Source organism: Bos grunniens, chromosome 3 (genome assembly GCF_055505025.1).
Source record: "Bos grunniens cultivar Pamir isolate PY7600 chromosome 3, Bosgru_T2T1.0, whole genome shotgun sequence".
Lineage (NCBI taxonomy): Eukaryota > Metazoa > Chordata > Mammalia > Artiodactyla > Bovidae > Bos > Bos grunniens.
The window spans coordinates 44,780,826-45,069,183 of record NC_141167.1 but is presented as its reverse complement, the minus strand read 5'-3'; the positions used below and the strand labels follow the sequence as shown (position 1 = coordinate 45,069,183).

The window sequence follows — 288,358 nt, the reverse complement described above, 5'->3', positions numbered from 1 at the left end:
TTTTTTTCCCCTCTTTTACTTCTTTCAGATTCTTTGAACTGGGATGAAAATCATGACTCTGAAGATCTGAAAAAAAAAAAAAATTATCACAGTTGTTTTTAACCCAGGTTATGCTTTTGAATCACCTGGGAAGCTTTTTATAAAACAAAAATGCCCAGAACTTTCTCCTAGAAATTCTGATTTAATTGGCCTAATTGCTGGGAGAAATAACTTCAGATATGCAGATGACACTATCCTTATGGCAGAAAGTGAAGAGGAACTAAAAAACCTCTTGATGAAAGTGAAAGAGGAGAGTGAAAAAGTGAGCTTAAAGCTCAACATTCAGAAAATGAGTATCATGGCATCTGGTCCCATCACTTCATGGGAAATAGATGGGGAAACAGTGGAAACAGTGTCAGACCTTATTTTGGGGGGCTCCAAAATCACTGCAGATGGTGACTGCAGCCATGAAATTAAAAGACGCTTACTCCTTGGAAGGAAAGCCTTCCAAGGAGTTATGACCAACCTAGATAGCATATGCAAAAGCAGAGACATTCCTTTGCCAACAAAGGTCCGTCTAGTCAAGGCTATGGTTTTTCCTGTGGTCATGTATGGATGTGAGAATTGGACTATGAAGAAGGCTGAGTGCCGAAGAATTGATGCTTTTGAATTGTGTTGGAGAACACTCTTGAGAGTGCCTTGGACTGCAAGGAGATCCAACCAGGCCATTCTGAAGGAGATCATCCCTGGGATTTCTTTGGAAGGAATGATGCTAAAGCTCAAACTCCAGTACTTAGGCCAACTCATGCGAAGAGTTAACTCATTGGAAAAGACTCTGATGCTGGGAAGGATTGGAGGCAGGAGGAGAAGGGGACGACAGAGGATGAGATGGCTGGATGGCATCACTGACTCAATGGACATGAGTCTGAGTGAACTCTGGGAGTTGGTGATGGACAGAGAGGCCTGGCATGCTGTGATTCATGGGGTCGCAAAGAGTCAGACATGACTGAGCTACTGAACTGACTGACTGACTGAGGGCTGGGACAAAGGTACATTGTGACACCTCTCCTCAGGTGATTCTAACAGGCAACCAGGGTTGAAAACTATTGTCTTTACAGGAGATAGATTGCCAATTTTTTTAAAAAAGTTAATAAAAATATCTTTACAATAAGAGACAACATATTAAACAATGCTTTGAACTGAAAAAAAAAAAAAAAAGCAACAAAAAAAAGTCCCAGGAAAACATCTTGGCTAATAAAATGAAAAGTTGAATATGTCACCTTTTTCAATTAACATCTTCTTTGCAGTAAACTACCAACTGAATAATGAACACATCTCACCCATTCCAGCTAGGAGAGAGCTGATCCTGGCAGCTGGAAGGGCAACATCACTCATATTTCTCATTCTTAATCATTGACTCAAGATAGGAAATGGATTTTCTTTAATTGAAATGTCTTGATAATAATTAAGTCCCTAATTATCTGTAAACTACAGAAAACAATGGGATTTTAAGTCTTGCTTTGCATACATAGTATATTTTCTGGCTTTTGAAATATGGCCAGGTCATTACTCTTTGTGTTCAAAATATATGTTCTATCTATTAAAAGCTCAGAGTCACAACAGCATTCTTGATCCACCCATTTTAAAAGGTTCCACTGAGCTCAATTAAAACATATGAGTAGGGGATAGGGGGTTGTCAATAAATGAGATCTGTTATAAAATCTAAGCACTTGTCACCAATTTTTGCTGATTTTCAAAGGAGAGAAATACATATAATGCTGCACATTTACTGATCATAATTTAGGAGAGTTGGAGCTGAAAGATGTGATTTGCAGGCTGAAAGTTAAGAGCTAAGCTTACTCCAGAAATCAGTTTTGTTCACATGCTTCTTCCCCTCTATTATTTCCTAAATTCAGTAACTAAATTTTAAGGATTCTCTCTCTCTCAGAACTGTCATTCATGTCCTTAATTTCACAGTCTTCCTACAACTGGCAGTATTAAACCCCCAACATCTCTGCCACCATCCCAATCCATTTTGTACACTGCCTCTAGGGTTAGCTTTGTAAACACAAATCTGACATAGTACTGCTATCATACAAATATTTTATTTCCTTATATCAAACAATATCAATTCTAAAATCATAGCTTTTTCATATATGGTAATGTACCATATAATCTGGGCCCAAATGAATTTCCAATATAACTCTTTCTATTCCATGCAACCTATAGTTATCATATCATAGCCAGCTTCATGATTGTTCAACCTCTGTATTCACACAGGGTCCTGTCCTCAGGGGACTTCTTTCATTAATGCTCTGTTGTTGCTTTCTTGAAATTTCTAATATTCCTCCTTTTTCTAAAAATTTTATTTAATTTTTAAACTTTACATAATTGTATTAGTTTTGCCAAATATCAAAATGAATCCATCACAGGTATACATGTGTTCCCCATCCTGAACCCTCCTCCCTCCTCCCTCCCCATACCATCCCTCTGGGTCCTCCCAGTGCACTAGCCCCAAGCATCCAGTATCGTGCATCGAACCTGGACTGGCATCTCGTTTCATACATGATATTTTACATGTTTCAATGCCATTCTCCCAAATCTTCCCACCCTCTCCCTCTCCCACAGAGTCCATAAGACTGTTCTATACATCACTGTCTCTTTTGCTGTCTCGTACACCGGCTTATTGTTACCATCTTTCTAAATTCCATATACATGTGTTAGTATACTGTATTGGTGTTTTTCCTTCTGGCTTACTTCACTCTGTATAATAGGCTCCAGTTTCATCCACCTCATTAGAACTGATTCAAATGCATTCTTTTTAATGGCTGAGTAATACTCCCTTGTGTATATGTACCACAGCTTTCTTATCCATTCATCTGCTGATGGACATCTAGGTTGCTTCCATGTCCTGGCTATTATAAACAGTGCTGCGATGAACATTGGGGTACACGTGTCTCTTTCCCTTCTGGTTTCCTCGGTGTGTATGCCCAGCAGTGGGATTGCTGGACAAAATTCAATGTCCATTTATGATAAAAATTCTCCAGAAAGCAGGAAAAGAAGGAACATACCTCAACATAATAAAAGCTATATATGACAAACCCACAGCAAACATTATCCTCAATGGTGAAAATTTGAAAGCATTTCCTCTAAAGTCAGGAACAAGACAAGGGTGCCCACTTTCACCATTACTATTCAACATAGTTTTGGAAGTTTTGGCCACAGCAATCAGAGCAGAAAAAGAAATAAAAGGAATCCAAAATGGAAAAGAAGAAGTAAAACTCTCACTATTTGCAGATGACATGATCCTCTACATAGGAAACCCTCAAGACTCCACCAGAAAATTACTAGAACTAATCAATGACTATAGTAAAGTTGCAGGATATAAAATCAACACACAGAAATCCCTTGCATTCCTATACACTCATAAAGAGAAAACAGAAAGAGAAATTAAGGAAACAATTCCATTCACCATTGCAACGGAAAGAATAAAATACTTGGGAATATATCTACCTAAAGAAACTAAAGACCTATATATAGAAAACTATAAAACACTGATGAAAGAAATCAAAGAGGACACTAATAGATGGAGAAATATACCATGTTCATGGATTGGAAGAATCAATATAGTGAAAATGAGTATACTACCCAAAGCAATTTATAGATTCAGTGCAATCCCTATCAAGCTACCAACAGTATTCTTCACAGAACTAGAACAAATAATTTCACAATTTGTATGGAAATACAAAAAAAACTCGAATAGCCAAAGCGATCCTGAGAAAGAAGAATGGAACTGGAGGAATCAACCTACCTGACTTCAGGCTCTACTACAAAGCCACAGTCATCAAGACAGTATGGTACTGGCACAAAGACAGAAATATAGATCAATGGAACAAAATAGAAAGCCCAGAGATAAATCCACGCATATATGGACACCTTATCTTTGACAAAGGAGGCAAGAATATACAATGGATTAAAGACCATCTCTTTAACAAGTGGTGCTGAGAAATCTGGTCAACCACTTGTAAAAGAATGAAACTAGAACACTTTCTAACACCATACACAAAAATAAACTCAAAATGGATTAAAGATCTAAACGTAAGACCAGAAACTATGAAACTCCTAGAGGAGAACATAGGCAAAACACCCTCTGACATACATCACAGCAGGATCCTCTATGACCCACCTCCCAGAATATTGGAAATAAAAGCAAAAATAAACAAATGGGACCTAATTAACTTTAAAAGCTTCTGCACATCAAAGGAAACTATTAGCAAGGTGAAAAGACAGCCTTCAGAATGGGAGAAAATAATAGCAAATGAAGCAACTGACAAACAACTCATCTCAAAAATATACAAGCAACTCCTACAGCTCAACTCCAGAAAAATAAATGACCCAATCAAAAAATGGGCCAAAGAACTAAATAGACATTTCTCCAAAGAAGACATACAGATGGCTAACAAACACATGAAAAGATGCTCAAAATCACTCATTATCAGAGAAATGCAAATCAAAACCACTATGAGGTATCATTTCACACCAGTCAGAATGGCTGCAATCCAAAAGTCTAGAAATACTAAATGCTGGAAAGGGTGTGGAGAAAAGGGAACCCTCTTACACTGTTGGTGGGAATGCAAACTAGTAAAGCCACTATGGAGAACAGTGTGGAGATTCCTTAAAAAACTGGAAATAGAACTGCCTAATATTCCTCCTTTTGAACATCTGTTTTATAAGTGAAGTCTAACGGAACAATGGAACATGTGCATGAGCAGAGGAGGTATACACACTGCCTGTCTGCAGTTCTTAATGCTGTCTCCACAAATAGCATCTGTGATGCCCCAAAGAACACAGAATTCCAGAGAACCCACAATGTGTGGCATTTCTGCAGGATTAAAGCAAACATGAAGTATGTGTGTTACAACTTAAACTAAGTAAGTAGGTTTATGATAGCCTTGAGAGTCCACACTTTGCTTGAACAAGAACTCACTTTAAATGCAAAAAAGAAGGCAATGGCCTTTTTAAAAGCACAAAGAGCCAAGAAATCCTATCATATCCTTTCTTATTCTTGTTACTTCCCTATACTAACCAGCTAACTACTAAATATAAACATGTAGAAAGAACATAGCAAAACCTATAGTTTTTAGTCTTTTTAACTGCTCAGTAAGTAGAAGGTTGAGAGTAGTGATAAAATGTGCATAGATCAAGATGTAAAACAGCTGAGTTAGTTTTCTGTGGCATTTCCATTGTCATGATAAGAACAAAATATATATGCATGTATTTTCTTTAAAAGAATTGTGTCATTTTGGTGATTCCACATATGAGTTAAATATTTGCATTTAAAACTGATATAAAACTGGTATTGTGCAATAAGGGCATCCCTGGTGGCTCAATGGTAAAGAATCTGCCTGCCAATAAAGGAAATGTGGGTTGAGAAAATCCCCTGGAGAAAGAAATGGCAACCCACTCCAGTATTCTTGCCTGGGAAATTCCATGGACCGAGAAGCCTGGCAGGCTACAGTCTGTGAGGTCACAAAAAAGTCAGACACGACTTAACAACTAAATAACAGCAACAACTGTGCAATATAAAGGTGAATGGAAAAATTCATGATAATAGTTAAAATTTAATTTTTTTTTTTTTCTGCTTAGGAAAACTAAAGAAAACCACCATGACAAGTCAAGAGAAAGACTGGAAGAAACCTTTAATAGCATTTTTTACTGCTTTTCTTTAAATCAAACAATCCCACATTTTTCATTTTGCAACTGAGCTTTGAAAAATATGTAGCCAGCTTTGCATCACTTAACTTCTGCTCTTTCTTCAAATACTTTCATGGCACGTGCATTCTTCTGCCTACAGTGTTCTTCTCCTTCTAAACCTGAGAATCCCTACTCATCCTTCATAGCCCAACATGAATGTCACCTTCTCTGTGACAATTTTCCTAAAGTCTCTAGGACAAAGTCGGGTGCTGCTTTCATACTATGAACTGTGATGCCTTTAAAGGCAGGGCCTGGGCACTATTGCAATAATGAGCACATACACAGGCATTCAGTAAAAAATTCACTGAATGAAATGACAGTCAAGGAATTAAGTAGTAAAGGGCTTTTTATTCTATGATTGGTCCTAGACTACTACCCTCTTCTAGAGATGACACTGCTTTTGTCACAGGCTCATATTGGTTGTCTAATGAAAGTACTTGTAATTTAAAGCAGTTTTCTGCTTACTGAGTCAAGACCCCTTTATCTTTTCCTTTCAAGATGAGAGTATAACTGGTACAGCCAAAGGTGATCTTATTTCCAGCCATTAAACAATGTTAATTTCATGGGCTAAAGAGAGAAGAAGCTTATGCAAATGAATATGATTTTTGCCGGCACATGGTTTATTAATATGAATAGGTTAGCAATTCATGATCCATAGCCTTCCCCAATAGGTATGATTCAGAAGGTCAAGGTTATTTTATTTTTTTCTAAAAGAAACCCGTATTTAATATGCAGATGACTTCTCAGAGGTAGGCTCAGAACCACTTACATTCCAAATAGCTTCTTCCACTGTACAAAAATCAATGAACTGCAGAGCAAATGTGAAAAGGAAAACTGAATTTCTCTGTGAAATCCCACAGAATTCAGAACAGGCATAAAGATATGACTTACTGAACTTGATCCAACACTTTAACCCATTCAAGTACATGTCAAATATATCTACTATAAAATATAACACTTTTGGAATGGAAATGTAATTTTTCATGGTGAAGAGAGCTGATAGTATTTCTTGTGCTCATGAAAAACTTTAATAGTTTCCATGCATCATTAGTACACATAGGTTATGGATCTTTCATGTTAATATCTGGGCAGAATATAATATGAAATATTATGAAGAACAAAATGAAAGATCACTTAACTAAAGTAGGTATTTATCATGTCTAGATATACTCATCCTTCTTTGTTTTAAAGCCATTTTTCTTAGAGAGAATACTCTTAATCAAGTGCCCCTGAAATGCCAGTTTTGTATTGTTTCTGTTAACAGTTGGGTGGAGATTGTCTTTGTTCTAATCTGATGCTCCTTGAAATTAAACTGTAAATGTATAAAATACTGGTTAAAGTACATTTTGAAAACCACAAAGATTTTTTTTTTTTAATGATAAATGCCTGTAAGTGTGTATGGTACATATGGAAATCTACCTTCCTTTTGAACTCAGCCTGTCAGAGTGATATTTTCATAAATCAGGATTACCAGTCTAGAACCCAAATATGAGAGTAGGAAGGGAAAAAAAGCATAAATTATTTAGTCTATTTTCTTAGCTCTGCTGGAAATCTCTGTCTACTAGTAATAAAAAGATAACAGGTCAAGTAAGGAAATGTAAACTTGGAAAACTCAGCAGTAGCCACAGGACTAGGAAAGATCAGTTTTCCTTCTAATCCCAAAGAAGGGCAATGCCAAAGGATGTTCAAATTACTGTACAATTGAACTCATTTCACATACTAGCAAGGTTATGCTCAAAATCTTTAAAGCTAGGTTTTAGCAGTAGGTGAATCAAGAACTTCCAGATGTTCAACTTGGGTTTTGAAGAGGCAGAGGAACCAGAGATCAAATTGCCAACAATTGTTGGATCATAGAGAAAGCAAGGAAATTCCAGGAAAATATCTACATCTGTGTCGTTGACTACACTAAAGCCTTTGACTGTGTAGATCACAACAAACTGTGGAAAATTCTTAAAGAGATGGGAATATCAGACCACCTTACCTGTCTCCTGAGAAACCTGTATGTGGGTCAAGAAGCAACAGTTAGAACAGGACATGGAACAATGGACTGTTTCAAAATTGGGAAAGGAGTATGTCAAGGTTGTATAGTGTCACACTACTTATTGCCCTTACATGCAGAGTACATCATGTGAAATGCCAGGCTGGATGACTCACAAATTGGAATCAAGACCTCTGGGAGAAATATCAACAACCTCAGATATGCAGATGATACCACCCTAATGGTAGAAAGTGAAGAGGAACTAAAGACTTTGCCTCTTGATGAGAGTGAAAGAAGAGAGTGAAAAAGCTGGTTTGACATTCAACACTATAAAAACTAAGATCATTGCATTCTGTACCATCACATAATAGCAAATAGAAGGGGGAAAAAGTGGAAGCCATGACAGATTTATTTTCTTGGCCTTTAAAATCACTGTGGATGGTGATCATGAAATTAAAAGATGCTTGCTCCCTGGAAGGAAAGCTATGACAAAGATAGACAGCATATTAGAAAGCAGAGACATCAGTTTGCCAACAAAGGTCCATATAGCCAAGTGTCAGTTGCTCAGTCATGTCCAACTCTTTGCAACCCCATGAACTTTAGCCCCTCAGGCTCTTCTGTCCATGGGATTCTCCAGGCAAGAATACTGGAGTGAGTTGCCATTCCCTTCTCCAGGGGAACTTCCTGACCGAGAGATCAAACCTGGGCCTCCCACATTATAGGCAGTTTCTTTACTGTCTAAGCCATAGGGAATCCCCCATATAGCCAAAGCTATGGCTTTCCAGTAGTCATGAATGGATATGAGAGTTGAACAATAAATAAGTTTGAGTACTGAAGAATTGCTTTTGAATAGTAGTACTGGAAAAGACTTTTGAGAGTCCCTAGGACTGCAAGAGATCAAATCAGTCAATCCTAAAGGAAATCAATCCTTAATATTCATTGGAAGGACTGATGCTGAAGGTGAAGCTCTAGTACCTCAGTCACCTGATATGAAAAGCCAACTCATTGGAAAAGAACTTGATGCTGGGAAAGACTGAAGGAAAAAGGAGAAAGGGGAGGCAGAGGATGAAACTGACTATGAAACAGGATCACTGACTTAATAGATATGAACTTGAGCAAACTCCAGGAGATAGCAGAGGACAGAGGATGCTAATGGGCTATGGTCCATGGGGTCACAAAGAGTCAGACACAACTTAGCTACTGAACAAGAAAATGTAAATGACCAAAATACAAACAAAGAACACACCTGATCAATTCAGAATCCTACCAATTCTCCTTTCAAGATAGATTTTTAAATCTGTTGAACGTCTTACCATCTCTATTTCCAAAAACATAATGAAGGACAACAAAGAACTGGATTCCTTAAAAGTCTCTTCAAAAGAGAAGTTACAAGTGAGTCCACAGAAATACCAAGGATTATAAGAGACTACTGTGAACAACTGTATGCCAATAAAATGGGCAACCTGGAGGAAGTGGACAAATTCTTATAAAAGTAGTCTCCCAAGACTGAGCCAGGAAGAAATAGAACATATGAACAGATCAATCACAATCACTGAAATTGAAACTGTTATTAAAAAAAAAAAAACTCCCAACAAACAAAAGTCCAGGATGTGATGGATTCACAGGCAAATTCTATCAAACATTAAGAGAAGAGTTAAAACTTATTCTTCTGAAACTGTCCCAGAAAATCACAGGGGAAGGAAAACATCCAAATTCATTCTATGAGGCCACCATCACCCTGATACCCAAATAAGCAGAGATACTATAAAAAAAAGGAAAGAAATGTACAGGCCAATATCACTGATAAACATAGATTTTTTTTAAAAATCCTCAACAAAATACTAGTAATCCAAATTCAACAATACACTTAAAAGACCATACACAATTACCAAGTGGAATTCATTCCAGGGATGCAAAGATTTTTCAGTATCTGCAAGTCAATCAATGTGATACACCTCATCAACAAATTGAAGAATAAAAACCATATGATCAATTCAATAGATGCAGAAAAAGCTTTTGACAAAATTCACACCCATTTATGATAAAAACTCTCCAGAAAGTGGGCATAGAGGGAACACAATTCAACATAATAAAGGCTATTTATGACAAACCTACAGCTAACATCACACTCAACAGTGAAAACCCAAAAACATTTCCTCTAAGATCAGAAACAAAACAAGAATGTCCACACTCACCACTTTTATTCAACATTGTTTTAGAAGTCCTATATACAGCAATCAGAGAAGAAAAACAGGTAAAAGGAAATCAAATTGTAAAAGAAGAAATTAAACTGTCACTATTTGCAGATGACATGATACTATAAATAGAAGATCCTAAAGATGTTACCAGAAAACTATTAGATCTCATCAATAAATTTGGTGAAGTTGCAGGTTATAAAATTAATACACAGAAATCTGTTGCATTTCTATACACTAACAATGAAAGATCAGAAAGAGAAATTCATGAAACAATTCCATTTAACATTGCATCGAAAAGAATAAAACACAAGGAATAAGCCTACCTAACAAAAGACCTATACTCCAAATACTATAAGATGCTGAAGAAAGAAATCAAAGAGGAAACAAGCAACAGGAAAGATACACCATGTTTGTGGACTGGAATAATCAATATTTCAAAATGACTACACTACCCAAGGCAATCTCAAGATTCAGTGCAATCAATCCCTATCAAATCACAATGGTATTTTTCACAGATCTGGAACAAAAAAAGTCTTAAAATTTATATGGAGACAGAAAAGATCCTGAATAGCTAAAACAATCTTGATGAAGAAAAATAAAGCTGGAGGAATCAGGCTCTCTGACTTCAGACTACACTATAAAGCTACAGTCACCAAAAGAGTATAGTACTGACACAAAAATAGAAAAATAGATCAATGGAACAGGATAGAAAACCCAGAAATAAACCCGTGCATCTATGGTCAATTAATTTATGACAAAGAAGGCAAGACTATACAGTGTTGGAAAGAGGGTCTCTAACATGAACAGTGCAGGAGAAACTGGACGTGTAAAAAATAAAATAAAGTTAGATCATTCTTTAACACCATAAACAAAAATAAACTCAAAATGGATTAAAAACCTAAACGTGAGACTGGACACTATTAAAAAAAAAAACCTCCAAGAGGAGATTATAGGCAGAGCACTGTGACATAAATCACAGCAATATATTTTTCAATCCATCTCCCAGAATAAAGAAAATAAAAGCAAACATAAACAAATGGAGCCTACTTAAATTCCAAAGCTTTTGCACAGCAAAGGAATCAATAAACAAAATGAAAAGACAACACAGAGATTTGGATAAAATATTTGTAAATAATGAGACTGACAAGAGACTAGTTTACAAAATTTACAAACCAGCTCATGATGCTCAACAGCATCAAAACAAACAGCCCAATCAAAAATGGGAGACCTAAATAGACATTTCTCCAAAGACATACATATGGCCAAAAGGTGCATGAAAAGATGTAAAACATTGCTGATTGTTAGAGAAATGCAAATCAAAACTACAATGAGATATCACCTCACACTAGTCAGAATGACCATCATCAAAAATCCATAAACAATGCTGGAGAGAGTGTGAAGAGAAGGGAACCCTCCTACACTGTGGGAATGCAAATTGGTGCAGCCACTATGGAGAACAGGATGGAGGTTCCTTAAAAACAGAGCTACCATATGACCCTGTAATCCTACTTCTGGGCATATATCTGGAGAAAAACATTATCCAAAAGGAAGCTTGCACCCCAGCATTCATTACAGCACTGTTTACAATAGCCAAGATATGGAAGCTATCTAAATGTCCACCAACAGAGGAATGTATAAAGAAGATATTATACATATGTACAATGGAATATTACTCAGCCATTATAAAGAATGAAATAATGCCATTTGTAGCAACATGGGTGGACCTATAGATTGCCACACTGAGTGAAATAAGCCAGGCAGAGAAGGAGAAATATCATATGACGTCCCTTATATGTGGAATCTAAAGAGAAATGATGCAAATGAACTTACTTACAAAATAGAAAGACTCATAGACTTAGAGAATGAACTCATGGTTGCCAGCAGGGGAAAGAATGGGAGGAAGGGATAATTAGGGAGTTTCAGATGGACATGTACATATTTCTATATTTAAAACTGATAATCATAAGGACCTACTGCATAGCACAGGACAGAATAAATACATGCATATGAATGGCAGAATCCCTTTCCTGTTAACCTGAAACTATCACAATACTGTAATCAACCACACCCCAATAAAAAATAAAAACTTTAAAAAAATTCTCCTTAACAATCATGCCTCAAGATAGCCTCCTTCCAGCTTTCCACACTACAAATTATCACATTTAGAAGCAATTTTGACCAATTGCCTGCAAAGCTTAAATCTCTGCAGTGACTTTCCATTGCTCTAAAAATCCCAAACTCTAATCCTGGTTTACAAGTCCTCCGGGCTCATAGAACTGCTTCTGTATCAAGGTTGAACTTCTTCAACTTCTCAGTCTCAATTTTGTTATCTAAAATTTAATCACCTGAACTTTGACTCCAAACCATCATTCTCTCCATTGTGGTCTGGCTAACTCCTACTGAAGAGACAACTAGCCCTAAAAAATGATGACAGTACAGAGAACTTCCTGCCCTCCAGGATTAGATCCTCAGATTATGTATGCTTTATCGCCTTGTATTTCCTCTTTCCTAATGCTTATCCTAATTAGTATGAATTTATTTCATCCTAATTGTTATAAGGACATATCACAATGTTTGTTCAGCATCAATATTTTCTACTTATTTAAGATCTGTGAGAGTAGGAATGTAACTGCTTTATATAGCTCTCTATAGCTACTATCAATAGTTTAATAGTATTAGATAAATAATAGGTACTTGGTTTCTGCTAAGTCAATTGGAACACAGTTTACAAATGCTGGTTGGGCTCTTCTAAAGAGGCTATGAAAGCCAAGCCAGAGATTTTGGACTTGATTCTGTAGGGAATGGAAAGCAAGTGAATGTATTTGAGCAAGGAAAAAGCAGAATAAAAACAATTGTTTAAAACAGTGATCTAATAGCTTTCTGGAGAATGGTCCCAGATAAAAGGCTACTACAGAACTCTAGTTAAGGCTAAGTAACTTATAACCTAAACATATTGTAGAGAAGATGGACAGTGAGAATAAAAAGAAATAAAAATATGTCATTCCATTTTTTTCCCATAAATTATTTGGGTGTAGTCATTTTATTTCATTAGGCAACCTCTTTTTATTCTGTGCCTATAACAGGAGGATTGTAATAGGGTGCACAGATTGCAATAGGGAAGAACAAATCTGACTCCATACTAGATCTGCTCTGTTCACACACTTAGTCATGCTGGTTCTGTAAATTTTGCAAAAGAATGTTGCCTATAGCCTGAAATACACAAGATAGCCTATTCTCAGGACTGTGAACTTTAAAGAGTCCACTCATATAGAGATAACAAAGTTGTAGCACAGAGAATAGTATTTGTTTTGTCAGAGACTTACAGGAACATCGTGACCCAACCTATGTGGACAAGAACATGGGATTTCAACACCAAGAAGTTTGTAACAATTAACCAGGTACCTCCCTCACAAAGGGCTTTGCTGAAACCCTCAAGGAGTTTGGGGTTTTTAGGGCATGAGCCACCAGTCTCCTTGCATGACCCTGCAATAAACCTTCTGCTTCAATCTCCAATGTTTTGGCTTGTTTGGTCTTACTGTGTGTTGGGCACATGAACTTATGCCAATAATAGGATCGTGTCATTGCCGCCAGAGCTCAGGTATCTAAGTGGTGGCCAAAGCTAAGGTTTTTAATGAGATCGGTCCAGAAATGTACATAGCAGAGGCCTGAAAGCAACATATTTCATTATCCTCTTTGAGTGACCCTCTTTTCTTATTTTTTTCCTCTATTTTTTATGTCTAACATATAGACATACATCCATATCACTATATCTAGACTTATATCTATATCTATCTGTTACATCATAGTCGTATTCTTCCATATGCTCTACATTCTCAGTCAGTAATCGGACCAGCCACACAGATAGCTTCTGCTTCTCATAAACCAATGATCCTCAAATATTTTCCTATTTCTCCTGATTGTCAGACCTAAATATTCAACATCATACTAAACATCCCTGTTTAAATGTCCCACCAATCACCCTTAACTCAATATGTCCTGAGCTGCATTCATTAGCTTTATTGGATGTGAGAAGAGAGGAGACAGTGAAATATTATTTGTGGTTAATAGTTGTATCCATGAAAATTCTTTCTATAAAATTTTTAGCAGTGAGTATTCTTTTAGCTATGTATTGATGAGAAAACAAGAAGGCATAAAGACAGGATAACACACTCCATATCAAACTCTACCCATGAGCAGAGACAAGCACTTTGCCCTAAAGGAGAGAAGTCAGTAAAAAGTAAAAAAAAAAAAAGCATTTGTTTTAAAATACTAATTGAAAAAAATACCAACATTCCTTCTGAACTAAATTTATAAAAGGCTATAGTTAAAAAGCCTAAAAGCATTCCCTAAAATGAATCCATTTTTAATGTAATTTTAAAAGCCTGTGTTATTCTTAAATAGTGTGCAAATGGAAACCTCAATTTTCTTTATTTATTAATGAATTCGAAATATTCCAAGTGGCTGCTTTTGCTGTTGAAAGGTGCTAGATGGCCAGGTGCTGATCCATGGTTAATTAAACAAAAAGAAACTGTTTTTTGAAAAGCGGTATGGAACTCTGTGAGAATAGCTCTGCCTTTCAAGCATTCCATCTGTCAACCTCAAAAATAAAAATCCAGCTATTTTACCAGCAAAGCTCGGGAATAGCAAGAGAGTTGCAAATCTGGACAGCCAAGCTATGGTAAATCATAGCAGGGTAAATTGGGAAGGCTTGTTTTGGATAAAAGTTTATCAGAGAAGAACCAGAGTTTGAGGCTGTGGCAGCTTCCTGTTGGCTGCAAGTGGTGGTTAGTGCACTGTCGAGGAAGAGTGGAGGGGTGTGGTTAAGCTCAGGATATGAAATTCCCGTAAGAAAACCACCCTCCCCACTAGAAATAGCATTCTAATCATCAAGGATAGGAAATTAAGAAGAGAATTTTGTGTAAACAATTTTACACAAACAGATCTTGTTAAAATAATTCTTGTCTTCCTTCTTCCTGCTGGCTACGCAGACTACAAAAAGTGACATGTGCATAAAAACTTCCCATCAGGGATTCCTGACTCCATTTTAAATACAGTTTTCCTTTATTTTCAGATATCTTCTCAAATATTTGTAGTTCTCCGAGTGATTCAATCAAATGGTGCACCTGTGTGCATGGCAATTTTTTTGTCCATTTTGTTCCCTATTTTTAAAAGTCCAACCTTATATACAACATCTGTATCTTTTTCACGCTATGTTACTTCTACAGAGCTCACACAATGTGATTAACATGCACAAGCGGTGCAATCTGGCTTCTGCATGGCATGAATTAGACACTCTATACACGCTTGTCAAATGAGCAAAGCACTCCACTTTAACTGCTATCTCTAAGTGATCAGTTGACCCTATACAGAACAATCCATTGACCTCTTTTTATTCCTTCATATGTATCTTTATTTCTATTTGCCATCTTCCTAGCCACATGGTCCAAATTTATCTGGACAGAGATCTTGCATTTGCCTACATCTCTGGGTCTATTTATGGTATTTCTGCTGCCTGGAATGCCACTGAGCCACATCCCTCTCACTCTGCCTGGTGGAAAATTCATCCATCATCAAAGTGTCACGGCAAATACTTTGAACACTTAAATGAAGCCCTCCCTGTTCACTCTAGCTAATGATACTTTCCTGCCTTCTCCAAACATATATTTCATTTGCATCACTCACATGGTACTGTTCTCTTTCTACCTGGCATTTTAACTTTCTAGAGCTTATCATTCCATCTAAAATACTAAAAATTTTAAAGACAGCACCCATATGGAAGAAAATCTTTTTGATTGTCCTTTAGGTCTCTTAAATTATAGTTCATATACAATTTTAAGCTTGACATGAAGGAACAAGAAGTTAGAAAATACAAAAAGCAAATGCACATCTCCCTAAACTATAGTTCCCTGGGACCATTTATATGAGAGCAAATAATTCTTGTGTCCTTGAGGACATTAGCATGATGCAGGTCAGAGGAATAATTGATGCATATAAAATACACCCTGAATCCTAAATAAATAATGTGTTAATTACTTATTAATAATATCTTATTTATTATGCAGCTATAATGATTTAATAAATTTACCAGAAGAGTTAACATCTAATAAATTATTGATAACTATATTAACAATATATTATTCATTATTCAGTGATAATAGTTGAACAGATTTTCTGAGAGATTTAACATTTACAAACATTTTTACATCTACTATAAAACTTAATCTTTACAATAAGACCAAATGATAGAAAATGTTAAATCTACCAGATTTTACAGAAGGAAAAGCTGAAAGTCAATGGGTTCAGTAAGATGTCCCAAGGTCACACAGTTAAAAAGTAGAAAAATCAGGGTCCAAATTTTAGTGTTCTAATTTCAGTGAGTAAAACAGACATAGTCTGCACTTTCTGCTTGATGAGGCACTGAAAAGCTAGAAACAAAATAAGTGAACAAGGAGTATTTTTTTTGATGGAAACTAGTGGTAGGCAGAGAGCAGAACATTTTGAGATAAAGTGATCAGGGAAGACATCATGGAAAGCATTATTTTTAAGCTAAGGATTGAAGGATGAGCCAGACATTAAAGGAAACAAACAGAAACAGTGGAAGAACACTGAAGTATAGAAACAGGTTTGGGCAAAGGCCTTACAATAAGAAATGTGTGACTTCTTATCACAACATAAAACATCCTCATGGAGTGGCTCCCAAGTATGAATTATACGCCAACTACTCTTCATGCCTTCCACCCTTCATACCAGAAGAAAACCCCAAACATTTCGTGAACTACATACTCTTTCATACTTTTGCATATGTTTTCTCTTCTACCTGAAATATCTTTTCCTGGAATCTCTACACAGAAGAAAAATATATTTAATCTGAAAATTTTTTCTCAGGTGGTAGTAATTCTCTTACAGGTTCTCTGTCCCTACTCCAGTTTAGCTAAATGAGTCTCTCCCATATATTTTAACATTACTCTCATTTTTATTCACAATTTCAATAAAGAATGATTTATATAACATAGCATCACCTGTTGAGTTGTGCAAGCAACATCACAGTCTAATTTTAGAATATTTGCATCACTCAAGAAATAAAATGCACAGTGCTTCCCTATTCCTTTCTTCAGCTCTGGGCAACTGCTAATCTACTTTCTAACTCTATAAGATTTGTCTTTTCTAGACATTCTACATAAATGGAATCATAAAATATGTGTTCTTCCACATTTGATTTCTTTCACTTGGCATAACATCGTTTTTGAGATTCATCTGAGATATAGCATGTTCATTATTTTTATTGATAACTTTGCATTGAATGGAAACACCAAAACTTACACATTCACCAGCTGATAGACATTTAGCCTAACCTACTTTGCGAATCTATTGCGAATGATGCTGCTATGAACAAACATTCACATAAGATTATTTGCAAGGACATATGTTTTCTTCATTTTTCCTAGGTAGATATCCAGGAGTAGTACTACTGAATCACATAACATTCCACCTTCCCTTCACTTCCATGGCTTCCATGGATCCTTCTCTCAGCATGCACACCATTCTTTAATTGTTGATTTGTTTGTCTTTGTTTTTACATATCTATCTCCCCCTATTGGGCTATGAGCATCATTACAGCAGGCAGCATGGCAACAATTTCTTTAGCAGTTATAGGTACATAGTAGGATTCATAAACTTCCTAAAATCTGATCCCAGATCTTCTTCTTAAAGATGGGAGCATTCATGTTCACAGCTGCAGAGGGTGCTTGCCTGATGAGGCTCACAAATGAGCCTCTCCCCAAGAACTGCCCTTTGCCAAGAAGCTGGTTTGCACAAGGGTATTTTCCTTTCCTATAGGCCTCCCAGATCCAAGTACTGATCTGTGTAAGGATACAAGGACTTGGCTTCTTACTTCTTTTCAGGACATCTCTTAAAGGCATTCTAGCTCCACAGCATCTTATGGGACTGGCTGGGACCACTGTTGCTGCTCTACCCAGGTTTCATCCTCTTTTTGCCCAGTCCCGCTTTCCCTGTCTTCTCCCCACGTAAGTAAAGAAACACAAAATTTTGCTGGGAGCACTCCTCAATAAACCTCTGTAAACAAGTGTCAGTCCTAGACTCTGGTTCCTGGGGAACCTGACTGGCCACTTATATAGGGAATTCAAACAAGGAAGCTGGCTGTCAAGGAGATAATAATTTTCAATAACCCCTTTTTTCTTCACAGGCACTTAGTCCAACAATTGTTTATGTTAAGCTGTAACTGACATATAATTCAGGTCCCACCTGACCCTTGACAATGAGTTAAGATCAATGCAAGCCCATCCTAATTCCATGTCACTGGAAAATCAAAAGCCCTGATTTTTTTTTAAAAGAATTATTGAGGAAAAGGAATGGTAAAGTTCTTAGGATTGCACTAACTCTTTGATTTGTTTTACACTTTTTATTGTGCTACCTATCTTTATTTTGAACTGTATTACTCCAGATAAAAGACTTCTATCAATTTTTTTAAAAAGCCCATTCACTGATGACTTGACTGTTGAATATCCAAGGACATCAAGAAAGTGTTGACACTTTAATGAAGGACATATTGTCAATTGCATATTAGATTTCCTTGGGCTTAAATTTTCCTTTGGCCTTCCCATCAGGGTATTTTTTTTTTTTACCATGGCCACTTCACCCCCAGGACTATGTCACCATCATGCCATTTTTCTGGAATTTGTTTTCCCACTCTTTTTTCCCCCATCACTCACTTTTCTCTCTTTCTTCTTCTATTCCTCTCTCAGGAGCACATTCCTCCCATTTTCTTACTCAGTCAGTAAGGCTCTCTGCTGTATTTATACTCGTATACTCAGTGTCTCTTTTATATATGAAATGGCTCTCAAGACTTTCTCCTAAACAAAGAGTTATCTCCTAAAAAGAATTCAGGCTCTAGCCATTGAGATATTTTCCATCTTCACTACATAGAGATGCATTAATTCATTCTGAGAGAACACTAATACATTTATTACTTAATATTTTGAGTAAGTAACTGTGCAATCTTTCTGACTTCTATAATTTTGTCACCATACAGAACCAGGACACATGGTCTAAAAAGCTCTATTATGTTTTGTATAAAAGCACTGTATTAGGGTCTGCAGGACTATTTTCAGGTTCAAAAATTCACCATGAGGAGTCAAAGGACTTGTGGTTATGGTACACTCACGGTTGCGGTACACTCACAGTTACGGTATACACTCATGGTTATGCTATACACTCACAGTTACGGTACACTCACAGTTATGGTACACTCATGGTTATGGTTTATTACAGTGAAAGGATACAGATAAAATCAGAAAAGAGAAAAGGCACATGGAGTGGAGTCAGGGAGAAGCCAGGGACAAGCTTCTGAGTGTTGCCTTCTGGTAGTCACACCAAGTTACACTTAGTTCTCCCAGCAAGGATGCACGGCAATGCGACAGTGTTGCCAACCAAGGAAGCTCATCCTAGCCTGAGTCCAGGGCTCAGGGTTTTCATGGGGGGTTGGTTTAGTCAGGAACATAGGTAGGTAGCACATGCACAAGTAGCTGGGCTACTCAGACTCCAGTACCCCAAAGCAAAACAGATGTTCACAGTAAATCACATTGTTAAACTCTCATCACACTGTTACAGCATGCCCCAAGGTCTGCTCACACATATAAAAACACTCACCAGGCAAACATTTCTAGGGCTCAGAGCTCTCAGCTCCCACAGGCCAGCCAAGTCTCAGTCCAAAAAAACAAGCTTTCCTTGGGATTGTGTAGGATTTTAACCTTCTAAGTTAATCCTTTCCTATACTATGGTGACTTAAGAATCTAATTTCAAGTTCTAGAATCTTATTCATTTCATTCAGTCATCCAAGCATTAAAATAGGAAAGTAACTCAGAAAGTCATCTAAAGCCACCCATATAGCCTGCATCAGTATTAACTAAAGTCCACCATGACCCCAAGCTCAGAAATTCACTGGTTAGATTTGCTCCTTATCTGTAGACAATCATACATTCTACAGCCTTCCTGATGGGGGTATAGAACTAGGCCCTGTCCCCTCCTTGGAGAAGAGACTAGATGGAATCCCAGCTGATCCTACTGTGTATCTACCATAGTGTTTTCTACCTGGCCCTGTCCATTGTTTTGTCCCTTGGTGTCCATTGCACATAATGCCAATAGCATCAGTGAAAACACTGAATCTTTAAAGGTTGGAGAAGAGTAAGGAGGTAAATCAACACACTCTTCAGAGACAGTGCCGTTTGTCCAGAACACTGAGAAATAAGGTCAGTATCTCCTTCACAGTCCACAGAATTTGCTGGGACTGTAAACTGGGAGCCTGTCTATACTCACTGCTCCCTGTGCAAAGCAGATTAATAGAACTGAGCCAATGAAATATAGGACAGAGACAAAAGTAAGCAGAAAGTGCTTCTACTGATATAACTAATACACCTAACATTCTCCCAGGGCCTCCTCTGGTGACATCTATCCTCACCCTGGTCTTTTTTGCTTGCCTCTCTCCCTCCATAACTTTCTTCCTTCCCTTTGCCTCACTGCTCTTTCTCCTTGCATCCTTTGCTTCAGTTCAGTTCAGTTCAGTCGCTCAGTCGTGTCCGACTCTTTTCGACCCCATGAATCGCAGCACGCCAGGCCTCCCTGTCCATCACCAACTCCCGGAGTTCACTCAAACTCACATCCGTCGAGTCGGTGATGCCATCCAGCCATCTCATCCTCTGTCATCCCCTTCTCCGCCTGCCCCCAATCCTTCCCAGCATCAGAGTCTTTTCCAGTAAGTCAACTCTTCACATGAGGTGGCCAAAGTACTGGAGTTTCAGCTTTAGCATAATTCCTTCCAAAGAAATCCCAGGGCTGATCTCCTTCAGAATGGACTGGTTGGATCTCCTTGCTGTCCAAGGAACTCTCAAGACTCTTCTCCAACACCACAGGTCAAAAGCATCAATTCTTTGGCACTCAACCTTCTTCACAGTCCAACTCTCACATCCATACATGACCATTGGAAAAACCATAGCCTTGACTAGACGGACCTTTGTTGGCAAAGTAATGTCTCTGCTTTTCAATATGCTATCTAGGTTGGCCATAACTTTCCTTCCAAGGAGTAAGCGTCTTTTAATTTCATGGCTGCAGTCACCATCTGAAGTGATTTTGGAGCCCAAAAAAATAAAGTCTGACACTGTTTCTACTGTTTCCCCATCTATTTCCCATGAAGTGATGGAACCAGATGCCATGATCTTCATTTTCTGAATGTTGAGCTTTAAGCCAACTTTTTCACTCTCCTCTTTCACTTTCATCAAGAGGCTTTTTAGTTCCTCTTCACTTTCTTCCATAAGGGTGGTGTCATCTGCATATCTGAGGTTACTGATATTTCTCCTGGCAATCTTGATTCCAGCTTGTACTCCTTCATTCTTTAAATATTTACTGCAACCCACTCCAGTGTTCTTGCCTGGAGAATCCCAGGGACAGAGGAGCCTAGTAGGCTGCTGTCTATGGGGTCGCACGGAGTTGGACAGGACTGAAACGACTTAGCAGCAGCAAGTCTTGTTTCAAGAACTATGCTATACACTAAGAATCCAGTTATAAATGAGATCAACATAGTCACTCCCTTCATGAAACTCACTACCTAGCAGAAATGAGCTTTCAAATATAGAAGTTCCAGTGGCCAGATACTCTCCACATCCAGAAACCTACTTCGCCTTCAGTCTTATCTCTGATCACTCACCATCACCTCCTTCTCTGTATTCAGCACCACAAGCCATGGTAAGCAAGAATATTGACTTGAGACCTCACACGTGTGCTTTCTTGCTCTGAGCTTTGCATTCTGCCTCTTCTGTTGTAATATCGTTTTTACCTAGACCCTTGCACTAGATCTAGTTTCTTCTATTAATCCTTCAGGTTTCCTCTTAGCACTGACTCAGGGAAGCCTTCTCTGATTGTCTCCTGAGATCAATATTATTCAGTACTTTTGAAACGCATTCCTGTTGACATGTGGAAGCCACAGGCTTTGCAGCTATCATTTCAGGCTCCATGCCTGAGCCACACAGGGAAACCTCTCTTCTGACACATCAGATACACCCACAGGAAGTCATTCCTTTGAATTCTTCTAATTGTAGGATACACTTGAGTAATTCCTGCAGCAAACAACTGCTCTCTCAGGAATTACGAAAATGTAAAACAAACAAAGAACCAACACTTCACTTCGCTACTCTAGGGATTTCTCTTTTTATTAATTGTTTTCCCCATTTTCCCTTCACTCGACACACAATCATTGTTTAACTCTGTAGTGCCCCCACATGTAAGTGTTCTCTTCTCAGGGAGTCTCAAAAATTAAGTCTTTTTGTTGGCCATTGGATGGGTGTCCTATGTTCCTGCAGTAACAAATTACCCTAAGCTTAGTAGCTTAAAACAACACAATCTGGTTTTTTTATGTTTATGGAGATCACAAGTCTGAAATAGGTCTCACTGGGTTAAAACCAAGGTGCTGGTACTACTGTCTTCCTCTGAAGGGGAGAATTCACTCTGCGCTTTTGCCAGCTTCCAGAGAATACCTGAATTTCCTGATTCACAGCCCCTTCCTCCATCTTCAAACCCAGCTCTTCAAATGTTTCCTCACTCTCCCTCTCTCCCCTCAGTCTCTTTCTCTCAATTCTGCTTTCATTCATATGTCACTTTCCCCCTTACTAAGGATCCTGTGATTATATTGGGTCCACCTGGATAGTTTAGAAAAATCTCCCTATCTTTACATTCTTAATCAGATCTGCCAATTTTCTTTTACTATATAAATAACATATTCATACATTCTGGGGGTTAGGACATGGATATCTTTGAGGGACTATTGTTCTGTCTAGCATAGCCATAAATGGTTTCCTCTGCAGCCACTAGAGACATTCTTTCTATTTGGCACTATAAAGTGTTTTAAAATACTGTATTCTGTTCCCTTACTGTATTGAGCAATGATGTGAACTGGTCTTGTCATGACCATAATGTGTTAGTCTTGGATTTTTTTGTTTCCTGTTGTTCTTTCTTATCTACCTCATTGGCCTTCCTACTAACACTACTGTATATAACCCACTGCTGGGAGGTTGGCTCTGGATTTCCACATATATTGCTCATGCTGATGTGGGAGGTAAAGGGAACTTCTCTGCCAGTCTTGAAACAACTGTATTATGCTAGAAAGTAGGGCTGCCTTATTCTTTCAGTTTCCTTGAGCACTAGTAATATTATAACATGTCTATTCTACATTTGTAATCCAGGGATTTAGGCTTAATTTTTAATCCTGGCTGTGCCACGGACATACTGTGTGACTTTCATTCAATGAATTATTCTTCCTATGACTTCGTTTTCCTCATTCAGATAATAACAGATTTAGATAATAATATCCACATTGTTGAAGACAAAAGGAGAAGGGGGCAGCAGAGGATGAGATGGTTAGATAGCATCACTGATTCAATGAACATGAATTTGAGAAAATTCCAGGAGATAGTGATGGAAAGGGGAGCCTGGCATGCTGCAGTCCATGGGGTCACAAAGATTTGGGTACAACTTAGCTACTGGACAATAGCAATCCACATTGTTGATTTCTTATAGAAATTGATTGAGGTAATACTTGGAATGCCCCTTGCAGGCTGCATATAGTAGAGACTGTAGGATTTCTATATATTGTTGTCATATGATATCCACATGAAAGAAAACAAGGGAAGTGAGATGAGGTAAGGTTATAGAAAGACTTGAATGACCAGATAAGGAGGTAATGTGGTCCCTGAAATCAAACTTTAAGCCAAAATCAAACTCAGGTAGCACTTATCCCCAGATCCTTAGAGAGCTACTCTTGAAGAGTCTTTCCCCTTCTTTCCCTAAACTTTTTCCCAAACCTCATTTCAAACTAGAAGTTCTTATGAACAGTTGGAAGATTGATTGATTGTCTCAAACAACCCCTTCTGAAACCACTATTCATGGACATATGCTTTCTACAATCTACAGGAAGTCCTGATAATTTCCTCCTCTTGAATAATGTCAATCATTTTGACCTAAATAGATTCTTAGTTTTCCAGATAACTAATAGCTCCTAGCCCTATAGTAACCCCTTATCTTGATCAATGAAACAATTCAATGTACACTCAGGTGCTAACACTATTTATTTATTTAGTCATTCATTCAAATATTAGGGCTTCCCTTGTGACTCATCTGCCTACAATGTGGGAGACCTGGGTTCGATCCCTGTGTTTGGAAGATCCCCCAGAGAAGGGAAAGGCTACCTACTCCAGCATTCTGGCCTGGAGAATTCCATGGACTGTATAGACATGGGGTCACAAAAAGTCTGACATGACTGAATGACTTTCACTTTCAAATAGTAAACTAATATAAAAATAATTTTGCAAGGATACCTCCCAATCCTAACACAAACACCACTTCCAAAGGTTTAAAAGCTACAGCAATAAATCAAGGAATTTCCACAGGACATTGGTGTCTCCTTTTTGTGGATTCTTCATAGCTTTAAGCTCTACTACAATCGATTTGTAAGTGAAAACAAGATTTTAGCAACTGCCAACTCATCTTGGCATTTGAAAAATCAAGTTGTGTTCCGATGTTTGCTTCATAAATTAGAACCAACAATAAAGATTCTGGAATCAGGCCTTAAGTGGCAATTTTGTTGATGATGCATGATGCAGAACAGAATGCATTTTGCTCAGCCACACGGTGCTGTCTTTGCAGGGCTGGCAGCAGTAGGACATTTTCTGTGTAGGATGTTAGCTAAGGTTTGTGAAAGGCCACCAATTATATACCTTCCAAGCCAAAGAGATGTTTTTCATAGCTATTTATATACTTCAATCCTAAATGGGCAGAATTCCAGGGGTTATCAAGGACAACGTGATCTCAAACAAAAATAATAACCCCTTCTTTCCTTCCAGTTTACACAGAAAACTTGTATGAGACCAGATCAGATGCAATTATTTTGGTGAACTTTGGGGAAAGGAGTTAGTTTATCATTGTCAAACGAGCAATCTAAAGCAGAGAGACACCCAACAAATTGCCCAAGTTCACGCAGGTAACCATGGAATTGAGACCAGGACTCATGATTCCTGATCCATTCCTTCTTTTCTAGTTATGTGACCTCTGGCTTCAGATGTAATTGTTCATTTTTCATTTGTAAGGACCTTAACCTGAACTTCCATCTCTGCATGTTAAGACCCCATTTTGCCCCTTTACACTGACACACTTCCCTAAAGGTAATCATACTCATATCTTTATTTCTTCATTCCATTGTTGAATACTGTAATTTGACTGCCATAGTTTCCCATCCCAGTGAAAATTAGCTTCTAAGGGCCTCCAAATAGTTCCTGTAGTAGTAGTAGTTTTAATCACTCAGTTGCGTCCGACTCTTTGCAGCCCCGTGGACTGCAGCCCACCAGGCTCCTCTGTCCACGGGTTCTCTAGGCAAGAATACTAGAGTGTGTTACCTTTCCCTTCTCCAGGGGGATTTTCCTGACCCAGTGATCAAACCCAGGTCTCCAGCATTGCAGGCAGATTCTTTAACATCTGAGCCACCAGGGAAGGCCATCATCATTGTAACTGAGAACTAAAAACTGGGATTTACTGGAACTTTTCTTCTCCTGAAAAAATAGGTATCATTCATTAGAGATGAGAAACTTCTGTTTTGTTTTACATTGGTGACCCCTATCCCTTCCTAAAATAAAAATGCCAGTAGAAATCCATAAACAAAATGAGAACTATATTTAGGATTAAAATTTGATACTGGAAGTAACAGGAGATTTACAGGGGCACCTCACCTTGGCTAACCTGAGTATCATAACAACTAAATATACAACTGGTGCTGATTCTTACATAGCCAAATTATACAGATCTGAGAATCAATCGCTTTAAATTTTGTTTCCTATCCCAATAACTCTGAACTCTGGTGACCTGTAGCTTTTTTGTTCCCAGGAGAATGACATATTCAATTAGGTACAATGTAATTCTTACTGCAGTTCAGATTGCCATGTGGACTTTCTTGGGCCACTGATGGAACTATAGGGAAATAGGGCCAGTATTGGCCAAATTGTTAATGCTAAGTCTAAAGAGGTCATTGGCTTCTACTATATTCAGTGCTTGCAGAGAGTATGGATAGACCCCTAGAACTTGGAGGCCACCTGAGTAATTCTTTGTATCATCACATCCAAGGGAGAGGTTAATGGAAAATGACCTCAATTTCACATTGGCAAGACTACCAAGGACTCAAACCCTACAAGAATGAAGATCACATTTCCTAAAGTAGAATCCCTGTCTAGCTGAGGTGTTGTTTTGAAGATTAAGGGAATACATCATGTGTGGAAATGAAATACCTTGGTCTCCTATATCTTCTTTGTTTTAAACACAAGAATAATTAAGGTAATCAATACTAGTTTAATCTTATCTTTTTCCACTATTATATATTTGGTCTATTACTGGTATTGATAGCTTCCATTTAGTTTATAGGTTGTAAAACGGTGAGGAGTTTAGTTGGAAGTATGATAGGGCTATAGGAGAATTAGCATCACCTAGAACTTGTAGGTGATGAAGATGAAGGTCTTCAAAAGGACTTAAGAATATCATAACCACTGAATGCAATGGCTTTATGTGATTGTGAGTTTCTTACTAGGGACAAAGTACGCACTAAAGCTTAATGCATGAATGTTGGATCATGTGAAATGACAGTGTCTGCAAAACTATTAGGAAGAAAGACAGTACAAAATATTTTTTAGCCGCCTTAATTCACAAAGTTAGTATTATATTGATATTCCTATTTAACCAGATAAGAAAACCAAGTAGTACTACAGAGACTATAATATAGATGGCAAAGTGATGTATTGGTACAGTTCTGGCCATAACTAAAGACTGCATCTGTTTGAAGGTAATTGGGAAACTGGAAGTGGGTGGGGAGGAATGGAGCATCATGACTATCTAGTTTCTCCTCTTGAAATGTCTTATCTGTATTTATTTGCACCTAATTTACTCATAAATCCCTTTAAGTCAGGTCTTGTATCCTGAACTTCTTAAGTATTCATAGTCTAAGCAAGTTGTCACTAAACTGAATTACAGTTCAGAATAGACAGAAGGCTTATCCTAGTAAGGATCTTCTACTGTCTTTATTTGAGGCAAAAGTCTAGTATCCTAGGTTGGTAAATTTACTTAATTGTAAATTTAATTGTTTTAGGAGAAAGATGGCAATCGAGACATTTTGATATGTATTTTTGGCATCTGCTTCTTGATTCATGAATCTCAAATAGGGGAAGGAGTAAATTAAACTTAGATTTGAAAGCTAATGAACAACAAAGGAATTAAGAAACTCTCCAAGCAATATAACCTACAACCTAGATATCTGTTTATTTATTAATCCCACATGTTGAATTAATATCTATCATCCAGGCATATTGATGAATGTCCTGTTTCCCAAAAACATGAGTACTTTAGGACTTCATGTATTTAATTGTCTTCCTCTATTCATCCTATAGTTGAAAAAAACTGTGTCTACAAAATTTAATTTATTAAGTAACATGTTTATGTTTTCATTACAAATCAATTCTATATAGCACTCTCAAATGATACTTCTGATTGACATAAAATACACAGAGAGATTAACTCAGCTGATAAAATGTAAACCAATTTTAAACCAAAGGCTAAACAATTTGACACTTTAGCCTCAGCAGTCCTTAAGTTTGAGATATTGTGATTTTACTTAAGTTTCTTGAAATATGTAAAACAGCTCATAGATTTCCAATTTGCTTCTCCTTAGCAGTTTCAGGTTCGAAGGAGGTTCAAAAGGAGAGCCAGACAGCACACAGAGTTTCATCCTGCTCTGCCTTTGAACACGGCGCTCCTTCTGTCAGCAAAGTCTTCCTTTTCCTCCTTCTTCATTTGCCGGGGACAAATTCTGCTTCACAATTCACTTTCTGAATGGGATCCTCTGGGAAGAATATCCTAAAACCCACCTCCCTTCCCAGATCTAGGGTAGATTTCATTCCTATAGGCTCCGATTGTTAACAGTTACATAAAATAGAAAATCAACAAGGATCTACTCTATAGCACAGGGAACTCTACTCAATAGCTATAATAACCTATAATAGGAAAAAAATCTGAAAAAGAATGAATATATGTATATGCATAACTGAATCACTATGCTATACACCTGAAAGTAACACAACATTGAAAGGCAATTATACTCCAATTAAACAAAACAAAACAAAAAAAAACTTGCAAGAACACATACAAATCTAAGGGTACACATGAAGTTTTTTTTAAAAACTGTGACAACCTAGAGGGCTGGGATGAGGTGGGAGATGGGAGGGGGGTTAAGGAGGGAAGGGACATATGTATGTGTGTTCTGTTGCTCAATTATGTACAACTCTTTCAGCCCTATAGACTGTAGCCTGCCAGGCTCCTCTGTCCATGGGATTCTCCAGGCAAGAATACTAGAACGGGCTGCCGTTTCCTCCTCTAGGGGACATTCCTGACCTAGGGATCTAATGCACATCTCTTGCATCTCCTACATTGGCAGGACCACTAGGGCCACCTGGGAAGCCCATATGTATACTTGTGACTGATTGATGTCGATGTATGGCAGAGGCCAGCACAATATTGTAAACCAGTTGTCCTCCAGTGAAAAAAAGAAGGAAAAAAACTATAAAAATATTAAAAATTTTAAAAAGGAAATTTTAAAAAATTGTCAGAACAAAAAGGAAAAAAGATTAAAGAACAAGAATAAATTTATTAAATAAGAGGACCTTGCACAAACCAATGATAACCAAAAGCTGCAAAATGGAAATATCATTGTTCAAACCTCTGTGCCTGAAGTTCATCATACAATTTAAAACATATATTTTTATGATAATTTGAACCACACTGCTGCATAGACCTCCTGAACACGTTAGCTCTGGGATAGCCTTCCCCCTAACTTGACCCTCTAGCAGTCTCTTTAGAACACTGTCTCTAAGTGTCCCCCACAGGGGAGGTCAGCCTAGAACTTAGAGGACACAGAATCTCTAGGACAGTGAGGAAATTCAGTGGAGTAAAGATAAGTGAGGAAGACTGCACTGATGATTTGGAAAACCAGTCTTCTGACGATCTAAGTACCTAGCCAGAAATCAAGGCACTGGTATCAACTTCCTTCTGGGCTTCCACTCTCCCTTCACTCAGCATTCTCTTTCCCAGCTAAGTCCTAATGGATCTCAGTTTGTCCTGCTCCTCTCCATCTACATGGCTGCATCTCCTCTCTCCTAGATCCCAGCTCAGATTCCTTTTATGTCCCCTTCTCCGCCCCAGTCCACTCTGGCTTCCAGAGAGAATTTTCTAAGAGAAACACGGAGTATTCAGTCATCAGACCCAGAGTTCAAATCTTAGCTCTCACCGTGTGTCTTTGAGAAAGAACTTTCCAGCTCTGAGCCTTCTCTCTCAAAAATAGGAATATCCAGAGAACTGCCTTCAGTGAGTCCATGAGGATTCACATAAAAGCCTCTGAGTTTACCTCTGAGTAAGTAAATAAATAGATGTAGTTTTTTACAAAAATGATGCCAGAACTTACCATGATATATGGCAAATGTTTTCTCATCTCTCTCTCTCTTTATCTCTCATTAGAATTCAATCTCTCTTAAGTTATAAAGGTTTCTTTTATCTGTTTCTTCACACCAGGAAAATTCCTAGTACCTGGTGAGCACTAAATAATTGCCTATTAAATAAATGAGAGAGGATAAGTGACTTGTCAAAGGTCACACAGTTATTTACAGAGTTAGAGTTGAATCTGAAGCATTTTCCATGAATGGAATACTGTGATGTATTTTCAAGATACAGTAAAATACTCTCATTGGATTCTCTATCATCATACAGGAAGGATGTGTCTGATAGGTACATCTCAAAATCTTGTGTTACAAAGGTATTGTTTATATTCTCTTTTTAGCAAAAAAAAAAAACAACAACAATTGAACAACAATATAAATTAGCAGTTTGACAGGCAAAATGATTTCAGCAGTACTTCCTAACCTTATCTTAAAGGAGGAATCATTTTTTCATGCAAAAACTATAAAAAGTTTAGTACATGATAATAATTGTACTTTTAGCATGTATCGGGAAACAAATATATGTAAAACTCCTTGTACTTGTAACAACTGCATGGCTCTTAGAGAACTGCACTCCAAAGTCTGGGAGTTTAATTGAAAGATCACTAAACTGAAAGTATAGAAATTTGGCTTCTTATTCAATTCTGCAACTGCCTACATGACCTTGGCCCAGGACTTGCCCTTTCGGAGTCTCAAAGCTCTTTTACTTACAAACGAGGTGCTGGATTTAATACGTATATATCAGGCTTTGCACTGCACAACTGCACAACCCCAGGGATAACTTTCACATAGATTACAATGCAAATGATGCTCCTGTAGATGTCCAAGGCAACAGCTCTGCTTAGGAAACTTCCAGCTGACTCTAAATAGACTCTATTCTAAGTGGACAATGAGAGAAGATTTAGGTCACTTGTTTCCGAAAGTGCCAGCCATTCTCATTATCTTCTCATAGTTCTTCATAACCAACTTGACAACTTGAGAATGCCAGGAAGCACTCTGACACTATACTTTTATAAGAAGCACTCTGACACTATACTTACACTTTTCCTTTCCTACTCCCTCCAATCTCATCTCTCCTCTTCCAAAACATTCTTTATGGGCAAAATGACACAGAGCAGGTCTTTGGGAGTCCCCTGGGTTTCTTTCTAAGGTTAAATCAAACATTCTTGTTGTTAAAAGCTCTAAGGCTTTCCAAAGCCAAGTGCACACTTTCTCTTTGAACCACATCTGGCCCTTGTATCAGTTCCAGAAGCAATGATCATGGAGATTAGAGGTGACACATTACATTAGCTCATCTCTTCCATCCTCTGGCACTGCCCTGGAGAAACAATGACAGTGGACAGGAATTCCTGCACTCCTACATCTCCTTGTGGTTCTCACCATTAAACTTTTTGGAACATAGTTCTTATTTCCCTTTAAAAAGTATTCCTGAAACATAAGCCCTGAACTTTCATATAAAGTACATTTGGAAGGAAGAAGTATGAGAAGGAGGAAAGGAAAAAAGTGCGTAGTGAGAGGAGAGGGTCAAGGGAAAAAGGAAAGAAATGCAACATTTCAGGCATTTCAAAAAACAGCTTACTTATATTATTTTATTTAATCCTTTCAACTATCTTATAACTTATGCACTGTTACTTTTCCTTTGAAAAAATGATAATCCATGCTGAGAAAAGTTAAAGTATTAAAAGTGTTAGTCGTTCAAACATGTCTGACTCTTTGCAACCCCATGGACTTAGCCCACCAGGCTCCTCTGTCCATGGGATTCTCCAGGCAAGAATACTGGAATTGGTTGCCATTCTCTCCCTGAGGCGATCTTCCCAACCCAGGGATTGAACCCACATCTCTTACACCTCCTGCATTGGCAAGCAGGTTCTTTACCACTAACGCCACCAAACATGTGCATAAAATCACAGTTTTAACATCATATTTCATGTGGTACCCATATTCTACTTGCTAAAATAGCAAGACCTAGTACAGAGAGAGAGAGAGAAAGGAGGAAGTACTAAGTATTACAAAAATGTCTACAGAACTTTAAAATATATAAATATATTTTATTTCTGATAAAAGACCATAATTTTACACATGATAAAAATGAGGCCCAAAGAATTTTATGCAAATTCCCCAAATCACACGGTAACTTGTTGGCCGGGACATAACAGGAACTCTAGTAATGTAAGTACCAACAATGTGATTCGTGATTTTGTGCAGAGTATGAAATAGCCCTTGGAATAAGTGTCACAACTATGGATAGATCAACTAAACAGAAAATTAACAAGGAAATACAAACTTTAAAGGATACAATAGATCAGTTAGACCTAATTGATATCTATAGGACATTTCATCCCAAAACAATGAATTTCACCTTTTTCTCAAGCGCATATGGAACCTTCTCCAGGATAGATCACATCCTGGGCCATAAATCTAGCCTTGGTAAATGCAAAAAAATTGAAATCATTCCAAGCATCTTTTCTGACCACAATGCAGTAAGATTAGATCTCAGTTACAGAAGAAAAACTATTAAAAATTCCAACATATGGAGGCTGAACAACACGCTGCTGAATAACCAACAAATCACAGAAGAAATCAAAAAAGAAATCAAAATTTGCATAGAAACTAATGAAAATGAAAACACAACAACCCCAAATCTGTGGGACACTGTAAAAGCAGTCCTAAGGGGAAAGTTCATAGCAATACAGGCATACCTCAAGAAACAAGAAAAAAGTCAAATAAATAAACTAACTCTACACCTAAAGCAACTAGAAAAGGAAGAAATGAAGAACCCCAGGGTTAGTAGAAGGAAAGAAATCTTAAAAATTAGGGCAGAAATAAATACAAAAGAGACCGTAGCAAAAATCAACAAAGCCAAAAGCTGGTTCTTTGAAAGGATAAATAAAATTGACAAACCATTAGCCAGACTCATCAAGAAACAAAGGGAGAAAAATCAAATCAATAAAATTAGAAATGAAAATGGAGAGATCACAACAGACAACACAGAAATACAAAGGATCATAAGAGACTACTATCAACAATTATATGCCAATAAAATGGACAACGTGGAAGAAATGGACAAATTCTTAGAAAAGTACAACTTTCCAAAACTGGAACAGGAAGAAATAGAAAATTTAACAGACCCATCACAAGCATGGAAATTGAAACTGTAATCAAAAATCTTCCAGCAAACAAAAGCCCAGGTCCAGACGGCTTCACAGCTGAATTCTACCAAAAATTTAGAGAAGAGCTAACACCTATCCTGCTCAAACTCTTCCAGAAAATTGCAGAGGAAGGTAAACTTCCAAACTCATTCTATGAGTCCACCATCACCCTAATATCAAAACCTGACAAAGATGCCACAAAAAAAGAAAACTACAAGCCAATATCACTGATGAACATAGATGCAAAAATCCTTAACAAAATTCTAGCAATCAGAATCCAACAACACATTAAAAAGATCATACATCATGACCAAGTGGGCTTTATCCCAGGGATGCAAGGATTCTTCAATATCTACAAATCAATCAATGTAATACACCACATTAACAAATTGAAAAATAAAAACCATATGATTATCTCAATAGATGCAGAGAAAGCCTTTGACAAAATTCAACATCCATTTATGATAAAAACTCTCCAGAAAGCAGAAATAGAAGGAACATACCTCAACATAATAAAAGCTATGTATGACAAACCCACAGCAAACATTATCCTCAATGGTGAAAATTTGAAAGCATTTCCTCTAAAGTGAGGAACAAGACAAGGGTGCCCACTTTCACCATTACTATTCAATATAGTTTTGGAAGTTTTGGCCACAGCAATCAGAGCAGAAAAAGAAATAAAAGGAATCCAAATTGGAAAAGAAGAAGTAAAACTCTCACTGTTTGCAGATGACATGATCCTCTACATAGAAAACCCTAAAGACTCCACCAGAAAATTACTAGAACTAATCAATGAATATAGTAAAGTTGCAGGATATAAAATCAACACACAGAAATCCCTTGCATTCCTATACACTAACAATGAGAAAACAGAAAGAGAAATTAAAGAAACAATTCCATTCACCATTGCAACGGAAAGAATAAAATACTTAGGAATATATCTACCTAAAGAAACTGAAGACCTATATATAGAAAACTATAAAACACTGGTGAAAGAAATCAAAGAGGACACTAATAGATCGAGAAATATATCATGTTCATGGATTGGAAGAATCAATATAGTGAAAATGAGTATACTACCCAAAGCAATTTATAGATTCAATGCAATCCCTATCAAGCTACCAACAGTATTCTTCACAGAGCTAGAAAAAATAATTTCACAATTTGTATGGAAATACAAAAAAACCTCGAATAGCCAAAGCTTTCTTGAGAAAGAAAAATAGAACTGGAGGAATCAACCTGCCTGACTTCAGGCTCTACTACAAAGCCACAGTCATCAAGACAGTATGGTACTGGCACAAAGACAGAAATATAGATATAGAAATATAGAAAGCCCAGACATAAATCCACGCACATATGGACACCTTATCTTTGACAAAGGAGGCAAGAATATACAATGGATTAAAGACAATCTCTTTAACAAGTGGTGCTGGGAAAACTGGTCAACCACTTGTAAAAGAATGAAACTAGAACACTTTCTAACACCATACACAAAAATAAACTCAAAATGGATTAAAGATCTCAATGTAAGACCAGAAACTATAAAACTCCTGGAGGAGAACATAGGCAAAACACTCCCCAACATACATCATCACAGCAGGATCCTCTATGACCCACCTCCCAGAATATTGGAAATAAAAGCAAAAATAAACAAATGGGACCTAATTAAACTTAAAAGCTTCTGCACAACAAAGGAAACTATTAGCAAGGTGAAAAGACAGCCTTCAGAATGGGAAAAAATAATAGCAAATGAAGCAACTGACAAACAACTAATCTCAAAAATATACAAGCAACTCCTACACCTCAATTCCAGAAAAATAAATGACCCAATCAAAAAATGGGCCAAAGAACTAAATAGACATTTCTCCAAAGAAGACATACATATGGCTAACAAAAAGTACTTTTTGAATAAATGAACTAATGAACAAATACCATAAAGTAACACCTCACTTCAAAACAGAGTACATTTGGAAATGTAGTATTGTAAGAAGACATAGCAAGTTCCATTTAAATGTCACTAATTAATACAATCTGGTTAAAATTAAAAGCATTTTTTCCTATTGAGAAGTGTTTCTGATTAACTGATTCCAGCCAAGAGTCCCCAAGCAGAGAAACAATGGACAATAGATTTTGGAACTTTATCCAAGGGATGATTCAATGATTTGCTTCTGCTGTGCCCTTCTGTCCAAGGATGGCTAAGATTCCCACTGAGCAAGAGAACTCAGAAGTTTATCTTCACCTTTGTCAGCAACCTCCAATCACTCCCCTCCTTCAAGGCTCAGTGGGGGTTGACAATGTCCCTTTTCTCTTGCAGACAAGTCACTTGCCTATTACTCCTTCAGTCTTTGTTAGGTTCAGTTCATCAAGTCACAACCTGTATGCCCAAAAACAACACACTCACTGGCCCTGTGAGCATTCCTCCATTTGTAAAAACCTTTGTAGAGACCAAGGAAAGAGATTCACAGCTTTGGAGTGGTGTTTGTCTTTTAAATATTCAATTCCATATTTGTTCAATTGAGAGGGCTGAATGTGGGAGATTTTCTGGAGATAAATGAATAGAATGAATCACTAACATACAATAAAAATTACCATATTTTCCCACTATCTTGCCTCAGGTTGGTATAACTCTGGCAAAATGAAAGGATGTGTCCCTGCTCAGTTGCTCGGTCATGTCTGACTTTTTTGGGACCCCATGGACTGTAGGCCACCAGACTCCTCTGTCTGTGGGATTATCCCAGGCAAGAATATTGGAGTGGTTTGCCATTTTCTCTTGCAAGGGATCTTCCTGACTCAGGGATCACAACTGTGTCTTTTGTTTGGCAGGTGAATTCTTTAAAACACTGAACCACCTGGGAAGCCCCAAAGGACAGAGTATTGATCAAAAACAATGGATAATTTGTGTATGTATTTTCCAGTCAGCCATGCAACAGAGATATGACATGCCATTGACATGACCCATAATGCCACTTTATTAAATGCATCCCGCACTGACTGTAGAGTAACCAGTGTCTCTATCCCCAGGATTAGTGGGAAGTAACAGCCCTGTGACAAGGTCTGACTTTCTTAAACAGGTATAAAACTGTGAACTGCTCTGACTTGTATTTTTATCTTTTCTCAGAAGGATTTAACAGACTTGTTATGCAATTACCTAAACATTGGATTAAAATACATGAAAGACACTGTGAAGTCTTTGCTATAACAAACATTTATTGTTAGGTATTTTAGAAATCTTATCTCTGCATAATTCAGACCACACTGTAGGCATCACTTAATTCAATCAAACTGCCAGTGCTCAGAGGGATATCAGCTAAGTACCATTCCTTTTTGCTTTACTTCTAGGGAAACTGAGGCATAAAACCCTTTTGGAATATAGTTTGGACAATGAAACAATAAAAAATGAAGTCATAGAAATGTTGTCTCCCTTCCCATAGAATTAAACTAGAATGATTCAAGTAAAAATTGTTAGCAATGTTTTAACTACTACAATATTACAACAGAGGGGCCATGCTTGTCACGGCTATTCAGTCATTAAATTGTGTCTGACTCTTTGTGACCCCATGGTTTGTAACAAGCCAGGCTCCTCTGTCCTCCACTGTCTCCTGGAGTTTGCTCAAATTCACATCCATTGAGTCGGTTTCATCCCCTGCCACTCCCTTCTCCTTTTGCCTTCAATCTTTCCCAGCATTGGGGTCTTTTCCAATGAGTTGGGTCTTCGCATCAGGTGGCTAAAGTATTGTAGTTTCAACAACAGTCTTTCTGATGAAGGTTCATATTATCATACCATAAATACAGTGCCCTTATTTAATAAATAAGAAAGGCTTTTGAAGCTCTGCTAAGTAGGCTGAAAATTAGCTCTAGGGCTAAGGCACTGCCTTAAGGGACAGCAATGCAGCAATGGTGTAATACAGTGTTTTTCAGAGTGTATTCTACCAAAACAGAAAGAAAGAAATCCCAAATAATGCTCCTTGAGAAAGGTCAAATAAATATAAAAATCATTAAATGTTTGTTGTACTTCCTTTTGAAATGGATACTAGCATGCAAAGGACTTTGAGAAATCTTAAGCAATATAAAAACACATAAAAAGATGCTTAATGAGTCTTTTTGAGCTCTTTGATTGTAAGCAACAGAAATGACCTCTGGTTCACTTAATCAAAGGAATTTATTAGAAGAATGCTGGGTAGAGAGCTCACAGATTCTAGCAGGGAATACAAGAATTCTCTAGAAGGACAGGGGTCAGTCAAGGCAGATTTGACATGAACCTTCCTTAGGCCACATCAATAGATACCTTGGCTCCAGGTTTCCTTCTCACTCCATTCCTGGGTTTATATTCACTTTACCTGAACAGAGATCTGATTGGCTTAACTGGGAGTCAAAAACAAAATCTCTGCTAGGACGTTGCACTGAATTGGTTTGACCTTAAGGAAACCACTTAATGAAGTGGTTACCATGCATGATGAACAAAATTACTCCAGTGATTGTTTGTAGCTCTGAAATTATAATCTAAATAGAATTTTAGGCCATTTACACATTTCATGGTTGTCTTAAGAAGCCTCCTGAATGTTTCTTTGGCTATCTTCCCAAACCTTTTTCTAAACTGTGCTGTATCAAGAGGCTCAAGACAGTTTAGTTTTATTTTCCTCTGAAATGGTTTTCTTTGTGAAATCTGAAATGTGGTCAAAATAAAGTAAAGAGGGATCTGACCTCTAAAATGGAAAGTTTCTCTTACTGTAAAAGCCAATAACAAAAAGTAGGTGGGAAAAAGAAGACGGAATCTCATTTTATGTTTGGATTTCAGCTCTCAAACTATATGCTTCTGCCAGGTGGCCATCCCCCGATACTTGTTTGCTGTCCCACATAGTAAAGGGATTAGTTGCTCTTTGGGTCAGTTTAGACTTTGCTACAACAGTTTACTGAAAAGAGAACAGCAGGCAAAAGGCAGAGTAAACTCTTCTCATTCTCTTTTTCCTCTTCTACCCAAAGAAAAAGGATATTAGTCAGATTCCAAGTCACCAGTTGGGAGGCATTTACAATGACAGGTCACTGTACATCAAAATATGAATCAACGAGTGTGATTCTTTTCCTCCTTCACTGATACAACCACTGAGGCAAAGTGATCTGTGACATTTTGTCACCTGCAAAGCTCAGCCCTGTCTCTGGTATTCTCTCTTCTGCACCCTTTCTCTGGACTGTAAGCTTATTTTCTGGCTGTCACACATATTCTTATCTCTTTCCTCTCTCAATGTATCTAGAAACAAAAGATAACTGTGGCTTTGCCTGTTCAGGGCAGGTCCAGGATGAGATAAGATACTAGGGGAGATGGTAGAAATAGGCAGACCTCAGGTCAGACTACCTACTTTAGCAGAGCTTATGAGATTTCTGCCTGAAAGACAGTCTAACTTATTAATACTTAAGTATGAGTTTATTTCTCTTTGTTAAAACTCTTATTTGTATATTTATTTCTTTAATAATATCTATTAATAAAGATGTCTAATGTGAACTGAGAGATACAATGGTATATGAAAACCTGACACTTGACCTTGGAGACTTTACAATTCTGTGGAAGTTGCACTGAGATGACCCAGAGGGATGGTATGGGGAGAGAGGAGGGAGAGGGCTTCAGGATGGGGAACACGTGTATACCTGTGGCAGATTCATGTTGATGTATGGCAAAACCAATACAATATTGTAAAGTAAAAATAAAAATAAAATAAATAAATAAATCACATTTAGAAAGATAATATTTTGAAAAATAACCAAACATTTCTTCCCCAAATCATCCTTGTTGCCCTGGGAAAGTGTGAATCAGCTTGGAGAAAAGGTAAATTAAATTTCTGAATGGATTTTTCAAACTTACTCCAGGAACAAATGTCTTAAAAGCTAATGAAATGAAGTTCAAAAAAAAAAAAAAAAAAATTTGGACCTCGAGTATCAAGAGGAGGCAAAATCTTAAAGAGGTGGATGCCAAGTTTATCCATAGCTTTATACTGGAAAGGCAATCAGGATCGATCCAGCTTTCATCTGGATCATCTAGATCTTTCATCCAGTTTTCACTGAAACTGGGAGAGAAAGCAAGAGAGTGAGCCTGTGGTTGGTGTGGATTGCTGAGAAAGGACCCCTGGCTCAGACTCCTTCTCAGACAAAATCATAAATAAGCCAGACTACAGCAGGGCCTCACCTCCCCTACTGCATTCTGAGAAGAAGGCAAGGCTTATAGGGAAACAAAATTCTATCATGACATCACAGCCCTGCTGTAGCTGTGGTTGAGTGAAGTGTCCTAGGTATTGAACCTGGAGGCAGCCTCACAGAGCACAGAAAATAACCAGCAGGATATAGAAAATCAACTAAGTTTGAAAGCAACCTCAACTGGCTGCAACCAAGGGAAAATCAAGTCCTAAAAATAGATCAGCAGGCCCCTGGGGTGAAAATGAGGATTAGACAAAGGTCATGAATGTGGCAATCAGAAGTCACAGCCGGATCAGGTGTAGTCAGCAGGCCTACAGGGTAAAAATGAGGAAGACACATAGGACATGAAGGTAGCAATCAGAGCTCATGGCAGGATCAGGTGCAGCAGCAGGAAATGCCAGCACAGGAAGGAACAAAGAAGGGCCGGTAGATATCAGCACAGGTCAAAGAGAGTAGAGAACCATTATGAAGAAGGTACCCCATTCCTTCTCAGGTCCAGGAACTCACATCCTCCTAAGAAAAGGGAAAGAACTGAGGGAGGGAAAGCTTGTGAGCTGAAAGAATATTATTTATCCCAAAGAGACTGAGAAAAACACCTGAAAGGAACTTGTGACACTGTGAATGGAAATAGAATCCCAGGAACTAAACCCTGTTGAATAAAATAAAGGAAATCACATCTTTGTACACTTTTGTACTTTGTAACTATTAAAGTTCATAAAAACACGATTTATATTCACAAGTTGTGAAAACACTGTAAAGAAAAAGGACATGGTGTCACACGGGTATACAATAGGTCTATGAAAGGGCTTCCCCATGGAGTTGACCTTTCAGATGAGACTTCAAGGATGTATAGGCATGAAAAACTTAACAGTTAAGCAGAAGAAGAGAACAGCACATTAGACACATGGAACAGCAAGTGCAAAGGTGCCAAAGACAGGAGTGAGCATGAGATGTTCATAGGAAAGAAAGTCGGCCAAGAAGTCTGCATAATGAGAGTGTGGAGATGTATGAGACTAGAGTGTGGACTTGGGAGTTCAGGGAAGGTGAACAGAAACCAGACCCCGTAGGAACTTGTAAGCCATGTGGAGAATGATGAGACCCCTTTGAAGTATTCCAAGTGGGAGAGTAACACCATCGGGTCTGTCTCACAAATACTATTCTACCAAAATAAGGGAAATGGATTACAGGTGAGCAAGAATAAAGATATGGAGATCATTTAGGGGGCAAGTGCAGTGGGTAGGGATAAAGTTATAGAAAAGGGAAAGAATGGGAGGTGGAAAGATCTAGATAAATATGACAAATAAATCTAATGTTAACAATCAAAAGAATTTATTAAAATGGATTGCAAATGAAAGTGGGGAAAAGGCACAAGGACTCAATAAGGAGAAGGGTTGTAGTCATATTTGGGTACAACTATACACCTTAGTAGTATAAGCTCATTTCACATGCTAACAAAGTAATGCTCAAAATTCTCTAAGCCAGACTTCAACAGTACGTGAACCATGAATTTCCAGATGTTCAAGCTGGTTTTAGAAAAGGCAGAGGAACCAGAGATCAAATTGCCAATATTAGCTGGATCATCGAAAAGTAATTCCAGAAAAACATCTACTTCTGCTTTATTGACTATGCCAAAACCTTTGTGTGGATCACAACAAACTGTGGGAAATTCTGAAAGAGATGGGAATACCAGATCACCTGACCTGCCTCCTGAGAAATCTTTATGCAGGTCAAGAAGAAATAGAACTAGGAATGGAACAACAGACTGGGTCCATATTGGGAAAGAGGTACATCAAGGCTGTATATTGTCACCCTGCCTATTTAACTTATATGCAGAGTATATCAAGTGAAATGCCGGGCTAGATGAAGCACAAAGTGGAATCACAATTGCTGGGAGAAATATCAATAACCTCAGATATGCAGATGACATCACCCTTATGGCAGAAAGCAAAGAACAACTAAAGAGCCTCTTGATGAAAGTGAAATAGGACAGTGAAAAAGTTGGCTTAAAACTCAACATTCAGAAAACTAAGATCATGACATCCGGTCCCATCACTTCATGGCAAATAGATGGGTAAACAGTGGTTGACTTTATTTTTATGGGCTCCAAAACCACTGCAGATGGTGACTGCAGCCATGAAAATAAAAGATGCTTGCTCCTTGGAAGAAAAGGTAGACAGCATATTTTAAAAGTAGAGACATTACTTTTGTCAATAAAGGTCCATCTAGTCAAAGCTATGGCTTTTCCAATAATCATGTATGGATCTGAGAGTTGGACTATAAAGAAAGCTGAGCACCCAAGAATTGATGCTTTTGAACTGTGGTGTTGGAGAAGACTCTTGAGAGTCCCTTGGACTGCAAGGAGATCCAACCAGTCCATCCTAAAGGAAATCAGTCCTGAACATTCATTGGAAGGACTGATGCTGAAGCTGAAACTGTAATACTTTGGCCACCTGATGTAAAGAACTGACTCATTGGAACTGACCCTGATGCTGGGCACGATTGAAGGCAGTAGAAGAAGGGGACGACAGAGGATGAGATGGTTGGATGGCGTCACTGACTCGAAGGACATGAGTTTGAGTAAACTCCCGGAGTTAGTGATGGACAGGGAAGCCTGGCATGCTACAGTCCATGAGGCCACAAAGACTTGTCAGACACAACTGAGTGACTGAACTGAACTGAACTGATACAGTTTAGTAATATTACTATCAAAATCACCTAATTCTCTTTCAATACTTAAGTCATTAAACCTGAGAAGAATGGGAAACAATATCATGAATTATACTTCACATGACTTCCTAAATAAAAACAGTTCATAGTTCAAAGTTTTAAAAGCACTTTACCAGTGAAGCTAAAACTAATCATTTGTCCTAGCTAATCAAGCATTTCAAAGCTAGTTTTAAATTTACAGGTCATTTTTTGATAATTTCCATTTTATTTCTGTTCTATTATCTAAACCAAGAGTAGCCCACACATACATACACACAGAAACCCTAAAATATGTAGATTCATCATATACGGAGATAATCTCATTGCTATTTTTTTTCCTCTTGGCCTTCCCCCTGGTTTCACTTGACCCATTTATTTGTTTACTCAAACTTTAAGAACATAAATATGCCCAAATGAAGCATAATACTCTGTTTCTTGTCAATGTTCAGGAAATGGACTGCATGCTTTCAGAGCTTTTCTCTTTGAAAAAGTTGGAAAATAGACACATCTGTGGGGTAACAAAGAAGCACACATTAAAAATTCTGTGCTTGTCTAGACATAATCAAACTCATTTCACAGTAGGTGTTAAATACTTCTAATTAAAGTAATTTAAGAAAATTTTTAAAAATTCAAGAATGGTAGCAAAATGTTAATTCAAAAATCAAAATTCTTATTTTCCCCAAGCTCCACTTTGGTCTCCATAGTAACCAGAACAGTTACTGGTCTGACTTTCTGCTAAATAATTATATATATTCAATAAGCATATATATATATATATATATATATATATATCTCATAATATATATAAACTAAACTTTTATATCGGAGAAGGCAATGGCACCCCACTCCAGTACTCTTGCCTGGAAAATCCCATGGACGGAGGAGCCTGGTAGGCTGCAGTCCATGGGGTCACTAAGAGTCGGGCACGACTGAGCAACTTCACTTTCACTTTTCACTTTCATACAGTGGAGAAGGAAATGAAACCCACTACAGTGTTCTTGCCTGGAGAATCCCAGGGACAGGGGTTCCTGGTGGGCTGCTGTCTATGGGGTCTCACAGAGTCGGACACAACTGAAGCAACTTAGCAGCAAACTTTTATATATTTTATATAGATACATGTAGGTATATATGAGAAATATTGACAGAGGTAACAGATCTTTTTTTAAGTAGCATGCTCTCTAACCTGTTCTTTCTTCTCCAAGTTTCCTCACAGCTCTTCTTTGTCAAAGTCTCCTAATCAACAAAGATTGATCTTTTCCAGGTGGCTTTGACACTTCCAAGGAACGTTTCAGTAAGCATGATGGACTAGAAAGAGAAAGCGAACTGCTTCTCACAAGGAGGGTAGGCTACAGAATTTGACGTACTGTGATGTCACTTGCCAAAAGTGGATAAATTGCATGACTTCCCTCCCATTAGACAGGATAGCCACCCTTCCTTTTATCTGAGCTAAAGAATTGCTACCTGAAAGCATTTATCTGATGATAACACTGCACAGTAAAGCAAAGATGACTCCAAAGAATAGATCTGTCTGCCACCATTTCAGCTCGTCCCTTTGTTTCAGCTATGTATCACTCCAACTCCTCTTCATAGTTAAACAAAAACACACCCTTTCAGGTCCTCCTTAACTTTATCTTCTCTTGATCTCAAACCAGGAAAAAAAAAAAAAAAGATTTACAGTGACCAAAATCACTGTAAAAAAATGAAAAAAAAAAAAAAGAATACTTAAGAGGACTGGAAATAAAGAGAGAGTGAAAAAGAGGGACAGAAATAGAAAAAAAGGTGAAATGAAAAGTAAGCTTGAGGCAATATGGTACAGAATTTTAACTCATCTTGAGGATTACTCAATTCAAAGTTTTGGAGAATTTTCTCAGACAATCTTATACAGTTTCCTTATGTTACAATATTAGAAAGTTAGATGCAGTTCTATCATAGAACCTGATGACTCAGAGGATTAGTTTGCTTTTATAGACTATTGATCAGAGAAATCTTTTGGGGAAGCAGGACTAAGGTTTTATCTGAACTCCAGTTAACTTTTTCATCAGTATTAATGGTATATACCTTCTGATAGTAATTCATAGGGTGTAAATGAGATGGTTACTTCACTCCTCAATTTTGCACAAGTTTGTGCAAATACTTCATTTTTCACTGTTTAGTCATTTTAACTCCCACAATTCAGTAACACTGTAAACCTTTACTTCATCTCAATTGTCTACTAGGTTAGGCTAGATTATAGTGTTATAACAAACAATCCCAAAATGTCAGTAGCTTTATGGTAACAGTTTTATTTCTTGCTCATGGAACATGTTTAGTGTGGGTTGGTAGGTGAAGCTTTGTTCATGATAAATATTCAAGAATCCAAATTGGTGGAAATTCACCATATTAAAATGCTGCCACTGCAACAAGAAGTCTTGAGGTTTGTACCAGCAGGGGAAATGAGAGAACTGAACCATCAAATCCTGGAAGTGAAACTGGACAATTTTGCTCACATTTATTGGCTTTAAAAGGGTAGAGAATTGAAATCCTCCATGTTCCAGAAAGCAAAGGAGATTCCAAAATTGATGTATAAAGTCTACTGTATCGCTTCTTTCCCGGAATAGGCTATTTGGGGTTGTAGCTTGTAGACGGTAGATCCTGGGATGGCTCCCGTGATTTCTGCCATCTGGTATTCATGCCCTGTATGTACTTTGACCCCCACCCCACCTCCACCAGTGCTCTTCCACTTTGGGTGGGATCTTTGTATTCATTTGATAGAGATGCCACCTGGAAAAAAAATGTAAACTGGGTGGCTTAAACAAAATACTTTTTTTCAAAATTCCTGGAGATTATAAATCTGAGACCAAAGTATTGATCAAAAATTGAGTTCTTCTGAGCCTCCTCCTTGCATTGTAGATGGCCATCTTCTCTGTAAGTCTTTCCTCTACATGTTTGTGTTCTAATCTCCTCTTCTTCTAAGAACATTAATCACTGGATTAGCCCCCTGTCCCCTCCACCCAATGAGATTCTGGTGGCTCAGATGGTAGACTCCTGGCAATGTGGGAGACCTGGGTTGGGAAGATCCCCTGGAGAACAAAATGGCAACCCACTCCAGTATTCTGACCTGGAGAATCCCCATGGACAGAGGAGCCTGGCAGGCCACAATCCATGGGGTCTCAGAGTCAGACATAATTGAGAACATTCACTTTCACTTTCTTTCCTCCCAATAACCTCAATACTGTATAACATCCAACCCCTCTAGATATGGAGAAGGCAATGGCACCCTGCTCCAGTACTCTTGCCTGGAAAATCCCTTGGACAGAGAAGCCCGGTAGGCTGCAGTCCATGGGGTCACTAAGAGTTGGACACACCTGAGCAACTTCACTTTCACTTTTCACTTTCATGCATTGGAGGAGGAAATGGCAACCCACTCCAGTGTTCTTGCCTGGAGAATCCCAGGGATGGGGGAGCCTGGTGGGCTGCCATCTATGGGGTCACACAGAATTGGACACGATTGAAGTGACTTAGCAGCAGTAGCAGCAGCATTCCTTAGTGTATAAATCAGAGGGTTGATCAAAGGTGTTCCAACTGTATAAAACACAGCTATCATCTTATCCATGGGGAATGTAGTTGCAGGGTGTGTATATATAAACATGCAAGGACCAAAGAACAAGATGACCACGATGATGTGGGAGATGCAGGTGGAGAGGGCACCCCACTCCAGTACTCTTGCCTGGAAAATCCCATGGATGGAGGAGCCTGGAAGGCTGCAGTCCACGGGGTCACTGAGGGTCGGACATGACTGAGCGACTTCACTTTCCCTTTTTACTTTCATAAATTGGAGAAGGAAATGGCAACCCATTCCAGTGTTCTTGCCTGGAGAATCCCAGGGATGGGTGAGCCTGGTGGGCTGCCATCTATGGGGTCGCACAGAGTTAGACGTGACTGAAGCGACTTAGCAGAGGCAGCAGCAACCCTTTCTAAAGGTCCTTTCTCCAAATATAGTCACAATCTGAGGTACTGAAAGCTAAGAATTCAACGTATAAATTTTGGAGAAAAGAGTGAAGGGAGAGGCTTAATTACCCTCTTTAAAGGTCCTATCTCTAAGTACAGTCACAATCTGAGGTATTGAAAGTCAAAGAATTCAATATACAAATTTTGGAGAAGAGAGTGAAGGGAGAGGGCATACAATTCAGCCCATGAGCACCCATGACTTGCTTCTAGTCAGTAGAATATGGCAAAAGAGAAGAGATTTTATGAATAAAATTCATTTCTTAATTCAGTTGATTTTCAGTTAATCAAAGGGGAAATTACCCTGCATGGGGCAGAGCTAGCCAGGCCTAAGACCTTGGAAAGGGGACTGGGTCTTTGTAGGGAGAGAAACTCTCCCTAGGGACTACATGACACTGAAGAGGTCTATGTAGCAGGAACTGTCAGTGGCCTCCAGGATCTGAGCACAGCCTCCAGCCAACAGTCAGCAAAATGCTAGGGCCCTCAGTCATAGAGGTGTGAGGAAATGAATTCTGCCAACAACCTCAACAAGCTTGGAGGTGGTTTCCACTGCTACCAAGCTTCCAGATGATAATGCAGCCCGGCTAGCAACTTTCTTACAGTATTGTAAGATCTGAGCAGAAAACCCAGATAAACAACGTGCAGATTCCTGACCCTGGAAACTGTGAGATAATAAATATGTGTAGTTAAAGAAATATGTGTTATCACTAGATCTGTGATAACTTGCTATTAAACACTAGAAATAAATATATAGCTAGACTGACTTCATTAACATTTGAGGTGTATGCTCAGTTGCTCAGTCGTGTCCAACTCTTTGTGACCCCATAGATTTTAGCCTGCCAGGTTCCTATGTCCATGGAATTTTCCAGGCAAGAATACTGGAGTAGGTTAACATGTCCTTTTCCAGGGGATCTTCCCAACCCAGGAATCGAACACACATCTCTTGAATCTCCTGCATTGGCAGCTGGATTCTTGACCTCTAGGACCATCTGTGATATCAGACACTGGTAAGAGGAATGTGAGTTTATGTGTTTTAAATAACCCCATTCCCAGTTATTGTGATGTCTTTATCATTGTTTGCTCTTTGCCTTATTTTTTTTCTCATGGTAACTTGCTTGTGTGTACATGCATGTATGTGTATATGTGTGTGTATTAAAGCAGAAAATATTTTCTTAAACTCCACCACTAGCACTCATCTCACACGCTAGTAAAGTAATGCTCAAAATTCTCCAAGCCAGAGAATTACATGAGAATTACGTGCCAAAGAATTATGTATCTTCAGTAATATGTGAACCATGAACTTCCAGATGTTCAAGCTGGTTTTAGAAAAGGCAGAGGAACCAGAGATCAAATTCCCAACATCTGCTGGATCATCGAAAAAACAAGAGAGTTCCAGAAAAAACATCTATTTCTGATTAATTGACTATGCCAAAGCCTTTGACTGTGTGGATCACAATAAACTGTGGAAAATTCTGAAAGAGATGGGAATACCAGAACACTGGACCTGCCTCTTGAGAAACTTATATGCAGGCCAGGAAGCAATAGTTAGAACTGGACATGGAACAACAGACTGGTTCCAAATAAGAAAAGGAGTACGTCAAGGCTGTATATTGTCACCCTGCTTATTTAACTTATATGCAGAGTACGTCATGAGAAACGCTGGACTGGAAGAAGCACAAGCTGGAATCAAGATTGCCAGGAGAAATATCAATAACCTCAGGTATGCAGATGACTCCACCCTTATGGAAGAAAGTGAAGAGGAACTAAAAAGCCTCTTGACGAAAGTGAAAGTGGAGAGTGAAAAAGTTGGCTTAAAGCTCAACATTCAGAAAATGACGATCATGGCATCTGGTCCCATCAATTCATGTCAAATAGATGGAGAAACAATGGAAACAGTGTCAGATTTTATTTTAGGGGGCTCCAAAATCACTGCAGATGGTGACTGCAGCCATGAAATTAAAAGACGCTTATTCCTTGGAAGAAAAGTTATGACCAACCTAGATAGCATATTGAAAAGCAGAGACATTACTTTGCCAACAAAGGTCAGTCTAGTCAAGGCTATGGTTTTTCCAGTGGTCATGTATGGATGTGAAAGTTGAACTGTGAAGAAAGATGAGTGCTGAAGAATTGATGCTTTTGAAATGTGGTGTTGGAGAAGACTCTTGAGAGTCCCTTGGACTACAAGGAGATCCAACCAGTCCATTCTGAAAGAGATCAGCCCTGGGATTTCTTTGGAAGGAATGATTTAAAGCTGAAACTCCAGTACTTTGGCCACCTCATGTGAAGAGTTGACTCATTGGAAAAGAGTCTGATGCTGGGATGGATTGGGGGCAGGAGGAGAAGGGGACGTCAGAGGATGAGATGGCTGGATGGCATCACTGACTCGATGGACGTGAGTCTGAGTGAACTCTAGGAGTTGGTGATGGACAGGGAGGCCTGGCATGCTGCGATTCATGGGGTCGCAAAGAGTTTGACACGACAGAGCGACTGAACTGATTGACTGACCACTAGCTTGTCATGTAGCATTCAGTAAGCAACTTTATTGCAATCCACTCTCCCTGTTTTTGTGTACATAGAAAAGAAGCTGCCAAACAAGGCTAGTAGAACTTTTGGAAAGGATTAGCTTTCAGAAATTGCATCTTACTACCTAACTGTCATTTTCTAGATGTAATAGTATCCAATATACTTTGGGTTTATGAGAGAAACACCAAGGAACTAGATCCTTGCACAAAGTTTCAGTTCAGTTTAGTTCAGTCACTCAGCTGTGTCTGACTCTTTATGACCCCATAGACTGCAGCATGCCAGGCCTCCCTGTCCATCACCGACTCATTTCCACTGAGTTAGTGATGCCTTCTAACCATCTCATCTTCTGTCATCCCCTTCTCCTACCTTCAATCTTTCCCAGCATCAGGGTCTTTTAGGCAAATAATAAAGTTATATCACACTGGTGCTTTGGCAAAGTACAAATCTGGAAACTTTATATTATTTCTGGTTTTAATAAAAGCATTTTAGACTCTTTTGAAACACTGTCTGGCATAACACATGGCTGTACATGTTTGTCAAAAAATAAATGAATTTTATCTTTTTCATTTCTAATTGTATTGATTAGAGCCCTCAACCTTTTTTTCTTGATGAATCTGGGTAAAGGTTTTTCAATCTTGTTTATCATTTCAAAGAACCAACTTTTAGTTTCATTGATATTTTCTATTGTTTTGTTTGACTTACTACCTACTAACTTTGGGTTTTGTTTCTCCTACTTTCTCTAATTCCTTTATATGTAAGGTTAGGTTGTTCACTTGTGATTTTTCTTATTTCCTGAGGTAAGATTGTATGGCTATAAACTTCCCCCTTAGAATGGATTTTGCTACCTCCCATAGGTTTTGTTATAGTGTGTTTTGCTTTCATTTGTCTCTAGGTATTTTTTATTTCCTCTTTGATTTCTTCAGTGACCCACCAGATGTTTAGTCACACTGTTTAACCTCCACATGTCTCTGTTCTTTTACAGTTTTTTTCTTCTGGTTGATTTCTAATCTTAGAATGTTGTGGTCAGAAAGATGATTGATATGATTCCAATTTTCATAAATTTGCTGAGGCTCACTTTGTGGCCCAGCATGTAATCAATCCTGGAGAATGTTCTATGCACACTTGAGAAGAATGTGTATTCTACTGCTTTTGGATGAAATGCTCTATAAAAAGCAATTGAAAGGATCATAAGATACTACTATAAGCAACTGTATGTCAAAAAATGGGCAAACTAGAAGAAATGGACAAATTCTTAGAAAGGTACAATCTTCCAAGCCTGAACCAGAAATAAATAGAAAATATGAATATATCAATCACAGGTACTAAAATTAAAACTGTGATTAAAAAGCTCGTATTTCTGACACTCTTCCAAAAAATTATGCAGGAAAGAATAGTCCTAAACTCATTCTATGAGGCCATCATCATCCTGACACCAAAACCAGATAAAGGTACAACAAGAAAAGAAAATCACAGGCCAGTATCACCGATAAACATAGATACAAAATTCCTCAACAAAATACTAGCAAGCCAAATCCAACAATACATTAAAAAGATCATACACACACACACACAAAATACACCATGATCAAGTGGGGTTTAAACCAAGGAAGTGAGGATTTTTCAACATCCATAAATCAATGTCATACACCACATGGACAAATTGAAGAGTAAAAACCATATGATTATCTCGATACAGAAAATACTTTTGACAAAATTCAACATCCATTTTTGATAAAAATTCTCCAGAATGTGAACAAAGAGGGAAAAGAACTCAAAATAATAAAGGCCATATATGAAAAACCTACAGTAAAGATCATATTCAATGGTGAAAAGCTGAAAGCATTTCCTCTAAGATCAAGAGCAAGACAAGGATGTCCACTCTCACCACTTTTATTCAACATAGTTTTGGAAGTCCTAGCTATGGAAATCAGAAAAGAAAAAGAAATAAAAGATCCAAACTGAAAAAGAAAAAGTAAAACTGTCACTGTTTGCTGATGACATGATAATATACATAGAAAATCCTAAAGATTTTAGCAGAAAACTACTAGAGCTCATTAACGAATTCAGTGTTTCAGGATACAGACTTAAGAGACAAAAATCTGTTGCATGTCTATACACTAACAACAAAAGATCAGAAAGACAAATTAAGGAAACAATCTCATTTACCATCACATCAAAAGGAATAAAATACACAGAAACAAACCCACCTAAGGAAACAAAATATACGGACTCCAAAAACTAAGATGCTGATGAAAGAAATAAAGTTGACACAAAGATGGAAAGATATACCAAGTTCTTGGTTTAGAAGAACAGACTTTTTCAAAATGATGATACTAATCAAGGCAATCTACAGATTCAGTGCACTCCCTATCAAATTACCAATGGTATTTTTCACAGAATTAGAATAAAAACTCTTAAAATTTGTATGGAAACACAAAAGACCCTGAATAGCCAAAGCAATCATGAGAAAGGGTAACACAGCTGGAGGAATTGAGTCTCTGACTTCAAACTATATTAAAAAGTTATAGTCATTAAAATAGTATTGTATTGTTATAAAACAGAAATATAGATCAAAGAAACAGGATATAAATTCCAGAGATAAACCCACATATCTATAGTCACCTAATCTATGACAAAGGAGGAAAGACTAAACAATGGAGGGAAAAAAAATGAGAACATTCTTTAACACCATACACGAAAATAAACTCAAAATGAATTAAAGACCTAAGTGCAAGACCAGATATAAAACCCTTAGAGGAAAATATAGGCAGAATACTCTGACATACATCACAGCAATAGCTTTTTCAAGGCATCTCCTAAAGTAATGGAAATAAAAAACAAAATTAAATAAACATGACTTAATTAAACTCAAATGCTTATGAACAGCAAAGAAAACCATAAACAAAACAAAAAGACAACCCACAGAATGGGAGAAAATATTTGCAAATGATACAACCAACAAAGGATTATTATCCAAAATTTACAAACACCTCATGCAGCTCAATTAAAAAAAAATTTTAAAAAGGGTGGACATTTCTCCAAAGAAGACATATAGATGGCCAAGAGGCACATGAAAAGCTGCTCAACCATCACTAATTATTATAGAAATGAAAATCAAACTACAATGCGATATCACCTCATGCCAGTCAGAATGGCCATCATCAAAATATTTACAAACAATAAATGCTACAGAGGGTGTGGAAAAAAGGGAACCCTCCTACACTGTTACTGGGAATGTAAATTGGTACAGCCAGTATGGAAAATAGTATGGAAATTCCTTAAAAAACTAAAAATAGAGCTACCATATGACCATATGACCCAGCAATCCTAATCCTGCACATACATCTGGAGAAAAACACGGATCAAAAGGACATGTGCACCCCAATATTCATTGCAGTGCAGTTTACAATAGCCAAGACATGGAAGCAACTTAAATGTCCATCAACAGACAAATAGATAAAGAAGGTATGGGGTTTGTACAAAACAGACTCACAAACCTAGAGAATGAACTTATATTTACCATAGAGTAAGTCTGAAGAGTGAGGCATAGATTGGGAGTTTGGGATTGACAAGTACACAATGTTATATTTAAAATCATAATCAACAAGGACAAGGAGAAAAGAATTTAAAAATGAATAAATACATGTATATGCATAACTGAGTCACTTTCCTGTCCACCTGAAACTAACACAACATTGTTAATCAACTATAAGTCAATATAAAATTTAAGAATTATTTAAATAAATAAACAGACTTTAAATAAAATTCTCTAGAATAGTCATTCACATATTTAGTAAACAGTTTTGAATGCCTACTGTTATGTGAGCTGTGTGCTGAGGAAAAAAATGGGGAAAAGTAGAATGGAAGAAAGGAAGAAACAAGACTAGAAAGGAAACCAAAAAAGTGTGACAAAAGATGACCCATGAATTTATCCAATGAATAGAAAATTGCTGGTCAAATTTCATCACAGGAGCAAAACTTCTGAGGCATATATATGACTGATTTGCTCTGAGATTGGGTATAGTTTAATATACTGGCAGAATTGTCTGGAAGAAGCCAGGAACTGGAATCTTCCAGGTCAGATTTTGTTCATAGATGGGTTATGCTTTAACTGCACAATGGTTATTAAAATTTTTAATTAGCTGACTAAATTGAAAGAACTTAATATATAGCCCATACTACATGTTACATTCATGTTTGCTATTAATATTGAAAAATGAAAATATTTCTGTCAAAACTCTAGATTTTCAGATTTTTATGGAAGATGAGAAATAGGGAACCATTGAAGCAATCTACTGGAGATGCTCCTACAGAGAACATATGTTGCCTCACAATCAGCACACCCCCATGTGAACCATTCTCATGACCCACTCTAAGTCATGTCGAACAATTACAGTATTCATTGATCCCTGTAAGCATTTGAGTTTTCAAATCCTGGTCAGGTCATCAAGTTCAAGGTTTGTTGTTAACAAAGCATGCTCCTAAATATTTCTCTGAGGACTTTGAACATTTTCATAAATACAGTAGAGAACCATAAAAAAACTGTAAATTAAGGAATGACACAATGTTATATTGTACCTACGTTATATTACGTTGAACTATATGAAACTGTTCTTTTTTTTTTTTTTGCTAGTCAAAAATAGTAAAATAGCAATTTCCTTTGGTTCAACCTAAGAGAAGGATTATTCTAGTTACCTATGGTAAATGGAGTGGAGAGGGAACAAACTGAAAGCAGAGAAACCAGGTAGGAGGAAATTATAATCATCTCAGTAAGAAATGATGAAAGCTCAAACTGGAATAATGGCAGTGAAAATGAAGTAAAAGAACTGAGATTATACATGAATAAGTATAAATGAATAAGTGAGACCTATGCCTTTTGACTATCTTGTTTGAACCCTCAGAAAGACAAATCAGAATAAACTTGGATTTTAAAAAATATATTATACATGTTTAGCCTCTTCTCCATGAGGTACATGCCTTAAGAAGATTTGCTCCACTACACTTAATTGAGGATTACTTTTGTGAGAAGCCATTGTTACTTATGAAAATGAGTATGCCCCTCAAATGTGTGGGCACAGAAAAATGTTGCAAACTAAAGTAACATCCAAAGTGAGAGTTCCAAAGAATACCAAGGAGAGATAAGAAAGCCTTCTTAAGTGATCAATGTGAAGAAATAGAGGAAAATAATAGAATGGGAAAAACTGGAGATCTCTTCAAGAAAATTAGAGATACTAAAGGAACATTTCATGCAAAGATGGGCACAATACAGGACAGAAATAGTGTGGACCTAACAGAAGCAGAAGATATTAAGAAGAGGTGGCAAGAATACAAAAAGAACCACACAAAAAAATCTTCATCACCTATATAACCAAAATAGCTGTGATCACTCACCTAGAGCCAGACATCCTGGAATACGAAGTCAAGTGGACCTTAGAAAGCATCACTACGAACAAAGAGGAGGTGATGGAATTCCAGTTGAGCTGTTTAAAATCCTAAAAGATGATGCTGTGAAAGTGCTGCACTCAATATGCCAGCAAATTTGGAAAACTCAGCAGTGGCCACAGGACTGGAAAAGGTCAGTTTTCATTCCAATCCCAAAGAAAGGCAATGCCAAAGAATGTTTAAACTACCACACAATTGCACTCATCTCACACACTAGCAAAGTAATGCTCAAAATTCTCCAAGCCAGGCTTCAGTAGTACATGAACCATGAACTTCCAAACGTTCAAGCTGGATTTAGAAAAGGCAGAGAAACCAGAGATCAAATTTCCAACATCCATTGTATCATCAAAAAAGCAAGAGATTTCCAGAAAAATATCTATTTCTGCTTTGTTGACTATGCCAAAGCCTTTGACTGTGTGGATCACAACAAGCGGTGGAAAATTCTTTAAGAGATGGGAATACCAGACCACCTGACCTGCCTTTTGAGAAATCCGCATGTGGGTCAGGAAGTAATGGTGTTAGAATTGGACATGGAACAACAGACTGGTTCCAACATACTCCAAAATAGTATGTAAAGGCTGTATATGGTCACCCTGCTTATTTAACTTATATGCAGAGTACATCAAGTGAAATGCTGGGATGGATGAAGCACAAGCTGGAATCAAGATTTCAGGGAGAAATATCAATAACCTCAGATAGGTATATGACAGAACACTTATGGCAGAAAGCAAAGAAGAATTAAAGAGCCTCTTGATGAAAGTGAAAGAGGAGAGTGAAAAAGTTGGCTTAAAGCTCAACATTCAGAAAGCTAAGATCATGGCATCTGGTCCCATCACTTCATGGCAAATAGATGGAGAAACAATGGAAACAGTGAGAGACTTTATTTTGGGAGTCTCAAAATCACTGCGGATGATGACTGCAGCCATGAAATTAAAAGATGCTTGCTCCTTGGAAGAAAATATATGGCCAACCTAGAAAACATATTAAAAAGCAGAGACATTAATGTGCCAAAAAAAGGTCCCTCTAGTCAAAGCTTTGGTTTTTCCAGTGGTCATGTATGGATGTGAGAGTTGGACTATAAAGAAAGCTGAGCACCGAAGAATTGATGCTTTTGAACTATGGTGTTGGAGAAGACTCTTGAGAGTTCCTTGGACTGCCAGGAGATCCAACCAGTCAATCTTAAAGAAATCAGTCCTGAATATTCCCTGAAGGACTGATACTGAAGCTGAAACTCCAATACTTGGGCCACCTGATGTGAAGAACTGACACATTTGAAAAGACCCCGATGCTGAGAAAGATTGAGGGCAGGAGGAGAAGGGGACTATAGAGGATGAGATGGTTGGATAACATCACCGACTCAATGGACATGAGTTTGAGTAAGCTCCCTGAGTTAGTGATGGACAGGGAAGCCTGGTGTACTTCAGTCCATGAGATGGCAAAGAGTTGGACATGACTGAGCAACTGAACTGAACTGTGTTTTGTTTTGCTTATAAGCAGAAAGAAAACCATGCTTACCCAAACCATACCACTGGCCTCTGCAGGCCTCCTTGTTGAACATGAATGATATTATATATTTATTTCTATTTTTTAAGACCGAAAAAATATTTCCAGTCTTCATCTCTCCCATTTACTTCACTATCTACACCATGTTCTTGCCTGGAGAATCCCAGCGACAGAGGAGCCTGGTGGGCTGCGGTCTATGGGGTCGCACAAAGCCAGACACGACTGAAGCAACGTAGCAGCAGCAGCAGCAACAATACCATGTTACATTGGACAGCTCTTTCTTTACCTAGAATATAAAGCATATCCATTACATCTTATAATACCTGAGAGTAGTCAAGGTCTGGAAAGGAAGACAGGTTTTATATACTTTCTTATAGTTACTGGAAGGTAAAATAATAACAAAAGAATTACTTTAAAAACTGCTTTCAAATGAAATTTTCCCTAAAAACCCACATATTACATAAGTCAGAAAATAGCTTACCGATATTATACAAGCTATTTACCCACTCTCTGCCTCCATTTTCTCACATGGAGAAGAAAACTAATAACAGCACCTACCTTAAATGGTTGTTGTAAGGATTAGATGAGTTAACAAATAAAAAGTATTTAGAACATTTTTTAACATATGGTAAGCATGCAATAGAATTTGACCATATAAGAAATCTTTCTTAAGTGAACAGTGCAAAGAAATAAGGGAAAACAATACAATGGGAAAAAACTAGAGATCTTTTCAAGAAAATTAAAGATACTAAGGGAATATTTCATGCAAAGATGTGCACAATAAAGGACAGAAACAGCAAGGACCTAACAGAAGCAGAAGATACTAAGAAGAGTTGGCAAGAATACACAGAACTATACAAAAAAAAAGCTCTTAATGACCTGGATAACCATGATGGTGTGATCACTCACCTAGAGCCAGACATACTGAACTGTGAAGTCAAGTGGGCCTTAAGAAGCATTACTACAGACAAAGCTAATGGAGGTGATGGAATTCTAGCTGAGTTATCTTAAATTCTAAAAGATGGTACTGTGAAAGTGTTGCACTCAATATGCCAGCAAATTTGGAAAACTCAGCAGTGGCCACAGAATTGGAAAAATTCAGTTTTCATTTCAATCTCAAAGAAACGCAATGCCAAAGAATGCTCAAACTACCGCACAGTTGTGCTCATTTCACATACTAGCAAGATAATTCTCTAAATCCTTCAAGCTAGGCTTCAATACTACAGGAACCAAGAACTTTCAGATGTACAACTTTCAGATGTACAGATCTACAAGATGTAGAGGAACCAGGGATCAAATTGCCAACATCCACTGGATCATAGGAAAAGCAAGGGAATTATGGTAAAATATCTACTTCTGCTTCACTGACTATGAAAGAGAGTGAAAAAGCTGGCTTATTTTCTTGGGCTCCAAAATCATCTCAGATGGTGCCTGTAGCCATGAAATTACAAGATGCTTGCTCCTTGGAAGAAAACCTATGACAAAACTAGATAGCATATTAAAAAGCAGAGACATCACTTTGCTGTCAAAGGTCCATATAGTCAAAGCTATGAAGTTTCCTATAGCTCGAATGGTAAAGAATCTGACTGTGAGGTAAGAGACCAGGGTTTGATCCCTGGGTTGGGAAGTTTTCTAGAGAAGGGAATGGCAATCCACTCCAGTGTTCTTGCCTGGAGAATTCCATGGACAGAGAAGCCTGGAGGGCTATAGTCCATGGGGTTGCAAAGATTAGACACAATTGAGTGGCTAACACACACGTGCTTTTTCCAGTAGTCCTATACAGATGTGAGAGTTGGATCTTAAATAAAGCTGAGTGCTGAAGAATTGATACTTTTGAATTGTGGTGCTGGAGAAGACTCTTGAGAGTCCCTTGGTGATCCCCTGGAGCAAGGAGATCAAGTCAAACCAGTCGATCCTAAAAGAAATCAACTTTGAATATTCATCAGAAGGACTGATGCTGAAATTGAAGCTCCAAAAATTTGGCTACCTGATGCGAAAAGCAGATTCATTGGAAAAGAACCTGATGCTGGGGAAGGTTGAGGGCTGGAGGAGAAGTGGGTGACAGAGGACGAGATGGTTGGACGGCATCACCGACACAATGGACACAAGTTTGAGCAATCTCCAGGAGATAATGGAGGACAGGAAAGCCTGGTATGCTGCAGTCGAAGGGGTCATAAAGAGTCGGACATGAGTTAGAGACTGAACCCAACAACATTATTACCACTATTACTTCTAGCAACTTCTTTAATTTATAGATTAATAAATCTGATGCATAGAGAAATAAATTGATTAATACAAGGTGTTCCAGAAAGTCAATATCAGAGTCAAAACTAGGACCTAGAAGAGAAGCCCTGAGAGTGGTGGGGAGCAAAAATATAAGATTGAAATACTGAAAGTTCCAATGAGTATGAGTTCCAATGAGTATTATAATTTGTATTTACGAAAGACAGTCAGTCATCAAGATGGGAGGTGACAGTGCTTAGATGGTATATAAATTTACAGTTATATAGGGGTGCAGTTATTGACAATGATGAGGTATAGAGTATAAGCATGGTAGTGTGCAAAGTAAGATAAGATAAAATCATTGCAGGAAAAGATTCAATGGACTGAAATACTATAGTATTGCAACAATCATCACTATGTATATTAAATTCATTAACAATTAAGACAGGATTAGCGCTAGAGAGTGACAATGAGCCAGATGCTAAAATCCTTGAGAAATAAGAAGTGACCCAGGGGGTGGTGGATGGCTATATCTAAGTAGAATGATGGGTGGTACAGCCACATGACATAAGAATCAAAGCTGAGTGTTTTTATGGAGGATAAAGGAAAAAGGATGTGAAGGTAGCACAGAGAAATAAGGATATCATCTACCCTACCTTCTGAGTCTATGGTAGGAAGGGTTTAAGTGGTAAAAGAGCCTGTGATTAAAGAAAGGTTGGGGAAACACCTCTGAAGAGACAAGCTTATGTTAGAGCAAGAGAGTAAATAGGTAGCTCACAAACTAGTTGAGTTTAAAGATTTGCTAAGGATCAATGTTGAGGTCCCAGGAGCACGGGGAAAGCTTTGGGAGGCAGAGAGGCTGAGGAAATGGGGAGGGTTCAATAATGAGTCAGAAAGTCATTGAGGATTAGAGCTCTGAGTATGAGAAATCACTGTGGTTTGGGGGGATGAATAATTAATCTGGAATAAGGAGCATGAGGAACTAGCCTTGACAATTCCTGGCAGATAGTGATGGAGAAGTAATGAGGACATAGGGAAGAGAAGGACAAATAGGGAGGATACTTCTCAGAGCAAGAAGGATTCTGGGCCTCCCCTTTATTACCACTGGTAAGGTGATCTCCTGCAGAAAGGTGGTCTTATTTCAAATGCAGAAATTGTCTTCTCTCCATCATTCTGCAGAGCAGTAGTCCTATGCCAAGTAGGCTAGCATGTCTTGACCTTTGGGACAGCTGCTTTGAAAATAAGAATATATACCACAATCTCATGAATATTCTTAATAGTAGCCAATCCTCATCTTCTGATAATTTTAGAAATGTCCAAAAGTGAGTCAGAGTAGCTGAATATTTCATAATGATATAAAAATAACATCATTTATTTGCATATCTACCTCCATAACTGTAATGTATCAGCATTCAGATATTATATCACAGTCACTGCTGTACCCCTCAAATGTTTAACAGAACTTTTTATTGAGGTGTTGATGCTGAACATTTTAATACTTAAAAAGCTTGGATCATGTCTACTTAATTTCATGCTCTGTCTTAAGAAGTATTTATGTTTCAGTGCTTTCTAATAAGGATGGATTTTTCACAATTTAATTAAATATTCATTTTAATTAAACTCAACATATATTGAATATGTGATTTATACATGGAACAGCTCTATGCACTAAAGGGGACACAAATGTGAGTAAAACATTGTTTCTGTCCTTGAGAAGCTAACGTCCAACAAAAGAGATGAAATTTGGAATCAAATCAATTAATCCAAACAATGATCACTTTGGAAATATATAATATATTCACTGATCATGAAAGCACAGCATCTCTTACTTACACCCTTTGAAGAAGGACTTGATTTCTAGCACCCAGTCATTTCAGCTGAAGGTGTCTAGCAAGGCATCAAAAATCATCTTAGACCCTATATCACTAATTATTAGGAAAATGCATATCAAAATCACAATGAGGCAGGGCACCAAAGCCAGTGCTCTGGGACAACCCAGAGGAATGGGGGGGAGGGATGTGGGAGGGGGTTCAGAATGGGGGAACACATGTATACCTGTGACCGATTCATGTTGATGTATGGCAAAAACCATCACAACATTGTAAAGTAATTATTCTCCAATTAAAATAAATTAATTACTTTAAAATGTCACAATGAGAGATCACCTCAGGCCTCCTAGAAAGGCTATTACCAAAACGACAAGAAGTGTTGATAAGGATATGGATAAAAGGAACCCTCAGGCACTGTTGGTGGGAACGTAAATTGGTGCAGCCACTGTGGAAAACAGTATGGAGATTTCTCAAAAAATTAAGACGAGTACTATCATATGATCCAGCTATTCCACTTCTGGGTGTTTGTCCAAAGCATATGAAAACACTAATTTGAAAAGATATATGCACCACTACATTCATTGTAGCATTATTTATAATAGCCAAGATATAGAAAGAACCTAAGTGACTACCAGTGTATGAAGGGAGAAGACTGGCATATATATAACAGAACATGCCCCATGAAAAAGACGAAATCTTGCCATTTATGACAATATGGATGGTCCTTGAAGGCATTAAGCCAAATGAAATAAGTCAGAGAAAGAAAAACACCATATTATTTCACTCATATGTGTGATACAATAAACAAACAAATGAAAAAATAAGTGAAAAAAACAACCAAGAACAAGTGTGTAGATAAAGAGAATAGAGTAGCGGCTACCAGAAGTGAAGGGGCAAGGATGGAGGGCAAAACGGGTAAAAGAGACCAACTCTGTGGTGATGGGTGGAGATTAGAACTGTGGTGGTGAGGCGCTGTAGTTTATATAGAAGTGTAAACATAAAGTATACATGAAACGTATATAATGGTATAAACCAACGTTACCTCATTGGCTTATACCATTACATACATTTATAGAAATTAAATTATGAACTAAACAATCAAACATACAAAAAGCAACCATCTGCATCTGCAGCAGTATTCCAGTAGCGCAGTTCGTGGATGTTGTGTCAGGAAGTTCTTGGTAGCTAAATTATAACACCAACAATGACAAAATACCCTCTGATAGTTAAATTTTTCATATATAATTTCAAACAGAAAAGGAAAAGGGAGGCTAGGTTTATCCCGGCAATATACGTGCTACTTACGAATTGCATTATACATAAAAATACATATGCTTTAACAACATCCTCAGTAATTTTCTGAGTCCTACTGAGATGAAAGTGCTTTGAGAACTTGACAAAGCAAGAAGGGAGTTTGGCAAGAAAAGTTAACAGAAGTCACATCTCGTCAGTGGGAGTCAAAATAATACAATTTACATGATTCTGGGAAACAGGGTTTCTAAGCAGCCACCAATAACACTACATATATTAGTCAGCTTGCCAGCCCCCTGGTGAACTATCAGTTTGTAGATGAAAGAAAACACTGCCTCAAAGTAACTTAAAATTGCTGTGTGGGCACGGAGATGAATGATCACCACAGATTTCTGCCCCCATGCCTTTTAATGGGGCTTTATAAAATGCAGGCCCATGTACAAACATGCCTTATTTAAAAATTTCCCAGCCACAGAGAGGTTTTATAATCATGGAATGAAGATCTTATTTGCCTTCCCTGTCTCACCTATCTGTTGATCAAATTGATCAGTTCACCAAAAGGTTTAAGTGTATCAGGGAAGAGCACAGGAATGAGCAAGGATCTTAAGATCTCATTTTATGACGTTCGAGTGGAAGGAGCTGGGTGTGATCTGAGAAGTGGGTCTGAGGGTCCACTGAAGCAGTTCTTTCTATCTAAGGGTGCTAGTCTGATTGCCCTTCATTCAGACTGATTTCTTCAAGTACCTAATATGTGGCAGGCAACCAACAGTGTGCCTAGGATAGAGCAGTGAATGAGGTGAACGTGGTCTCTTGTCTTGTAGATCTTCTGGTCTTATAGTAAGACACAGAATGGGAATGTGGTGCACTGAGTGTTCCCACAGCAGAAACACAGGTTTTATAGCTGCTAACTTAGACGTAAGGGGCACAGAAGACTCCGGAAAAGGAAAAAGCTGAACTTGGAACCAGTAGAATAAGTAAGCAATAGGGTGATGAGGGTATAGTGGAGGGGAGCACAGAGGAGAGAACATTTCAAGGAGATGAAACTGCTTGCGCAAAAGCCAAGAAGTGGAAAAGCATGGTGCATTCAAAGAAATGAAAGAATTTCAGTGTAATTGGAGGACATATTGTCTGTGTTTCTAAGGAACGGCAGGAGAGGAAGGAGATAGTATCTGGAGAAGTTGTCAAGATAACCAAGCTGCTGCTGCTAAGTCACTTCAGTCGTGTCCGACTCCATGCGACCCCATAGACGGCAGCCCACCAGGCTTCCCCGTCCCTGGGATTCTCCAGGCAAGAACACTGGAGTGGGTTGCCATTTCCTCCTCCAATGCATGAAAGTGAAAAGGTCCACATATAAAGAGCCTTATTCAGCTTATTAATAAAATTTGACATTTTCAACGAGATACACCACAGGATTTTAGCAGAGAAATGACATAATTCCTCAGAAGGTAGTATGGTTCAGTGATTATGCCCACAAACCCTAGAACCTGACTTTTAGGTTTCAACTCCCACCTCTGAAACTTCACTGTACGTTCTGGTTATTTAACCTATGTCACACAGCAATCACTATATAACTCTTTGGGGAAAAAAAAAAAAAAAGGAACACTTTTTATTATTATCTGGATCAAAACAGAGCTTAATTCCTTTCACACTTTTTAAGTTCTAACCACTGAATTTATTCTAAAACCTTGCTTCTATTCTTCCTTTGAAGCCAAGAGTTCTGTGCCATGACTCACAGTACTTTCCTGAGAAGCCAAAAGACATGACCTTACAAGCATTTCCCAGTAGAGTTCTCTGAGTCAGGGATCTCTGGCAAGGTACAGTCTTCATCCACATTAGGAGAAACAGGGTTTCCAAAGTTTGTGCAGTCAAAAGCTTCCAGTCTTAGACACTTAATAAATCCTCCCCTCCTTCAACTCATGGGTACTTAGCACCCTTTCAAATTTAAAAATGTCTTCTAATAGCAGCTATGAGGAATTCTTGCCTAAAAACAGAACCTGAAACATATCAAACCTCGAGGTCTAACTACCTAATTATAGCAAATTCAGAGGACAAAGTAATATTTTGTAAAACATCATAACAATCTAATCATCAAGTCTTGAATGCAGGAAAGTCTACAGAACTAATGACTTCACCAAATAAATTTTTCAGAACAAGAAACAGGGAGGAATCTATGGCATAAAATAACCTTAAGGGACATACAAACCAATTCAATGTGCAGCCCTTACTTGGACTCTTGTTTAAACAAACCAACAGCTGAAAAAAATTTAAAAAAGGGCAATTTGGAAAATTTGAACACTGAATACATATTTGATGATATTAAGAAATTATCAATTCAAGGAGTGTGAGAATGAGATTGTTGCTGTATTTTTAAGACTTTTTATATTTTAGAGATAATGGATCACTTATAAATCAAATGATACAACTCAAAAGCAGTGTCTTGCCTAAAGAACTTTGCAAACCGGAGAGGATTATTAAGCCTTTCAAAACAATAGTGATAGTGATAGAACTGCAGTAGTCTGAAGATGTGGGAATGAATTGGGCATAGGCAATAGCTGAACCACCATCACATGGGAGTTTGTCCAAAATGCAGAATGTCAAGTCCCATCCCAGATATGCTGCATCAGAATCTGCATTTTAATAACCTTCCAATGTGACAGATACACACATTAAACTCTGAGACTCAGTGATGTAAAGGTCAGGGAGTATTCCATAGCATGATTGTAAACTAAAGCCACACTGGGGAAACAAAAGAGAAGGAAAAAAGGTTTTAATGGGCTTCCCTGGTGGCTCAGATGGTTAAGAATTGGCATGAAATGCAGAAGACCCAGGTTCGATTCCTGGGTAGGGAAGATCCCCTGGAGACAGGAATGGCAACTTGCTCCAGTATTCTTGCCTAGAGAATTCCATGGACAGAGGATCCTGGTGGGCTACAGTAGTCCATGGGGTTGCAAAGAGTCAGACACAACTGAGCAACTTCACACACATGTATAAAGCTGTGCAATTTACATAACAGATGTTATCTCATTTATTCATTCCACATATATTTATCAGGCACATGCCATGTGTAGAGAATGGTTTTACATGCTGAGGCTGCTGCTGCTGCTAAGTCACTTCAGTCGTGTCTGACTCTGTGCGACCCCATAGATAGCAGCCCACCAGGCTCCCCCAACCCTGGGATTCTCCAGGCAAGAACACTGGAGTGCGTTGCCATTTCCTTCTCCAATGCATGAAAGTGAAAAGTGAAAGTGAAGTCGCTCAGTCGTGTCCCACCCTTAGCGAACCCATGGACTGCCGCCTGGGAGACTACAGAAAATAAAATTAAAATCTCCTACTTTACGGAATTTAGTCTAATAGTGAGTAACACACATACTGAGTGCTTAATTGGTATTAAGAACTGTTCTAAGTTCTTTATATGTATAGTTAACAATAAAAAAAGAGGTTAGCAGCTGAAAAGAATGTTCATAAATTATCAGGTTAAAGAATGATATTAAATATAGGTCAACCTAACCTTACAGAGATGACTAGCACTTGTATCTATCATACACTGTTCCTCTTTCCTTAAGCTCAGCATAGCGGCCCAGGGAATCTTAACTTCCACACACTGCATTTGTGGTGTTCTATTCATAATGGCACCCCACTCCAGTACTCTTGCCTGGAAAATCCCAGGGATGGAGGAGCCTGGTAGGCTGCGGTCCATGGGATCATAAGCCAAGACATGAATGATTATATTTGGGGGATCAAAGATGTCCTTGTCCCCATTTATACATGAGGGGTGAAACAAAGGCTTATGATTACATGGCTAGTTCATGACTGATCAGAGATTTGACCCAATATGTAACTCTAGGTCCTATGGTATTACCATTATACCAAACCTATATAAGTTCTATGGAAGAGAATAATGAGATACTGATTCTGTTCTAGAGAGCTCTGGCAATCATAAACACATATAAAAGAAACAAAAGGTCTTAAAATTATTTTTAAACTATTTTGTGATTACAGATCAAAGTAATGAAGGTTGGCTCTTGGAAGAGATAGAACTTGGACTATGCTTCAATAGACCAAGAGAGTGAGACTAGGAATGAATGCATTCTGGGAGCAGCAATCCTACCGTATAGATATTTAGGTACAACTCCTCAACCAGCTACTAATCCACTGAATGCTAATTTTATCCAGCTTGTATCTCTCCAGCTGGTTCATCAGCCTATCATGAGAATCTGTCAAATCCCTTGTTAAAATGCAGATTAATGTCAGCACAGGTTTCACATTTTCCTCCATATGAACCTGCTTCACTATATTTCCGGTGCTAAGGGAGCCTCACGGAGAACAAGAAAAATCAACCATTAAGGTTAAGCTACTGAACAAAGATGTGTTCCTCCAGGGTTGACTGCTTGTCAAAAGTGTTTTAAAATCCTGCCTTGTCACAACTAAACAAGTGTGTGGCCCAGAAGATACATATGGCTGGATATAATGGCACCCTGGCCTCCCATATGAGTTCTGTCACTACCAGACCACTCATCATTGGACTCAGCACTACTCATCAACACAGAGATGGGCTTAAGAGAAGAGACCAATCAATATATTTTATTTTTTCAATCAGCTAACATTTACTGGTTGCCTGCTTACTGCCAACAACTATAGGTACTGAGGTTACAGAATAGAGTAAGTCAAGAGCTTCCCTCTTGAGAGATTCATATTCTAGTTAGAAAAGTACACACAAGACAAATGTTTATGATAAAATGTGAAAAACGCTAAATGAAGGCATAGAAAAGAATATAGTTAGTGCCACATTGGAGTTCAAACAAGCTTTCACATAGAAGATAACATTTGACCAGGCAGAAAGTGAAGAGGAACTAAAAAGCCTCTTTTTTTTTTTTTTTAATTTTATTTTATTTTTAAACTTTACATAATTGCACTAGTTTTGCCAAATATCAAAATGAATCTGCCACAGGCATACATGTGTTCCCCATCCTGAACCCTCCTCCCTCCTTCCTCCCCACACCATCCCTCTGGGTCGTCCCAGTGCACCAGCCCCAAGCATCCAGTATCGCGCATCGAACCTGGACTGGCAACTCGTTTCTTACATGATATTCTACATGTTTCAATGTCACTCTCCCAAATCTTCCCACCCTTTCCCTCTCCCACAGAGTCCATAAGACTGTTCTATACATCAGTGTCTCTTTTGCTATCTCGTACACCAGGTTATTGTTACCATCTTTCTAAATCCCATATATATGCGTTAGTATACTGTATTTATGTTTTTCCTTCTGGCTTACTTCACTCTGTATAATAGGCTCCAGTTTCATCCACCTCATTAGAACTGATTCAAATGTATTCTTTTTAATGGCTGAGTAATACTCCATTGTGTATATGTACCACAGCTTTCTTATCCATTCATCTGCTGATGGACATCTAGGTTGCTTCCATGTCCTGGCTATTATAAACAGTGCTGCGATGAACATTGGGTACACATGTCTCTTTCCCTTCTGGTTTCCTCAGTGTGTATGCCCAGCAGTGGGATTGCTGGATCATAAGGCAGTTCTATTTCCAGTTTTTTAAGGAATCTCCACACTGTTCTCCATAGTGGCTGTACTAGTTTGCATTCCCACCAACAGTGTAAGAGGGTTCCCTTTTCTCCACACCCTCTTCAGCATTTATTATTTGTACACTTGATGAAAGTGAAAGAGGAGAGTGAAAGAGTTGGCTTAAAGCTCAATCTGCAGAAAATGGAGATCACGGCATCTGGTCCCATCACTTCATGGCAAATAGATGGGGAAACAGTGGAAACAGTGTCAGACTTTATTTTTTGGACTCCAAAATCACTGCAGATGGTGATTGCAGCCATGAAATTAAAAGACACTTACTCCTTGGAAGGAAAGTTATGACCAACCTAGACAGCATATTAAAAAGCAAAGACATCACTTTGCCAACAAAGGTCTGTCTTGTCAAGGCTATGGTTTTTCCAGTAGTCATGCATGGATGTGAGAGTTGGACTGTGAAGAAAGCTGAGCACCGAAGAATTGATGCTTTTGAACTGTGGTGTTGGAGAAGACTCTTGCGAGTCCCTTGGACTGCAAGGAGATCCAACCAGTCCATTCTAAAGGAGATCAGCCCTGGGTGTTCATTGGAAGGACTGATGTTAAGCTGAAACTCCAGTACTTTGGCCACCTTATGCGAAGAGTTGACTCATTGGAAAAGATTCTGATGCTGGGAGGGATTGGGGGCAGGAGGAGAAGGGGATGACAGAGGATGAGATGGCTGGATGGCATCACCAACTCGATGGACATGAGTTTGAGTAAACTCTGGGAGTTGGCGATAGACAGGGAGGCCTGGCGTGCTGCGATTCATGAGGTCACAAGGAGTCAGACACGACTGAGCAACTGAACTGAACTAAGAGTATACATTCAAGAATGAATGGAGGGTTCATTGAAGGCTTTAAGGACATTCCAGGCAGAGTAAGCAATGAGCTAGGTGTGTAATGCTTCACAGGGTTGGTCACATTCAGGAAACGATGAGAAGACTGATGTGGCAGTAGAGGGTGGAGATGAGGTGGGGGGAACTGTTAGGAGACATGGTTAAGGAAGGCTGTGCTGATACTGTGTTAAATACCATGCCAAATTGTCTACATTCTCTCCTGTCTCCTGAGAGCCATAGAGAAACATTAGAGATTTTTAAGGCAGAAATAATGAAGTCATTAACTTTTAAGGTCTTATTAAGGTCATATCAACTTTGAAAATAAGATTCTCATGTTTGTGACAATGCAAGTATAAGCAATAACTCATGAAACTGGTATAAAATAACACAAGGACTTGACTTCCTACCACTTATTAGCTCGATGACCTTAAGTAATTAACATCTTCTGTAAGACTCCTATGTATAAAATGAGCGTAACAATAGTTCACACCTGAACTGCCTGGAATTGAGTATGATTTCAGTAAATATTAGCTGTGTTGGTGATTTTTTAAAACTAAAACTATTATTCTAAGGATTCATGGGTACATACTATGTATCATTATTCTTAACAATAAATAATAATAAACTTTATATTTATATATACTTATGCCTGGTAACATTTACTTCATAAATATTTCAATCTCATAATATCTCTAAGGGATAAATATTGCAATTGTTATTTTATAAAGTGAGGAAAATGAGGCTCAGAGATTCTAAATGATGTGCCCCAAGCAATAAAGCAAGTCTATAATGAGGCCTGCAATGAAAACAAGCACTTGTTCCATTCCACCATACGGTTTCTTGGCTTAAATAATAATGCTGTACTATCCTTCTTCTGCAATGATCTAAGCCAGATATATTTTTGAGCCACAGTTTAGTAAGGTAACAAGAATACTGTGCCATGGGGGCTAAAGCAATTGAGATCCTTTTTCTTACAGTTGTCACATGGACCTGTAAAGAGGCAAAGATTCTCTACTCTATGCATCTCCTCACACTTTATCCTGTTCCCTATTCCTTCCCACCAGGCATTCAGTGGGCCATTTTTCTATCTCCTCTGTCATGCAGCAAGCACACAGCAAAGATCTGGCCTTTGGATCATGTTGTAATTTGAGTGAATTACCTCATGACTTCTATTAGAATCTGACATGAGAGAAAGACTGTCTAGTTCAGAGTAGGGGGTCAGAAAGAAGATTATGCCAGAACCCCATGACTGAGTCTTATGATTTAAGTCCCTAAGTCTTGAGGATCCTGAGGCTTTAGCTGCCTTTGAAAACTATTTCTTTGTTTACAATCTAGCAGTTATCACTACTGTCAAGACCTCTCAGTAAGAATTTCCAGAGGAAAAAAAAAGAGTGAGTGGTGGGGGTATGGCACGAATATTCCACTGCAAATGCATAAAAATTATCGTCAGAGAAATGGGCCAAAACCCCAACCTTCTGTCTTCCAGGAGGTGCTCATTTATCAAGTGGCAGGGTGGTAGACTTGTGATGGATGCATACAGTATGGTGATTAAAAGCACTGGTCTGGAATCAGACAGAGATGACTTTGAGCTTTTTTTTTTTTAACTGTGCAATGGTTACTCAATCTTTTATTTAGTTTCAGATTTCTAATTTGCAAAGTGGAAGACATAATGCTTACTTTGCATGGTTGTTGTAAAAATTCAATAAAATAAGGTATGTAAAGTGACAAGAATAGTGCCTGACATACTGAAGATAATCAATAAATAGAAGCACTCTGTGCTACTTATTATATAATAATTATTTATCTTCTCTGAATACATTGATCATATTTAAACAAAGAATGGGCAAGTCTTCATTTCACAAGTTGCTGTGAAGACACAACATAATGGCTTGAAAGCATTATTTATGAAAGAAGAATATAACATGACTTATCCATTGTTTTCCTTTTGAATTATTTATGAAGTGTTTGGTAATAGGAATTCAGATCAGTCAGAATGAAAGCTATGAGTTGATGTTTGCTGTACCATGCTTTAAAAAATTCAGTAGCTTGAGAAAACATTATTTCATAAATCGTATTCTCACTTAATGATTTAATCACTAAGGATACATGTTAACAATCACTCTAAATAAGCACCTGAAAGAAAAATATACTGCTTCTCACCACCCACCCAACAATCTGTATCTTGGCTTTTTGGAATTAAATGGTCATTAAAAAAAAATCATCTGTAGTAATAGCTTAGGGAAAATGGGGGGAAAAAACCCCATTTAATGAACTGAAAGAAGGAGTCACAATAAGGACATAATACTCCTTCCAAGATGCCTAGGATATTCCTCAGAAGAAAATACTGCCAGGAAATAGTGAGCAGATTTATTTCAAATCTGACTTTTATCTATCTACCACTACCCCCTGTTATGCAGAAGGTAATAAAAGCCCGGAAATATCAAGTAGCTTGCTTAAGATCGTCAACTAAAAATGGTGAAGAAGAAACTTTAAAAAAAGCCATGACTATGTCCTATAATATACTGCTACTTCCTTCAGGCCTACAAAGAGGCTGGCATTTATCATTGTTGTTATTTAGTCCCTTAGTCGCATCCAACTCTCTGTGATCCCATGGACGGTAACATGCGAGGCTTCCCTGTCCTTCACTATCTCCTGCAGTCCCACAGCAACATATGGAGAGTTCCAGTTGCTTCATTTTTTGCCAATAATTAATTTTGTCAATCTTTTTCCTTTTAGTCATTCTAGTGTGTGGTGGTGATAACTCATCATGGTTTTAATTAGCATTTATCTAATAACTATAGGAGGCGTGAGTTGACAGCAGCCTGCTTTGGGGTCAGGGGCACTGACTACAAGAGTTCTGGAATCTGTGGCATGCTGGCATAAGTCATTTTGCAGGAGGTCAGCATACTGTAGATTGGCCTCACAGGGAGGGAACACAGCCCCACCCATCAGCACAAAAATTGGATTAAAGACTTACTGAGCATGGCCTTGCCCACCAGAACAAGACCCAACTCTGCCAAAGCCAGTCCCTCCCATCACTAAGCTTCCACAAACCTCTTATCCTCATCCATTAGAGGGAAGACAGAATGAAAACTACAATCACAGAAAACTAACCAAACTAATCACATAGATCATGGCCTTGTCTAACTCAATGAAACTATGAGCCATGCCATGCAGGGCTACCCAAGACGGATGGGTCATGGTGGAGAGTTCTGACGAAACATGGTCCACTGGAGAAGAGAATGACAACCCACTTTAGTATTCTTGCCTTGAGAACCTCATGAACAATATAAAATGGCAAAAAGATATGACAGAGAAAGATGAACTCCCCAGGTTAGTAGGTGCCCAACATGCTACAGGAGAAGAGCAGAGAAATAGCTCCAGAAGGAATGAAGAGGCTGAGCCAAAGCAGAAACAACACCCTGTTGTGGATGTATCTGGTGGTAAAAGTAAAGTCCGATGCTATAAAGAACAATATTGCATAGGAACCTGGAATATTAAGTCCATGAATCAAGGTAAATTGGAAATAGTCAAAAGGAAATGGCAAGAGTGAACACTGACATTTTAGAAATCGGTGAACTAAAATGGACCAGAATGAGTTAATTTAATTCAGATGACTATTATATATAGATAGATAGATAGATAATATATATTATATATATATATACTACTGTGGGCAAGAATCCCTTTGAAGAAATGGAGTAGGCTTATAGTCAACAAAAAAGTCCAAAATGCAGTACTTGGATGCAATCTTAAAAATAACAGAATGATCTCTGTTCATTTCCAAAACAAACCATTTAATATCACACTAAGCCAAGTCTATGCCCCAACTAGTAATACTGAAGAAGCTGAAGTTGAATGGTTCTATGAAGACCTACAAGACCTTCTAGAACTAACACCAAAAAAGGTGTCCTTTTCATCATAGGGGACTAGAATGCAAAAGTAGGAAGTCAAGAGATACCTGGAATAAAAGGCAAGTTTGGCCTTGGAGTAGAAAATGAAGCAGGGCAAAGGCTAGTAGAATTTTGCAAAGAGAGCACACTGGTCATAGCAAAGACCTTTTTCCAACAACACAAGAGATGATTCTACACATGGACATCACCAGATGGTAAATACCAAAATAAGATTGATCATATTCTTTGCAGACAAAGAGGGAGAAGCTTGATATAGTCAGCAAAACCAGGAGCTGACTGTGGCTCAGATCATGAACTCCTTACCATAAAATTTAGACTTAAATAGAAGAAATTGGGAAAAATGACTAGACCCATTCAGGTATGACCTAAATCAAATCCCTTACAATTATACAGTGGAAGTGACAAATAGATTCAAGAGATTAGATCTGATAGAGTGCATGAAGAACTATGGACAGAGATTCGTAACAGAAGCAGTGATCCAAACCATCCCCAAGGGAAAAAAAAAATTGGAAAAGGCAAAAGGATTGTCTGGGGAGGCCTTAAAAGTAGCTGAGAAGAGAAAAGAAAGGCAAAGGAGAAAAGGAAAGATATACCCATTTGAATGCAGAGTTCCAAAGAATAGCAAGGAGACATAAGAAAGCCTTCCTCAGTGATCAATGTAAAGAAATAGGAAAAAAAAAAAAAAAAATAGGATGGGAAAGACTAGAGATCTCTTTAAAAAAATGAGAGATACCAAGGGAACATTTCATGCAAAGATGGGCACAATAAAGGACAGAAATAGTATGGACCTAACAGAAGCAGAAGATATTAAGAGTAGGAGACAAGAATACACGGAAGAACTATACAAAAAAAGTGTTTCATGACCCAGATAACCAGGATGGTGTGATCACTCACCTAGAGCCAGACATCCTGGAATGTGAAGTCAAGTGGGACTTAGGAAGCATTACTATGAACAAAGCTAGTAGAACTGATGGGATTCCAGTTGGGCTACTTCAAATCCTAAAAGATGATGCTGTTAAAATGCTGCACTCAATATGCCAGCAAATTTGGAAAACTCAGCAGTGGCCACAGGGCTGGAAAAAATCAGTTTTTCATTCCAACCCCAAAGAAAGGCAATGCCAAAGAATGTTTAAACTACCACACAATGCACTTATGTCACACACTAGTAAAGTAATGCTCAAAATTCTACAAGGGAGGCTTCAACAGTACATGAATTGAGAAATTCCAGATGTTCAAGCTGGATTTAGAAAAGGCAGAGGAACCAGAGATCAAATTGCCAACATCCACTGGATCATTGAAAAAGTAAGAGAGTTCCAGAAAAACATCTATTTCTGTTTCATTGACTACTCTAAAGCCTTTGACTGTGTGGATCACAACAAACTGTGGAAAATTCTTCAAGAGATGGGAATACCAAGCCACCTTACCTGTCTCCTGAGAAACCTATATGCAGGTCAAAAAGCAACAGTTAGAACCAGACATGGAACAACAGACTGGTTCCAAATAGGAAAAGGAGTACGTCAAGGCTGTATATTGTCACCCTGCATATTTAAGTTATATGCAGAGTACATCATGTAAAATGCCAGGCTAGATGAAGCACAGCTGGAATCAAGACTGCAGGAAGAAATATCAGTAACCTCAGATATGCAGATGAAACCACCCTTATAGCAGAGAGTGAAGAGGAACTAAAGAGCCTCTAGATGAAGGTGAAAAAGGGGAGTAAGAAAACTGACTTAAAACTCAACATTCAAAAAACTAAGATCATGGAATCCAGTCCCATCACTTCATGGTAAATAGATGGGGAAAAAAAGGAAACAATGACAGACTTTACTTTCTTAGGCTCCAAAATCACTGCAGAGGGCAACTGCAGACATGAAATTAAAAGACACTTGCTTCTTGATAGAAAAGCTGTGAGAAACCTAGACAGCATATTAAAAGGCAGAGATATTACTTTGCCATCTACTCAAGATTATGGGTTTTCAGTAGTCAAGTGTGGATGTGAGAATCGGACCACAAAGAAACTGAGCGTCAAAGAATTGATGCTTTTGAACTATGGTTTTGGAGAAGATTCTTGAGAGTCCCTTGGACTGCAAGGAGATCAAACCAGTCAATCCTAAAGGAAATAAACCCAGAATATTCATTGGAAGGACTGATGCTGAAACTGAAGATCCAATACTTGCGCTACCAGATGCAAAGATCTGACTCATTAGAAAAGACCCTGGCACTGGAAAAGTTTCAAGGCAAGTGGAGAAGGGGATGACAGAGGACAAGATGGTTGGATGGCAACATCAATGGATGTGAGTTTGAACAAGCTCCACGAGATGGTGAAATACAGGGAAGCCTGGCATGCTGCAGTCCATGTGATGACAAAGAGCTGAACAGGACTGAGCAGACTGAACAACAAAGGTATTGAGGACTTTTCCTGTGCTTCTTTGCCATTCTTGTATCTCCCTTTGTGAAATGTTTAAATTCTCTGGTTTTATTGTTTTTATTGAGTTGTAAGAATTGTTTATATAGTCTGATTACAAGTATTTTATCAGATATGTTATTTTTTTTTTTCAGAAAGTGGCTTATTTTTTCTGATTCTTAACAGTGTCTTTTGAAAACCAAAGTTTTTAAGTTTCAAGATGTTCAACATAACATTATTTTTTTATGTATCATGCTCTTGGTATTTTAAGAAATCCTTGCCTAAGTCAAGGATATAACGTTTTTTCCCTATGGTTCCTTCTAGAAATTGTGTAATATTATCTTTTATTTTTACATCTATAATGCACTTCAATTTAATTTTTATACACTATAAATAGTGTGTAGAAAGAGCTGAGATTTATTTCTTTGCACATGGATATCCAATTGTTCTGGTATCATTTATTGAAGCTTTTCACCAAATCCATGAACTACCTTGACAACTTTATCAAAAATCAATTGACCTTTTATGTTTTGTCTGTCTCTAGACTCTATTCTGTTCTGTGTATCACCGTATGTAACACCACACTTCCTTGTTTGCTAATAGCTTTATAATAACCATTGAAAGCAGTTAATATATGACCTCCACCTTTGTTTTTCAAAGTTCTTTTGGCAATTCTAGGCCTTCTTTTTACATTTTCATATGACTTACAGACTCACCTTGTCAGTTTTTACAAAAAAATTAAAAGCTTGCTGAGATTTTGATTGGGACTGCATTGAATCCAAAAATGAATTAATATAGAACAAACATCTTGGAAACATTGTCTATTTCATTAACATAATATGTCCCCTATTTATTTAGGTCATCTTGAAATTCTTTCAGCAATGTTTCATGGTTTTCATTGTGAATGTCTTATACATATGTCATTAAGCTTATCCCACAACATTTTATATTATTTAATGCTATAATAAGTTGTATTTTTATTTCCAATTGTTTGCTGTTACCATATAAACTGCAAGGAGATCCAACCAGCCCATTGTAAAGGAGATCAGTCCTGGGTGTTCATTGGAAGGACTGATGCTGAAGCTGAAACTCCAATACTTTGGCCACCTCATGCAAAGAGTTGACTCATTGGAAAAGACCCTGATGCTGGGAGGGATTGGGGGCAGGAGGAGAAGGGGATGACAGAGGATGAGATGGCTGGATGGCATCACCAACTCGATGGACATGAGTTTGAGTGAACTCCGGGAGTTGGTGATGGACGGGGAGGCCTGGCATGCTGCGATTCATGGGGTCGCAAAGAGTCGGACACGACTGAGCGACTGAACTGAACTGAACCACATAAACATTAAATTGATCTTTATATATCAATCCTATATCCTGTAGATGTGCTAAATACAGTTAGGTCTGGTTGCATTTTTGTAGATTTCTTCATTTTTTTGCAAAAGTCATCATATCACCTGCAAACAAAGATAGTTTTACCTCTTTTTCATTCTAGATACCTTTAATTTTTGCAGCGCCTTCATGCACTGGCTGACATCACCAATAAGGTTAAATACAAATGGTGAAAGGGGATATCCTTGCCTTATAGGAGAAAGACTCCAATCTTTCATAGTGATGTGATTTATAGGTTTTTCCTAGACGCCTGTTTTACAGGTTAAACAACTATCTTTCTACACCTCCTCTTTGAGTTTTTGTTTTGTTTTATTCATTAACAATGAATAAATTTATTGAATCTTTTGAATCTCATCAAATATTTTTCTTGCATCTACTAGGATAATTCTATGAATCTGACTTTTCCATACTTTAATATACTGACTTGAAGTGATTGAGTTCTTAATGCCAAACCAATCATATATTTTTGGGAGAAATCATACTCAGTCAGGAAATATTATCCTTTGTATATATTGGTGAATTATATTTTTTAAAGAGTTTTGCATTTATGTTCTAATGAAGGGTTACATGTTTTTGTTGTTGTAACAATCAATATCTTTGGTTTTAGTATTAGCATTTTTAGTTTTAGTTATAATGTTGGCCTCAAACAATGAGCCTCTCCTTTTCTTTTTTTCAGAGGGTTTATGAATAATTTATATTATTTTTCCTTAAATGTTTGACAGAATTCACCAAAAAAGCAATCTTGGTCTGTAGTTTTCTTTGCAAGTGAATTTTTAACTAAAAATTCAATTTAAAAATAAATATTAGATGATTACTTATTTCTTCTTCAGTGAGTTTTAATAGATCATACCTTTTAAGGAATTTGTCCATATCATATAAATTGGTGAACTTACTGGCATTGTTTTTCATAACATTCATTCTCTTATTAACCTTTTAATATCTCTAGATTATGTAGTATCATTAACTCTCATTCATGGTACTGGGGATTTTTGTCTTGGCCCTTCTTTTCCTTACAAATCTGGCTAGAGAGTTATTAATTTCATTCATCTTCTTGAAGAACTAGCTTTCGGGTTCATCGATTTCCTCTTTTGACTTTTTCTAGTTCACTGATTTCTGCTCTGATATTTATTAGTTTTGTCATCTACTTGATTTAAGTTTCATTTGCTCTTCCACTTTTAGTTTTTTTGAAATAAAAGCTGAGATCACTGATTTTAGTTCTTTGTTCTTTTTTTTAAATTTTATTTTATTTTTAAACTTTACAATATTGTATTAGTTTTGCTAAATATCGAAATGAATCCACCACAGGTATACATGTGTTCTCCATCCTGAACCCTCCTCCCTCCTCCCTCCCCATACCATCCCTCTGGGTCGTCCCAGTGCACTAGCCCCAAGCATCCAGTATCGTGCATTGAACCTGGACTGGCAACTCATTTCTTACATGATATTTTACATGTTTCAATGCCATTCTCCCAAATCTTTCCACCCTCTCCCTCTCCCACAGAGTCCATAAGACCGTTCTATACATCAGTGTCTTTTTTGCTCTCTCGTACACAGGGTTATTGTTACCATCTTTCTAAATTCCATATATATGCATTAGTATACTGTATTGGTATTTTTCTTTCTGGCTTACTTCACTCTGTATAATAGGCTCCAGTTTCATCCATCTCATTAGAACTGATTCCAATGTATTCTTTCTAATAGCTGAGTAATACTCCATTGTGTATATGTACCATAGCTTTCTTATCCATTCATCTGCTGATGGACATCTAGGTTGCTTCCATGTCCTGGCTATTATAAACAGTGCTGCAATGAACATTGGGGTACACGTGTCTCTTTCCCTTCTGGTTTCCTCAGTGTGTATGCCCAGCAGTGGGATTGCTGGATCATAAGGCTGTTCTATTTCCGGTTTTTTAAGGAATCTCCACTCTCACTATTTGCAGATGACATGATCCTCTACATAGAAAACCCTAAAGACTCCACCAGAAAATTACTAGAACTAATCAATGACTATAGTAAAGTTGCAGGATATAAAATCAACACACAGAAATCCCTTGCATTTCTATACACTAATAATGAGAAAACAGAAAGAGAAATTAAGGAAACAATTCCATTCACCATTGCAACGGAAAGAATAAAATACTTAGGAATATATCTACCTAAAGAAACTAAAGACCTATATATAGAAAACTATAAAACACTGGTGAAAGAAATCAAAGAGGACACTAATAGATGGAGAAATAAACCATGTTCATGGATTGGAAGAATCAATATAGTGAAAATGAGTATACTACCCAAAGCAATTTATAGATTCAACGCAATCCCTATCAAGCTACTAACGGTATTCTTCACAGAGCTAGAACAAATAATTTCACAATTTGTATGGAAATACAAAAAACCTCGAATAGCCAAAGCTATCTTGAGAAAGAAGAATGGAACTGGAGGAATCAACCTACCTGACTTCAGGCTCTACTACAAAGCCACAGTTATCTTTGTTCTTTTTTTTAATATAGACATTTAGTACTATAAATTTCCCTTTAAACCTTGCTTTAGTGGCATCTAGAAATTTTGGTATTTTGTGTTTTGCTTCCTTTCCATTCAAGACATTTTCAAGTTTTCTTTTTGACTACTCCTTTAATCCATGAAATATTTAGGAGGAGAAGGGGATCACAGAGGATTAAATGGTTGGATGGCATCACCAACTCAATGGACATGAGTTTGAGCAAGCTCCGCGAGTTGGTGATGGACAGGGAAATCTGGTGTGTGGCAGTCCATGGGGTCGCAAAGAGTTGGACACGACTGATCGACTGAAATGACTGAGTTTAATTTCCAAATATTTGGAGTTTCAAGATACCTTTACATTACCGATTTCTAGCTTAATTCCACTATAGTCAGAGAATATAATTTGTATGACTTGATCATTTTTAAAATTTATAGACACTTGCTTTATGCTGAGAATATGGTCTATATTGGTAAGTGTTCCATGTACACTTTGGAAAGAATATGTATTTTGCTCTTTTATTAGGTAAAGTGTTCTATAAATGGTAATTGTGTCTAATCGTTTGACAATGTTGTACAGATCTTGTGTATAATTACTGATATTTTTGTATACTTGCTCCATTATTGAAAGAGTGGTATTAAAATACTTAAGTGTAGCTATAGATTTGTCTATGTCACTTCACTGTTCTGTCACTTTTTGCTCCATTATTTGAATGTTTAGGATTGATGCATAAACCTTTAGAATTATTGGGTCCTCTTGATGAAATAATCCCTTTATTATTGTGAAATAACATTCTTTGCCTGTGGTAATTTCTTTGCTTAAAAATATATTTTGTCTTATATTAATATAGCAAGATAAAGATTCTTTTAAATAGTGTTACCTTGGTATATTTTAATTATCATTTTACTTTTAACCTATTTGTGTTTTCCTACTTAAAGTGAGTTATTAGGTTGGCAGCAGAGATTTTTATCCAATCTGACAATCTCTACCTTCAAAATATGATATGAGACCATTTACATTTAGCATTAATACTGATATGGTAGGTTTAAATCTACCTTAAATTAACCTTAATAATTCCTCACTATATAACCTTCTACTTCACAATGTCTCAGCAAAATGCCTAGTTTGGTAAAATAAGGAAATACTGAATCAGAGAATGGGAATAAAAATAATCAGGAGCCAATTATACTTCAGTGAATTATTAGACATTAACTATTATCTAGCCAGAAATTATCTGTTCTAATAATGTTCTTCTCTTACCATACATCCCATGATTTTTAAAAAGTAATAATGGCAATTTAGAGAAGTTGTCAGATATATTTTATAAAGTATCCTTATAGAAAAACTAAGAATTGGTATGAGGGAATGAATGTTAGACATATAGGGGACCCCTGATAGCATACTGTTCTTGAAAAAAGGAAAAAAGAGAACTGGAGAAAATCATCTCTGACTGTGTCCACAGTGGAGCCATCATCTTTAGGCAGAGCTCCAAAAATGCCTTTTCACTGCAACACACAGTGGAAAAGTTAGGAGTTCTGTGAATCATCCTGGCCACAGTGATATAATACAATACAACGAAGCAGCAGCTCTTGGGAGATACATTCTACTAACAACGAAGACTATTTTCTACTAAGTGGATAACATATGCACAGAATGGCATGGACAATTAACTCCTCTTGATATACAATAACTTCCTTGACAAGTTGTGGTAAAACAGTGTATACAATCAGAACAGCAACAGTTAAAAACTACTTCTCCAAAAAAAATATCCATTATGATGTCATTTCTTCCCAGAAAACTTCATACAATCCCAGGTTACTTATGACTCTCATTGTTCTATAATATGTAAATCCTCATTTAATATATTGATAATCCCTATGTTGGTCCATGATGATTATGCGAGCAAGCTCAGTTGCTCAGTCATGTCTGACTCTTTGCGACCCCATGGACTGTAGCCCACCAGGCTCCTCTATCCATGGGATTTGCCAGGTAAGAATACTGGAATGGGTTGTCATTTCCTTCTCCATAAGATCTTACCAACTCAGGAATCAAACCCTTGTCTCCTGCATTGGCAGGCAGATTCTTTACCACTGAGCCACAAGGGAAACCCATGATGATTATAAATCACTATTATTACAAGGAGTACATAGAATTTACCAGACACAGAAATATCATCAGAGGTTAGGGGAGAGTGGTTTTAAACCCAGTAGCCACAATAACTCTGAGAACATTCTAGTAATCACCGTGGTGATGAGAAGGAACAAGGCCCTACTCAACATCCCTGCTTCATTATTCCCAACAACTCTGTGTTTCACCTCGACTGCACTACCAGCCAATCCCTAAATACCCTGTAGACATACTGTCTTGCTATTTTGCCTTTATAAGTATTATTCTCTTAATAAGGAGAACTTTTCCTATCTTTTCTGTGGTGACCAAGGATTAAAGAGCAGATAAAACCAAGGAGGGTCTTGGAATGCAAGAATGGAAAAACCAGACCCTTATTGTCCTTTCCTCCCCTATGTTGTAACTATTAATGAAACAGTAAAACCTGTCTCCTCTCCTACCCTATAGGGAGAAGGTATTTGCCCTAGGCTTCCCCCATCCACTATACATGACTCATCCAATCAGCAACTGACCCACAAGACCCCTATCCCACCCCTTGTACCCTGGGTATAAAAGTGGACTAAAGAGCCCTGTTCAACATTGGTTCTCCCTTGAGCTGACAACTCTTCTAACAGCATCTTCCACTATAATATTCCCTCTCATTCTGTCTCATGTCTAGAAATTCTTTTCCAACCTGCACCAGGACCATGACATTTTCCTTAATGCTGCATCTCACAAGTTAGATTCTCTCTGATATTCCTGTCCTTCCCTCATTCCCACAGCTGAATTCTCCTGAGCTGCTTGGCAATCTGCCCCTAAATCTCACAGAAACTTACATCGCAATTGCTTCCTTTGATACCAAGTGCTTCCCTTTTAAAGCTTTCTTATTTAACATTTATTATATATCTACATCTTTCCACAAAGAACTTCAGGTGGCTTGTAATAAAAAACAGTGCAAGCAAATATGGAAATAGAAAACTAGGACCATAGAAAAGAAGAATATAAAATTGTCAAACATAAAATTGTCCTTTATAGGCTTCAAATATTTCCTTGAACTTCTTGGAATTTTTCATGAAAAGATTCTCATCAGAAAGGAGAATAATATTGTTTTCCTTGGTTCTTCAAGGAAAACAAATTTATTCCCAGCAGAGAACCCTAAAGTAAAAATTCATCATAGGTGATTGTATATGGAAGAGCCTAATCCATATGAAAGAAAATATTCTCAACACGATAGACCACAATAGCCCAAATGAATTGCAAATGATTGCTTTTTATCTCTATTTTCAGTATAACTAGTGCTCAAAATATTTAAATGCAACACGGTTTGGTGAATCTGAATAGCCCGGATCAAGATAAGCTAAGCAAATATTCTTCTGGTAATTTAATTAGCTACAAAGACAAAATTACTATACAGCTCGTCAAGGCTGTGTATTGTCACCCTACTTATTTAACTTATATGCAGAGTACATCATGAGAAATGCTGGGCTGGAAGAAATACAAGCTGGAATCAAGATTGCCAGGAGAAATATCGATAACCTCAGATATGCAGATGACACCACCCTTATGGCAGAAAGTGAAGAGGAACTAAAAAGCCTCTTGATAAAGGTGAAAGAGGAGAGTGAAAAAGTTGGCTTAAAACTCAACATTCAGAAAACAAAGATCATGGCATCTGGTCCCATCACTTCACGGGAAATAGATGGGGAAACAGTGGAAACAGTGTCAGACTTTATTTTCAGGGGCTACAAAATCACTGCAGATGGTGACTGCAGCCATGAAATTAAAAGACGCTTACTCCTTGGAAGGAAAGTTATGACCAACCTAGATAGCATATTCAAAAGCAGAGACATTCCTTTGCCAACAAAGGTCCGTCTGGTCAAGGCTATGGTTTTTCCTGTGGTCATGTATGGATGTGAGAGTTGAACTGTGAAGAAAGATGAGTGCTGAAGAATTGATGCTTTTGAACTGTGGTGTTGGAGGAGACTCTTGAGAGTCCCTTGGACTGCAAGGGGATCCAACCAGTCCATTCTGAAGGAGATAAGCCCTGGGATTTCTTTGGAAGGAATGATGCTAAAGCTGAAACTCCAGTACTTTGGCCACCTCATGCGAAGAGTTGATTCATTGGAAAAGAGTCTGATGCTGGGACGGATTGAGGGCAGGAGGAGAAGGGGATGACAGAGGATGAAATGGCTGGATGGCATCATTGACTCGATGGATGTGAGTGTGAGTGAACTCCAGGAGTTGGTGATGGACAGGGAGGCCTGGCGTGCTGCAATTCATGGGGTCGCAAAGAGTCGGACAGGACTGAGTGACTGAACTGAACTGATGTATTTAAGACAAAGTTTCCTAAGTACTTTCTTCACATGGTCTCTTAATAAAAGAAGCCAGATCTCACTAGACTACCATTGCTTACACTATGTGGGTATTCTAAAACATGGGAGGGGGAAGTGGAAAAATAATGAGAAACACTGCCTTAAACAAGATTCAACAGGTACCTTTTCATCAGAAATTCTCAGAGAATTAAATTTAAAAGTATGGTTCATAAATTCCCAAGCAAAGAATCCAGTTTATAAAAGTTGCCAAATTGAAGATTAGGAAACTGAAGGTTAGGAGAAGAAACTATAGTTATGTTTTATATTGCAAGTGGACTTTAAAAAATCAGGGCTTTCTGGGATGATTTTATAGCCAACACTGATAATAGTACTTAACACATTTCAGACAGTATTCTAAGTGCTTTGCATAGAACAACTTAATCTTCCCAACAACCTTGACATAGGTATTTCTATCTTCATTTACATATAAGAAAACCAAGACATACAGAAATTAAGTAACTTGATCGAGGTCACACAGCTGGAAAGCTGGGATTTGACTCTAGGCTATCTAGTTTCTAAGTCTATGGTCCTGATTACCATCTGCGCTACTTGTTAAGTCGCTTCAGTCATATCTATTTTTGACCCTATGAATCACCAGGCCCCTCTGTCCATGGGATTCTCCAGGGGAGAATACTGGAGTGGGTTGCCATGCCCTCCTCCAGGGGATCTTCCTGATCCAGGGATTGAACCCATGTCTCTTATGTCTCCTGCATTAGGCAGATTCTTTACCACTAGCCCCACCTGGGAAGCCCAAGCAAGAAAATCCCTGTAAAAAGCAATAGTGTAATTTGGCTCTAAAGACTAAACAGTAAACAGATAATCCAAAGGGCAACCAGTGAAGAAAGTTCATGTGTTGTTCAGGTTGTCATGAACCAGAGAGACAGATCACAGACATGACCTGAAACTAAGCAAAACACTAGCAAATATAGAAGCACATACCTGGGTCAGAATTCTATCCATGCACTCAGTAGCTGGAGGAAATTCAGTGGACCTCAGTTTCCTCAAACATAAAATGATGATTAAATAGTATGCCTTGGAGATCTGCTTCATGAGGGGAAAATGTGTGTGAAGCATCTTGCACAGTGTCTGTAAAAAACAGGTTCTGGCTGCTCTCGCCTTCTGAGATGGCCCAAACTCTGTCGTGGAATGTGTTCATCTCTAAATAAATCCACTTCTTACCTATCATGTTGTCTCTTACTTGAATTCTTTCTGTGACAAGACATCAAGAACCTGAGCTTCATTAAGTTGAGACCAGGTATGATCTCAGTTAAAAGACTGTGGGGGGACTTCTCTGATGGTCCAGTGGCTAAGACTCTATGTTCCCAATGCAGGGGGCCCAGGTTCAAGCCCTGGGCAGGAAATTAGATCCCACATGCTGCCACTAAAGATCCTGCATGCCTCAACTAAAAGAGATCTTGCATGCTGCAATGAAGATCAAGGATCCTAAGTGCCACAACTAAAACCTGACTTGGCCAAATAAATAAATTAAAAAAAAAAAAAAAAAAGACCAAGGGTTTGGACTTCCCTTGGTGACCCAGCAGTCAATACTCCGAGCTTCCAGTTCAGGGATCATGGGTTCAATCTCTTATTGGTGAACTAAGATCCCACATGCCACAAGGCGTGGCCAAAGAATAAAAATTAAATTTAAAAAAAGGCACTCATTAAAACACAGCATTACTGGTCAGTCCTCATGATCGTGAGACAAGCATGCTTAACTCCATTTTGTAGATAAGTAAGGTGGAACTCAGCAATGTCAAGTCAAATAACTTATCCAAACTTTCTACGCTGGTGAGCAGAAGAGAACAGATACATTCAACTCACATGACCTCAAATTCAGTGTTCTTAGCTCTGAATGACAGAAAAAGAATGATACTAAAGAGTTTCTAATCCACTTGCTGAAATGAAGACAGAGAGCATCAGTGAAGAATAAACTGAGCTTAAATACATACATATATATATACACACACACACATACATACATACACACACAAAGTTGCTCAGTTGTGTCTGACTCTTTGTGATCCTAAGGACTATAACCCACAAGACTTCTCTGTCTATGGAATTCTCCAGGCAAGAAAAGTGGAATGGGTTCCCATGCCCTCCTACAGGGGATCTTCCTGATCCAGGGATCAAACCTGCATCTCTTATGTCTCAGGAAGCCTGTATGTGTGTGTGTGTGTGTGTGTGTGTGTGTGTGTGTGTGTGTGTAAACATACACATACACTACAGAGACATGAGCAATCTCTTAGAAACTGAGAAATGCAAAGAGAGAGTGGTGCAGGAGCAAGAGTGAAAAATCTAGAGCTGACAGAAATTTCATGGCAATGATGAAAGACTTACAGAACCCCATCTGGGAGGCCTTATAAGAATTCAAAGTGAATTCTGATGGGATGAAAAGTTTTCCAGATCCTGATTTAACCCTGGGTCTGTTTCTACACATGTGCATACACACTGATGTTCAAGTTCAGAAATCTTTCTTTCTATAAAATGATTATAGTTTAATTCCAGGAGTTTGAAAAACCTTTACTACATAGCAATAAGTTGAAAGTAGCCAAATGACTCTTGTAAGAATTCATCACTTGGTTTAGACAACAGCATTGATGTGCTTTAGGGAAGAATCAAGGCGTTTTCTAGTGGATCCAGGATTTCAAAAGTAGCTGATTTTCCCTGAACATCTATTCATGCAAGTGCCACAAAAGACTTTAATTCAGAAAGAAATGCTTTTGTATTAGCATTCAGTCAGAAAAGCAGCCACTTCCCACTTAGCCAAACATTTCTAAACCGTCTTCCTGTTACCTTAGCTTCAGTCAGCTAACCACACACTAGAATGTGGAAATGTTACTGATGCTTTAATTTCTTTAGGCTTGAAGTATTTAGATGGAAATGGATGATACTTTGAAAAATCTCTAGAGTGCTTGGAGTTCTCCTGAAGAGTTCAACTATGGTGGTTATTCTGTGCATTTTCAGAGTCACATTCACAGAAGGACTGGTGGATATACAATTAACATGCATTAACTAGATAACCGATATTGAAAAGAAATCAAACAAATAAAATACATTAGAAGGTGATAAATGTCTATGATTCTCCTTTTCAGAGTTGTAAAGAAAGAGAAAAGCCTAGCTTCAAAAGGACATAAAACGGTTTTTGTTGATAGAGATTACATGACAGTGACAGAAGATTTAAAGAGCCTGAGTAATTAAATCATATTTACTCCTTCAATAATATTACTCATCAAATAATCTAAGCTCTACTTACCTGCTTATAAAATAGGTGCTGGAGGAGAACAGTAGACTGGTTCTTCAATTCTAAAAGCAGATCATTCAATCCTCAGTTCAGTTCAGTTCAGTTGCTCAGTCATGTCCGACTCTTTGCCACCCCATGAATCACAGCACGCCATGTCTCCCTGCACTTCACCAACTTCCAGGGTTTACTCAAACTCACGGCCATCGAGTTGGTGATGCCATCCAGCCATCTCATCCTCTGTCGTCCCCTTCTCCTCCTGCCCCCAATCCCTCCCAGCATTAGAGTCTTTTCCAATGAGTCAACTCTTCGTGTGAGGTGGCCAAAGTATTGGAGTTTCAGCTTTAGCATCAGTCCAGTTATGACCAACCTAGATAGCATATTAAAAAGTAGAAACATTACTTTGCCAACAAAGGTCCGTCTAGTCAAGGCTATGGTTTTTCCAGTGGTCATGTATGGATGTGAGAGTTGGACTGTGAAGAAAGCTGAGCGCCGAAGAATTGATGCTTTTGAACTGTGGTGTTGGAGAAGACTCTTGAGAGTCCCTTGGACTGCAAGGAGATCCAACCAGTCCAGTCTAAAGATCAGTCCTGGGTGTTCATCATTCAATATTAATGACAGGCAAAAAAGAAATTTTATCAAATTTAGTGTCTGGAGGAGCACACAAAATAAACCCTAAAAAGAAACATTCTATTTTACTTTGTCTTTAGCCAAATCTAATCACTATTATTTTTCTTAAAAAAAAAAATAAACAGTTTCCAGATGCAAAATCATTTATAGGTACTCAGTTCACCAAAAAAATAAACATGTCAATGACAATGGAATTCATTGAATTTTGCTAAATAAACCCATACATATCTTTTGTTTTGTATGGTCTTTTTGTCAGAAATAAATGCTACTAGCTATAATAAATTTTCCTCAGCATTTTTATATGATTCTATCTGAGTCCAAAAAAAATTTTTTAAGAAACCCATACATATCAAAGAACATGAAAGCTGATTGTTAATATCAGAACAAATCAATCAATGTCTTTGATATAAATACCAATGACATCATCAATGCCACAAAATAGCTCTGCTAAAATGACATAGTCTTATATGAGTTTCTCAAGAGGGGGAATAGAAACAGTCTCCATCTCTCAGGAAATTCCACAATATTAAGTGAAGAAAAGTAGAAATATTCACTCCAAATTTTTAATCTATGGTATGTCTTAACAAAATATGCCGGCTTCCTCCCTTTTCTGCTTGGAGTCCCTTGTCTAAAATGGGAACAGAAGGAGGTACTGAGTTGTGCACAACATAATATGAGGATCTTTCTAGGTATGCCTTAATATATATCTAAAGTGAAATTTCCAAAGGTCTGCTTTCTCCACCCACTCTTTCAGCAAAGATCCTCCCTCTCAACCAGACCCCAAGATGGGCAGTTATCTCAAATTCCTCAAGACATATTTGCAAAGAATTTAAAAAAGAGTGGATATATGTATATGTATCACTGACTCAGTCTGCTGTATACCTGAAACTAACACATTGTAAATCTACTATACTCCAATAAAAATTATTTTTAAAAAATAAGGTAAGCACAAAATAAATAAACAAATATTTTTTAAAAGAGAGATGGAGAGACAGTGAGCAGCCTCAAAGTCCTTTCCAATATACATACAGCCCTCCTATGGGTAGTAGAGTTAAGACCATAGACTTTGGCTCAGGCTTCCAGTCATTGAATTCCTGCTCAGCCACTGTGACATTAGGTGGTAATTTACCTTTTTGAGCTTAATTTTTATCATCTGCAATATGATAATAATAATAATTGCACAGATTTGAAGTGAAAATTAAATAAGGCAACCCATGGACTAGTGTTTGACAAAATGTCTGGTGCATAACAAGAATTTAAAGTAAAGTTAATTACTGTTACTGATAACACTTGTATGGAAAAGCATTTCCTACACCCTATTTCACAGGAAGCTATAGCATAAACAACGATTGTGACACCATTGTGAGGTAAATATTATAGTCAATCTCGTTTTATAGATGAGGATTCAGAGGCCCAGAGAAAGATTTTATTTAATTTAATAAATCTAATTTTCAAAAATGAAAAATCTAGTAGGTGACAGAGCAAGAAGCCAAACCTAGCTTTTTACTCTACAGCTCAGGCTCCAACCAGTACTTCATAATTCTTACTCTCAAAGCAGGTATAAATATCCTTGAAATGAACAAAAATTATTACTGGTATCTTCAATGGAAAACTTTTCTCATTATCTAATTTTATATGTTCTCTGTACTTTTCATTGCCTTTGAGCTATTTCATAATTCTATAAATTGTAGATAAATGATAACAGAAATAATAATTGTCTATATATATGCAAATGGATTTTGACTGGTACAGATGCATTGATTTTTCCTCCCCTCCTTCAGGAGTCAGTTTTGGGTTTATTAAGCAAATTCATTAAGCATTCCAATTGTCTAAAAATATTCCTGCTCTTTGGGTTCTCCATTGAATCAATTATAACACTGCACTGGTTTATTCATCAATTAATGAATTTTAAAGAGTCATTCACATTCATTTTATATTTGTGGTAGACTCGTGATTTGACTTTATTTCTCAGAAATTATCCTTTAACACTGGGGAGATCTCTACCAGCTCTCATACCCTCCTAGGAATAGAAGGGGAACTTCCCTGGGGAGTCTCTAGCCTGTGAATTTTGGTGGCAGAAAGATGATATGCTATATCATATATTGAGCCTGAGTCTCAAAATGTGTAAATTGCTCTCTGTTAGTCATTTAGGAAAAATATATTAACTCTTTTATGTCCTAGGATTTTATGAAACAAATTTAGGCTTTTGTTCCATGGATTCAGATTGAGAGCAGCAAGGGGACAGAACAACTGCATGAGGTCCCATTGATCTTATTTCTTTCTTTTTTTTTTTTTTTTTTACTGTTATTTATTGAGTTTTATTACTGGCCAGGATCTAATCTGGTTACATTACAGAAAGTTTTCATTTAACCCTGATCTTATTTCTTAATCTCTCTCCTTTTCTCAACAGAAAACAGAATGGTCACTGCATCAACGTTCTTCTTTGCCTTGGTGCTTAACTGAGCAACTGCACTGTGCTCCCACAGAGCCTACCCACAGCCAGTCCTTTGGAGTAACTATGCCTTTTCTGAAGTCTAACAGCTTGGATACACAGGATAAATCACACATGATGGACTCGCTGCACTCTTGCAAATCCAGGATAGAAAACGCTGGGCTCTGAGAAGGCAGCACTTCTCCTTCAGTAGGAAGAGAAACCCCTCGACTTCCTCCCACAGCTCTCCGTGCGTCATGTTGTCCATATTCCAGGAGGGGTGTGAAGCCCTTGTACTCATTTATAAGGTAGAGAAACAGATGGGACTGGCTTAATTTGTGAAGACAACTAGTTATCTTATAAGTACAGATGGAGTAAGTAGCACAATTATTACCAGAGAACTGAAGCTGGCAGATGGTTTGGTTAAAAAAAAAAATTTTTTTTTAAAGGTTGACTGCCAGATTCACAGCAGGGACCAGCCTGCTCCCAGGGGCATAGAAAACCATGCAGATTTAAATCACCCTGCTTTTTGTCTAATAGTCTGCTCCTTTTCTAGGGCGGCAGAGGGAATAGATAAAGACAAGGGCCATCATGTTGTCAGAATAGCATATCGATAGGCTTTCCAAAAGTGAAAGTGAAGAAAAGGAAAGGTTTGTTCACAGTACAGGTGGTGTGAGAAATTGCATTTTTTTTTTTAAGAATAAGAACTAAACTTTAAAGGGGCACAATAGTGCAAGATAAAGAAACTGTTCTATATTTTGTTCTATTTGTTTGTTAGTCAAAACGCTGTTTGCATTCAGAACTCTTTCTTTCTTGGCAGTCTCCCTAAGAAGATGGAATCTTACTGGCTGAATCTGTTCTCAAGCTCAGCACCGAGGGCTGAATCATTGATAATCTCCAAGTTCAGTTCACTCAAAGTACCAAGTTAATTGGTTTAGCGAAGTAAAAAATTCATTTAAAAAAAAAAGAGAGAAAGTCAGTCTGCGCAAACTCCAGATGGTTGATTAAGCAATCTGGGCCCTGTAGTTAATTTTATCTTTTCCAGGGAGAGCATGCTTCATCCTACAGCAGCTTCTCTGTGGATCACATCTATTAATGGTGAGGGTAGAGGAGGGTGTCCAAACACCAACAAAACCCCGTGAGTTTATAATCCAGTGTACTTCTTCCTCTATATTGTAGGTGCTATTGCTTTCTTCAGTCTCTTGTCACAAATGGTTAGCTATGCTCATTTTAGAGCCTGAAAGAATATTGCTGCCCAGTGGGCAGAAAGCCGTGAAAATAAGAATCTATGATCTTGTTCCTGTGAGTCTGCAATATAGAGGGTCTAACAGCAATGCCAGGGCTGAGACTTGATAGAGATATTACAGAGTGATTGACAAAGATGTTTTATATGTCTCAAAGCCTTTCACTCTTGTCTTTGTTTGCTTTATCTTATACTCATTTAGAGTATAAGCATTTTAAAAATTACTGATTGAAAAATGATGTCCTTTCTTCAAACCTCTATAAATTGATTTAGCTATTCATTTAACAAGTGTTTATCAAATCATGTCCCGGTGCCAAGGCCCCCTGCTATGATAGAAATACAGGCATATTCAATCCTCTCAAACTCTGCCACTGCTTTATCAAATAAATTTGTATAATACTCAAACTCTAGGAGACGGTGAAGGACAGGGAAGCCTAGTGGGTCCATGTGGTTGCAAAGGGTCAGACATGACTTAGCTACTGAATAACTAAATCCTTTGTTGTCATTTCAACAATCTTCACCAAGAGTAGATTCAATCTCAAGAAACCACTTTCTTTGTTCATTGATTAATAGGAGCAACTTCTCATCCATTAAAGTTTTATCATAAGACTGCAACTCAGTCACACCTTTACGCTCCACTTCTAATTCACTTGCTATTTCTCCCACATCTTCAGTTACTTCATCCACTGAAGTCTTGAACTCCTCCCCCAAGCCCACCACCAGCTGCCCAGGGGAAGACCTCTCACCAGTGGGCAAGCACCCCAGGATCCTGCATCCAGCTTCTTTTGAATATGGCTCTGCCCACCAGTGGGCTGCCACCTGGCCCAGGATCCCTCAGGCCCCACAGATAGCTACTCTGGAATTTAGCCCTGCCCAACAGTGAACTAGCAGCAACCTCTTGAGTCAGCATCCGGCAGCCAACGAGATCAGGGCCAACCCTACCTACCAGCACACCTGCCTACCAGTCCCACCACAACAGAAGGGCCCATGCACCCTATATATGGAGCACCCCTAGAGTATATGGCTCTGGTAACCAAAGGAGAAAATGTTACTGGGTCCCTCAGGGTGTCTCCTACATAAAGACACATTGTCAAGATGAAGAAATGTAAAGAACCTTCCTAATACATAGAAATAACCACAAAGAATTAGACCAAATAAGTAGACAGAGGAATATATTCCAAATGAAGGACCAAGACAAAATCTCACAAAAATAGACTAAAGAAAGTGGTGATAAGCAATTCTATCTGATAATGAATTCAAGCTAACGATTATAAAGAAGCTCAATGAACTCAGGGGAAAAAATACATGAACACTGTGAGAATTCTAACAGAGTTTTAAGTATCCATGTTGGATTGCTAAATTTTGTCAAAAATTTTTCTCTGCGTCTGAGATGATATGATTTTTATTTTTCAATATGTTAATGTGGTGTATCAAATGGATTGATTTGTGAATACTGAAGCATCCTTGGATCACTGGGATAAATTCCATTTGATCATGGTGTAGGGGATCCTTTCAATATATTACTTAATTCAGTTTGCAATTGTTAATATTTTGTTGAAAATTTTCACATATATGTTTATCAATTATATTGGTCTGTAATTTTCTTTTTTTCTGGTGTTTTTGTCTAGTTCTAGTATCAGGGTGATGCTTGCCTTGCAGAATGAATTCATAAACATTTTTTCCTCTTAAATTTTTTGGAATAGTTTGAGAAGGGTTAAATGGTAACTTTTCTTTAAGTATTTTACAGGGAAATTCCCTAACTGTCCAATGGTTAGGACTCTGCACTTTTACTGCTCAGGGCTAAGGTTAAACCCCTGTTTAGGGAACTAGGATCCCAAATGCTCTGCCATGTAGCAAAAGAAAAAAAAAAAAGATACAAAATGGTTTATAAAATTCATGCGTGAAGCTATCTGATTCTTGACTTTTGTTTGTTGAGAGTTTTTGTAATTGATTCAGTTTAATAACTGGCAATATACAATCTCCCAAGACTGATCAGCAAGAAATACAAAATATGAATAAACTAACTAATAGTAATTGGTCTAACAGATTAATTAATAATTAGTATATTCATATTTTGTATTTCTCTCTGATCAGTCTTGGGAGATTATATATTTCAAGGAATTTTATCCACTTCTTCTAGTTCCTCCATTTTATTGGGGCATGATTGTTTGTGAAAGTGAAGTGAAAGTGTGAAAGTGTTAGTTGCTCGATCATGTCCGATTCTTTGTAACTCCATGGATTGAAGCCTGCCAGGCTCTTCTGTCCATGGGATTCTCTAGACAAGAATACTGGAGTGGGTAGCCATTCCTTTCTCCAGGGAATCGTCCCCGGAGGCATCCAGGCATCAAAACTAGGTCTCCTGCATTGCAGGCAGATTCTTTACCATCTGAGCCATCAGAGAAGCCCATACTTCTTTGTAGCAGTGTCTTATGGACCTTTGTATTTCTGTAGAGTTGTAACTTCTTTCATTGATTTTATTTCTTTGGGCCCTCTCTAATTTTTTTTAATTAAAAAAAATTATACATTGTGCCAACTTGTGCCATTTAATTAGAGCATTTAGTCCATTTACATTTTTAAAGTAATTATTGATATATATATTTATTGCCATTTTGCTAATTGTTTTCTGATTGCTTTTGTATTTCATTTTGTTCCATTCTTTTTCTCTTGCTCTTTTCCCTTGTGATTTGATGACTTTCTTTAGTGTTACACTTATATTCCATTCTACCTTCGTGCATGAATCTATAATAGGTTTCTGAATTGCGTTACCATGAGGTTCATATATAACAACCTATATGAATATATATGATTATTTTAAGTTGATGATCTCCTAAATAAGTTTGAATACATTCTAACAAGCATGCATTTTTACTTCCCCATCCCCTCATATTTAATGTTTTGGCATTATATTTTACATCTTTTGTATTGTGTAGCCTTTATCCACTCTTGGTGGATATAAATGATTTTAGTACTTTTGTCTTTTAACCTCCCTACCAATGTTACATGTCATTTGTCTGTTACTTTTACCCATGAGACTTTTTCCTCTTATAATTCTCTTTTTAGTTGTGGTCTTTTTTGTTTGTTTGTTTGTTTGGGTGTTTTTTGGGGGTTTCTTTTTATTTTTGTTTATTTATTTTTATTTTTTTATTTTAATTGGAGGCTAATTACTTTACAATATTGTATTGGTTTTGCCATATATCAACATGAATCCACTACGGGTGTACACATGTTCCCAATCCTGAACCCCCCTCCCATCTCCCTCCCCATACCATCCCTCTGGATCATCCCAGTGCACCAGCCCCAAGGATCCTGTATCCTGCATCAAACCTGGACTGGCGATTCATTTCTTACATGATATTGTACATGTTTCAATGCCATTCTCCCAAATTATCCCCCTCCCCACAGAGTCCAAAAGACTGTTCTATACATCTGTGTCTCTTGAGAAGTCCCTTTAACAGTTATTTTAAAAATGGTTTAGTGGCACTGAAATCTTACACCTTTGCATGTCTGTAAGATTCTTTATTTCTCCTTCATATCTGAATAATAGGCTTGCTAGGTACAGTATTCTTGGTTATAGTTGTTGTGTGTTTTTTTTTTTTTTTTTTTTTGATTCATCACTTTGAATACACCATGCCACTCCCCTTCTGGTCTGCAAAGTTTCTGCTTAAAAATCAGATTATAGTCTTATAGCAGTTCCCTTGTATGTAATTGTTGCTTTTCTCTTATTGCTATCAAGATTCTTTATCATTTCTTTAAACTATAATGTCTTATAGTGTGGACTTCCTGAATTCATCTTGTTTGGGACTCTCCTGCTTCTTGGACCTAGATGTTTCCTTTCCCCAGTTAGGAAAGTTTTCAACTATTGTATGATCAAATATACTCTGCCCTTTCTCTCTTTTTTCCTTTTGGGACTGTTATAATAATAGGTATCCATGGAACTTACCTCAGTATAATAATGTTTATATATGACAAGCTAGGCTTCAGCACTACATGAAGTAAGAACCTCCAGATGTACAAGCAGGGTTTTCAGGAGGCAGACGAAACAGAGATCAAAAGGCCAGCTTCTGTGGATTATGGAGAAAGAAGGGAGTTCCAGAAAAATATCTACTCCTGCTTCACTGACTATACAAAAGCCCTTAACTCTGTGGATCACAACGAACTGTGGAAAATTATTACAGAGATGGGAATACCAGACCACCTTACATGTCTCCTGACAAACATCTATGCAGATCAAGAAACAACAGTTAAAACCGACATAGAACAACTGATAGGTTCAAAAGTGGGAAAGGATCACAAGGCTGTACATTGTCACCCTGCCTATTTAACCTATATGCAGAGTACATCATGTGAAACGCTGGGCTGGATGAATCTCAAGCTGGAGTTAAGACTGCTGGGAGAAATATCAACAACCTCAGATATGCAGATGATACCACTCTAATGTCAGAAAGTGAAGAGGAATAAAAAAGCCTTGTGACGAGGGTGAAAGAGGAGAGTGAAAAAGCTGGCTTAAAGCTCAACATTCAAAAAACTAAGATCATGGCATCCAGTCCCATCACTTCATGTCAAATAGAAAGGGAAAAGGTAGAAGCAGTGACAGAGTTTATTTTCTTGTCCCCCAAATTCACTTCAGACAGTGACTGCAGCCACAAAATTAAAAGATGCTTGCTCCTTTGAAAGGAAAGCTATGACAAATCTAGACAGTGCATTAAAAAGCAAATACATCATTTTACTGACACAGGTCCATTTAGTCAAAGCTATGGTTTTTCCAGTAGTCATATAAGGATATGAGAGTTGGACTATAAAGAAGGCCAAGTGCCGAAAAGTTGATGCTTTCAAACTGTAGTGCTAGAGAAGACTCTTGGGAGTCCCTTGGACTGCAAGGAGATCAAACCAGTCAATTCAAAAGGAGTTTGCACCTGCATATTCATTGGAAGGACTGATGCTGAAGCTGAAGCTCCAATAGTTTGGTCACCTGATGCAAAGAACCAACTCATTAGAAAAGACCCTAATGCTGGGAAAGATCGAAGGCAAAAGGAGAAGGGGTCAGCAGAGGATGAGATTGATAGCATCATCAACTTAATGGACATGAATCTGAGCAAACTCTGGGAGATAGTGGAGGCCAGAGGAGTCTGCATGCTGCAGTTCATGGGGTCACAAAGAGTCAGACATGACTTAGTAACTGAAAACCAACAACAACATAACAAACCTACAGCCAACTTCATGTTCCACAAGGAATAGTTGAAAGCATTTCCTCTAAATCAAGAAACAATAACAGGATTCTCACTCTTGCCAGTTTTGTTCAACATAGTATTGGAAGTCCTCAGAGAAGGCAATGGCACCCCACTCCAGTACTCTTGCCTGGAAAATCCCATGGACGGAGGAGCCTGGTAGGCTGCAGTCCATGGGGTCGCTAAGAGTCAGATGCGACTGAGAGACTTCACTTTCACTTTTCACTTTCCTGCATTGGAGAAGGAAATGGCAACCCACTCCAGTGTTCTTGCCTGGAGAATCCCAGGGACGGGGGAGCCTGGTGGGCTGCCATCTATAGGGTCGCACAGAGCCAGACATGACTGAAGTGACTTAGCAGCAGCAGTATTGGAAGTCCTAGCCATAGCAATCAGACAAGAAAAAGAATAAAAAGGAATCCAAACTGGAAAGGAAGAAATCAAATGTTACTATTGGCACAAGATATGATACTGTATATAGAAACTTCTAAAGATACCATGAAAAAAAAAATAGAAACAATAAATTTCGTAAAGCTGCTGGATACAAAATTAACATAAAGAAATCTGTGGCATTTCTGTACAGAAATAAAAAACTATCAAAGAGAAATTAAGAAAATAGTCCTTTTTGCAATTACATCAAAAGAGTAAAATTTCTAGGACTAAAAATAAACAACAAAGTAAGACTTGTACTCAGAAAACTATAATTCAATAATGAAAGAAATTGAAGATGACACAAATGAACACCCAGACTGTACTCACGGATTAGGAAATTAATGTTAAAATAACCATAATGCCCATGGCAATTTACAGATTCCTTGGAATTCCTATCAAAAAATCAATGGCAGTTTGTCACATAAATGGAATACACAGGTGTCAAATCTATATTGAAGCACAAAACACCCAAATACCCAAAATAATCTTGAGAAAAAAAGAACAAAACTGAAACCATCACACCCCTTGATTTTAAACTATACGACAGTTACACTATTCAAAACATTATGATGTTAACACAAAAACATGTACTAGCACAAAGACAGACATGTAGATCAAAGGAACAGAATCAAAAAATAAAAAATAAACCCATACTTTTATGGTATATTAATCTACAATAAAGGAAAAATACATAATGAGGAGAAGACAGTTTTCAATGAATGGTGATGGGAAAATTAGACAGCTACATGCAAAAGTAGGTAACCAGATCACTTTCTTACACCATATACAAAATAAATTCAAACGGGTCTAAAGACTTAAATGTAAGACCTGAAATCATAAAACACCTAAAAGAAAATAGAGGAAGTAAGCTTTTGACATTGATCTTAGCAACCTTTTCTTGACATGCTTCCTCAGGCATGGGAAACAAAAGAAAAAATAAACAAATAGAACTACATCACACTTAACAGTTTTGTACAACAAAGGAAATTCAATGAAATGAAAAGGGTGCCTACTGAATAGGAGAATATATTGGTAAAAAATATATTTGCAAGGGATTAAGAAGTCATAAAACTCAACACAAAAAGTAAGCAATCCAATTAAAAAATTAATACTAGAACTGAACAGATATTTTCCCAAAGAAAACATGCAGATAGCCAACAGATACATGAAAAGATGCTCAATATCATTAATCATCAGGGCAACACAGATCAAAGTGATGACATATAACTACACATCTGTCAGATAGGCAATCGTCAAAAAGACATCACATATTGACAAGGATATGGAGAAAAGAGAATCCTCAGGCACTGTTAGTGAGGATACAAATTGGTGCAGTTACTGTGAAAAAAAGAATGCAGTTTCCTCAAAAATTAAAACTAGATCTGCCATATAATTACCATGGCAATTTCACTTGTTGGTAATTACCGGGGGTGGAGGGAGGGGGGACACCAACTCAAAAAGATACATATACTCCAATATTCATTGCAACATTATTAAAATTTACATTTTAGGAATCAGTAAACTAAAATGGACTGGAAAATAGGTGAATTTAACTCAGATGACCGTTATCTACTACTGTGGAGAAAAATCCCTTAGAAGAAATGGAGTAGCCATCATTGTCAAAAAAAAAAGAGTCGAAAATGCAGTACTTGGATGCAATCTCAAAAACGAAAGAATAATCTCTGTTCGTTTCCAAGGCAAACCATTCAGTATCATGGTAATCCAAGTCTATGACCCGACCAGTAATGCTGAAGCAGCTGAAGTTAAACAGTTCTATGAAGACTTACAAGACCTTCTAGAACTAACATCCAAAAAAGATGTCCTTTTCATTATAGGGGACTGGAATGCAAAAGTAGGAAGTCAAGAATCACCTGGAGTAACAAGCAAATTTGGCCTTGAATACAGAATGAAGCAGGGCAAAGGCTAATAGAGTTCTGCCAAGAAAACACGCTGGTCATAGCAAACATCCTCTTCCAACAACACAAGAGAAGACTCTACACATGGACATCACCAGATTGTCAATACCGAAATCAGATGGATTATATTCTTTGCACCCAAAGATGGAGAAGCTCTATACAGTTAGCAAAAACAAGACAGGGAGCTGACTGTGGCTCAGATAATGAACTTCTTATTGCCAAATTCAGACTTAAATTGAATAAAGTAGGGAAAAACACTAGACGATTCAGGTATGACCTAAATCAAATCCCTAACGATTATACAATGGAAATGAGAAGTAGATTCAAGGGATATCTGATAGAGGTTTGTAACACTTTACAAGAGACAGGGATCAAGACCATCCTCAAGAAAAAAAAATGAGAAAAAGCAAAATGACTGTCTGAAGAGGCCTTACAAATAGCTGTGAAAAGAAGAGAAGCAAAAGGCAAAGGAGAAAAGGAAAGATATACCCATTTGAATGCAGAGTTTCAAAGAATAGCAAGAAGAGATAAAAAAAAAAAAAAAACTTTCCTCAGTGATCAGTGCACAAAATAGAGGAAAACAATAGAATGGGAAGGACTAGAGATCTCTTCAAGAAAATTCGAGACACCAAGGGAACATCTCATGCAAAGATGGGCACAATAAAGGACAGAAATGTTATGACTATAAAGAAGCAGAAGATATTAAGAAGAGGTGGCAAGAATACACAGAAGAACTATACAAAAAAGATGTTCATGACCCAGATAATCATGATGGTATGATCACTCACCTAGAGCCAGACATCCTGGAATGTGAAGTCAAGTGGGCCTTAGGAAGCATCACTATGAACAAAGCTAGTGGAGGTGATGGTATTCCGGTTGAGCTATTTCAAATCCTAAAAGATGATGCTGTGAAAGTGCTGCACTCAATATGTCAGCAAATTTGGAAAATTCAGCAGTGGCCACAGGACTGGAAAAGGTCAGTTTTCATTCCAATCCCAAAGAAAGGCAATGCCAAAGAATGCTCAAACTACCGCACATTTGCACTCATCTCACATGCTAGCAAAGTAATGCTCAAAATTCTCCAAGCCAGTCTTCAACAGTATGAGAACCATGAACTTTCAGATGTTCAAGATGGTTTTAGAAAAAGGAGAGGAAACAGAAATCAAATTGCCAACATCTGCTGTATTATCAAAAAATCAAGAGAGTTCCAGAAAAACATCAATTTCTGCTTTATTGACTATGACAAAGCCTTTGACTATGTGGATAACCACAAACTGTGGAAAATTCTGAAAGAGATGGGAATACCAGACCACCTGATCTGCCTTTTGAGAAATCTGTATGCAGGTCAGGAAGCAACAGTTAGAACTGGATGTGGAACAACAGATTAGTTCCAAATAGAGAAAGGAGTACATCAAGGCTGTATATTGTCACCCTGCTTTTTTAACTTTTATGCAAGTACATCATGAGAAACACTGGGCTGGATGAAGCACAGCTGGAATCAAAACTGCCAAGAGAAATATCAGTAACTTCAGTATGCAGATGAGCCCACCCTTGTGATAGAAAGCGAAGAAGAACTAAAGAGCCTCTTGAAAGGGAAAGAGGAGAGTGAAAAAGTTGGCTTAAAGCTCAGCATTCAGAAAACTAAAATCATGGCATCCGGTCCCATCACTTCTTGGTGAATGGATGGGGAAAGTGGAAACAGTGGCAGACTTTATTTTGAGGGCTCCAAAATCACTGCAGATGTTGACTGCTGCCACGAAATTAAAAAACGCTTACTCCTTGGAAGGAAAGTTATGACCAACCTAGCATATTAAAAAGGAGAGACATTACTTTGCCAACAAAGGTCCGTCTAGTCAAAGCTATGGTTTTCCCAGTAGTCATGTATGGATGTGAGAGTCATGTATGGATGTGAGATAAAGAAAGCTGGGCAGTGAAGAATTGATGCTTTTGAACTGTGGTTTTGGAGAAGACTCTTGAGAGTCCCTTAGACTGCAAGGAGATCCAACCAGTTCATTCTAAAAGAAATCAGTCCTGACTATTCATTGGAAGTACTGATGCTGAAGCTCAAACTGCAATACTTTGGCCACCTGATGTGAATAACTGACTCATTGGTAAAGACCCTGTTGCTGGGAAAGATTGAAGGCCAGAGGAGAAGCAGACAACAGAGGATGAGATGGTTGGATGGCATCACCGATTCAATGGACATGAGTTTGAGTAAGCTCCAGGAGTTGGTGATGGACAGGGAGGACTGGCATGCTATGTCCATGGGATCGCAAAGAGTTGGACATGATCAAGCAACTGAAGTGAGCTGAATACACACACACACACACACACACACACACACACACACAATTGATAGTCTTGCCATTTGTTATAGCATGTTTGCATCTGAAGAGTATTATGCTAAATGAAGTAAGTCAGACAAAGACATATACTGCATAATCTCACTTATATGTGGAATCTAAGAAAACAAAAGAATAAAACAAAATGAAGATACTGTGCTTGCTAGAGGAAGGGACATAGAGGGTTTGGGCAAAATAGGTGAAAATAAGATGAATATGTATAAACCTTCAGTTATACAATAAATAAGTCAAAGGGAGTTAATATACAGCATAAATAATATGATTAACAATATTCTAATAACTTTATATATGGACAAATATTTGCTAGATTTATTGTAGTGCTTTCATAATGCATTCAAATGTCAAATCATTATGTAGCACACCTAAAACTAATGTAATATTTTATGTGACTATATTTCAACAACAAAAAAAGTCAATAAATAGAATATATTTTAAAAATTCTCAGAGTTACTTCTGAGAATTTCAGGGCTTTTGTGTCTAGACTAGAACTAAAATACAAAATAACATATCCAATCAACATATCTGCTATGCTAAGTCACTTCAGTAGTGTCCAACTCTGTGCGACCCCATAGACAGCAGCCCACCAGGCTCCCCCATCCCTGGGATTCTCCAAGCAAGAACACCGGGGTGGGTTGCCATTTCCCTCTCCAACGCATGAAAGTGAAAAGAGAAAGTGAAGTCGCTCAGTCTTGTCTGACTCTTAGCGACCCCATGGACTGCAGCCTACCAGGCTCCTCCATCCATGGGATTTTCCAGGCAAGAGTACTGGAGTGGGGTGCCATTGCCGTCTCCCAACATATCTAATAGATGGTAAAACTCTGGAAAAATACATCCTTGTATGGAAATCCATACAAAATAATAATAATGAAGTGTGAGACTTACAACTCTTCAGTTAAACCCTTAGAAACCATTGTAAGGTGATTAATTGGCCTAATTTAAATATGGTTTTACTATGAAGAGAGTGATATGAGGAAGGCCGATGGAGTAGTCAGATCATGCACAGCATTATCAATTAAGTTTGCCATCTTGCATGGGCGAGGTATGTGGTGCCTCAAAGCAATTACAATAGTAACATCAAAGATAATTTATCATAGATCACCATAGTAAATATAATAAATAATGAAAAAGTTTGAAAGACTGTAAGGATTACCATAATGTGATACAGAGACAAGAAGAGAGCAAATGCTATTAAAAAATTCGTGCTGATAGATTTGCTCTTCACAGGGTTTTTACAATCTTCAATTTGTTTAAAAAAAAAAAACACACACACAGTATCTGCAAAGCCCAATAAAGTGAAGTACATTAAAACCAGGTATGCCTGTATACTGGGAAGTCATTGCATTGTTGATTCTAAAGGCAGAGAGATATGGGTTTGAATCCCATCTCCCCCTTACCTGACAATCAGGTTATTTTACATCTCTAGTTCCCTCAGTTATGAAATGAGCATAATATAGTACCTACTCCCTGATGCTATTACTATAATTTTCAAGGCCAAGATACAGCATAACTGTGATTAATGAAGTGCCTCGCACATAGAATTCAATTGTATATTAAAATATAAATTACTTCTTTATAAATTACTTTCTCTGTGCTTCTGCTTTACACATATTACATTTGTCATGGTAACATTGATTTTTATAAGAATACATATGATTGTACATTATCTAAATTTCATTTAATGATACTAAAGAGAGCATTAAATATACTTGTTACAAAGACAATGAATTGGGCCTGGCAGAAATGAAAACAATTGAACTGTATCTCTTATAGCAAACCCTTTTTGTTATTACTGCTTTGACATCTGTATCCACATTTTCTAATGTCCTCACTACATTTCAATCTTGTTATCCAGAAACCAGTATGGCTGGAAAAATTGTCTTGACCCTTCTCAACATTTAACATTTATCCTGGCATTTCCCCTGGAGCCTTAAGGCAGTCTCACCCTGACTCATAACCGTGCCTACTGGGTCACAACACCAAATACTAGGCTCCATCCTCCCCAGGGTTTGACCCCCATCTATTTGTATTCTTCTTTCTTGGTCCATCTTTCTTCTGCTAATCACGTGCCCCAGTTTTTCCATACTACACTCTCCAAAACTAACCAATCCCTTCTATTTTTTATGCTTATCAGGTACTTCCCTTACCCACTTTCTCGCTACTTCTCTTCCATGAGGAGTGGGTCCTCTTCCTTGCACCATACAAACCATCAGTACCACGAGTATTTTTCCTGCTCCTCAGTGCTAGTCTCATCCTATCAAAATTCCATTTTTCTTTGAAGCTGATACTGTCCTAGTAGATCACCTTCATCCTTGCTATCACTGCTACCACCTGCTGGCACACTCTCCCACACTCTTTGTGTAGCAGAAAACTTCTCTTCTGTATTCCCATACAGAAATTCCCACCATCCATGGCTTTCTAAATAGTTTCCACAAGGAGAAAACAGATACAGGCCAAATAAAGAAATGAATCAAAATATTTGAAAAGATTTTTATAAATTTATAGAAGTGAAGAAATTCTTAAAAGTGATAGATTTTTAGCCAGTCTCTTGAGAAAGAAAAATATTATCAAATTATAAAACTTTCTCTTTTTTGAGCAAAATCAAGTTATTTTATTTCATTATTAAAAATCATTTATTTCTGAAATTAACTTGATTATGTTCAAATTTGTTTTAATAGAAAATTAAAAGCTTTCTTTAAATATGAAAAGACAGCCTGGTCAAATTATAATATTCAAGTATAGAGTTTACACCACAAATGAGAGCTTAAGCTTCAGTAAAATAAATAAATAGAGATGTCTTATGCCTAACTTAAATCTAATTTCTACAAAGGAAAATAACAGGTTTTAACAGAATAACAAACTTCTGTAATCTAGATTGAAGAAATAGGAAAACTCTCTTAGAGGAAGTGACCTGAGTTTGGAAAGGTTCCAGGAAGACCTGGAGAAATTATTCTAAGTAAAAACATTTGCAAAAGTCCTAAGATATAAGTTAGATGGACACTGAAGAGTAACCATTGAGAGGGATGTGATTTTAAGGAAGCAAGAAAAAGAATGCAGATTGCAGTTTTAAATCAGGTTGTTAGGAAATGTTTCAATAAGAAAGATCACTTTTAATAAATACTTAAAGGAGGCCAGGGAGTTAGTAACAGGGGAAATCAGGGGAAGACTATTCAAGGCAAGAGAAACAACAGAAACTGTGAGTTGAGAGAGGAGTCCATGTGCTTTAGGAAGCAAAGAGGTTGGTCAATATGGCTAGAAACAATGTACAAGGGGAAAGAGAAGGAGATGAAGTTAGGGAAGTAATGGGAACTAGATCATACAAAGCCTATAGACCATTTTAGGGACTTTATATTTCTTTTTTTCTGAGTCAAATGAAAAGCTATTAGAGCAAAGCAGAGGAGTGACATGACAGGATTTATGTTTTAAAAAAAAAAAAACAAAAAACCAGTTTGTTTCTGGGTTGAGAATGAACTGTAAGCAGAACCAGGAAGACCAATTAAAAAGCTATTATTCAGGTAAAAAATTGACAGTAGCATCATGGAAAAATCAAGAGAGTTCCAGAAAAACATCTACTTCTGCTTTATTGACTATGCCAAAGCCTTTGACTGTGTGGATCACAATAAACTGTGGAAAATTCTGAAAGAGATGGGAATACCAGAACACCTGATCTGCCTCTTGAGAAATTTGTATGCAGGTCAGGAAGCAACAGTTAGAATTGGACATGGAACAACAGACTGGTTCCAAATAGGAAAAAAAGTGCATCAAGGCTGTATATTGTCACCCTGTTTATTTAACTTATATGCAGAGTACATCATGAGAAACGCTGGACTGGAAGAAATACAAGCTGGAATCAAGATTGCCGGGAGAAATATCAATAACCTCAGATATGCAGATGACACCACCCTTATGGCAGAAAGTGAAGAGGAACTAAAAAGCCTCTTGATGAAGGTGAAAGAGGAAAGTGAAAAAGTTGGCTTAAAGCTCAACATTCAGAAAACGAAGATCATGGCATCCGGTCCCACCACTTCATGGGAAATAGATGGGGAAACAGTGGAAACAGCATCAGGCTATATTTTTCTGGGCTCCAAAATCACTACAGATGGTGACTGCAGCCATAAAATTAAAAGACGCTTACTCCTTGGAAGGAAAGTTATGACCAACCTAGATAGCATATTCAAAAGCAGAGACATTACTTTGCCAACAAAAGTTCATCTAGTCAAGGCTATGATTTTTCCTGTGGTCATGTATGTGAGAGTTGGACTGTGAAGAAGGCTGAGCACCGAAGAATTGATGCTTTTGAAGTGTGGTGTTGGAGAAGACTCTTGAGAGTCCCTTGGACTGCAAGGAGATCCAACCAGTCCATTCTGAAGGAGATGAGCCCCGGGATTTCTTTGGAAGGAGTGATACTAAAGCTGAAACTCCAGGACTTTGGCCACCTCATGCAAAGAGTTGACTCATTGGAAAAGACTCTGATGCTGGGAGGGATTGGGGGCAGGAGGAGAAGGGGATGACAGAGGATGAGATGGCTGGATGGCATCACCAACTCGATGGACATGAGTTTGGGTGAACTCGGGGAGTTGGTGATGGACAGGGAGGCCTGGCGTGCTGCGATTCATGGGGTCACAAAGAGTCGGACACAACTATCAGTCGCTCAGTCGTGTCCAACTCTTTGCAACCCCATGAATCGCAGCATGCCAGGCCTCCCCATCCATCACCAACTCCCGGAGTTCACTCAAACTCATGTCCATCGAGTTGGTGATGCCATCCAGTCATCTCATCCTCTGTCATCCCCTTCTCCTCCTGCTCCTAATCCCTCCCAGCATCAGAGTCTTTTCCAATGAGTCAACTCTTCTCATGAGGTGGTCAAAGTATTGGAGTTTCAAAAGAGATGATAAAAAAGTAAACAGATTTTGACACATGATTTTCTGACAGGCTAGATGTGTGTTATGAAGGAAAGGAAGAAGTTAATAATGACTTAAAGTTCAGTTTTTTTTTTTTTTTTTTTTTTTTCATTTCTTTAAGCCACTAAAAGAACAAGGTTGCCAGATGAAGGACAGTCTTGCAATTTACTGAGTTGGAGAAGACTTGGAAGAAGTTTATGGAAGAAGATCACTATTGGGCATGTCAAGCTTTATATGACTTGTAAATATCCTTTGGAGGTGTTGTGGTGGTTTTTAGACAAAGTGTCTAGAGTAAGAAGATCAGGCTTGAGCTTTAAATTTGGGAGTTAACAGCAGACTGATCACATTCAAAAGGTGCTAGTCTGTGACATCCCCAAGTTAATGTACAAAGAGAGGAGGGACTGAACCTTGGGACACTTCAAAGAATGACTAGCAGAGGAAACTGAGCAAAAACAAGTTACTGAGAAAGAAGAAATACAAAATGTGTTGCACTAGGAAAAAAGTGGGAAAAAATGTTTCAAAAGAGAAGGAATAACAACTATCCAGTTGCTTCAGACTTGTCAAGTAAGAAGACTGAAAATCCATCATTGCATTCAACAACATGGAGAACCTGTTTGACCTTAAGGCAGTAATTTTGTTAACAGTGGGTGCTAAAACCTGAAATAAGTGAACTTTGGACAATGTAAGAGAACACTTGTAGATAGAGTTTAGAGAACTGTTTAATAAATATTCCTGTGAATAGAGACCTGAAAAGTGAGATGACGATAGATAAAGAGAAAAACATGGACAAAAACAACAACTTTAATATCATCAAATAGAATGAACCAGGTAAAGGAGAGAAACTGATGGGGTGGGAGAGTTAAAAGGACATTGTCCTTAAACAGAAGGTTTGGATAGGCAATATGTGGAGGTGTCAATGCAAAGGAAAACAAGAAAGTCAGCACAAGAGTGAGGACACTGCAGATGTGAAGGTAGGAGCTTAGGGAAGAGCACAAGCCCAATGTTCCCTAGAAAATGTTACAATTCCCCAAGAGCAGACACATTAGGGGTTCACCTCTTATACTGCCAAACCCTCCATATAATAGAACTCAATGAATTATTCTTTAAGAAGATCAAAGTGGTACACTCTATATATACTACACAAGAACACATACACTATATCTATGTGTACATAGTTATTCATATCATCCTTCCCACAGCTTCAGCAAAGAAAAATGTCAAAACTGTTCTATAAATGATAAATCTTAAGCTCAAGTATAACAAAAACTGCAAGGAAAGAAGTGGCATAACTTTCTCTGTATGTACTCATATTTAATAACCTACTTAATGCTTAAGTTTTCTCATCATACTAAGTCATTTTTACTTTGTGAAATAAACTTTGCAGAATAGACTCAGTACCATGTCTTACATAGTAATACTTGATACATTCTACATTCTCTTAAGATGGTCAAGACTGAACCAAAAGATTCATTTATTATTTTTTTTTAGCATTTGCATGATCTCTCATCATTTGAAAACTGATTGGATAGCTTTCTAAATTCCTTGACCAATCAAGCAAGTAAATTAAATTAAAAATACTGACTCACTCTATTTGGGTAAAAAAAAAAAAAGAAAAACTAATTTCCCAAAAGAAAAGGTTGCCTTCTGTTTCTGGCACTTTGGCAGCTATATACCCTGATTGATTCTCCCACTGTTAATGACTGAAAATGAAAAATAAATGATATTTTAAAACTTTTGATATATCAGTGAACTAGCAAGTAAGAAATACTCAAAATAACCAAAAAAAAAGAAGTGAAAATACCTAATCTGAACTAGTGTACTTCAGTTTTGTTTTCATGAACACAGAGAATGGAACACAAAAGTTGGGGCCAAACCATAACACAGAGACTAACAGAAGACCACCCCATGTTATCAGAGGACCCCATGTAAACCCAGGATTCCAGGGAATAGAACTCTCGAAAAGACCATTCTCCCCACTGCCAGGAACTTGCAAAAAGATTGCTTTTCTTGAAGTTTAGCACAGAATGGATAGGAATAAAAGTCTCCCTTAATAATCTGAAACTTCAAACTAGTCTTTACTTGGCTTTACAGTCTGAGAACATGCCATGATGGCTTGCATAACTCCAATCTGAGAATTTAATTTAAATGGTCCCACATTTGTAGTATTTCCAACTGCCAGAAATAAGTAAACACAAATCTGTAGAGAATTGTACTTTCCTCAATGATCTCAAAGAATTACCAGGGATAACTTTGTAAGGACTATGAAAAAAATGAAAGTGAAGTCGCTCAGTCTTGTCTGACTCTTTGTAACCCCATGGACTGTAGCCCACCAAGCTCCTCTGTCCATGGGATTCTCCAGGCAAGAATACTGAAGTGGGTTGCCATTTCCTTCTCCGGGTTATCTTCCTGGCCCAGGGATCGAACCCAGGTCTCCTGCATTGCAGGCAGATGCTTTAACCTCTGAGCCACTAGGGAAGCCCTGTAAGGACTATGATTATAGTTTAAAATGATCTAACAGACAAGAAATAAAACACTATGAAGAACAGCTAGCCGAAACGTAAAACAATAAAATTAGATCTGAAAAAGTTCTAAATTTGAACTATCAAATAAGATTATAAAGTGTGTACATATTACATATCTTGAAAATAACATAAAAAATTACAAATGCAAAAAGATTAAGATTAAGAGACTAGGTCAGAACAGTGGACTAAATACTCATTACCCTCCCAGTATGAAACAATAAGATACTGCATAAAATATAACTTTCATGCACTCCAGATTTAGGGGAAGTAAGGAAAATTCCCAAGCAAAAGCACTTCAAAACATATAAAGTAAGACAATAGCAAGGAGTATTAAGTACACTAAAAAAAATGCAGAGTGCTCATGAAAGCGCTTGCCATGTATTGAAGACTGACCTTTGAAACAGATCAAGTTGATGTACTTTACATAATGGTGACTATGGACAATGAAAAGAAGCAAAGAAGTTTAAGGACAGAAGATTATTATTCTTGAATACAGCAAACACTGAATTAAATAATTATCAATTTTAGTTTTTATATCCATTACAGATTAAGATCAGCTAAGAAAGGGCTCAAAATCAGAAAGAACAAAATATATATGAAAACAAAATTGAGATTGCTAATCAAACAATAATCATCAAATGTATATCTCAGACACATAATATTTAACAACTATGTATAAGATATTTAGAAATAAAGAGTGAAATAAAAACAATGAGTAAGTAATAAGAGATTATTCCAAATAATTAGGTATATTTTTAAAATAATTAGAATTTTTAGAAAATAAAAATATATAGCTGTTAAATTTTCTTAATGTAATGAATGAGGTTGAAAAACATATTATCTCAAGCTGAAGAGAAAATAAAATAGCCACAGAACTGAGGGAATTACCCTGGATGCAATCTAGAGAGTCAGGAGATATAAAATATAAAAGAGAGATTAAGAGATATAGAAGATAGAACAAAAGGCCTAACATGAAGCTACCTGAAGTCCCAGGAGGAAAGATAGACGAAAAAAAAAAAGAGGGAGAGAATAGACAATATGTAGAGAGAAAATGTCCTACAATATTCTAATACTGGAAAAAGGAATGAATTTATGATATAGGAAATACAGTTTAAAATGTGGAATAAGCAAAGAGAAGACAGCACCTAGAAACATGATGCTGAGACTGTGGAAAACCAAAACAAAGAGAAAATTTTAAAAGAATTGAAAAATATAAGACAGTACAGCTAAAATGAAAAGACAATTAGCCCAATACCATGTTTCTTAATACCAACAATGGAAAATTTTTAAAAGAAAAATTATATATTTAAATTGCTGACAGAAAATAGCTATCTAGTGCCACTTTTGCACCCAGAAAACCATTATTATTTTTCAAGGAAGAGAGAAAATAAATTCAGCAGTTAGTTACAAAAAACACAAGGTGTTTTTAACCAACACTCACTGCTAAAATAATTCATTATAAAATGAAATTATTCCACAAAATATATATGAGAAGAAATGGCAAAGAAGTTTATAAACTTGAAGGAGTAATAAGTAAGAAGGAATGGCTACAAATATATATATATATATATATATATATAGGCATGTATGCAAACCTCAAGCACAAAATAATGTACTGTAATTATTATTAACAAGATGGGGTCATTAAAATGTTTCAGGCCCTCATATTATTCAGAGAAGGAGCTAAAATACTAATCTTTGAATTTCTTAGGTAACTATGCACCAAAACATTTTTATGTTAACCACTAAAAAATGGTAACAGGGACGTATAACCCCCATACCTTTAAAGTGAGGAGAGATGGAATAGGAAAACAAACAAACAAGAATGACCACAAACAACGATGACTGATTTTAATCAAGGACAAAAATTTAAAAAAAAGAAAAAGAAAAAAAGAAAGAAAAGAGAATCAAGAACGTATGAAAACAGAAAAAAAAAAAAAGTTCAAATGACTACTCACAGTAAGTACAAATGAGTTAAAGTTGTCATTTAAGAGAAACATGAAAAAAAATTAATTTTAATTTTTAAAAACCCTTATGTTGTTTAAGGGTCTTCCCTGGTAGCTCAGATGGTAAAGAATCTGCCTGCAATGTGGGAGACCTGGGTTCGATTGCTGGGTTGGGACGATCCCCTGGAGAAGGGAACAGCTACCCACTACAGTATTCTTGGCTGGAGAATTTCATGGACAGAGGAGCCTGGCAGACTACAGTCCATAGTGTTGCAAAGAGTCGTTTGTATACTATTTAAGAGAACTACCAAGAATATAAAGACAAAAACCAGAAGTTTAAAAGTAGAAAAAGATACTAGACAACATTAACAAAGAACACATTGATGTAATCTTGTCAGTCAAGATAGATTTTAAGAAAAGTGTTATGGATCAAACAAATTATTACATGAAAGTTAATTATTCAATTCACAAGATAGAACATTATATATAACAAAAAACTTTCATTAAAACAAATTTCAACTTTTGTAAATAAATTAATAAATTGTGGTGACATAGAATAAATCTATTATCAAAGTGAGATACATCAACATAACTCAATTGAAAAAGACAATCAAAAATAAGTGAACATATAGAATATCTGAGCACCACAACTAGCAATTTTGATTTATTGCCACGAGTTCTTATTCCTATACCCATCAGCTAGAATGTACACATATTTATAAATGGACCTGAATATCTACAAAAATTGACCTCTTCTTAAGTGACTTAAAGCAAATATCAAAGAATCAGTACCTGATTGTCTACTCAGAAACATATTAGTTAACTTAAACAATTAAATATCTGTCTCTGTTGAAATTCAATACAGAGTTTTAAATAATCTAGGCACCAAGAGAAAACATAAAATTTTAATGTATAACAATTGAACAAAAAATGAAGATGTGACACATTGAAACTTAAATCCAAACAAGTTTTCATTATCTCATAACTGAGACATTTGCAGCCTTAAATGTGTACATTTAAAATATGAAACAGAGGTTCATGACATTGTACAGGAGACAGGATCAAGACCATCCCCAAGAAAAAGAAATGCAAAAGAGCAAAATGACTGTCTGAGGAGGCCTTACAAAATGCTGTGAAAAGAGGAGAAGTGAAAAGCAAAGGAGAAAAGGAAAGATACACCCATTTGAATGCAGAGTTCCAAAGAACATCAAGAAGAGATAAGAAAGCCTTCCTCAGTGATCAGTGCAAAGAAATAGAGGAAAACAATAGAATGGGAAAGACTAGAGATCTCTTCAGAAAATTTGAGATACCAAGGGACATTTCATGCAAAGATGGGCACAATAAAGGACAGAAATGGTATGGACCTAACAGAAGCAGAAGATATTAAGAAGAGGTGGCAAGAATACACAGAAGAACTGTACAAAAGAGATGTTCACAACCCAGATAACCATGATGGTGTGATCACTCATGTAGAGCCAGATATATTGGAATGTGAAGTCAAGTGGGCCTTAGGAAGCATCACTGTGAACAAAGCTAGTGGAGGTGATGGAATTCCAACTGAACTATTTCAAATCCTAAAAGATGATGCTGTGAAAGTGCTGCACTCAATATGCCAGCAAATTTGGAAAACTCAGCAGTGGCCACAGGACTGGAAAAGGTCAGTTTTCATTCCAATCCCAAAGAAAGGCAATGCCAAAGAATACTCAAACTACTGCACAATTGCACTCATCTTACACGCTAGTAAAGTAATGCTCAAAATTCTCCAAGCCAGGCTTCAGCAATATGTGAACCGTGAACTTCCAGATGTTCAAGCTGGTTTTAGAAAAGGCAGAGAAACCAGAGATTAAATTGCCAATATCCACTGGATCATTGAAAAAGCAAGGGAGTTCCATAAAAACATCTATTTCTGTTTTATTGACTATGCCAAAGCCTTTGACTATGTGGATAACCACAAACTGTGGAAAATTCTGAAAGAGATGTGGTCTGAAATACCAGACCACCTGATCTGCCTTTTTAGAAATCTGTATGCAGGTCATGAAGCAATAGTTAGAACTGGACATGGAACAACAGACTGGTTCCAAATAGGAAAAGGAGTACATCAAGGCTGTATATTGTCACCCTACTTATTTTATTTACATGCAGAGTACATCATGAGAAATACTGGGCTGGAGGAAGCACAAGCTGGAATCAAGATTGCTGGGAGAAATATCAATCACCTCAGATATGCAGATGACACCACCCTTATGGCAGAAAGTGAAGAAGAACTAAAGAGCCTCTTGAGGAAAGTGAAAGAGGAGAGTGAAAAAGTTGGCTTAAAGCTCAACATTCAGAAAACTAAAATCATGGCATCCGGTCGCATATCTTCTTGGCAAATAGATGGGGAAACAGTGGATATAGTGGCAGACTTTATTTTGGGGGGCTCCAAAATCACTGCAGATGGTGACTGCAATCATGAAATTTAAAGACACTTACTCCTTGGGAGGAAAGTTATGACCATCCTACACAGAATATTATAAAGCAGAGACATTACTTTGCCAACAAAGGTCCGTCTAGTCAAGGCTATGGTTTTTCCAGTAGTCACGTATGCATGTGAGAGTTGGACTATAAAGAAAGCTGAGTGCCGAAGAATTGATACTTTTGAGCTGTGGTGTTGGAGAAGACTCTTGAGAGTCTCTTAGACTGCAAAGAGATGCAACTAGTCTATCCTAAAGGAGATCAGTCCTGGGTGTTCATTGGAAGGACTGATATTGAAGCTGAAACTGTAATACTTTGGCCACCTGATGCAAAGAGCCAATTCATTTGAAAAGACCCTGATGCTGGGGAAGATTGAAGGCAGGAGGAGAAGGGGACGACAGAGGATGAGATGGTTGGATGTCATCACCGACTCAATGAACATGGGTTTGGGTGGACTCTGGGAATTGGTGATGGTCAGGGAGGCCTGGCATGCTGCAGTCCATGGGGTTGTAAAGAGTTGAACACGACTGAGTGACTGAACTGAAGTGAAAACATGAAATGTATACTAGAACAGGAGATAAAATAAGTTCAGGTGCTCAAACTATTGGTAAAGGATAATTTTTGTCAAAATTTAATGGAGAAATAACAAAGGATGTTATAGAGTCTATTAATTTTGTGCTTTACACAAACAACATGTAGGACATATTACATTAAAAAAAAATAAGTCAAGAATCAGGCAAATCTCAATTGAAACTAACAATAAATTTATCCATAATGGTAAAGGAATGTGGCTATTAAAAAAATAAAAGAAAAAACAAGATTAATTTTTCAAAGTATCAGAACTTACCTGAGTAAATTTTTGCTGCAAAGGAGTATTTATCATACTTAATAGTGTAAAGAATATTAAAGGATTGCTTTAAAAATAATCCTGTAGTTTTCAGTTTTTGGAAGTAACTGAATCTAAAAGCCAAACTTCCTGCCAATAACAACCATAAATTCTGTGCAAAATATATTTAAAAAAACAACTGCCTGGAGGTACCATAGAGTGAAGGAAGCAGGCAGATAAATGGGGAGGGGAGGTGGTCAGAACGTAAGGGGAAAAATCAGCATAAGGAAGGTTCCATTTGCCTTAGAGCAGACTTTCATTAGTTCCATCAGTTTAAATAGAAACAAAACAAACAAGAAAAAAACACTGTTTTTATGACATGATAAACCAAGAATGGATGCCTACAGCATACTATATAGGGTGCTCAAGGATGGAGGAATTCACTAGCTATTTAAGATATGTAGATAAAATAATCATATAAAAACAGCAATTATTCAAGACTTAATTTTGAAGACCTTAAGCATTACAAAAGGATATGAAATTAAATCTGGCACTGTTTCTGCCCTCAAGCATTTTATGGCTATATAATTAACAGATTAATCAATCCTATCAATTAATCAGTCCTATCAACTAGGTACAAATAAGATTCTGTTAACTTTCAGGGGAAGGGATCAAGCAAAACTTTAAAGAGAAGGGTCTTAAAGAATAAGAACCTTTGGATTTTGCAGAGAAGAAAGGAAGGACATTGTAAAAGGAAGGATCAGTACCAACAAAATTGAAGTGACAAAAGTCAATTAAGATGGAAATCGTGAATAAAGGAAGAGGATAGCTAGAGTTGAGGATAAGTAGAAACAACTAGCAGGAAAATGTTTTGACTAGGTGGTCAGAGGCCACAACATTAAGAGCTCTTAATGCCAACAACAACAAAATGACCATGATGCCTCCATTTTTTGAAAACTTATCATGCTAAAAATATTAAGCTAGAAGCAAATCTTTAATTAATACTTTTTAAAGAAACTCTAAATCTCTAAGTATAAAAAAGCAATAAAGTAGCTATGATTTAAGTAAGAATGTAAACAAAAAACCAGCCTTAATGCTGTAAGACTAAGACTGTATGAAATATATAATCTAGCAATAAGTAAGGCTAGGAAGAAAGAGCTATATAAATAAACCATAAAATGAAAGAAAGATAATAAATAGGAGGTATGAACTAGAGGACACACACCTCTTCCAGAATATTTACCAGAAATATCAGATAAAAGAGAAATACTGTTCACTTAACTCTGAGTGCAAAAGAGCTGGGAAATGTATGATAGGGTTGTTTAACATATGCTATATATATGTATATATATATGTATATATATAATATATATATTACAAATGAGTTTTGGAGAGAAAAAGAAAGCAAGAGACTATTTCTCTCCAGTGTATATTCCAGTGTACCAGGAAATAAATTATTCCTCCATAAATTATCAAATAATTTTGGGAAAAAATTCTCTCTTGGGAGGCTCACAAGACTGTGTGCTACTTAGGTCAACTAAATGCTCCAAATAACTGACCCTGGTTTTCTTTCTGGGTTTGGCACAGATCTGGTTCATAAACTGAAAACACTATTGCAATGTTATTTATGTGTGTGTGTGTTAGGGGCTTGCTGCTCAGTCTCTTTTCTGTTTTCTCTACTTTTGGGAGGATATCTCTTTTATAAAACAATTCTGGCAGTATTATTTGCACACATACACACTACTCATATACACACACTCCATATTCCCCTAGGAGCGCTGCTACTGAACAGGATAGGAATGACAAGAGCACACAATGACTGATAAACACTGCCTAACAGGATTACCTCTCAAGAAATTGAGGACAATCTAATGAAGCTTCTTGTTAAACACAGTCCAGGCACCGACATGGTGGCACAATGCCCAGTTACCCCATGACCAGAAAACATCAATTCTGAAGGCCCCAGGGAAGAGGAGAATCTGATTAGCAAGCTCAACTGATTTTCTCCCCTTATGTCAAATACCTTCTTTTCAGCATGGGCATTTTGAAACTTCAGGGAAGCCGTTAGAAGATAACAAGTATAAATAAGCAAAAGTAACTGATATTATCTTTTTCTGAAGACTAACCCAAACAGGAATAAACAAACACACATAATCCCGTAAACACAAGACAAGTAGTCTGTGAATCTATAAATTACTCAAAGATCTCCATCTAGAGAAAACCATGTTATGGGTCTTCACGTTACTCTGCCATCTAGTTCTAAAATAAAAGATTGTCTTTTTTGTTCTTAATTTTTGAAATACCATCTTAGTTTGCAAAACTTAAGTGCTACCACTTTTAATAAGCCACTCTAAAATTCTGTGCTGAGACAGAATGGACCATGCTTCCCTGCTGTGCCCTGTGTAGATTGTATTCCTATTGGCAAACTTTCTTAATGCCAATTGCCTATCTGCCTCCTTGGATATTTGAATGTTATCCACACTTTGACAACATGAAACAAATAAATGCTATAGAAAGCTATAGATACAGTGATACAAAATAGAACACTACATTAATCTTTTTTACTTGCTTTGTCCATCTATCAGGAATTTGCCAGTGCTGAGAAATTCCAAGTGCATTCAACAAACACTTATAGAGTGCCCACAGGTCAGACAGATTCCCAAGCACAATGCTAATGATAGGAACTTGCCCATGAATAAAATACAATTTCTAGCCTAAATGAGTTTAAAAGCCAATGGCAGGTATTAAGACAGAGAGGCAGCACCATAAACTTAGGAATTTAAAAAAAATGTATTAAAGTATTATTGATTTACAATGTTGGTTTAGTTTCAGGTGTACATATACACCTAGAACTGAATTAGCTATATAAACACATATATCCATTCTTTTTTAGAATCTTTTCCGATATAGGCCATTACAGGGTATTGAGTAGAATTCCCTGTGCTATATAGAAGGTTCTTATTAGTTAACTATTTTATATAAAATAGTATGTAATGTCAATCCCAGTCTCCCAATTTGTCCCTTCCCCCACATCACCCCCAGTAATGTAAGTTTGTTTTCTATATCTGTGACTCTAGTTTTGTTTGGTCAGTTCAGTTCAGTTCAGTTGCTCAGTCATGTCTGACTCTTTGAGACCCCATGGATGCAGCACACCAGGCTTCCCTGTCCATTACCAACTCCCAGAGCTTACTCAAACTCATGTCTATTGAGTCAATGATGCCATTCAACCATCTCATCCTCTGTCGTCCCTCCTCCTCAGGCCTTCAATCTTTCCCAGCCATCAGGGTCTTTTCAAGTGAGTCAGTTCTTTGAATCAGGTGGCCAAAGTATTGGAGCTTCAGCTTCAGCATCAGTCCTTTCAATGAATATTCAGGACTGATTTCCTTTAGGATGGACTCCTTACAGTCCAAGAGATTCTCAAGAGTCTCTCCAACACCACAGTTCAAAAGCATCAATTCTTCGGCACTCAGCTTACGTTATAGTCCAACTCTCATGTTCATACATGACTACTTGAAAAACCATAGCTTTGACTAGATGGACCTTTGTTGGCCAAGTAATGTCTCTTCTTTTCAATATGCTGTCTAGATTGGTCATAGGTGTTTTGTATACCTGTTTTGTAGATAAGTTCATTTGTATCCTTTTTTTTTTTTAGATTCCATTTATTAGAGATGTAATGTGATATTTTTCTTTCTGTATCTGACTTACTTCACTCAGTATGCTGCAAATGGCATTATTGCACTCTTTTAACAGCTGAGTAATATTCCATTATATATATGTACTACACCTTTATCCATTCTTCTGTTGATAGGCATCTAAATTGCTTCCATGTCCTGGCTATTGCAAATAGTGCTACAGTGAACAATGGGGTGTGTGTATCTCTTCAAATGATGGTTTTCTCCAAATACATTCCTAGGAGTTGGATTGCTAGATCATATGATGGCTTGTAGCTCAGTTGGTAAAGAATCTGCCTGCAGTGCAAGAGACCCGGGTTCGATCCCTAGGTTGGGAAGATCCCCTGGAGAAGCAAATGGCAACCTACTCCAATATCCTTGCCTAGAAAATCTCATGGACAGAGGAGCCTGGTGGGCTGCAGTTCATGGGGTTACAGAGAGTTGGGCACGACTGAGCAACTAACACTCTAAGGAATCACCACACTGTTCTCCATAGTGACTGTACCAATTTACATTCCTACCAACAGTGTAGGAGAGCTCCCTTTTCTGCACATGCTCTCCAGTGTTTATGTTTGTAGATTTTTTGATAATAATCATTCTGACCAGTGTGAGGTGATAGTTTGATTTGTATTTCTCTAATAATCAGTGATATTGAGCAACTTTTCAAGAGCTCTTTAGCCATCTGTATGTCTTCTTTGGAGAAATGTCTACATAGATCTTCTGCTCATCACTTCTCAGCCTTTTGGCTAGGATCAAGTGTAGATCTTCTGCCCATTTTTTGATTTGTTTTTTATATTGAGCTGCATAAACTGTGTGAATATTTAAGAGATTCATCCATCCCTTTTTGGTTGATTCACTTGCAAATATTTTCTTTCATTATGTAAGCTGTCTTTTCATTTTTTTATGGTTTTCTTTGCTATGCAAAAGCTTTTAAGTTTAATTAGATCTCATTTGTTCATTTTTGTTTTTATTTTCATTATTTGAAGAGTTGGATCAAAAAAGATCTTGCTGTGATTTATGTCAAAGAGTATTCTGCCTGTTTTCCTCTAAGAGTTTTATAGTAACCGGCCTTACATGTAGGTGTTTAATCCATTTGGGGTTTATTTTTGTGTGTGGTGTTAGGGAGTGTTCTAATTTCATTCTTTCACATGTAGCTGTCCAATTTTGTCAGCACAACTTATTGAAGAGATTGTATTTTCTCCATTGTATATTCTTGCCTCTTTTCTCATAGATTAGGTAATCATAGGTGTGTGGGTTTATCTCTAGACTTTCTATCCTGTTCCATTGTTCTATATGTTTGTTTTTTGTGTGAGTACCATACTGGTGTGATGACTAGTTTTGTAGTATAGTCTGAAGTCTGGGAGCCTGATTTCTCCAGTTTCATTTTTCTTTCTCAAGATTGTTTTCACTATTCATTATTTGCTGTGTTTCCATACAAATTGAAAAAAAAAAAATTTGTTCTAATTAAGGAATTTTTAACTCTTTAGTTTATTGATATTTTCCCAGAACCTAGAATACTATCTGGCACATACTAGGTCTATGAATGAGTGATCTGATTGAATGAATGAGTGATCTGATTGAATGAATGAAGAGACTATGGAAGTGCCTTGGAGTGGGAGTACTGAACTGATCACTACTACAGTACCTTTAGAATGGCATTCTGCCTGCTAGACTGGCCTACCTATATCTACCTAAAACTATGGTCTCCTCACTTTGCCAAATATCCTAACAGTCAAGATTTTCACACACCTACCCTATAAGAACTGTACTGAGTTTGAATTTGTGGGCAAGAGGTTCTATATCAAATGATGACTTCCTCAAGAATAATTGATCATAAAGTTATTGATTGAATTTGATAAAAATTTAAAGTGTATTTATTTATAGTATAATAATAGTAATATGGAATAAAATACATATAAAGAATTATCTATAATAAAAAGAACAATTACATTTATTTTGAAAGCTTTGTAAAAACCCCATATCTTTGGGGATGTGGTGCCTTTACTCTGCTTTGGGTCGGCAGTCACGAAATTAAATCATGAGAACTTGCTTGGTAAGGTGATAAAAGTAAGATTATATGGAAAAGTTCTACTACTTTGCACATATTAATTTATAAAAATGAAGTAAGTCTTGAAAATACCTGGCAGAAGTCTCCACAAGCATTATCACTACAAAATCACACATAAATAAATAATCAGATGAGGAGCAACCTACCAGCTAAATCTAGTTTAACTTAAGAAAGGTTTGAAAGGAATTTAAAAAGAGAATAAGATCACAAGATCCATGTAGTTTGAAATAAAAACAATTCTAGCAGCTAACATAGAGAAGGCAATGGCACCCCACTCCAGTATTCTTGCCTGGAAAATCCCATGGACAGAGGAGCATGGTGGGCTGCAGTCCATGGGGCCGCTAAGAGTCGGACACGACTGAGCGACTTCACTTTCACTTTTCACTTTCATGCATTGGAGAAGGAAATGGCAACCCACTCCAGTGTTCTTGCCTGGAGAATCCCAGGGATGGGGGAGTCTGCTGGGCTGCCATCTATGGGGTTGCACAGAGTCGGACACGACCGAAGCGACTTAGCGGGAGCAGCAGCAGCAGCAGCTAACAATTCTAGAAGCTTATGAAAACTTCCTAGGTGCTACACATGCTGGTCACTCAACTCGTTTGGTTGAAACCATTACACGTTTGTTGTTTTGCAGAATTGTGCTTCAATTGTCTAACAGGTTGGCATGACTATGTGAAAGGTATTTTCCATTGAAGGATTGCAGAACTCAAGATTTGAGGAAGTTATTTGGAAATTGCGGCCATTTTCAAAAAACTTATGCCTATGTTTTGTTCTCTGTCCCTATCTATTTCTAAGAATTTTGAAGCTCATTCCAAGTAGTTTAAAGGTAAAATATATCTCTGAAATTAATCTATACACACTTCTCATTAAAAATTATATTTTATAAAGTAATATATTTTATGTATATTTATATGTTTATATTTTTTTCTTAAAAATTAGTGGAAAATTTCATCATGCAGTATGAATATGTTTTCCATTTAAATTTTAAAAATAAGAAACATACTGGTATTTATATTACCTCTTTATCCTATTCATCTTCTGTAAGAACAAGTATTAAATGAATACAGTATTAATAATAATCATTATACATTAAATCATTTTAAGGAATAGCAGAATTTGTTTTTCACAAAACTCTACTCTTCTGCAACCATAATTTAGTAGTCCTAAATTTGTTAGCATTGCTTAAATATATCTGATTATATCAATATTTAATTTTTGTGTCTTTACCTGTATCAGAATTAGTGGAATCAAATGACATATCAATATATTCAGGCTGTAGTTTAGTCTCACAATATCATAGAATATAAATATATTTATATACGTATATAAATGCATTGGACTTCCCTGGTAGCTCAGCTGGTAAGGAATCTGCCTGCAATGCAGAAGACCATGGTTCAATTCCTGAGTCAGGAAGATGCTTTGGAGAAGGGACAGGCTACCCACTCCAGTATTCTTGGGCTGTCCTGGTAGCTCAGATGGTAACGAATCTGCCTGCAGTGCAGGAGACCTGGGTTTGATCCCTGGGTTGGAAAGATCTCCTGGAGGAGGGCATGGCAATCCACTCCAATATTCTTGCCTGGAGAATCCACATGGACAGAGGAGCCTGGCAAGCTACAGTCCATGGGGTTGTGGAGTCAGACACAACTGAGAAACTAAGCACAGCACAGCACATAAATGCATTATCAACAGCAAATTAAACATATTGATTCACTATTTATGTAAAAGTCAGTTCAGTTCAGTTCAGTTACTCAGGCGTGTCCGACTCTTTGCGACCCTATGAATTGTAGCACGCCAGGCCTCCCTGTCCATCACCAGCTCCCGGAGTTCACTCAAACTCATGTCCATCAAGTTGGTGATGCCATCCAGCCATCTCATCCTCTGTCGTCCCCTTCTCCTCCTGCCCCCAATCCCTCCCAGCATCAGAGTCTTTTCCAATGAGTCAACTCTTCACGTGAGGGGCCAAAGTATTGGAGTTTCAGCTTTAGCATCAGTCCTTCCAAAGAACACTCAGGACTGATCTCCTTCAGGACGGACTGGTTGGATCTCCTTGCATCCAAGGGACTCTCAAGAGTCTTCTCCAATGCCACAGTTCAAAAGCATCGATTCCTTGGCACTCAGCTTTCTTCACAGTCCAACTCTCACATCCATACATGACCACTGGAAAAACCATAGCCTTGTACTTCATAACAAAATAGCAAAAGCCAACTGCTACTGCTAAGTCACTTCAGTCATGTCCGACTTTGTGTGACCCCATAGACGGAAGCCCACCAGGCTCCCCTGTCCCTGGGACTCTCCAGGAAAGAACAGTAGTCTGTGGCTTAAAACAAGTGTTTGTTATTGCTTAAATGTCTGAGGATTGTTTGAAGGTCAGTTGATGGAGCTGACCTTTGTGGGGTTCCTCTGATTTTGGCTGGCTCACTCCCATGTCTGCAAGATATCTGATTTTCTCATAGAAGCAAGCCCCATAGGGTAGCTCTGCTCTGCACTGCAAGTATGTAGTTATCTGCTCCATGTGTCTGTGCTTCAATTATCTTCCCTGGAGAACCCAGCTAGCCCAGGTGCCACTGATCCTAGCAAAGCACAAAAGGGAAGAAGGAAAGATACAAGTCCTCTTGAGATCTAAGCTCAAACATGACTCCACGATGTTTCTCAGTCTATTGACCAGAGTAAGTCATGTAACTGGACTAAAAGTGAAAGCATGAGGAAATTATTTCCTCATCTTTAGTAAGATGAACTACAAGGTCACATGGCAAGAGATGTGGATACAGGAATGTGCGAGGCCAATGATGCATTCACCCATCCATACTGGATATATTATTCAATACAATTCAAAATTCTTCACTGTTCAACACTACAGCTCAAAAGAGTTATTTATTCACTCAATAAATTTATTAATATATTTGCCACCTACTCTGGGCCACACCCAACTCTAGGTCCTGGAGATACAATAAGAAATTAAACAGACAAAACTTCACATTCTTGGTGGGTACAGAATAGGAGAAATGGATGAACTGTTCTTTTTTGTTTTAGCTTAATGGATTATTTTTTTAAAAAATCAGGTAGATAGCCTGTGCTTCATCTTGCAGGTTACGGTTGAAATCTTCTTTGTATTCTATACAACACTGAATACTCCACATTTAAGGCACATCTCTTGATTTTTAGCAGCTCCAACCCTAATCCAAAATGAAACAAAAATGAAACTTCCCACTGTCATAAAACTTACATTCTAATTAAGGAAAGGGAAGAAGAGAACCTAGAGCTAGGGAAAAAAATGGCTTGGGGTATGAGCAGTAGAAAAGAACAAATGATATCAATCAATCAAACAACTCAGGGCATGAAACTTAAAATCCCTTAGCTATGTTACAGTGTTATTACACTACTCCCTTTGGATCAATGATTCTGGGACCAATTCCTAGCTCTACAGATCAATACCTATATGATCTTGGTCAAGTTATTATTCACTCCAGGACTGAGCTTCTGTAAACAAATAGTAAATGTATTTTTGTAAACAAATAGGTGTAAACAAATGCATTGTAAACAAATGCCACCTTGCAACTACGTGGTCACAATCACATTATGTGGAATGTGAGGAATAGTGAAAAAGTAATTTACCATGGCTGGGAGCTTTGGGGTTTTGGAGTAACTTTGCTTCTGCAACCAACTCGGTGGGTAATATGGAGAAATCAATCCTTCCGTAGTTCAATTATCAGTCTGTAAATTGGGAGTGTTCCCAGAGTGAAACCCAGGCACTAAACACAGATAATAGAACTCAACAGTTACACATAGTCTTAGTAACCCCTTATTACCACTGTGATAAGTCGCTTCAGTCGTGTCTGACTCTTTGCAAACCCATGGACCATAGAATGCCAGGCTCCTCAGTCTATGGGATTTCCCAGGCAAGAATACTGGATTGGGGTTGCCAGGGGATCTTCTTCAGGGGATCTTCCTGACCCAGGGATTGAATTTGCATTGCTAACGTCTCTAGTTTTGACAGGCGGGTTCTTTATCACTAGTGCACCTGGGAAACCCCCAGTATTACCACTAGTACTTTTATAATTATTATGGTTAAATTTCAGGTATCTAGTGAGGGACAATAAAGCTGAGTATTTCCTGTCGTGTACAAGCAAGTTGGAACAAAAAAGAGATGAACTTGTTTTGGTGATTCAGTTTGATAACTGGTTTAATTATTTCTGTTAACCATACAAACAGAACAAAGTTTAATAAAGATGAAAGCATCTCCACAGATTGGCAACCGAAGGTCACTCGTGTAGTTTTAAATCAGTAGTTGGTTCAGTGATTCTGGTCTAGTTGCTCTACGCCTTACCAGCTGCATGACCTTGGATAAGTTTTTACCTAGTCTATGACTCAATTTCTCTAAACAGAAATAATAAGAGCAACATAAAGTTATTATAAGGATTTAATGTAGATAAAATAAGGTAATGGCACCCCACTCCAGTACTCTTGCCTGGAAAATCCCATGGATGGAGGAGCCTGGTAGGCTGCAGTCCATGGGGTCACTAAGAGTCGGACACGACTGAGAGACTTCACTTTCACTTTTCACTTTCATGCATTGGAGAGGGAAATGGCAACCCACTCCAGTGTTCTTGCCTGGGGAATCCCAGAGACGGGGGAGCCTGATGGGCTGCCATCTATGGGGTCGCACAAAATCAGACACTAGCTGAAGTGACTTAGCAGCAGCACAATGTTTCGCACATAATTGTTCAATAAACATTGTTCGTTATTTACTATCCTGCCTAACTCTTGGGAAAGAATCAACAAAAGTTCAGTTAGAGAACAATAATAACTGCTAACATCAATTGAAGTCTTTTAGATGCCAGATGCTACACTCAGCACTTTATAAGGATTATCTCAGTAAATCTTCAAAATAACCTTGTGGAAACACTAAGGATTAAATTTTACAGATGTGTCTTAGAGAGCTTTAGTAACTTAGTCAAACATCAAATCCACATCTCCTTTCCTTCTGAATCTTTGCTCCTAGCCACTGTGACACACTACCCCTTTCCCCTTCCAAAACTGGAGTGATATGGGTCAATAAAGGGGAGTGAATAAATTAATAAGTAATTATTTTCAGATAAAGCCTTTATTTAGTTACTTACTCAAAAAGCTGTGTTTTATCTTTAATATCAGGTATTACAAGATGTCAAAATACAAAGATGATTAGGTCTTAGTTTCTACCCTTGAGATGCTCATATTTCATGGAATTTCAACAATGATTATAGGTCAGTTGGCTTAAAATTTAAGAGGGAGCTTCATAGGCAAAATATTTCATGCATAAAAACTTGTCTACCTACAAACAAGTCACTTTTTTTGACCAAATTATATTTGAAATGGTCATCCCCAAGGTTAAGAGAAGACACTGTAGCAAGTTGGTTATCTAATCTGGCCAACTGCAGAGTTGTAAACAGAAATCCTGCTTTGGCTTACAACAACCCCAGTTGTTAGTCATTGATTAATGCATGAAGTAAATACTAAATGTTTAATATCCAACTCTCCTGTCCCTCTGGGCATAAAGACTGCACTTCTGAGACACCAACTGTGTAGAACCATCTGACTTATTACAGCCAATGAAAAGGAGCAAAAGAGACACACATCTTCCTGTTTCAAACTGAGCAGTAAAAAGGATTCTCTAAGCTTTCTCTTCCTATATGATGATGCCCAGAGAAGTCACTTATTCCTAACATGACAGTCACAAATTTGTGGAACTTGGTCACTGAAGGAACAAGGAATAAAACCTTGATATGGTAAGCCTCTAGAATTGGGAGATTATTTGTTTCTTCAGCATAACCTGACCAATTCTGACTAACACAATACAAATCCTCAGGACATACATTACTGACCATAAGAGATACTCAGGAAAGAAATTGGTGTGGAAAAGTATACTTTCTGTGGGAGAACAGACGGGAAGGAAGCCATATTGAGAAATTCCCAGATTTCACTTAAGCCTTGAGAAATCAAATCCTTCCAGACAAGCTTTCCTTATGTTGGGTTTTTCAATAACTTTCAATAGAATACAATTTACCTACTTAATAGTTTTTGTTCTTATTTATCATTTAGTATCATAACATAAATTAATAAATATTTACTATTTACAGTAATAACTTATTTATTGAATTCTTACAATATGCCAGTCAGAGACCTAATACTGGTGACACAACTGTTAACCAAACCTAGTCTCCATTCTCAGGTTGCTTAAAGTCTAGATTGGAATGCAGGCCAAATAGGAAAATGCAATTCTTTACGATAAATGCAGTATTAGAGAAAGCACAAGGATTACTTAAGAAAAGCACCATACCAGTCTAAGGGACTGAAGGCAGCTAGGACCTAAAGGATGGGGAGTTACACAAGCAGCCATCATAGTGAGGCTTATGTTTCATATTTGTATTTTAGTAATAATAAGAACTGATGTTTCTATTACACATACTATGGTCAACCACTCTACCATGTGCTTTAAACATATAAAATAGTCCCCACAACCACCTTTGAGGTAAGATACAATTATCTCCATCCTTATTTTACAAATGTATAAGTATTTTCCAGGGGAAAAAAAAAAAAAAAAACAGAGGTGGAGGTTACAAGCTGAAGGAGCACTGTAAGCAAGAATAAAGAGGTGTGAAGCATTAATATTAATACTTCAGAACAGTGGAAGAATAACTTAATGAAGCGTGGGGAGATTGGGCAGCATGAGAACAGGAAGAGAAGCAATGGATTTACCTGGAATCCTGGAAGCTTTTCTTCAGTGTATTCATATGACCAATGCCTAACCTGCTTCAGGCCTTTGCTCATTGTCTGCCTCATAGAGATGCCTCCTCTGACCATCCTGATTTAAATTAAACACCACCTTTACTCTCCATTCCCTCTGCTGCTTAGTTTTTCTCCACGGCCTTATTACTGGTTGACAAACTGCATGGTTTCCTTATTTAATTGCTTATTGTCTGTTTCTCCTCATTAGAATGTAAGCTCCATGAGGCAGAAATTTCTGCCTGCAGTTTTTTGTCTGTTGTATATTTCTGCTTTGTTGACTATGCCAAAGCCTTTGACTGTGTGGATCACAATAAACTGTGGAAAATTCTGAAAGAGATGGGAATACCAGAACACCTGATCTGCCTCTTGAGAAATTTGTATGCAGGTCAGGAAGCAACAGTTAGAACTGGACATGGAACAACAGACTGGTTCCAAATAGGAAAAGGAGTACATCAAGGCTGTATATTGTCACCCTGTTTATTTAACTTATATACAGAGTACATCATGAGAAACGCTGGGCTGGAAGAAACACAAGCTGGAATCAAAATTGCCGGGAGAAATATCAATAACCTCAGATATGCAGATGACACCACCCTTATGGCAGAAAGTGAAGAGGAACTAAAAAGCCTCTTGATGAAGGTGAAAGTGGAGAGTGAAAAAGTTGGCTTAAAGCTCAACATTCAGAAAACGAAGATCATGGCATCTGGTCCCATCACTTTATGGGAAATAAATGGAGAAACAGTGGAAACAGTGTCAGACTTTATTTTTGGGGGGCTCCAAAATCACTGCAGATGATGACTGCAGCCATGAAATTAAAAGATGCTTACTCCTTGGAAGGAAAGTTATGACCAACCTAGATAGCATATTGAAAAGAAGAGACATTACTTTGCCAACAAAGGTTCGTCTAGTCAAGGCTATGGTTTTTCCAGTGGTCATGTACGGATGTGAGAGTTGGACTGTGAAGAAGGCTGAGCGCCGAAGAATTGATGCTTTTGAACTGTGGTGTTGGAGAAGACTCTTGAGAGTCCCTTGGACTGCAAGGAGATCAAACCAGTCCATTCTGAAGGAGATCCACCCTGGGATTTCTTTGGAAGGAATGATGCTAAAGCTGAAACTCCAGTACTTTGGCCACCTCATGCAAAGAGTTGACTCATTGGAAAAGATTCTGATGCTGGGAGGGATTGGGGGCGAGAGGAAAAGAGGACGACAGAGGATGAGATGGCTGGATGGCATCACTGACTCAATGGACCTGAGTCTCAGTGAACTCTGGGAGTTGGTGATGGACAGGGAGGCCTGGCGTGCTGCGATTCATGGGGTCGCAAAGAGTCGGACACAACTGAGCGACTGATCTGATCTGATCTGATACCCTCAATAGCAACAGACAAAATTGGAGAAGGCAGTGGCACCCCACTCCAGTACTCTTGCCTGGAAAATCCCATGGACGGAGGGTCTGGTGAGTATAGTTCATGGGGTCGCTGAGGGTCGGACATGACTGAGCGACTTCACTTTCACTTTTCACTTTCATGCATTGGAGAAGGAAATGGCAACCCACTCCAGTGTTCTTGCCTGGAGAATCCCAGGGACGGGGGAGCCTCGTGGGCTGCCATCTATGGTGTCGCACAGAGTCAGACATGACTGAAGCGATTTAGCAGCAGCATACCCTCAATGTCTAGAACAGAGCCTGAGACATAGGAAGCATCCACTGAGTAATGTTGAATGGTGCTCTTAATTTTATCCTCTTTTTATAAACATGGAAATTTTGAGGCACAAAGTTTAGTAATTTGTCAGGTTCACAGCAAATGGCAAAACTGGAATTCAAACTGAGGCAATTAGATCTGGATTCTATGTTTTTAGTTACTATATTGGACCCTTCCTTCCAAAGCAGTCATTTAGTAGGGGAATAAAAAACAAAGAAATAAATGAATCTAGCATATAAAATCAGGCAATAATATATTTTTTTAAATGAAGAGGGACACTCCAATGTTAGGCAGTGGGCATGGGTGTCATTTTAGATTAGGTAGTTAGAGCAGTTTTCTCCGAGAATCTGATATTTGGGGTGGTTAGGGGAAGCTGAAAGAAGGTAATAAGGCATGCTCTGCACACTAGCTTGGATCACATATATAGATCCTGGAGCCGTAAACAACATGGTGATGTGAGAGTAAATGAGATCTTCCAGGTTGAGGCTGCAGAAAGAGAGTACCTTCTAAGAACTGAATCTTAGGAAACTAACATTTAAGCATGATGAACAAAGATGGAGAAGAAACAAAGAAGCAGGAATATCTGAAAAGAAAGCTGTCATGTTAGTAAGTCAAGAGGGAAAAGTGTCCCCTAAAAAACTCAGTTGTCAAACATGCAGTACTTGGGTGCAATCTCAAAAACAACAGAATGATCTCTGTTCGTTTCAAGGCAAACCATTCAATATCACAGTAACCCAAGTCTATGCCCCAACCACTAATGCCAAATAAGCTGAAGTTAAATAGTTCTATGAAGACCTACAAGATCTTCTAGAACTAACACCAAAAAAAAAAAAAAAGCTGTCCTTTTCATCATAGGGGGCTTGAATGCAAAAGTAGGAAGTCAAGAGATACCTGGAGTAACAGGCAAGTTTGGCCTTGGCGTACAAACTGAAGCAGGCCAAAGGGTAACAGAGTTTTGCCAAGAGAACACACTAGTCATAACAAACACCCACTTCCAACAAAGCAGAAGACAACTCTATGTATGGACATCACCAGATGGTCAATACCAAAATCAGACTGCTCATAGTCTTTGCAGTTGAAGATGAAGAAGCTTTATATGGTCAGCTAAACCAGGAGCTGAATGTGGCTGAGATCATAAACTCCTTACTGAAAAATTTAGACTTAAGTTGAAAACAGTAAGAAAAACCACTAGGCCATTCAGTTATGAAGTCAAGTGGACCTTAAGAAGCATCACTATGAACAAAGCTAGTAGAAATGATGGAATTCCAACTGAACTATTTTAAATTCTAAAAGATGATGCTGCACTCAATATGCCAGCAAATTTGTAAAACTCAGCAGTGGCCACAGGACAGGTAAAGGTCAGTTTTCCTTTCAATCCCTAAGAAAGCCAATTCCAAAGAATATTCAAACTACCACACTATTGCAGTCATCTCAAATGCTAGTAAAGTAATGTTCAAAATTCTCCAAGCTAGGCTTCAACAGTACATGAACCAAGAACTTCTAGGAAGATTTAGAAAAGGCAAAAGCACAGATCAAAATGCCAAAGTCTGCTGGATCATAGAAAATGCAAGAGCGTTCCAGAAAAACATCTGCTTTGGTGACCACACTAAAGCCTTTAACTGTGTGGATCACAACAAACTGTGGAAAATTCTTAGAGTAAAGAGAATACCAGACCACCTTACCTGCCTCCTGAGAAATCTGTATGCAGGTCAAGAAGCAACAAACTGAAAAAGGAACAACAGACTGGTTCAAAATTGGGAAAGGAGTAGAACAACATTGTATATTTTCACCCTTCTTATTTAACTTGTGCAGAGGACATCCAGCAATAGTTTGATCCAGACATGGAACAATGGACTGGATCCAAATTGGGAAAGGAGTACGTCAAGGATGTATATTGTCACCTTGCTTATTTAACATATGCAGAGTACATCATGTGAAATGCCAGACTGGATGAAGCACAAGCTGGAATCAAGATTGCCAGGAGAAATATCGATAACCTCAGATATGCAGATGACACTACCCTTATGGCAGAAAGTGGAGAAGAACTAAAGAGCCTCTTGATGAAAGTAAAAGAGGAGAATGGAAAAGTTGGCTTAAAACTCAACATTCAAAATCAAAGATCATGTCATCCAGTCCTATCACTTCATTGCAAATATATGGGGAAACAATGGAAACAGTGAGAGACTTTATTTTTGTGGGCTCTAAAATCACTGCAGATGATGACTGCAGCCATGAAATTAAAAGACACTTGCTCATTGGAAGAAAATCTATGACAAACCTAGACAGCATATTAAAAAGCAGAGACATTACTTTGCCGACAAAGATCTGTCTAGTCAAAGATGACCTTTGGTATTTCCAGTAGTCCTGTATGGAAGTAAGAGTTGGACTATAAAGAAAGCTGAACGCCGAACCATTGATGCTTTTAAACTGTGGTGCTGGAGAAGACTCTTGAGCGTCCCTTGGAGTGCAAAAAGATCAAACCAGTCAATTATAAATGAAATCAGTCCTGAATGTTCATTGGAAGGACTGATGTTGAAGCTGAAACTCCAATACTTTGGGCACCTGATGCAAAGAATTTGCTCACTGGAAAAGACCCTGATGGTGGGAAAGACTGAAGGTAGGAGGAGAAGCCAACAACAGAGGATGAGATGGTTGGATGGCATCAACAACTCAATGGACATGAGTTTGAGCAAGCTCCAGGAGTTGTTGATAGACACGGAAGCCTGAAGTGCTGCAGTCCATGGGGTCACAAAGGGTCGGACAGGACTGAGCAATTGAACTGAAAACGAGATCACTAAGCATAGCAATTGAACAGGATGCATTGATTTTGGCAACTAAAGGAGCCTACTAGGAGACAGAAGACTGCAATACAATTTAAAATTAGACCATGCATATCTAAGGAAGGAGGGAGACAACTGAGAATAAATTTGAAAATGCAAAAAAGAAAGAAATAATACAAGTTTTAGAAGATGATAAAAGCCAGACTGGAGAAGCAAGAGCTGAGATAGAGCCCTGATCATAAAGAGGGCAGCGTTTTTGCAGCCATGCAGCAGAACGGTTAAGGGCAGACCAACATTTGGGTCCTGGCTTATCCACATCATACCTGGCTTAACTTCAGACAGATTACTTCTATATTAGTCAGTTCAAGCTGCCATAATAAAATATCATTGGCTGGCTGGCTTAAATAACAGGAATTTATTCCTCACAGTTCAGGAACCTGGTAAGTACACAAGCAAGACCAATTCAGCTTTCTCTTGGGTTGCAGATGGCCACCTTCTCACTGTGTCTTCACACAGGTGGGAAGAAAATGGTGTAGAAACTGGGCCAAGAGACCAATGCCACTGCATACAGCAGCAAGATGGAATCATGACTGGTGATGAACATGACAATGAAAGGAAACATTTAACCAAGATGTACTCTGAGCCAGACAGTGATCTAAGTCTTTTACATGTTATTTCCTTGTAATCCCACAACAACTCTCTGAGGAAAATACTATTTTTATTTTTCAGTTGAGGACATTGAGGCAATTAACAAAAGAAATCTGGCTGCTAGGCCTCATTTCTAACCAGGAGGAATCTGGAGATCAGAATAGTTAAGTTCTGACGGATCCATCAATTTGCATCCTGATAACGTAAATTCAATGAATTTAATATTGGGTTTTGAAGTATGCAGACTATAATATTGAATAAATTCATAATTATCAAGATTATTCTGTGAGCACCAATCCATCCTCTATCACCATAATCTCTAGGCAGGATTAAACTGTCAATACACAAGTGTAGGGACAGCAGCAAGGGCCAGAAATGTTCCTCAAAGCTCCAGCCCACCTTCCCCATTCCCATACATAACCTATTAATATGCGACCTGCTCTCAGACCTACTTGAAAGTACAAAGCACACGAATTTATTTGCTGGTAAAGCATGTGGATGTTGAAGCTTTCTGACATTCAGGCAGTTAACCCTCCTGTTAAAAGCCTTCACCACTACAACAGCCTGAGGCACAGTTGAAGAAAATGTCAACGATATCCAGAATGCTCAAGTGAATAAATGGGCTTCTCTCCAAAGCCCCAGGAAAGAGCAAGCTGAGCTTAGTAAAAACACAATGGGAATCTTGCAGTATTAGCCACAGCCATTGCAAGGACATTCATGTTTAAGGAGGGAGCTCTTTGGGTAGTTGTCCCTCCGTTCTCCTAAGTATTAACAAAGAAAACTGCAAAATGAGGCAACAGTGAGAAAAGGCATAGATGGACTTTTCCTCTCAATTTCAACAGCTTTTGTTAAGACTTCTGCTTGCATTCTTTCTCTCTCTCCCTCTCACACACACACCCGTACATTATACACACGCACAAAGATAGACAATGAAATCTTTAAATAAACATCCAGTGATGCAGTTTTATCTAAAACTGACTGCTGACTAGAAACTGCTAATTAAAAAGCCTACCTAGAGATCAAACCTAATTTTAATAGAATCTATACATGAAGATGCTTCAGAATTCATGACTTCACTGAAGAGTCAGCTGGCTGGAGCTGCCTTGGTGCAGGGCTGTCTGAAATCTCCTAATGAGGTGCAAAGCCAGTCTGTTTCACCAGGCACATGCTCAGAAATCAGATTCTGTGAATTTTATTTTAAAATGCCCATAGTCTTTGGGGATTTGGAGGGGGTTTTTGTTTTTCCCTTAAAGCAGTTATTGAGAAGCACAAGTACTTACCTGAAGCTGCAATTCAGCAAAACTGTTTCTTTAAAAATTTGATAAGTAGATATACTATAAAAAATACATTTTCAACTATACATAAAAAAGCGTTTGGTTCAGTGTATTTATTGCTTTCCTGGGAACAGGAAACATCTAGGATATTATCAAGAAGTACATCAAAATATAACATGAAAATACAGAGATAAAAATAAAAGCACATGTCAACTGTGACTTACATATGATAATGAGGGCTCTTAAGCAGTTCCCTGATCTGGTCTGGTGGGAGGCAAACCCCTTAGTCAACACAAGTGCCAACTCATTTAAAATAAAATATAGTAATATTTTTAAAAATATTTTTAAAATATTGAATGAATTAAACTACTTTCTTTTTAAGAAAATCAAATAAGCTAAAAGTGTAATTGGACCTTTAAGATGATTTTACACTTTCTGGAGAGTCTTAGCTATTTTAGACTCTGACAGACAGCTGGCATAGCAATGCAAAGCATGTTTCAGTTCATTTTTCTGATGCTCCTTCCTTTCGAAGCATAAGCTGCCAAGAACAATTCAAGGTATTTTTAAAAGAGAGCCTTTTGCTATCATGCTATCTATGGGCCATTTCAGTACCTGAAGCATTAGACAAAACCCTGCCAGTTCAGAGACTTGTACATTAGAATAAATGCACAATACTTAGGACAAACTATCAAAAGCTAAAATTTACCTCCACATTTTATTAAAAATGACTTTTTCTCCAACATTTACTAAAATATGATGGAAGAAATAGGATAAACCACTACCCTCCCTCTTCTTTCTTCGGGCATCATGGCTCATGGACCAGCTGGCTATGTCTAAAGGTCCCTCTGGCACTCAAAAGCTTTGTGAGCTTAGACAAGTTCCTTAACCTCAGTTTTGGCTCAGTTTCCTCATGAGTTCAGAAAAGGCAATGGCATCCCACTCCAGTACTCTTGCCTGGAAAATCCCACGGACAGAGGAGCCTGGTAGGCTGCAGGCCATGGGGTTGCAAAGAGTTGGACATAACTGAGTGACTTCACTTTCACTTTTCATTTTCATGCATTGGAGAAGGAAATGGCAACCCATTCCAGTGTTCTTGCCTGAAGAATCCCAGGGACAGGGGAGCCTGGTGGGCTGCCATCTCTGGGGTCGCACAGAATCAGACAAGACTGAAGCGACTTAGCAGCAGCAGCAGCAGCCTCATGAGTTAAAAGAGACTCACACTATTTACAATATGGAGATTTTGTAAGAATGAAGTAGGTTGATACTTTTTAAGCACTTAAAAAAGTACATAGCATATGGTAAATGTTCAATACATGTTAATATTATAATTATTATATACATAGGCTAAATATGTTCTCCCTGAGTACTTCCCTATTTTCCCAAAGCTTTAAATATCAGCAGTATTCCTTGACAATAAACTTATGTATCTCTAATGCCAGTGTATTTCTTAGGCTCTAGGTTTGCACTGTGATTTGACTGCCCCCAGGCTTTAATGTCCCTTGTCAGACGTGCATTCCTTTGTTTCTGGTCTTAGTTATTGGTGTTACAATCCCCTGATTTTTTAAGCTAAAGTCTTCAAAATCAGTATTTATTGAGTATGCTGTTAAGAAGTGGTTAATCAGTGGTGAACTATGTAGATTTGATCACTGACTTTATGGCATTTACAGCTATATAAGAAAAACAGTACAGTGAACTAAAGTCAAGGAACAAGTATGAGTTGGTCAGTATTCTCTGAGGCCCAGTTACCACACCATTCTAAAAAGAGAGTCCAAGAAAGAGCAAGGATTCCTACTAGCCTGCTCTTTCCCCTGAGTTGCTACAGAGGACTGAGAAAACAAGCGGATACAATGTTCTCTGTGCCACCTCATCAGGAGGAAGGGCCAGGCTGGATTCATCATGATTATGGGAAGCAGGGGACTCGAGAGATTCACAGAAGGTTGAGATGTTTGAAGGGTGGAATAGTGTGCTACAGTGGCACAGTGCCCATCATGGTTTCAGAGTCTATCCCTTTGTCCCCATAAGTACACTTAAACTTCTAAAACCACATGCTTTGGGGATAAAATTTTTTAACTTCTTCAGAGAAGACCAAGTACTTCTCTCCCATTGGAAATTACTTCCTTGAGAATGTCACATTATGGTAATGATTTGTACTGGCATTCAGGTGCTCCATTTCCCAAATTTGAGGATTCATATAAACAACAACTTGTCACGAGGTACATTCAACAAGTATGTATAAGCCCTTGTTGTCACACACTGGAAAGGTTTCAGAAATGCAGTGTAAGTAAATTATAATCCCTAATCTTAATACATTTTCAGTCCATTGAAGGAAACAAACAGGTGAGTAGGCATCCCCTACATTGTGTGATGAGCAACATATTAGGAGCACTGATGAAAGTCACCTATGCAGGACAATTGAGGTAAATAAGGCTTTAGAAAGGAAATGACATAGGGCTGAGATTTGAAAAACAATAAAAATTGGGCAGCGGGGAATAAGAAAGAAAAAAAGAAAGAATGAGTTCTAAGTAGAGGGAATTATAGCTTTTTCAGAGGCTGTCATGAGACACAATGTGGCACATTAGAGAAGCTAGAAAAAAAATCAATATGGCCAGAGATGTTGTAAAGAATTGGAGTTTGGGGCAGAAGGGAGAGATGGAATTGCATTTGTTTTTAATAGATTGTAAGTAGCTTGTAGGCCATTCTAGGGAGACTGCATTTACTTCTTAGGGCAGTGCAAGCCATGAATGATTTAAAGCAGGAGAATGACACGTGGTGAGGGCTATACCTAGTGTGATAATAGATGAGGAGGCAGGGACCAAAGTAGCGGAAGTTGAAAAGGGGAAAAAAATGTTACACTGGAAAAACAGCAGAGATAAATACAGTAGGATGACTAATTAAACATGATGACAAGAGAGAGGGGGCACTAGGTTCCATGATGTCTGACTGGGGTAAATTAAGGCAAAGACACTACCATTTACCAAAACAGAGAACCACAAGATAAAGAATGGGTATGGAATTCAGGCAGGTCACCATTAGAGCTGAGTTTCTGAACTTATTCTCAGGGTTCTTCTCAATGACAGCATTGCATATAAGCAAGGATATTAATAGTCTCCATACCTTCTATTATGAGTTAAATTATGTTCTTCCAAAATTATTATGTTGATGTTTTTATCCTAGCACCTCAGAAGATAACTGGATTTGGTGATGGAGCCTTTAAATTCAGTTCAGTTCAGTTCAGTCGCTCAGTCATGTCTGATTCTTTGCAACCCCATGGACTGCAGCACGCCAGGCCTCCCTGTCCATCACCAACACCCAGAGTCTACTCAAACTCATGTCCTTTGAGTCGGTGATGCCATCCAACCAACTCATCCTCTGTCATCCCCTTCTCCTCTCACCTTCAATCTTTTCCAGCATCAAGGTCTTTTCAAATGAGTCAGCTCTTCGCATCAGGTGGCCAAAGTATTGGAGTTTCAGCTTCAACATCAGTTCTTCCAGTGAACACCCAGACTGATCTCCTTTAAGATGCACTGGATGGATCTCCTTGCAGTCCAAGGGACTCTCAAGAGTCTTCTCTAACACCACAGTTCAAAAGCATCAATTCTTCAATGTCCAGCTTTCTTCACAGTCCAACTCTTACATTCATACATGACTACTGGAAAAACCATAGCCTTGACTAGAAGGACCTTTGTTGGCAAAGTAATGTCTCTGCTTTTTAATATGCTGTCTAGGTTTGTCATAACTTTCCTGCCAAGGAGTAAGCATCTTTGAATTTCATGGTTGCAGTCACTATCTGCAGTGATTTTGGAGTCCAAAAAAATAAAGGCTGCCAAGTTTCCACTGTTTCCCCATCTATTTGCCATGAAGTGATGGGACCGGATGCCACTATCTTTGTTTTCTGAATGTTGAGCTTTAAGCCAACTTTCCACTCTCCTCTTTCAATTTCATCAACAGGCTCCTTAGTTCTTCACTTTCTGCCATAAGGGTGGTGTCATCTGCATATCTGAGGTTATTGATATTTCTCCTAGCAATCTTGATTCCAGCTTGTGCTTCTTCCAGCCCAGAGTTTCTCATGATGTACTGTGCATAGAAGTTAAATAAGCAGGGTGACAATACACAGCCTTGACCCACTCCTTTTCCTATTTGGAACCAGTCTGTTGTTCCATGCCCAGTTCTAACTGTTGCTTCCTCTCCTGCATACAGATTTCTCAGGAGGCAGGTCAGGTGGTCTGATATTCCCATCTCTTTCAGAATTTTCCACAGTTTGTTGTGATCCACACAGTCAAAGGTTTGACAAGTCAATAAAGTAGAAATAGATGCTTTTCTGGAACTCTCTTCCTTTTTTGATGATCCAATAAATGTTGGCAATTTGATCTCTGTTTCCTCTGCCTTTTCTAAAACCAGCTTGAACATCAGAAAGTTCATGGTTCACGTACTGTTGTAGCCTGGCTTGGTGAATTTTGAGCATTACTCTAGTAGCGTGTGAGATGAATACAATTGTGCTGTAGTTTGAGCATTCTTTGGCATTGTCTTTCTTTGGGATTGGAATGAAAACTGACCTTTTCCAGTCCTGTGGCCACTGCTGAGTTTTCCAAATTTGCTGGCATATTGAGTGCAGCACTTTCACAGCATCATCTTTTAGGATTTGAAATAGCTCAACTGGAATTCCATCACCTCCACTAGCTTTATTCACAGTGATGCTTCCCAAGGCCCACTTGACTTCACATTCCAGGATGTCTGGCTCTAGGTGAGTGATCACACCATTGTGATTATCTGGGTCATGAATAACTTTTTTGTACAGTTCTGTGTATTCTTGCCACCTCTTCTTAATATTTTCTGCTTCTGTTAGGAGCATTTAAAGAGGCAATTAAATTCAGTGAAGTCCTAATCCAATCTGCCTGATATCCTTATAAGAAGAGGAAATTTGGGCATGCAGAGAGGCACCAAGTTCACATTCACACAGAGGAAAGACCACATGAGGACACAGCATGAACATATCCATCTGCAAGCTAAGGAGAGAGGCCTCAGAAGAAATCAACCTGCTACCACCTTGATCTTGAGCTTCCAATTTCAGAGTTCTGAGACAATAAATTTCTGTTGTTAAAGAAAATTCAGATTCTGATTTGGAAGGCTGGGGATTAGACCTGAAATTCTTCATTTCTGTTAGTTCCCAGGTGATGCCCATTTTGAGGGTTAGGGCCACATTTTAAATAGCAAGACTCTAAATGAGAATTTCTCAAAGTGCAGTCCAGGAACTTCTTAGAGCCAAATCACCTGGGCCCTTATTAAGCAGGCAGATTTCTAAGCTCAGGCTTTCTGAATTGAAAACTCTAGGTCAGAAGGTGGGTCCCAGAAAAACACACTTCTAACAAGTTCATTTCATACATACCAGAATTTCAGACCTACTCCTCAAGACCATCATTAAGTACTTTGCTGCTGCTAAGTCGCTTCAGTCGTGTCCGACTCTGTGCGACCCCATGGATGGCAGCCCACCAGGCTTCCCCGTCCCTGGGATTCTCCAGGCAAGAACACTGGAGTGGGGTGCCGTTGCCTTCTCTTAAGTACTTTAGGTGGGTTCAATCACTTGTTTACATGTCACCTTGTCATCTTTCCTTTAAAAGCCAATTTGTTCTTTGAGGACACCAGCCACTTAGTGCCTACTGTGGAGAGACATTGCCTCTAATAGTTGGGAGAAAACCTTGTCCAGCACTGATACTTGGGATAAAAGTTAAAAGCATTTCACAGACTGAAGAGTAATTTGGAGAGACCCTTCTTTTGAATGTGAAAGGTGAAAGTTGAGACAAACCCAAAGGGGGAAAAAGGGTTATAATATTTCAAGACTCTTCTAAGGAATGCAATTTGCTTCATTAACGGAGGCTTCATACCTCCTGGAAATCAAGAGTATCAACCCCAACACTAAGGCAATTTTGGATACAAATGTGAGTAGGTACAATGTGACTGTCATCTGGATCCCGTTGCCTTATTCTTATATTCTTCACCTACCCTCTACCATATCTTCTTTTCCAATATCTACCTCTCTATGCCCAGTTCCCCCTCCACCCAGTCAGAGGCTGCTGTTAGACACATAAACTCAAGCAGATTGACCCCTGACAAGAGAGGGGGCAAGATCCAGTGTGGAAAGTCTGCTCTTGCGGTCAGGAGACTGGCGTTCTATTCCCTACCTGTGTATCCTCTAGGCCTTTGAACTCCTTAGTAAAGCATTATCTCCCTGACCCTCAACTTCTTCTCCTCACATGTGAAGCCATGTTAAAATGATTAAAGAAGACAGCTTCGGTTAGACAAACAATTTGCTCAAAATCTCTCTTCAGTTGGGACAGCAGTTACTATCTCCCTGGTTCTTGAAGAATAATAGCAGCAATCAAAGGTTCCACACCACTGAGCCTACACTGTGCATTCTAACTTAGAGAGGAAGTCTGGGATTTAGAGTTAGAACTTGGTTCAAATCTAGCCTTTTTTACCTTCAGTTCAGTTTAGTTGCTCCGTCGTGTCCACTCTTTGCAACACCATGAACCGCAGCACACCAGGCCTCCCTGTCCATTACCCACTCCCAGAGTTTACCCAAATTCACATCTGTTGAGTCAGTGATGCCATCCAACCATCTCATCCTCTGTTGTCCCCTTCTCCCCGTGCCCTCAATCTTTCCCAGCATCAGGGTCATTTCAAATGAGTCAGCTCTTCGCATCAGGTGGCCAAAGTATTGGAGTTTCAGCTTCAACATCAATCCTTCCAATGAACACCCAGGACTGATCTCCTTTAGAATGGACTGGTCAGATCTCCTTGCAGTCCAAGGGACTTTCAAGAGTCTTCTCCAACACCACAGTTCAAAAGCATCAATTATTTGATGCCCAGCTTTCTTTATAGTCCAACTCTCACATCCATACATGATCAATGGAAAAACCGTAGCCTTGACTAGACAGACCTTTGTTGACAAAGTAATGTCTCTGCTTTGTAATATTCTGTCTAGGTTGGTCATAACTTTCCTGCAAAGGAGTAAGCATCTTTTAATTTCATGGTTGCAGTCACCATCTGCAGTGATTTTGGAGCCCCCCAAAAGTCAGCCACTGTTTCCACTTTTTCCCCATATATTTGCCATGAAGTGATGGGACCAGATGCCATGATCTTAGTTTTCTGAATGTTGAGCTTTAAGCCAACTGTTTTCACTCTCCTCTTTCACTTTCATCCAGAGATCTTTACCTACTTGCCTAGTTTATCCAACTACTCTGGATCTGTTTCCTCCTTGGTAAAATGGAGTAATTCTCCTTTAGAATCATCAGGAGAATATATACATGAAATTATATACATAAACCACTAGGAGTATAAAGAGAAAATATTAAGTATTAAATTAATAAATGGTAAATCATTTTAATCATCCTATCCAAAAAGAAGATCAAGCTAGTTTTATTATTCTAAAATATCAGATCCCTGGGACTGAGTGGACCTACCTAACATGGTAACTATTTCCAGCAGGGAGGCATCTTCAATTTCAAAGGACAAGCCCCATCTGAAAGTGCAAGCTCTGCCAAATAAAATGTACACCTAAAACCCTGATGTGGACATTCTGCAGTTGGCTCATGTGTCTTTAGCAGAGAGAGCAGTACTTTTCCTTTAATGAGCTCTTCCACAGTCTGGGGACACTGGGGGACCATTAGAATTTTCCTCTGCAAAGTGAACAAGGCTCGCAGTTCCATAGTAACCACAGCTGAATAATTTGAACTATGAGTTTACAAAATGGCAATTTACCTAAGAATGTGTTTATAGCCCCTTATGCTATAATCCTAATAAAAGGGTTTCTCATCAAAACTGTTATTATTCTAGGGGAAAAAAATACACACTCATATATGCACATAAATACACATGTATCTGTACCTTATTTTCAGTGTTTTCTCAGTAGAATACCTCCAAAAAGAGAGAGAGAGAATATTTATAAGTGAGTAAGGATTCCATTCTGTGAGAAACATTACCTTCCCTTCCTATAGTTGAGATGGAGCTTCATTTTGAATTACAGCACATCTGGGGCATAACTAGAGAGAGGAACAACTGCAATCAGCAGAATCACTGATTATACCTATAATGACTGTCAGAAAAGTGCCTGTAGGCAAAAAGGGATTCGCATTAGCACAAAATACACACACCACTCTCCACTTGCTCTCTACTAGTACTCAAATGCATATCCACAGACCTCATGCACCAAAATCACCTGAAGAGTTTTCTTCTTTAATTATGGATCTGAGGACTCTACTCCTAGAATTTCTCAACCGGTGTATCTGAGATAGAGTCCCGAAAGCGGTCATTTTAAAAGCTTCTCTTAGATGATGTATTATAAGATTTGTCAGTCACTGCCTCCCTAATTGGTTTATGTATTATACTACCTGAAAAGGATGTCTTCCAGGTAGAGAAACATTCACTGAGTCTACAGTGTATGCCATTAAAATATGTGGCATTGAAACAGGGATGGAAAAAATGTACCTGCACATCGACAACTTGTTTTCTGAATGCTAGGATCCTCCCGAATTCTATTCTTAAATCTGAAATAATCAGAACTACATTTTTCAGATCACTTGATGAAATAAAACTCATTCCCTTAAAAGAAAGAGGCAAAATATTTAAAATAAGGACATAGAAGAATTTCATTTTAAAGAAATCAACTTCTGAGGTGTGGTCCAGAGCTTCTGTCCCATTCATTTTCAACTCCCTGCATGCTGAGTTATTAATCATTAGTGTGCTGAAACAAGCGCATTTCAGGACTCTTGAATCTTCAAAGCAGTGTTCAGTTATGTTCAGGCCACTATACTAATTGTTAGCCTGAAATGTTAACATTCTTCATTATGCCAGACAACCTTGAATTTCAGGCCTTCTCAAATGCCTATACTCAATCCCCTGAAGGGTGTTTAAAGATGAAATGTAGAAGCTAACAACAGATTAATCAGAACACTAGTCCAAAAATAAAGAACTCATCAGGTCCTTTCTACCACTTCAGAAAATAAGATAATATTTCATAGATAATAAAATAAAGTAGTTAGGAGAGAGATTTTAAATACATTTTTATACAGAAGTCCTATCTGTGCCTAATTGGCCATAAGAGAACAGGATTCTTGCCTGAAAGCACAAGGAATATAATGGATTTGACCTTGATGGTCAATTTTCAGTAAATCTATATTGCCCTAAGTCTTTGGTCAGGTTCTTTGACACTTAGAAGAAAATGTAGGGTGGATTGTTGGCAATATAACTAAAATAAAAGGGTTTTCTAGTTAATTCTTATTTATATAAAAGATCCAAAGCGGGTCTGTGTTAAACACTTTAGCCAGCTCACTTATTCACACCATATTTTACAACTGAGAAAACTGAGACTCAGAGAGATTAAGTAACTTTTCCATAGTAAAAACACAACTTTCAAAAGTTCTTCAAACACCTTAACCTCTTTCTCTCTCAGTATTTTTTTCTTATGTCTGTTGGCAAAATGCAATCATAGATTCAATGTGCCACTGTTAGCGATTTTCTCCGTTAGGAATCTATGGGTGCCATGGGGACAGGGACATTCTCTCTTATTCTCTACTATTTACCCAGAAGTCAGAACGATGCCTGACTTTTAGAAGACCTAAATAAATATTTGCTGAATGAAATAGCTCAGTATAAAAAGGCCTAATCCCATTACTCATGCTTTCTCCCACACTAACTTCACTCTCTTCCATAACCTATTCCTGCTGTCACAAATTCCAAGTAACTCATCCAGTACCTCCTTAGTGCATCTTTATTATCAGTGCAGTGTAGAAAATTACTCATTTACTTTTAAAGTGTGACGAGCTTTACTTTTTTAGAGTGATTTTTTTTCTGTCATGTAGATAAAACTCTAAGGAAAAGAGGAAGAAGGTAGATGGCATCTAACTTTTCCTGTAAGATATAAAACCATGGAAGACACCTAGAGAGAACCACTTCAAGCAATATGTACTAAGAAGCTGACAATATAACCTTAGTCTAGACAAAAAGAAGACCCTAACATCTAGATCTTTTAGTCATCCTCCAAAAGCACTTCATCCAGAATTCATTTTTTTCCATCTCTCTCCTTTCCCTGGTTGGAGTAAGCTTAGAAACATGCATGCCTATCAACAAAAAGCTTCTAAATTTTTCTATTTTTTTCATCATATTCATACAGAAGATGCTTTTTCTTCCTTTTTAGGGCTTTTGAAGATCTCTTCCAGGCAGCAGCTGAGGAGTTTCCATGGCACAGCTCCTCTGCTAGCTCATTTCAATTTGAATTCCTCCCCCTCACACTGCAGCATTTCTGTTGTCTTCATGAAAATGGTATTTTGGGGTTCTTATTCGGGTTTCTTACTTCTGTTTCAGAGACAGTACCTTTGTATTTGTCCTTGATAGTAGTTCAGACATTTTTCATATTCTGCTCTGCCCCAGATGAATCAAGGGGCAGAAATACTTTTGGGCATTTTGTTTCCTTTTATGGTTGATTACAATCAGAACAGCAAATCCATCCATCTCTTAGAAGCTTTTAGCTTCTGTTAAATAATAGAAATCTATGAGGACAGTAAAGAATCTAAACATATGACTTAATAATTAAACACTTGGGTGAAAGATTGACTTCCTTCTTAACATTTTCTATGATGATATACAGACACGGCCCATCCTCTTAAATCCTTTAAGTTTCCCTAGAACTTTTATTTTAAGATGCTAATTTTTACCTTTCTGTTTTTAAATCACATATGTTCATATTTTCAGAAGCATTCCCTCAAGTTGGCTGCATAATTTAATGTTCTAATATGTGTTTGTGCAAAATATGTTCACAATTTAAAAGGGTATTTAGATGTGTAGAACAGTTGCTTAAATTGTGACACAACAGTGTAAATCAACAAAGTATCATCTGAATCTGAATTGCATGAATTTTATATAATATTCCCTGGGAAAATTAAAACTCTACTACTCCTAGCAGATAAAAGATACATGCAAGAATCTTTACCCAGAACCTGCTATATGCAAGGCATTATGTAGGTGCTAGTGACATAAAGAGGAATAAACTGAAGAAACCTCAGTACACGCTATTTCAGAAGAAAGGTAAAAATGTGCACTAATCAGTGACATATAATCTAATATAGTCTATGACTGAGATATGAAAAATATAGAAATTTTCACATTTGCCTGAAATTAGATGTCTTCAAAATTAACAGCATCCCAGATCTGATACTTCTCTAGTGGTATTTTTTTCTCCTTTTTTAAACAAGTATTTTTCTTGCAAGAAAGTGTTTGGGTAACAGAGGCTTTCTAACAGGAAGAATGATTTAACCAACTTTCTCCTTCTATTTTACAGCTGCACCATCAGTAAGCATTCTTTAAGATTGATTCAAGGCAGGGGAGCAAGAAAAAATAAAATCATAGTGAAGAAGATATATGTTGTCAATTTTCAAATCTTGGACAGGGAAATCATTGTCTTGGAGAGAGAATTCCATGCAATTCAGAACCTCACAATAGATAAGAGCACCCACACAGATGCTGCCGTTCATGTGTCTCTACATGGGACTGTGACAAGGTAAGAAAACTGCTAAAATGGAAGGTGTATATATAGAACAGGAAGAGGGGGCGGGCGAGAAGAGGGACTGCAGTGTCCTAGGAGGATAAGGTTTGCATTAGACAGTATGCAAGTCAACAAGAATAGAACTAAAAGAAAACAATACTTGGTCTGTCATGAGAGTACTAAAAAAAGCCCAGGCATGGAATAAGTTAAAACAAGAAAATCTGTGGCAGTGCTAGACTAAGAGGAGAATGAACCAGAAGAAGATGGAAAATAAAGCTCCTATTTTCCCACAAGCATTATCATCCTTCCCTTATATATGACATTTATTAGAGCATACATTTCTTGAGCTTGCTCTGTATGTTAAACTCTGTTCTAATGAGTTGTGTGTGTGTGTGTGTGTGTAGGAGGAGGAGGAAAGAGTGCATCTCATAGGAAAGGGTCCCCTTGCTAACTGTGCTAAGATTGAAATGATTGACAATTGCCAGTTTTGCAGACTGCATAAGGTTTAGAACCCTCTGCTTGTACTTCAGCCCTTCAAGACTTCCAACAACTCTGGTAGCTCTCCCCAACTACTCTAGTTTTACTAAGAGTCAGGGAATTAATGAATTATGGTTGCTGTTTAACTAGCTGCTCACGTCTCCCCACCATCTCTGATCCAGAAGAGTCTTTGTGTTCAAATCCCAATCTGGCTATTAAGGAAATCAGCATTATCCTTCGCAGCATCAGTCTAGGAAAGGAAAGGAAAGCAGGCTAAGGGAAGCAAGTGACAGTGCAGAATCTCAGAAAAGTTCAGCAGTCTTTCAACTGTCAACTTCCTTTACAGAAAATCAAACATGACAATCAGTTCCTGACAAAGGGTATAATTTCCCAAACCAGATAAAAAGACAATGCCAAACTGCAAACTGCAGTGAAATCTCAGGAGGCTCTCTCAGTTGTTCTCTCTCTCTCTCTCTCTGTTTCTCCTGTCTCTAGTCCTCTCTTCCACTCTCTCCTCCCCATCTCCTTTCTGTCCATATATATTGATATATATGCACACACACACACACACACACACACACACATATATATATATATTTCCACTGCCAACAGTTTTCTCAAGCTGGTGTCATGACTTGCAAGTGAATGAGTTGAAAATAGCTTTTGACTGAATTGAGAGGTTTTTTTAAAAGGTTTTTGTTTTTGTCTTCTACCTTCTCTCTTCTCTTGGTTCTCTAAGACTCAGCTGGGCTGGAAAGTCTTTAGTAGCCTACCTGCACCCCACACTATGAAAGTTTCTACAGTAGCTACATATTAAGGTTATTTTTTTAATTGTCTGTGTCCCCTAAAGACACTAAGACAATAGGGATCAGTTCCTCTGTGTCATCAGTTCCTACTGAAAAGCTTGGCATGAAGAAAACTGCAGTAAGCATTTACTGAATGATACATAAGCATTATATTTTTCACTTGGTCTCTCTCTGAGGTGAGAATTTTTATATTCTTTGGTCTTAGATTCAGAAAAATTCTCATATATACATTCATTCCTAGATCAAAATGTATTAAAAACTATTTGGGGAGTAACGGAAAAAAGATGGGTTTTTAATAAATCAAACTTGGATTTTTAGCCTGAATTCACCAATTATGAACTGGCTAACTCATGGCAAGTTACTTAATCTCTCAAAATCTGGGTTTCCTCATCTGGGAAATGAAGATGATATCTAGTCATATGGTTATTTGAAGAATAAACTGCATAATGTATATAAAGCATTTGGGACACAATACTTATCCTACAGTGAGTATTGCATAGATGATAACTATTATTGAACTGACCAGAACAGTGCCAGGTACATAGAACAAGCTAGATAAATAGGAAACATGTGTGTGGGGGGGTGGGGGATAGGGTGGAGGGCGGTGTAGTTCCTTTCCCCATAGTTTCACTTACATGCAAGGTACTAGAGGCCAAAGATATTGTCTTTAAAGAATGTACATGATAGTGGAAGAAATAAATCAAGTATAAGTTGGTAATGGATGCTGTGATAAATACAAAGTGGTCCAGGGGTCCTGCTTCATCACTGGCTTCCCAGTAAGGTTATATTTAATTTCATACATGGAAAGGAATTTTTCATAACTTGCTCTGAGGTATTTTCAGCAAAGATTTAGTACAAACCTTAACTCTACTTCTGCCTGTAGAGATTTATGTTCTGCTTCTACGTCAAATCATTTGGAATCAACTCCATTGCATATATTAGGAAATAAATACCCCATAAATACACTCCTGCATCTATCCTGCTCCCTGGAACCTGGAAATAGCCATGAATTTTTGTTGCTCTTTTCATTTTTCAGAAATGGCACATATAATAAATAAATAAATACTTGAAAGGCAAATCAATACAATGTAACCTTGTTATAAGAGACTCTTTCATGCCCATTTTAAATAGGCTGTCATGAATACAGAATTGCGATTTCCTTCTGCATACCAATGTAAACTGCAATATGATCTATTCCATGGATTTAAATTCTGAACACAAAGATCAACAAGAGGCCTGATGATACATTACATGCACTTTTTAAACAATCTCTATTTTAAATAAAAAATATTACAGTTCCAATTAAGTGGTTCTATAAAAGGCATAAATAATTTATATGTACAAGTTTTCCATACTGATGACTTAGAAAAAGAAATAAAACTTACCCAATGTATACCCAAAACAACAGATTTTATTACAACTATTTGTGACACCATTTGATAATGATAATAATCACAATACGTACTCTTTAATGAGTACTCTAAGAGGTCAGCCTCTGGCTATAGAATCCTTTCAACAACCTGAAGAGGTAGGTAATGTCACCCTATTTCACAGGTAAGATAACTAAGGCTCATATGAACTCTCTGTTTACCCTCTGTTCCTGCTTGGTCAGCAGGTCAAATAATATAAATTTAGATTCTGGTCCTTCTCCCCTTTGTATTGATCAAATCTGACCTGTGCACTACCTTTATGCTTTTATTCCTGGGGAAAACCTTTCTGGAACATAGAAATAAACTGAGGCTCAAAGCAGTCAAACCAACACAGGAACTCAAAAGCATCTCAGGGAAAGAGTGATGGAGTCAGCTGAACTTGTTTTACCACACCAACTCCCTCCTACTGTAAAGATCCATAAAGAACAAAATGGCTGTGTTCAACTATCTAACAAACTGGCAATGGAAATGATATTACACATTTTACTGAGCGACAAATGGTTGAGCTATGACCTTAGGGTATATGTTACAGAAAGACAGTTTGACATATGAAATTGTTTTAGGCCTTCCCTTCTAATGATCAGTTAGTTCTCTATTACTGGTGCACAGTTTAAAACAGAGACTAAAATATATAAACAGCAAACAAGCAACCAACCACTCCAGTGGTATAAGATTTGAGTATCTGCTAGTTATTGAACCACTTTTCAATTACCTGCTGACACTGAAACTGTATAATCCTTTCTGCTGTACATTAGGGGGAGGAGGCGTCTAATGTGATATTACATTATAAGCCAGCAGGTACCTGGTTTCTTCTGTTAATTTATTCAAATCCCTTCAAAAATTATCCAGGATTTAAGAACTCTGAGTAGCTTGCCATGAGCAAGTCCAGGACCACCTGTAATTCACAGGTTCGCAAAATTTATCTCAGTGATGCTCAGTGATTCCATCTAGCCCCTTACTCACTTAGAACAAGGATCCCCAACCCCCAAGCCACACTGGTACTAGTCTGTGGCTATTTGGAACCAGGCCACATAGCAGGAGGTGAGCAGCCAGCAAGGGATCAAAGCTTCTTTCTATTTATATCCACTCCCCATCACTCTCCCATCACCTTCAGATGTGACCGTCTAGTCGTAGGAAAACAAGCTGAAGATTCCCACTAATTCTGCATTATGGTGAGTTATATAATTGTTTCATTATATATATCACTATGTAATATTAATAGAAATAAAGTGGATGATAAATGTAATGTACTTGAATCATCCCCAAACCATCCCTCCAACCTCTCAGTTCAAGGAAAAATTGTCTTCCACAAAATCAGTCACTGGTGCCAAAATGGTTGGGGACCACTGACTTAGAGCACATGATCAACTGTGTCAAAGGTCCTTATTCCCTGATTTACCTCAGTGCCTTCACTGGGCATGATGTTTTTACCAGAAGCTCTACAGAGAATACCAAGTCTTCTCCAACACCATGCTGTCCCCACTGATAATAAGTAATGATTAGGGGCAACTACTGCTCTGTTTTAACTTATTTAATCCTTATTCCAACTCCATAAGTACTGTCAGTATCTCTATTTGAAGGGAGACTTAGAAAGGAGACAAGGTTTAGCGTGGTCAAGTGATATATACAATATAAGGTCTCAGAGTTAGAGGAAAAGCTAGAGTCTGCTCCCAGAACAGCTCTCTTAAGAACTATGCTACATGTGTCACACTGAGCACCTTCAACCTCCCTTCATTCACCTAAAATCTGTCTTAATTGTCCCTCTAATTTCTTTCTGCTCTCTGTTCTCTCTTCCAAGGCTATCTCCCATTGTGTTCTTAACAACATGTCTCATTTCTGTGCTTTCTCTCTTCACCCATCATTGATTCTTTCCATCTTCAGTCTTAGCCCTCTCCCTGCCTTAACTTACAGTAATCTAGAATCTGTTTACCACCTTCACTTTAAAAGCAGTGCTAAATCTACTCTTAATTCACCTGCTTTACCTAAGTTGTCTTCTTTATTACTGTCTCAATGCCGTCAATGATGTTCATACAACTTCACTGGCAGCTCTCTACTTTCTTCTATACAATTATGTTCTTTGTCCCTGGTTCTGCTCCTATTTTCCTGATCTGTCCTTTCTCCTTCTCAGACTCTTTGTCCTTCTCTCAACATCAAAAAATAAACATTCCCCAAGGCTATGTCCTTGATTTTCTTTTCTCCTCTGTTTGCATTCTCTCCTTGGCAGTCACCCACTGAAATAGTTTCAAACCTCTCCTCTATGCCATGAAATCTCTCTTATGAACGTTAGAATCATCCAGGGCTATTTCCTTATTGTGTTTTCTACTCAAATATGAGGTCTTTGAATAGGGTCAGTTCAGTTCAGTTCAGTTGCTCAGTTGTGTCCAACTCTTTGCAACCACGTGGACTGCAGCACTCCAGGCTTCCCTGTCCATCACCAACTCCTGAAGCTTACTCAAACTCATGTCCATTGAGTCTGTAATGTCATCCAACCATCTCATCTTCTGTCATCCCCTTCTCCTCCTATCTTCAATCTTTCCCAGCATCAGGGTATTTTCCAATAAGTCAGTTCTTCCCATCCAGTGGCCAAAGTGGAGCTTCAGCTGTAGCATCAGTCCTTCCAATGAATATTCAGGACTGATTTCCTTTAGGATTGACTGGTTGGATCTCCTTGCAGTCCAAGGGACTCGCAAGAGTCTTCTCCAACACCACAGTTCAAAAGTGTCAATTCTTCGGTGCTCAGCTTTTTTTATGGTCTAACTCTCACATCTATTGAATAGGGTAGGCACAGAGAAATGGGGAAGGGCAGATTCTCTGACAGTAGATCTTGCTGGAATTAAAAAAAGAAAAAAAAATGATACTGAGTAGAGGATCAAAAGAGAGAACAAATAGCCCCTGGGCAGAAGCACATGATGAGGGAGATGGATCCATTCCCAATTTCTAGAATGTTCTTATTGTTACACCTCTAGTTAAGGATTGTTCTTGATCCCTTCTCACTATTAAGATCAATTTAATACTTCCTAGAACCTAGGATTCTTGCCTGCTCTCTTGCCTTACCTTCTACATTCCCCTGCATGCCTGCTTTACTTCAACTGTGTCAAAGTCTTTGCAATTCTCAGTGTACATTATGCTATTACATCCTCTAAGTTTTTGAACATGAAGCTAAAGAATTGTTCCTGAAGAATAGTTTGGATGATGACACTATCCTGCTAAAAATCACTAAAACTTTTTCTACTGACATTTACTATAGCCTAAATTTTCTCGATCTACCAGATGAAGCTAATGTTTCAGTTTCTCAATATTCTCCATGTATTAAACCTATGATACTCACTGTACTCTAAATATGCCAAGAATTTCTTACCTCTTGCCATCTTAAACTGTTAGCCTAGACTATAATTCCTGAGACATGTCATATTCTCAGCTGCCAAATTCTATTTGCCCTTAAAGCTTACCTATAAAGCCCACAGCTTTGTGGTCTCTTTCTTTATTCTTCTACCTCTAGAGAGACACAATCTTTCCTTCATCCAAATGCCCTTGGAGCTAATTTTGTACCTTATGTGATGGATCATTACATTGTCCAGTTACCCAACAGACTGAAAGCTAACTTAAGTCAAGAAAAATGTCCTTATTTTTATATCTCCTGCAGATGCAACAGTATGTTTAACATAAAACAGGCGCTCAATAAGTATCTGTTATCTTAAATATGGTAACTTTCTTCCTCAATTTCTGGAGAGTAGGTGCTTTATTAAAAAAAATAATAAACTACTACACAGATGCCTAAAGTTCTCAAGAACACAAAATATATTTTAATTGAAATTATAGCTGTATTGATTCAGCTTTTATTAGAAGGAACCTTCCTCTGGAGAGGTTAAAGTTCTATCTCCAATAAGAAAAGCTTCTTTGCATTTCAACTATTTTGATTTTCAAATTCTTTCCAATCATTGATAATGAAGGGAGCATATAATGGTGTTACATCCACAATAAGGAAGGGCTATATGGAGACACCTATTCTAAATATCAGAACAGCATAAATTAACTTATAACATGGAAATCAGCACTCTTAAGATAATGTTGGTAAGTTCAGTTCAGTTGTTCAGTCGTGTCCAACTCTTTGAGACCTCATGAAATGCAGAACGCCAGGCCTCCCTGCCCATCACCAACTTCCAGAGTTCACTCAAACTCACGCCATCAAGTCAGTGATGCCATCCAGCCATCTCATCCTCTGTCATCCCCTTCTCCTCCTGCCCCCAATCCCTCCCAGCATCAGAGTCTTTTCCGATGAGTCAACTATTCGCATGAGGTGGCCAAAGTACTGGAGTTTCAGCTTTAGCATCATTCCTTCCAAAAAACACCCAGGACTGATCTCCTTTAGAATGGACTGGTTGGATCTTCTTGCAGTCCAAGAGACTCTCAAGAGTCTTCTTCAACACCACAGTTCAAAAGCATCAATTCTTTGGTGCTCAGCATTCTTCACAGTCCAACTCTCACATCCATACATGACTACTGGAAAAACCATAGCCTTGACTAGACAGACTTTTGTTGGCAAAGTAATGTCTCTGCTTTTGAATATGCTATCTAGGTTGGTCATAACTTTCCTTCCAAGGAGTATTAAATGTCTTTTAATTTCATGGCTGCAATCACCATCTGCAGTGATTTTGGAGCCCCAAAAAATAAATTCTGACACAGTTTCCATTGTTTCCCCATCTATTTGCCTTGAAGTGATGGGACCAGATGCCATGATCTTAGTTTTCTGAATGTTGAATTTAAGCCAACTTTTTCATTCTCCTCTTTCACTTTCATCCAGAGGCTTTTTAGTTCCTCTTCACTTTCTGCCATAAGGGTGGTGTCATCTGCATATCTGAGGTTATTGATATTTCTCCCGGCAATCTTGATTCCAGCTTGTGCTTCTTCCAGCCCAGTGTTTCTCATGATGTACTCTGCATAGAAGTTAAATAAGCAGGGTGACAATATACAGTCTAAAATTCCCTTTAATTTTTTTTATTTTTTTCTTTGCCTTTCTGTGTATCTAAATTTTTACCTTGCCAATCTCAAGAGAAAAATACCAATACAGTATTAGACAATACAAGGAAGATTAATAAACTTTATATAAACCCAGTCAAAAATCACTTGACTAATTTCACCCACTATTGCCTTGCTAATTTGTTAACCTTTCAATATACCTTTGCTAATTTCAAAACTTGAGAGTATGTTCCAAACTGAAGAAGGTACTTTAAAAAAAGAAGAAAATTAACTGTTAGAATAGCCAACCACAAAAGCACCTCAAAGTCATACCAAGTGTTCGTATTTCCACAGTTGTCTAGTTTTCTGATACTCATAATTTTGGTACTCTAGAAAAAATAGCCTAGGAATTCATTTAAAATAAAATTGATATTATCAATATGCATCAATTCTAGTACACATTTCTTGATGCTTTGAGTTTCTTATATTAACACTCATTCATGAAGTTCTGAATCAAAATTTTGTGTTTCTTTTTTTAATATACCAATAAAGAAAAGAGATGCTCTCTGCATATTCTTTATTTTTATTATCCTACTTTACCTTTGGAAATATTAATAAATGCCCATGAACTAGGATGGGACAGAGAATATAATCTATTCTAAATTAAATTATGTGTTTATATTAAAAATTAAATTGAAATATAAAATATTTTACAAAAAATCATTTGGGATTTATAATGCAGATTTAAACATAACAAAACTTCATGTGCTAAAATTCTTCCTACCATTTACAACTTTCACCATTCCCTGTGACTAATGAAGTAAACTTGTTGCTGTTTATCCAGATTAGGGCTGAAGTGATAGAGTACCAAGATCTGAGTCAACATTATAACTTCAAATTACATGATCCACACACCAAAAACTCCCACAGACAACCTTCAAAACCATATCATCTAATAAATTTTTTAAATTTATTATTAAATATTTAATTTATTAATTTCCAATTATTTAATTGGAGGTAGGTAGAAGAAAGGTAGGGAAAACCTCAGCTATGAAAATCTTCAGATGCATTATAAGAATAAAAAAATGCTAATAAAAATAACAATGCTCTACATATTAATAGTCCTTACAAGTTTGTGTATATATATTATATACAATTTATTTGTATATATTATTTATATTTATTTACATATTTTATATATCATACAGTTATTTCTAAAAGTTGCAATACTGTAACACTTCCCTCGTGGTACAGTGGATAAGAATCTGCCTGCCATTGCAGGGTAGATGGGTTTTATCCCTGGTCCAGGAAGATACCACATACCACAAAGCAACTAAAGCCTGTGTGCTACAGCTACTGAGCCCACATTTTAGAGCCTGTGAGCTGCAACTGCTAAGACCACATGCTGCAACTACTTAAGCCTGTGTGCCTAGAGCCTGTGCTCTGCAATAAGAGAAGTTGCTGCAATGAGAAGCCTGTGCACCACAAGGAAGAGTAACCCTTGCTGGCCACAACTAGAGAAACCCCGCAGGTAGCAATGGAGACCTAGCAAACCAAAAATATAATTAATTATATACATATATATAATTAAATATAATTAGGAATAATTAATTAAGTTTACCAAGGGAACATTTAATGCAAAGATGGGCTCCATAAAGGACAGAAATGATATGGACCTAACAAAGCAGAAGATATTAAGAACAGGTGGCAAGAATACACAGAAGAACTGTACAAAAAAGATCTTCATGACCAAGATAATCACGATGGTGTGATTATTCATCTAGAGCCAGACATCCTGGAATGTGAAGTCAAGTGGGCCTTAGAAAGCATCACTATGAACAAAGCTGGTGGAGGTGATGGAATTCCAGTTGAGCTTTTTAAAATCCTGAAAGACGATGCTGTGAGATGATGCTGTGAAAGTGCTGCACTCAATATGCCAGCAAATTTGGAAAACTCAACAGTGGCCACGGGACCGGAAAAGATCAGTTTTCACTCCAATCCCAAAGAAAGGCAATGCCAAAGAACGCTCAAACTACCGCACATTGCACTCATCTCAAATGCTAGGAAAGTAATGCTCAAAATTCTCCAAGCCAGGCTTCAGCAATATGTGAACCATGAACTTCCAGATGTTCAAGTTGGTTTTAGAAAAGACAGAGGAACCAGAGATCAAATTGCCAACATCCGCTGGATCATGGAAAAAGCAAGGGAGTTCCAGAAAAACATCTATTTCTGTTTTATTGACTATCCCAAAGCCTTTGACTGTGTGGATCACCACAAACTGTGGAAAATTCTGAAAGACATGGGAATACCAGACCACCTGACCTGCCTCTTGAGAAACCTGCATGCAGGTCAGGAAGCAACAGTTAAAACTGGACATGGAACAACAGACTGGTTCCATATAGGAAAAGGAGCACGTCAAGGCTGTATATTGTCACCCTGCTTATTTAACTGATATGCAGAGTACATCAGGAGAAATGCTGGGCTGGAAGAAGCACAAACTGGAATCAAGATTTCCAGGAGAAATATCAATAACCTCAGATATGCAGATGACACCACCCTTATGGCAGAAAGTGAAGAGGAACTAAAAAGCCTCTGGATGAAGGTGAAAGAGGAAAGTGAAAAAGTGGGCTTAAAACTCAACATTCAGAAAATGAAGATCATGGCATGGTCCCATCACTTCATGGGAAATAGATGGGGAAACAGTAGAAGCAGTGTTAGACTTTACTTCTTTGGGATCCAAAATTACTGCAGACTGTGATTGCAGCCATGAAATTAAAAGATGCTTACTCCTTGAAAGGAAAGTTATGACCAACCTAGACAGCATATTCAAAAGCAGAGATATTACTTTGCCAACAAAGGTCCTTCTAGTCAAGGCTATGGTTTTTCCAGTAGTCATGTATGGATGTGAGAGTTGGACTGTGAAGAAAGCTGAGTGCCAAAGAATTGATGCTTTTGAACTGTGGTGCTGGAAAAGACTCTTGAGAGTCCCTTGGACTGCAAGGAGATCCAACCAGTCCATCCTAAAGGATACCAGTCCTGGGTGTTCATTAGAAGGACTGATGCTGAGGCTGAAACTCCAATACTTTGGCCATGTCATGCGAAGAGTAGACTCACTGGAAAAGACCCTGATGTTGGGAGGGATTGAGGGCAGGAGAAGGGGACGACAGAGGATGAGATGGCTGGATGGCATCACTGACTCAATGGACATGAGTTTGGGTGAACTCGGGGAGTTGGTGATGGACAGGGAGGCTTGGTGTGCTGCAATTCATGGGGTCACAAAGAGTCAGACATGACTGAGCGACTGAACTGAACTGAGTTAACTTTGAATGTTGCAATACTGCAAATATGAAGTATTTTAAAGTTTTGCTTTGTTTTGAAGTCACAGCACGTAGCCTGTCAGACCTTAGTTCCCTGACCAGGGATTGAACCCAGGCCCTCAGGACTGAAAATGTGGAATCCTAACCTCTAGACTACCAGAGAATTCCCCTTAAGTTTATTTCATAAATAAGAAAAACAAGGCTTAAAGTTTATATAACTAACAAGATGTAGAGATAAGATTCAATTGAAGATCAGTTTCTAAGTCTCTTTCCATTATGACATAACTATTTAAATGCAAATTCAAGAGCCAGCGAGAACTCATCCCTTGTATTTTAAAGGAATACTGAGAATAAATAGAAATATTAAGTAAGGAAAAATATAGACTAATAACTTGTTATTTCATAGGCCTTAAACCCTCTGAATTCCAGAACCACTTTCCCTCTTCTTCTATTCTTGTATACTTAAGAATGACATGATGAGGGGGTCACATGATTTTTGACTTGAGAAATGATAAATTAGAGAAAATAAGGAAAAATAAAGAGATGATTAATAACACATGTGTGATTCATCAATAGTCACAATTTCTTCAGGTGAGTACAATAAAAGGTAGCCAGATTTTAATTACATCCTTTTCAAACACTTGTTAATTCAACAAAAGTTTAGTAAGAACCACTTTCTAAACATAAAGAATACAATACTGACTAAATCAGGTTAGGGACCTAACCTCATGAAGCTCACAATCTCAGATATTCCTCAGATATTAACTCCTTCAAAGTTCATTCTCTCATACCACCTGCTTTAGCCCGAAACAGGAATGATGCATCTACTCCCTTACATCATAATATTCTATATAAAGTTCTTTCATCATTTTCATGTTACAATATTGTGCTCATGTGAATTTCCTTCCCCACCCCCCACCCCTGTCTTGCAGTAATTGACTGCAATTACTTCAAGTTAACGCCTACAACTTACTGAACTCTGTATCTCAAGCTCTTTCCATAGTGACCAGCACATAAGAGGTAGTCAACAAATGTTTATAAAATGAATGAAAGGAAATGGCATTGGATTTCCATTTTAGGAATATGGTGTACTAGGGGCCAGGACAGATCATCTTGTTTAAATCAACTTATAGAGCTAGATGAGAAGTTTATCTAACTCAAATTTATCCATAAGCTAACAAAACATACGGCTATTTGGGTGAAAAATAAGGTGAAGGCAGAAATCTAGAAAGGTAAGAATTATTTAAAATAGCTTTTGCTTGAGAGTGTTTATAAAACCAGGGAGAGTAAGCCTTTGTTGTTAAGCCTTATGCAGTTTAAAGCATAGGAATAAAAATTCCAGGTCTCATTCAAGGTGGAGATTCTAATAGATCACTCCCAGTTTAAAAAATAAGCACCAGAAGGCACTATATTACCCTGCTCTAATGGACCACATGTACATAGAAACTGATGATTTCAAAACTTTTTGGTGAATAAAAAACTGTATTCCCTGACAAAGTATAGCCAAAAGCCAGACATTCTGTTGTCTGTAAATTGAGTTCATACTACATTGGTGATCAGAAAAGTCTCAAGCTGAGATGCTGGCTTCCAGATATCTGCCAGAAGCAAACACCAATTCTATCTAGACCAACCTTCTTTAATCCAGGACCTTTGAGACTGTCCACAGACAAAGTATGGACTTCCCTGTTGGCTCAGAGGTAAAGAATCCACCTACAATGCAAGAGCCAAAGGAGACAAGGGCTTGACCCCTGGGTCAGGAAAATCCCCTGGAGGAGGGCATGGCAACCCACTACAGTATTCTTGCCTGGTGAATCCCATGGACAGAGGAGCCTGGCAGACAAAAGTCCATAGGCTTGCAAAGAGCTGGACATGACTGAGCGACTGCACTGAACTGATGGAACACAAAAGATCTCAAATAGTCAAAGCAATCTTGAGAAAGAAAAAAAGAGCTGAGGGAATCAACCTTTCTAACTTTATACTACGAAGCTCCAGTCATCAAGATAGTATGGTTCTGGTAGAAGAAAAAGAATTACAGACCAATGAAACAAGATAGAAAGCCCAGAGATAAACCCATGTACCTATGGGCACCTAATCTTTGACAAAAGAGGCGGGAATATAAAATGGAGAAAAGACAGCCTCTTCAATAACTGGTGCTGGGAAAACTCTGCAGCTACAAGTAAAAGAAAGAAACTAGAACACTTCTTAAGGCTAGAAACTACAAAGCTCTTAGAAGAAAACATAGACAGCACTCTCTTTTACATAAATCACAGCAAGATCCTATTTGACCTTCCTCCTAGAGTAATGCAAATTAAAAAAAAAATGGGACCTATTTAAACTAAGAAGGTTTTTTTCAAAGAAAAGAAAACAATAAACAAGATCAAAAGACAACCCCAAGAATGGGAGAAAATAATTGCTAATGAAAGAGCCAGCAAAGGTAATCTCCAAAATGTGTAAATAGCTCATGTAGCTCAGTATCAGAAAAACAAACAGCCCAATCAAGAAATGGGCAGAACACCTAGACAGACATTTCTCCAAAGAAGACACATCGATGGCCAATAAACACATAAAAAGGTGTCCAACATTACTAACTATTAGAGAAATGCAGATTAAAACTACAATGAGTTATCACCTCATACTACTCAAAATGATCATCATCAAAAAATCTACAAATAAGGATGGAGAGGATGTGGAGAAAAGGGAAACCTCCTACACTGTTGGTGGGAATGTAGACTGCTATAGCCAGTATAGAAAAAGTATGGGTATTCCTTAAAAAACTAGGAATAAATCTATATATGACCCAGAAATCCCACTACTGAGCATATTCCCTGAAAGAAAGAAAGTGAAGTCCCTCAGTTGTATTTGACTCTTTGCAATCCCATGGACTGTAGTCTAAGCGGCTTCTCTATCCATGGGATTTTCCAGGCAAGAGTACTGGAGTGGGTTGCCATTTTCTTCCCTGAGAAAGCCACAATTCTAAAAGATGCGTGTACCCCAATGTTCACTGCAACATTATTTATAATAACCAGAACATAGAAGAAACCATAGATGTCCACCTACAGATGAATGGATAAAGAATATGTGGTATATTGATATAATAGATTATTATTCAGCCATTAAAAAAGAATGAATTTGAGTTAGCGCTAATGAGGTGGGTGAACCTAGAGCCTGTTATAGAGTGAAGTAAGTCAGAAACGCAAAGTGTATACTAATTCCTAAGAGTCCGAAATACAGTACTTGGATGCTATCTCAAAAATGACAGAATGATCTCTGTTTGTTTCCAAAGCAAACCATTCAATATCACAGTAATCCAAGTCTATGCCCCAACCAGTAACACTGAAGAAGCTGAAGTTGAATGGTTCTATGAAGACCTACAAGATGTTTTAGAACTAACACCCAAAAAAGATGTCCTTTTCATTATAGGGGACTGGAATGCAAAAGTAGGAAGTCAAGAAACACCTGGAGTAACAGGCAAATTTGGCCTTGGAATATGGAATGCAGCAGGGCAAAGACTAACAGAGTTTTGCCAAGAAAATGCACTGGTCATAGCAACACCCTCTTCCAACAACACAAGAGAAGACTCTACACATGGACATCACCAGATGGTCAACACCGAAATCAAACTGATTATATTCTTTGCAGCCAAAGATGGAGAAGCTCTATACAGTCAACAGAAACAAGACCAGGAGCTGACTGTGGCTTAGATCATGAACTCCTTATTGCCAAATTCAGACTTAAATTGAAGAAAGTAGGGGAAACCACTAGACCATTCAGGTATGACCTAAATCAAATCCCTTATGATTATACAGTGGAAGTGAGAAATAGATTTAAGGGATAGGATCTGATAGATAGAGTGCCTGATGAACTATGGACGGAGGTTCGTGACACTGTACAGGAGACAGGGATCAAGACCATCCCCATGGAAAAGAAATGCAAAAAAGCAAAATGGCTGTCTGGGGAGGCCTTACAAATAGCTGTGAAAAGAAGAGAAGTGAAAAGCAAAGGAGAAAAGGAAAGATATAAGCATCTGAATGCAGAGTTCCAAAGAATAGCAAGAAGAGATAAGAAAGCCTTCCTCAGAGATCAATGCAAAGAAATAGAGGAAAACAATAGAATGGGAAAGACCAGAGATCTCTTCAAGAAAATTAGAGATACCAAGGGAACATTTCATGCAAAGATGGGCTCCATAAAGGACAGAAATGGTATGGACCTAACAGAAGCAGAAGATATTAAGAAGAGGTGGCAGGAATACACAGAAAAACTGTACAAAAAAGATCTTCATGACCAAGGTAATCACGATGATGTGATGACTCACCTAGAGCCAGACATGTGAAGTCAAGTGGGCCTTAGAAAGCATCACTACAAACAAAGCTAATGGAGGTGATGGAATTCCAGTTGAGCTATTTCAAATCCTGAAAGATGATGCTGTGAAAGTACTGCACTCAATATGTCAGCAAGTTTGGAAAACTCAGCAGTGGCCACAGGACTGGAAAAGATCAGTTTTCATTCCAATCCCAAAGAAAGGCAATGCCAAAGAATGCTCAAACTACCACACAATTGCACTCATCTCACACATTAGTAAAGTAATGCTCAAAATTCTCCAAGCCAGGCTTCAGCAACATGTGAACCATGAACTTCCAGATGTTCAAGCTGGTTTTAGAAAAGGCAAAGGAATCAGAGATCAAATTGCCAACATCTGCTGGATCATGGAAAAAGCAAGAGAGTTCCAGAAAAACATCTATTTCTGCTTTATTGACTATCCCAAAGCCTTTGACTGTATGGATCACAATAAAATGTGGAAAATTCTGAAAGAGATGGGAATACCAGACCACCTGACCTGCCTCTTGACAAACCTATACGCAGGTCAGGAAGGAACAGTTAGAACTGGACACGGAACAACAGACTTGTTCCAAATAGGAAAAGGAGTAGTCAAGGCTGTATATTGTCACCCTGCTTATTTAACTGATATGCAGAGTACATCATGAGAAATGCTGGGCTGGAAGAAACACAAGCTGGAATTAAGATTGCTGGAAGAAATATCAATAACCTCAGCTATGCAGATGACACCACCCTTATGGCAGAAAGTGAAGAGGAACTAAAAAGCCTCTTGAGGAAAGTGAAAGTGGAGAGTGGAAAAGGTGGCTTAAAGCTCAACATTCAGAAGATGAAGATCATGGCATGGTCCCATCACTTCATGGGAAATAGATGGGGAAACAGTGGAAGCAGTGTCAGACTTTATTTTTTGGGGCTCCAAAATCACTGCAGATGGTGACTGCAGCCATGGAATTAAAAGACAGTTACTCCTTGGAAGAAAAGTTATGACCAACCTAGATAGCATATTGAAAAGCAGAGACATTACTTTGCCAACAAAGGTCAGTCTAGTCAAGGCTATGGTTTTTCCAGTGGTCATGTATGGATGTGAGAGTTGGACTGTGAAGAAAACTGAGCGCCAAAGAATTGATGCTTTTGAACTGTGGTGTTGGAGAAGACTCTTGAGAGTCCCTTGGACTGCAAGGAGATCTAACCAGTCCATTTTAAAGGAGATCAGCCCTGGGATTTCTTTGGAAGGAATGATGCTAAAGCTGAAACTCCAGTACTTTGGCCACCTCGTGCGAAGAGTTGACTCATTGGAAAAGACTGTGATGCTGGGAGGGATTGGGGGCAGGAGGAGAAGGGGACGACAGAGGGTGAGATGGCTGGATGGCATCACTGACCCGATGGACATGAGTCTGAGTGAACTCCAGGAGATGGTGATGGACAGGGAAGCCTGGCGTGCTGCGATTCATGGGGTCACAAAGAGTCGGACACGACTGAGCGACTGAACTGAACTGATGGAATCTAGAAAAATCATACTTATGAACCTATTTGCAAGGAAGGAATGGAAATGCAGATATAGAGAACAGACTCATGGACACAGCGAGTGAAAGAGACTGGAATGAATGGAGAAAGTAGCATTACATATATACGCTACCATGTATAAAATAGAGAGCTGGTGAGAAATTGCTATACAACACAGGGAGCCCAGCCTGGCGCTCTGTGATGAACTAGAGAGGTGAGATGGGAGGAGGGTAGAGAGGCTCAAGAGTGAGGGTATATATGTATAATTATGGCTGACTAGTGTTGTTGGCAATGGCACCCCACTCCAGTACTCTTGCCTGGAAAATCCCATGGACAGAGGAGCCTAGTAGGGTGCAGTCCATGGGGTCGCTAAGAGTCGGACACGACTGAGCGACTTCACTTTCACTTTTCTCTTTCATGCACTGGAGAAGGAAATGGCAATCCACTACAGTATTCTTGCCTGGAGAATCCCAGGGACGACGGAGCCCAGTGGGCTGCCATCTATGGGGTCGCACAGAGTCGGACACGACTGAAGCAACATAGCATAATGTTGTTGTACAGAAGAAACTAACACAATATTGTAAAGCAACTCCCTCCAGTTAAAAAAATATACATATGTTGGATCTTTGTGTGCTGTGCTTAGGTCGTTCAGTCATCAGGCATGTCCAGCTGTCTGCAACCCCATGGACTATAGCCTGCCAGAATCCATGGGGATTCTCCAGGCAAGAACACTGGAGTGGATTGCCATTCTCTCCTCCAGGGGATCTTTCCAACTCAGGGACTGAACCCAGGTCTCCAGCATTGCAGGTGGGTTCTTTACCATCTGAGCCACAAGGAAAGCCCAAGAATACTGGAGTGGGTAGCCTATCCCTTCTCCAGGGGAACTTGCTGACCCAGGAATCAAACTGGGGTCTCCTGGACTGCAGGCGAATTCTTTACCAGCTTAGCTACCAGGGAAGCCCATGTTGGATCTTTAAAAATTGTCAAAATAGACAGCTCTCTGCTATAATTGATTAAGTGAGCAAAAATAAGCACTTCCCAGGTGTTGCTAACGGTAAAGACCTGTCTCCCAATGCAGGAGATATAAGAGACCTGGGTTCAGTCCTTGGGTCGTGAAGATTCCCTGGAGGAGGGCACGAAAACCCCTCCAAATTCTTGCCTGGAGAATCCCATGGACAAAGGAGCCTGGAGGGCTATGGTCCATGGGATCACAAAGAATCAGACATGACTGAAGGGACTTAGCACACATGCAGGTAAATGAAAAAAGAGATAATTACACATTCAGCAGATATTTAAAAGATGAGTAAATCCTCTGAACAACTTTACAAAAACAATTGAAAACTTAGATGAAATACATCCCTTTAAAAATGCAACAAAACTCATTCCAAAAGAAAAAGAAAGCCCAACTAGGATTAATGACAACCACTAGGTGGTTGAGCCAGTATTTCAAAGCTTTTCACAAAATTACAGACCCAAATGACCTCATTTGCAAATTTGAATATATTTTATAAAATATTCAACAAACAAATCTATTATCACACAAAAGATTCCAGATTGTAGAGTAAAAGAGGAAAGAGTTGCATTTCATATTATGAGCCTAGGTTAATTTGATTCCAAAACCTTCAAAGGACAGAACAAGAGGAAAATTAAGGCCAATCTTGCTCGTGAACAAAGACACAAGTACCTCATACTAAATTTAATTTTACCAAATATTAAAAGGATAGTACAAGGAAGGAAAAGTAAAGAACAATCTTACTAAAATACACACACACACACACACACACAGACACACACACAGACACGAATATCCTAAACTGACTATTAGCCAACTGACTCTAGCAATGCATAAGAAATATATCTAAGAATTAGGTTGGGTTTATATTAGGAATGTAAGGCTAGTTGATTATTTTTTAGAAATAAATTAACATAATCCATCACATAAGGAGAAAAAGTAAATGATTATCTCAGATGAAACATTTGATACTGAATAAAATTCAGTAACAGATTTGTACTTACAAGACCTGCAAAAAACGTGAAGCTTAAAACAAAACAAGGATGTTTCCTTTCACCACTTCTATTCAATATTATAATGGAAATAAAAATCAGCCCATTAAAGGCAAGGTAAAAAATAGGTATTTTTATTAATAAGGCACTTTTTTACATTTTTCCATAAATATAAAGTATATTTTTATGCATTTTATAATCAATGACATCTCAGAATCAGTGAAGGATGATAAAATATGTGTCTTAGATAAGAAAAATAAATAATCAGAAAAGCTAGAAAAGTTGTCTATGTAGAAAACTCAAAATATTAATAGTATATTTTTAGGATAAGAATTTGACAAGGATCTAGATGCAATATCAATATTAAAATTATATCTACATGAATAATTATAAAGGTTTATAATTTTTATAATTATAAAAATAAATTTATAAAGGTTCAATATAAAGGTTTGATACAATATAGCATAAAAATATAGGATGTTTAGGAAAAACTTAACTGAATTTATGAGACCCCTGTAGCAAAAATTATGAAACTATACGGAAAGACTAGACTTCTAAGAGTCTCAAAAAATAAAAATGTACATACCAGGTTCATGGGTTGAAAGTTCCTCTCAGTAATAGTTATATACTAGGTCTCTCCAAATTAAACTGTAGATTCAACACAATTATTATTAAAGTTAGAACTTCAAGGGTGGCTCTGTGTGTGTGTGTGTGTGTGTGTGTGTGTGTGTGTGTGATGTTGACTGTTGAAATGTTCTATTACTCTGGCTACATGACAAACCAATTGAAAACTCAGTGGCTTAAAATGACAGCAATATTTATTTAACTCATGAATCTGCAATTTGGGCTGAACTCAGTAGAAAACGCTACTTGCTGCTCAACTAAATATTAGAGCAGTTAGGACCGTTTGAAAGAGGAGGTTAGAATTATCTGAAGATTTGCCTTCTTGTATGTTTGGCACTTAAGCTGGGGGATAGAACAGCTGGGCTCCTTTTGTATCTCTATATATTTGCTCCATGTGATCTCTTCAGCACAGTTGCTATAGGGAAGCCAGACATTATATGTACATGTCTGCCCAGGGCCTCCACGAAGCATGTCATGGAATGCAGAGCCAGGTGGAAGCTCTGACAGCTTTTACGCCTCAGCCTTAGAAGATCTATATCATGTTTGCCATAATCACAAAGCCACCCAGATTTAAAGGGAGAGAACACAGACCACACTCTTGATAGAGAACTATCAGTGTCAGATTGCAAAAGAAGCCTGTGGGATGAGATAAACTGGTGGAGCCATCTCTGAAAAATACAGTCTTCAAGTAGAAAATAACAAAATGATTCTATAATTTCTATAGAAGACTAACACTCAAGATTAGTCAAAATATTCTTGAAGAAAATCCTAGACTTAAAATACAATATGCACTCTGTGAAGAATACCGTTGGTAGCTTGATAGGGATTGCACTGAATTGCTTTGGGTAGTATACTCATTTTCACTATATTGATTCTTCCAATCCAAGAACAAGGTATATTTCTCCATCTATTAGTGTTCTCTTTGATTTATTTCACCAGTGTTTTATAGTTTTCTATATATAGGTCTTTAGTTTCTTTAGGTAGATATATTCCTAAGTATTTTATTCTTTTCATTACAATGGTGAATGGAATTGTTTCCTTAATTTCTCTTTCTATTTTCTCATTATTAGTGTATAGGAATGCAAGGGATTTCTGTGCGTTGATTTTGTATCCTGCAACTTTACTATATTCATTGATTAGTTCTAGTAATTTTCTGGTGGAGTCTCTAGGGTTTTCACTGTAGAGGATCATGTCATCTGCAAACAGTGAGAGTTTTACTTCTTCTTTTCCAATTTGGATTCCTTTTATTTCTTTTTCTGCTCTGATTGCTGTGGCCAAAACTTCCAAAACTATGTTGAATAGTAGTGGTGAAAGTGGGCACCCTTGTCTTGTTCGTGACTTTAGGGGAAATGCTTTCAATTTTTTACCATTGAGGATAATGTTTGCTGTGGGTTTGTCATATATAGCTTTTATTATGTTGAGGTATGTTCCTTCTATTCCTGCTTTCTGGAGAGTTTTTATCATAAATGGATGTTGAATTTTATCAAAAGCTTTCTCTGCATCTATTGAGATAATCATATGGTTTTTATTTTTCAATTTGTTAATGTGGTGTATTACATTGATTGATTTGTGGATATTGAAGAATCCTTGCATCCCTGGGATAAAGCCCACTTGTTCATGATGTATGATCTTTTTAACATGTTGTTGGATTCTGATTGCCAGAATTTTATTAAGGATTTTTGCATCTATGTTCATCAGTGATATTGACCTATAGTTTTCTTTTTTTGTGGCATCTTTGTCAGGTTTTGGTATTAGGGTGATGGTGGCCTCATAGAATGAGTTTGGAAGTTTCCCTTCCTCTGCAATTTTCTGGAAGAGTTTGAGTAGGATAGGTGTTAGCTCTTCTCTAAATTTTTGGTAGAATTCAGCTGTGAAGCCGTCTGGACTTGGGCTTTTGTTTGCTGGAAGATTTTTGATTACAGTTTCAATTTCCGTGCTTGTGATGGGTCTGTTAAGATTTTCTATTTCTTCCTGGTCGAGTTTTGGAAAGTTGTACTTTTCTAAGCATTTGTCCATTTTTTCCACATTGTCCATTTTATTGGCATATAATTGCTGATAGTAGTCTCTTATGATCCTTTGTATTTCTGTGTTGTCTGTTGTGATCTCTCCATTTTCATTTCTAATTTTATTGATTTGATTTTTCTCCCTTTGTTTCTTGATGAGTCTGGCTAATGGTTTGTCAATTTTATTTATCCTTTCAAAGAACCAGTTTTTGACTATGGAGAACAGTGTGGAGATTCCTTAAAAAACTGGAAATAGAACTGCCTTATGACCCAGCAATCCCACTGCTGGGCATACACACTGAGGAAACCAGAATTGAAAGAGATACGTGTACCCCAATGTTCATCACAGCACTGTTTATAATAGCCAGGACATGGAAGCAACCTAGATGTCCATCAGCAGATGAATGGATAAGAAAGCTGTGGTACATGTACACAATGGAGTATTACTCAGCCATTAAAAAGAATACGTTTGAATCAGTTTTAATGAAGTGGATGAAACTGGAGCCTATTATACAGAGTGAAGTAAGCCAGAAAGAAAAACACCAATACAGTATACTAATGCATATATATGGAATTTAGAAAGATGGTAACAATAACCCTGTATACGAGACAGCAAAAGAGACACTGATGTATAGAACAGTCTTTTGGACTCTGTGGGAGAGGGAGAGGGTGGGATGATTTGGGAGAATGGCATTGAAACATGTTTAATATCATATATGAAATGAGTCGCCAGTCCAGGTTCGATGCACGATACTGGATGCTTGGGGCTGGTGCACTGGGACGACCCAGAGGGATGGTACGGGGAGGGAGGAGGGAGGAAGGTTCAAGATGGGTAACACATATATACCTGTGGCGGATTCTTGTTGATATATGGCAAAACCAATACAATATTTTAAAGTTAAAAAATAAAATAAAAATACAATAATGCAGAGTGCTATAGGCATTGAGATAGACAAATTGACTATCCATAGGAATAGATAAATTTAACATATACAGATAAACTGACATTTGTACATGTTAAAAACATGGAAGGCAAGTATGTGTGTGCATATGTATATTAAATACATAGAAAATATATAAGTGTTAGTAACATGGGGAAGAAATGAAATTGGATCCTAGCTCAGACCAAACACTAAAATCAATTCCAGATAGATTAAACTTCTAGAAAATATATTGTGATTTTTTTTCCTATTCATAATTATTCCTTTTGTTTTTTCCTAAATAAACACAAAATAAAAGTTCCCAATGGGAGTACAACCAATTTAGTCTTCTATTATTATTAAATTTCTCTCTTTCTCTGTCAATTATTCCTAGCCACTTTGAGTCCTCATCTGACTCCTATTTAATTCTAACAACTCATTTCTAATAACTGTCCTAAATCATCTCATCAGAAAGAAACACTGAGCTGTGCTATGGCCCTTTCTTCCTTATTTTCTTTCATTTCTTGGAAAGAAACTGAGAAAAGGATCAAGCCTACATATAAAAATACAGCCAATATCACAATCCAACACTATTTTGGGAGTTTTGTTTTGGATTTTTCTTTTCTCAACTGATAGTTATGGGTAGGAATGAAGTAAAAGTTTTGCTTATATTTTGTTTGTTCACAAAGATTCTAAATTTGTAATAACTTACATTTGGCAAGCTTTATTGTCAAATAGCTCTGAATATCCAAGTTTCTCAAATGTTTCATTAACTGTTTTTCTATGAAACCTGCAGATACATCCTATTAACTTTATTTTACTCTTGGCATTGTATATCTTTTTATCCATTCATTTACTTATTCATTCTCAATTCACTTTATATATATATATATATATATATATATATATATATAAAGAGACATATATATATAAGTCTTACCCAGCTCCCCAACATTTTCACCATGCTTTTTTCTGAAGATATTATCTTTTAACTTAATAACAAATCAATTTATTATTTATATTATTGTTTTATGACTTGAATCCACTTGAATTTAAATTCCACAAGACAAAAAAAATGTGTCTATTTTGTTTACTAATGAAAACAGCATCTGTCTCTCATTTATTTCTAAACCATCACCTAATATACATCCAAGACCCTCTTATAGAAGCTGTCTTCACTAGTAAACAAAATAGACACTTTTTTTTTGTCTTGTGGAATTTAAATTCAAGTGGATTCAAGTCAGAAAATAATAATATAAATAATAAATTGATTTGTTATTAAGTTAAAAGATAACAATATCTTTGGAAAAAAGATAGCATGGTGAAAATGTTGGGGAGCTGGGTAAGAGTTAAGTTTATAAAAGGGATCGAACAAGGTTGCCTAAAAAGAAGATAACTGAGGAAAGATATGAAGCAAGTGAGGAAATGAATAATGATTTTTTCTTGGCATTTACCAATGATGTTGAAAAGCAGCCCTATGATACAATTTTAGGCTCATTATACTATCCTTTGAAAATGCTTGACATTTTAGAAGATAAGCATGATGATGTATGCTTGTCCCCTTGATCCTAAAGAACAAATTGTGTTGTAGTGAAAAAGTAAATATTTCTGAGTTAGAAAAACTTAAGTTCTTGTCTTACTTCCAAAATTTACTAGTATCATAGCCCTAGGCAATGGTCTTAACTTTCTTCACTTTAATTTACCCATCTGTAAAAAATTAATGTAATAAATCCGTATCATATAATTGGGGTTGTAATTAGCTTTATACTATATTGAATAGATGGGTAAAAGCATATAGTTTTATGTTGCCTTAATGTTTCACAAAATGTTTTCAGGATTAAAAAAATGAGAAACATAGTAATGATCTATAAGTTATAAGCCAGAAAAAAAGTAAGTTAAATTATATCACAACTTACTTAACTAGACTTAGACTAAAAAAGAACCAGCTTTTGTTTCATTGACTTTATTGATTTCTGCTTTTTATTACTTCTCTCCTTATGTTTGCTTTTGGTTTATTTTGCCGCTCCTTTTCTAAGTTTTTGAAGTGGGAGTTTAGACTATTGATTTGAGATTTCCTCTCTTTTTTAATGTAAACATTTAGTGTTAAAATTTTTCCACTCTTTTGAAGCATTTATCACAGTGCATTACAACTGACTTTAATGCTTTTAGCTCAGTTCAGTCTCTCAGTCGTGTCCGACTCTTTGCAACCCCAGGAACCACAGCACGTCAGGCCTCCCTGTCCATCACCAACACCCAGAGTCCACCCAAACCCATGTGTATTGAGTTGGTGATGCCATCCAACAATCTCATCCTCGGTCGTCCCCTTCTCCTTCTGCCCTCAATCTTTCCTAGCATCAGGGTCTTTTCAGATGAGTCAGCTGTTCGCCTCAGGTGGCCAAAGTATTGGAGTTTCACCTTCAACATCAGTTCTTCCAGTGAACACCCAGGACTGATCTCCCCTGGGATGGACTGGTTGGATCTCCTTGTTCAAGGTATTCTCAAGAGTCTTCTCCATCACAACAGTTCCAAAGCATCAATTCTTTGATGCTCAGCTTTCTTTATAGTCCAACTCTCACATCCATACATGACCACTGGAAAAACCATAGCGTTGACTAGACAGACCTTTGTTGACAAAGTGATGTCTCTGCTTTTTAATATGCTGTCTAGGTTGGTCATAACTTTCCTTCCAAGGAGTAAGCATCTTTTAATTTCATGGCTGCAGTCACCATCTGCAGTGATTTTGGAGTCCAAAATAAATAAATAAATAAATAAAGTCAGCTTAGTGCTTTAGTAAAAACATCTATTTCTGCCTTATTGACTATGCCAAAGCCTTTGACTGTGTGGATCACAATAAACTGTGGAAAATTCTGAGAGAGACGGGAATACCAGAGCACCTGACCTGCCTCTTGAGAAACCTGTATGCAGGTCAGGAAGCAACAGTTAGAACTGGACGTGCAACAACAGACAGGTTCCAAATAGGAAAAGGAGTATGTCAAGGCTGCATATTGTCACCCTGCTTATTTAACTTATATGCAGAGTACATCATGAGAAACACTGGACTGAAGGAAGCACAAGCTGGAATCAAGATTGCCAGGAGAAATATCAATAACCTCAGATATGCAGATGACACCACCCTTATGGCAGAAAGTGAAGAGGAACTAAAGAGCCTCTTGATGAAAATGAAAGAGGAGAGTGAAAAAGTTGGCTTAAAGCTCAACATTCAGAATACTAAGATCATGGCATCTGGTTCCATCACTTCATGGCAAATAGATGGGGAAACAGTGGAAACAATGGCTGATTTTATTTTTCTGGGCTCCAAAATCACTGCAGATGGTGATTGCAGCCATGAAATTAAAAGCACTTACGCCTTGGAAGGAAAGTTATGACCAACCTAGACAACATATTAAAAAGTAGAGACATTACTTTTCCAACAAAGGCCCATCTAATCAAGGCTATGGTTTTTCCTGTGGTCATGTACGGATGTGAGAGTCAGACTGTGAAGAAAGCGGAGTGCTGAAGAACGATGCTTTTCAACTGTGGTGTTGGAGAAGACTCTTGAGAGTCCCTTGGACTGCAAGGAGATCCAACCAGTCCATTCTAAAGGAGATCAGTCCTGGGTGTTCATTGGAAGGACTGATGTTGAAGCTGAAACTCCAGTACTTTGGCCACCTGATGTGAAGAGCTGACTCATCTGAAAAGACTCTTATGCTGGGAAAGATTGAGGGCGGGAGGAGAAGGGGATGACAGAGGATGAGATGGTTGGATTGCATCACCGACTCAATGGACATGGGTTTGGATAGACTCTGGGAGTTGGTGATGGACAGGGAGGCCTGGCGTGCTGCAGTTCATGGGGTCGCAAAGAGTCGGACATGACTGAGTGACTGAACTAAAATGCTTTAGTTGTGTCTTAAAAGATTGTTAGGAAGTATTTTCATTTTAACTAATTTCAATATACAATATACTTTCAATTTTTTTCTTTGAATATTCCTCTTTTAGTCATGTTATTTACAGTTTATCTGTATATGAAGATTTTCTGCACCGTTGTGTTACTGATTTCTCATTTGATTCCATTGTGGTCATAGAACATCCATAGTTTGTGACTTAGATGAAATGAACTAAATCAGAACTACCACAACTCAGCCAAAATGAAATAGATAATTTGAATAGCTCTATGTCTATTAAGAAACACAAATACATAATTTAACAATTCTATAAAAAGAGAGTTGCTGGGCCCAGGTGCTTTCGCTGGAGAATTCTACTAAACATTTAAAGAAGAATTAACACAATTCTACACAATAAACTATTAAAAGATATCAAAGATACATTTCATTACAGAGAAATATCATGTTCATGAATTGGAAGATTTAACATGGTAAATATACGAATTCTCCCCAAATTGATACACAGTTTTTAATATAATTCTTGACAAACTCCCAGCAAGATTTGTGTAGATACAATAAGACTATTCTAACAATTAATGAGCAAAACAAAGGAACTAGATTAGTTGTGATCGAGTAAATGTTTATCTACCTCAAAATTCACACATTGAAGCCCTAATCCCCAACATCGTTGTGTCTGTAGATGGAGCCTTTGGGAAGTTACTAGTTCATGAGAATAGAGCCTTCATGGTGGGCCTAACGACTTTATAAGAAGAGACAGAAGAGTGCTTGCTTCCTCTCTTGCTCTCTCTGCCATGTGAAGACTCACAAGAAGACAGCCATCTGTGGTTTTGCAGAATATTATCATTGGGAGAAACCAAGTAAAGCATTCATGGGACCTCTCTGTAATATTTCTTATAACTACATTAAATCTATAATTATCTCACGATTAAACATTTAATTTAAAATAAATTATTGTTGAAGTAATATGTATAGTGCAGTAACTAAGAATAAGGGAAAAATGATTTTCCAAAGAAACTATGGTTGTGTTACTAGAAGAACAGAGCATGACTATTATGTACAAACAGACAACTGTCCAGCATAGAAAGATATCAAAACTTATTTACTCCTGTTACTAGATATTACTGTTTCATATTTACATTGTTTATCATCAAGGATTTGGAAAAGCAGATATGAGTTGTCCTTCTGCCAATGGCAATTTTATAACTGCTTAAATTTCTAACATAGTTTTTAATTATACTTTGGAAGAATACAAAATTACCTACTACTACATCAAAGATGACATGTATTAAAGATGGGGGGATACAATAAATAAATTAGATTTACAAATAAAAACTTCCTGTTGACTAGATATTTTTATAAATTAGAGCGTTGTACAGAATATCTAAAGCCAAACCATGGCTGCAGAGTAATGAGCTTAACAAGCTTTTAGTATGTCTCATAAGAGTACTGAGGTTTCTTTTTTAAAGATGTCCTGCTTCCATATTACCTGTATTCAAACTTAAAAGTTTGCCTCAATTAAGCAGGATAACAGAAGAAGAAGGAATGGCAAGTTGGCCAAGTTACAAGTAGCACCAATCAGCATTCTCTGTATGCTCACAGAGGGCTTGGAACTGGACTGTCATGGGAGCAGACTCCAAAGAAGTAGTTCTTTCTTGGAATCCCCAAAGACTATTTAACTCCCTACATAGGTTAAAAGGACAGAAGTCATTTATGCAGACCACTGAGGAGAATGTGGCTAGTTTTTAAATGGTTCATATTTTTAATTGGATACATATTAATACTTCACACTACAGTGGCACCATGTTCAATCACTCTACAAAGCAGAATATATACAACCCTTGCTAGAGAGGCAAATACAGTGGTGTTAATTGACAAAGTGGCCTACAAAGTGCCATTCTAATTAAAGATTTCACAGTTTCTTAGATAGTGCTAAATGTTAATGACAAGGAAAGTTCACTTTTATATGATGCTTTATGATTGAAAAATCAGTTGCACTTCGATTACTGCATTTTATTCTTATGATCTTTACTACGAGGTAGATTCCTTCTTTTTTACAAATGAGAAGTGAAGGATTGAAGAGGTGAAATTTCTCTAGAAGGATGTAAAGCCAGTGAGTGGTGCAGTGGACTTGAAATGAAGTCTCACTATATGCAAATCTTTGGCTCTAATGCGACCATATGCTATTAACAATGTATCTGGTATGAGAGAAGCAATGGAAATAAAATAATAAATTCAAAGAAATAAAATCAGCTCTAAATTCTCTTACCTGCAATCCAATTATATTAAGAAAATGGCTTGGTTACAAATCTGAGAACTGGATAGTCTGGGGACAGTAGTCAGAAGAGCCCCATGCAACTGCCAGTAATGGAGTATTTCTCTTTACTTTTTATTAATATGCAGCATACTCTTTTATAGACCTCAGACACATTTTACACAGCACAGAAATAAGACAGTGCCTGAACCAAGGATTACAGACTCTGCATGTAAAATGAAAGCAAACAGAATGGATATATGCTCATAGAGATCTACCACACACACACACACACACACACACACACACACACTGCTGGCATTTGAATGAAACTCCTGCCACTCAAAGCAAAAATTTAATAGTCAGCAGATAAAAAGCCATTTTCCTATGAGGCATATTTTGAATTGAGTAATTTGGGTAAGATGGCTGCTTTTCTAAGTTATGCAGAAGACCATTTTTTTAAGTTTAGGCTACTATTAATACCTTTCATTTTTTTCCTAAAACTATTTTATGTATGGCACTGAACTAGGAGAAATTTACATATATTATGCCTACTCATTACAAAAATACTTTCTATCCACATTTAACAGAAATCTAGACTAAGGTTCAAGATGTTAAAGTTGAATGCTTAAGATGTTATAGCTGGTAACTAGGACTCCAGTCTAAGTATGTTGAACTATAAAGCCTACTTTCTATTTTCACCATCATACCCTAATTTGATTTTCTGAATGTGATCACTCATCTTTGTACATCTCTAATCACAAATATTTGATAGGCATTAGAGTTAGAGAATATGGGATACTCTGTCATGCCCCCATTCTGTCATTTGATAGTAGGAAGAAGGGAAAGGCTCTCTTGCTCTAGTGAAGTATTCATGTACCAAAAGTAAACAAAACATCATCTGTACAGTATAGTACTAGCATAGGGATATATTTATAGACCAATGGAATAGAATTGAGAGTCTAGAAATAAACCCATAACCAAATAGACAATTAAATTTTGACAAGGGCGCCAAGACCACTCAAAAGAGAAAGAACAGTTTCTCCAATAAATTATGCTGGTAAAAGCTGGAAACTTTAATGCAAAAAGAGTGACTCTGAACTCTCTTATACAAAAATTAACTCAAAGTGGATCAAAGACTTAAATATAATGTTGAAACTATAAAATCATTACAAGAAAACAGAGATGACTCTGGATTTGGCAATGGATTCTGAGATTTGACACCAAAAGCACAAGCAACAAAAGATAAATACACTAAAAGACAGATAAATTAAACTTCTTAAAAATAAAAAATTGGTCCATCAAAGTGCATTCATATCCATTCATACACATAAAAAAGTAAAAAGATAACCTACAGAATGGGAAAAAATATTTATAAATCATATACTTTTTTGATAAAGCTTTGGTATCCAGACTATATAAAGAATACTTAAACTGAACAACAAAAAGGGAAACAACCCTTTTATTGCCATTTAAATAACTTATTTATTGCCAATTAAATAATAGGCAAAATACTTGAATAGATATTTTTCTAGAGAAGATATAGAAATGACTAACAAGCATATAAAAAGATGTTCAATATAATTGGCCATTAAAGAAATTCAAACAAAAACCACTATATACAACCTCACACCCACTAGGAAGATTATTAACTTTATATATACATACACATATACAGAAGCTAAGAATTGGTAAGAATGTGAGGAAATAAGAACCTTCACATATTCCTAATGAGAATGTAAAATGCTGCAGCAACTTTGGAAAACAGTTCTGTGTTTCCTCAAAAGGTTAAACATAGAATTACAGTATGAGTCAGCGATTCCACTGCTAGGTATATAAACACCCCCAAAGAACTGAAAATAGGTACTGAAGAAAACACATGTTGCTGAATGTTCAGAACAACACTATTTACAAAAGCCAAAAGGTGGAAACACTCCAAATGTTTGTCAACAGATGAATGGATAAGTGAAGTTGGGTAGTTATACAGTGTAATATTATTCAGTCATAAAAGGAATAAAATACTGACACATGCTAAAACTTGAATGAACCTCAAAAACATTATGCTGAGAAGAGAAAGATGTAAAAGTTCACAGGTATCAGTCCTTTGACATGAACTACCAATAATGGCAAATCATAGAGACACTGGACCTTAAGAAGCATCACTATGAATAAAGCTAATGGAGGTGATGGAATTCCAGCTGAGCATTTCAAGTCCTCAAAGATGATGCTGTGAAAGTGCTGCACTCAATACATCAGCAAATTTGGAAAACTCAGCAGTGGCCACAGGACTGGAAAAAGTCAGTTTAAATTCCAATCCCAAAGAAAAGCAATGCTAAAGAATGTTAAAACTATTGAATAATTGCACTCATCTCACATGTTAGCAAAGTAAAGGTCAAAATTCTCCAAGCAAGGCTTCAAAAATACGAGAACCGAGAACTTGCAGATAATTCAAAATGGATTTAGAAAAGGCAGAGGAACAAAAGATGAAATTGCCAACAACCATTGGATCATAGAAAAAGCAACAGACTTCCAGAAATACACCTGCCGCTGCTACTGCTGCTAAGTCACTTCAGTCGTGTCTGACTCTGTGCGACCCCATAGACGGCAGCCCACCAGGCTCCCCCATCCCTGGGATTCTCCAGGCAAGAACACTGGGGTGGGTTGCCATTTCCCTCTCCAATGCATGAAAGTGAAAAGAGAAAGTGAAGTTGCTCAGTTGTGTCCGACTCTCAGTGACCCCATGGACTGCAGCCCACCAGGCTCCTCTGTCCATGGGATTTTCCAGGCAAGAGTACTAGAGTGGGATGCCATCGCCTTCTCCGAGAAATACATCTACTTATGTTTTACTGACTATGCCAAAGTCTTTGACTGGGTGGATCACAACAAACCATGGGAAAGTCTTCAAGAGTTGGGAATACCAGACCACTTGACCTGCCTCCTGAGAAATCTGTATGCAGATCAAGAAGCACAGTTAGAACTGAACATGGAATGACAGACTGGTTTCAAATTAGGAATGGAGTAAGCCAAGGCTGTATATTGTCACCCTACTATTTAACTTATATGGAGAGTGCTGCTGCTGCTGCTAAGTTGCTTCAGTCGTGTCCAACTCTGTGCGACCCCATAGACAGCAGCCCATTAGCCTTCGCCGTCCCTGGGATTCTCCAGCCAAGAACACCGGGGTGGGTTGCCATTTCCCTCTCCAATGCATGAAAGTGAAAAGAGAAAGTGAAGTCGCTCAGTCCTGTCCAACTCTTAGCGACCCCACGGACTGCAGCCTACCAGGCTCCTCTGTCCATGGGATTTTCCAGGCAAGAGTATTGGAGTGGAGTGCCATTGCCTTCTCCAGATATGGAGAGTACATCATGCAAAATGCTGGGCTAGAGGCAGCACAAGCTGGAATTGCCAGGAGAAATATCTGTAACCTCAGACACACAGATGACACTATGCTTATGGCAGAAAGTGAAGAGAAACTGAAGAGCCTCTTGATAAAAGTGAAAGAGGAGAGTGAAAAAGATGGCTTCAAACTCAACATTTAAAAAACAAAGATTATGGCATCTAGTCCTCATTCAGTTTCGTTCAGTTCAGTCGCTCAGTCATGTCCGACTCTTTGCAACCCCATGACTGCAGCACGCCAGGCCTCCCTGTCCATCACCAACTCCCAGAGTTCACTCAGACTCACGTCCATCCAGTCAGTGATGCCATCCAGCCATCTCATCCTCTGACGTCCCCTTCTCCTCCTGCCCCCAATCCCTCCCAGCATCAGAGTCTTTTCCAATGAGTCAACTCTTCGCATGAGGTGGCCAAAGTACTGGAGTTTCAGCTTTAGCATCATTCCTTCCAAAGAAATCCCAGGGCTGATCTCCTTCAGAATGGGCGGGTTGGATCTCCTTGCAGTCCAAGGGACTCTCAAGAGTCTTCTCCAACACCACACTTCAAAAGCATCAATTCTTTGGTGCTCAGCTTTCTACACAGTCCAACTCTCACATCCATATATGACCACTGGAAAAACCATAGCCTTGACTAGATGGACATTTGTTGGCAAAGTAATGTCTCTGCTCTTGAAAATGCTATCTAGGTTGGTCATAACTTTCCTTCCAAGGAGTAAGCATCTTTTAATTTCATGGCTGCAGTCACCATCTGCAGTGATTTTGGAGTCCAAAAAATAAAGTCTGACAGTGTTTCCACTGTTTCCCCATCTATTTCCCATGAAGTGATGGGACCGGATGCCATGATCTTCGTTTTCTGAATGTTGAGCTTTAAGCCAACTTTTGCACTCTCCTCTTTCACTTTCATCAAGAGGCTTTTTAGTTCCTCTTCACTTTCTGCCATAAGGGTGGTGTCATCTGCATATCTGAGGTTATTGATATTTCTCCCGGAAATCTTGATTCCAGCTTGTGCTTCCTCGAGCCCAGCATTTCTCATAATGTACTCTGCATATCAGTTAAATAAGCAGGGTGACAATATACAGCCTTGTGTACTCCTTTTCCTGTTTGGAACTAGTCTGTTGTTCCATGTCCAGTTCTAACTTTTGCTTCCTGACCTGCATACAGGTTTCTCAAGAGGCAGGTCAGGTGCTCTGGTATTCCCATCTCTCTCAGAATTTTCCACAGTTTATTGTGATCCACACAGTCAAAGTCTTTGGCATAGTCAATAAAGCAGAAATAGATGTTTTTCTGGAACTCTCTTGTTTTTTCGATGATCCAGCAGATGTTGGCAATTTGGTCTCTGGTTCCTCTGCCTTTTCTAAAACCAGCTTGAACATCCGGAAGTTCACGGTTCACATATGGCTGAAGCTTGGCTTGGAGAATTTTGAGCATTATTTACTAACGTGTGAGATGAGTGCAATTCTGCATTATTTGAGCATTCTTTGGCATTGCCTTTCTTTGCGAATGGAATGAAAACTGAAGTTTTCCAGTCCTATGGCCACTGCTAAGTTTTCCAAATTTGCTGGCATATTGATTGCAGCATTTTTACAGCATCATCTTTCAGGATTTGAGATAGCTCAACTGGAATTCCATCACCTCCACTAGCTTTGTTTGTAATGATACTTTCTAAGGCCCACTTGACTTCACATTCCTTACTTCATGGCAAATAGATAGGGCAACAATGGAAACAGTGTCAGACTTTATTTTTGGGGGCTCCAAAATCACTGCAGATGGTGACTGAAGCCATGAAATTAAAAAAAACGCTCCTTGGAAGAAAAGCTATGACAACCTAGATAGCATATTAAGAAGCAGAGACATTACTTTGCTGACAAAGAGCCATCTAGTCAAAGCTATGGTTTTTCCAGTAGTCACATATGGATGTGAGAGTTGGACCATAAAGTAAGCTGAGCATCAAAGAATTGATGCTTTTGAACTGTGGTGTTGGAGAAGACTCTTGAGAGTCCCTTGGACTGCAAGGAGATCCAACCAGTCAACCCTAAAGAAAATTAGTCCTGAATATTCATTGGAAGGACTGATGCTGAAGCTGATGTTCCAATACTTTGGCCACCTGATGGGAAAGACACTGTCTCATTGGAAAAGCCCCTGATGCTGGGAAATATTGAAGGCAAAAGGAAAAGGGGATGACAGAGGATGAGATGGTTGGACGGCATCACTGGCTCAATGGACATGAGCTTGAGTAAGCCCCAGGAGTTGGAGAAGGACAGGGAAGCCTGTTGTGCTGTGGTCCATGGGGTCCCAAAGCATCAGACATGACTGAGCGACTGAACTGACTGGGGAGGTATATACACTTGCATTTGGGGAGATGATTTCAGCTAGATCATGGAGTTTAGATTATAGAGTGGGAGCAACTTAATGAAACTAGGTTCTAGGAGTAAATTCTTCCCCAAGGAGCCTTCTCTGGGACTTCCCTGGTGTCGCAGTGGATAAGAATCTGCCTGCCAATGCAGGGGACATGGGTTTAATCCCTGGTCCAGGAAGATTCCACATACCTTAGAGAAATTAAGCCCATGAATCACAATTACTGAGCCCACACTCTAGAGCCCACAAGCTGCAACTACTGAAGCCTGGATTGCTAGAGTCTGTGCTCCGAAATAATGAGAAGCCTGCACACTGCAATGATGAGTCAATTCAGTTCAGTTTAGTCACTCAGTCGTGTCCGACTCTTTGAGACCCCATGAATCGCAGCACGCCAGGCCTCCCTGTCCATCACCAACTCCCAGAGTTCACTCAGACTCACGTCCATCGGGTCAGTGATGCCATCCAGCCATCTCATCCTCTGTTGTCCCCTTCTCCTCCTGCCCCCAATCCCTTCCAGCATCACAGTCTTTTCCAATGAGTCAACTCTTCGCATGAGGTGGCCAAAGTACTGGAGTTTCAGCTTTAGCATCATTCCTTCCAAAGAAATCCCAGGGCTGATCTCCTTCAGAATGGGCGGGTTGGATCTCCTTGCAGTCCAAGGGACTCTCAAGAGTCTTCTCCAACACCACACTTCAAAAGCATCAATTCTTTGGCACTCAGCTTTCTTCACAGTCCAACTCTCACATTCTAATTGTTGCTTCCTGACCTGCATACAAATTTCTCAAGAGGCAGGTCAGGTGGTCTTGTATTCCCATCTCTTTCAGAATTTTCCACAGTTTATTATGATCCACACATCAAAGACTTTGGCATAGTCAGTAAAGGAGAAACCCCACTTACTGCAGCAAGAGACAGGTCAGACAAAGCAATAAAGATCCAGCATAACCAAAAATTTTAATAAATAAATAAATAATATTATAAAAACAGAAGCCTTCCCTGTATCTAGGCTGTGTCAGATCTCCTCCAACATGTGTCACACGACTCTCTGAGACTATCACAGTAACTGATGTATATTCCTCTGATCTTCTATGGGGCTCTAAGCACTGAAGGAGGATTAACTGGTACCCAGACACTTCTCCCTTCTTCACAATACCTTGCATGGGACAATGCCCACCTCCCCTCCCTCCAAAATGTTTGTTGAATGATTGAAAGAAAATGCAATCATATAAACTTGTTCCACCTGTAGATAACCTTCTCGACCAGAATTCCATTCCTGTCTATCTCAACCAATGTCTCTTGGAAATGTTCTATAGATCAAACCAGAATAGACTTGCCAAATCCAATGTAGGATACATAGTTTAATTTAAATTTCAAAGGTGGTGATGGACAGGGAAGCCTGGTGTGCTGAGGTTCATGGGGTTGCAAAGAGTCAGACAGGACTGAGTGACTGAACTGAACTGATAAGAGACAGAAATCAATTGGTGGTGCCAGAAGATGAGAGTAAAGGAAAATAGAGTGATTACTTATGGAGTAAAAGATAGGGATGTTCTTCTTATATGATGAAAATGTTTAGAAAGTAGAGGTAGTGGTTTCATAACACTGTGAGTGCACTAAATGACAGTGAATTTTACAGTTTTAAAAGGTTAATTGTATTATTTGTATTTCACTTCAATTAAAACAAGTGAGCAGTTCTGAGCTCAGTTATGAGCTCAAACATCTCTAGTACTTCATTTCTGAGATAAACTTGGGTAGTCTAGGATCTCTGTGTTTATTATATTCTCTAAGTTCCTTGCTTTTATATATCTCATTTTTCACCACTATAACTAGACAGCAAGATCAAACCACCCCACTTCATTTAGTTACCGTATCTTTAAGTAAGTTCCAATATATACATATTTTACCTAATAAAAAGACCTTATATCCTCAGTCTTTCAATCTTACATATTAGAAAAATGCTAACTTCTCTCTATAAATACCACGAGTAAAGCTTTGATAATCAAATCTATTTTGATGTAGTCAAAGCACTGAGAAAATGACTGTCATTCAGGAGAAAAATATCAAGATCAATTTTGCTCACAAATTATTTTGTGAGCATTCAAACTGCACTACAGGAAAACTAAGAAAACCTAATTTTCACTTGATCAAAATTTTTTGCAACTGTAAAATAAGATAAAAGGTACAATGAAGAGAATTGGAACAATTTAGAAATATTCATCAAGTCACCTACCAACAGAATCACATATTATTACCATCTTGACATCTTTAACAATGACTTCAGATTTTATGGTGGGCAGGGCTAAACCTGGCTTCAGAACTTTTTTAAAAACCCTCTTTTACTCTAGACAATGTTACTTTTTTTAAAACTTTGGAGGAGTTACTTAACTTTCCAAGGATTTCTTCAAGCACAAAGTGTGACCATATGTGGAAAAATATTTTGTGAAAATACAAAAAGGAATACAAAAACAAAAACAAAGTATAAAATAACATTCTTTACACACTCTATAAAAATTAGTGGGGGAAAAAAAAACAATTAAAGCTGCTGGATCATACAATGAAATTTTTAATAAGTGTATTCATTCATTTAACATTTACTAGACTTCACATGCAGAAGGTAACGTAAGAGGTAACATAACATATTAGGAATGTGAAAACAAAAAGAAAGCCTTTAACCTCAATTTGTTTTCAGTATGAAGACAGGATCCAGTCAGAGGATGGACGTAATATGATGAATATGTAGGAAAGGAGTAGCAGGTCAAAGGATGTTTTCCATGAGACATATCAAATGAAAGTGTGAAAGTGAAGTCACTCAGTCATGTTCTACTCTTTGCAACCCCATGGACTGTAGCCCACCAGGCTCCTCCATCCATTGAATTTTCCAGGCAAGAGTACTCAAGTGGGTTGCCATTTCCTTCTCCAGGGGATCTTTCTGATCCAGGGATTGAACCCAGGGCTTTCCCGCATTGCAGGCAGATGCTTTACCATCTGAGCCACCAAGGGGAAGATATATCAAGACATTACTTCAAACCTGAGAGATGAGTTCAGCAAATAAGTAAAAACTAAATATCTGAGAGTCTAACAGACAGAAGGCACCTAGTCATGATAAATAATGTTGTATGGGGAGAAATATAAATATTTTAATAGAAAAAAATTATAGGAGGGGTTGTATAAGTTCAAGTTAAAATGCTAAGCAAGGATCAAATCATGAAGGAAGTCAAATCAGGTGCCTTGAAAAGGAGTGTGTCCTTGATCTTGAAGACATTCAGCGAGAATCAAATGCTTTGAACATATGAGACATCTGATAATGTTTGCATTTCAGTATAAATCTGGATTGCAGTATGATGCATAGGTTGGAAAGACTTCATTTCTAGCAATACTGGAGACTAGATGGTAGACAAGATATCTGTAAAACCCTTCCAGTACAAAAAAAAAAAAAAAAACACAGTGTTTACATTTAAATAACCTTTCTAACAATTAACTAAATGGAAATAAAGGGAAAACATCTGAGGCCCAAAATGTCAAAAGAGCATGATTCCTAAATTCAGGTGAGATTTGTTGCCTTCATTTGCTCAGGGGGTTAGGATATCTTCCAATCCTGAGTACTCAGGAGTGTGGGTACTAATAGGGCAGTCACTTATATCTATCAAGAACAAGAGAAATGGTTTGGTGTCAATCGCTGTGGGAAGTCAGATCAGAAAACCTCAAGAAGCAAAGGCCTAGAAGAGAGATGTCACCAGGTGGTAAACTAAAAAAACACAGAGACAGAAAGTAAGAAGAATTTGGGTACAGGGGAAGAAAATCTCCCCTAAAGTTCCTAACCAGCACTCATAGAGTACCATGCTTGAACTCATACTGCCTGAAAGCCTTCTCTTTTCACAAGAGGTCAATAGTATAGTTTTAAAGAAATCCAGGTTAGTCATGCAACCAATACCAGGCAAAAGGAAATGCAAATGCCTGGTGACATAATACATAGTAAAACCAGGAATTCCCACATATGAAGTTTCATGGAAATTATCTAACAATAGATGAAATCTCACAACACCAAGGAAATAAATCATTAGGGATGAGAATTCTATAGAAAAAGCAAAAATCTGAAAATATTAGGATTATCAGACACAAATGACAAAATATGTTTCAAGAACTAAAAGAGACTAAAGAATACCAAAAGAAACAAAAGACTATCAAACATGACCCAGGCAGCTTTTAAAATGGATAAAACAAACACTTAGATATAAATATTTTAATTGAAAATTAAAATATTGGGAAACCCATATGCAGGTCAGGAAGCAACAATTAGAACAGGACATGGAACAACAGACTGGTTCCAAATAGGAAAAGGAGTACGTCAAGGCTATATATTGTCACCCTGCTTATTTAACTTATATGCAGAGTACATCATGAGAAATACTGGGCTGGAAGAAGCACAAGCTGGAATCAAGATTGCCGGGAGAAATATCAATAACCTCAGATACGCAGATGACACCACCCTTATGGCAAAAAGTGAAGAGGAACTAAAAAGCCTCTTGATGAAAGTGAAAGAGGAGAGTGAAAAAGTTGGCTTAAAGCTCAACATTCAGAAAACTAAGATCATGGCATCTGGTCCCATCACTTCATGGCAAATAGATGGAGAAACAGTGTCAGACTTTATTTTTTTGGGCTTCAAAATCACTGCAGATGGTGATTGCAGCCATGAAAATAAAAGATGCTTACTCCTTGGAAGGAAAGTTATGACCAACCTAGACAGCATATTGAAAAGCAGAGACATTACTTTGCCAACAAAGGTCCATCTAGTCAAGGCTATGGTTTTTCCAGTGGTCATGTACGGATGTGAGAGTTGGACTGTGAAGAAAGCTGAGTGCCAAAGAATTGATGCTTTTGAAATGTGGTGCTGGAGAAGACACTTGCAAGTCCCTTGGACTGCAAGGAGATCCAACCAGTCCATCCTAAAGGAGACCAGTCCTGGGTGTTCATTGGAAGGACTGATGCTGAGGTTGAAACGCCAGTATTTGGCCACCTCATGTGAAGAGTTGACTCACTGGAAACCCTGATGCTGAGAGGGATTGGGGGCAGGAGGAGAAGGGGACAACAGAGGATGAGATGGCTGGATGCCATCACTGACTCGATGCACATGAGTTTGAATGAACTCTGGGAGTTGGTGATGGACAGGGAGGTTCATGGGGTTGCAAAGAGTCAGACATAAAGAGTCAAATAAACAAACAAGTGTTTGTGAACCAAATTTAAAATCTCTTTTTATTTGGTTAAGCCCATTTACATTTATTGATATAAATGATAAATTTTAAATATTACATGTACTATGTTTATTTTCTGTGTTTGTTTACCTTATGTGTTTTTTCTTGTCTTTAATTTTATTTGATATTTAGAAAAATTTATGTTTTGATTGTATTGATTACTTTTTCACTTGTACAATTGTTAAAATTTCCTTATAACTCTATTTTCTTATTTAATCTTTACCCTTTGACTCTCAAATAATGCTTAAAAAACATAGTAATTTAGCTTATTCTATTTTGATTATTTGTCCCAAGTCCTATTTTAGTGGCATTGTTTCTATTTTTTTTCTTTTCTTTTATTTTATTTTTAAACTTTACATAATTGTATTAGTTTTGCCAAATATTAAAATGAATCCACCACAGGTATACATGTGTTCCCCATCCTGAACCCTCCTCCCTCCTCCCTCCCCATACCATCCCTCTGGGTCGTCCCAGTGCACTAGCCCCAAGCATCCAGTATCGTGCATCAAACCTGGACTGGCATCTCGTTTCATACATATTTTATATGTTTCAATGCCATTCTCCCAAAGCTTCCCACCCTCTCCCTCTCCCACAGAGTCCCTAAGACTCTTCTATACATCAGTGTCTCTTTTGCTGTCTCGTACACAGGGTTATTGTTACCCTCTTTCTAAATTCCATATATATGCGTTAGTATACTGTATTGGTGTTTTTCCTTCTGGCTTACTTCACTCTGTATAATAGGCTCCAGTTTCATCCACCTCATTAGAACTGATTCAAATGTATTCTTTTTAATGGCTGAGTAATACTCCATTGTGTATATGTACCATAGCTTTCTTATCCATTCATCTGCTGATTTCTATTTTCTAAGAGCATATATTTACACATTATTCTTCTACCATTCTCACCTTTATTAATCTTACATTTTAAATTTAAAAACTTCTGTTGCTAAAATTTCTCTAGTCATTTCTTGGTTGAATGAAGTTCAGTCTCTAATAGTCTGGCCCAAGAAGGTCTCAAGGATACAACATTTCTTAAGTTATTGTAAGTTTGCTGTTGTTTAGTCACTGAGTTGTGTCCGACTCTTTTGCAACTCCATGGACTGTAGCCACCAGGCTCTTCTGTCCATGGAATTTCCCAGGCAAGAATACTGAAGTGGGTTGCCATTTCGTTTTCCAGGGGATCTTCTTGAACATGAATTGAACCCACAGCTCCTGCATTGACAGGTGGATTCTTTACCACTGAGTCACGTGGGAAGCCCATAGAAAGTTTGCAACTATTTATATATGGCCATGATATTTAAAACACAACTTAGATGGATGTAAAATCCTTGATTCACATTTTACTACTTTGAGTTTCTTGAAAATGCTGCTCCTCTGATAGTTTGATTTACATGTTGCTTTTCTAGAGGCCCTGAGAATTTATAACTCACAGTTTTACTTAATACACATCAGAGTTGGTAATTCTGGGACAATTTTCCCAGATATTTGGTGGATCCTTTAAATAAATTTAAATATCATATGTGTGTGTTTCTAAATTTTTTCTGTTAGAATTTTAAACATTGGTCTTGTTTCAATGTTTAATTATTCATCTTCAGGAATTCCAGTCATTATGACATCGTATCTTTCTTGAAAATGTTAATTTAAATACTTTATCTCTGACTCTTTTTACTTTTCTATTGTTGTTTTCTGTATTTAGAGGATCTTAGTTTTTATTCAAATCTATTCCTTCTGGACCTCTTATAATTTAGTCTTCATTTTCTATATGATTTTGTCATTTCTTATTTTTTTCTGAATTCAATCCACTCAATTTATTTCTCCTTATTATTTTATGTTCATTGTTTTACTAAATTCTAAAATGTCTGATACAATCTGTTTCTTCATGTGCTTGTTTGATGATACATGCTTCAGTATGAAGTAATTATGCATTACAGTTATCTTCTGCCTCCTGGTTAATTAGGCGTGGGGAGTGAGATTTTCTTTATCTGAAAAATTTGGCATTCATATGTTATGCATTTTTCCTTTCAGTACCTTTTCATATATATTACTACCTGTACTTTTACATTCCTGTGAATAGGCTGACAGTTTCCGGTGGTTCAAAAGATTGCTAGTTCAAGAGCACTTTTCTGTCAGCGTTAGAACATAGTTTCTTTAATGTTTCTGTTGTTTAGTCGTCAAGTTGTGTCCAACTCTTCATGACCCCATGAATTGCAGCACGGCAGGCTTCCCTGTTCCTCACCATCTCCTGGAGTTTGCCCAAGTTCATGTCCATTGCATTCATGATGCCATCTAAACATCCCATCCTCTGTCGCCCTCTTATCCTTCTGTCTTCAATCTTTTCCAGCATCAGGGTTTTTTCCAGTGAGTCAGTTCTTCCCATCAGGTGGCCAAAGTATTGGAGCTTCAGTTTCAGCATCAGTCCTTCCAATGAATATTCAGGACTGATTTCCTTTAGGATTGACTGGTTTGATCTCCTTGCTGTCCAAGGGACTCTCAACAGTCTTCTACAGGACCACAATTTGAAAGCATTAATTCTTCGATACTCTGCCTTCTTTATGATCCAACTCTCAACATCCACACATGACTACTGGAAAGACCATAGCCTTGATTATATGGACCTTTGTCCGCAAAGTAATGTCTTTGCTTTTTAATACACTGTCTAGGTTTGTCATGGCTTTCCTGCCAAGAAGCAATTGTCTTCTAATTTCAAGGCTGCAGTCACCATCCACAGTGATTTTAGAGCCCAAGAAGAGGAAATCTGTCACTGCTTCCACCTTTTCTTCTTCCAGAAGTGATGGGACCAGATACATGATCTTATCTTTTTTTAATATTTAGTTTTAAGCTGGCTCTTTCACTCTCCTCCTTCATCCTCATCAAGAGGCTTTTTAGTTCCTCTTCGCTTTCTGCCATTAGAGTGATATCATCTGTATATCTGAGGTTGTTGATATTTCTCCCAGCAACCTTGATTCTAGCTTGTAACTCATCCAGCCTGGAATTTTTCATAACATGCACTATGTATAAGTTAAATAAGCAGAGTGACCAAAACAACAACAACAACAAAAAAAAACAGCCATATCATACTCCTTTCTCAATCCTGAATGAGTCAGTTGTTCCATACAGGGTTCTAACTGTTGCTTCTTGACCAGCATACAGATTTCTCAGGTGACAGGTAAGATGGTCTGGTATTCCCATCTGTTTAAGAGTTTTCCACAGTTTGTAATGATCCACACAGGCAAAGGCTTTAGCATAGTCAGTGAAAGAGAGGTAGATGTTTTTCTGGATAAATGTTTTATTAAAAGGCTCTTTTTTGAGGTGTGGTAATAAAGCGTGATATCTTTGATTACTTTACACTTTGCTTTATCTTATAAGATCATAAATTTCCCCCTCTTGCCCTTTTTCTCTTCACCATGCAGTTTCCAAAATGTGCTTATTCCGTCCTTTTTGCTTTCCTCTTCACAAATGCTCCCCTTCCAACTGCCTCCTTATACAGCCCTCCCTCACCTTTAAGTAAATATCTTTCTTACACTCAGTGTTGAAAATTACCAGGACTCTTTTTTCAGTATTTCCTTATATAGATTGACTTTCAATTTCTACTGTTGATTTTAATTCAGTTCTAGGCACTTCATTTCCCTCTTCTTTCTTTCACGATTTTTTTGGACCCATCTTCCTTTCTGCAAAGGTGGAGATCCAAGAAATAGCTGCACTGAAAATGATGCTTACTTTTTTTTACTTGTGGGCATTTTGAAGTATGCAATTTCTTTGACTTATAATTATACTAAAGGTATGGGATTTGTGAGGTTGTATTAGTTCTCCTTCAGGAGTCAGTAAATGATGGCTCCCAGGCCAAATCTGGTACAGCATGTGTTTTTGAAATAAAGTCATGCTTTTTATATTTATGCATTTTTATGACTGCTTTCACACTACAACATCAGAATAAGTTAGTTACAACAGAGATTGGGTGGCTCACAAAGCCTAATATATTTTCTATCTGTCCCTATACAAAATAAATTTGCTGACCCCTGTTCTACTTGATTTTCATAGTTTTTGGAGGATGTGTTAAAAGATTCAAATTAAGGTGCATGCCATTAACTTGATTATTCAGAGATCCTTTTAGAGAACTGAATATTAAGAACAGAATTTCCTTAAAACATTAACCTTAAGAGCCTTAAAATGGAAATGAAAAAAATATCACATATTGTCCTATTTCTTCTGGCAGTAGGAGAATAATAAGCAATATTTCTAAATGCCTACTGTGAGACAGGCATTTGGAACTTTGCATATATTTCAATATCCCATACCAAAACTCAGAATTATTCATTATCACTTCCCCTGTCACAAATGAGGGTGCTGATGCTCAGAAAGATTGCTTACTTTGTTCAAGGTCTTTTTACTGATAAATAGAAGAATTTGTATTCCAATTCAGGCTTCTCTGGTTCTAAATCCTGTATTGTACTAGACCTCTTTTGCTAATTTATGAATGTGAATTAGGCAAACTATTCAGCTAGTTCAGGTTAAGTCTCAAGAATTATATGCCATTCACGAATATTCACTTTTCTGTTTAGCTCCTATCCCTGATTAATTTGAATCTTTTAATTCTATATCACACACTCCCAGCCCCTTTACTTATTCCTGTGGCTAACTTTCATGAAACATAGCTTCCTATATGAAAGATCACCATGCCAAACATTCTCATGATACACAGTCAACCATGTAAGGAAAATTGCCCCTTGGTGACCTACCCAACTTTCTTAGCAAAGAACTATCAAATTTACCTTCCATTTTGGTCTAAGACCCTGAAAGCCAGAATGATTATATATTTGAAGTCTTCTTTATCTATCACATGTTGCCAATCCTCACAAATTACTAAAACTAAGAACAGAATGCAACAAACATATAAACACACACACACAGACACACACAGACACTATGCACGGACTTGCCAGAGCAAAATATGCATGGCTCAGAAGCTCCTGAAATTGAGACACTAGATTGATACATTATTACACTAAAGTACCCTGAAGCAAAATGGGCACTGAGGGTGTCCTGAGGAGCCATCTGGTGTTTATATGTGCTCCCCATTTCAAAACAATCAGTTCTTCTATCCCTTACCACATGTTAAGGGTGTGTTTCACCAGGCTTTGCCCCTTATTACAACCAAAAAACTACTGAGTCCGTTCTTACTGCACAAAACAATTTCATATGGGAAGGAATGGGTACAGTTCAGTTCATTCACTCAGTCATGTCTGACTCTTTGCAACCCCATGGACTGCAGCATCACTAACTCCTGGAGCTTATTCAAACTCATGTCAATCGAGTTGGTAATGCCATCTAACAATTTCATCCTTTGTCATACCCTTTTACTACCACCTCCAATCTTTCCCACATCATGGTATTTTCCAATGAGATAATTCTTCACATCAGGTGGCCAAAGTACTGGCGTTTCAGTAACAGCATCAGTCCTTCCAATGAATATTCAGGACTGACTTCCTTAGGGATTAACTAATTGGATATTCTGGCAGTGCAAGGGACTCTCAAAAGTCTCCTCCAATACCATAGTTCAAAAGCATCAACTCCTCAGCCCTCAGCTTTCTTTATACTCCAACTCTCACATCCATACATGACTACCAGAAAAACCATAAATTTGAATAGACATAACTTCATTGGCAAAGTAATGCCTCTGATTTTTAATATGATGTCTAGATTGGTCATAGCTTTTCTTCCAAGAAGCAAGCTTCTTTTAATTTCATGGCTGCAGTCACCATTTGCAGTGATTTTGGAGCCCAAGAAAATAAAGTTTCCATTGTTTCCCCATCTATTTGCCATGAAATGATGGGACCGGATGCCATGATCTTTGTTTTCTGAACGTTCAGTTTTAAGCCAACTTTTTCACACTCCTCTTTCACTTTCATAAAGAGGATATTTAGTTCTTCACTTTCTGCCATAAGGGTGGTGTCATCTGCGTATCTGAGATTATTGATATTTCTCCTGGCAATCTTGATTCCAGCTTGTGCTTCATCCAGCCCAGCATTTCTCAAGATGTACTCTGCATATAAGTTAAATAAGCAGGGTGACACATACAGCCTTGACATACTCTTTTCCTAATTTGGAACCAGTCCATAGTTCCATGTCCAGTTCTAACTGTTGCTTCTTGACCTGCATACAGATTTCTCAGGAGCCACTAAGGTGGTTGGGCATTCCCATCTCTTGAAGAATTTTGTTGTGATCCAGACAGTCAAAGGTTTTTGCATAGTCAATAAAGCAGAAGTAGATGTATTTCTGGAACTCTCTTACTTTTTCGATGATCCAACAGATGTTGGCAATTTGATCTCTAGTTCCTCTGCCTTTTCTAAATCCAGCTTGAACATCTGGAAGTTCACAGTTCATGTAATATTGAAGCCTGGATTGGAGAATTTTGAGCATTACTTTGCTAGCATGTGAGATGAGTGCAATTGTAGGGCATTTGAACATTCTTTGGCATTCCCTTTCTTAGGGATTGGAATGAAAATTGACATTTTCCAGTCCTGTGGCCACTGCTGAGTTTTCCAACTTTGCTGGCATATTGAGTGCAGCACTGTCACAGCATCATCTTTTAGGATTTGAAATAGCTCAACTAGAATTCCAACACCTCCACTAGCTTTGTTCACGTGATGCTTTCTAAGGCCCACTTGACTTCACATTCCAGGATGTCTGGCTCTAGGTGAATGATCACACCACCGTGGTTATCTGGGTCATGAAGACGTTTTTGTATAGTTCTTCTGTGTATTCTTGCCACCTCTTCTTAGGATCTTCTGCTTCTGTTAGCGCCATACCATTTCTGTCCTTTATTGTATCCATCTTTGCGTGAAATGTTCCCTTGGTATCTCTAATTTTCTTGAAAGAAGAAATCGCTTGTCTTTCTCACTGTATCATTTTCCTCTGTTTCTTTGCATTGATCGCTGAGGAAGGCTTTCTTATCTCTCTTTGCTATTCTTTGGAACCCATTCAGATGGGTATATCTTTTCTTTTCTCCTTTGCCTTTAGCTTCTCTTCTTTTCTCAGCTATTTGCAAGGCCTACTCAGACAACCATTTTGCCTTTTTGCATTTCTTTTTCCTTGAGGATGGTCTTTATCACTGCCTCTCGTACAATGTCACGAACCTCCATCCATACATCGTTCTTCAGGCACTTTGTCTATCAGATCTAATCCCTGGAATCTATTTGTAACTTCCTCTGTATAATCTATGGATATATGGATGTAAGAGTTGGAGTATAAAAAAAGTTGAGCGCCGAAGAATTGATGCTTTTGAACTGTGGTGTTAGAGAAGATTCTTGAGAGTCCCTTGGACTGCGAGGAGATCCAACCAGTCCATCCTAAAGGACATCAGCCCTGAATATTCATTGGAAGGACTGATGGTGAAGCTGAAACTCCAATACTTTGGCCACCTGATGCAAAGAACTGACTCATTTAAAAATAACCTGATGCTGGAAAAGACTAAAGGTGGGAGGAGAAGGGGAAGACAGAGGATGAGATGGTTGGATGGCACCACTGACTTGATGGACTTGAGTTTGAGTAAACTCCAGGAGTTGGTGATAGACAGCGAGGCCTGGCATGCTGCAGTCCATGGGGTCACAAAGAGATGGACACGTCTGAGAGACTGAACTGAACTGTATAATCATAAGGGATTTGATTTATGTCATACATGAATGGTCTAGTGGTTTCCCCTACTGTCTTCAATTTAAGTCTGAATTTGGCATAAGGAGTTCATGATCTGAGCCACAGTCAGCTCCCAGTCTTGTTTTTGCTGACTGCATAGAGCTTCTTCAGCTTTGGCTGCAAAGAATATAATCATTCTGATTTTGGTATTGACCATCTGGTGATGTCCATGTATAGAGTCTTCTCTTGTGTTGTTGAAAGAGGGTGTTTGCTATGACCAGTGCATTCTCTTGGCAAAACTCTGTTAGCCTTTGCCCTGCTTTGTTTTGTACCCCAAGCCCAAATTTGCCTGTTACTGCAGATATCTCTTGACTACCTACTTTTGCATTCCAGTCTCCTATAATGAAAAAGACATCTTTTTTGAGTGTTAGTTCTAGAAGGCCTTGTAGGTCTTCATAGAACCATTCAACTTCAGCTTCTTTAGCATTACTGGTTGGGGCATAGACTTGGATTACTGTGATAGTGAATGGTTTGCCTTGGAAACGAACAGAGATCATTCTGTTGTTTTTGAGATTGCCTCCAAGTACTGCATTTTGGACTCTTGTTGACTATGATGACTACTTTATTTCTTCTAAGGAATTCTTGCTCACAGTAGTAGATATAATGGTCATCTGTGTTAAATTCATCCATTCCATTCCATTTTAGTTCACTGATTCCTAAAATGTCAATGTTCACTCTGCCATCTGTTTGGCCACTTCTAATTTGCCTTGATTCATGGACCTAACATTCCAGGCTCCTATGTAATATTGCTCTTTACAGCATCAGACTTTACTCCATCACCAGTCACATCCACAACTGGGTATTGTTTTGCTTTGGGTGTGTCTCTTCATTCTTTCTGGAGTTATTTCTCCACTGATCTCCTGTAGCATACTGGCCACCTACCAAACTGGGGAGTTCATCTTTCAGTGTCCTATCTTTTTGCCTTTTCATGCTGTTCATGGGGTTCTCAAGGCAAGAATACAGAAGTGGTTTGCTATCCCCTTCTCAGTGGACCACGTTTTATCAGAACTCTCCACCATGACCTGTCCATCTTGGGTGACCCTACACGACATGACTCATAGTTTCATTGAGTTAGACAAGGCTGTGGTCCATGTGATCAGTTTGGTTAGTTTTCTGTGATTGTGGTTTTCACTCTGTCTACCCTCTGATGGATAAGGATAAGAGGCTTGTGGAAGCTTCCTGATGGGAGAGACTGACTGAGGGAGAAAGTGGGTCTTATTCTGCTGGGCAGGGTCATTCTCAGTAAATCTTTAATCCAATTTTCTTTTGATGGGCAGGGCTGTGTACCCTCCCTGTTATTTGATCTGAGGCCCAACTATGGTGGAGGTAATGAAGATAATGACGACCTCCTTCAAAAGGTCCCATGCATGCACTGCCACACTCAGTGCCCCTGATAATTCAATTTTGACACCATTTGACTAGTATATGTTCAAGGACTTTCTCTGAGCAGATAGGGTTCCTCTGGTTAAAAACTGGTATTTTAAATTTTTTTTCTGGGGATTCATGGAGTTTGCATAAGTCTGGGCTTCCTTGATTTGTCCAAAATTAGTTTTCCTACAGCAGTCATTCCATAGGTACTGTCTTAGGCAGTTTCTACTGAATATATATTTATATGAAAGTGAAAAATGAAGAAATATATAGGCTTGAAGTTTTGGAATAGCAATTTATTTTAATAATAGTAATGACAACAAACTGGATAATTTCTGTTTTTAAAAATTCTGTCTGATGATGGAAGTTTCACAGGTGACTCTCACTCTTCAAAAAGCATGAAGGAAAACTTCACACACGTGCAGAGAGAGAAAGATTAAGTAGTTAAGTGATATCTTTCTAGACCCTTTGGACAATGAAAACTACACGCCCAATGAACACATCATAATTTTTAATTATGTGTGCAATAATTCAAGGATTCATACTACCTTTCTCAAAAGAAAACTCTGATAAGCTCAGAGAAATACATTTGAGATTTAATGTATGGCATCTCTATTCATTTTATGCCAAGTAGGCACACCCTTAAAACCATAATTGGCAGGTAATTCTAAATCAGCTGTAAATAAAACAAAGACCATTGTTCAAAATTGCAAAGAAACGGCTGATGGGAATTGTGGTATTTGAACAGCACATTGAGGCTGATGATCCTTTGTCCCTCTAGTGAAGGGCAAGGTAAGTACTTTGAAAGCTGCAGAACTCTCAGGCCTATACTATTGAGTATTAAAAAAAAAAAAAAAAATGAAAGAAAATATTAAGCTGTCATGGCTAAATGAAGATTTATAGCTTCATTTAAGGGTAAAACTTTCAATTAAAGGACAGTTTACTCACATTATTAAATAAGAGTCATTACATAGTAAATTTAGGAAGAAATAGTTTATTCTATTTAACAATAGAATGGTAAAGACTAGAGATCTCTTCAAGAAACTTAGAGACACCAAGGGAACATTTCAAGCAAAGATGGATGGGCACAATAAGGAAGGAAATAGTATAGAACTAACAGAAACAGAAGATATTAAAAAGAGGTGGCAAGAATACACAGAAGAACTATACAAAAAAGATGTTCAAGACCCAGATAATCACGATGGTGTGATCATTCACCTAGAGCCAGACGTCCTGGAATGATAAGTAGGCTTGAGGAAGCATCTCTAAGAACAAAGCTAGTGGAGGTGTTGGAATTCCAGTTGAGCTATTTCAAATCCTAGAAGGTGATGCTGTGATAGTGCTGCACTCAGTATGCCAGCAAATTTGGAAAACTCAGCAGTGGCCACAGGACTGGAAAAGGTCAGTTTTCATTCCAATCCCAAAGAAAGGGAATGCAAAAGAATGTTCAAATACCCCACAATTGCACTCATCTCACACACTAGCAAAGTAATGCTCAAAATTCTCCAATCCAGGCTTCAACATTACATGAACCGTGAACTTCCAGAATTTCAAGCTGGATTTAGAAAAGGCAGAGGAACCAGAGATCAAATTGCCAACATCCGCTGGATCATGGAAAAAGCAAGAGAGTTCCAGAAACACATTTACTTCTGCTTTATTGACTATGCAAAAGCCTTTGACTGTCTGGATCACAACAAATTTTGGAAAATTCTTCAAGAGATGGGAATGCCAGACCACCTTAGTGCCTCCTGAGAAATCTGTATGCAGGTTAAGAAGCAACAGTTAGACTGGACATGAAACAATGGACTGGTTCCAAATCGCAAAGGGAGTAGGTCAAAGCTGTATATTGTCACCCTGCTTATATAACATCTATGCAGAGTACATCACACGAAATGCCGGGATGGAGGAAGCACAAGCTGGAATCAAGACTGCAGGGAGAAATATCAATAACCTAGATATGCAGATGACACCACTCTTATGGCAGAATGCAAAGAAGAACTAAAGAGCTTTGTGATGAAAGTGAAAGAGGAGCATGAAAAAGTTGGCTTAAAACTCAACATTCAAAAGTTAAGATCATGGCATCCAGTCCCCATCACTTCATGGCAAATAGATGGGGAAACAATGGAAACAATGAGAGACTTTATTTTTCTGGGCTCCAAAATCACTGAAGATGGTGACTGCAGCCATGAAATTAAAAGATGTTTGTTCCTTGGAATAAAAGCTATGACTGACCTAGACAGCATATTAAAGAGCAGAGACATTATTTTGCTGACAAAGGTTCATCTAGTCAAAGCTATGGTTTTTCCAGTAGTCATGTATGGATGTGACAGCTGGATTATAAAGAAAGCTGAGCATCGAAGAATTAATGCTTTTGAATTGTGATGTTGAAGAAGACTCTTGATTAGAGTTCCTTGGACTGCAAGGAGATCCAACCAATCCATCCTAAAGGGAATCAGTCCTGAATATTCATTGGAAGGACTGATGCTGAAGCTGAAGCTCCAATACTTTGGCCACCTGATGGGAAGAACTGACTCATTGGAAAAGACCCTGATGCTGGCCAATATTGAAGGCAGGAGAAGAAGGGGACGACAGAAGATGAGATGGTTGGATAGAATCAGTAGACTCAATGGACATGAATTTAAGCAAGTTCCAGGAGCTGGTGATAGGGAAGCCTGACTTGCTGCAGTCCATGGGGTCGCAAAGAGTCAGACATGATTGAGCAACTGAAAGTTTAGACAAACTTTGAGGAAGACAGAGTCAAAACAACATGAGAAAACAGGCTGCAGTGTCCAGTGGCTTTCTTGTTTTTTTTGTTTTTTTTTTTTTTGGGGGGGGGTTGTTTGTTTTTTTAAAATATGGAGTGAGAGTAGCTATGAATATAATGGGATTCTAATTAGACGTTTGCAAAGATACCAGTCAAAACTACAGACACCTGTAAAAGGGGAACCTCATTTTTTGATAATAATAATAAAATGAGAAAAAAAATATATGTACTTGAAATAAAAAGTGGGAGGACCTCACACAGGTAAGTAGGGCTCCAGCCATGAGAAGGTATGGGAGAGTTTGTACTCCAGACAAAAAGAATGCCAACAAATAAAAGAATATGATTTATATAAGAAGAAAAAAATATGATTTTAGCTTTTCGCTTGAGGAAGTTTTCAGCTGCTACTGAAATTTTTTCTCCAGCTATCGGTCATAGTCAGGGTTAGTAATAAACCACATTATTATACAGCTATTTGTCACCCATTCATTTTCACTTTGCTGCTTGGAAAGAAACACTAGAAATCAGGACTCTAAGGCTGGGGAGAAACACATATGTGCTTTACTGAGGCTATGAATAAGGTTCAAGGCAACATCTGTAGCCCACTGAGCCTGACTGATTTTGTATTCCTGTAAAGGTTTGGGATGACCCAGAGAGGGGGCATAAAGCAGAGTTAACAAAGTATTAGCAAAATACTCCACTTAGGTTTATAGGAGAGTCTATTATAAGTCAAACATGATTATAGCCCTGATTCTACCATTTATTCATTCAGCATCTCCACCAAACTACATTACATCTCTTAACTCTCAGTACATGATTTACATACTGAGGGTAATGATTATATTCACCTTACAATTGGTTTTATGAGTAAAAGAAAACACTACATTTAAAGTTTTAAAGTTTTTGTTATTAGTATAAACTTTAGGACTTGCTGCATATAACAATCATTTTGTGCTTGAGCAGTTGGTTTTTCAGCTCTTCAGATGCAGGGACCATATTTAATTCTTCCTCCTCAATTACACAGCTCCTATGCCATTTCTGAGTCAACAATAAAGAAAAAGAGAAGTTGAAGAAGATTTTAAGTATGTCTCAATTTTTGTTAAAAGAAGTTAAATGCTATGTATTAAGATTGAGAGTAAGATGGGTTAAGGAGAAAAGTACATGCTTACAATATTCAGTGATGCAGTGGGAGAAGGAGTGAACCAAAAATAAGCAAATGGTTTGAAGGTGATTCTAAAGACTCAATTCAGATTATGGAGAATAAATCTTCAGTGCTATAAATAATCCCGAATTCAAGTTAAGAAAGAAGAAGGCAAGAATGCAGTGTATAGCACAGGGAGCTATACTCAATACCTTGTAATAGCATCTGCTGGATCATGGAAAAAGCAAAGAAGTTCCAGAAAAACATCTATTTCTGCTTTATTGACTATGCCAAAGCCTTTGACTGTGGATCACAATAAACTGTGGAAAATTCTGAAAGAGATGGAAATAACAGACCACCTGATCTGCCTCTGAAGAAACCTATATGCAGGTCAGGAAGCAACAGTTAGAACTGGACATGGAACAACAGACTGGTTCCAAATAGGAAAAGGAGTACATTAAGGCTGTATATTTTCACGCTGCTTATTTAACTTCTATGCAGAGTACATCATGAGAAACGCTGGGCTGGAAGAAGCACAAGCTGGAATCAAGATTCCCAGGAGAAATATCAATAACCTCAGATATGCAGATGACACCACCCTTATGGCAGAAAGTGAAGAGGAACTAAAAAGCCTCTTGATGAAAGTGAAAGAGGAGAGTGCAAAAGTTGGCTTAAAGCTCAACATTCAGAAAACTAAGATCATGACATTTGGTCCCATCACTTCATGGGAAATAGATGGGGAAACAGTGGAAACAGTGTCAGGCTTTATTTTTTGAGGCTCCAAAATCACTTCAGATGATGACTGCAGCCATGAAATTAAAGACGCTTACTCCTTGGAAGGAAAGTTATGACCAACCTAGATAGCATATTGAAAAGCAGAGACATTACTTTGCCACCAAAGGTCCGTCTAGTCAAGGCTATGGTTTTTCCAGTGGTCATGTATGGATGTGAGAGTTGGACTGTGAAGAAAGCTGAGTGCCGAAGAATTGATGCTTTTGAACTGTGGTGTTGGAGAAGACTCTTGAAAGTCCGTGGGACTGCAAGGAGATCCAACCAGTCCATTCCAAAGGAGATCAGCCCTGGGTGTTCTTGGAAGGAATGATGCTAAAGCTGAAACTCCAGTACTTTGGCCACCTCATGTGAAGAGTTGACTCATTGGAAAAGACTCTGATGCTGGGAGAGATTGGAGGCAGGAGGAGAAGGGGACGACAGAGGATGAGATGGCTGGATGGCATCACTGACTCGATGGACGTGAGTTTGAGTGAACTCCGGGAGCTGGTGATGGACAGGGAGGCCTGGCATGCTGCGATTCATGGGGTCGCAAAGAGTCGGACACGACTGAGCGACTGAACTGACTGAACTGACAATGAAAAATAATATGGGAAAGAATATATAAATGCATATATTGTTGTTATTGCTAAGTCGTGTCTGACTCTTTGAGACCCATAGACTGCAGCACACCAGGATTCCCTGTCCTTTGCTATCTCCCAGAGTTTGCTCAGATTTATGCCCATTGAATTGGTGATACTATCTAACCATCTCATCCTCTGCTGCCCACTTCTCCTTTTGCTTTCAATCTTTCCAGTATCAGGGTTTTTTCCAATGAGTCAGCTCTTCCCATTAGGTGACCAAAGTACTGGAGTTTCAGCTCCAGTATCAATCCTTCCAGTGAATATTCAAGGTTGATTTCCTTTAGGATTGACTGGCTTGATCTCCTTGCTGACTCTAAAGAATCCTCTCCATCACCACAGTTCAAAAGCATCATTTATTCAGTGCTCAGTCTTCTTTATGGTCCAACTTTCACATCCTTATATGAACACTCGAAAAACCATAGCTTTGAATATACAGACCTTTGTTGGCAAAGTAATGTCTCTGCTTTTTAATATGCTGTCTAGTTTGGTCATAGCTTTTTCTTCAAGGAGCAAGTGTTTTTTAATTTCATGACTGCAGTCACTGTTCACAGTGATTTGGGAACCCAAGAAAATAAAATCTTTCACTGCTTTCACTCTTTTCCCTTTTATCTACATGAAGTGCTGAGACTGGATGCCATAAACTTATTTTTCTGAATGTGGAATTTTAAGCCAGCTTTTTTACTCTTTCTTTCATCCTCATCAAGAGGCTCTTTCATTCCACTTCACTTTCTGACATTAGAGTGGTATCGTCTGCATATCTGAGGTGCTGATACTTCTCCTGTAATCTTGATTCCAGCTTGTGATTCACCCAGCCCTGCATTTTGCATGATGTACTCTGCATTGGGATCTTCCCAACCCAGGGATCAAATCCAGGTCTCCTGCAATGCAGGTCTCCCTCATTCTTTACCAGCCGAGCCAAAAGGGAAGTCAACTTTCACTCCTCACAGAAGTTAAATAAGCAGAGTGACAATATACAGCCTTGATGTACTCCTTTCCCAATTCTGAACCAATCAGTTCTAACTGTTGCTTCTTGACCCAATACAGGTTTCTCAGGAGATAGATAAGGTGGTCTGGTATTCCCATCCCTTTATGAATTTTCCACAGTTTGATGTGATCCTCACAGTCAAAGGTTTTCATACAGTCAATGAAGCAGAAGTAGATGTTTTTCTGGAACCCCCTTCCTTTTTTTTGTCCTGCTTTCAACAAAAATTTAAAAGGCTCAATAAAGGGGGGAAAAAATCACAGACTGAAGAGACAAAGCAACCATTAGATTTAGATATATTGGAATTATCAGGCAAAGAATTTTAAATAGCTGTATTTACTATGTTAAGGTCTCAAAGGACAAGTAAAAAAAAATACAAATCAGATGGGTAATTCAAATCAGAGAGATGAAAATTCTAAGAATCAAAAGACAATGCTAGAATCCAAAAGTCCATTAACAGAAATGAAGAATACCTTAGGTGTGATTACAAGTAGGTTTAACAAAGCTGAAAAAACAACCAGTGGATTTAAAAGAAGGTCAACAGAAACTTTCCAAATTGAAATGCAAAAAGAAATAAGAATGAAAAAGAATAGTTCATGAAATAAACATGAGACGGGGCGGTCCTAAGATGGCAGAGGAATAGGATGGGGAGACTACTTTCTCCCCCACAAATTCATCAAAAGGTCATTTGAATGCTGATTACATACTACAAAACAACTTATGAACGCTAGGGGAGGACACCAGGCACCCAGAAAGCCAGCCCATTGTCTTCGAAAGGAGATAGGACAAAATATAAAAGATAAAAAGAGAGACAAAAGAGTTAGGGATGGAGACCCGTCCTGGGGAGGGAGTCGTAAAATAGAATTTTCCAAACACCAGGAAACCCTCTCACTGGTGGGTCTGTGGCGAGTTTTGGGATCTCAGAAGGCAACATAACCAGGAGGAAAAAATAAATAAATAAAACTCACAAATTATGTGCCTAACTGCAACTCCCAGGAGAGAAGTAGCCCATAGGCTTGTGTCTGCCACCAGCAAGCAGGGGCTGAACAGGGAGGCTGCATTGCTTAGGGTAAAGACCAGGCCTGAATACCATGAGGGCAATCTGAGGAAGTTAACCTACATAATGCGGGCGGCTGCGACAGCGCACACAGCACGGGCGGCTGTGATGGCGCACATAGCGTGGCCAAGAGGAGCTACCCCACATCCGAGGCCAGGGGCAGAAGCCAGGAGGACCCCATGCCCGAGGGGCGGCAGCCAAGAGGAGTTACCGCATGTCCAAGGTCAGGGGCAGTGGCCGAGAGTGCCAGGCTGCGACGGGGCAGGACAGTCAAGAGGAGCCACCCCACGTCTGAGGTCAGGGGGCGGCAGCCAGGAGGAGCTACCCCATGTCCAAGGTCAGGGGTGGCGGCCAAGAGTGCAAGGCTGTGACAGTGCAGGAACAACTGAGAGGAGCTACCCCACGTCCGAGGTCAGGGGCGGCAACTGGGAGGAGCCACCCCACCTCCAAGGAGTGATGGCTGCATTGGTACAGGAGGGCCTAGAGGAGCTATTCAACGTTCAAGGTCAGGAGGGGTGGTGGTGAGGAGTTACCCCTCATCCAAGGTAAGGAGCAGTGGCTGTGCTTTGCTGGAGTAGCCGTGAAGAGATACCCCATGGCCAAGGTAAGAGAAACCCAAGTAAGATGGTAGGTGTTGCAAGAGGGCATCAGAGGGCAGACACACTGAAACCATACTCACAGAAAACTAGTCAATCTAATCACATTAGGACCACAGCCTTGTCTAACTCAATGAAACTAAGCCATGCCCATGGGGCCACCCAAGACAGGCAGGTCATGGTGGAGAGTTCTGACAGAATGTGGTCCACTGGAGAAGGGAATGGCAAACCACTTCAGTATTCTTGCCTTGAGAACCCCATGAACAGTATGAAAAGGCAAAATGATAGCATACTGAAAGAGGAACTCCCCAGGTCAGTAGGTGCCCAATATGCTACTGGAGATCAGTGGAGAAATAACTCCATAAAGAATGAAGGGATGGAGCCAAAGCAAAAACAATACCCAGTTGTGGATGTAACTGGTGATAGAAACAATGTCCGATGCTGTGAGAGCAATATTGCATAGGAACCTGGAATGTCAGGTCCATGAATCAAGGCAAATTGGAGGTGGTCAAACAGGAGATGGCAAGAGTGAATGTCGACATTCTAGGAATCAGCAAACTAAAATGGACTGGAATGGGTGAATTTAACTCAGATGACCATTATATCTACTACTGTGGGAAAGAATCCCTTAGAAGAAATGGAGTAGCCATCATGGTCAACAAAAGAATCCAAAATGCAGTACATAGATGCAATCTCAAAAACGACAGAATGATCTCTGTTCGTTTCCAAGGTAAACCATTCAATATCACAGTAATCCAAGTCTATGCCCCAACCAGTAATGCTAAAGAAGCTGAAGTTGAACGGTTCTATGAAGATCTACAGGACCTTTTAGAAATAGCACTAAAAAAATACATCCTTTTCATTATAGGGGACTGGAATGCAAAAATAGTAAGTCAAGAAACACCTGGAGTAACAGGCAAACTTGGCCTTGGAGTACGGAATGAAGCAGGGCAAAGACTAATAGAGTTTTGCCAAGAAAATGCTCTGGTCATAGCAAACACCCTCTTCCAACAACACAAGAGAAGACTCTATACATGGACATCACCAGATGGTCAACACTGAAATCAGATTGATTATATTCTTTGCAGCCAAAGATGGAGAAGCTCTATACAGTCCACAAAAACAAGACCAGGAGGTGACTGTGGCTCAGATCAGGAATACCTTATTGCCAAATTCAGACTGAAATTGAAGAAAGTAGGGAAAACCACTAGACCATTCAGGTATGACCTAAATCAAATCCCTTATGATTATACAGTGGAAGTGAGAAATAGATGTAAAGGACTAGATCTGATAGATAGAGTGCCTGATGAACTATGGATGGAGGTTCATGACATTGTATAGGAGGCAGGGATCAAGACCATTCCCAAGAAAAAGAAATGCAAAAAAGCAAAATGGCTGTCTGAGGAGACCTTAAAAATAGCTGTGAAAAGAAGAGAAGCAAAAAGAAAAGGAGAAAAGGAAATGTATAAGCATCTGAATGTAGAGTTCCAAAGAATAGCAAGGAGAGATAAGAAAGCCTTTCTTAGTGATCAATGCAAAGAAATAGAGGAAAACAACAGAATGGGAAAGTCTAGAGAACTCTTCAGGAAAATTAGAGATACTAAGGGAACATTTCATGCAAACATGGGCTCGATAAAGCACAGAAATCGTATGGACCTAACAGAAGCAGAAGATATTAAGAACTGCCATATGACCCAGAAATCCCACTGCTGGGCATACACACCAAGGAAACCAGAATTGAAAGAGACATATGTACCCCAATGTTCATCGCAGCACTGTTTATAGTAACCAGGACATGGAAACAACCTAGATGTCCATCCACAGACAAATGGATAAGAAAGCTGTGGTACATATACACAAGGGAATATTACTCAGCCATTAAAAACAATGCATTTGAGTCAATTCTAATGAAGTGGATGAAACTGGAGCCTATTATACAGAGTGAAGTAAGTCAGAAAGAAAAACACCAATACAGTATATTAACACATATATACGGAATTTAGAAAGATGGTAACAATGACCCTATATGTGAGACAGCAAAACAGACACAGATGTAAAGAACAGAATTTTGGACTCTGTGGGAAAAGGTGAGGGTGGGATGATTTGAGAGAATAGCATTGAAACACGTATATTATCATATTTGAAATAGATCGCCAGTCCAGGTTTGATGCATGAGACAGGGTGCTCAAAGCTGGTGCACTGGGATGACCCCGAGGGATGGGACGGGGAGGGAGAGGGGAGAGGGGTTCAAGATGGGGAACATATGTACACCCATGGCTGATTCATGTGAATGTTGGCAAAAACCAGCACAATATTGTAAGGTAATTAGCCTCCAATTAAAATAAAATTTAAAAAAAGAAAAAAAGAAACGAGACAATTTCAGAAGATGTAACTTACAAGTAATTATAATAAAAAAAGAGAAGCAGAATAGAAGAAATATTTCGGGTAGTAATGACCAGGAACTTACAAAAATTAATGATAAACACCAAGCCACAGATACAGGAAGTTCAGAAAACATTAAACAAGACAAACAAAAGAGAAAAAAATAAAAACTCTATCATATTCAAACTGCAGAACACCAAAGATAAAGGGAAAATATGATGAAATTCAGAGAAGAAAAAGCACCTTACTTGCAGAGGAAAAAGGATAAAAATTTTGGTGGACTTCTCATCAGAAATGACAGAAGCAAGAAGAGAGAGAAATGAAATATTTAAATACCTGTAGAAAAAAAAAAAAAACACCAATCTAGAATTCTATATACAGCAAATTATCATGAAATTAACTAAAAATACTGTATCAGAATAATACAATACTGTATCAGAAGTAATTCAATGCCAGCAGTGAAAAGAAATATTAAAAGAAGTCCTTCAGGGAAAATAAAATGACATGTTAGAAACTCAGATCACTATAAAGAAAGGAAGAGAATCAGAGAGGGATAGATGAATACAATCTTTTATTTTTCTTATTCTTAATTGATCCAAACAATAACTGTTTATTTAATAATGATAATAATGTATTGAGAGACTATAGGACATATATGTTAAAAGAATGACAACAATGTCCCCAGGGACAGAAGAGAGGAAATGGGAGTACTCTGTTATAATATTCCTTACTATTCACATAGCAGAATAGAATTATTTGAAGGATAGTTTAGATTATTTATAAAATACATATTGTAAACTCTAAGGCAATCATTATGATTTTTCAGGAAGTATAACACACTAACAGAGGAGATAAAAAAAGGAATAATATAAAATGCTCAGTTACAATGAGAGGTAGAAAAAGAAACCTCTGGCAAATTCATATAATACAGTTATAAATATGGTTGACATAAATCCAAATATTTCAAAAATGACTCTAAGTGTAAATGGTCTATATACATCAATTAAAAGTCAGAGATTGCCAGAGTGGATTAAAAAAAACAACACCCAACTATATGTTATCTGCAAGCAACTCACTTTAGATATAAAGACACAGATAGGTTAAAAATGAAAAGAGAAAGATATACCATGGTAATACTACTCAAAAGAAAGCTGGAGTGGCTATATTAATCTCAGACAAAGCTGATTTCAGAACAAGAAAAGTTATCATGGATAAAAAGAACATTAAATAAAATTAAAGGGATCAATTCTATAAGACACACTAATTCTAAATATGCATGCAACTAAAAATAGTGTTGGAATATAGAAACAAAAGCTGACAGAATTGCAAGGAGAAATACATAAATCACCCTTGCATTTGGAGATCTGACAGATATAATTGACAGATCAAGCTGACATAAAATCAGTAAGGATGCACTTGACCTGAACAGTACTATTAATCAAATTGATCTAAATCACTTTTTATAAATACTCCATCCAACAACAGCAGAATACACATTATTTTTCAGCTCATATAGAACATTTGCCAAGATAGACCATATTCTGGGCCCTACAACACACCTTCAAAGAATAGAAACCACAGAAAGTATGTTTGCAGACTACAACAGAATTAAATTCAAAGTCAATAAGAGGAAGATACTGGGATAATCTCCAAATATTGTAAAAATTAAGGCATATACTTCTAAATGACACATCAGTTGAGAAAGAAATCTTAGGCAATATTTTTAAATACTTTGAACTAAATAAAAATTAAAATGCAGTATATCAAGTTTTGTGGGAGGCAGTGAAAGCAATATTTAGAGGGAAATTCACAGCATTAAATACATGCTTTAGAAAAGAATAAAGGTCTAAAATCAATAACCTAAGCTTGTTGTTGTTTAGTTGCTAAGTCCTGTCTGACTCTTTGGACCCTGTCAGACTCCTTTGTCCATGAGATTTTCCAGGCAAGAATATGTATTGGGTTGCCATTTCCTTCTTCAGGGGATCTTCCTAATCCAGGGATAGAACCACATCTCCTGCTTGGTAGGCAGATTCTTTAACCACTGAGCCACCTGGGAAGTCATTTTATACTTAGCCCATCTTTATCCTTTAGCTTAGCCAGACTATAATAAGCACTGTTCTAAGGAAACAAGAACTTTAAGAAGTTTTTCCAGTAGTCTATGGATGTTTTTCAATATATTTTCAATGTGTTGAATTCTTACATTCCAAAAAATAAAAAATAAAACCCCAAAACTCTGAAAAATTTGCAGGTTCTTAAAATATCTCTATCAAAGTTCTTAAGAGATTTTGCCAAGAAATGCCTGTTACATTTTAAACAGTATCATTCCTAACTCTTGCTGAGAATCCATAAACAAGTTGTGGATTTCAACCAATTCAACATACCACAGCCAGGATTCTGATAATTATTTTTGAGGTGCCTACTGAATTTCTGTTCTTTGTTCTCCTGATAACTTGGCATGTAAGCCATCAATACAAAATCTTGATCCTCCTGCATATGACTAAACTTATGAAGACAATAAAGACAACATCTCAAGAGCCTGAATGGGAGATAGTCCTAGACTATATGCTTTGGAAATAAGAGGATGCTGGGCTCACCTTTGCAGCATGTCAGGAAGTGCCCACAACTTAGTATCAGCTGCTTTGCCAGGGCTGCAGATGCTGCTTGGAGGTATGCTGTCTAAAGTACTGTTTCTCAAACTTATTCCTAGGCAGCGGCAGCAGCAGTTAGAAAGGCAAATTCATGGCCCTCACCAATCAGAATCTCTGATGCCCAGGAATTGGCTTTGAACAAGCTCTCCAGGTGATTCCCATCCTCACTGAAGAGCAATAAGAAAAACTTCTAGACCCCTAGGTACTGGGAGTAAAACTTGCTAGGGACCAACAGAAAACCATGAAATTCCTCCACTCCAGCATCAGGGGCCTCACCTTTGGAGCTTGCAAGGAAGACTCCTACTCAATGACTCAGCATTTTAGTTAATTTATTTCCTCTGTTCCCCTAGAGGATACTTCCTTGGGTAATCAGCCCCAGGTCCCTCCTGCCTGCCCATCTTCTCAAGTAGTGGCTAGAACATTCTGGGCTTCTTTTCATTCTTTCCCATCTCAAAATCCCTATTTATTCAACTTGCTTCAGCCAGGTTTCAGGTGTGAAGAGTGATTTTCCTGAGCTAATAAGATTTAGTTTGGTTCAGTCCAGTTAAGTTGCTCAGTTGCTCAGTCGTGTTTGACTCTTTGTGACCCCATGGACTGCAGCATGCCACGCTTCCTTGTCCATCACCAACTCCAAGAGCTTTCTCAAACTCATGTCCATCGAGTCAATGATGCCATCTATCTCATCCTCTGTCGTACTCTTCTCCTCCCGCCTTCAATCTTTCCCAGTATCAGAGTTTTTTCCAATGAGTCAGTTCTTCCCATCAGGTGCCCAAAGTATTAGAGCTTCAGCTTCAACATCAGTCCTTCCAATGAATATTCAGGACTGTTTTCCTTTAGGATTGACTGGTTGGATCTCCTTACAGTCCAAGGGACTCGCAAGAGTCTTCTCCAACACCACAGTTCAAAAGCATCAATTCTTCGGTGCTCAGCTTTCTTTATAGTCCAATTCTCACATCCATACATGACTACTAGAAAAACCATAACCTTGACTAGACAGACCTTAGTTGGCAAAGTAATGTCTCTGCTTGTTTATATGCTGTCTAGGTTGGTCATAGCTTTTCTTCCAAGGAGCAAGTGTCTTAATTTCAAGGCTGCAGTCACCATCTGCAGTGATTTTGGAGCCCAAGAAAATAAAGTCTCTCACTGTTTCCATTGTCTCCCCATTTATTTGCCATGAAAGGATGGGACCAGATGCCATGATCTTAGTTTCTGAATGTTGAGTTTTAAGCCAAGTTTTTCACTCTCCACTTTCACTTTCATCAAGAGGCTCTTTAGTTCTTTGCTTTCTGCCATAAGAGTGGTGTAATCTGCGTATCTGAGGTTATTGATATTTCTCCCAGGAATCCTGATTCCAGCTTATGCTTCATCCAGCTGGACATTTCACATGATGTACCAGTTTCTCACTATGTTTTGTTTTATTTAGTGTCGAGTTCCTGATAAAACTCAAAGGAAACAAAACTGATAAAACTCAATTTGTTACTGATTCCTGTAATAGCATTAAAAAGGAAAGACTGCTGGAGACGCCTATATTTTAAGCCCATGAATGAATCCAGTGGTAGGATTGTAGGCACACTGAGAAACTGGTAGAGAGAATAAAGACTCTGTGGGATGCCACAGATCAGACATGAAGAAGGCTGGGCTAGTCCTGGTCTTCCCCTGGATTCCTTACCTTTCTATTTAACAAGAATTGATTGAAAAGAGTTGACTTCGAAATGTGAGTCTTATTATTTCCATTAACCTATCACCTAGGTTTGTTACAATTATCTTATAACTCTAGGCAACTGTGAGTAAAGTATTCAAGGAGTTTTAGGCTAATAATATTGCAGCAGCTCCAGAAGCCCCAATAGGCACCAGTTCTCTGCAGCACCCTGAAAAGTCCTAAAACTGCACACTCTTGCCTCCTCTACCACCCACCCTCACCACCAAATCTGGAAATCTGTGATTATAGGATGGGGTCTGTGGCAGGAAAACATGGTTTTTACAAAGTTTTCTAGGCAATTCTTCCCTGGTGGCTTCCCTGGTGGCTCAGATGGTAAAGCGTCCGCCTACAGTGTGGGAGACCCAGGTTCAATCCCTGGGTCAGGAAGATCTCCTGGAGAAGGGAATGACAACTCACTCCAGTATTCTTGCCTGGAAAATCCCATGGATGGAGGAGCCTGGTAGACTACAGTCCATGGGGTCGCAAAGAGTCGGACATGACTGAGTGGATTCACTTTCTAGGCAATTCTGATACATATGCCTGACTTCACCAACAGATAATCACTGATGAGTTGTGTAAGGTTTATTATTGTACATGAAGTTTTTATGCATAATTCAATGGTGGCTACCTTGTTATTGGGCTTCCAATGTGGGGCTCACTAGTGGTAAAGAACCCACCTGCCAACACAGGAGAGGTAAGAGACATGGGTTTGAGCCCTGAGTCAGGTGGATCCCCTAGAGGAGGAAATGGTAACCCATGCCAGTATTCTTGCCTGGAGAATCCCATGGACTGAGGAACCTGGCAGGCTAGAGTCCATGGGGTCTCAAAGAGTTGAACTCAACTGAAGCTACTTAGTTCACACCCTGTTATTACTGAAATGAGTGAGACAAATCATAAAAGTACAAGTTTTCTTTCACTTATGTGAAATGTTATACCTCAATTTGATCCGAGCATTTGATAAATACAGGTTCTCAAACAAAACATAGGTCTGAGCATGCAAAATCAATAGTTATTATAATTTTTAATTTTGAAAATCACTTGAACTTTACTGGTAACTCTTTTATCCTTGCACCATTCAAATGAATTCACAAACTGAAGAGAGCTACATTTATTAAAGTACATTGGAAAAGTCCCTGATGCTAGGAAAGATTGAGGGCAGAAGAAGAGGGAGATGAGACAACTGGATGGCATCACTGATGCAATGGGCATGAACCTGGGCAAACTTCAGGAGATGGTGAGAGATGGGGGGTGGGGTGAGGGTGGGGTGCCTGATGTGCTGCAGTCCATGGGGTCTTAAGGAGTCAGACATGACTGGGTGACTGAACAACAACAACAAAATTTATTAAACATTTCTTCATCAGTATGAACATTGATAATGCACTGAACACTGTAGCAAACAGCCTGCTTGGATTGGGGCAATCATTTACTTTCACTTAAAATTCACAGTAAAGTTTGAAAATAGGTACTTGTGCCAGTTTAACCTTGGTTTCTATGATTAAACTAAAACACCAAACCAAATCTTTAGAATTTCAAATGTTTATAATCAGGAAATTAAAGGTTTACATTAGGAAATTAAAGAAAGAATAGTAGCAATTTGAGCCTGAAACAAACAGAAGAAAAATACAATAAAAATTAGAATAGAAATCAATGAAATTTAAAAGAGGAAAATAATAAAGAAAATCAAGAAACTACAAAGGTGATTTTTTTTAAATATCAAAAAACTGGTAACTCCTAGCCAGACTAACAAGAGAAAGACCAAGACAAAGAGAATACAAGTTATCAGTATCAGAAGTTAAAGAGGAGTCATTACTGCTGATCTAATGGAAAGTAAAAAGACAAACAAGGAATTCTATGAACACTATAATACATCTCATCCTTGCCCTCATTCAGGCAACATTTGAATCTTCTCCTTAGAAGTTAAGCTGATTGCTTTGCAAAACTGCAGAGCAAAATAAAGAGCTATTGTTTAACTTTCAACTTATAAAATATGTTTTTGAAACTCTGAACAAAATCAATAGTCCTGAATGCCAAGGCTTTAGACTGTAATTAGACTTCTTTACACACAACAATATTTGAAATAAAAAATGCTAAAAGCATGAAGAATATAGGATATAAATTTTATACCATAAATGACAGTGTTGGGAAAACTGCAGGGTTTTATAAGAGTCACTGAAAAAGTTCAATCAAATGTAAGAAGCAGGAAGATGTTTTTTCATTAGTGAAGAATACAGGGAAATTTGTCCAGTGTTGCGAGTAGGAGAAAGTGCTGGAACCCGACCTTTCTTCAGGATAATTTGCCGAGTGAGGGATGTTAGAATCCTCAGAAAGGTTCAGGAGAATCTTGGAACACTTTTGAGAGTTGGCATGCTTCACAGAAAAGTCTTGGCCCAGTTATTGCAAGTGTATTAGCTTTTTTTCACTATGGAAGTAAATTACCACAGATTTAGTGATTTAAAACAACATACATTTATTGTTTTGCAGTTCTGTAGATTAGAAGTCTAACACAGCTCTCACCAGGATAAAAATCAAGGTCTTAGCAAGGCTAAATTCCTTTCTGGAGGTTCTGAGAAAGAATGCATCTTCTCAGCTTTTCCAGAGCCTATAGACCAGCTTCACTATGTGGCTTATGACTCCTTCCTTCCATCTTCAAAGTTAGCACTGATTCATCTCTACATTGTCCTTTCATTGGCACATCTTGCTCTGACTTAGTTGAGAAAGGTTTTCCACATTTAAGGACCTCTGTGATTACATTTGCCCCAACTGGCTAATTGAATATGACCTTCCATCTTAAGAGTCTTAATTTCATCACACATGCAAAGTACTTTTTGTGTCATGTAAGGTAAATTACAGGTTCTGGGAACTAAACATGAGGACATGTTTGGGGAGCTGTGACTGCCAGGCAATGCCTGAGAAAGATGTTTAAGTAGATAGAGCAGAATGGAGTCTTGAAATAACCCATAGACTAGTTTGGGAAGAAGCCCTTTCTTCTCAGAGGTCATGAAAGTGACTGACAGAAAGCAGGCTGTCTGGGACAGGTTCAAGAATATGGTTAAAACAAGGTCAGAGTGTACAGTGTGGCACACTCTGTCAATAACCCATATAGTATGTATACTCTGCCAGTGACCATGGAAAGACAGAGGACAAAAACAACAGATATGTCAAAGAAAGGGGCCATTGCCTCATGACCAGACTAAATGACTTATAAGTCAATGGAGGCCAGCAATGGACAGAGGACAGTCACAGATAAGACATGCCTCCCTGTGATGTTCATCAATGCATAAACCCCTGCAGTCTGATATATCTGTGTGTGAATTCTTATTTCACTGAGTTCGTATCATGGTATGACTAACCTTACATGAAGGAAACTAGATAAGTTGACAGATGATAGGCAGTAAATACGTTTATAAAAAATAAATAAATTAGTTTGGTGTTTGCTCACCTCAATGTGACCATGAAATTTGTTCTCATTTTGCAAGCATGAGTTCAAAATTCAACCTGGAAATCTTGAAGATTTAACAAAGGTTTCTTTATTTTTCATTGGAACATATTAATAGTTGCTTTACAACGTTGTGTTAGTTTCTGCTATATGTACACACATAACCCCTCCCTTTTGAACCTCCCTCCCACTACCGCCATCCCACCCTCTAGGTCATCACAGAGCACCAAGCTGAGCTCCCTGTGCTATCCAGCACTTTCCCATGCGCTATCTAATCACACAGTAGTGCATGCATGTCAATCTCATCTCCCAATTCACCCTACTCCACTTCCTGTGACCTGTATCCACACGTCCATTCTCTATGCCTGTGTCTGTATTTCTGTCCTACAAATATGTTAATCTGTAATATTTTTCTGGATTCCACATATATGTATCAATATACTTTGTTACTCACAGTTCAGTGTGCATCAGTGGTATATAACACTTCTGCACAGTTGTTTAGTAACCCAGGGTTTCTTCCCATGTTATTCTCTCCCTATCATCCCCCAGAAATCTCCTCTCTAAAAGAATAGTCGCTATCCATTTGTGATCACTGAGCACTTGAAATGGAGATTTGGTCTGGATTGAGATGAGCTATAAGTATAAAGTAAACACTTCGAAGATACAGTATAGGAGAATTCCCTCATAGTCCATCGGTTTGGACTCCGCACTTTCATTGCCAAGGACCCAGGTACAATCCCTGGTGAGAGAACTAAGATCTCACAAGCTGCCCAGTGTGGCCAAATAAATAAATAAAAATAATAAAAAATAATGTACAATATAAAAAAAGAAATTCTTTTTAATAATTTTATATTGTTATATTTTGAAATAATATAGCATATATTTGAATAAAGTGAATATACCAGTGAATCCATTTTACCTGTTTCTTTTTACCATTTTTATGTGGTTCTTAGAAATTTTAAAATTATATATATACTCACTTTGTATTAGACAATACTTGTATACAAACTCCAGATTCAATTTTGTATTATATAAATACATAAAACATGCCTATATTTGTTTCCTATCTGTTAAATTTCCATGCAAAATATTGTACTAAGAAGGCTGCTGAGAGGATTGTGCTATGACCTATGTAAGCTCTCTACAGCAGCTATGTCAGAAAGTAAGTGAGCAAATGCAATAATCTTGAGTTTGTGATGTGGTAGACTCATGGGAGGAAAATGCCTGACATTACTGTTTATATAACTACTCAGAAACACGGTATCAACAGATTCAAGGACCTTTGCTTAGTCAGAAACTTTTTTTTTTCTTAATACAATTTCTATGAAATTTTCTAGTCTCCAAAGAAACACAATTCTGCAATATTTATTTTAATAAAGGATTTACCGCAAAGAAACCCTGTACTTGGTGAGTGTGCAAGTTTGCTGCTGTCTGGCTGAGTTTTGATTAAGTTATTCCCAAGCCATATTTTGCTATCTGAAGATGGACATTAGCAAACTAATGCTTAATACTCATTGTCTTCTCATGTACTCTTCAGAAGCTTTACTCTGCTTTTAGAGCTATCTTGATATACAAGTGAAATTGAATGTGAAATATAATATCAAATTTTTCTGGATCTTATGTGACTGTTTCATTGGGGAACAAGTTTTCTTTAGCATAGAACAGCAGATCACTCCAAAACAACCCTATTCTCTGGGCCTTTCCTATTTTCTGGAGCACACTTCAGGAAGGTCTCCCTAGCCTCATCTACCTACTCTCTGTTTCTTTGATTATAGAACAATTCCAAACTGAGAGCATTTAGCGTCCATCCCCTTTAAAGATCCATCACTTTTAAAACTGATAAGAGATATGCATACACAAACAGGTATATGTTTTTGTGTACACAATACTTTGGCCACCTGATGCGAAGAACTGACTCATTTGAAAAGACCCTGATGCTGGGAAAAACTGAAAGCAGGAGGAGAAGGGGACGACAGAGGATGAGACTCAAGTGGCATCACTGACTCAATGGACATGAGTTTGAGTAAGCTCTGGGAGTTGGTGACGGACAGGGAGGCCTGGCGTGCTGCAGTCCATGGGGTCGCAAAGAGTCGGACACGACTGAGCGACTGAACTGAACTGAACTGATAAAAATACATATATACACACACGTATGTGTGTGTGTAGGATAAATCTTAACACTTCCATAGCCTCACAAATCTAAAGCTCATATCATATCAGATAATTTTTCCAAAAGACTCCCTACTAAGTCAAAAACACTAATTCCTTAAATAAATATTTAAGTAACCATAATGTGCCAAACACTTCGACGAGCATTGAGGACATAGCAGTGAACAAGAAAAATGGACGCTTGTCTTTATGGAGCTTATAGTCTATCAGAAAATTGGGTAAGCAACTGCAATTAGGTGTATGATAGGGTTACACCAGGTTGTCCAAGAGACTAAAGAATAAGGAGACAATAAGTTAAAAGGCAGAGAATAATGTTCTAGTCAGAAAAGTAGCATATAAAAAGGTCCTGCTATAAAAGAGAACATCTCAGATTGAAGGAATCACATAAAAAGTATTTTCACAAGAGTGTAGAGTGAAAGGGTGGGGCTGTGAGACAGGAGTGTACAGTGGTGCCCCACAGGAAGGAATAATAAATCCTGCCTGAGGACAGAGGACAAGTCATGGCAAGTTAAGGTTGATGTACAACTTGTCCTACATATTAGCAGTTTTTTACATAAAGAAAATAACAGCCTGAGGAAAGGCACATGGATACGAAGTGACAGATAACTTATCCAACTGTCTCTAATTAAAATGTGACAACTCCAGGGCAATTCTACTCCAAAGTTCATGCTTTAACCCCATAAACAGACTTGGAGCCATTGCATTACAACAATGAAGCATACAGCACCAGAGTTCTCAAGAAGCTGTTCTATGTTATACCCTAGTAACAATCAGGCTGTGCTTTGATCTTTAACATTTACAGTGTGCTTTTGCATTTAATCTCACACCAGCACTGAGTCTCAGTATATTGAGGAGCTCATACAACTCCATAGTTAAAAAAAAAAAAAATTCAATTAAAAATAGGCAAAAAAGAAATTTTTCCAAAAAAAGACATAAAAACAGTCAATAGGTATATGAAAAGACACAGAATATCACTAATCAACCTTACACATGTCAGGATAGCTTCTACCAACAAGATAGGAGATAACAAGTGTTATTGAGGAAGTGGAGGAGAGAAGAGAACCCTTATGCACTGTTGGTGGAAGGTAAATTTGTATAGTCATTATAGAAAAAAGTAGAGAAGTTCCTTGACAACTTTAAAAAATAGATCTACTGTATGATCTAGCAATCCCAATTCTGGGTATATATCGAAAGAAAACAAATCAGTATCTTAGGAAGATAATATCTGCAACCCCATGTTCACTGAAGCATTTTTCACAGTAGCCAAGATATTGAACCAAACTAAGTGTCCATCATCTATCAAATGGATAAATATGTGATATATATACATACATATCCATGCATACAACATACACATATATACATACACATAGTGTATTACATGTATTGAATATATATATATATATAAAATTCATCCATTTGGAAAGGAGATTCTGCCATTTGCAAAAACATGAGCAAAATGAGAGAACATTATGCTGAGTGATATCAGTCAGACAAAGAAAAACAAATACTAAACTCATAAAACACAGAATGGTTGTTACCAGGGGCTGGGACATGAGGGATATTGAAAATGCTAGTTAAAGGGTTATAAGTCTTCAGTTACAAGATGCATAAGTTCTGAGGATCTAAGGTACAGCATGGTAATGATAGTTAATAATAATGTAGTGTATACTCAAAATCTGTTAAAACATTTGTCTTAAGCATTCTCACCACATACACAAAAAAAATGTAAGGTGATGGATGTGTTAATTAACCTGATTGTGGTCATCATTTCACAGAACATACATATATCAAATCATCACACTGTTCACTATCAGTTCAGTTCAGTTCAGTCGCTCAGTTTTGTCTGACTCTTTGCGACCCCATGAATCATAGCATGCCAGGCCTCCCTCTCTATCATCAACTCCTGGAGTTCACTCAAACTCAGGCCCATCGAGTCAGTGATGCCATTCAGCCATTTCATCCTCAGTCGTCCCCTTCTCCTCCTGCCTCCAATCCCTCCCAGCACTATAAATGTATACAATTGTCTAAATTACACTTGGAAAAGAAAATTTTAAGTTGTATTAGGTTTTACCGAAGAAGTTAAAGAATGATCAGTTATCCCTATAACCTTTTAAATCAGGAGCACTGAGGCCTATTACCTGCTGTTTATCTGCTGCTTATTTTTTGTATATTCTAGCCTGTGTGGTCTATAATCTTTAGCAAATATCCATGGTGAATCCAGCATATAAGGCACAGTGAAAATGAAAAGTGAGTCACTCAGTCATGTCTGACTCTTTGTGACCCCATGAACTATACAGTCCATGGAATTCTCCAGGCCAGAATACTAGAGTGGGTAGCCTTTCCCTTCTCCAGGGGATCTTCCCAACCCAGGAATTAAACCTGGGTTTCCTGCATTGCAGGTCTCCTGCATTGAAGACACAGTAAGGGGATAAAATAACTAAAGTCACTGTCCCTGCACCAGAATCATTTATAATTTAGTAGAAGAGAGATGAAGGCAAATAGAATCAATAATTGGAGCAGATACATTCAATTTATAGATTCAACAGAGACAAGTAGGGTAAACTTGAAATAATATTACCAAGAAATCAAAACGTATCCTGGTAACACTCGTTCATGTCTCATTTATAAGTTAATGAGAGGCATTTTTAGACTTAGTCTCTCAGAATAAAAAAGACCCAGTGTCTCTGTCGCTCACTAGCTCTTAGAAGTTGAGAGTGTTACTCAAGCTACTGTACATCAGTTTCCTCCTTTGTAAAAGAAGGATAATAACAGTATCTGCCCCATCAGCTGATGATTAAAAGAGGTGATACAAATAAAATACTTAGCATAATGTCTGACACAATATAAGCCATTATTATTTACCAAATATTTATTGGGGATTTAATAGGTACCAGACACTCACATTATGCCAAGAATAGAAAGATGAATCAAAGAAACTGTGGAATGCTAAATTATCTGCAAATAATTCTACCCAGGTAATGTTTAAGGCAGACATAACTTCTACACTCAAGTTTTTATGACCTGAAAGCTAATCATAGATTCTGGAAAATTCTTTAAGTGTTAAGAATAAGAATGATTTGATGTCATGAGGGAAAGTAAAAGAACAGCCTTAAATTAGACCTTTTCAAAAAGAAGAATTAGCTTCATTGTTCTTATTAAATATATGAAGTAATCTTCCATGACACTCATAAAGAAATCTCTTATAACTGGTAGCTCCTAACACCTAGGAAATTATTGTGTAGAGTTTAAACTATTCAAGCAAGACTAGTCCCTGTAAAGATATATTGAGCATAAAATAAGAAACCATCTTGAACTAAAAAACAATTGCTTTAAGTATTGATATGTTACACAGTTCTTCCCTGTAGAAGCAAATTATATTGTGCAAAACTAAAAGATACTGTCTTAGTGGAAAAACAAATCAAAATCCAAGTATATATGCTAAACTTATATTTATAGGTCTTCATCTATATAATGAACATCCTTTGTTATTTGTTTTCATTTATATAGAATCACTATAGAAGCACATATAAGACTAAACTAACATAAACCATAATAGGTTTCAATGCAGATAAAAGGAATTTAAAGTATTATGCATGTCAAAATAGGAAAACTGAGCTGAGAATTTTCTGATATGTTCCTTACTTATTCATCCTCTCAGACCTATTCAGTCAATCAAAACCTTTAGCAAAAGGGGTGTTTTTTTTTTTTTCCCTACTAAAAGTGTATTTTTATTAAGGTATAATTGACATACAACATTAATTTCAGGTGTGCAACATAGGGATTCAATATTTGTATACATTAAGAAATGAGCACCATAAGAAGTCCTGTTACTGTCACCATACAAAGTTAATACAATATTATGACTTTATCCCCCATGTTGTACTTTCAGTTCAGTTCAGTTCAGTTCAGTCGCTCAGTCCTGTTTCACTCTCTGTGACCCCATTAATCACAGCATGCCAGGCCTCCCTGTCCATCACCAACTCCCGGACTTCACCCAAACTCATGTCCATCGAGTCAGTGATACCATCCAGCCATCTCATCCTCTGGCGTCCCCTTCTCCTCCTGCCCTCAATCCCTCCGAGCATCAGGGTCTGGCCAAAGTATTGGAGTTTCAGCCTCAGCATCAGTCCTTCCAATGAGCACCCAGGACTGGTCTCCTTCAGAATGGACTGGTTGGATCTCCTTGCAGTCCAAGGGACTCTCAAGAGTCTTCTCCAACACCACAGTTCAAAAGCATCAATTCTTCGATGCTCAGCTTTCTTCACAGTCCAACTCTCACATCCATACATGACCACTGGTAAAACCATAGCCTTGACTAGACGGACCTTTGTTGGCAAAGTAATGTCTCTGCTTTTGAATATGCTATCCAGGTTGGTCATAACTTTCCTTCCAAGGAGTAAGCGTCTTTTAATTTCATGGCTGCAATCACCATCTACAATGATTTTGGATCCCAAAAAAATAAAGTCTGACACTATTTCCACTGTTTCCCCATCTATTTCCCATGAAGTGATGGGACCAGATACCATGATCTTAGTTTTTACATCCCCATAACTTATTGATTTTATAACTGGAATTTTGTACTTTTCACCAATTTCACACACACACACCCCGACTAATCCCCCCTCTTTTCTAGCAACTGCTTCTCCGAATATATAAGTCTGGGTTTTGTTTAGTTTTGCATGTTTGTTTCTAAATTCCACATACAGGGTTTCTCTGGTGGCTCAGTGGTAAAGAACCCACCTGCCAATGCAGGAGACACAGGTTTGATCTCTGGGTTGGGAAGATCCCCTGGAGAACCCCCTCCAGTATTCCTGCCTGGGAAATCCCATGAAAAGAGGACCTGGTGGGCTATAGAGTCAGACACTACTTAATGACTGAGCACACACAAAGAATATAAACAAATATAAGCTGTATCTCTGGTCTCAAAAGGAATTTAATATAGTTGTTGAGAACAGGCCTACATGTATAGAGTATACCTTCAAAAAAATTGGGACAATCAATATTTGTTGATCCAGACACAGTATAAATATCATATGTGTAACACAGACAATAAATGTCTGTGCTAAAACTGCTAAAAATGGACCAAAACCGAAAAAAAATAAACCATGAATAGGGAAGTCCTACCCAGCTTAAACCAAAAGGAAAATAACAATGAATTCTTATGAAAAAAGCATCATCTTAATGAAGAAATATAAAAAGCATGATTTAGCAATAGATTGGCCCTAAACCTCACTGACCCTTTTTAAAAAATTTATTATTCTATATTTTAGATCATATTTGGAGTAACAGAGAAAGAATGAGAGTTGAAAAATGTCTAACTTTTTTTTTTACAAAGATTTAAATTCTTTCAAACACCTGACTACTGAAGAACTGTCTACAGAATTTAATGAAATGAAATGCCTAGTTGTTAGATACTAGTTAATACAATATGGTTTTCTTCCTTCCTTCCTTTATTTTTCTTTCTCCCTTTTGAGCAGCTTAAACAGTTTACTTCTCACAGTTCTGAGGTTGAAGAAATCCACGATCAAGGCACTGACAGACTCAATGTCTGGAGAGAACCACTTCCTGGTTCAAAGGCCATTGCCTTCTTGCTGTGTCCTCAGGTGGTGGAAGGTGCAAGGGAGCTTTCTGAATTTTCTTTTCTAAGGGTACTACTCTCATTCTTGAGAATTCTATCTTCATGACCTGTAGAAGACCCACCTCTTAACACTATCATTTTAGGGATCAGGATTTCAATATTCAAGTTTTGGAGGAAAACAAACATTCAGTCTATAATGCCAAGTGAATCACATACAAAGCAAATGTGGGAACTATTGGATTCAACTCTAAACCCTTGCTAATCAAAGTATGGTCCACTAACAGCATTCATATCACCTGGGAATTTATTTGAAATTTTAAATCTCCGATCTCATCCCACATATACTTAATCTACACACAACATCCTAGATGATTCATACAAACTTTTAAATTTGAAAAGCAGGCAATTGTGCTCCTAGACCCACAATATCATCATCACCCAGGAACTTGCTTGAAATGCAAATTATCTGGCTCCACCTCAGATCTATTGAATCAGAACCCCTCTGGGGATGGGCCTAGTGGCTGCATTATTTGGTAACAAGATCGGCACTTTACATAGGTGATATTGAAGATAATATAATGTACTATTTAATGTCCAAAGGAAATGTGTAACCCTTAGCTTATTCCTTCCTTTCTATGTCAAGAATTTAAGGATACCTGCCTCCTTTTCCACTGTCCTCCCCTTAATGGAGTTTACATTATCTACAGTATTTACATTATAAATACAAGGTCCACTAGGAACAAGGTCCACTAGGGTTTCCCTAGTGGCTCACATAGTAAAGAATCTGTCTCCAATTTAGGAGACCCAGGTTCAATCCCTGGGTCCAGAAGATCCCCTGGAGAAGGAAATGGCAACCCACTCCAGTATTCCTGCCTGGAGAATTCCATGAACAGAGGAGCCCAACGCTCCAGTCCATGGGGTCACAAAGAGTCAGACACGACTGAGTGATTGACACTCCCTTTCACTAGAAACAAAAATAAAGGCAGAGTGGCAATTGGATCACTGAACATTAGTAAATGATGTTCATTTTGCTATTTTAATGAACACCCCAATTATTCATTTTAATATTAATGTTAATTGTGCATATGTGCATGAGTGTTAACTGTACTGCTGGTAAATTATATTTAATAAGGAAACAATGTACACAGAAAAAAAAACTATAACCACATTGGGGAAAAAATGAAATGAATAACTCTTAGCCATGGAAATTCACTGTAGAAAGGTAGAAGCTTATAGGAGAAAGCTCTGTGTCAAGAGGTAAATAACCTGCCAGAGTCTTCTACACTGAAGGACTTTTTTCCTACAAGAAACATTTCAGAACCACATACCATTATCTAAGTCCTAGCTACAGAAATGTGAAAAAAAAAAAAAGACACAGTATAGTCCTTGACATTTAGGTTCAAATGTATTGAGAAAAACAAATACAATAGAGAGGTAATTATAATACACTGTTAAAGCATCATAATGGAGATTGGTCCTGCCTATTAGAACCAAGCAAGATTTCTGAATGAAGCAACTAACCTTCTGGAGAAATTAGAAAAAGCAGAAATAAAGTGAAGACTATACCTGGAATACTGAAGCTTGAGTAAACAATGACCACATAAGGAGAAAGGCAGGGAAAAATAAAACCCTAGAATTACACCAAACTTTTCTCCTACAAAAGAGAATGTTTATTGCCAAGTGACCAAAATGGGTGAGATTTTATTCTTAATAAAAAAATTTCCTGTGAAGGGCTGATTGATTTGGTTTAATTTGCTATAACAGCTTCTGCATTTGAAAAAATCTTAAACCTGTCTCTCAAGAATCTTTAGATTCATGAAAAATCTGGTGTGTTAGGAAATGGAAAGGTTGCTACCCTCCTGACCACCACTCCCACCATGGCCCTCCACTTATAAAAACACTCTAGAGGTAAAATCCACAAACAGATGAACAAGAGAAAATTTACTGATTCTTTGCTAGAAATTATCTGCAACAAGGGTACTCAATGCTATTCTTTATTGTAATGCAAGTTTACAACCCCACCCTTGCTGCAAGGATTACTACTGTATTTGAACCAGTCAGAATCTTATTTTTTTTTTTTTTTTTTTTGACAAATGATGGGACGAACAAGGATTGTAGTTTTCCTAACAAGGAAGTGCAGAGGTCTCTCTGAAACAGAAAGCTGCACCCTTAATCAAATGGTTCATGCTCTGTGGCAAGCTTGAAAAGGTCCTCTTTTGCAGTAACCCTAAAAGAAGCCAGTACTGAACAACAGGACCAGACTGTAATTCCCTGAAGACAGCCCCTCAACTCTATAACATGCAAATTTCCCATGGGAATACTGAAGTCACCAGGCATCCTTCCATCAAATGTATATTAATGAGTCCTGTAAAGGTTCTCAAACTCTGAGCATTAGTCCCCTGAGCAAATCTGACGAGGCAGCTAGTGTCACACAGGATATTTATTAAACCATTTTCAACTGACCACGTGGTATTAATGTTGCCAGAAACAGATGACCCAGTGATTTAACAGAATATAAGATACAAAGGGTTTTTTCCTTCTCTTTCTTTGCAATTGCCCCTGGAGTCCTGTTTTGAGAGTAAGATAAACAAGGACAAACAATTTAAACAATACTGCCTGTGGTTTCAGAAACTACTCAAGTAAAGTGTTCTAAGAGACAGATGACAAAGTGACAATCCACTTCTGAAAACATTAAGAAAAATTCCTGGGAAACTACATTTTAAGATTAACTCTTCACCAATGGAAAAAGCATTTCAAGAGTAATTTAGCTGAAGGATATGGATTGTGTGTTGAATTTCATAGTTCTCATTTATTATAAGACAAATCACAAAACATCCTCTTAATGAGGTAGTTCCGTGTTCAGAACTACCAGGAATTTATTTTCTCAGTATATAATAAGGTAAATCTCTTCTGAACATATCCCATCTCTCCCCATTACCTAATCATCAGATATATATTTTTTTAAAAAGGTTACTTGTCTTAAAGTGAGATGATTCCTTGATCTCTTCCAAATCCATCCTCTGGAATACAATGGAAATTATCAGGTCTGTAGTTTGAGTTTTGAACTTTATGTTCATGAATCATGAGAAAAAATGCCATTCTTAAAGCAGTTGATAGTTTTTCTCATTCTCTAGATACTAAGGATTTGATTCACCTCCAAGAGAAGACTGAATCTTTGTTTTAGGATACTACAGTTCAGTTCAGTCACTCGGTCCTGTCCGATTCTTTGCAATCCCATGAATTGCAGCACGCCAGGCCTCCCTGTCCATCACCATCTCCCGGAGTTCACTCAAACTCACATCCATCGAGTTGGTGATGCCATCTAGCCATCTCATCCTCTGTTGTCCCCTTCTCCTCCTGCCCCCAGTCCCTCCCAGCATCACAGTCTTTTCCAATGAGTCAACTCTTCGCATGAGGTGGCCAAAGTACTGGAGTTTCAGCTTTAGCATCATTCCTTCTAAAGAACACCCAGAACCGATCTCCTTTAGAATGGACTGGTTGGATCTCCTTGCAGTCCAAGGGACTCTCAAGAGTCTTCTCCAACACCACAGTTCAAAAGCATCAATTCTTTGGCGCTCAGCTTTCTTCACAGTCCAAATCTCACATCCATACATGACTACTGGAAAAACCATAGCCTTGACTAGACAGACCTTTGTTGGCAAAGTAATGTCTCTGCTTTTGAATATGCTATCCAGGTTGGTCATAACTTTCCTTCCAAGGAGTAAGCGTCTTTTAATTTCATGGCTGCAATCACCATCTGCAGTGATTTTGGACAGTATAATATATAACTTGGTTAGGCAAAATAAGCAAAGAACCCATGATGGCAATGGAAAGGTGTGAGGTGCTTAAGTGCTCCTCATGAAATGTCAATGGCTTTGTGTTCATTGCCGGTGATAATTACAAATATACAGAATTTGCTTCCTCTTCAGGATGTTGTTTTTCTTTTAAGAGTCTGAAAAGTTAGGCCTGAACTTCCAGTAGGAAGTGGCAGAATCTCTTCAGGGCATTCTAACTGAAAGAAGATAAATGGCCAGTAGGAGCCTTCTTGTGGAGAATCTTTGTTATGAGCCTGAGAGCCATTATATACAGTAGAGTATCTAGTTTTAAATTATTTTTCTTCACTCTTGTTCCAGTTACTATGACTATATAACAAATTACCCCCAAACTTAGCAGCAAGAAACAAAACATTTATTTTGTTCATGGTTTCATAGGTGAGGAATTCAAATAGGGCAATTATTCAATTGTGCTATAAATTGTTATAAATTGCTATAAATAATAAATTCAATTATGCTTTATGGTGGCTTTGGTCTCAGAAGGAAGATCCAAAGACAGGGAACTAAAATCATCTACAGTCTGGCATGCTAACATGTTAGGCATTTGATGCCTCCTGTTGGCTAGCAGCTTCTCCTCTCCAATGGGCCTCTCCATGAAGTCTCTGCAAATGATACCTTAAAGGTCACAGGACTTCTATCACAGCAATTCATGACTTCAAAGGCATATGTTCTCAGAGACAGAGATAAGGTCAGAGAAGGCTTTATCATCCTCTATGACTTAACTTCACAATGTAATTTCTACTACATTCTAAGGTGATTAGAAGCAAGTCACAAAGAAGGATTCATATTGAAGGGGAACAAATATATGGACCCCATCTTCTGATGGAAGAGTATGTCCACACCACTATAATGGACACACTCTAAGGGGGCCCAGTGAGACCTACACTTGCATAATTCCCTCCCCTTGAGTATGAGCCCTGCAACTTGCTTTAACCAATAGACTATCACTGCTTTTATAAGATTATGTAATATGATAAAGGCAGATATGATGCTGCCCAGAAAGTATTGCTCAAATATGTCATGGTCAAAATGTTTGTGCTCCCCCAAATTCATATATTGAAGCTTGAACTCACATTGTTACAGCATATGGGAGGTAATTAGATATTAGCATGGGGCCCTCATGATGGGATTAGTATTCTTATGAGAAAAGACACCAGAGAGTTTGCTCTTTCTCTATCTGTTATGTGAGGGCACAGCAAGAAGGTGGTCATCTGCAAGCCAGGAAGACAGTTCTCACCAGACATGACCATGCTGGACCCTGATCTTGGATTTGCAGCCTTTATATTTGTGAGGAAATTAATTTCTCTTGTCCTACTCATCCAGTCTATGCTAATTTCATTACAGCATTTGAAGCTGACCAATATATTATGTTATATGGCAAAAGTACTCGGATATCACTGCCAAACTTCTGTTGGCAGACTGGAAAGAGATTATTTTGTGAGCCTTGAGGAAGCAAGTTGTTATGATATAAACTGCCAATGGATAGGTCCACATGACAAGTAACTGCAGGAAGAGCTAAGGGCCTCAGTGCTCCAATTGTGAGATACTTTAAAAACACTTGAGCAAACTTATAAGTATATCCTTTCAAGTGAAACCAGAGGAGAATGCAGCCCAGTCAATACTGAATTGTAGCCTTCCAAGACCCTCAAACAGAAAAGTTGGTTACAACAGATCCTCTTTGACCCACTTCCCAGAGTAATGGAAATAAAAACAAAAATAAACAAAAGGTTTTGCATAGCAAAGGAAACTATATAGGAAAAGACAACCCATAGAATGGGAGAAAATATTTGCAAACGATGCAAATGACAAGAGAAACAACTCAATCAAAAAATGGGCAGAAGATCTAAACAGACATTTCTCCAAGGAAGACATACAAATGATTAAAAAGCACATGAAAAGATGTTCAGTATCACTAATTATTAGAGAAATGTAAATCAAAACTATGATGAGATATCACCTCACAACAAGTCAGAATGGTTATCACCAAAAATCCACAAATAATAAATGATGGAGAAGGCGTAGAGAGAAGAGAACCCTCCTACATTGTTGATGAGGTTGTAAATTGGTACAGCCACTATGAACAACAGTATGGAGGTTCCTTTAAAAACTAGAAATAGAGCTACCATATGATCCTGTAATCCCACTTCTGAGCATATATTCATAAAAAAAAAAAACATGGTCCAAAAGAATACATGCACCCCAATGTTCATGGCAGCATTATTTAGCAAGGACATAGAAGCAATCTAAATGTCCATCTACAGATAAACAGACAAAGAAGTGTGGTACATAGATTCAATGGAATATTAACTCAGCTACTAAAGAGAATAAAATAATGCCATTTGCAGCAACATGGATGGACCTGAAGATTATCATACTGACTGAAGTAAATCAGACAGAGAAAAATAAATATGATACGATATCACTTATATGCAGAATATTTTAAAATGATACAAATGAACTTATTTATGAAATCAAACAGACTCACAGACTTAGAGAACAAACTAATGGTTACCACAGGGGAAGGGTGGTATAGAACGATATTTAAGAGAGTTTGGGACTGACATGTACACTCAACTATATTTAAAATGGATAATCAACAAAGACATACTGTGTAACACAGGAAACTCTGCTCAATATTATGTAACAACCTAAATAGGAAAATTATTTGAAAAAGAATAAATACACATATACGTATAACTGAATCATTTGCTGTACACCTGAAACTAACACAACTTTGTTAATTAACTATACTCCAATATAAAATAAAAAGTTAAAAAATAAAAAGAAAGGTAAAAAAAAAAAAAAAGATTTCTAATCTCTACCTGATCCACCGGGAAGCTCTGATGTAAGAATTGTACTAGAGAGCTTGTCCCATCCAGACGCAAAGTTACTAGACTATTTACACCCCACCTCAGAAAGCCACTGGCTGCAAGGTGGGTATACTGGGAAAGGAAGGAAGAAGGGAAGGCATCTCCAGACAAGAGATGGCTCCCATCAAGTTGGAGAAATTCTCAGAATAAAGATGCAGGTATGTGCCACTAACAATCAACACCTGGAGTAACAGAAGATTCATACAAGGCCCCTTAATCTAGACAGGGCTTCAACAGTTTCTGATATATCTGCCACGTGTTCTGCCAGTCCTTGCCTAGATTGTTCTAGTGAGAAAGAACTCACCATCACACTCCTTTCTAGTAAGGCAGCCCATTGTAACACTTGGACAACTTAAATAGAAAAGCCCACCCTTTCTCTTATTGGATGTGGGAGAATGGAGTAAGGTCATTCCAGAACAGCAGATGCAAAAGTATAGAATATAAAAGAGCAGAATGGTATGTGTTATTGTCACAGCTGGTACTATGATTTACTGCAGTTAAAACTTAAGATGTAGAAATAGAAAAAGAGATGAGCCTAGGAAGATGGTTATAGGTCAGATAGCCAGATAATAAAAGACCTACATGCTTCATTGAAGACTTGTGATGATGCCATAAGATACCACTGAATGTAATTTAGCATTCAAGGGAAATGATCATCTTTTACAGAAAGCCCATTCTGGCAACAATGCAGAAAGCAGTCCTACCTCATTACATTACATGGGGGTTTCACATCTGTATTTCCTCCGGGCTATTGGTTCTTTAAGGACAAGAAGCTTGCCTTCTTTATTCTTCTATTGTGACTGTCTAAAACAATACATATTTACAGAAGTGAAAGGAAGTGAACTGATCAGAAGAAAAAGAATTCATTACAACAACTCTGATGAGAGATGTTCTGTATCAGGAGTCAGAAAATCATAGCCCACAAGCCTAATCTGGCTCACCACCTCCTTTTTGTAAATAATATTCTATTGGAAAACAGTCACAAAAATGTGTTTACATATTGCCCATAGTTGTATTCATGCTGTAACAGCAACAGTTTGGTGATTACACACACAAACCATACGTGGCCTACAAAGCCTAAAATATTAATATCTGGCCCTTTACAAAAAAAGTTTACTGACCCCTGCACTGAACTGAAGTAGGAGTCATATAACTGAGTAGGTAGGATGGATGCAGATGATATTTATAAGGCAAAATCATTTGGTATAGACACTACTTTTTGTTCCTAGTTCTATTTCACAATATCACATGTACATTAGAGGCCCACAGTATAAATATGTATAAAAACCTTTCAAGTGTCCCAGCGTAATTTGTGACAAGTCTCATTTACTTTCTCAGGCTTCCCCGGTAGCTCAGTTGGTAAAGAATTCACCTGCAATGCAGGAGACCTAGTTCGATTCCTGGGTCAGAAAGATCCACTGGAGAAGAGATAGGCTACCCACTCCAGTATTATTGGGCTTCCCTGTGGCTCAGCTGGTAAAGAATATGCCTGCAATGCGGGAGACCTGGGTTCGATCCTTGGGTTGGGAAGATCCCTTGGAAGGGAAAGGCAACCCACTCCAGTATTCTGGCCTGGAGAACTCCATGGACTGTAAAGTACATGGGGTTGCTAAGAGTCGGACATGACTGAGCAACTTTCACTTTCACTATTTACTTTCTCAAATTTAAATTGAACTATCATTTCCACCAAGATCCTTAAACTCTGAAGAACACGTGGTGGAGTCCACTTATCACACAGAGTTACAGATCCAAAGCAGAAGCAGTATCTGATTGGTCCACTTAGACAAAGATAGTTCTGCAGTAATGGGACAGTATCAGCCCTGTGGTCCCTTATATAAATCTTCTAAAAGGCTCCTAACCTCTAAATTATTGCCACATTCTTGTTTTCCCTGCAGGTCTTCAGAGATGGCCTAAATCTTTTTTACCTCATTAAGCTGCTCTGCACCAGAGTCCTCTAAAAACTTTTCACCCGAAAAGTCTCCACAAGGCTTGAATTTCTTTTCCCTTTTCTGTAGTCAGAACATAAAAGATTGCAATTCAAAGAAAAAGTAAAGAACTGTCATGGTCCTTTTTGTTGGTGTTAATCTCTGAACTGTAGATTTAGGGTGACTATTTTTTTCAGTTCCTGCTTCTCTACTTCCTGTTTGAATATACACTACAAAGTACTGGTGAAATGTATTTATAGGACACAGTTGGCCAGTTGCTAGGCCTTTTCTATCAGGACTTGAAAGATAAAGGCAAGTGCCTTTCTTAAAGAAAAAAAAAAAAAAGGTAATCTGCAAGCACAGAAATATCTAATCATAGTCATAGCACCAATACTCCTAGACAGGCAGAAAAAAAAAAAAAAAAGGCAATTTAGATTAAAAGTAGCTTATTACAAAAATGGATTTTTAAATATCACACCTTGAATAACAAAGTCATATGCAAAAATTTTCCTATCCCCCATGGAGTAAATTTAAGGAAAATGAACAATGTATTAGCATTTTTATTACTAACGCGTTAGTATTTTTATATTTGAAGATTATTTGCCTCAACTATTTAGTTTGTGTCATTATTTGGAAGAAAGTAATGAACCATACATCATACACCAAAATATTTTTCAATTTAATGAAAGATTTAAGTGTGGTTTAAGCACAAAAACACAGAACTAGAAAATGTAAATATCTCTCTAATTTTAGAGTGCAGAAGGATCCTTTAGGAATATGAGTAAGTAAAAGCAGAATCTGAAAGACAAAGTGAAAACTTAAGACTTCTGGGTATCTTAAACAAAATTTTCAAAATTTAACAACCAATAACCAATGTGGAAAATATTTCAAGGTGTATGACTAGAAGTTTTGTTCTTTTTTTCCAGGAAGAATAAACACATTAAAACATAATTTTAAAAACTGAGCATAGAATATGAAGCTACTATATAAGGAATAAAAATGACTAATAAATATATGAAAAAAAATCTCAGCCTTGCATATAATCAAATAAACTAAAAAAGGCAATAAGTAATGTCTTTTTTGTCTGTATATGAATAAAGACATTTTACTTTAAAAACAGTACACAGATATATTAGTTCAAATTGTTTTGATAGCAAATAACAGAAAATTGATGCAAAACAACAGTGGAAAATTAGTGAACTCTCAAAAATTTTAAATTCCAGAGAGAAGTTTGCCTTCAGGCATAGTTTAATCAGTAATGAAGCTGTAATTCTCTTTAATTCTTTGGATCTGGTCTATTTATCAGCATTGTGCTAAAGATGGCTACTCTCATGAGATAAAATGGCTACAAGAGTTGGCTTTGCAAAACATCATTTAGGAAAAAAAGAGAGTATTTCTTTTATCAACAAGCTCAGTCCTGGCATTCATTCTGATTAAATAAATGTATGTCATTGTCCAATCCTTAGGTAACTGTGGACAGGGAAATAGAATTATCCAATTGGATTAGTCCTGTGTTAACTGTCCACACACTTCCCTGGTGGCTCAGATGATAAAGAATCTGCCTGTAATTCAGGAGACCAAGGTTCAATCCCTGGGTCAGGAAGATCCACTGGAGAAACGAAAGGCAATCCACTCCAGTATTCTTGCCTGGAGAATTCTATGGACAGAGGAGACTGGTGGGCTACAGTCCATGGGGTCGAAAAGAGTGAGACAAGACTGATCAACTAACACTCCTACTAACTGTCCATGCCTAAATCAATCACTGAAGCCAGGACAATAACAGCTTGATAATTGGTTTAAAGCATTAGGGACCATTCGTGGTGACCAAGATGGGATAAATTCTCTTTAAGTCATGCAGCTTTACATAATGGAGAACGAGGGATAGAGCAGTTGCTCTGAGGTTGTACAAAAAAAAAAAAAAAACAAGTTTAGGCAGGCACCCTGTGTTTGTTGTTCATTCGCTAAATCACGTCTGACTCTTTGTGACCCCATGGACTGTAGCACACCAGGCTCCTCTGTCCCCCACTGTCTCCCAGAGATTGTTCAAATTCATGTTCACTGAGTCAGTGATACTATCATCCTCTGCCATGTATTTCTCCTTTTGCCTTCAGTATTTCCTAGCATTACAGTCTCTCCACATCAGGTGGCCAAAGTATTGGAGCTTCAGCTACAGCATCATTCCTTCCAATGAATGTTCAGGGTTGATTTCCTTTAGGGTTGACTGGTTTGATCTCCTTGCAGTCCAGAAGACTCTGAGAGTGTTCTCTAGAACCACAGTTCAAAAGCATTAGTTTTCTGGCACTTAGCGTTCTGTATGCTTCCCACATGGCTCAGTGGTAAAGAATCCTCCTGCCAATCAGCAACCGCAGGTTTGATCCCTGGATTGGGAAGAGCCTCTGAAGGAGGAAATGGCAACCCACTCCAGTATTCTTGCCTGGAAAATTCCATGGACAGAGGAGCATGGCGGGCTACAGTCCATAGGGTCACAAAGAGTCAGACACAACTGAGCACAGCACACACACAGCCTTCTTTATGGTTCAATTCTTACATCCATACATGACTACTGGAAAAACTATAGCTTTGACTATATGAACTTTTGTCGGCAAAGTGATGTCCCTGTTTTTAATATGATGTCTAGGTTTGTCACGGCTTTCCTTCCAAGGAACAAGAATCTTTTTATGGCTGCAGTCACCTTCTGCAGTGATTTTGGAGCCGCCAAAAGAATCTGCTATTGCTTCCACTTTTTCCCCTTCTATTTGCCATGAAGTGATAAGACCGGATGCCATGATCTTTGCTTTTTGAATGTTGAGTTTCAAGCCAGCTTTTTCATTCTCCTCTTTCACCCTCATCAAGAGGCTCTTTAGTGCCTTTTCACTTTTTGCCATTAGAGTGGTATCATCTGCATATCTGAGATTGTAGATATTTCTCCTGGAAATCTTGATTCCAGCTTGTGATTCATCTAGCCCAGCATTTCTTATAATGTACTCTGCATATAAGTTAAACAACCAAGGTGACAATATATGGCACAGTGTATGAAGCAATAAATTACTGAAGTATTTATGGAAAAATTGGACTAAATATAAAGACTTAAATGTTTACATACATTTGTTCCAGAATATCATATCTTAAAATTTATTCCAAGGAAAAAATCATGGTTCAATACAAAGATATATCTATTCGGTTGGTTTAAGATATCCAAAAATTAATGTACAACAATGTCTGATACATAAATATAATGGTATATTATACAGCCTTTACATGTGGGAGAATATTTCAGTTCAGTTCAGTCGCTTAGTCGTGTCCAACTCTTTGCGACCCCATGAATCAATATTTACTGACATGAAAAATTGCTCAATATATATATTGTTACATTACTAAAACCAACAGAATAATCCATGCTGGTTACTTGTTTCTAAATTTTGAATATTCTAAGATATTGTCAACTGAAAGAAAAACACATAACAGAGCTGTGAGGTAAGTTTTATTCGGGATATTACTGAGGACTACAGCCCAGGAAACAGCCTCTCCATGTCTCTGAGAGAAATGCTCGAAAGAGAAAGGGTGAAAAGCCAGTATATATGTGACTTTTGGCTAGGAAATATGTGGAGGCAGTCAAGCATACCTCTCAGCAAAAGATTACTGCTATTCATGAAGAATAAATAGATATTTTAGTTAATGATTTTAGTGCTTTTCTATGTATGGGAAGATGCAAAAATCTGGGTTCATTAAAATTCTTTCTGAAACATACATGCAATTATCTAAGAGGCTTATTTTTCCAAAGCACAGAGTATCTCACCCTGTTTTTCATCCTGAATTGCTCTTGGGTATACTGTTGGTCAGAGACTCCAAAGGCTAATGACTTAATCCTTGTATAACTGAATGGTAAGTAACATTTTTTGTTTTACAGTATTCAGAAGTCTTAATGAATTATCCTATTTCTGTAAAATAATATATATATATTCATTGAAAAAGATTTCAGTTCAGTTCAGTTCAGTTCAGTCACTCAGTTGTGTCCGACTCTTTGCGACCCCATGACTCGCAGCACGCCAGGCCTCCTTGTCCATCACCAACTCCCTGAGTTCACTCAGACTCATGTCCATCGAGTCAGTGATGCCATCCAGCCATCTCATCCTCTGTCATCCCTTTCTCCTCCTGCCCCCAATCCCACAGTGGTTGTCTCTGGATAGATAGCATTATTTTAATGACTTTCTGTATTTTGTAAGTCTTCTTAATGCTTGTAAATTATTCTAGTTAAAAAAAAAATTTAGTTTGAAAATTAGTTTAAAAGAAACAATAAAACAAATCCACATTTTAAAAAGATTTAATGGGAACTTTGACTTTAAGAGTGTGTTGGTGAAGAATTTCTAGAGTTCCCAATTGCAGGTTGAGAGGAAGTTCACAAAAAGGCACAGCTCTACAAATGAAATCTTCAAGTAATCTGTATCTTATCTGTCAAACAGCACCAGTATGCAGCCACTCTTTAGTTGTACAGCATAAGCCCACCTGAAACCCTATATGTTGATTTTATCCACAATGATTCTCCTACCCCGTGGGGAAGACCATAGCATGAACAAAGAAATGTTAAACTTCTCAGGAGGGCTTTCAAACTCCCTGAGGAATCCTTTTTTGAGAATAAGCACAAATAGATTTATACATCTAGGTAAGAGATGACTAATAGTCCAAAATTGTACTCTGTATAGCCTCAGCTGCACTATATGTAGCTTCAGCTTTCACATAATTGATTCAAAGAGCAAAAGTTGGGCTGGCCTACCTAATATTATGTGTACACTGGGCTATAGGACTAACCATCTCAACTGAATTTAAAAATTGTTTCTAAAACCAGTTAAAATGTAACTGAAAGTAATTGGTTTCATTTATTAATGTATCACTATATGGACACAGACCACAGAAGCTAAATATGCATCATCTAAATGAGAGCTACAGGACTGAACAATGTATAGCCTTGTATGATGTGAAAGGATTCCACATATACATACCGTCTGTACAAAGCTGATCCTAACTTCACTGCTTTACAATGTACCCTATTCTTCAGTCACCATACACCAAATATACTGCAACAAATGAAGAAAGGCAAGAGAAGGGGAAATTTACTTTTCTGATTTAAGAGAGTAAAATTCAAAGCATTCATTTATTCCACATCCAATTAATACTTATACAGGATAGAAAGTGAGTTAATCACCTTTAATAGAAAGGTGAGTTAATCACAGAAATCCCTGCTCCTTGGAGCGGACATTCTAGTGGATACATGGGCATACATACAAAGTCTAAATAAGGTTCTTTTCCCTCTTGCACTAAGATTCAGGTAAAATAAAAAATGAAATTGGGTATCTAAGACAGAGGCTGGCAAACAGTGAATGATAGATACCCTTCACTAATAAAAGAGCTTGGAGAGCCCATCCTATCTGAATTCTGGGAAAGGAAGAGGAAAAGGCAAGTCTGCAGCCAAAATCTGGTCAGAAATTTATCACTGGTGCTTCTTTCCACCTTCATATTAGGTGACGTTTACCTAATTACTGTGCCTTCTCTTTTCTACTCCTCAATACCAACCATTCTTTCAGATACCCCCAGTCAACAGTGAATGAGAAAAGGATGAGAAATGTCATATATATTTTTTCTCTGTGGATGCTGCTGTACCCACCAGCATCTGACCCATATAAAAACCACTAAGGGAAGAAAAGCCTGGGGGATGGATGCATGGAAGAACAGACGAATAGAAGGATTACTGCAAGGGCACAAGGATTAATATGTGGAAAAATAAGTGAATAAAAATGTGCAATAATAAGTGAAGGCATGAACAAAAGAACAATTATATAAAGTAGGGGAAAACTTAAAGGTGTTCGTAGGAAGCTGTGAAGTCAGAAATAGTAAAGACTGGAGAGAAATAAAAAGAAATCATACCCCAAAGATGTGGATAAGGTTACAGACTCTAGGAGAAAGAAAAATAATAATTAAAATTGTAGAACTTGAAAGCCCCAGGGAAAAATGGAAAAAAAATCAGAGCATCTCTTAAAGATGAGCAGAGGAGACAGGGGGAGGTTAGAGGATTTGCTCTGATTCAACCTTGAATCTTGATGCAGTAAGAATGACTGCTTCTGAAAAGAGCAGGCTCTGTGAGTTTCACTGAAAGTGGCATTAGGCTTTCAAGCATACAAGTATGCACAGAAAAATTACAAACTTTTGTTAAAGGCTTAAACATTATGTATACCAAGTTGATATCAATTTTAGCTATTTATAAATAGCTTTTATATTTTAATAAAAATACATACCTTCAAAATTGAAAAATACAAATAAGAAAAATAGAAATTAAAATCATCCACAATATTCCAACAATCAGAAATATCTCTGAGTTTTACACCAGCTTAATATGTATGTGTACATTCACACACGTTTGTATGTGTCTAGTATAATATATATTTAATTAGATCAGCTTAATATAAAATGTATTTTTAATTTTTAACAAATATTAAATGCTATTAATTATTTTTTTCACATAAATATATTGTAAATATTTCTATGGTAGGAAACTGCCCTCAGTATTATAATAGTTTATCCTCACACTTTTATTTTATAGGTGTACCAAATTTAATCAAGAAACCTCTCATTGTTAGAAATTTAGTTTTGTTTCCCCTCATGTTGTTATTAAAACAATTTAGTTTTGCTATTTTAATACTGTTTTATTATTTAAACAAAGTGCTACATTCTCAAATTATATCATTATTAATAAACACTTGCATTGGAATTGCTTGATCAAATTTAAAATGTTAAGGCTTTTGTTATGTGTATTAATTATGATGGCTTCAGTTGCTATTAACAACAATAAAAAAACAAATGTCTTAAATAATAAAGCTTTTTATAATGGATGTCATAGAGTCCAGAAATAATTCAGGTCATATAATTGGATACTTCCAGTAGCTCAATGACGTTATATCCTGCCACTTTTTGTCTTCTGTTCTACCCACTTTTATAAAAGCCTACTCCTCTCATAGATTCCATAGATTACCAACAACTCTTGGGAATACATTTTTTTTTAATTTTATTTTATTTAACTTTACAATATTGTATTGGTTTTACCATATATCAAAATGAATCTGCCACAGGTATACATGTGTTCCCCATCCTTAACCCTCCTCCCTCTTCCCTCCCCATACCATCCCTCTGGGTCGTCCCAGTGCACCAGCCCCAAGCATCCAGTATTGTGCATTTCTCTTAAGTTTAGAGAAAGAACATTTTTCCCAACCCTCAAACAAAACTCCTAAATCTTACTTTAGATCAGTCTGCATCATGTGCCCATTCTTGAGCTCTGACAAAGGACTTAGATGTTGTCAATATACAATCCCACAAATAGTGTGAGTTCAGGTTTCCTCCAGCCTTCACTAAAATTGAGAATTAATCTTTTTAAAAATCACAATAAAATCAAAAGCTGCCAACTTGATGACTAAAAATAGTAGGCCCTTATTCACTTTTTCCTTTCTTTTCTATGTTATTGGTGTGGACTTTTTAATTTTGAAAACTCTGGGCTCTAAAATCAGATAGTCCCTGACTAGACAGAGTTGCTTTATCTTAAGCAAGTTAGAGAAATTCTCTGGAAAACAGGAATAATAATAATAGAATCTGCCTCTTGAATTTTTATGAAGATAAATGAAATAAAATTTTAAAGGCCTAGTAGATGTTAGGTTTTGTTTTTCATGATCTTGCTTTTATTACTAAATTGTTATGATTACCTATCCATTCTTTGTGCTCATCTTTCTATTGGGAGTAGCCATTTTTAATCCTAAATAAGATTTTTCATATTTTGAAATGTATATTTCCTCATTTAAGATATATATGTAAATACTAGTATTTTCTTCACTAGTCAAATGGCAACACCTACAGACACTAGCCATTAGTATCAAAAAACTGAAAAAGTAGTCAATTTAGAAACACTAGAAAATCAATCACTGATGAAAGGGTGAGTGAATCTGGCCTATCATCCTCCATTTCCAAGATATTTTGCATATAAGGATTCCCAGGTCACTCAGTGGTAAAGAATCCACCTGCCAATACTAGAGATGCAAGAGACTCGGGTTTGATCCCTGGTCAGGAAGATCCACTGGAGAAGGAAATGGCAACCCACTCCAGCATTATTGCTTGGAAAATCCCATGGACAGAGGAGCCTGGTGGGCTACAGTCCATGGGATTGCAATCTGATACAACTGGGCATGCACATGGTTCCTTTGCAAATAAGGCGTTTGTGTTACTATAGCTCCATGAAGTCTATAAAACACTAGACTGTCTTCTCTGTGATATTTCAGACAAAAATGCCAGCAATGATAGATAATGGCATGACTAATGCCAAAATGAGTCACCTCAAAGACAGCTGAAATCGTATACGATAAATGTTATTGGTTAGAACTTTTACAAATTCCACAAATAACTCTAAGTCTCAACCCCTTATTATGGTAAATACCTTTAAGAACTAAGAGAATTTTAAAGAGGGGAAATAAACAGTGAAAGAAATCTCTCATTCACAAGTTATGAATATTCCTACCCAAATACAGGAATAGCTTGATTTACCAAAACTTTATATGAATCCATTCCTCTAACTGGAAATAGAAATGACATTTTTAGTTTGTTCAGTGTGCAGTGTGATTCTTGCCTGAATGGTGTTATTTCTGGCTCCCCAACGAGGCACTGTTAGGATTGGTCAAAAAGGATCTGGGCTCCCTTCTTCCGTTTGGATGTGTTCTTCCTCTGAAATTTGTTAGAACAGAGAGATTTTTAATTCCACCTCAAAATTCAGCAGTTCTCTAATTCCTGAACAGATAAGTTCTAAGGAAACAAAACTTACTTCACTGTGCCCCAAAAAGCTCCCTCCTTGCCCCATATATACAGCATACCATAGTTAGATTAATAATGGATGTTGTTCAACCTTCACTGTTCTTTACCTCCCCTTATATATCTCTCATGCATATGGACCTTATTATTGCAATCTAAAAATATGTCTTTTGGAAACTGGAAAGGTTTGCCCTATTCTACAATATTTGGCAGTGTTCATTTTAATTGATTTATTTGTTAGGGCAAAATTACTGTAACCTATAATAAATGTTAAGATTGTTGGATGCATACTTGTACTGAATTAATATTTTATAGCTTCTTGGCCCTGTGTGGGCTGACTGTTCTATCAGAATGCTCTAGCACCATGGAAACGCTAGGAGATATTTTCTCTTAATTGTAAGAATGTTTGACAGATAACAGTACAGTACCATGGAAATCAACTCCATTACTGATGAATTCTGATCAGCTTATAATCTTTTTTATTATATTATTATATTATTTGAATGGTTGTTTTTCGTTTTATTTTTGAGTTTTGGGACATCTGTCCTTGTCCATATCACTTTTTAAAAGTCTTAGTGTTAGTATTGCCTTCCCTATATAATTGCCATCAGATAAAGAAATCCAGGTTTTTATTTAAATATTTTCCCCATTTAGAAAAAAATCCAACTTGTTAACTATGATTAAAATATTTTTGAAGAAATGTTTTTAAAGAATAAAAAATTCTGCTAACCTCTCTCTATTGCTAAATTGTAATTTAAGTCACAGTTACATTAACCTTAAATTCTAATGCCAGAAATAGCTGTATTTAGCTAAAAAAAAATTATTTGTAATTTTAAAAACAAAAAATAAATAATGTGTTTTATATGCTTTTACATCTAAGAGAAATATGCTATGCTTCTGTCTAGTCCAATGAGATGGAATAGAAAATAAATATTTATTATTTTTCTAAGCTTAAGATTTTTTTAATCAGTTGACTCAAGTTTTACCCTAAAACTCCCATATCCCTTAAGAGTCAAGTTCATAATGGAAACCAAGTATCCAAATCCCTAGGCTGAGTTTCCAGAAAAATAGATAACTGCCAGTCGCATTTTTTTTTTCTTCTTGTTTCTTTCTCAGAAACACTTAATGAGGGCTCAAATCGCTGTCTATAGTTATGCCAACTCATTAACGTGCCGTATTTTCTCCTAGTGCAGCACTGTGATGGCTCTCCTACTCCAGATGAATGAGGTATTTTACTCTAGCACGTGGATTCCACCAGATTCCTCTAACTCAGCACTAGTATTCTGACACCCACTACTAGAAGCAGAGCCCTGGGAAATGCAGATCATCACCTGACTCATTTGTCTTCTCTTACCAACCTGCTCCATGTAGCTTTCCTCTTTCCTTTGTCACAGAGTTGAGAAGTGAAGAGAAGCTAAGAAGACAGTATTCAAAATATTCAGTTGAAAAGTGGTGGAGAAAAGCTATGGACACATTAAAAATGTCTCTTCTGATACAGGGGGGTTTCTGAGGGAAGAGATGATTTGCTGTTGGGAGTAACTGGGAAAGGTTTTATGACTTCCCTGGTAGTTCAGCTGGTAAAGAATCTGCTTGCAATACAGGAAACCCTGGTTCGATTCCTGGGTCTGGAAGACCCACTGGAGAAGGGATAGGCTACTGCAATGGAGAAGGGATAGGCTACTGCACTGGAGAAGTGGACTGGCTATCCACTCCAGTATTCTGGCCTGGAGAATTGCATGGACTGTATAGTGGACATGACTGAGCAACTTTCACTTCACTTTATGGCAGAAAGGATACAGACACATATAATGTGTGCATGTGGAGAAGGCAATGGCACCCCACTCCAGAACTCTTGCCTGGAAAATCCCACGGACGGAGGAGCCTGGTAGGCTGCAGTCCATGGGGTCGCTAAGAGTTGGACACGACTGAGCGACTTCATTTTCACTTTTCACTTTCATGCATTGGAGAAGGAAATGGCAACCCACTCCAGTGTTCTTGCCTGGAGAATCCCAGGGACAGGGGAGCCTAGTGGGCTGCCATCTCTGGGGTCGCAAAGAGTCGGACACGACTGAAGTGACTTAGCAGTAGCAGCAATGTGTGCATATGTTAGGAACTGTAGCAACCCAAAGTAGGAAGAGACTACAAATCAAGTGTGATAGACAGAAAATGGCCCCTGAAAAGGAGTCTAGTCTTAATCCCAAGATCATGTTATCTTTACAAGGCAAAAGGACTTTGATGAGAGGGTTAGATTAGGAAGTTTTGAGATGAGGAGATTATCCTGATTATGCAAGTAGACCTTAAGTGTCACATGTATAAGAAGGAGGTAGGAATGTGAGTCAGGGAAGGAGATGTGAGGACAGACAGAGAGGTTACAGTGATGCAGCCTCTGTAAGTTGGAAAAAGCAAGGAAATAGATCCCCCCTCTGATCTCCAGAAAGAACGCAGCTCTGCAACATCTCGATGTTAGCCTCCTGAGACCTGTTTTATCTCTCTGACCTCTAGAATCATAAAATAGTAAATTTGTGTTGCGTTAAAGCAGTGGTCTGTGGCTATTTGTTATAGCATCAATAGGAAGCTAACACACAAAGGCAAATGGAAAACTGTGCACTATTTGTAAAGAATGTTAAGCTTCAGAGTGAAAGGTATATAAGGATATTCAATGGAGGACAAGGCAAAAAGGAAAATAATAAAAAAATAATGATAACATTTTGCTTTCTATTTAAAGGGCTTTCATATTCATTATTTTTAAAATATGATTCCCAAGAAACCTCTTAATCCAGGCATTATGATTATCTTTATAAGGTAAAGACAAAGTAGCAATGGTTTGAGGAAGTTAACTGCTTTGCTCAAATTCACAGTTCTGTAAACTGAGGAGCTGGGTGGGAGCTGAGGTGTCCCTTCCTCCTCATGTCTTTCCAACGTACCTCATCTCTTGTTAAAACCAGGCCACCTGAGTTCATAGAGGTTTAAATGTCATGTCAAAGGCAGAAAATATATTCATTAGTAATAAACTAAAGGTTTTATGCAAGGAGTGGTATAATCAATTAATTTAATAGCATAACATAAAGTAGATTATAGAAAGAGGGAAAAAACTGGGAGACTGGTTGGGCTAATAAATAGTCCAGGAGACAGGAAATAAAAGCCTGAAGGAGGCCAGCAGTGGGAATAGAGAGGCATGTTGCTTTATACAGGATCAGGAAAGGGTAGAGGCAGGTGAAAATAGGAACATGGAATTCATCTTTCTGGCTTACTATCAAAGGAAAACTTATGGTTTCCTAATATATATCTCTTGGGCAATAAATTAGTATACATTTAAAGTCAGCTTTATTCATATAAATCACAGGTTTCAAATAAAAATTAAGTTTTTAACCCACCCCATATTATTTAACTTTCTAAATTCTCATTTCAGAATTTTTTTTAATTTGCTTAAAAAATAGATGAATCCAATATTCTATTTTTTTACACTAATACCTGAGTACTTTATGAAAGGTCAACTAGCTGGCCATCAATGAAAACAGCTAGAAAAGTGCCACTCACTCCTCTCACAGTAATGGCAATACACTCTCTCAATTGTCACCTTTCCAACAGGTCTTTCTTGGCCCCATCCATCTCATACTCTATTACCTGTTTTCTATTCCCTTTGTATGCTGTTGGTAAGCTACAAAAATATCTTTGGGTGGTCATCCTTGTTATATATCTGAAACATTTGCTGCTGCATTATGGCATGTTAATTTTTGCTGTTACTCATCTGTCAGTTCTTATCATGTCCATTTTTCAATCTTTGATTGCCTCTTTTGACCTTGATTCTTAGAAACTTTCACATTTTTTTTTTCTTTTACCAAAAATACTTCAGAATTCTGATATTGGTTTTTATAGGGTGAATAATGGTCCACCAAAGACATCCCTGGTAGCTTAGTTGGTAAAAATCTGCCTGCAATGCAGGAAACCCTGGTTTGTTTCCTGGGTTGGGAAGATCCACTGGAGAAGAGATAGGCTACCCACTCCAGTATTCTTGGGCTTCCCTGGTAGCTCAGCTGGTAAAGAATCTACCTGCAAGGCAGGAGACCTGGGTTCAATCCCTGGGTTGGGAAGATACCCTGGAGAAGGGAATGGCTACCCACTCCAGTATTCTGGCCTGGAGGATTCTGTGGACAGAGAAGCCTGGCAGGCTACATTCCATGGAGTCCCAAAGAGCTGGACACGACTGAACAACTTTCACTTTCATTACTTTCAAAGGCATCTATCTCCTAATTCCCAGAACTTGTTAATATGTTACCTTACCTGGTAAAATGTACTTGACAAATTTTATCAAGGATCTTGAGAGAGTGAGAGTATCCTAGATTTTCCAGGTGAACCTAATGTAATCATAGGCATCCTTACAAGGGAAAGAGAAAGGCAGAAGAGAAAGGGAGATGGACACAACAGAAGCAGGGATCAGAGAGGAGAGAAGATGTTATGTTTCTTGGTTTGACATGAGAAATGGTTACCTATTTTAGACTTCTGACCTCTATAATACTAGAAGAGAATAAATTTGCATTGTGTTAAGCCACTAAGTTTGTGATCATTTGTTATAGTTGCAATAGGGTAAGTACAATTTCCTAACAGAAAAAGAAATCCCAAATGTCTTATCTTTTTTATATATTTAAATTGAGGTAAGAAATTAGAGTATCCCAATTAAAGTGGTCTCTAACATCTTAATTATTACGTCTTACCTCATTTCCTCAGTTATTCAAAGAAAAAAAATCCCAGCTAATCATTTCATTTTTACAGTGTCAATAGATTGTAGATGGATTATAAAGACTATAATCCATCCCATAATTATTCTAAAAACAAGCAGTTTAAAACCTATTCAGAACTTTACATATGGAATCACTCATTTTGAGTAACATGAAATCCATACATGAAAGCCATGGTAGAAAACTTCTGTGAGTAAAAAGCTGCAGTAACACTAGTGTTGTCTTTTTCAGCCAAATAATGCTATAATTCTTTTTAAATAACAAAAGATTTAATGTTGTAAATTAAAGCTGTAACCCACAGTTCCTTCAACAGTACTCGAGTGAAATCTCGATCCCAATATAATAGGACAAGAACTAAGGATTACCTGGGAGTTGTCTAACCAAACTGCCAAGAGAAGTCAAGGGGAGACAAACTGGAAAGCATGAGGGAGGGTTACAGATGAGCAGGGGAAGAAGAATGAGGAGACATATACAGATTCTCAGAATTAACCTGATCTAAACGTAACATCAGCTTTGACTTATTCCTGTACCCAACCAACGGGAGGGATGAAGTCCTCACAGAGACCAAAGCTTTTATAGGAAGGATAGATGACACACAGCTACCTGACCCCAAGCCCTATATGCATCATGTCTAGCTTGGTTACATAAAGGGTGACAGGTGGGAGTTGAGTGTTACCTAACAGCTTTTGAAAGCTAAAGGAAAATTTCAGTGAAATATCCAATCATTTTTATAGCCACATTCTGTGAACTCCACCCCCACCTCTCCTACCTCTTTCCACTCCCAAAAATAAGGGCAGAAAGAAAAAAGGAAGAGAAAAGGAATTGATGTTTTTGAGAACCCATTAATGTCAGATTAAAACACAAGATGTTTTTAATTTATTACATTTCATCTTCATCAGTTCAGTTCAGTTGCTCAGTCATGTCTGACTCTTTGGGACCCCATGAACCGCAGCACACCAGGCCTCCCTGTCCATCACCAACTCCCAGAGTCTACCCAAACCCATGTCCATTGAGTCAGTGATGCCATCCAACCATCCATCCTCTGTCGTCCCCTTCTCCTTCTGCCCTCAATCTTTCCCAGCAACAGGTCTTTTCAAATGAGTCAGCTCTTCACATCATGTGGTCAAAGTATTGGAGTTTCAGTTTCAACATCAGTCCTTCCAATGAACACCCAGGACTGATCTCCTTTGTGATGGACTGGTTGGATCTCCTTGCAGTTCAAGGGACTCTCAAGAGTCTTCTCCAACACCACAGTTCAAATATAAAAGAGCTAAAATGCCTGAGCCTTTAATATGAGCCAAGCACTGTACTGATGATTATAGTTTAATAGCCTCAACTGCACATTATATAGTTTATCTTATCTTGTGCTAACAACTACTCTCTGAAGTGTGTACTGGTATCCCATTTTGTAAATGTACTGGTATCCCCATTTTGTAATGACAAAATGAACCCTACAGAGTTCAAGTAACTGGCCCCGAGTCAAGCACTTGGCAAATTGCAAGACAGGGATTCAAACATAGCTTTATCTACCTCATGTGAGTACCTAGTTCTTACCATTTCACTAAGAGGTAAAATAACTATTTTTCTTCCTTTACAGATGAAAATATTTGAGTCAAAGGGATATCAAGAAACTTACATTACTGTGTCTAAATCAAAATTACCTAATTCTGACTTCAGAATATTAGTTATACACATGATAATGAACTTATATTTGTAAAGCAGATAGTTCAGTTTTTGATGGCTTTATAAATTGTGTTTTATAAAAACCACCCCTAAACTTACACTGGACAACCATCCTATTACTTGTACTCTCTCAGCACCCACAAATTGATTTAAAATAAATCCTAGTTTTCAGAGCTACAAAGTAGAACCTACTGTTTCACCTAAGGGCAGAATTAAGATTTGATATAATGGTGTCAAAGTCTGAATTTGGAATAAATAAGTCTCTCAAGCACAGCTGCACTTTTAATTTTCAAACGTGTTCTTAAAAGAAACATTGCTACATAATTCCAAGGGTTTATTTCTCTTAGATCCAAATAATAGATGAGATTTGCAGTGGGAAGAAGCCACTAGCAGAACTTTAAACAAACCTCAAACCAGAATTTCATCATGGTTCATCTATGTTTCATGAGGTGCCCCATTGGCTACCAGGGCTACATGCAACTCGTAAGACTCACAAACAAATTGATCACGCTTCCTCCTGGGTCAGTCTACTTCCAGACAACCAAGTGTGAACTTCTTTCTTTTGGTTCAGACATACGTTGCTGTGCAAAATACACAAAATGCCGTTATGTTTTGATTAGAGCTCCTAATTTGAGAAAGGACAGAGATAAATTTGGATAATGCAGATCTCATCCATTTTGTTCCTACCACTCTTTTAAAATGTGTGTTAATTTACGCAGAGCTTGTGCCACAGTAAAAATAACCTCACATGTACCTGTAATATCTCACAGCTCAAGGAATATGAAAACAAAAAAAGTTCATGAGAGTCACATGTGTTCTGGTGAGAATACAAAAGAAGCTACTAATTAGGAAAAACAAAACCACCATCAGTGGAGCAGCTGCACTAATTTTCTGTGCCTTTCTGGCATTATGGGAAACTGCATGCATTATCACAGTCACTTATCACACCATAGAGAGACTGCATTAGCTTATTCTTTTCCCCACAAATTCATCCCTTTTAGGATGCAGTAAAACAGTTCACCAAGTTAAGGATGAAATGCTAAATTTCAGAAAACAACGCTTGAAAGTGGCCATTAACAGATTTTTAAAACAACTTTTTGAATAATTTTCAATTGAAGTCACAAAGTATTTAGTTGCAACGTTCCTTTTCCCTCAATGAGAATTCAAGAAAATCACTATTTTACTTGCTGAAATGTGGTAGGAATATAGTCTCAGTTGGCAGTAAGTACAAGAAGAAGATGCAGAGCTGGGTGGGAAAACAGGAGAGATGTAAAGCTGCCAGCCAAACAGAATGAAAGTGTTTACAATACAATTCTGAAAGAAGTAAAGAAACCTAGTCAAAATCCAGCAGGACATAGAAGCACACTCGCTTCACATGGGGGTGTGCCAGAGTGGAAAGCTGAGAGCTTCAGATCCTGCAGTGCTGCTGAGTTCTGCCATGCTCTGGAATGATGGCTGAAATGGACACCCCAAATCTGGACATACAGAGCTTCCCTCTTCAAACACACCAACCTGAGAGTGCTTATAAGCATGGTATTTATTCTGGTTTGAAAAGTCATTACTATACCCAAAGAGGAAAAAGGGTACACCCATTCTACCACATGGAGAATGGTGCTCCCTGTGAGCCTACTATTTTCCCATGTTAAATGAGACTTTTGTTAAAGTATAAGGTGTTGCATAAATAATTTTAAATAGTAATATATTTAACTAAATGTGAGCTCAGGATTGTGGTTAGCCATGTCCCTTCCTCCCACGACTGGGAAGCCATGTGGGAAGCAGGCCTGGCCAATCTGTCTTCTATAGTTGGCATGGAGAAAGAGAACCATGCCTTTTTCAAATGCTTTCAACAAATAGTAACTGAGCATCTGCTGTGGCCCCACCCAAAGATAATGAGGCTGTAGGATGTCTACGGAATATGGTGTGTGAAAGTGAACCAAATAAGCTTATTCAAAATAGAGAGTCAAACAAGGGCAGCCTGGAGAGAATATTGGGAACTGAGATGCAAGAGAAGCAGCATACAGGAGCCATACATGAACAAAAGCTGATCTAAACAAATTTAACAGACAGTTGTTAATTCCTACTGAAGGGTTTTTACCTGCTCTTGGCACAATCATGTGAGTGTATAGTACCAAAGGAGCTCAAATGTGAAGATAAGTCATACTATTTTTAAAAAACAGTGGGGTCAAACAAGCAGCTTATGATATGGGTTATCATTTGAGCCTGTGTATTTAATGTCTGCCTTCCTGCATTCTCTTTAAAAGAGAAGAAGAAATATAAAAATTTGAAAAATAACATCTGTACTAATATGGGAATCAAGCAGTGCCAAGAAATATACCTTTTCTGCTGTAAGCCATTGAAATTTTGGAAGTTTATTCCAGCAACATATTGATATGCTTTTTCCAATTATAAAATGAAATGCAAATCAAAACCACAATTACGTACCATTTCACGCCAGTCAGAATAGCTGCAATCCAAAAGTCTACAAGCAATAAATGCTGGAGAGGGTGTAGAGAAAAGGGAACCCTCTTACACTGTCGGTGGGAATGCAAACTAGTACAACCACTATGGAGAACAGTGTGGAGATTCCTTAAAAAACTGGAAATAGAACTGCCTTATGACCCAGCAATCCCACTACTGGGCATACACACCGAGGAAACCAGAATTGAAAGAGACACGTGTACCCCAATGTTCATCGCAGCACTGTTTATAATAGCCAGGACATGGAAGCAACCTATATGTCCATCAGCAGATGAATGGATAAGAAAGCCGTGGTACATATACACAATGGAGTATTACTCAGCCATTAAAAAGAATACATTTGAATCAGTTCTAATGAGGTGGATGAAACTGGAGCCTATTATACAGAGTGAAGTAAGCCAGAAAGAAAAACACCAATACAGTATACTAACGCATAGATATAGTATTTAGAAAGATGGTAACGATAAGCTTGTATGCGAGACAGCAAAAGAGACACAGATGTATAGAACAGTCTTATGGACTCTGTGGGAGAGGGAGAAGGTGGGATGATTTGGGAAAATGGCATTGAAACATGTATAATATCATATAAGAAATGAATTGCCAGTCCAGGTTCGATGCAGGATACAGGATGCTTGGGGCTGGTGCACTGGGATGACCCAGAGGGACGGTACAGGGAGGGAGGGGGGAGAGGGGTTCAGGATGGGGAACACGTGTATACCCATGGCAGATTCATGTTGATGTATGGCAAAACCAATACAATATTGTAAAGTAATTAGCCTCCAATTAAATAAATTTATATTTTAAGTATATATATATATAAAATGAATACAAAATTTTTTCAAAGGTATAGAAGTGGACTGGAAGTTTAAACATCAAATAAATCCCAGTTGTTAGCTCTGGAAAAGTAGAAGGAATGGTGCAGATGATGATGGATAAAAGGGACTATTTCTTCTATTAATAAAAAGAATTGAAGCAAGTATCAGATCAGATCAGATCAGTCGCTTAGTCGTGTCCGACTCTTTGCGACCCCATGAATCGCAGCACGCCAGGCCTCCCTGTCCATCACCAACTCCCGGAGTTCACTCAGACTCATGTCCATCGAGTCAGTGATGCCATCCAGCCATCTCATCCTCTGGCGTCCCCTTCTTCTCCTGCCCCCAATCCCTCCCAGCATCACAGTCTTTTCCAATGAGTCAACTCTTCGCATGAGGTGGCCAAAGTACTGGAGTTTCAGCTTTAGCATCATTCCTTCCAAAGAAATCCCAGGGCTGATCTCCTTCAGAATGGACTGGTTGGATCTCCTTGCAGTCCAAGGGACTCTGAAGAGTCTTCTCCAACACCACACTTCAAAAGCATCAATTCTTCGGCGCTCAGCCTTCTTCACAGTCCAACTCTCACATCCATCCATGACCACAGGAAAAACCATAACCTTGACTAGATGAACCTTTGTTGGCAAAGTAATGTCTCTGCTTTTGAATATGCTATCCAGGTTGGTCATAACTTTCCTTCCAAGGAGTAAGCGTCTTTTAATTTCATGGCTGCACTCATCATCTGTAGTGAGAAGCAAGTATAATAATATGATAATAACTACTAATTTGCATTATGGGTACATGAGTACTTTTATACTATTCTTTGTAGTATACTATACTTTTAATATCTCAAAATTAAAGTTAAAATAAAATTATATACATTCACTTAAGATAACTGAGGTATGTATAAAAGCATGATGAAAATTAAAACCACTCATAATTCTACTATCAAAAGGCAAAATGGAATCAATATTCTAAATACTAATATATATACACACTATAATATAAAATTGGAGAAGGAAATGGCAACCCACTCCAGTATTCTTGCCTGGAAATCCCATGGACAGAAGAGCCTGGCAGGCTACAGTGTATGGGATTGCAAAGAGTCAGACAGAACTGAGTGGCCTCACATGATATAACATAATTTTATAAAAATGAGACCTTGTTGAACAGTCAACGCCTTGCCTTTGTATATAACAATTAATTTTTCATCATATTAAATAATAATTTAAAATATAACTATTTTCTTGGAAAATGCATATAAAACAGAAGATCAAAGATTTTTATTTCCCTCCATCATTCAGTATTATCATTTCTCTTTTATTTTTCAACTCCATGACAGAAAAACATCCCTCCTTCTTTATTTTGCATTTCTTTGATCGCCAGTTAGGCTGTACATTTTTCTCTATATATGTGACATTCATACCGGCTCTATCAGCCTGGCCTGTATTTCTCTTTCTAACGAGAAACTGCTTCACTTCTTTCTAATGTTCTGATGGATGTGCATGTGTGCTAAGCTGTTTCAGTCGCAGCCAATTCTATGCGATCATATGGATTACAGACTGCCAGGTTCCTCTGTCCATGGGATTCTCCAGGCAAGAATACTGGAGTGGGTTGTCATGACCTTCTCTAGGAAGTGACATGCAAAATACCTCTTGCTGTTGCTATTGTTGTTCAGTTGCTCAGTTGTTCCAGCTCTTTGCGACCCCACAGACTGCAGCACGCCAGGCTTCCCTGCCTTCACCATCTCTCAGAGCTTGTTCAAACTCATGTCCATTGAGTCAGTGATGCCATCTAACCATTTCATTCTATGTCGTCCTCTTCTCCTCCCGCCTTCAATCTTTACCAACATCTGGGTCTTTTTTAATGAGTCAGCTCTTTGCATCAGATGGCTGAAGTATTGGAGTGTCAGCTTCAGCATCAGTCATTCCAATGAATATTCAGGACTGATTTCCTTTAGGATTCAGTGGTTTGATCTCCTGCAGCACAAGGGACTTTCAACAGTCTTCTCCAACACCACAGTTCAAAAGAATCAATTCTTTGGCACTCAGCCTTCTTTATGGTCCAACTCTCACATCCATATATGACTACTGGAAAAACAATAGCTTTGACTATACAGACCTTTGTTGACAAAGTAACGTCTCTGCTTTTTAATATGCTGTCTAGGTTGGTCACAGCTTTACTTCCAAGGAGCAAGCATCTTTTAACTTCATGTCTGCGATTGCCATCTGCATTGATTTTAGAGTAAAGAAAATAAAGTCTGTCACTGTTTCCATTGTTGCCCCATCTATTTGCCATGAAGTGATGGGACCAGATGCCATGATCTTAGTTTTCTGAATGTTGGGTTTTAAGCCAGATTTTTCCACTCTCCTCTTTCACTTCATCAAGAGGCTCTTTATTTCCTCTTCACTTTCTGCCATAAGGGTGGGGTCATCTGCCTATCTGAGGTTATTGATACTTCTCCGGGAAATCTTGATTCCAGCTTGTGCTTCATCCAGCCCAGCATATCACATCATGTATTCTGCATATAAGTTATATAGGCAGGGTGACAATATACAGCCTTGACAGACTCTTTTCCCAATTTGGAACCAGTCTGTTGTTCCATGTCCAGTTTTAACTGTTGCTTCTTGACCTGCATACAGATTTCTCAGGAGGCAGGTAAGATGGTTTGGTATTCCCATCTCTTGAAGAATTTTCCACAGTTTGTTGTGATCCATACAAAGACTTTAGCAAGGTCAATGAAGCAGAAGTAGATGTTTTTCTGGAATTCTCTTGTTTCTTCTAAGATCCAGCAGATGTTGGCAATTTGATCTCTGTTTCCTCTGCCTTTTCTAAAACCAGCTTGAACATCTGCAATTTCTTGGTTCACATATTGTTGAAGCCTAGATTGAAGAATTTTAAGCATTACTTTGCTAGCATGCGAGATGAGTGCAACTGTGTGATAGTTTGAACATTCTTTGGCATTGACTTTCTTTGGGATTAGAATGAAAACTGACCTTTTCCAGTCCTGTGGCCACTGCTGAGTTTTCCAAATTTGCTGGCATATTGAGTGCAGCATTTTCACAGCATCATATTTTAGGATTTGAAATAGCTCAGCTGGAATTCCATCACCTCCACTAACTTTGTTCATGTGATGCTTCCTAAGGCCCACTCAACTTCACATTCCAGGATGTCTGGCTCTAGGTGAGTGATCACACCATTGTGTTTATCCCGGGTCATGAAGATCTTTTTTATATAGTTCTTCTGTGTATTCTTGCCACCTCTTCTTAGTATCTTCTGTTTCTGTTAGGTCCATACCATTTCCGTCATGCTATGTGCTTCTCCAGAAACTGACATGCAAATATCTCTGCCTGCCCCTAACTGCAGGAATTGGTGTGTAACCCAGTCATCCTCCAAATGAAATTCCATTCCTCTAATGGGTTCCCTGGTGTATTCTGCCAAACTTTTAAAGAAGACTTAATGTCATTACATCTCACACTCTTTCAAAAAACTAAAAAAAAAAAAGAGAACAGTCCCAAATCCATTTTACAAGCCCGTTATCTTGATAGCAAAGCTAGGTAAGGACATGATAGGAAAAGAAAACTGCAGACCAATATCCCTGATGAATGAAGATGCAGAAAAGGAGAGAATGATGTAACAAACTTCTGTGTACTCAGCAAATTATCAATATACATAAGAGTATAATATGCTTTCTACTATTAGTTTAAATATAAAGGAGCTAACTATAGTGAGTCTTCTTGAATCCTTGAGGTTTAAGAGTATGGAGTTTGAGTTGACTATATATATAGAGGCTCGCTCAGTCGTGTCCAACTCTTTGCGACCCCATGGACTGTAGCCTATCAGGCTCCTCCATCCATGGGATTTTCCAGGCAAGAGTGCTGGAGTGGATTGCCTTTTCCTTCTCCAGGGGATCTTCCCGACCCAGGTATCGAACCCAGGTCTCCTGCATTGCAAGCAGATGCCTTACCGTCTGAGCCACCAGAGAAGCCCCCATATATAGAGACAGGAGCAACATTAATTAAAAATTACAGTAAGTTTTCAAACTATATAAAATTTAAAATGTGTGTCAAAATATCATTAAAAATTAAAAGGCAAACAATATACTATAAAATTTATTTGGCACAGATGTGATATTTTAAAAACATCTTTATTATATAAAGAGATCATTCTTAGTGGAATGTTCTATAAATATCAAATAAGTCCATTTGCTCTAATGTGTTATTTAAGGCTTATGTTTCCTTACTGATTTTCTATCTGGATGATCTGTCCACTGATGTTAATGGGGTGTTAAAATCCCCTACTATTATTGTGTCACTGTCAATTTCTCCTTTTATGTCTACCAATATTTGCCTTATATACTAAGTACGGAGAAGGCAATGGCAACCCATTCCAGTACTCTTGCCTAGAAAATCCCATGGGCAGAGGAGCCTGGTAGGCTGTAGTCCATGGGGTCGCAAGGAGTCGGACACGACTGAGCAACTTCACTTTCACTTTTCACTTTTATGCATTGGAGAAGGAAATGGCAACCCACTCCAGTGTTCTTGCCTGGAGAATCCCAGGGACGGGAGAGCCTGGTGGGCTGCCATCTATGGGGTCGCACAGAGTCGGACACGACTGAAGCGACTTAGCAGCAGCAGCAGCAGAAAGGTGCTCCTATATTGTGTGCAGATATATTTACATTGTTATATCTTCTGCTTAGATTGATCCCTTGACCATTATACAGTGTCCTTCTTTGTCTACTATACTATAACAGTCATTATTTTAAAGTCTATTTTGTCTGATATAAATATTGCTATTTCAGGTTTCTTTTGATTTCCACTTGCATGGAATCCTGTTCCCCTCACTTTCTGTCTGTATGTGTCTCTAGATCTGATGTGATCTCTCTTTATGCATATTCTAAAGTTTTCCATAATGAAGCCTAAAACATTATTTTGTAATTTTGACTTATTCTCTGCTGCCTTTCAAGTTTCATTGATATAAATTCCTAATTTGTGACTTGAACAAATTTTGAAATCTCTAAGTTTTGGTTATCTCTGTTACTAAAAATCAGAACCAAACAAGGAAGTAAAAATATACCAAAAGTGTAGGATTATACCAAAAGGAGGAAAGAAAATACTGCATATATAGCATATAATATTGTGCCTTGCAAACACCAGGTGCTCAATAAAGATTTCCTTTTTTTATTGTTATTATTATTATTATTACTACTATTACTATTTCAATTTCTATATATCAGACTTTTCTGCTGTAAAAAATCAGAAGCTGATCCTGGATGATTAAGTTAAAGAGAAGTTTATTTCAAAAGATACTGGGAATAGCAGAAGACAAGTTCAATGACAGTTTCAGAATGTCAAAGACCTGAGCTGGGGAGAAATCTGCTGCCAGCCACAAGCCTGCTGAGCACAAGTGGAAAAGGCTTGGCCACAGTCACCCTCACAGGACAAGTCTGCCCCAGAGCTGGATGCACACACTGACACTGGCCCATGAATGTTTCTGAGGAGGCCCTGCTTCCTCAAACTGCTCCTTTGGACACATATGACAAGCAAATCCTTGAGAAGTCAGACCCATAAGGATGAAAGCTCTTCAAACAGGAGTTCAAAAATGTTGACAAGGAGGCAGAAAATTGAACGATGTCCTGTACAGCCCTCTTGCTAGTTACACAAATTTCACATCAACCTTCCTTCTATGCTGGAACTTGACAAGGACAATAATAAAAATTCTATAAGTGGGGTCGTTAGGTATGGCTGCCCTGGTAGGGCCTTTCTGAGGAGACTGATACCCTAACAACTCAAACACTGGGAAGCCCAACTCCAGCCTGATGAGCATAAAATTTAGAGTTCTGGGGTGGCTGGAGCCTTTCCCTTAAAATCCAGATTATTTTATGCCACTGAGTCCCCAAGAGAGAATGTTGCTAATAGAAAATGCTCTGGGAAGTCCTACTTGGTTTGGAGAAATGTGGGATTAAATAAGTATGTTTGACCACTGAATCCTTATCTATTTACCTTAAAGATAAGAAAATATATTCCAGGTGGAAAGGACTGTTTCAATACACAGTTAGAGGAATACTGCTGTATAGAATCCAGAGTTGATTTTGTAACTCTCAGTTATATGGAATTATTCTGAGGCTTTGATTAAATAACAGATGTAACCAAAAAGATGCATAAATTCTCAACAAAATACTAGTAAACTGAATTCAACAGCACATTAAAAAGATTATACATCACAATCAAGTGGGATTTTTCCCTAGGATGCAAGGATGGTTCAATAAATGCCAAGCAGTTCATATGATAAACTACATTAGTAGAATGAAAGATAAAAATTATATGATCAAAAAAAATTATATGATCCTCTCAGTAAGTGCAGAAAAGCATTTGACAAAAATTTAACACCCAGGTGTGATATAAACTCTCAAAAATTTGGTATAGAAGGAATCTACCAAAACACAATGAAAGTCATAGATGACAAACCCACAGCTAACATCATATCCAATGATAAAGAGCTGAAAGATTTTCCTCTAAAACCAGAAACAAGAAAACAATGCCCACTCTCACCAGCTAGATTCAACATAATACTGGAAATGACACTAGAGCAATAAGGGAAAATAAATAAATAATAAATAAAATGAATTCAAACTGGAAAAGAGATAAAATTTTCTTTCTTTGCACATGATGTGATCTTATACACAGAAACTTCTGAAGATTCCACCAAAAATTGTCAGAACTAATAAACAAATTTAATAAAGTTGAAATCAACATACAGATATTGGTTGCATTTCTATACACTAATAATGAATTATCTGAGAGTGAAATTAAGAAAACAATCCCATTTAAAATAGCATCAAAAGAATAAAATACTTACAAATAAATTTAACCAAGGAGAAGGAAGATCTATCTGTAGAGTGAAAACTTTAAGACCGATTAAAGAAACTGGAGAAGGTGTAAAAAATGTAAAGTCATCCATGTTCATAGACGGAAAGAATTAATATTGTTAAAACATTATACTAGACAAAGTCTTCTAGAGATTCATCAATGCAATTTCTGTCGAAGTTCCAATGGCTATTTTTACAGAAATAGAAAAAACAATCCTAAAAATTCAAAATTAGTATGAAACCACAAAAGACCTTGAGACTAAGCAATCCTGTGTAAGAACAAAGCTGGAAAAATCATGGTTCCTGATTTCAAAGTAAATTATAAAGCTACACTTTTCAAAACAGCCTGGTATTGGCATAAAAATGGACACATACAACAATGAACAGAATCAAGAGTTTAGAAACAAACCTACAAAAATATATGATCAACTAGGTGCCAAGAACACACAGTAGGGAACAGGTGTACGTAGTCGATGGCTAAGTCGTGTCTGACTCTTTGCAACCCCATGGACTGCAACATGCCAGGCTTCCTCGTCCTTCACCATCTCCTGGAGCTTTCTCAAACTCATGTTCATTGAGATGGTGATGCCATCCAACCATCTCAAGCTCTGTCATCCCCTTCTCCTCCTGACCTCAATCTTTCCCAGAATCAGGGTCTTTTACAGTAAGTCGACTCTTCACATCAGGTGGGCCAAGTATTAGGGCTTCAGCTTCAATATCAATCCTTTCAATGAATATTCAGGATTGATTTCCTTTAGGGTTGAGAGGTTTGATCTCCTTGCAATCCAAGGGACTCTCAAGACTCTTCTCCAACAACACAGTTTGAGAGCATTAATTCTTTAGTTCTCAAGTTCCTCTGAAAATGGGGCTGGGAAAACTGCATAATCACATACAAAAGAATAAAATCTGACCCCTGTTTTATACTCTAACAATAATTAGCTCAAAATGGTCTAAGGACTTAAGTGTAGTACCTAAAACTGTAAAATTCCTAGAAGAAAACAAGGGAAAAGCTCCTTACATTGATCTTGACAATTATTTTTTGACATGATGACACCAAAAGCACAGGCAATGAAAACAAAAATAAATAAGTAGAATAATATAAAATTAAAAAGCTTCTCAGTAAAGGGAATAATCAATGAAATTAAAATGCAACCTATGGAAAAATATTCGCCAACCAAATATCTCATATGAGGTTAATATCTAAAATATTAATATAAAAGTAATTCATACAACTCAACAGCAAAATACAAACAGCCCAATTACAAGTGGGCAAAAGTTAGGCAGGCTCCCATACCCTGGCCACTATGCCAACCACCTCATCAGTGGGCCCCTGGGAGCAGATGTCAGCATGTTGCCCACATGCAGATACACGACTGAAACCACGTATGAGCCACAGTGGCCACACGACTTCGGAAGCAGGGCTGAAATCTCTCCTGCAACTATGTGAACCACAAATTTATACCTCCATTGCCAGTTCTGTAAATTCAGCACCTGCAGGACGTCAGAATAGACAATGGGTCCTCCCACAGCTGGGATGAGTCTGGCCTTAGCAGGTGTGGGCTTTGTGAGTGTATGCACACAGGGGCTGGGCTGGGCCAGTGTCTGAGCTGCCACCATAGCTCCTGGAGTGGACTCAGATACCTGAATACTGTGATAGATCTGTGCTGGTGACCTTTATGACAATAACACCTGAGGAACACAAGTGCCAATTTCTGGCATTCTTATAGATGAGGCAGGGCCAAGACGAGTGCCAACAATAATGTATTTTGTAAGTCTTCACAATGAGTGAAACAACAGAGCACACTCACCAGTGAACAAACTCCAGCAGAGAAATACTTAGTGACTCCTCTCCTAGTGGGAGTGCTCCAATCCTGCCTACCTCACAGCAAAGTCCAGAAATGTATCTGGGGGCTGCTGCTCTAACAACTAGTGAGTGGACTCTGCTCTTGACAGGGCAATGACAACCACAGAGCAAAAGAGGAGGTCCTACCCAATACCCAGCACAGGCTCTGATCACTACAACACTAGTCACATCTCCATCAAGGGGATAACACCCTTTAAAATAAAGGCTATAAAGAAGGACACTATATAATAATAAAGAAATCAATACAGGAGAGGATATTACACTTGTCTACATATATGCACCCAATTATAGGATCACCCCAGTACATAAAACAAATAACAACAGACATAAAAGAAGAAATTGATGGGAATACAATACTAGTAGGAGATTTTAACACCCTCCTCATATCAAAGGACAGATCTTCAAGACAGAAAATCAATAAAAGAGATCCTAAATGGGTTTGGGTGGACTCTGGGAGTTGGTGATGGACAGGGAGGCCTGGTGTGCTGTGGTTCATGGGGTCACAAAGAGTCGGACACAACCGAGTGACTGAACTGAACTGAACTGAAATGATATAATGAGATCACAGGGAAAGAGATTCTAAATGATACAATATAACAATTAGACTTAATTGATGTTTTCATCCCCCCAGAAGCAGAATACACATTCTTTTCAAGTGCACATAGAATATTCTCTAGGACTGACCACAAACAAGACTCAACAAAATTGAGTGTAGAAATTATTTCAAGCATTTTAATTTCAAGCATCTTTTCTGATCACAGCAGCATGAAATCAGAAATCAACCATAGGAAAAGCAACGAGAAAAACAACTACATGAAAACTAAACAACATGCTGTTGAAAAAACAGTGAGAAAACCAAAGAAATTTAGAAATACGTTGCACAAATTACAATGAAAACACAACCATACACAATATATGGGATGCAGCAAAAAGCATTCTTAAAGGGAAGTTCACTGTGACACAGGTCTTCTTCAAGGACCAAGAAAAATCTCAAACAACCTAACCCAACACCTAGTAGAATTAGAAAAAGAACAAACAAACCATAAAGTCAGCAGAAGAAAAGAGATAACAAAGATCAAAGAGGAAAAATTAGATTTTTTTAAATAGGAAGAAAAATCAATAAAACCAGGAGCTAGTTCTTTAAAGGGTAAAGAAAATTGACAAGCCTCTTGCCAGGCTCATCAAGAAGAAAAGAGAGAAGATCCAAACAGACAAAATAAATTCAAGACAACAAATCATAACTGATATCACAGAAATACAAAAGGAAAAAACATAAGAACGATAACTATGAAAAACTATATGCCAACAAATTCAACCTAGAAGAAATGGACAACATTGTAAAAATATATAGCCCACAAAAACTAAATCAAGAAGAAATATATAACTTGAACAAACCAATCATAGGCAGTGAAGCAGAATCTATAATTTAAAAAAAAAGCTCCCTACAAACAAAAGTCCAGTATCAGATGGCTTCAGAGGCAAATTCTACCAAACATACAAAGAACTTATACTGATCCTTCTCAAGCTCTTCCAAAAGATTAAAGAGGAAGAAATACTTCCAAAGACATTCTAAGAAGCCTCCATCACCCTGATAACAAAACCAGACAAAGACACTGTCAGAATCTTTGATGAATATAAATATGCAAGAAATCTCAAGAAAATATTAGCAAACCAAATCCAAAACCGCATAAAAAAGATCATATACCACGACCAAGTTGATTTATCCCTGGGTCACAAGGATGGTTCAACATATGTAAATCAAACAAGGTGATAACCACATCAACAAAGGAACAGAAATAAACCACATGATCAACTTAATAGATGCAGAAAAAGCATTTAGTAAAATTCAACATCCATTGATGACCAAAAAAAAAAAAACTCTTATGAAAGTGGGTATAGAGGGAACACATCTCAAAGTCATTTATGATAAACCCACAGCCCACAGCCAATATAATACTCAACAATGAAATGCTGAAAGCCTTCCCACTAAAGTCTAGAACAAAACAAGAATGCCCACTCTTACCACTTCTCTTGAAGATAGTATTGAAGTCCTAGCCAGAGCAACGAGATAAGAAAAAGAAATAAAAGATAGTCAAATTAGTAGGGAAGAAAAAAACTCTCATTATATGCAGATGATATGATACTATATGAATGAAACCCTAAAGATTCCACACAAAAACTATTAGAACTAATAAATTTAGCAAGGTATCAAGACACAACATCCAAGAATAGGTTGCATTATTTTTTACACTAACAATGAAATATCAAAAAGGGAATGTAAACAATCTCTTAAAATTGCATCCAAAAAATGCTTAGAAACAAACTTCACCAAAGAAGTGAAAGACTTCTATGTTGAAAACTGCAAAACAGTAATAAAGGAAATTGAAGATGATTCAAAGAAATGAAAAGTATCCCATGCTCTTGGACTGGAAAAATTAATATTGTTAAAATGACCATACTACTGAAAACAATCTACAGATGTAAGGAATCTGTCACATTACTCGTGACATTTTTTTCACAGAATGAGAACAAATAATCCTAAAATTTATATGGAATCATTATATCCAGAATTGCCAAAGCAATCCCAACAAAAAAGAACAAAGTTGGAAGCATAGCAACACTCCCAGACTTCAGATAATACCACAAAGTCACAGTAATAAAAACAACATGGTACTGGCACAAAAACAGATATATGATCAATGGAACATACTAGAAAGCCTAGAAATAAACCTGAACACTAATGGACAATTAATCAAAAGGGGCAAGAGTATAATCAAAAGGGGCAAGTATATAATCAAAAGAGGCAAGAATATACAATGGGGAAAAAACAGTCTCTTCAGCAAGTGGTGCTGGAAAAGTTGGACAGTCACATGTAAATCAATGAAGTTAGAATACACTCTTACACCATTCACAAAAAATAAATTCAAAATGGTTTAAAGATTTAAATATGAGAAGATATCATAAAACTCTGAAGGGAGAACATAGGCAAAATATTCTCTGACATAAATTGTAGCAATGTTTTCTTAGGTCAGTCTTCCAAGGCAATATAAATAAAAGCAAAAATAAACACATGGGACCTGATCAAACTTTTGTTTGATTTTGCACAGCAAAGGAAACCATACAAAACTAAAAGAAAATCTATGGGCTAGGAGAAAATATTTGCAAATGATATAACCAAAAAGAGGTTAATTTTCAAAATACACAAACAAGTCACATACAGCTCCATACCCAAAAAACAATCCAATCAAAAAAGGGGCAGACCTAAATAGACATTTCTCCAAAGAAGACATACAAATGATTTAAAAGCACATGAAAAGATGTTCAACATAACTGATTATTCAGTTCAGTTCAGTTACTCAGTTGTGTCCGACTCTTTGCAATCCCATGCACTGCAGCACGCCAGGCCTCCCTGTCCATCACCAACTCCCGGAGTCCACCCTAACCCATGTCCATTGAGTCGGTGATGCCATCCAACCATCTCATCCTCTGTCATCCCCTTCTCCCCCTGCCCTCAATCTTTCCCAGCATCAGGATCTTTTCAAAGAGTCAGCTCTTAGCATCAGGTGGCCAAAGTATTAGAGTTTCAGCTTCAACATCAGTCCTTCCAATGAACACCCAGGACTGATCTCCTTTAGGATGGACTGGTTGGATCTCCTTGCAGTCCAAGGGACTCTCAAGAGTCTTCTCCAACACCACAGTTCAAACTGATTATTAGAGAAATGCAAATCTAAACTACAATTTGGTATCACCTCACATCAGTGAGAATGGCTATCATCAAAAAAAAAAAAAAATCTACAAACAATAAATGTTGGAGAGGCCATGAAGAAAAGGGAACCCTCTTAAACTGTTGGTGGAAATGTAAACTGGTACAGTCACTATGGAGAACAATATGAAAGTTCCTTAAAAAGCTAAAAATAGAGCTACTATATGATCCAGCAATCCTACTCCTTGGTATTTATCTAGGGGAAAAAAAAACATATTTTAAAACGATAGATGCACCCCAGTGTTCACTGCAGCACTATCTACAACAGCCAGCACATGGAAGCAAACTAAATGTCGATCAATAAAGGAATGAATAAAGATAAAGATGTGATATAGCATTACTCAGCCATTAAAAGGAACAAAATAATGCCATTTACAGAAACATCGATGGACCTAGAGAGTGTTATACTGACACTGAGGGCAGTAAGTCAGAAAGATAAAGACAAATATCATACAATATCACTTTCATGTGGAATCTAAAATGTGACACAAATGAACATATCTGTGAAACAGAAACAGATTCAAAGACATAGATAACAGACTTGTGGTTGCCAAGGGGAAGAAAGAATGGCAGAGGAAAGGATTGGGAGTTTGGGATTAACAAATGTAAACTATTATATACAGGAAGGATAAACAACTAGGCCCTACTGTATAGCACAGGGAACTATATGTGATATCCTACGATAAACCGTAATGGAAAATAGTATGAAAAAGAATATATATGTGTATAATTTAGTCACTTTGCTATACAGCAGAAATTAATACAACATTGTAATAAAGTATACTTCAATAAGCTTTTAAAAACTAAAATGAAATGGGCAAAGGATCTAAACAGATACTTATAAAGATGACATACAAATTGCCACCAGGCACATGAAAAGATACTTAATACCACTGCTGCTGCTGCTAAGTCGCTTCAGTCGTGTCCGACTCTGTGCGACCCCATAGACGGCAGCCCACCAGGCTCTGCCATCCCTGGGATTCTCCAGGCAAGAACACTGGAGTGGGTTGCCATTGCCTTCTCCATTGTATCAAAGTGAAAAGTGAAAGTGAAGTCGCTCAGTCGTGTCCAACTTGTAGCGACCCCATGGACTGCAGCCTACCAGGCTCCTCCATCCATGGGATTTTCTAGGCAAGAGTACTGGAGTGGCTTGCCATCCACTAATCATCAGGAAAATGCAAATTAAAACCACATTAAAATATCACTTCCCACCAGTTAAAATGGCTATTATTAAAAAGATAACAGTGTTCCTAAGGATGTGGAGGAAACGGAATCCCTGTGCACTGTATATGGTAATATAAACAGGCACAGACAGTATGGAAAACAATATGGAGGGTCCTCAAAAAACTAAAAGTAGAGTTACTGTATAATCTAGAAATCCTGCTTCTTGGTATATATACAAAGAAATGGATGATATTCTTATATAGAAGGGATATCTGCATCCCCCAAGTTTATTATAGCATTATTCACAATAGCCAAAATATAGATATATGTATAAATGGAAATACATATATATTTTTCTATTGTTGTTAACTTTATATATTGTTTATTTTTTAACATTCATCCAGACATTTTCTCTATCCTCAGCTAACTACAGCCTAAGTTCATCAGAGCTAGGAAAGCAACTTCATCGTTGATGTTATTTAGGCATTATTTTCCAGATTGAGACTATGCTATCATGGTAGTTAAAGAGCGCTACTTTTAATTGCAAAATGCTTCATTATTTTCAGCATACCTTGGTTATGAAGTTGCTTGATTAATTTTATTCTCAGATGTAGTAGATATACTGATCAGACATACAAGCACAGGTGCAGTGCCAGTGGTGGTGGTGGTAATGGTGATTATGTGTGTGTTTGTATACATACATATACTTGACAGTCTTTATATAAACACAAATCTTAAATATCTAAATACTAAGATGCTTGCTCCTAGTATCTCATATACTTTACTCTTACAAATATGGTTCTGGGGAACCCTACTGTGTCAATCAATCAGTAAATCCTCCTACCCTGGGTTGGACACTGAGGGGAGGCACATTAAGGAAAACTGGCAACTTCTGTCCTAGGGAAACTCACAGTATAAGAGAACAATCAGGACCAAGAAACAAACAAACAGAAAAAGACAACTTTTAAGTATCAGAAACTTTAAAAAGTAAATATACAAATATCATCTATAAACTGACAAGACACAGATGCCAAAATGGTTTTAACACTCATTTCAAGCCTAAATGTCTAAGACTGAGAATTCCCATCTTGAGACCTTTGTGTCTATGCATAGGTGTTATGATTTCAGTTGGTCCTTATTCTGGTCTAGAGGAATAGATTATCCAATCTTATCCTTAAGACTCGGGGTTAATATCAAATTAGGTGCATGTTCTCAGTACTTAATGAATTATAATATGTCTTTGCCCCCTCCTCCTCCTACTTCATCTCTTTTTCCAATTATATTTATTCATTTATGAAAAATATTTTATAATTTTATAAAATATAAAATTTATTTACAATATCTACAACTGAATGCATTCTGTGTTAAGTAGAAGTATAGAGATAAAATATTCAATCCTTTCCCTCACAGCATTCACAATTTAATGACAGGAGACAAACAATTGCAGTATAGTGTGAAAAATGCTACCAATCTAAGGAAAAGAGGACCAGAAAAAGACATGGGAGGCTTCCTGTAAGAGATGTTACTCACAATGAAACTTGGAAGATGACTAGAAATCTGGACTATGTGTATGTAGAGGGTGGAATTCTTTGCTTACTCCAGTTATCTAGGGTAGGAAAATACTCATTGATTTAGGGTCATCACCCTTGCTTTCAATAAATACCATATATTTTCTAGGTCTTTACTGCTTTACAAAACACTTCCTTCTTAGCTATAGACATCAACAGAAATAGAAAAGAAGTAACAGGATGTCAGTCTCCAAATCCACAAGCATTACCTGCTGATTTCAACCACTTTGGCAGGGTTTTAGAAAATACAGATCATGCAAAGATACAGATCTTAGAAATATAAATCATATAGACCTAGAAAATATATGGTATATATTGAAAGCCAGGGTGATGGTCCTAAATCAATGACTACTTTCCTACCCTAGATAACTGGACTAAGAAAAAATTCCTTTCTGAAAGACCACTGATTTTCATACTATGTGTATTGGGCCCAGTGTTCTCAACAAGGGCCACAGAGTGGACACTGAGCAGGCAAATGCCCAAGTCCCCACTCTCTGATTGAACTACTCAATATTTCATTGGTTTATGCATCAGAACTTTGCCTAAGACTTCTTTTTTAAAATGTTCTGCTGCTTAAAAAAAAAAGTTTAAAACCATTGTCCCACTGCCCTATATATTGATTGACTCTATTTTTCAAGAATGGAATCTAGAATATCCTTAATCTCTAAAAAAAGAAAATCAAAATGATGGGTTCTCTGACCTTACGGTCTTTCCTGAAAACCTCTTCTTCCTTTGAGTATCCTCTCCCTATATTCAACCCCTTTAGATCCCCATTTCCATATTTTTTTGATTCATAATAGTCATTACTAAAGTCAGTGTGATCTCTTTGCAGGGACAGAGATGCTATTCTTTTCTGTGAGCAAAGAAATCTATATTTATCCCAAGAAATCCTCCAAAAAAGAAAAAAAAAAATCTGTGGCTTTGCACCATCTCCACCCTCCAGTCTCCTACTTTTAACTTTGTTCTACTTTGTATTCAACAACTCTGGTAAATTCCCAGGGTCTTCTAGGCTCATCTAGTTCTTTTCTGCCAGTACAGTTGCTGCTTCTACCACCTCTTCTAGAATTCTGTCAGCCTGTAACTTTTGTCAGCCTGTAACTTTTAGGCCAGGAAATGTTCCCCATTTGCTCCTGTATTTGTCCTGGATGTAGATTTTCCTCAAAAGATAATTTAATTGTAATTGCTACAGTTACATAAGCCAGTACATTCATGTGTGTGCTTACTGACTCAATCATGTCCAACTCTTTGTGACACCATGAAAAGTAGCCCGCCAGGCTCCTCTTTCTGTGGGGATTCTCCAAGCAAAAATATTGGAGTGGGTTTCCATGTCTTCCTCCAGGGGATCTTCCCAACTCAGGGATCCAACCCAGGTCTTCCACATTGCAGGTGGATTCTATGCTGTCTGAGCAACCCGTGAAGCTCAAGGATACTGGAGTGGGTAGCCTACCCCTTCTCCATGGGAACTTCCCAAACCAGGAATCATACCAGGGTCTCCTGCATCACAGACAGATTCTTTACCAGCTGAGCTACCACGGAAGACCTAGTACATTCATGGGCTCAGCTAAAACTGATGTGTACTCAATTACATGCTCTCCTCCAAACCCTTTCTCTATTGTAAAATTACTCAGGGCTATGTACTTTAAATAGTAGATGCACATACTTTCTGCCACTCCTCTTTCTGCTGCTAGAAACAATTCCTCTGTGCTCACCCCATTCCTTTCATGCATGCTCAACTGGACTTTAAAAGTTTCAATGTTTCTTAATCTGCTTCTGCATGTTCTCTGAGCTTTTTTTATTTTTTTCAAGTAACAAAAATTGAACTCAAACTCTCATAAGTAAAACAATCCATGCAATTGGGAAGCCCTAGGGATGCTAACTTCAGGCATAGCTGAGTTTAGGAGTTTTCAATTCATGCTTCTTCTTTCTTTGCTCTTCCTTCCTTTCTCTCTCTCTCTCTTTCTCTTTCATTTTTCAGCTCATCTTTCTCCTGTATTTGCCGATTCTCAGGCACACTCTCTCCATATGTCAACAAATGTGCCTCTTAGCACCTATGATTTTAGAAGCAAAGGGATTTTTTTTTTCATACCAATTGCCCTTGTCTAAGGCATATATACAACCACAGAACAATCATGTGAGAAGAAGACTATTTATTGACCAGCCTAGACCCTCTACAACCACCTTCAAATCCCTTTCTCATCTTTGATCGCATCTCAGAGACAGAAAGGCCCCTGCAATTAAAGCCAATCAGAATTTTATGGCCTGGTATTGAGACAGTTCCCAATACCAGGAATCAGAACAGATATAAGAATTTGCATTATTTGTTGAATTGAGTGTCTTCCTTCTTTTTTTAATCCTCTCACAGTTCCTTTTTTTATTGCAAAATTTAAAGTGTATTTAAGCTAAAACACTTCTGCTCTGGGTTTCTGATATTTTTCCTCCAAAGCTTAAGTAGTAGCTTTAAGTCTCATACCAAATACAGAGCCTTTCATCAGCTGATTATGCTTTCCCTTTGCCTGGAAGCAAACAGCTCTGAGACCCAAAATTTCCTGGGTGAAATTCTTTTCAGTTTCCTGCTTCATCTTTGGGTTTGTAATAAATTTACTATTTTTTTTCTCCACTCAGCACACAGGAATACATCTTTGATATATCAACCAGTATATTTCTCTATTTCTTGTTTCTTCTAAAAATATATATTAGGCATAGATGGATGGTTGATAACTGCAAGATGATAGATGGACAGACATATGTGGAAACAGATAAAGAGAACCGAGTAGAACAGAAGCCATCTCATGAACCAGCAGTTGGCAATTCCAATCCATACCAGGAGTGAACCTAACCCTAACCAGGCTTTAAAGCAGTACATTCCCTCTCCCTAGAAACACTCGCCAAGATCCCTCCCACAGTGTTAGACACCCGTCCTCTAGCCAGTGCTCTTTGAAGCTCTTTGAACAGATTTTCCCTCAATAGGAAAATGGAGAAATGACTTCTCATACCTTTCAAAGCCAGGTTGCTCCAAGTGGATTCTGATTCCCCAGGTGATCTTTTGCATATGTCTCCTGAATGAGCCCCAGAAAATAATTCCTTTTCCTATCTGGTGGCTCAGTGGTAAAGAATCTGCCTGCAGTGCAGGAGACCTGGGTTTGATCCCTGGGTGGGGAAGATCCCCTGGAGAGGGGAATGGCAACCCACTTCAGTATTCTTGCATGGAAAATCCTATGGACAGAGGAGCCTGGTTGGTGGGCTACAGTCCATGGGATTGCAAAAGACTGGGACACGACTTAACAACAAAGCAAATCAATGTCACATCCCATTAATTAGAGGACCTAATCAAGATCATCTCCCAAATTAGGAATATTTTTCTCTCCATGTAGTATATCACCCACCAGAAACTATTTTAAGTCTTAAAATCCCCAAATGAACTTGCCTCCCAAAATTCAGTTACTGATACATATTCTAATCCCATTTGATCAAGTATGCAAATGATAGTCATAATTCTGAGAGATGAGACCAGCTTCATTATATTATATTCTCCTATGAATATAGAAAGACAAGAGAGGCACTCTTCTTTTCACCCATACCATCTCTTTCTTAAATCATCCCTTTATCTCTATTTTAATCTACTTCATTTTCAAAGGGCCAAGAGATTTAAAACAGTAGGTGATACCACATGGGAATCACAGAAGAAAAATACAATAGAAATCCAAAAAGAAAGTGGTCAAAGTGAACACATCACCAAGAAAAAGGAACCCTTCAGGAAGTTTACCAAGGGACACTTTAGGATAAATATCTTCCCCAGTTATGAAGTACTTTTCAGCAAGATCCACTAAGAAATCAAGAGGCACTTCCTTCGCCACCTTTGCTTTACACATACAAACAAAAACTACCTTACTTAAATCCCAATATATAATAGTTATAAATATTGCATATAGACCCTAAAGTAATGAGGTAGAAAGTTTAAACAGTTAATTGAAAAAAATGTACTTTATGCTCTTCTCTAAAGAAAGTTATTTGTGTCCATAATGTAGTTATTAGCATGCCTAAAGAAGATAATTGTGGAGAGGTAAAGCTCCATGTTCAAAAAATGATTAATGCTCAAGAAACAGTATAGAATGGAGATCAAATGGGTATATTCAGTAACATCTTATTCAAGTCTCAGCTTCTAACGGGGAATCTTGGGTAAGTTACTTAAATTTCTCTGAACCTCTGTCATCTCTCCAGTGAAATGCAAATTTCTCTCCTAAGTTTCTAGGAGAATAAATTGAAATGTAACACAGAGAACCCACTAGGTAATAGATAATACATGGTAGACTTTTATTATAAGTCTATTGTAGTTGAAGAATTGGAGAGAGGTAACCCTTCCTTTCCTGGCAGGAAAGCTATGACAAACCTAGACAGTGTGCTGAAAAGCAGAGACATTTCTCTGTCTGAAAGGTCTATATAGTCAAGGCTATGATCTTCCCAGTGGTCATGTACAGTAGTGAGCGGAACTGTAAAGAAGGCAGAGTGCCGAAGAATCAATGCCTTCGAACTTTGGTGCTGGAGAAGATTCCTGAGAGTCCCTTGGACAGCAAGGAGATCAAACCAGTCAATTTTAAGGGAAATCAACCCTAAATACTCATTGGAAGGACTGATGCTGAAACTGAAGCTCCAATACTTTGGCCACCTGATGCAAAGAACTGATCATTAGAAAAGACCCTGATGCAGGGAAAGATTGAAGGCAAGAGGAGAAGGGGATGACATAGGACAAGATGGCTGGATGGCATCACTAACTGATGGACATGAGTCTTGGCAAGCTTCAGGAGATGGTGATGGACAGGGAAGCCTGGCATGCTGCAGTCCAGGGGGTCACAAAGAGTTGGACATGACTGAGCAACTGAACTGAACTGAACTGACCAATCAACAACTCTTTATTTTCCCAACCCCCAAACTGAAGTATTTCAACAAAAAGCATCTTTACCTTTGAGTGTCAGCACTGTCTTTTCTCTAAATTACAAAATAACAGCAATAAATAGATAATTGTTTCTAAGTCACTGTAGCACTGTGCCTTCTTAGCATAACAATGACACCAAAAACATGCTTGGTCTTAAAACTTATTCTCCAGGAAAATAATTAGAGCATCCAACTACTAAGAAATAATCACTGTGCCTGCAAAGTAAATTCTAATATTTTAGCTTTTCATTTTCTACTTTTCAAGTTATGAAAACATAAAAATAAAAGGAAATAACTCCATGTGGCACAGTACTCACCAAAGATACTTAGAACATGCTCTTGAGCATAAGAAAAGAAAAATTGAATCAGAGTAAAAAAAGAAAAAAAACCTAGGGTTGAATCCCACCCTCACATCTCATCAGCTTTTCAATCACACAAGCTCTCTAAACTTCAGTTTTCTCATCTGTAAAATGAGAATAATAAAATGCAACTTAGAGAGTAAGATAAAAATTAAATTGAAAATGCCATCTCCAGTGTTTCCTGTAGTAGGTTTTCTTTAAAAAAAAAAAAAAAGTATAAAAAGCCTAAATACTCCTGCAATTATCTCTCTTTCTATAGTCATAGGAAAGAATATTAAACCAGTTAATCAGGGCATTCCCTAGTTGAACTCTAGTTTTCTAGCAGTTTTAGTGCCAGAACTGTTTTCTCAAGCAAAATTTTATGTAGAAGCATAAAATATTATGTTAAAATATGCTCAAAAGTATAACTGCTTATTTTCAACCCCCCATCCATCCATCCATTCACTTACTAAATATCAGCGTCAGGCACTGTGATGAACACTGGGAATACAAAGAATAAGTCATGGCTCCAGCTTTCAAGGAAACTGACACCCAGCCAAAAATAAATAAACAGATAAATAAGAATTAGGGGCACATGAAATGGAATATTTGCTGCAGACCCAGCATAATATAACTCCAAATCAACGTCCTGAGTGAGACTGCTTAGAAACAAGGAACAAGTCTGAAACTTGAGTGCATAAGAACAGACAGAGAACAAAAACAAACAAAAAAAAGAAGTAATTACAAAAGGAAGGCTCAACACTTAAGATAAACAAGGATTCCAGAGGTAGACACTGGAGAGATCTCATGTAAGCATCTGGAGAGGGGTTATAATTCAAGGGGCATAGCTGCCTAAGGGTTGAGTAGGAAAGCAAGCAAAGCAAAGTCACTCAGTCATGTCCGACTCTTAGCAACCCCATGGACTGCAGCCTACCAAGCTCCTCGGTCCATGGGATTTTCCAGGCAAGAGTACTAGAGTAGGAGGAAGCAGTAAATGGCATAGAGCCAGTTTGAAAGAGGAGATTATGGAAATGCAGAAAAACACACTCAACAATATAATACTATGTGACATTTTAGAAGTATAAGGTTCAGTAAGGCCCTGTATCTTAAGTGAATCATTCATGATTTACAGTGCATTTAGAGGAAAGAACTACGTGAGTAAAATGGTCCCCACATTATTTCATGCAAAGATTGTGAAGAGGCAACTGGGTTTATTTGGCCTGGAGAAGAAAGGGTTAGAGGTGCCGTGACAGCAGACTTCAAATATCTAAATGGCTAAGGAGGGGAAAGGAAATCCATTCTGAGCAACTCTATAAACTCCATTTCCAGAGCTTTCACTATGATCTCTAGTCCCTTCTAAGATACAAATAAATAAATCTAACTATAAACTGATGAAAGTGAAAGAGGAGAGTGAAGATGTTGGCTTAAAGCTCAACGTTCAGAAAACTAAGATCATGGCATCTGGTCCCATCACTTCATGGCAAATAGATGGGGAAACAGTGGAAACAGTGTCAGATTTTATTTTGGGGGGCTCCAAAATCACTGCAGATGGTGACTGCTGCCATGAAATTTAAAGATGCTTACTCCTTGGAAGAAAAGTTATGACCAATCTAGATAGCATATCGAAAAGCAGAGACATTACTTTGCCAACAAAGGTCTGTCTAGTCAAGGCTATGGTTTTTCCAGTGGTCATGTATGGATGTGAGAGTTGGACTGTGAAGAAGGCTGAGCACCAAAGAATTGATGCTTTTGAACTGTGGTGTTGGAGAAGACTCTTGAGAGTCCCTTGGACTGCAAGGAGATCCAACCAATCCATTTTAAAGGAGATCAGTCCTGGGTGTTCATTGTAAGGACCGATGCTAAAGCTGAAACTCCAGTACTTTGGCCACCTCATGCGAAGAGTTGACTCACTGGAAAAGACTCTGATGCTGGGAGGGATTGGGAGCAGAAGAAAAGGGGACGACAGAGGATGAGATGGCTGGATCGCATCACCGACTCGATGGACATGAGTTTGAGTGAACTCCAGGAGTTGGTGATGGACAGGGAGGCCTGGTGTGCTGCGATTCATGGGGTCGCAAAGAGTCAGACACTGCTGAGCGACTGAACTGAACTGAACTGAACTATAAACTGAATAATCTTGGCTGTCCACTTGAACTGTAAACACAGTAGCTTAAAACTGACTGTGTTACATGTCCCTCCAAAACTCCTAGACACTCTGTTAATATAATCCATGTTTTTTTTTTTATTGGCATCTGCATTTTAGCCACCAAGAAAGAAACTAGGAAATTTCCATAGTATGACCACATCAACTTAGTTACCAAATTTTTTTCAGTCTACTTTCTTCACATCAAAGGGGTTTCTAAAAAACTGTGACCACAGAGTAGCTCCCTACTGAAAACTCTTGAGTGAATCTCAGTAGAAAGTAGAGTAGACTTCCCCAAGGCACATAGTATCAAGCATATTTCTATGGACAAGGTTTGTGTGAGTGAGTAGGAGGGTCTCAGGTAGAAAAATTTGGAAAACAGTTGAATTAAAATCTCTCCTAATGATCACAATTAACATTACCATACTAGAAACTGTGAAATATTTCAGTAAAGAAAACTGTCTTGAATCTGAACAATTAGTGCTCCTTAGTTTTTTTTTTTCTTTAACCACAATATCTCATGATTTTCCATTACCATTAGTGTCCTATAAAATATATCTCAGTGAATGCTGGACTATAAAATGAAATGGATTACAAAGGTTTTCAGAAGAGGTTTTCAACTTTATCTACTACTGTATTTATCAATTAATCAGTTCAGAAAATATTTATTGAACAGCCACAGTATTACGTGCTAAGGATACAGTGGTGATCAACCAGACATGGTTGCTCTCTTCAGCTATTTACTTACAGTTTCCAAAAATTACAACATTTTTTATTTCTCGAGGCCTTTGCACACACCATGCCTACTACCTGGAATGCTCTTCATTTCATAAACTTTCTCATTCTTCAGCTACTTACACCCTAAATTATTGCTCCTTGACCACAGAAAGTACCTTATTTTTTCTATGCTTAGCAGTATGCCTGATACATACTTCTATTCAATAAATTATATTGTAACAAATAAAGATATTAAAATTTATTTTGAGAAATTATATTTTAAACTAAGACATGTACTTTTTAATAGTTGCTTCAAGTATAAGAAGACTAATAATTTATTACTTTATGGAAATGCTTATAAGTGTTTGTTTTTAATTTTATCTTCTGACTTCTTATCATACTTGTTTAGCATAAATTATAGGTACACCTGTCATGTTTATAATTTTATATGAAATATAATTTGCAAGAATTTTAAATTTATGTTACAGGGAGACTGAAGTAAAATAGCAATTAAAAAAGTGAAGTTATTTTTCTGGAGTTGAGCTGTAGGAGTTGCTTGTATATTTTTGAGATTAGTTGTTTGTCAGTTGCTTCATTTGCTATTATTTTCTCCCATTCTGAAGGCTGTCTTTTCACCTTGCTAATAGTTTCCTTTGATGTGCAGAAGCTTTTAAGGTTAATTAGGTCCCATTTGTTTATTTTGAAACTGGAGCCTATTATACAGAGTGAAGTAAGCCAGAAGGAAAAACACCAATACATTATACTAACGCATATATATGGAATTTAGAAAGATGGTAACAATAACCCTGTGTATTAGACAGCAAAGAGACACTGATGTATAGAACAGTCTTATGGACTCTATGGGAGAGGGAGAGGGTGGGAAGATTTGGAAGAATGGCATTGAAACATGTATAATATCATGTATGAAATGAGATGCCAGTCCAGGTTCAATGCACAATACTGGATGCTTGGGGCTAGTGCACTGGGACGACCCAGAGGGATGGTATGGGGAGGGAGGAGGGAGAGGGTTCAGGATGGGGAACACATGTATACCTGTGGCGGATTCATTTTGATATTTGGCAAAACTAATACAATTTTGTAAAGTTTAAAAATAAAATTAAAAAAAAAAAAGTGAAGTTAAATTTTAGATGACCTAATCTCAGAAAACCACAAATATACTTGTAAAATTGCTTTGCCCTACCATTAACATACACTATATCACAAATGTTCATCTTTTAGTCTTTAATATAGTGGGCCTACCTGGTGGCTCAAATGGTAAAGAATCAGCCTGCAGTGAGGAGATCTGGGTTCTATCCTTGGGTTGGGAAGATCCCTGGAGAAGGGAATGGCTACCCACTCAAGTATTATTACTTGGAAAATTCCAAAACAGATGATCCTGGTGAGCTACATCCATGGGGTCACAAAAAGTCAGACACAACTGAGTGACTAATACTTTCACACTTTCACTTTGATGCTTGATGGAGCTAATTGGAACCAGCATGATTGGTCAATGGGTTGAAAAATTGGAGTGATAAACTGTTTTTTCAACACTAACAACTGTGAATATGCTAGTTTTTTATAGACGTTTATGCTAGGCCATTCAGGTATGACATAAATCAAATCCCTTATGATTATACAGTGTAGATGACAAATAGATTCAAGGGATTAGATCTGGTAAACTTAGTGCCTAAGCCTTCCTCAGCAATCAATGCAAAGAAATAGAGGAAAACAACAGAATGGGAAAGACTAGAGATCTCTTCAAGAAAAATAGAGATACCCAAGGGGACATTTCATGCAAAGATGGGCTCGATAAAGGACAGAAATGCTATGGACATAAAAGAAGCAGAAGATATTAAGAAGAGGTGGCAAGAATACACAGAAGAACTGTACAAAAAAGATCTTCACGACCCAGATAATCATGATGGTGTGATCACTCATCTAGAGCCAGACATCCTGGAATGTGAAGTCAAGTGGGCCTTAGAAAGCATCACTATGAACAAAGCTAGTGGAGGTGATGGAATTCCAGTTGAGCTATTTCAAATCCTGAAAGATGATGCTGTGAAAGTGCTACACTCAATATGCCAGCAAATGTGGAAAACTCAGCAGTGGCCACAGGACTGGAAAAGGTCAGTTTTCATTCCAATCCCAAATAAAGGCAATGCCAAAGAATGCTCAAACTACCACACAATTACACTCATCTCACACGCTAGTAAAGTAATGCTCTAAATTCTCCAAGCCAGGCTTCAGCAATATGTGAACAGTGAACTTCCTGATGTTCAAGCTGGTTTTAGAAAAGGCAGAGGAACCAGAGATCAAATTGCCAACATCTGCTGGATCATGGAAAAAGCAAGAAGTTCCAGAAAAACATCTATTTCTGCTTTATTGATTATGCCAAAGCCTTTGACTGTGTGGATCACAATAAACTGTGGAAAATTCTTCAAGAGAGGGAAATACCAGACCACCTGACCTGCCTCTTGAGAAATCTGTATGTAGGTCAGGAAGCAACAGTTAGAACAGGACATGGAACAATAGACTGGTTCCAAATAGGAAAAGGAGTACATCAAGGCTGTTTATTATCACCCTGCTTATTTAACTTATATGCAGAGTACATCATGAGAAACACTGGACTGGAAGAAACACAAGCTGGAATCAAGATTGCTGGGAGAAATATCAATAACCTCAGATATGCAGATGACACCACCCTTATGGCAGAAAATGAAGAGGAACTAAAAAGCCTCTTGATGAAAGTGAAAGTGGAGAGTGAAAAAGTTGGCTTAAAGCTCAACATTCAGAAAATGAAGATCGTGGCATCTGGTCCCATCACTTCATGGCAAATAGATGGGGAAACAGTGGAAACAGTGTCAGACTTTACTTTGGGGGGGCTCCAAAATCAGTGCAGATGGTGACTGCTGCCATGAAATTAAAAGACGCTTACTCCTTGGAAGGAAAGTTATGACCAACCTAGATAGCATATTCAAAAGCAGAGACATTACTTTGCCAACAAAGGTCCGTCTAGTCAAGGCTATGGTTTTTCCTGTGGTCATGTATGGATGTGAGAGTTGGACTGTGAAGAAGGCTGAGCACCAAAGAATTGATGCTTTTGAAGTGTGGTGTTGGAGAAGACTCTTGAGAGTCCCTTGGACTGCAAGGAGATCCAACCAGTCCATTCTGAAGGAGATCAACCCTGGGATTTCTTTGGAAGGAATGATGCTGAAGCTGAAACTCCAATACTTTGGCCACCTCATGCGAAGAGTTGACTCATTGCAAAAGATTCTGAAGCTGGGAGGGATTGGGGGCAAGAGGAGAAGGGGACGACAGAGGATGAGATGGCTGGATGGCATCACTGACTCGATGGACATGAGTCTGAGTGAACTCCGGGAGTTGGTGATGGACAGGGAGGCCTGTCGTGCTGTGATTCATGGAGTCATGAAGAGTCGGACACGACTGAGCTACTGAACTGAATTGAACTGAACTGAAGAACTATGGATGGAGGTTTGTAACACTGTACAGGAGGCAGTAACTGAAACCACCCCAAAGTAAAAGAAATGCAAGAAGGCAAAGTGGTTGTCTGAGGAGGATTTACAAATAGCTGAGAAAAGAAGAGAAGCAAAAGGCAAGGGAGAAAGGGAAAGACATACACTGATGCAGAGTTCCAGAGAATAGCCAAAGAGAGATAAGAAAGTCTTCTTAAGTGAACAATGCAAAGAAACAGAATGGGAAAGACTAGAAATCTCTTCAATAAAACTGGAGATACCAATGGAAAATTTCATGCAAGGATAGGGACAATAAAGGACAGAAATACTAAGGATACAATAGAAGCAGAAGAGATTAAGAAGAAGAGGCAAGAATACAAAGAAGAACTATTCAAGAAAGGTCTAATGACCCAGATAACCACGATGGTGTGGTCACTCACCTCAAGTCAGACATCCTGAAGTGTGAAGTCAAGTGGGCCTTAGGCAGCATTACTATGAACAAAGATAATGGAGGTGATGGAATTCCAGCTGAGGTATTTAAAATCCTAAAAGATGATACTGTTAAAGTGCTGTATTCAATATGTCAGCTAATATGGGAAACTCCGCAGTGGCCACAGAACTGGAAAAGGTCAGCTTTCATTCTAATCCCAAAGAAGGGCAATGCCAAAGAATATTCAGATCATCATACAATTGCACTCATTTCACATGCTAGCAAGGTAATGCTAGAAATTCTTCAAGCTAGGCTTCAGCAGTACATGAACTGAGAACTTCCAGATGTACAAGTTGAATTTAGAAAAGGCAGAGGAACCAGAGATCAAATTGACAACATTCATGGGATCATAGAGAAAATAAGGTGATTCCAGAAAAGCATCTACTTCTGCTTCATTGACTACACTTAAGCCTTTGACTGTGTGGATCACAACAAACTGTGGAAAATTCTTAAAACTATGGGAACACCAGACCACACTCCTGCTCCTGAGAAACCTGTATGTGAGTCAAGAAGCAACAGTTTGAACCAGATATGGGACAATGGACTGGTTCAAAACTGGCAAAGGAGTACAACAAGGATGTACATTGTCACCCCACTTTTTAAATTCTATGCAGAATAAATCATGTGAAATGCCAGGCTGGATGAATCACAAGCTGGAGTCAAGATTGCCAGAGAAATATCAACAACCTCAGGTATGCACATGATACCACTTTTATGTAGAAAGTGAAGAGGGAGTAAAGAGACTCTTGATGAGGGTGAAAAGGAAGACTGATAAATCTGGCTTAAAACTCAACATTTAAAAAACTAAGACCACGGTATACAGGCCCACCACTTCATGACAAATAGATGGGGGAAAAGTGGAAGCAGTGACACATTTTATTTTCTTGGTCTCAAGAATCACTGAAGACAGTGATAGCAGCCTTGAAAATAAAAGATGCTTTCTCCTTGGAAGGAAAGGAAAGAACTGATGCTTTTGAATTGTGGTGTTGGATAAGACTTGTGAGAGTCCCTTGGACTGCAAGGAGATCCAACATCCTAAAGGAAATCAGTCCTGAATATTCATTGGAAGGACTGATGTTGAAGCTGAAACTCCAATACTTTGGCCACCTAACGTGAAGAACCGACTTATTTGAAGAGACCCTGATGCTGGGAAAGATTGAAGGCAGGAGGAGAAGGGGACGACAGAGGATGAGATGGTTGGATGGCATCACTGACTCAATGGACGTGAGTTTGAGTAAATTCCAGGAGTCGGTGATGGACAGGGAGGCCTGGCAAAGGGGTCACAAAGAGTTGGACACCACTAAGCAATTGAACTGAGCTGACTGATACCTGTTGTGTTAGTTGTTCAGTCTTGTCTGACTCTCTGTAACCGCATGGACTGTAGCCTGCCAGACTCCTCTGTCTATGGAATTTTCCAGGCAAGAATACTGGAAAGGGTTGCAATCTCCTTCTCCATGATACCTATTGTAGATATTATATTATAGGAAACAAGATTTTTTATACTCACAACCAGTACAAATATCAGTTCAAAATTGAAATGGATCAGCAATACAGCATTGCTTCTATATAACTAGTTTTAAATTACACTTTGGACCCCCACTCCACCATGTGTGAGCAACAGTGCTTTCAGATAACTTGAGGTCTCCCCACTCTTTCTGTAATGTTACATCTACATTCAGCGCACTTCTGTAGCATGAGCATGACAACATAGGAAAACTAGTGAAGAGGTGTATCTGATTCTTGAATGTCATAAAAAATGCACACAGCATCCTATGAGACTCTCCTGCCTAGTCTTCAGTCATCAACATACAAGCATCTCTGCAACTCTCTTCCACATCAAGCTCACAGAACTTCTTCAGGTTCTGTTTACTTTCTCTCAGTGCATTCCTGCCCTCTTCAACTTTCTTCACTACTCTGGAGCAATAAGAAACACAAATGGCCTACCTAAGCACTCCTGTTAAACCACTAGGCAACTATTTCAACTATATACTGTACCCACGTCTTCTAGATAAGGAGCATTATGAGATTTTGTTAGCTCCTTGCACTGCACCCAGGAATAAGGACTCTCTTGTCTGCCTGTGTCCAGCCCAATCTCAGATCTCAGTTCAGGGTTGAGGTGAACAGGGCACAGGGCTACTTCAGTGATCCACCAGCATTTAAGCTCTATCATGACACTCAACATAAGAAAATTTTCTAGTCTCCAGGCAGGGGAAATACTGGCTCTCATTGATAACATGTTTTTTTATGTATGCCGATTTTATCAAGAGCCTGAATTTCAGACAAGTGTTTGATTCTTTGATTTTTTTTTTTTTTTTGGACTCATTGGAAAAGACTCTGATGCTGGGAGGGATTAGGGGCAGGAGGAGAAGGGGAAGACAGAGATGAGATGGCTGGATGGCATCACTGACTCAATGGACGTGAGTCTGAGTGAACTCCGGGAGTTGGTGATGGACAGGGAAGCCTGGCGTGCTGCAATTCATGGGGTCGCAAAGAGTCGGACATGACTGAGCGACTGCACGGAATTGAACAGAGAAAAATATTCAGAACAAACAAATGATCCCAAACCTTGAGATTTGGGCACATATTAGAAGATAGGAAATGTGAGTAGTCACTTAACTGGGGTAAATGCAATCAAACACCAATAAAAATAGTTTACCTAGAATAATTGGCAGGTAAATGAAAGCTATGTGTGAAACTAGGGAACAGTGTGATGTCCACAGAGACTGCAGAAACTGAGGGAGTCTGTACTCTTTTGTTTTCTTTTTATGAACACCATGGAGCAGTCACAGAGTAGATCAGAAGGATCCCAAAGAAGTCTCCATAATGGTTCAAAATAACGTGGGGTAAACAGGAGCCATGCTGAAAGGACAAGAAATTCTACACAGATGGAACAAAAACCTTAGTTGATGAGGAACAGGGCAGCAAGCATTGCCATCCTCATGACTGCAGTGAAAAATCATTGCAGCTATAGGAAGGGACAGAGTGGAGAAAAAAAAATCTACTCTTAAATAATGTGCAATAGAACTAAGAAGTCCTTACCTCCAAGAATCGACAACAGAGTACCTGTCTAAGAAAGAAACTTAGTTTAAATATAAAGTACTCCCTATAACTAGCTAATAAGCTATGAAGTGAAGTGAAAGTCACTCAGTCGTGTCCAACTCTTTGCAACCCCATGGACTATACAGTTCATGGAATTCTCTAGGCCTGAATACTTGAGAGGGTAGCTTTTCTCTTCTCTAGCGATCTTCACAACCCAGGAATCATACTGGGGTCTCCTGCATTCCAAGTGGATTCTTTACCAACTGAGCTATCAGGGAAGCCCATACCCTACAAGCTTTGGGTAACCACAAAAGAATCCTGGGAGAGGGAAAGGAAAAAAAGAAGAGTAGGAAAAGAAACCCTTTCTGAGGTACAAATAAAGGAACAACCTACAGCTTAAGGTCTAACATACTCTGCTTTTATAAATCTACCCTAAACACAAAGATGTCATTAAAAGATCTGAAGCCTGTGGTGCCACGTGTACAACATACCTCAAACCCAGCCCCTTCTCTGATGAATTCAATTTTGCAAATCAAAGGCCTGAGAGAAAAATGATGCATCCCTTTCCAGGCATAAAACCTATTTACCTCAATCTCTACTATCCTACATTCATCTTTTAACCAAAAAGAGAGATGACAAGGCAAGAAAGAACACTCCCAAAAGACAAAGCAATCATCAGATTCAGATACTAATATAACACATATTGAAATAACCTAAGATAATATGTTAAAGATTCTAATGGAAAAGCCTGACAAAATGTAAGATCAGATAAGAAATTTCACCAAAGAGTTTATGACTACAAGAAAGAATCAAAGAAAAAATATTTAAAATGAAAAGACATAAACAAATATCTTCGATCAATTTAACAGTACACTCAACATACATGGGGCTTCCCTTGTGGCTCAGCTACAAGGCATCAAGAATCTGCCTGCAATGTGAGAGATCTGGGTTCAATCACTGGCTTGGGATGACCCCTTGGAGAAGGGAATGGCTACCCACTCCAGTATTCTGGCCTGGAGAATTCCAAGGACTGTATAGTCCATGGGGTTGCAAAGGGTAGTACATGACTGAGCATCTTTCACTTCACTTCACTTCACTTCAACATAGACGAAATAAAGAATCAGTGAATTTAAAGTGTGGTCAACAGAACTTATCCATACTGAAACACAAAAAGAAAAACAGGAATGGAGGGGAAAGTCCAGGGCTAAGTATCCCAGAGGTGTGCAACAATGTTTAACTCACAAATTATAAGAATCTTAGAAGGAGAATAAAGATTGGAGAGATAGAATAGGGCAAATATATATATATATATATATATTTGAAGAAATAATGTACTGGCAGACTGTACTTAAGCAAGAATAATCATCACTGCTAACACATTTCAATACTGTGAAACCTCTATTATAATGCACTAAAAAGGGCATATTACCTCCGTAGAATCTTTCTGAATAATGTATAACCCCAATCTAGTCATGAGAAAATATCAAACAAACCCAAATTGACAGATATTCTGCAATCTAAAGTATAGTATAGTATTTGGATTATTTTTTTAAAAAAGAATACCCTTGCTTCCATATTGCCAATAGCCTAAATAGGGAAGGCAGCAAGAATAGAACCATAAAAAATCAAATAGGAGGCAGTTTTAGTAAATTACAAAAGAGATTATGATAACCTACACTAGAATGGGCAAAGTAGTCAGATTATGGATATATTTTAAAGGCAGAGCCATTGGAATTTCCGGACAAATTGGACATGGAACATGAGAGAAAGGCAAATAAATCTCAAGGTTTTGACCTAGGCAACTAGAAAGACAAAGCTGACTGAGACGAAGACAATTATAGATGCAAGAGATCTGGAGATGAAGATAAATTCTATTTTGAACATGTTAAAATAAAACACATTTCTATTAGATGTCCAAGTACATGTTTCATCAGCAACTGGATTTATAATCCTGGGGTTTTTAGGGAGTCTGATCTAGAAATACAGTTTGGAGAGATATCAATATACAGTATCTGAAAAACGAATCTGAATGTATTCATGGAAGGGAAAAGAGTGGATCAGGTATTGGCATGCTTTTCCTGAAAAAGGTCATAGAGTGAATATTTTTGGTGTTAAGCACCATCTGCTTTCTGTCACAACTAGTCAGCTATCTATACTGCTTAAAAGTAGATACGAATAAGACATAAACAAATGAGCATAGTTATGTTCCAAAACAACTTTGTCAAAACAGGTACATGCTGGATTTAAGCCATGGGCCTTAGTTTGCCAATTGCTGGTATAGATAAACAAAAAAGAAGGATCAAGGACTGAGCCCTAGGACATACAAATTTAAGAGGTCACGGAGGAAAAGAATAAGTACCTGGCACAGAAAACTGAAAAGAAGTAAAAGATCATACACCATGATCAAGTGGGCTTTATCCCAGGGATGCAAGGATTCTTCATTATCCGCAAATCAATCAATGTAATACACCACATTAACAAATTGAAAAATAAAAACCATATGATTATCTCAATAGATGCAGAGAAAGCCTTTGACAAAATTCAACATCCATTTATGATAAAAACTCTCCAGAAAGCAGGAATAGAAGGAACACACCTCAACATAATAAAAGCTATATATGACAAACCCACAACAAACATTATCCTCAATGGTGAAAAATTGAAAGCATTTCCTCTAAAGTCAGGAACAAGACAAGGGTGCCCACTTTCACCATTACTATTCAACATAGTTTTGGAAGTTTTGGCCACAGCAATCAGAGCAGAAAAAGAAATAAAAATAATCCAAATTGGAAAAGAAGAAGTAAAACTCTCACTATTTGCAGATGAAATGATCCTCTACATAGAAAACCCTAAAGATTACACCAGAAAATTACTAGAAATAATCAATGACTATAGTAAAGTTGCAGGATATAAAATCAACACACAGAAATCCCTTGCATTCCTATACACTAATAATGAGAAAACAGAAAGAGAAATTAAGGAAACAATTCCATTCACCATTGCAACGGAAAGAATAAAATACTTAGGAATATATCTACCTAAAGAAACTAAAGACCTATATATAGAAAACTATAAAACACTGGTGAAAGAAATCAAAGAGGACACTAATAGATGGAGAAATATACCATGTTCATGGATTGGAAGAATCAATATAGTGAAAATGAGTATACTACCCAAAGCAATTTATAGATTCAATGCAATCCCTATCAAGCTACCAACAGTATTCTTCACAGAGCTAGAACAAATAATTTCACAATTTGTATGGAAATACAAAAAACCTCGAATAGCCAAAGCGATCTTGAGAAAGAAGAATGGAACTAGAGGAATCAACCTACCTGACTTCAGGCTCTACTACAAAGCCACAGTTATCAAGACAGTATGGTACTGGCACAAAGACAGAAATATTGATCAATGGAATAAAATAGAAAGCCCAGAGATAAATCCACGCACCTATGGACACCTTATCTTTGACAAAGGAGGCAAGAATATACAATGGATTAAAGACAATCTCTTTAACAAGTGGTGCTGGGAAATCTGGTCAACCACTTGTAAAAGAATGAAACTAGAACATTTTCTAACACCATACACAAAAATAAACTCAAAATGGATTAAAGATCTAAACGTAAGACCAGAAACTATAAAACTCCTAGAGGAGAACATAGGCAAAACACTCTCTGACATACATCACAGCAGGATCCTCTATGACCCACCTCCCAGAATATTGGAAATAAAAGCAAAAATAAACAAATGGGACCTAATTAACCTTAAAAGCTTCTGCACATCACAGGAAACTATTAGCAAGGTGAAAAGACAGCCTTCAGAATGGGAGAAAATAATAGCAAATGAAGCAACTGACAAACAACTAATCTCAAAAATATACAAGCAACTCCTACAGCTCAACTCCAGAAAAATAAATGACCCAATCAAAAAATGGGCCAAAGAACTAAATAGACATTTCTCCAAAGAAGACATACAGATGGCTAACAAACACATGAAAAGATGCTCAACATCACTCATTATCAGAGAAATGCAAATCAAAACCACTATGAGGTACCATTTCACACCAGTCAGAATGGCTGCGATCCAAAAGTCTACAAATAATAAATGCTGGACAGGGTGTGGAGAAAAGGGAACCCTCTTACACTGTTGGTGGGAATGCAAACTAGTACAGCCACTATGGAGAACAGTGTGGAGATTCCTTAAAAAACTGGAAATAGAACTGCCTTATGATCCAGCAATCCCACTGCTGGGCATACACACTGAGGAAACCAGAAGGGAAAGAGACACATGTACCCCAATGTTCATTGCAGCACTGTTTATAATAGCCAGGCCATGGAAGCAACCTAGATCAGCAGATGAATGGATAAGAAAGTAGTGGTACACATACACAATGGAGTATTACTCAGCCATTAAAAAGATTACATTTGAATCAGTTCTAATGAGGTGGATGAAACTGGAGCCTATTATACAGAGTGAAGTAAGCCAGAAGGAAAAACATAAATACAGTATACTAACGCATATATATGGAATTTAGAAAGATGGTAACAATAACCCGGTGTACGAGACAGCAAAAGAGACACTGATGTATAGAACAGTCTTATGGACTCTGTGGGACAGGGAGAGGGTGGGAAGATTTGGGAGAATGACATTGAAACATGTAAAATATCATGTAAGAAACAAGTTGCCAGTCCAGGTTCGATGCACGATACTGGATGCTTGGGGCTAGTGCACTGGGACGACCCAGAGGGATGGTATGGGGAGGGAGGAGGGAGGAGGGTTCAGGATGGGGAACACATGTATACCTGCGGCGGATTCATTTTGATATTTGGCAAAACTAATACAATTGTGTAAAGTTTAAAAATAAAATAAAATTAAAAAAAAAAAGAAAAGAAGTAGCCAAGGAAATAAAAGAAAAAACAAGAAATAGTGGTGTTGTGAGCAAGAACAAAATAAAGTATTTGAAGGAAGAATGATTCAAGTCTACCAAATGCAGCTAATGGTTCAAGTAAAATGAAGATTGAGAATTGTCAGCAATTTGAAGGTCACAGGGATCTCAGCAAAAACAGTTTTGTTAAAGTTCAGTTCAGTTCAGTTGCTCAGTCGTGTCTGACTCTTTGCGACCCCATGAATCGCAGCACGCCAGGCCTCCCTGTCCATCACAAACTCCCGGAGTTCACTCAGACTCATGTCCATCGAGTCAGTGATGCCATCCAGCCATCTCATCCTCTGGCGTCCCCTTCTCCTCCTGCCCCCAATCCCTCTCAGCATCAGAGTCTTTTCCAATGAGTCAACTCTTCGCATGAGGTGGCCAAAGTACTGGAGTTTCAGCTTCAGCATCATTCCCTCCAAAGAAATCCCAGGGCTGATCTCCTTCAGAATGGACTGGTTGGATCTCCTTGCAGTCCAAGGGACTCTCAAGAGTCTTCTCCAACACCACAGTTCAAAAGCATCAGTTCTTCGGCACTCAGCCTTCTTCACAGTCCAACTCTCACATCCATACATGACCACAGGAAAAACTATAGCCTTGACTAGATGGACCTTTGTTGGCAAAGTAATGTCTCTGCTTTTGAATATGCTATCTAGGTTGGTCATAACTTTCCTTCCAAAGAGTAAGTGTCTTTTAATTTCATGGCAGCAGTCACCATCTGCAGTGATTTTGGAGCCCAGAAAAATAAAGTTTGACACTAGTAAAGTTAGTAGGAGCAAAATTTGACTGAAGTGGCTTAAGTACAGCCAAAGAGTAAAGAAAATAAGAATATTAAACTTTTACTGGGAGTTTTGCTGCAAAAGCAAGAAAAGGTGAGGTCAAGAGTTTCTTGTAAAAATGGGACAAAACTAGAATATGTTTATGTTGCTAGAAATGACCCAATGAACAGAGAGAAATCATTAGCTACAGAAGAAGGAGGAGAGAATTGCTGAAAACACATCCTTCTCATTTGGGAAAAAATAATGAAATATAGCCTACAAATAGAGATGCTATCCTTAGATAAAAGTGGGACAGTTCATCCATAATCACAGGCAGTAGTAAAGAAATCGGAGAAGGCAATGGCACCCCACTCCAGTACTCTTGCCTGGAAAATCCCATGGATGGAAGAGCCTGGTAGGCTGTAGTTCATGGGGTCGCTAAGAGTCGGACACGACTGAGCAACTTCCCTTTCACTTTTCACTTTCATGCACTGGAGAAGGAAATGGAACCCACTCCAGTGTTCTTGCCTGGAGAATCCCAGAAATGGGGGAGCCTGGTGGGCTTCCATCTATGGGGTCGCACAGAGTCGGACACGACTGAAGCGACTTAGCAGCAGCAGCAGTAAAGAAATGGTGGCAGGTTAGTCCTGATTGTGGAGATTGTGAAAGTCATGCTCTGAAAGTTAATAGCTGAGAGTGCAGACTGTTGAAGAAGGTTTGGAGAGTTGAAGAAATAGAAGAATGTAAGAATAATTTAAAGAAGTGGGAAAGTGGATGGAAAAGTATCATGATTGCAGGCAGTGTTAAAAGGTCATAAATAAATTTCCAATGAAAGCAGTCAACAAGGCTCTTTTTTTGTCCTATCTTGTTTATCTACAAAGGAGCAAACAAACCTAGTCAAAATTAACAAGTACTCGAATTTCACAAAAGTATATGGCGTAAAGAAGAGGTAATACCTATCCTCAAACTATTTCAAAAAATTGAAGAGAATGGATCACTCCAAAATTCATTCTCTGAGGCCACTATTATCCTGATATTAATATCAAAATCAGACAAAGACACTATATAAAAAAAGAAAATGACAGGCAAATATCTGTAAGGAATATGGAAATACTCAACAAAATATCAGCAAATTGAATTCAACAACATATAAAAAGGATCATACACCATGATCAAGTAGGATTTATCCCAGGCCAGCAGGCAAGAATGGCTCAATACTCACAAATCAATCAATGTAATATACAACATTAATAAAAGGAAGGAAAGATAAAAATCATATGATCATCTCAATAGATAAAGAAAAGCACTTGACAAAGTTTAGCATTCAGTTCAGTTCAGTTCAGTAGCTCAGTCGTGTCCGACTCTTTGCGACCCCATGAATTGCAGCATGCCAGGCCTCCCTGTCCATCACCATCTCCTGGAGTTCACTCAAACTCATGTCTGAGTTGGTGACATTCAGTTCAGTTCAGTTCAATCCAGTCACTCAGTCGTGTTCGACTCTTTGTGACCCCATGAATTGCAGCATGCCAGGCCTCCCTGTCCATCACCAACTCCCAGAGTTCACTGAGACTCACGTCCATGGAGTCAGTGATGCCATCCAGCCATCTCATCCTCTGTCGTCCCCTTCTCCTCCTGCCCCCAATTAACCCATGATAAAAGCTCTCCTCAAAGTTGGAATTGAGGGACATATCTCAAAATACTGAAGGACATTTGTGACAAAACCCACAACTACTGATGATCCAGCAATTCTACTGCTGATTATATATCAAAAAATTGATTAATTCAAAAGATACATGTACCCCAATGTTCATAGCAGCATTATTTATAATAGCCAGGATATGGAAGCAGCCTAGGTACACGTCCATCAACAGACAAATAAATAAAGATGTGGTGTGTATGTGTGAGTATACATATACACACACACACACACACACACACACACACACAATGAATATTAGTTATAAAAAATGAAATTCTTCCATTTCCAACAATGTGGATGAACCAAGAAGGTATTTTGCTAAGTGAAATGTCAGACAGAGACAGACAAAATATTTTATGTTATCACTTTTTTGTGTAATCAAAAAATAAGATAAATATATATAACAAAACAGAAACAGACTCACAGAAACAGAGAACAAACTACTGGTTTCCAGTGGGAAGAGGGAAGGACGAAGGGCAAGGTAGAGGTATAGGATTAAGAGACACAAACTACTATGCCATAAAAGAAACAAGCAACAAGAATGTACTGTACAAAACAAGGAAATAGCCATTATTTTTAATAACATTAAATGGAGTATGATCTATAAAAATATCATTATACTATACACCTGAAACTAGTATAATATTGTAAATCAACTAAACTTCAAAAAAGAGGTATATGACAGACAAATAAAAAGACGAGAAATAACTATGTGCAAGAGAATGACTGTCATGAATGATGTCACTTTCCTTTTTATCAAAGAAAGTAACATTATGAAAGGGTGAGGAACAGTGGAAGAGGTGACAGGATCAAAGGACTGTAGGTCCCAGCAAGGCTGAAAGATTGTCAGATTTGGAGAATTAGATGAAGTAACCCAGAAAGAGATGAGGTACTGACCAGACAGTAGGATGCATGAAATTGAGATTGTGTAGATATATAATTGCAAGTAATGATAATGTCACTGACTTTTTCCCAAGCTCAAGACCTTACTCCAGTACATCATATGTATTCATTCATTTCAGTTCAGTTACTCAGTGATGTCCAACTCTTTGAGACCCCATGGACTGCAGCACACCAGGCTTCCCTGTCCATCACCAACTCCTGGAGCTTCCTCAAACTCATGTCCATCAAGTCAGTGATGCCATCCAACCATCTCATCCTTTGTTGCCCCCTTCTCCTTCTGCCTTCAATCTTTCCCAGCATAAGGGTCTTTTCAAATGAGTCAGTTCTTCACATCAGGTGGCCAAAATATTGGAGTTTCAGCTTCAACATCGGTCCTTCAGATGAATATTCAGGACTGTTTTCCTTTAGGATGGACTGGTTGGATCTCCTTGTAGTCCAAGGGACTATCAAGAGTCTTCTCCAACACCACAGTTCAAAAGCATCAATTCTTCCCTGCTCAGCCTTCTTTATAGTCCAACTCTCATATCCATACATGACTACTGGAAAAATCATACCTTTGACTAGACAGACCTTTGTTGGCAAAGTAATGTCTCTGCTTTTTTAATATACTGTCTAGGTTGATCATAGCTTTTCTTTCAAGGAGCAAGCACTTTTAATTCCACTGCAGTCAACATCTGCAGTTATTCTGGAGTCCAGGAAAATAAAGTCTGTCACCATTTCCATTGTTTCCCCATATATTTGCCATGAAGTGATGGGGACCAGATGCCATGGTCTTCATTTTTTGAATGTTGAGTTTTAAGCCAGCTTTTTCACTCTCCTCTTTCACTTTCATCAAGAAGCTCTTCAGTTCCTCTTAGCTTTCTGCCATAATGGTGGTGTCATCTGCATATCTGAGGTTATTGATATTTCTCCCAGCAATCTTGATTCCAGCTTTGCTTCATCCAGTCTGTCATTTTGCATGATGCAATCTGCCTTTAAGTTAGATATGCAAGGTGACAATATACAGCCTTGATGTACTCCTTTCCCAATTTTGAACCAGTCTGTTGTTCCATGCCTGGTTCTAACTTTTGTATCTTGACCTGCATACAGATTTCTCAGAAGGCAGGTGAGGTACTCTGGTATTTTCATCTCTTTAAGAATGTTTGTTGTGATCCACACAGTTAAAGGCTTTAATATAGACAATGAAGCAGAAGTAGATATTTTTTCTGGAATTCTCTTGCTTTTTCAATAGTCCAACGGATGTTAGCAATTTGATCTCTGATTCCTCTGCCTTTTCTAAATGCAGCTTGAACATCTGGAAGTTCTAGGTTCAGGACCAGAAATTCATGATTACATAACTTTTTAGTGTTTTCTAGATTTTCAATTATATTTTTCAGAAGTGAAATTCACCCATTTAAATAACACACAATACTGATGACCTACTTTATATCAACAAGCATGATAAACTGCAACAATGAGTAAGGCAGTAATTATTGTCTTCTCTTCTCTGGGGCAATCCAGAGTCTTCTTCAGAGGCAGATCTTTACAGTTCCTCCTCTTTTAACCTTGCATAAGCAAGGACATTATTCTGGGGGATTTCTGGGTACCTCTAATCACTTCACAGCTTGTACAGGTGTCAGGAGCTCGTTAGGCATTACTGACATACAGGAGTATCTCTGATCATTAAGGCTTCCTGATGTTATCAAAGATAATATGTTTATCATTTACACACAATGATAATAAATTCTTCAGCAATGGTACATTGGCTACTTAGTGATTTAATGAATCAGCTTACACCTAAAGAAGAAATACATTTTAAAACTTAGAGGTAAACACAATATTCAATACAATAACTAAAGAAGTTAATTATGTATATTTATAAAATAATATTATATACTATATATATATTATATATACATATATATATGTATAAATAAAACATATAGGGCTTCCCAGGTGGTGCCAATGGTAAAGATTCCACCTGCTAATGCAGGAGACATAAGACACAAGTACAATCCCTAGGTCAGGAAGATCCCTTAGAGGAGGGCATGGCAAACCACTTAGTATCCTTGCCTGGAAAATCCCATGGACAGAGAAGCCTGGCTGTCTACAGTTATAGGGTTAGAAAGATTTAGACACAACTGAAGCAACTGAACAACCACAAAAACCTTCTTAGAATACACCGAAGTTTTTCTCTAAACCAACCAAACTTCAAAATAGTGTTTACATTTGAGTAAAGTGTCTGGGATTTAGTTGGAGCTTAGTGAGTAATAAATGAATAAGTGAACACAAAGTGATACTGTCATCTCCTAGAAACCACTGACCACATCCAACCTTTTTTTTTTTCATTTTCCTTATGATATAAGATCGGTGTCTTGTTTTTTCCTTTCCCTGGGACTATACTTACACAAGTTATTCTCTCTCACGTTAGGTAACAGCCTTGCTTCATAAATACAATACTGACAGAACTGTACTATTTATAGCCCCTTGGCTTCAGAAGACATTTCCCTTCTCGTTAATTTGTTTCCTTTTAGTCCCAAACCTCACTCTTTATACGATGATGTGTAACAGGGACAAATCTTCCCTGGCTTTGCTCATGCTCAGGAGGAAGCTGAGAGCCTGGAAAGCTACACTTCATATACCAAGATGATGCCAGCCAAGTCCTGGCAAAAGAATGATTGAACACTCTCAGATTAATTTCATGGTTATTTGTTCCATCCCAGAATCACATCAGGCACAGGCCTCCAATTTGAAATTGTATCACTTTGTCCTTGCTACCCAGGTTAGGGCAATGAAAAATGAGCATATTCCCCACCCTCTAATAATAAATAATGACTTTTCCCTTCAGAGCTGAGATATATTTTACAGCATCATCAGAGAAGTCTAATTACCAAACAAAATGATAAGATATATCAGGATACAGGGAGCTTAGATTAAACTCACAAGAATAGGCATTTGCATCTTTGCCATCCTTCAGTGTCACTGCAGTAATAGAAAAGTGGCAACCAGAATGTGCATAAGAGCATTCCATTAAATATTATTTGAATTGTAAATAACTTAAAATTTTAAGCTACCCCAGTAAACAACTGTAAGGGAAAGATGCAAACATGTTTGGAGGACTGGCAAGCAGAGCTGGAGGGAAAAATAATAGAGGGACTAATTTAGCACTAATTTGGTAAAAATAATGCAGCTGTGGGCCCACAAAGACAGGAAGCAAAACATTCATTTTTAGAAATTTGACAGGGCAAATATGGCTTTCACAAATTTTGATCTGTTATCATCCAGGTGGACTAACATGCTTTCTGCAACGGGGTCATTCTTGTAATCACTTCTTTTTTTTACATTAATAGTCCCTTAATCATAAGTGTGGCTTTCACCAACTAAAGGTTTTCCTGGTTGTGAGTTTTTTCTTTACTTTAGGTTTATATGACTCATTGAACTAAGTACTTACTCAAGACACTGGTTCTAAATTCTTGTTTATTGAGTTTGGCCTAGACATTCCAGCATCAATAAAAGAGACACAGCAATAAGTTGTTGGAGAGAATGAAGGAAAAAACATTTAAAAAGAAGGTTGAAGACGTGCCATATAGAACGGGATTTAACATTCACTGAATCAGAGTCCCTACCAAGAACCAGATACTATCTAAGTACTGAGGAGTTATATATAATCTTACTGTACCCAACAACTATTCTGCATGGTTGATAAGAAAAATTAAATAACTTACCAAAAGTCAGACAGTAGGAAAGAGGTAGTACCCAAATACAAACCTACGCAAACTCTTGGCCTTATTATTCTCATTATATCACATAGTCTTATTTGTCACTGTGAAAGCCATTATATATGATAATAAAAATTGCAGAAATTACAGGCAGACTCAAGTTGGATATTATATACCCAGTACCCCTTAAAATGCCTGGCAACTCCATGTCTGAAGGATGAAAGAAAGTAAAGAAGGGCAAGGGAAGAAGGGACAGAGGAAAAGAATCATCCTTCCACATTAACTATTTTAGTAAAATCATTAAGCATAAATGGAGTGAAAGTGGTTCAGTCATGTCTGACTCTTTGCGAACCCCTGGACAATGCAGTCCATGGAATTCTCTAGGCCAGATACTGGAGTGGGTAGCCTTTCCCTTCTCCAGGGGATCTTCCGAACCCAGGGATCAAACCCAGGTCTCCCACATTGCAGGCAGATTCTGTACCAGCTAAGCCACAAGGGAAGCCCCTTGTATATTACATATAAATAAAGATAATTTTTAAGAAGTAAAATACCAGTAAATATAAAATGAGCATGTGTGCCAAAGATTTTATTTAACACATCAAATGAGGGGACAAATAAGATGTTACAAATGGCACAAAAGGTAACTGAAGGGATCACACATATGCAGACCATAAAGAAGGCTGAAATGAATTTGCTTAACAGATGTAAAACATGCTAACGCCTACAGAGCAATAATGAACTGAATTTCCAGTGGGACACAATTTCCATTTCTATGGACAAGAATCATTTACTATTTGCATTCAGTTCAGTTGCTCAGTTGTGTAAGACTCTTTACAACCCCATGGACCACAGCAAGCCAGGCTTCCCTGTCCATCACCAACTCCCGGATCTTACTCATACTCATGTCCATCAAGTCGGTGATGCCATCCAACCATCTCCTCTGTCATCCCCTTCTCCTCCCACCTTCAAACATTCCCAGCATCGGGGTCTTTTCCAGTGAGTCAGTTATTCGCATTCGGTGGCCAAAGTATTGGAATTTCTGCTTCAGCATCAGCCCTTCAGATGAATATTCATGACTGATTTCCTTTAGGATGGACTGGCTGGATCTCCTTGTTCAAGGGATTCTCAAGAGTCTTCTCCAAAACCACAGCTCAAAAGTGTCAATTCTTCAGTGCTCAGCTTTCTTTATGGTCCAAATCTCACATCCATACGTGACTACTGGAAAAACCATAGTTTTGACTAGATGGACCTTTGTTGGCAAAGTAATGTCTCTGCTTTTTAATATGTTGTCTAGTTTGGTCATAACTTTTCTTCCAAGGAGCAAATGTCTTTTAATTTCATGGCTACAGTCACAATCTGCAGTAATTTTGGAGCCCCCCAAAATAAAGTCTGTCACTGTTTCCACTGTTTGCCCATCTATTTGCCATGAAGTAATGGGCCTGAATTCCATGATTTTTGTTTTTTGAATGTTGAGTTTTAAGCCAGCTTTTTCACTTTCATCAAGAGGCTTGTTAGTTCTTCACTTTCTACCATAAATGTGGTGTCACCTGCATATTTGAGGTTATTGATATTTCTCCCGGCAATCTTGATTCCAGCTTGTGCTTCATCCAGTCCAGCACTTCTCAAGATGTATTCTGCATATAAGTTAAATAAGCAGGGTGACAATATACAGCCTTGACATACTCCTTTCCTGATTTGGAATCAGTCTATTGTTCCATGTCCAGTTCTAACTGTTGCTTCTTGACCTGCATACAGATTTCTCAGGAGGCAGGTCAGGTGGTCTGGTATTTCCCTCTCTTGAAGAATTTTCCACAGTTTGCTGTGATCCACACAGTCAAAGGCTTTAGCATAATCAATAAAGCATATGTTTTTCTGGAACTCTTGCTTTTTCTATGATCCAGTTTTGGAGTGGTATATTGTATCATTTAAAACTACTTAGCAGATATTAGCAATTTGATCTCTGGTTCCTCTACCTTTTCTAAATACACCCTGAACATCTGAAAGTTCAGGGTTCACATACTGTTGAAGCTTGACTTGGAGAATTCTGAGTATTACTTCACTAGCATGTGAGATGAGTACAATTGTGCGGCAGCTTGAACATTCTTTGGCCTTGCCTTTCTTAGGGATTGGAGTGAAAACTGACCTTTTCCAGTCCTGTGGTCCATGCTGAGTTTTCCAAATTTGCTTGCATATTGAGTGCAGCACTTTCACAGCATCACCTTTAGGGTGAAATAGTTCAACTGGAAGTTCATCACCTTCACTAGCTTTGTTCATAGTGATGTTTCCTAAGGCCTACTTAACTTTGCATTCGAGGATGTCTGGCTCTAGGTTAGTGATCACACCATCGTGATTATCTGGGTCATAAAGATCTTTTTTGTATACTTGTGTGTATTTTTGCCACCTCTTCTTAATATCTTCTGCTTCTGTAGGTCCATACCATTTCTGTCCTTTATTGTGCCCATCTTTGCATGAAATGTTCCCTTGGTA

The 288,358-nt window shown here is 37.9% G+C and overlaps 1 long non-coding RNA gene across 1 annotated transcript; it reads right to left on the bottom strand.

Moving 5' to 3' along the window:
- Positions 1 to 55,113: 55,113 nt before the first annotated feature.
- Positions 55,114 to 203,776, bottom strand: LOC147375585 (uncharacterized). Its single transcript, XR_015161572.1, has 3 exons — positions 203,423 to 203,776; positions 58,305 to 58,431; positions 55,114 to 55,265 (listed from the first exon to the last, which is right to left on the bottom strand). It is a non-coding gene; the product is annotated as an uncharacterized LOC147375585 (long non-coding RNA).
- Positions 203,777 to 288,358: the final 84,582 nt, after the last annotated feature.